Below are 229,928 nucleotides of genomic sequence, written 5' to 3' on the forward strand. Positions count from 1 at the left end.
GACTATCACAAACACAACGAAACACGCACATACACACTCACACGCATGTACGTGCATAAATTCACACACATGCAGTTGTTGGAAAAGCAAATTTACGTTTGTAAATGCATATTTGGAGGATATAAACAGTAGTTGTTGGTTCACTTTGATAATTAACTACATGATTCGAGGGAGAAATGATTGTAAATAAGTAAACATTGCATAAAAGATCAGGACCACTGAACATAACTTAAACCCCGCAACGACTAAATTCTCCTTATATCATTTATATTTTTCATGTGTGTATACTTCTCTGTCGAGTGCATCTATTCATGCACTGATAATACTCAGTCTAAGCTCTCTATGCTATTGAATATACATAAATTTTATGGTTGGCTGCGAGTTCCATTATTAAAAAAAAAAAAACTAATATATTAATAATAGAAAAGAAATAAATATATGAAACATACCACACCGGAATTTGAGACAGTGAGTTGTTAACTCGGCCCATTGGGCCCGCCGGAAACAAGAACAACTGAACATAACTACCAGACCAAGTCCATATAAAATATACCGGTCAAATGTACAAACAGTTGGCCCGCACAAGGCCCAACCCATGCTGCACATGTGTGGCCGACAATCGAGCAACTCTTGGCTCGAACCCGTGTGGGCTAACGTGACCTTGCCCCCGCCCCTACGCCCGCCCACCACCTGTTCGACGCTTTGACTCAACCACGTTTTTTCTTAGCTTTTTCCTTGTTGTCTTGTCTGAGATTTTTCATTCAAACTGTGGCTGTATCAGTTGGGAGCGAGGACCCCATCATCGAGGAGAAGACAGCGAATCGAGGCGGTGATTGGTTGTTGATGGCAACCTTCGCCTCTTTTCTGTCCTGTTCTTCTCCTCCTCCTCTTCCGCCTCTGCGCCGCCGTGTTTTGCCTCCCGTGTCTTTTTCTGTTTTCTGCCCCACAAGAAATTTTGGTAGGTTCCGACCTTTGGGAACTAGGGTTTTCGCTTCTTCAGCTTCCTCTTCTTCTGCTTGGGAATTTAGTTCCAGCGACGGAAATCCGCAATCAAAGGTCAGTCTAATTTTGATTTTGATTGTTTTGAATTGATGGGCAATTGGTACCTGTAATGCAACTGTTTCACGATATCTTGTGAGTAAAAATCCGAATGAACAAAAATTAATTGCTTGTGAAGTTATCATTAACTTATGATTAGTAGCAGTGGTTTTGATTTGCTTGCACATATGATGGTTAAGAGGAATCCAATTCGAGGGAATTTAGCGCGTTCGATTGAATCTCGAGACCTAACTCGATGCAAATTCTTTTTATCTTTCAGAAATCGATCCTCGTTAATTTAATACGAGATATAGAGCCGTTGGATGTGAGCCTAATTCAGAAAGATGTTCCTCACACAACTATAGATGCCATGAAGAGGACCATATCCGGTATGCTGGGGTTGCTTCCATCCGATCAATTTCAAGTGATGGTCGACGCATTGTGGGACCCGCTTTCCAAGCTTTTGGTGTCTTCTATGATGACGGGGTATGCCTATGCCCACTTTCTGTATGACCTTTGAAATAGTCGATTGCATAGCATCCGTAAACCTAATTCACTAATAAGAGAAACACATTCACTAATAAGAGAAACACATGTAAAGATTTCTTGAGGTGCAAACGTATAATTAATGATGCAAATGTTTACATTAAACGAGGTTAGGTAAATTTCTCTCTTTTCACAGTGGGGAAACGGGGACCTAGTAACTCGTTAACCGATTGTCTTGTAGGCACACATGTTATGTGACACGTGATAAGGTGCCTTTAACATTTTATTTGCCTCGAATATTAATTAACTTTGTGGTTTGCGGTTAATCAATGAACTGAATTAGTGGCACGTACACAGCTATTCTCAACTGGATTTCCGACTTTCTCGGCACTTGTTTTGGAAAAAAAATATTGAACAAACAATACAAACTTTCTTGGCACTTTTGTCGTTTTCTTTCAGTATTATGAGTGGATACAGGAATAGGGGTTATTTCTGACTTAAATCACATTCTATCCTGGCGCAGGTACACGTTGCGAAATGCTGAGTATAGGCTTAGTCTTGAGAGGAATCTTGAGATATATTTCGGAGATAATAGATCAGAAAATGAAGATTCTAGTTTTGAAACCGAGACGGAACATCCGAATGACGAAGGAATTAGTGGAAACTTTAGACAAGAAAGCTTGCCGACATCTGTTAACTCGGGAGAAACGACGTATGACATCCCGAATTTTGGTGAACTGACCCTTGAAGCTCGACAACACATTTTGAAATTGCATTCTCATTTAACTTCTGTCAAAAAGGTATACATCTCAACAATATTATGTCTAATTGTTGCATTTTGCATCCTCGTAACAATTTATTTCATGATTAGGTTAACTTGTTACATCGCCTTCTTCAGTTGTTAATTATGCTTTTAGTTTCTTTGAAAAATCTACTGCATCTTGGTGTTTCTCGTTTTCTTCATTATATTTGATTACAAGGCTTATTCCTAATTGTCCAAAGTTTAACTCGATATCTTATAAATTTCGCCTTCCTCAGGAACTCCAAGAAGTAAAGAGGAAAAGTGCAGCTCTTCAGATGCAACAGTTTGTTGGGGAAGATCAGAACGACTTGTTGGATTATTTACGATCTCTCCAACCAGAAAAGGTAAGCGATACATATAATACTACACATCTACAACAATGAATTTAGAATAGGAACGATTAAAACGCAATTTGGCCCTATAATTTAATAATTTATGAACAGGTAGTCGAGCTATCGGAACCAACATCACCCGAGCTAAAAGACACAATCCACTCAGTAGTACACGGTCTCTTGGCCACACTTTCTCCAAAGATGTACTCAAAAGGCCCCGACGTAGGCGACAGTGGAACTGTAGGAACTGTAGAGGCTGTAACCGAAGGAGATTGTATTGATCTAGTCGAGAACACTTCTCTTCAATTCCAGCCTCTTATCTCATTGCCTCGCGATTATTTGGCTCGCTTACTGTTCTGGTACGTCCATAAATTTACACTGGTTATGGGGGCCATTGCCCCCCTACCGCTTTTTTAAATATAGTATTTTATATAGAGAATGATTTTTATTTGGTTTTTCAGGTGCATGCTGTTGGGACACTACCTTAGAGGCTTAGAATACAGGGTGGAGCTTATGGAAAATCTGTCGTTGCCTTGTGCTGTGGTGAGTGATGCTTCGACCGGGGAACAAATTGTTTAATTCCATACGATCAAGATCGTGTAGATGCTTTTTTTTTTAAAACTTTGTTTCATATGTGTGTGTGTGTGCGCGTGTGTATATACAAGTTATCTTGTCAACAAGAACATTAATTTGTGTCCTGAAATCATAAATAAATTGATGTTGCCCCCATTTTTCTAAAACAATGGAAATATGAAATTCTCTATGTTGCTTTTCAACTTTGATTCTTCCAACACTTTCAAATTACAATCACCCCCTGAGTTATGGTTAAATTACGAAAATCTCCTTCTTGTTTGGGTAATTGCATCCACCCTGCAACTATGTATTTTATATATATATAAAGACACACACACACACACACACACACACACACACACACACACACACTAGGTGAGGAGCACCGCGCAATGTGTGGTGTCGATGTCCTGTTTACATATTTGCAAAATGTGTTTTATTTATGCTGGCGTGAGTTTGAAGGGGTTGATGATATGATACATGTGACGCGTCAAAGTTGCCCCCATATCGTGATCAATATTAGAAAACTAAACATAAGGGTCACATTTATTAAAACAAAACATTGTATACGGTGAGACGGGTTATGAAATAAGAGATAATATTGATATGTAAAAAGGTAAAGGACCAAATATTATATTTATTAAAAAACTGATGTTATACAAGCTAGTATTCTATGATATGTAAAGGATACAATGTTCGTACATGATTATTGCAGTTGTTGCGTACATGATTATTGCTGGACTCGTTGTTGCGATGGATGATACTGATTAGGTAGAGGAGAATGCGGTTCTAGATTGGTACACAGTGGCATGCGGTGAAGATTTGTTACGGCATATTGGTTGTATATAGTATTATCAACGTTACATTTGTTTCTTTTTATTAGCATTAAAATAGTTGTATTAAAATAATATAGAAAGAATTTAGCCTATGATAAATGTATAAGACAAACTTTAGTTAGCTGATATTAGTGTTTGAATAAGTGTAAAAATAAGAGAGGTGCAGTGATGAACCAGGAGTTGATACAAATATACGATCACCTCAGCAGGTGACCATAACAAGGAAGTCTTCTATATAGTTGTCAATAATTGTGCCATCTAGCTTTGCAACACTGTTCCAAAGTATATAATATAGGGACCAAAAAACGTAAAATTTGATCGATTTGTTGATATTTAAGATTTATTTTAATATTTGAATCGACATAGATATGAATGAATTGAATTGTAAGATTTGAATCGTAAATCATAAGATTTTATGCTCTGTATTGCGAATTTTCGTAAATGGGGCGGATATTTTGGATATTGAAAGAGAGATTCACTTTGGGGTCGAACTTGCAATTTGGGTGGAGCGGCTAGGAAGATGGAGTAAGTATAGGGGTGATTCTGCAATTTTTAGAACTGTTTCAGACTGGGAGGTGGATTTTCATAAATTACAAATTGACCTCCATTTGGGGGGCATTTCCGGTTTAAGGACCAAAATTAAAAATGTATATAATATAGGGACCAAAACTGTAATTATCACAAGTTTATTATAAATAATATAATAAGTGGAAGTTTTCCTAAATCGTAAATCATAAAATTTGATCGACTTGTTGATATTTAAGATTTATTTTAACTTTTGAAACGACTTAGTAATCGTAAGATTTGAATCGTAAATCATAAGATTTTAAACTCGGTATTGCGAATTTTCGTAAATGAGTCACACACAATTATAGTTGAGGAGGAGTCGAAGCATACTGCGTTGGTGGCGGATATTTCGGATAGTGCAAGAGAGATCCACTTTGGGATTAAATTTGCAATTTCGGTGGAGCGGCTGGGAAGATGGAGTAAGTATAGGGGTGATTCTGCAATTTTCAAAACTGTTTCAGTCAGGGAGGTGGATTTCCAGAAATTAAAAATGTATATAATATAGGGACCAAAACTGTAATTATCACAAGTTTATTATAAATAATATAATAAGTGGAAGTTTTCTTAAATCGTAAATCATAAAATTTGATCGACTTGTTGATATTTAAGATTTATTTTAACTTTTGAAACGACTTAGTAATCGTAAGATTTGAATTGTAAATCATAAGATTTTAAACTCGGTATTGCGAATTTTCGTAAATGAGTCACACGCGATTATAGCTGAGGAGGAGTCGAAGCATACTGCGTTGGTGGCGGATATTTTGGATAGTGCAAGAAAGATCCACTTTGGGATTAAATTTGCAATTTCGGTGGAGCGGCTGGGAAGATGGAGTAAGTATAGGGGTGATTCTGCAATTTTCAAAACTGTTTCAGTCAGGGAGGTGGATTTCCAGAAATTACATATTGACCCTCACTTGGGGTGCATTTCTGGTTTAAGGACCAAAATTAAAAAAAAATGGTATATAATATAAGGACCAAAAATTGTAAAATTTGATCGATTTGTCGATATTTAAGATTTATTTTAACATTTGAATAGACATAGATATGAATGAATTGAATCGTAAGATTTGAAACGTAAATCATAATATTTTATGCTCGGTATTGCGAATTTTCGTAAATGAGGCGGATATTTTGGATATTGAAAGAGAGATCCACTTTGGGGTCAAATTTGTAATTTGGGTGGAGCGGCTACGAAGATGGAGTAAGTATAGGGGTAATTCTGCAATTTTCAGAAATTTTTCACACAGGGAGGTGGATTTTCAGAAATTAAAATTTGACCCCCACTTGGGGGGCATTTCCAGTTTAAGGACCAAAATTACAAATGGTATATAATATAGGGACCAAAACTGTTATTATCATAAGTTTAATATAAATAATATAATAAATTAAAGTTTTCCTAAACCGTTAATAGTAAAATTTGATCGATTTGTTGATATTTAAGATGTATTTTAACTTTTGAATCGTTAGGTATGAACGATTTGAATCGTAAATCATAAGGTTTTAAACTGGTATTGCGAATTTTCGTAAATGAGGCACACACGATTATAGCTGAGGAGGAGGCGAGGCATACTGCGTTGGTGCCGGATATTTCGGATATTGCAAGAGAGATCCACTTTGGGGTTAAATTTGCAATTTGGGTGGAGCGGCCGGAAGATGGAGTAAATATACGAGTGATTCTGCAATTTTCAAAACTGTTTCAGTCAAAGAGGTGGATTTTCAGAAATTACAAACTTACCCCCGCTTGGGGTGTATTTCTGGTTTAAGGACCAAAATTAAAACAAATGTATATAGTATAGGGACCAAAAATCGTAAATTTGATCGATTTGTTGATATTTAAGATTTATTTTAACATTTGCATGGACATACGTATGAATGAATTGAATCATAAGATTTGAATCATAATCATAAAATTTTATGCTCAGTATTGCGAATTTTCGTAAATGAGGCGGATATTTTGGTTATTGAAAGAGAGATCCACTTTGGGGTCAAATTTGCAATTTGGGTGGAGCGGCTAGGAAGATGGAGTAAGTATATGGGTGATTCTACAATTTTCAGAACTGTTTCATTGAGGGAGGTGGATTTTCAGAAATTACAAATTGACCTCCACTTGGGGGCATTTCCGGTTTAAGTACCAAAATTAAAAATGGTATATAATATAAGGACCAAAACTGTAATTGTCACAAGTTTATTATAAATAATATAATAAATGGAAGTTTTCCTAAATCGTAAATCGTAAAATATGATCGATTTTTTGATATTTAAAGTTTATTTTAACTTTTGAATCGACTTAGGTATGAACGATTTGAATCGTAAATCATAAAATTTTAAACTCAGTATTGTGAATTTTCGTAAATGAGTCACACGCGATTATAGCTGAAGAGGAGTCGAAGCATACTGCGTTGGTGGCAGATATTTCGGATATTGCAATTTGGGTGGAGCTGCTGGGAAGATTGAGTAAGTATAGGGGTGATTTTGTAATTTTCAAAACTGATTCAGCCAGAATAGTGGATTTCCAGAAATTACAAATTGACCGCCACTTTGGGGGCATTTCTAGTTTAAGGACCAAAATTAACAAAATGTATATAATATAGGGACCTAAAATCGTAAAATTTCATCGATCTGTTGATATTTAAGATTTATTTTAACATTTTACTCCACACAGATATGAATGAACTGAATCGTAAGATTTGAATAGTAAATCATGAGATTTTATGCTCGGCGTTGGGAATTTTCGTAAATGTGGCGGATATTTTGGATATTGAAAGAGAGATCCACTTTGGGGTTAAATTTGCTATTTGGGTGGAGCGACTAGGAAGATAGAGTAAGTGTAGGGGTGATTATGCAATTTTCAGAACTGTTTCAGCCAGGGATGTGGATTTTCAGAAATTAAAAATTAACCCCCACTTGGGGGCATTTTCGGTTAAGGACCAAAATTAAAAATGGTATATAATATAGTGGCCAAAACTATAACTATCTCAAGTTTATTATAAATAATATAATACATTAAAGTTTTCCTAAATCGTAAATCGTAAAATTTGATCGATTTTTTTATATTTAAGATTTATTTGAACTTTTAAATTGACTTGGGTATGAACGATTTGAATCGTAACATTTGAATCGTAAATCATAAGATTTTAAACTCGGTATTGCGGATTTAAATGATTCACAGGTGATTTAAATGTATTTTCAAAATCGCAAAGGTAATAAAAGGTTTCTTCTGGGGTGGCTTTAGAAATAAAATAGTTTTGAACTTCTCAAATAGTAAATAAAATAGTTACTATACTTTTTACTAATTATATAATTACCCCGTTTATCAAGAGGACATTTTACAGAGGGGGGTACTTTGAATTTTTTTAAGGGTAAATAGCACTTAACCCCCTTGTGGTAACTATAATATAATTTATTATATTATAGTTGTTATCGAACTTTAATTTTTTTAAGAAACAAAAGGTTTATTTATTTTATTCTTTTGGAAAAATCTAAAAAAACATTTCTCTAAAGTTGAAATGAAAATTAAATTTAAAAAAAAAATATGTGCGGTAAAATAGAAAAAAACACAATAATATGTTATATTTCTCATTCTACCAAAAAATACATTAAACTTTTCATTTTATAGAATAATTATTTTTAAATAAAAACAAGAACTTTTGACTTGATAGGGATGATTTAGTCTTTTCCAGTTTTCTATTCAAGGGGGTTATGTGCTAATTTCTTACCATAAGGGGGTTATGTGCAAAATTTCAAAACCACATGGGGGTTATGTGCCTAATTTCATACCATAAGGGGGTCATGTGCAAAATGTCAAAACCACAAGGGGGTTATGTGCCTAAATTCACACCATAAGGGGGTCATGTGCAAAATGTTCAAACCACAAGGGGGTTAAGTGCAATTTACCCTTTTTTTAAAATAAAGGGTAAAAAGCATTTTACCCCCTGGACTTTGGGGTGTTTTGCACAGCGCCCCCCCAGCTTACAAAATTTGCACGTTTTTACCTAAACTTAGGTAGTTGTTGAACGACGCCCCCCTAACTTACAAAATTTGCACGTTTTTACCTGAACTTCGATAGTTGTTGAACGACGCCCCCTTAAGTGTCTATTTTTGAAAAAAAATAGCCTGAATCTCACACGTGCTTTGCACGTGTGAATCCAAGGTTTAATTTGCTTTTTCCTGTACACTTTTACCACTGTTCTACCTTTCCCTTTGTTACCGTTAGGAGATTCCTAATATTCCTCCCTTTATAAACCATTAGAAGCCCTAATTTTCTGTCCCTTCTCTATTATTGCCATTCCTCTTCTTGATTTGTCGTTGCTTCTTCTTCCAATTTCATGTTGATTTGGTTTCAGTTTCATTAAATAAAACAAAAGAAACAAGATTGAATTTTTTACCCGGTATTTGTCGCAGTTGGTGTATCTTCTTCATGGATTCAGATCAGTTCATGAAGTTTTCATGACTGGTCTTCTCGAACAATAGCACGTCGCGTCCATATGAAATTGAAACCAAATCAAGAAGATGAATGGCAATAATAGAGAAGGGACAGAAGGGCTTCTAATGGTTTATAAAGGGAGGAATATTAGGAATCTCCTAACGGTAACAAAGGGAAAGGTAGAACAGTGGTAAAAGTGTACAGGAAAAGGCAAATTAAACCTTGGATTCACACGTGCAAAGCACGTGTGAGATTCCGGTTATTTTTTTTCAAAAATAGACACTTAAGGGGGCATCGTTCAACAACTACCTAAGTTCAGGTAAAAACGTGCAAATTTTGTAAGCTGGGGGGGCGTCGTTCAACAACTACCTAAGTTCAGGTAAAAACGTGCAAATTTTGTAAGCTGGGGGGGCGCCGTGCAAAACACCCCAAAGTCCAGGGGGTAAAACGCTTTTTACCCTAAAATAAACATCAAATCAATTTTGTAGACTCTCGCTTGAAATTTTCATTTAATTATATTAAATTATAACAGGTATTACATTTAGGTGGTATCGACGAAATACCCTCCATAGGTAAATTTAGGGATGCTAAATAAGTAAAATCGAACCAAATTTTTGGTACGCCAACATTTCATACCGTTTATCGAAGTGAACTGAATATACGATTTGGTTCGGTAAATAACCAAATTACACAAATTTTATATAAAAATATTTAAAATGAGGGGTGACTGTAATTAACCAAATAAGATGGGTTTTTTCGTAATTTGGTTATTAAAACTAATTAAAAATATCAGAAAATAATATTAAGATTTGTGCAGTATTTAAGCTAATGTCCCAGCAAAATTACCAACAAAATTTTTCTTGATGCACCACCGTCTTTCCCTTTCCACGTGGCGCTCAAAAGCTCGGTTCTTTTCACACTACCCTCGTTTCCTCTGCATTCCTCCAAAACTCCGTCACTCAGTCGATTCAACTTCGCCGCCGGCGAACGATCTCTCCCGCCTCTTACAAGGCCGCATCCCACGCGCTCACCTCCTCCAACTCCACGCTCGAATTTTCCGGCTCAATGCGCACCAGAGCAACCTCATCGCCACTCGTCTCATCGGCCACTACCATTCGAATTTCGCGCTCAGGGTCTTCCGTTTATTGCGGCAGCCTAATATCTTCCCGTTCAACGCAATCATCAGAGTGTTGGCTGAAGAGGGATCGCCGCTGAGAGCGATTTCTATTTTCAAGGAGCTGAAGTTTCGGCCGCTTCTGCCCAACGAATTGACGTTCTCTTTTCTCCTCAAGGCGTGCTCTAGAGATGGCGTCGGTGTGGATTGCGTGCGCCAAGTGCACTGCCATGTCCTGAAATCGGGTTTCAATTCTGATTCTTTTGTTTGCAATGGCTTGCTTATGGTTTATGCCAAGGTGGTTAAGGATTTGAGGTCAGCACGCCAGGTGTTTGATGATATGCCTGACAGAAATTTGGTTTGTTGTTGGACGTCTTTGATTTCTGGATATGCTAAACTCGGATCATCCGAAGACGCCCTCAATCTATTTACGATGATGCTCGACGAAAATCTGCTGCCTGAAAGTGATACCATGGTTAGTGTTTTATCTGCGTGTTCAAGACTTACTCCCCCACACCTTGAGAAATGGGTGAAACTAATGACACATATGCTAAAAGAATGCAATAATTTAGCTTCTGATTATGTTAATATCGTGCTCGTTTATTTATACGGAAAATGCCGAAAGGTGGAGCAGAGTAGGGCGAATTTTGATGAGATTTCTGATAAAGGTAAAAGAAGCATTCTTTCTTGGAATACTATGATAGGTACTTACGTTCAAAACGGCTGCCCTTTGGAGGCTTTAACTGTTTTCAAATCAATGATGGAGAACTACGATTGTTGTCCTAACCACGTCACTATGGTGAGCATCCTCTCAGCTTGTGCTGAAATCGGAGACTTAGACCTCGGAATTTGGGTTCACAACTACATGCGAACAAGTGGGAAAAAACATGTACTATCATCCAACGTAAATCTCGCTACTGCATTGATAGATATGTACTCGAAATGCGGGAATTTGGATGCCGCGAGAGAAGTTTTCGCCCAAATAGTCGAAAAAGACGTAGTTTCGTTCAATGCCATGATCATAGGTCTTGCTGTAAACGGCAAAGGAGATGAAGCTTTGACACTCTTCTCCGAAATGCAAGAGCTTCGTTTGCTTCCAGATTCCGGAACTTTCCTCGGTGCCTTATCCGCGTGTAGTCACTCGGGGCTATTAGATAAAGGGCGTGAAATTTTCGACGAAATGACTCGAAAAGATTCTCTAATTTCGCCCAAGCTGGAGCACTATTCTTGCTATATCGATCTTTTAGCTCGGTCGGGTTATATAGAAGAAGCTCTCGGTGTCGTTAGTTGCATGCCTTTTGAGGCTAATAAATTTGTTTGGGGGGCAATTCTTGCCGGGTCGGTGTTGCACAACAGGTTAGAAATAGCTCGAAATGTTTCTTCGATGCTTGTTGGGGTTGATCCCGAGAATTCCGGTGGTTATGTTATGCTTTCGAATTCGTTTGCTTCGGATCTTGAGTGGCGTAGTGTGTCGAAATTGAGGGTGGTTATGAGGGAGAAGGGGGTCGTTAAGGAAAGGGGCCGGAGTTGGATTACTATTGGCGGTGTTGTGCATGAATTTCTTGCTGGATCTGCTTTGCATGATCAAAATAGAAGTTTTTATCAGGTAATGGAATCACTTTTTCGAGAAATGCGAGTGTCTAGTTCATAGATGATTGTACCCTTTTTTTTTTCCTTTTTTTTTGAAATATATTTATTTATAAATTTATGAGTAAAAAGCAGTTTACCCCCTAAACAAATGCCCGTTTTGCACTTTGCCCCCCAAATAAAAAAAATTTGCACGTTCTTACCTAAACTCTGGTTTTTGTTGCACGGTGCCTCAAAATTGGAATTTTCAGGCCATTTTGACCGGAATCATACACACGTGCTTTTCACGTGAGTTTTTAAAGGGGCAAAATAGTCTATTCACTTATCTTCTTCATAAATTAAAAAAAAAAAAAAAAAAAAAAAGAAAAGAAAAGGTGGGAAAATCTGCAATTGGCTGGGAATGGGAATGGGTTTCCACTTAATTTTCTTCCCGGACGAACACCACCAAAATCAAGAACAAGAAACCACCACCGCCGCCATTACCACCGCCGCCGCCACCCCCACCAACAAAAAATCCAACAATTTCAATCTTTTCCCAAATTCATCACCACTCAGGCGCAACATTTCGAACCACCACCTCCTAAACAAAGTCCAATCCACAAGCTCCATCTGCTTGCTCCTCCTCTTCACACTCTCCACCCTATATCCCCTCCGCCGCCACCACCGCCGCCGTCCGCCTCTTTACAAGGAATGGGCAATTTATACAGAAGAGGAAGCAGAGCAATGAGGAAACCGAGAATGTTGAAACTGTTCCTCAGGCTCTTCCACCATCAATGGCCGCCCCTTCCGCCGCTCTACAAGCCGCCCGTTTTCGTCAAGCCACTTCCTCCGCCTATCCCCGTTTACACACCCACCTCTAACCCACCCGTTTCTAAACCCCCAGTTTACAAGCCGCCCATTTCTAAGCCGCCGGTTTATAAGCCCCCCATTAAGCCGCCCGTTTCTAAGCCACCGGTTTACAAGCCGCCTAAGAAACCATGCCCACCAATAGTAAAGCCGCCTAACCCGAGCCGCCAGTATACAAGCCACCCGTCCACAAACCTAAGCGGAAGCCGCCGGTTTCCGTGAAGCCACTTCCACCACCAATCCCGATCTATAAGCCACCGGTTTACGTGAAGCCGCTTCCACCGCTAATCCCGATCTCCAAGCCGCCGGTTTATGTGAAGCCACTTCCACCACCAATTCCTCTGTATCCACTACCACCGTCCTGTAAGAAACCTTGCCCACCACTTTATGTTGCTGTTGTTATATTCAAATTCACCACGAAATCGATTATGAGGGTAGAGGGGATCTCGTCGGTGCCGCCGTGGTTTATCTAGATGAAGAAGAAGCCAGTTCGAAATGGCCGATTTGAGTGTAGAAATGGCGTCGGCAGCCCTTCTTTTTCTTTCTTTTTCTTTTTGTTTTTTCTTTTTGTATTTTGTTTTTTGCTTTTTTTTTTTTTTTTTTTTTTTATTTATGAATAAGGTAAGTGAATAGACTATTTTGCCCCTTTAAAACTCACGTGAAAAGCACGTGTGTATGATTCCGGTCAAAATGGCCTGAAAATTCCAATTTTGAGGCACCGTGCAACAAAAACCGGAGTTTAGGTAAGAACGTGCAAATTTTTTTTGTTTGGGGGGCAAAGTGTAAAACGGGCATTTGTTTAGGGGGTAAACTGCTTTTTACTCTAAATTTATTGAAAATGTTTGTTTGAGTTAATTTAACAGCAACCTTCAAATTAGGGATCCTTATTTTCAAATCCTTCCGTATCATATCTTCTTCTTGTTGTTAAAGATAATTATAATTTTCATAATAATCTTCAATAACGTATATTTTTTATTAAATACTAAATTCGTCTTTATTTGATAATTAAATAATAATTGCATATTTAATTAATTTTTTTTATTATACTATTAATTAATATTTTATTTATGCTCTCTAGTCTCCGCTGCATAAATATAAATATATAATACACATACAACACAAATTTATCAGCTTTTCGAAGAAAAAATATTTAATAGAAAAATTAATATAGGAAAGATTCTTATAATTTACTAATTTAAAATATTTAATATGGGAAATAATATATTATTTCAAATTAATCTAAATCGAATTAAAAGAGTTTCCTATTTATTTACTAATTTATAGTACTTTTTTATAGCAAAAAATATATATCTCCAAATTAGAGTTTGTTGTAATATAGAACTCAACAATATACCAATCTCTTCTCTTCAGTATTTCACAACGACTCAACAACATAAAAATCTCTAAGTAGTTAAGAACGACTCCTTTTTATACCTTTTGAGAAAATTCAGAACGAACTTTTTTTTTTTTTTTGAGAACGCCTCTTTTTTTTTTCTTCTGAGAAAATTCAGAACGATTTTTTTTTTCCGGCGACCACCACTACACCGCCGGAAACAATTACGTGGAGGAGTGATGAATGCCGCCGCCGATGGTTCTTCCTATGGTTACGATGCTCTCTATTCGCACTTGGCCGCGCTCAACCTCTCCGGCCAACCCTCGCATCCGCCGCACCCTGCTTACGACGAAGGCGCTTCTTCCAGTCACGGAGCCGCCGGCGGAGTTGGTTCCAATATTTGGAGATGTGAGCCATTGCTAAACGGATTCGTAGATTTCAATTCTAACGGGGACGATACCATCAACAGAATGAGGGCTAACTCCGCAGCGAGAGTTTACATGCAACCGAATCCGAACGAAAATCATCTTTATAATAATGTGACCGGTGCAAATTATAATTACAATATTAATTATAATAATTATGGGAGGAGCACTCTGAATGGTTTCGCAGCTGGTTATCAACCAACTCGTACGAATTACAGTCTAAACGAGTTTCACAATTCCAATGCCAATTTCGATTTGGGACATGGAAATCGTCAACTCAGATACTCGACCAGGAATAACAACAACAACTCCTCGGGTTTCGAGTACATGAAAAACAGGACCGAATCGAATAGTGCTCCAACTTGGATTTCGAACTTTCGATGTGGCTATAGCGGTTCGCTTAATCGGTTGGGGATGCGCCTCGATTCTTTGTCTTTGGAAGAATTGAGGGGCAAGTTAGTCTCGGTGGTTATGGATCAGTATGGAAGCCAATACTTGCAGAACAAGCTTGAGGGGATCGATCCAAATACTGTCGAGTTCATCTTTTCGGAGTTGAAGGGTCACATTTGTTATTTGATGGTTGATCAAGTTGCTAATCAATTTATCCAAAAGTTTTTCAAGGTGTGCAACGAAAACCAAATCACCGAGTTTCTCTATTTGTTGGTCACTGATCATGTGAAATTCAAGGACATTTGTTGTGATATGCATGGGTATGTTCTTTATTATTTAATTTTTTTTATGCAATTATTATTGTCATTTTAAAATACTAATTGATTTTTTTTATTTTTTTTTTTGTTATTTTTTTTTTTACAGAACTAGGGTTGTGCAGAAACTGCTAGATAAGCTGACAACACCAAACCAAGTAGCGATTGCTTTATCGGTATTGAGGCGAATCACTATCGAGCTTACGAGAAGCATGAATGGTCAGCATGTGATCCAACATTGCTTGAAAAGCTTTCCTCCCCAAGATAATGAGGTAAAATTTTTATCTTTTGTTTGATATTAGTTCATATGCATATAAGGAGTTGTCAGAGTTATTAAAAAAAATCTAATGTCCAGAATTATTCCAAACGAACTTCGATTGAAAATACCATGGAAAGTACTGTATGAAATGTTAAGGTCATGAACAGGAGGCGCCATGTAGTAGTTGATTTTTTTCCTTTTTGATTTTGCTTCCCTCTTTTCTGGAAACTTTTTTAATTTCATTCATCTTTATGTTGAATTCTGTGAATCAGTGAATGAACTATTCTTGTGTCCATCTATTTTTTTTCTTTTTAATCTGATCTAAGGTGCGTAACCAGAATATGAAATAATCGAGTTATTAGTAATTAAATTTTAAATTGGAATAGAGATTTCAATTTTCAAATTTTCTCTTTTTGAAATTCGATCTTTCGTCTTTGTTATCTTAATATATTGTAGTAAATTAAAATTAATTACAAAAATATAATTATTTTAGGAAATGGTAAACGTAGTAATACTTTTATAATATTTTGTATAAATTTTATGATGTGAATACATGAATCTCTACAATTGGTCGACAACGGAAGAAGTTGATCATGATTGTGGGCGTGTCACTGTTAAACATCATTAATCATTTTGTGAAAATTGTTGTTAGTTGTTATGCATATTGTTATAAAGTGTAAAGAAGTACATCGGGTGCATTTATCAAACTATTTTTTTTTCTTTTATATATGTAGAACTTGGATTTGATTATACATTGGCTATATATTTTCATCGTTTACTTTTATTAGCTTTCCCTAATTTATTTTTTTATATATTAGAATTTTTTTTAACAAAACTCCTTTTATTTTTTGCGCGTTTTTAAAAAAAGTATGTTATTTTAATAGATTTTAGTAAATCTTTTTATAAAAAAAAATTAACTTCAAGTAAATAAATATTACATATCTGATGTAACATTTCATGACATTGTTGCAAATATTGAGTCATGATTGTTCGAGTACAATTTGGCACAGATAATCTTGCAAGTGATAGCCGACAACTGCTTGGCTATTGCCTCCGACAGAAGTGGATGTTGTGTCCTTCAACCATGTGTAAGCTCTGCTCAAGGTGAAACACGCAATCGCATGATTGCGAATCTAACAGCCTATGCACTTTTATTGTCTACAGATCCTTATGGGTAAATTCTTTTTTTTTTCTCCTTTTAATAAATATTAATAACATTTCGACTTTAACCACTTGTATTAATATTGTCTGTTTATTTCATTTTTTCTCATTTTCTTTTTAGGAATTACGTCGTGCAATATATGGTAGACATGCCCAAAGTGAAAGCACAAATACTGACACAACTATCCGGAAACTTCGTTCCACTCTCGATGGACAAGTATGGAAGCAATGTGGTGGAGAAATGCCTGAAAGGGTATAATGGGAATCAGCTACTTTCTATACTTAATGAAATTATGAACAGTCCCAATTTTGTCCAACTTCTTCAGGACCCTTATGGTAACTATGTCGCACAATCCGCACTGATTTGCTCGAAGGTATATCATTTTTTTTCTCCATTTTATATATTATTGTTATATATTTCTAACAATAACTATAGTCAAGTGCTTACAAAATTGAAAACTTTTTCTCGTTTTCTTTTTTTTTGGATTTGAGTTGCAGGGTGCTGCTCGAGATGCTCTTACAGAACGTATTCATAGCAACTATGCGTTCTTGCACAGCCATCCACATGGAAAACGAGTTCTTGAACGTGCAAGATGTTGCAAGATTTATCGTGCATGATTGTTTGTTTAGTATTATAGACTTTTATTGTTGTTTGTCCTTTGGTTTTATAGACTTTTATTGTTGTTTGTCCTTTGGTTTTCTACTTAGTAGAGAAGGTCTTTGCGTTGCTCCTTATTTATTTTGGACTTTTGTTGTCTGTTGAAAACTCTCATGTCTGTGTTGGAGACTTTGTTATTTGTTTGATTTTGGTTTGCTAAATAAGTGTTTCTTACACTGAATTGTTGTTTTTATTTATAATAAAATGACTGTTCCGTTGTTTTAATAACTGGATATTGCATTTTGATGGTGTTATATATATATATATATATATATATATATATATATATATATATATGTGTGTGTGTGTGTGTGTGTGTGTGTGTGTGTGTGTGTGTGTGTCTCTATTAAATTTCGCAGTGAAATTTGAACTTATTGATAGCTACACGTTATATTTCACCGGGCGTAGCATCTTCGACACCAAAACCGAATTTTTCGCTAGTCAGTTTTCTATGTGGTTTTGATTCTTCAAAAAGAGGGCAAATTTCTATGAACTAACAGTATGAATAAGAAACCAAATCGGCATCAGGACACAAAATCAGTATTTATCACATTAGTCACAATTCAGTCGGTCGATGAAATGCTACACCCTGGCCTGATAAATTCACCGGATGATTTGGATGATTGTACACTAATAAAACTCACTATGTGTTTGTATTATGTATGTGTAAATCGATAGTGCAAAACCATCCAATATATTTCACGGATGTGCAAAAACACGTCATAAGTTTTCAATTCCTTCTTTTTGTATTTATATTTATATGGTATCAGTTTACAGATATCATAATAAATAACAAATTCCACATTTAAACATAACGTTCACTTTTTTGTCGATAAAGTTTACAAGTACCACTATGCAACTTATTTTCCACCATTACCTCGAGTCTCACCATGCACCATCTACAGAAAAAAAAAAAAAAAAAGAAGAGGAGTACGGATACGTTTGGTACACATTGGAAGTTCTCAGCTCCTGTAAGATCATTTTCAGCATGAGATAATCAGTAATTGTCGATATATATATCATCACACTGGTATGACTATAGATCTGCAAAGAAATTATTCGAACTGCCCAAATTCTGTCCTTTGTTCCCATTTTTCCTCTTGGTCCCTGCAAAGAGATAGCCAAAAAAAAAAACCCGAGATGATGATTCACATCATTTCTATTTGAACAAGATGTATAAATATATATACACAAGTGAAAAGTGCATAATGTCGGTTTTCTTCCATGGGAGAGATTCAGGGGTTCAAATCCCTCTAGTGTGTATGTGTGAGTGTTGTAGCCATTTTATGTGGCCAATTTATTTAATTATGTTTTTTTAAAAGAAAATGAAAATAACACTTAAAAAAGTCAAGAGTCATGTGATAGAGCCCTCAAAATGGCAATTCTCGTGTGTGAAACAAAGATTTCCATTTTCCAATGTTTGCATCATCTTTTCTTGTTACGATTTTATCGTCTAACATAGTTTGTCTGCCTTGTATGGATGATCTCTAAACCATGTAATATTATGTAAAAGCTCTAAGCAATGACTGTACTAAAAATGTCGACTATTATTGCAACTAAGACATAGGATGTACCTTTAGAAGATTTTGGGATACTATCGTCTAAATCCATCCCATCATTATCGCAGTCTGAGGAAGCAGATTGATTTGGCACAGACACTTTCAGCAAATCCTCCATATCCCATAACTGTAGTCACATTGACTTAGTATATTCAGAACAAACATTACGCACATCGATATAGTTCGTAACTTAAAGGGGGGGGGGGGGGGGGGGGGGGGTGTTATATATATAGGAAGAGATACACAACAATAAATCACACAAATTATATTGTGTGATGGAGAGAGACACTGGCCTTTAATGTATCATCATGCGAAATGCTGCCGAGGAACTTTTTATCATGAGAAAAAGCTGTACCGCCAAAATTACACCACTAGTAAGAGATAATTAATTTATCAAATTAATTGTTGCAAATGATATCTTATCAAGAGAATGAATATTTTTTTTTATACCAAGACGTTCGACAGCTGTCGAATGCTCAGCAATCGGCTGAATTATCCTGTTGGGCAGTATACCTACCAAGCTAAGGAAAATATGGGAAGGTTAAGTCAATCCTCAAATTCAAAGTCACGAGATAATTGGAGCAAGTGTTTCTGTTTTGCTTATAAACTCTCACCTGATGATTCCATTCTCGGAAGCAGTGATTACTCTATCTTCGTCAAGCTTAAGAAGAAAACGAGAGAAAATAAATAGGTGAATTCCTTTCATAGGATATAGTCAGTCAAAAGGACTTGAAAATGCTCGAGGAAAAAAATAATGTTACAATCATGAAAAAGCACTAACCTTTAGCAAGGCATCAACAGAATTACCAGACAGATCCACGAAACGGTCGCTGAAAATATACAAGGCATACCATAAATATCAATTTAAGCTCGAGCATTTGGTGGAAAACAAAGAAGAAAAATATTCAAGCAAGGTTAGCTATTCTATTGGAATATGGTACAGAGATGTGAAATACCTGCAATCCTTGAAAAATCCCCACGAGTACAATAATATATTTCCAGACGATGTGCTACATATAACCTTTCTACCATTCTAGACAAGAAAAATAACAGTTAATTAAGCAAGTGGTTTTTAAGACATCGTAAAAATCATTTTTGTGTTTTAAAGGAGTACGCAAATCCAACCTTCATAATCACAACCGAAAACAATTCTTCCTCAGAGAACTCTGATTGACTTTGAATCTGCAGTATAATAACACAGAACAAATTCATTTATTGGCCAAATTAAGTAGCCAAAGTAGCCACAGGCAGTAATTACATTGCTCAAATTCTAAAAGAAAAGAAAGAAATACCTTGTTGCTTCTTAAATTGCAAACGGATAGACTGCCATCACCACTGTGGGAAAAGATATAAATAAACATTAAATCTAGCATTACTCAATTCCCAAAACATCTCTACAGAATGCAGCGACAATCATACAGATTTTACAAAAACAAAAAGCTATGTGAAACCCGATCAAGATCTGAAAATCAAGTTCTTGCTAATATAAGCCCAACTAGAAGATTTAACTAAGTATATCTCAAATTTAGAAAGTCTGGACCTTAAGATCAAACCCCCGTATCCAAGATTTTCAGAGCACAATTTGCACACACACACACACACACACAAAGAGGACAAATACTACCTTGTTGCAAGCAATTTCATGGAATCGGATGCAAATGTCATGTCTGATATGTAGTCTGTATGAACACTGTAAGTGTTGCAGCAAGAACGTTGGCGGGTATCCCATACCTGCAACAAACGGTAAAAAGAAAAACCTAAATCTTTTTTTTATTAACAGTGAAAGAAAGGAAAAATGTACTTCATTGTTTAACAACATGGCGTTCGGAAAGAAATATCAGAAGATGGCTAGTAAAAATGCAATAACCTATGAAAAGTAAACTCCTCTAGTAACATACCAACAGAATTTAAAACTTCAATTACTAAGTTCGAAGGGGTCAAGAAATATAAATCACGACAATCACAATCAACTCACTCATCATAAACAACATAATTCATTATAGCAGAGTGCAGACAACTTCAACTTAAGGATTCCATCGTATATTTAAACTTCCCTACAGTCAGTTACATGAAATTCACCTTGATACAACCTTCATCATCTCCTGAAGCAATAGTCGACTCCGTCAAGTTAACTATTCGACTTACAGGATCCCTGCATATTAGACACGCCACCCTTTAAACCCAATAAATACATTTTTATTCTACACTTATCGTTAAAGTAATCCAATCAATGGGAAACAGAAATTTTAGTTTCACGACTCACGGATGAGCATTCTCGATACGTGCAATTGCTGTACCAGTTTCGATATCTGTGGCGAGAATGGAACAATCTAGAGACCCCGTAACTACAGCTGAACATAAATTCAATCCACAAACAGGATAAAAATCAAAATCAGAAATTCAATACCAATTATCAATGGGAAAAAAATCCAGAATATAATACACCAATTACCACGCCCTTCGTTGACGAATCGGAGAGCTCTACACGATTCTGTATGTGCTTTCACTTCCAGCACGCTAATTATCAAACGCCATCAATCAAAATTAATGATATCAAATCAATTGCATAAAAGAAATGTGCGCAATTAATTGCATATAAGTTTATACCTTTCGAGTGGAGATTCAGCAACATAACGATATCTGATGCAAAAAAAAAATTGAGAAAAAAAAAACATCAATAATTGCAAATTGTAAGCACAAAAACAATCTCGAGTGGAATTGAACTTACAGAAAAAGGTCCCCAGTTATGAGACAAGTGGCAACAATGTTATTTGAAGGATGAAAATCAAGGTCAAATGGAGTGTTATCTTTTCCGAAATAAGTCTCCATTTGAGATAAATATGCAGTGAATTTCAAAAAAAAATTAGGCGGCGAGCCGGCGGATGGAGTTTACGGCACGGCGGGAGAAGGCGCGGGTGGTGGGTGGCGAAGAGTGAAGTTGTCGACGAAGGAAACAAATTTCAGCCCGGTCCGTTGTGTTAAACCCAATCGATTTAGGGTTTAGGGTTTTTAACAATTATATAATTACATTCAAGTCCTCCGTATTTTGCATCTAACCAATTTAACCATCTTATTCTGCTTTTATTAAATTTATACCCTCGTGAAAGATTAATTGCGATAAAGACACCCATTTAGTTATTCCAAACATATATTTGTTTTAAGTAATCCAGATCTTCAAACTTCATCTGAATAATAGAGGGAAATAGGGGTGAGCAAGTCGGACTCATCAATCCGTCAAACCCGGTAAAACCGCCTATTCGGACCGGACGAATAGATCCATCTATGCCCATTTTGGTTGGAGGGATGGGGTGGGAATTTAGGGGTGGAAATCGGACGGAATGGATCGGAAATGCCTTTTTCGGAAAATTTTCATTTTTTCGGAAGTTGAAAATAGGTTCCAATTTCCATTTCAAAAAAATCGGAATTTCAAAATCCATTCCAATTTCGGAATCGTCGGAATTTCGGAATTTTCAGAAATTGCATTAATTCTAAATTTTTTGTTCCAAAATCGGAAATAATGGTAATTTTTAGATTTTTTTTCCCCTAATATTTTCATAATTTTCCGACAAAAGACAAGAATCCAAAACAAAGGTCAATAAGATGAAATGTAAACTCTTGTAAAAATAACATAATCAGTTTACCAAAGCAAACATAGTTCCAAAACATGAGTACAAAAAAACAATTCAAAGATACAATATATATATATATATATATATATATATATATATATATATATATATATATATATATATATATATATATATATATATATATATATATATATATATATATATATATATATATATATATATATATATTCGGAAATGAAATTGGATCGGAAATCGGAATTTCCAATAATTTTATATGTAATTCCAATTCCGTTAAAAAAAACGGAAATTGGGATGAAAAAAAGTGTTCCAAATTCGGATATTTTCGGATCGGCGGAATTCGAAAATTCCGTTCCAATTTCCACCCCTAGGTGGGATGGGACTGGGGCTTCATATTGAAATTACACTATATGGATTAGTAAAATATGGATGGTATCTCCCGTTGGGTTGGTTGGATACGGATACGTGGGATTGAATCCGAATGAGCCAAACTCGAAAATGGAAGGGAGGATTGGGTGGGATAATTTTGTTAATTACATTACCACCCCTTGCAAGGCCTTTTTATTATTAGGGTAAATAGCACTTAACCCCCTTTTGGTTTGGATATTTTGCACATGACCCCCTTATGGTATGAAATTAAGCACATAACTCCCTTGTGGTTTTGACATTTTGCATATGACCCCCTTACGGTATGAAATTATCCACATAACCCTCTTGTGGTTTTGACATTTTGCACATGACCACCTTATGGTATGAATAGAAAACTGGAAAAGACTAAACTACCCATATCAAGTCAAAACTTCTTGTTTCAATTTAAAAATAATTATTTTATATAAGGAAAAGGTTAATGTATTTTTTTGTAAAATAAGAAAAATAATATATTATTGTGTGTTTTTAATTTTACAGCACATATATTTTTTTAATTAATTTTCATTTCAACTTTAGAGAAATGTTTTTTTTAGAGTTTTCCAAAAGAATAAAAAAAAATAAAGACTTTGTTTCTTAAAAAAATTAAAGTTCGATTACCGCTGTAATATAATATATTATATAGAAAATCGTAATATAATAATGATAATTAATGATAATGATCCGGCCAGATTTAGCACGGTCCAACAAGGCAAAGCCCAATTGAATTGGCCCATGCCCAATTGAATTGGCCCATGCCCAATTGAATTGGGCCCATGCAGAAAGAGAAAATAAAGCCACGTGGTATAGACGAGCTGGAGATATCCGACGAGCGGGATCTCGCCGACGAGCAGGAGATATCCGACGAGTAGGATCTCTCCGACGAGCAGAATACCTTCGACGAGAAGGATCTCTCCGATGAGCAGAATACGTACGACGAGAAGGATCTAGCCGACGAGTAGGAGATATTCGACAAGCAGAATACCTCCAACGAGAAGGATCTCTCCGACGAGCAGAATACCTCCGACGAACAGCATACCTTCGACGAGTGGGAAATATCCGACGAGCAGGATCTCTCCGACGAGCAGAATACCACCGATGAGCAGGAGATATCCGATGAGAAAGATCTCTCCGACGAACAGAATACCTCCAACGAGAAGGATCTCTCCGATGAGCAGAATACCTCCGACGAGCAGCATACCTTCGACGAGCAGGAAATATCCGACGAGCAAGATCTCTCCGACGAGCAGGAGATATCCAATGAGAATGATCTCGCCGATGAGCAGAATAACTCAAACGAGCAGGATCTCTTCGACGAGCAGAATACCTCCGACGAGAAGGATCTCGCCGACGAGCAGAATGAGTCAGATGAGCAGGAGATATCCGAAGAGCAGGATCTCTCTGACGAGCAGAATATCTTCGACGAGAAAGATCTCTTCGACGAGCAGAATACCTCCGACGAGAAGGATCTCGCCGACGAGCAGAATACATCCGATGAGAAGGATCTCGCCGACGAGCAGAATGATTCAGATGAGCAGGATCTCTCCGACGAGCAGAATACCTTCGACGAGAAAGATCTCTCCGACGAGCAGAATACCTCCGACGAGAATGATCTCGCTGACGAACAGAATACCTCCAACGAGCAGCATACCTTCGACGAGTAGGATCTCGCCGACGAGCAGGAGATATTCGACGACCAGAATACCTCCGACGAGAAGGATCTCTCCGACGAGCAGAATACCTCCGACGAGCAGGATCTCGCCGACGAGCAGGAAATATTCGAGGAGCAGAATCTCTCCGACGAGCAGAATATCTCCGACGAGCAGGAGATATCCGACTTGAAGGATCTCGCCGACGAGCAGAATAACTCAAACGAGCAGGATCTCTTCGACAAGCAGAATACCTCCGACGAGAAGGATCTCGCCAACGAGCAAAATAACTCAGACAAGCAGGAGATACTTGACGAGCTGGATCTCTCCGACGAGCAGAATACCTCCGGCGAGAAGGATTTCGCTGACGAGCAGAACAACTCAGACGAGCAGGAGATATCCGACAAGCAGAATACCTCCGACGAGCAGAATACCTTCGACGAGAAGGATCTCGCCGACGAGCAGAATAACTCAGACGAGCTGCGAGCTTAGAGTTCCTACCAAATGGCAATATGAGAATTGCATGGGCCACCTCACGACTTAATCACTAAGGCACATAAAAATATCTTGGTAACTTAAGTGCTAAGACTTAGAAAAATATCATGGATTTGAAATCACCCAATTAACGGAATTGAATAAGACTAATGACATCCGAAGGGTTTCCTCCATAAATAGAGGGTACTCAGCCCTCAAGGTAAGCAAGTCTCACATAAACATTTTAACCCTTTTTTTTTACTGAATATATTTTAGAATGAGAGCTTTTGAGGTGTTCTGACTTGGGCGTCTGAGTGCTAACGCAGGGAGCACCTCTCCCGATCCTTTTGCAGGTCCATGATGAACAGGCCCAATACGGAATGGACTTGGAGGTTCGGAATTCCTTGAAGCGGAGAAACCCAGCCGCATCAAATGGCGCCGTCTGTGGTAAACTTGAGCGTTAAGACGTCGATTTTTCAACTACCTATACTGTAACTAGCAGAACACTTGTGGGACGAGCAGGTGTTCCCCTCCGTTTTCCTATCTCAAAATCCGCTGCAACATCATAGGGGTTTTTGCTTCTCTGATTTGAGGACATGTGAGGCAGACCTGGGTAAAGAAACCAGCCCAAAACCTCGATAAGAGATATCAGAGTAAGTGCAAGAAGAATGAAGATTTGAATCCAATAATCGGTGAAGGTCATGAAGCTGGGATTTATTCGTACTTGAGATCACTTCTTACAGCTCAAATTTCCAGAATAACGATTTAATTTCTTATTTCATGTTCATTCTCGACAATATTACTAGAGCGTGAAAATGAATTTCTTGAAGCTCGATTTCTTCTTATGACTTGGCAAGGCGGATTTCCAGAGGTTAATATCTCAAAAGAGCTCACGAATTTAGACATTTCTCTTACTTGCAAAGGTATTGGAGCTCGGCTTTCCTGGCTACTCTCTAACTCTGATCACTTGGAGGTAATTTTCTTAGAGCTCGAATTCATTAATCGATTATGGACCCTTGATATCAAAATTTATCTTTATAAATTGGCGAAGTTAGTTTATAAGTACTTATTACCATTAACTACAATGTTTTCTACTTGGATAACAATTCGAGCATGAAATATATGGCTTATGTACGAGTTATGATTCACATGAATTTCAGTTGATCACGTATAAGTACTTCCTAATGATAACGAGCTTTAGCACTGATTTTTTGTGATATTCGGAAAACAAACGAATTTGAGATGTTATAAAATATGCTTATTACTTTAGTTGATTGCTCGATCGATATTTACGAGTCGTTATTAATGATGATTTGGACCTTGCTAGTACACTAACCATGAGCAGGGAAAGCTAGAGACTTAATTTGCTGTGTGAGGAACATTCTGGGTCTTCAAGTTCGCCGATTGGATTGGATGACTCAAAGAGCTCGAGGTTTATCATATTTCTTGAAGATTGATTTCTTAAGCCTAGAAATCAAAAGAACGCAATCTGACGTTTATTCGACAAGATATGGTCGCCAATCAAGTCTGCAAGCATCTGCTCGACTGAATGAGAAGGTTTTGAACAAGATGAGTTTTTTGCTAATTGGCGCTAGCATGTTAAACCGTCATTATAAGTAATTATGTTTAGTGATCACATAATATCTATTAAATTTGATTAAGTTCTAAAACCTCTATGTGATTTTGGAAAAATCTAAGTATTTTGGGAAGCACGAGCTTCTCATACTTTAGATAACAAGCACGAGCTCGTTAAAACAGAAAATCTATCCGAGTACTCGGGTAGCGAGCCCGAGCTCGTTAAACAGAAAATCTATCCGAGTACTCGGGTAGCGAGCCCGAGCTCATTAAAATGAAAAATCTATCCGAGTACTCGGGTATCGAGCCAGAGCTCGTTAAAATGGAAAATCTATCCGAGTACTCGGGTAGCGAGCACGAGCTCGTTGAACGGAAAAACTATCCGAGTACTCGGGTAGCGAGCACGAGCTCGTTGTACTAAAAAACTATCCGAGTATTCGGGTAGTGAGTACGAGCTCGTTAAATGGAAAAACTATCCGAGTACTCGGGTAGCGAGCACGAGTTCGTTAAACGGGAAAACTCCGAGTACTCGGGTAGCGAGCACAAGCTCGTTAAACAAAAAAACATCGAGTACTCGGGTAGCTAGCCCAAGCTCGTCAAAACGGAAAATCTTTTCGAGTACTCGGGTAGCGAGCCCAAGCTCGTTAAAATGGAAAATCTATCCGAGTACTCAGGTAGCGAGCCCGAGCTCGTTAAAATGGAAAATCTATCCAAGTACTCAGGTAGCGAGCACGAGCTCGTTGAACGGAAAAACTATCCGAGTACTCGGGTAGCGAGCACGAGCTCGTTGTACTGAAAAACTATCCGAGCACTCGGGTAGTGAGCACGAGCTCGTTAAACGGAAAAACTATCCGAGTACTCGGTTACGAGCACGAGCTCGTTCAACGGGAAAACTCCGAGTACTCGGGTAGCAAGCACAAGCTCATTAAACGAAAAAACTCCGAGTACTCGGGTAGCAAGTCCGAGCTCGTCAAAACGGAAAATCTGTCCGAGTACTCGGTTAGCGAGCACGAGCTCGTTAACAGAATATTTATCCGAGTACTTGGGTAGCGAGCACGAGCTCGTGAAACAGAAAATTTGTCCGAATATTCGAATAACGAGCACGAGCTCGTATAAAAGAAAAAATCTATCAGAGTATTCGAGCTGCGAGCACGAGCTCGTTAAATAGAAAAAAAATTCAAGTAGCAAGCCCGAGCTTGTTAAAATTAAAAATATATCCAAAGATTCGGATATTGAGCCCGAGATCGTTCAAATGAAAACTATGTCCGGAGATTCGGATAATAAGCCCGAGATTGTTAAAATGCAAAAACTATTCAAGTATTCTTAAAGTGAACACGAGTTTATTGAAATAAAATAAAAAGTTGTTTGATCATTCAGATACCAAGCACAAGTTCTCTAGAAATGAAAAGTATATCCAAGCGTTTTGAGAGGAGAGCCCGAGCCCGTTAAGATGTAAAAAGTCTAAGTAGTCGAGAAGCATAAACTACTTGTACTTCACGACGACAAGCATAAATTACCGGTCATCGAGTAGTCACACTAGATAAAAGATACGTTGTCTTTTTATGGATAAATGTATTTTACAAGGAAATAACTAGAAGAGGGAGTGGAAAATAAGAGCATCAACAAAGACTAAACACCAAGAAAAATTGCCAAAAACGTAGTCGGTGGTTAAGAAGATTTCGCATACTCCAAGCCGACCTTTTCAGATTCTCGCGTTCAACTTGGAGTGGGGGACTAGTTGATCCGGCCAGATTTAGCACGATCCAACAAGGCAATGCCCAATTGAATTGGGCCCATGCAGAAAGAGAAAATAAAGCCACGTGGTACAGACGAGCTGGAGATATCCGACGAGCGGGATCTCGCCGACGAGCAAGAGATATCCGACGAGCAGGATCTCTCCGACGAGCAAAATACCTTCGACAAGAAGGATCTCTCCGACGAGCAGCATACCTACGACGAGAAAGATCTCTCCGACGAGCAGAATACCTTCGACGAGAAGGATCTCACCGACGAGCAGAAGATATTTGACAAACAGAATACCTCCAACGAGAAGGATCTCTCCGACGAGCAGAATACCTCCGACGAACAGCATACCTTCGACGAGCAGGAAATATCCGACAAGCAGGATCTCTCCGACGAGCAGAATTCCTCCAACGAGCAGGAGATATCCCATGAGAAAGATCTCTCCGACGAGCAGAATACCTCAAATGAGAAGGATCTCTCCGACGAGCAGAATACCTCCGACGAGCAGCATACCTTCGACGAGCAGGAAATAGCCAACGAGCAGGATCTCTCCGACGAGCAGAATACCTCCGACGAGAAGGATCTCGCCGACGAGCAGAATGACTCAGACGAGTAGAATACCTCCGACGAGAAGGATCTCGCCGACGAGCAGAATGACTCAGACGAGCAGAAGATATCCGACGAGCAGGATCTCTCCGACGAGCAGAATACCTCCGACGAAAAGGATCTCGCCGACGAACAGAATACCTCCGACGAGCAGCATACCTTCGACGAGCAGGATCTCGCCGACGAGTAGGAGATATTCGACGAGCAGAATACCTCCGACAAGAAGGATCTCTCCGACGAGCAGAATACCTCCGATGAGCAGGATCTCGCCGACGAGCAGGATCTCTCCGACGAGCAGAATACCTCCGACGAGCAGGAGATATCCGACGAGAAGGATCTCGCCAACGAGCAGAATAACTCAGACGAGCAGGATCTCTTCGACGAGCAGTATACCTCCGACGAGAAGGATCTCGCCGACGGGCAGAATAACTCCGACGAGCAGATTACCTCCGACGAGAAGAATTTCGCCGACGAGCAGAACAACTCTGACCAGCAGGAGATATCCGACGAGCAGGATCTCTCCGACGAGCAGAATACCTCCGACGAGAAGGATCTCTTCGACGAGCAGAATACCTTCGACGAGAAGGATCTCGCCGACGAGCAGAATAATTCAGACGAACTGCGAGCTTTGAGTAACTACCAAATGGCGATATGAGAATTGCATGGGCCACCTCATGACTTAACCACTAAGGCACATAAAAATATCTTGGTAACTTAAGTGCTAAGACTTAGAAAAATATCATGGATTTGAAATCACCCAATTAACGGAATTGAATAAGACTAATGACATCCGGAGGGTTTCCTCTATAAATAGAGGGTACTCAGCCCTCAAGGTAAGCAAGTCTCACATAAACATTTTAACTTTTTTTTTTTACTGAATATATTTTAGAATGAGAGCCTTTGAAGTGTTTCAACTTGGGCGTCTAAGTGCTAACGCCGGGATCACCTCTCCCGGTCCTTTTGCAGGTCCACGATGAACAGGCCCAATGCGGAATGGACTTGGAGGTTCGGAATTCCTTGAAGCGGAGAAACCCAGCCGCATCAGATAATGTTAAAGATTTTCAAATTGATTTCTAAAATTGAATAAATTGTCAATAGCACAATAACTAATATTATATACCTTTTGTGCTGTAAAATTTAATATATATATATATATATATATATATATATATATATATATATATATATATATATATATATATATATATATATATATATATATATATATATATATATATATATATATATATATATATATATATATATATATATATATATATATATATATATTAATATATATATATATATATATATATATATATATTAATATATATATATATATATATATATATATTAATATATATATATATATATATATATATATATATATATATATATATATATATATATATGTGTGTGTGTGTGTGTGTGTGTGTGTGTGTGTGCGTGCGCTGTAAAATAAAAAAAACACAAAATAATATATTAATTACTCATTTTACAAAAAAATACATTAAGCTTTTCATTTTATAGAATAATTATTTATAAATTAAAGCAAGAAATTTTGACTTGATACGGGTAATTTAGTCTTTTAATTTCCAGTTTTCTATTCAAGGGGGTTATGTGCTAATTTCATACCATAAGGGGGTTATGTGCAAAATTTCAAAACCACAAGGGGTTATGTGCCTAATGTCATATCATTAGGGGGTCATGTGCAAAATGTCCAAACCAAAAGGGGGTCATGTGCAAAATGTCCAAACCAAAAGGGGGTTAAGTGCCTAAATTCATACCATAAGGGGGTCATGTGCAAAATGTCCAAACCACAAAGGGGTTAAGTGCTATTTACCCTTTTTAAAATATTGCTTGCACCACCCATTCATTCCTCCCATTTTTCTTTAATTATAAAATCAGCCCTAATTTTCGAATAATTACATTACCACCCCTTGCAAGCCCTTTTTATTATTATATTATACACCTGTCAATTTTTAAAATATTGCTTGTTGCATCGATTCTTTCCTCCCATTTTTCTTTAATTATAAGATTAGCCCACATTTTTGGATAATTACATTACCACCCCTTGCAAACCCTTTTTATTATTATATTATACACCTGTCAATTTTTAAAATATTGTTGCATCACCCATTATTTCCTCCCATTTTTCTTTAATTATAAAAACAGCCCTAGCAATTTTGAATAATTACATTACCACCCCTTGCAAGCCCTTATTATTATTATATTATACACGTGACAATATTTAAAAGATTGCTTGCACCACCCATTCTTTCCTCCTATTGTCCTTTAATTATAAAATCAGCCCTAATATTTTCGGATAATAACATTACCACCCCTTGCAAGCCCTTTTTATTATTATATAATACACCTGACACTTTGTAAAATATTGGTTGCACCACCCATTCTTTCCTCCCATTTTCCTGTAATTATAAAATCAGCCCTAATATTTTCGGATGATTACATTACTACTCATTGCACCTGTCAATTTGTAAAATATTGGTTGCACCACCCATTCTTTCCTCTCATTTTCCTGTAATTATAAAATCAGCCCTAAAATATAAGGATAATTATATTTCCACCCCTTGCAAGCCCTTTTTATTATTATACAATACACCCAAGCTATGATGAATTTGCTTTACTCCCAAAATAAACGTTTGTAGTTGTTTATGTTATGGGTGACTTCATTCTTGTTTTTTTCTACTGTATTGTGATTTATAATTTATGTTAATTATTGGAAAAATGGACATTAATATAACAGTTAGATGACATTATCTATATCTTCTATTTTCTACAAAATATGAAGCTAATAAAATTGAGCAGCAGCTCCAAAATACCATAATTTTTTGGAAGCCATATTAGACATTTTAGCTCCAAACTAATAGAAACTTCACGAAATACTTGTAGAAAATTTACGTAAAATAATCTGCCATATTACAGAAAATTTATATTTGTGACACACAAATGGATTACTATAATGTCCACCATAAAATTAAATTAAAGAAGAAATAAAATGTCTTAAATGTAAATAAGGCCGCAAGATGGGGTCCGACGAATACGGAAAATTTCTTCGTTGCCTTGTGAGTGGATGGTAGTCTACCTATCAGAAGTAGCGACCTTCGAGGATCATTCAAATCATAACCCCCTTTTTTCTGTCTTTTGCACGTACAAGGCAAAACAAAAGCTTGGAAGCTGCACATATTAGTCACCTACAATGATAAGATAATTAAACTTGTAACCATGCGTAGACGAGAAGCTGACACTTAATTTCTCTTACCTTCACATGAACATCAATTTTGTCACCTTAGTCATGCTCGGTGAACCTGGGTACATATGAACAAATGCAACACACTTTCGGTGAACATCCCGAAAGTGAGATATAAAGAGCTACAAAATTCCCTATATAGAATTACATCAACTGCAACTCTTGAAACAAATCCGGCATTATTTATATAATTCCAGTTGAAATTTTCATGATTTCCAATAATTAATATTGAGTAATATTAATTTAATTATGTAAAGAATAATTTCATTTATTTATTTGATCAAAATCATGAAGTAAAGTGAATGAAAATTGTCTTGATTAAATGGTTAAAGTTCAAAAGATGTGCGCTCGGTGTGATCGAGTAATAGGACTAGTTTGGGTTTAGATGTCCACAAATATTACTTTTGGGGACATTTAGTAATTAGTCAAATTAATTGACCCAAATCTAAATAATAAAATATTTGGCCCAAACCAAATATTTAATTAATTGGCTCATGACCAATTAATTTTCCTACGTTTTTTGAACTCATAAAAAGAACAGACACAACCTTCTGCTTCTTCATCAACCATTGCAACCCTCCATGAATGGATCTCTACCGCCTATAAATAAAGGCAGAATCTGGCCAATTCTGTACGGAATTTAATCGGCAATTAAGTGATAGTTCTTCATATTCTTCTTTTCTTCGTCAAAGTTTCGTTCGTTGTTCAAGTTCGCCGTGGGTCGAATATTCGTGCAAATATTTGACAACCGATCGTTGTACCTTGGGAGACTACCGGGAAGAACTGTGCACCGTTGACAGCCCGGAAATATTGTCTTAAGGGAATTGCTTTGACAGCCCGGAAATATTGTCTTAAGGGAATTGCTTTGGCAAGCCTCGATCGTTCTTTGTGGTTTTCACAATTCCTCTTTTCGACAAACAAGTAAGTATTTTCGTTTACGCAGATTGTTATTAATTATACCAACAATCTTAAAACACGTAATATAATTGGTTTTCAAAATCATTAACAATTTATTCTGTTTGAAACCTGGTGCATAAGTTTATTAATATTTTATTAATTGTCTGGTTAAACATGTTCGGTATATGTAATTGGGTGTATATACAATTTTTTTTGATAGAATATTTGACATGATAGAGCAATATATTTTGGTTTCGAAATCTGCAAAACCATTTATATTCAAATAATTTAGTCAAATAAAATTTTGACTTGTGAGCAGGGGCGAGTCCACCCAAGGGCTAGGGTGGACTCAAGCCCCCCCTCACTTCCCAATGTTTTCCTATTATATATATATATATATATATATATATATATTCTATTTAATTTTTTAGTTAATTCAATTATATTATTTAAGCCCATTTATTTTTAGTTCACTTACTCAAAGCTCCCCATGTATATTCTATTTAATTTTTTAGTCTATTTAATTATATTATTTAAGCCCACTTATTTTTAGTCCACTTACTCAAAGCCCCCATCTTTTATTTCTCAACTTCATTACGTTTCTTGAAAGAAGAAAAAAAAAAAAAACTTTGTTCACTCCCACAGTCACACTAATAGCGATTAAATTGCCACCCACCGACGATCGTTATAGCATTTGACAACTTCTCAGTGTCAATTTGATAATCGACCTGATATTCATTTTTTTTAAATTTTCATAGTAAATTAGCTTTCGCGATTCGTTTTGGTATTATATTCTGAAAGTGAAGGAAAAAAAAATTCATATCGAATTTTCATCTCAAATTTCTTTCGTAGCAAAAAAATTTTCGGGGGCGCTGCCCCCGAACCCCCGTTTGTTTAAGCCCCCCCTCACCATACTTTCTGGCCTCGCCACTGCTTGTGAGTAACAATTCATGTTTAAATAAACTGGAAAAGAGCATGGTCCGGAAGATTATGCATACGTCATCTTGACTACTGAAAATGTTTACTTGGTTCAGAGGATGTTTTAAAGTAAAATACAATACATAAATTCCAGAGGTAAGGAATTTTGATTATAAAATACGTATTAAATAATTTTAACTATTATTTGAACCATTTGTGTAGATGGCTTCAATCAATGATACGATTTCTAAGGTCGTCGGCGCGGCCGAAAAACCAAACAAGTTCACGGGAACGGACTTTGCTACTTGGAAGAACAAAATGTTCTTCTACCTTACTACCATGAATTTGGCGAAATTTCTCAACGAGGAGGCACCTAAGGCAAAGGAAGGAGAAACTCCCGAAAATAACAAGGAAGTCTTCCTAGCCATTGATGCGTGGAGTCACTCTGATTTCCTATGCCGTAACTACATCTTGAACTGCTTGGACGAACCGTTGTACAAAGTTTATAGTCCTATAAAGACTGCTAAACTTCTGTGGGATAGTTTGTCCAAGAAATACAAGTCTGAAGATGCGGGTTATAGGAAATTTATAGTGGACAAATTCCAATTTTATCGAATGGTCGATAGCAAAACTGTGAGTAAGCAAGTGAATGAACTCCAACTCATGATCTACGATATTCTCGCCGAGGGTCATGAGGTGAGCGAATCCTATCAAGTGGCTTCCATAATTGGAAAGCTTCCACCAAGTTGGACGGAGTTCAAACACTACCTAAGGCACAAGAAATCGGTTGCCAAATGGACGATGGAGGAACTCATAGCAAGGCTCAAGACCGAGGAGGATAATAAAATTACCGACAAGGGTGGTCAATTCGTGGCTAAGGCACATGTGGTGGAGAGCTCGAAGCAGAGCAACAAGCGAAAGGGTCTTACATTTAACAAAGGATCAAATAACAAGAAGAAGAGGTTCACCGGGGCGTGCTTTGTTTGTAGAAAGAATGGACACCTTGCGAAGGATTGCCGCCACCGCAAAGAAAACAATAAAAATGAAGCAAATGTCACCGTGGACTTAACTACTTCCGAGAACGACAACATGCACCTTTCGGCAGTTGTAACAGAGGCCTACCTATTGAGCGATACTCGAGGATGGTGGGTAGACACCGGGGCAACTCGTCACATTTGCTATGACAAGAGCATGTTCTCCTCCTATAAAAAGTTGGAACAAGAACAAAAGCTCTTCATGGGAAATGATGCTTATTCGGTGGTTGAAGGACAAGGACAAGTGATCCTAAAATTCACTTCCGGAAAGGAAGTTACCTTGAACGATGTGCTACATGTTCCGGATATTAGGAAGAACTTAATCAGTGGTTCTATCCTAACCAAGAAAGGTTTCAAGTTGGCTTTTGAGTCGGACAAATTTGTGCTAACCAAAGGAGGGTTCTATGTGGGAAAGGGGTACCTATGTGACGGTCTCTTTAAGGCGAACGTAGCCGTTATCGGCAAGAACTAAGCTACTACATTTATATTAATAATTTTTAGTTTATATGGTTTATTTGCATTTTGTGATAAGAGTTGTAAGAATTTATTGGGTTGGAAAATGTCGTGTGTAAAACAAGGTTTTATCATACAAGTTTTTGACTAGTATATTTTTTAAAAATTGCCCTATGTTTTATAAGTGAGTATGAAATTTAAAATTGTTAAATCATATAAATATTTTATTCTTTCTTTTGAAACAATATTGTTTCAATCCAATGACTTGGTTGAATTTGGGCATAATTAATATTTATTTATACTTCAAATAAGCACTCATGAGGGGTGCTTAATTTCTCTGTTTTCAAAACTTTTGTAAGTTAGTTCTTGATTTAAACGGTGCAATATGATTATGTCCAATCATATTGTGAGTATTTTCTCAATAAAAATTAAAATTCTTAAAATTTTGAGTTTGATAAAAAGGTAGCAAATGCGTATTTGTGAAATACAAAATAAGAAGATAACTTCTTAAATCCGATAGAGCGGATAATATGAGTAATTTATTTGTGTGCATGGAAAAATCATTGCACCCTATTCACATCAAATGGGGTAGTCAAATGGAAAATCATGATATAAAGACACGATTAAACTTGAGTTTACCGAACAACTTGTGGGGGAAACTCCTTGTGTGTCTAATGACATATTAAATAGAGTTTCACACAAGATGAACATTCCTTATGAGTTATGGAAATATATATAATTGAACTATAAATATCTCAAAATGTGGGGGTATTTGACTATATGTTACATATGTTTGTATATGCCATTGAGGGATATAGTAACGCAATATAATTGAATATAATCAATTAATAATTGCTCTTATACTTTAATAAGTCTCGACATATTCGTCGTAAACTTATAATGTGAGACATTTACTCTCGAATGAAATAATTGATTTTGTGAAATCCATAGATAACCGAGCGGATCCATTTAATAAGGTTTATCTAGCGAGAGAGTTAAATGTGCGTCGAGGGGAATAAGTTTAAAGCCTAAATAACTAAGTTACCTTATACGGAAACCTAACTTGGCGACTGGAGATCCCACGGACCAAGTTCAACAGGACAACCAGTTATGTGTAACTTAAATGAATGGAGCACTTAGAAGTTTTAACTCCATCTTATTCCTATGATGCAATAAGTGCAACCTACGACGTTTAAAAAGGTTAAGCTATTGCTTTTAATGACGTCCATATCTTGTAAATTACAAGTGGGGTACAGTAGGATACTCTTTATAGATGCGGTCACCTATGTTAGTGTGAGCTGGGTCGGCTCGTTGAGAACTCTTAAAGGCTGGAATTCTCTAAAGCACTCGCAGAACCCGAGGATGTTCAGGGCCAAAACGAACACAACCGAGAACTTGAACAAGTTCGTTTAGTATGGTGTTAAGTTTATTGTCTTGGTTTACACAAACAGCCGACGGTTCAAGATGAAATAATTCACCGATTGGCTAAGTAAATCCGATAAGCTTTAACTAGGGAAGGTTCAAGATGAAATATTTCACCTATCCCGATGTTGTACTATTCACTAAGGAATTTTGACAAATAGATCTTATGCTATAAGATTGGAAGAACAATTTTATTCATGTGGGGGATTGTTGGAATTTTCATGATTTCCAATAATTAATATTGAGTAATATTAATTTAATTATGTAAAGATTAATTTCATTTATTTATTTGATCAAAATCATGAAGTAAAGTGAATGAAAATTGTCTTGATTAAATGGTTAAAGTTCAAAAGATGTGCGCTCGGTGTGATCGAGTGATAGGACTAGTTTGGGTTTAGATGTCCACAAATATTACTTTTGGGGACATTTAGTAATTAGTCAAATTAATTGACCCAAATCTAAATAATAAAATATTTGGCCCAAACCAAATATTTAATTAATTGGCCCATGACCAATTAATTTTCCTACGTTTTTTGAACTCATAAAAAGAACAGACACAACCTTCTGCTTCTTCATCAACCATTGCAACCCTCCATGAATGGATCTCTACCGCCTATAAATAAAGGCAGAATCTGGCCAATTCTGTACGGAATTTAATCGGCAATTAAGAGATAGTTCTTCATATTCTTCTTTTTCTTCGTCAAAGTTTCGTTCGTTGTTCAAGTTCGCCGTGGGTCGAATATTCGTGCAAATATTTGACAACCGATCGTTGTACCTTGGGAGACTACCGGGAAGAACTGTGCACCGTTGACAGCCCGGAAATATTGTCTTAAGGGAATTGCTTTGGCAAGCCTCGATCGTTCTTTGTGGTTTTCACAATTCCTCTTTTCGACAAACAAGTAAGTATTTTCGTTTACGCAGATTGTTATTAATTATACCAACAATTCCTTCTTCTATAAATGAACTATTACGCAATTAGCACTACCCAAATTATATGGAGACACTACAATTAAAAAGACCTAAGCCTTGAAAGCAAATTCTTGAAAAAGAAAACTCGAAAGAAATTCCTTTTAATCATTTCGCACAATAAGCTACGTGAAATGTTTTCACATTTAGTAGATAAACCTTAACCGAAAGGGAAGTAGATACAAGAGAAAATTGAGAGTTCGTGGAAATGAATGTAGCTTTGCAGTTTGCAATGACCTGTAAATATGGGAAGACTGTCTCGAGCTCCAAGACCTGTTAACCTAACCTTAACTTCGGATTTGTGGGAATGGCTTTTGTGAGATCAAATGCATTCTCTGAGACGGGTTCACAAAAATTTAATACCCGTGAAACCCGTCACGCCCCGCTATACAAAACGACGTCGTTTTGTTTATATTATGTAGTATAATAATTAATACAATACATGAATAAAATCTTACATGTCAAAACTTATATCTATAACAATGACATCGTCTCGTTATAGCTATTTTATTTTAAATCTTGTCTTATAACTGTTTGAATTTAGTTATTCTCTTTTGGATTATGGTTAAAATGTATTAATTTTAATATACTCGTGACATTTATCATTGATGTTATTCTAGTTTGTTTCAATTTAAAATTTTACGTTTGGATATCATTTTATTTCTAAATAATTTTGTGTAAAACTTATAAATTATTAAGAAAATAACTTTTTTAAATTACGACAGGACCCGTGAAGGTTGGGTTCTACTTTAAACCCACAATAGACCCGTCTATCCTAAACCCGTCGAAAACCCATTTGGTTCCTTAAAATCAAGAACCGTTGGTTGACGGGACGAGGGCGGGTTTTGCTAGAACCGGCGGGTTTACGACCAAGCGCACACCCCTAGAGTGAAATATGTCTTATGTCTTCAATACAACATTGATATATAGACAGCTCTGCAAATTTAGTGAAAACAAATTTGAAAAGTATTACAAAATATAACACTAGAAGCAAAATGCCATCGAAATTGCTCGACTACAACTACTCGGAGTCTGATGCGTAAGTTGTTGCGCTTTTCCGAACATTCCTAGTTGGAGCTTTGGATTTGGTGGGATTCATCGAGCTTTCACCTTCGTGTATAATAACTTGTGCTTTAGCTATTCTCTCTTCGAGTTCCTCTGTGCTGAAATCATCTTTCCCGCCGAGCTCATCGAAACCGACCTAATATTCATGTAGAATAAGATTTTGGTGTCAAGAAAGGTTTATTGTATAATTACATTAATCCAAGAATAACTAGCATTAGCGGATATATTTACCACATAATCCTCCACTTTGGCGTTCTTGACGAGAGCAAGGGTTGGAAGAACAATGATTCGGAGCTTTTCGCACAAGTAAGGACTTTTCTCAGCGTTGATTTTCACAAATCGTGTCTCGATATGCTGCTTTGCTAGTATAGCCAAATGCTTGTCCACGACCTGTAAAGTAAGCTTTGTTAGAATAGGCCGATCTGGAAAATGTACTGTAACAAGAAACTACATACACCCAAATGACTCCTCGAATACTTGGGCAAGTTTACAATATTTAGAGGCTGACAATGTGAAATGACATTCACAATTCAACTTGAGAATTTACAGCAGTAAGTGCAGACCGTACCACATTCACCATGATAGAATTAGCACAAAGATGTTACAAAGTTGAAACTACCTGCAACCAGAAACGAAGAAACTGACCTGGAAACGGAATTCCCTAAGTTTTGATACGGATCTATGTCATGAGAAAAAGTACACCACCTCACAAGATCATAGCCCACAGGCAACCCAAGACAGATTAAATTAGCAAAAACATTCTTATATCATAATGAAATTAAGGTATATCGAACTTAGATCCCATAAGGTGAAGAAGCTTGACGTCCTAATACAAAAGCATAAACTTCAACACAATCTATGTGACGATTCACAAATTAGAAATGAAATATTACATGCTACAACAGTGAAAATCATTCCGAAAAAATCATATGCTACACCTTCCACTTATCTTCCCTACACGAATCGAAGACCCCTCAGATTTCGAGTATATACCAAACAGCAATTTCTTTAGCAAATAACACACAAACATAAATATCATCCACACCACTCCAATCAATTAAAAAGCATAGGCATAAATAACACAATGACATCATTAATGGATACCTACATCACAAAACCCACATTTTCATTGAAAATAATAGTTAAAAAAAAAAAAGTATTGGACATGTATAAATTTAAATCTATGGTAAAGCAATAACCTTGCAAGGCCAATTTTCGCGGTAAAAATGACAGACGACACGGTCGCTAGCCTTGACAACGGAGAAGAACTCCTTCTCGTTGGGGATCTCGGAGTACTCGCCGTGGCCGAGGGCGATCCAGCGGCTCCTCTTCTCCGCCATTTTCTTCATCTGGTGCAGCCGCCGCTCCCTCAACGCTTCCAGATCGTCCACATCTAGCTTATCCAACGCCGCGATCTCGTCGTCTATCTTGTCCTCCACCGCCTTCACCACCGTCAGCACTTGCTTTTCCAATATCTGACAAAATTCGTTAATATGAAATCGTTTCAGATATTTTCTGATTTCGTAAAAAATATAAATTATAACAAAAAAATATACGCATTGAACGCATCTATACCTCTTGCACTATCGGATTATCCATGGCTGAATCGACCGAAAATGTTGAGAATCTATGAAGAACTGATATGAAGGGAAAGAAATTCAAAATTGAAATGAGAGACAATTGTGCTACTGAAAGCTGTTCCGGTTATGATTTGGATTTTGGGCCCTAATTTCCGCAACTTAATTGGGCCGGTTTAATCTTACCCGATTACCGGGTTCTCCAAGCCCATTAAGACTGTGGCCCGTTCGTTTTGTACGATTTTCTCTTTCTCTGTCACCAATTATATTATTTAGGGTAAATTCCACTTTACCCCCGTACTCTGCCCAAGAATCACTTTACCCCCTCGTACTCTCAATTTTATCGATTTACCCCCTTGTACTTGTACAATTTCCCAATACAGCCCTCTTCGTCAACTTTTTTCGATTTTGACTCTGACGCCATTTGGTCAAGAGTCAAAATATTGACGTAAATATTGATTTTTTTCGATTTTGACTCTCGTGATTAGAAAAGAGAGTTTCACACATTCATATATTTTTTTTTCTTTGCACTGGGTAGAATTGATCAATTTTTGGGTCTTGATTTTTACTAAGTTAGGGGTTCAATTTGGGGATATCTTGGAAGGGGAAGTGGTGGGAGAAGAAGAAATGACAATATTGACGGAGGAGAAACGACGCGTTATAGGCAGTGGCAATTTTGTAATTTACAGAGTTGACCAAACGGCGTCAGAGTCAAAATTGACAAAAGTTGAAGGAGAGGGCTGTATTGGGAAATTGTACAAGTACAAGGGGGTAAATCGATAAAATTGAGAGTACGAGGGGGTAAAGTGGTTCTCGGGTAGAGTACGAGGGGGTAAAGTGGTTCTCGGGTAGAGTACGAGGGAGTAAAGTGGAATTTACCCTATTATTTAAATAAATGCTTACTAAATAGGGTAAATTACGGCCACCTCCCTGAGGTAGGGTCAAATTATGAACAATCCCCTCATGTTTGGGTAATTACAATCAACCCCTCAACTGTGAATCTTCTTAGACGTTCACCCCTACAATGTCAAATTTAGTGGAATCTTATAGATTATATGGAATATTCTCCAGTTTGTACTCGTTTTACCACATTCGAGCTCCACATATTGAACAAAATAATCATAAGATGAGTCTCTCGACTTGTAAATATCAGATTGTGGTGCATTTTTCACGGAATCTAGAAAATATTGTTGAATTTGACATCATAATGATGGACATGTAATAAGATTCATAATTAAAGGAATGTATTGTAATTATCCAAACATGAAGGATCTTATCGTAATTCAACCTTACCTCAGGAGGGTCGCCGTAATTTATCATACTAAATATTAATATGCTAATATTTTATGATTTAAGTAAAAAAAAAATAAAAAAAAAAAGAGGGGTAATACGCTAGAGGTCCCTAGTTGGAAACATAATTAGATGTGGAATACAACCTTAATATTTTTTTATGAACTAAATTTTTTTTAGAAAAGTAAATATGAGTCACGTCCTCATTTTTTATTTTATTCCTAATTTACCCTTAACCTAAATCCATAAATTCTAAAGTCACGTTTCTCTCAGATTTATTTTTCTTTTTTCTTCTCTCTCGCAGTCTCGCTGTCTCTCAGATTTATTTTTCTTTTTTCTTCTCTCTCGCAATCTCGCTCTCTCTCTGTCTCTTGCAATCTTTCTCTGTCTATCTCTCTCTCTCTCTCTATCTTTTGCGTTATCCACCACTCCAATCCACTATTGAGGGGGGCGATGGTTATGGCGGTGGAGACGGCAGCAATAAGAGGATAGTTGTAGAGGCAAGGAGACGGCGGCTATGGTGGTGTAAGGTCAGATCTATGGTAGAAGGCGCGGCGACGATGTTGGGCATGGATGATGGCGTGACGGCGGCGCTCGGTGATGGTGGTGGTAGAGGAGCGGATCTAGGGTTTGGTGGGGAAAATTTAAGAAAAATCGATTTGGATGTCTATGGGTGTCTGACGGCTAGGGTTTGTAGGAGGAGTTAGGGTTTCAAGATGTCTGTGGGTGACTACAGATTACTACGGTTTCCTATGGGTTTCTGTAGATGTCTACTATCGAAAAAATAAAAAAAAAAATCATAATTTTCAATTTATGTAGAAAAGAAGAGGAAATTTAGATTTTTATATAATAAAAAAGTACGGAAGAAAAAAACGTGTTTCGCGTAAATTAAAAAAAATGTTGGATGCAAACTTAAAAATGTTAAATAAGTTTATCATAGTATATTTACAATTTGGTGTAATTTTCGAATTTGTGAGTGGAGGGGTATTTTTGGAATGAATTTAATAAAGGATGTGAAGCAAATTTTAGTTAAACTTGTCATTTAGTTCTAATAAGGTTTGTCACCAAGAACTTATAGACCTTTGTTAGACATTATTATGCGCACAAATAAAAAGTTTATTTGATTACAAAAACAGCCGACTATTGATAAACAACACAACACAACACAAATTAACGCCCACAAAGTGTTCGATGACAAGCCCCAAAGCAAAAAATATACAAATTTTTCTCAAGGGCACTTGGGTTTGCCCTTGGAGCTGCGCATATCTCTGTAGCAGGGGCACTGGTGCTTGTTGCCGTAAGTTCCAGATGGCACGCACTTGCACTTGTCGCAGCAAATCCCGCAGTATTTAAGGCACCTGTCTTTCACACCTGCCCTCGCGCACCTCAAATCACAACTGCTCGCACAATAGTTAACTGAGTCATCTGCATCAACATAATCAAATTCTCATCATCACTAGCTCATATATATAGTACTATATGATTAATTAATTAACTGTAATCAAGGATTTGTAATCACTTATCAGCCATGCAAAAGTAGAAACACACAAACACACACACACATATATATATAAGATACTTACAGGACTGAGCTGTTGTGGGCTCGATGAAAGTGTTGCTCAAAAGAAGGGCAAAAAGGAGAAGACAATAAGCCAGGAAGAGAGTCTTCATTTTATTTTATTTTTCCTGTTTTTATTATTATTTTTGTGTGTATAGAAAATTTGGAGAATGGAAATGGAGGTAAGAAGTAATGTGAGTGATGATGGTATTTATGGAGATCAGCTGTACCTGTGTAATGTTGTCAGGTGAAGGTTCTATGTATTTTCTGGTGTTTCCATCGATGAATATAATTAATTAATGTAGCTACACTTATTTCACCCAACAGAATTTTATTTAAATAAAAATAAAAATTTTGAGTTTGATTATTATGATGGCTCACTGTTTTCTGAAGTACACGCGGTTTCTGAAAGCTATTATTATGGCTCGCTGGGTAATTTATGTAGCACGGAAACGGAAAACGAATACGAGTAAACGGCATGCCATGCCCAAAAATTGCGATATGTAAATTTGGGGGAATGGTGGAAATATTAAAAATATAGAGGTATGTTTATGAATATGCTATGTAAGTTTTTATTCATGTATAAATTCTTTTATATATTTCCACACAAATAATATTCAAAAAAAATATTATTATCAAATGTTAATTTGCAATTGATCATTCATAATTAGGGAAGTAACAAAAATATTTAGAAATTCGTGATTCTAACTTTTTAGAAAATTCAAAATGGCCATAAAGTGTTTGTCGGTTGTCCTCAGGTGTAGTAAAAATAAAAACAGCAAATTATGACATATTATTGCAAATTATTACACAATTCAGTAGAAAGTAGAAACATTGAATAGTGGCAAGAAAACTAGGTCAAATTCCAGTAACTGCATTATATTCTGGCAATTGTACCCCACTTCCCATAATGCATCTAGAAATCTCTCCACTATTTCGTATTTTTCATATATATATAATTTTATTTTTTTTATTTTTTCTATTTACATTTTTTGAAGCATGATGTACAACTCAAAAGCAACAGTCCAGATACTTCTTTCTCACATTAGATGATGAACACAGAGAGATTTGTACGTTACACGTGCCAACTTTTGAAATATTCATTATATACAATTCAATTATATGCAAAATGTACAATCTCGTAATAAAATTACAAATATATATACACACACATATATATATATATATATTACAAGAATGTCAACCTCCCATTCCAGTAATTGAGTGAGATTTTTGCTTGTGAGAATGTGACTTATCATGCTCACTTGATGCCACAAGATTAATCTGCAAGTATTTACGTCGTATTAAATTAAAACCGTCGAACATACCCGACAAACGCACGAATGAACGAATAAGCAAAAGGCGGAAACTATACCTTAAGAATTTCCGAATTTGAGCTCGGTCGTACATAAGCAGCCAAAACACTCATGTTAAAATCCTGTAATCAACACAAATTATTACAAGAAAAATATAAGGTAGGTAGGTAATTAACTTCCAACTGACATCGTTTGAAAAAACGAAAATTTACCCTGAAAGGATCGCCTCTCAAAGATTGAACGAACATTGATGCCCCTGCTCCTTTACCCTGATAAATAAAACCAAAATATCTCAATCGGATTATAACGAAATCGACCGCCTACGTAAATAACTGACGGAGAAATTAAAGGAAAAACAAATTCTGCAGACCTGCAACGAGACATCTTTGAGCCGCCTCCCTGTATTAGCACAACAAATCCTTACCACGTGTTCGTCACAACTTCCACTTATTACATAATCTCTTCCGCTCATGTAATAAGATCGAGTATAGTTCTGAGAACTTCCGGTTGAAGCTATACCAAAATCCATATGGAGCCTCCCATCAACAGCCAGCAGCTGTTTTACCTGGCAAATAAATAATAATAACAAAATTAAATAATAATAAAAATTAATTTGAAAAGAAAAAAAAAGGAGGTTACCTCATTGTCAACAGCCGAAACAAGAAGATAATGATCGTCTGGGGAAAAGCAGACCATCACATTTCCTCGGGTGCTCGAGGCAGTATAACAAGGTTGGGTTGGCTTTTGTCTTATATCCCACATCTTAACATCGCGGTCAAATGATGACGTGGCGAAGAGAGACGGGGAGTGGTTCGCAAACTTGACCACGTTAATATGCGCTCGATGCATATCGGCAAAAACTTGCAAACGTCTCCCACTGCTGATATCGTATAATGCGACGTCTTTCGAGTATCCGCTCGCAACGAACAGTTCGTCTGTGGAGTTGACATGAACAGAAGTCAACTGGTCAAACTCGTCGAAGTTGACCGAACCGCAGCTGTTGTACACGCCTCTACTTGCGGTGGGCATGTGCTGTATGTCGTACAACCGAAGCGAACCATTATCTGAACCAGCAATGAGCTGAAACGCAAGAACTGAATACGGTGAGAAAGTTACAAAACAGAATGAAAAAAAATTGCATTGCATCAGGCAGCTCTACAAGGGTATAATAGGGATGATAAGAGAGAGTTAATGTTTAGTAGAGTTGAATTAATAAGGGTCTCGGAAAAAATTGCGTCTCTAAATATAAGGTACGTTCGTACCTTAGAAGGATATTTCTTAAGCCAGCATAATCCCAGGACACTATTCATAGCTCCAAGAGAAGGAATGTAACTAACGATGTTCTCACTCTCGTGGTTCATGACGACCACTTCGCCATCTAAAGTGCCGAAAACCATAAGGCTAGAATCCGATGGATGGTACTCAAACTGTCTCGGACGAAAGTTTCTTCTTTCATCTCTCGCTACACTGCCCCTCATAGGAAGCGGATGTAACTCGGGCCATGCACAAGATCCCATTTTGGCAGCAGATAATGACCTCGAATAGAAGTACTGAGATTTTCTTGATAGAGTCGAAAACTTTTTCCTGCTTGAAAGGTTTGCTCTGATCTCACGTTTCTGCAAAATAGTGACCAGGCTTTCTTTATCAAGCCTGTTGTATGGGAGGCGTTCGAAATGACGTGTGAAGACATCATTGGCTATTTCCCTGTCGATTTTTCCGATCGGCAAATTGTCGAGAACTTTGAGGTTTGGTAAGGAAGCTATCATGTACTCTCGGTAATTTTTTTCGTAGCATATGAGAGATGGATGTCGAGAAATGTACTTCTTTGTGGCGGTAGGAGTTGGGGTGGTTAAATTGACTGATTCATTACAGAATGGGTATTCGTCTTGCATGTCCAATATGCCAGAAGAGATCTGCTATTGATACATGAATATTCAGTATGATTAAAACAATACAAGATTCTAAATCATGTTATTTTATCCAACAAAAATAAAAAGACGGCCTAAACCTTTTGCACTGATTACACAAAGACGGAAAACGTCAATACCTCGTTCTGCAAATCCGCCAGCTCAACCCAAGCAAGTGGTATTTCAGACAACAGTTCCGTCAAGCCAAATTCATGATCATGACACGAAAAGTCAACCTCGCTGTTATCCGAAGAATCTTCATTTTGACTTCTCACATCTTGACCTCTATCATAATCATTCATATCTTCGTCATCCATATTTAGCTCCAAATGTGGAAAAACTTCGTCACCTGGAGAAGGTAAGTCCATGTGAATACCGAGGGCAATACGACCTGAACATTGGCCTTCGTTTCCCGATACTACAGTAGGAGAGTTCGAATCACTACAATGTATACAATTTTGGAACCGAAGCTCGTCGAGCAAAGGGAGCTTGGCTAATGCTGCACTAGTTGTCCACATGTTTGTGATTTTCGTCTCGCACAGTGAAAGTGATCTTAAATTTGGCATACAGGAAAAACAATCTTCACGGAAAGTAGTGAGTGAAGCACTGAAATCCAAGTTGAGTGTATGCATGTTCATGAATTTTCCGACCATACCGAGTTTTCGGAAATGGGATGACTTCAGATTCAGGACTTGGCATGATAAACCTCGTTGAGCAAGATCCCTGCAGGAAAAAATCTCATGATCAAATGATGCAAGTACACGAAACTACAGCACTTGATTGACTATTCATTGCCAGAATAAAATTTCGAGAAAAGGAGTCGGAAGGCAAAACTAACATACAGCAAGAAATCCTTCCCAAGTGAGATGTCACAGATATCAACAACTCGAAGCTTTTTGCTGATGGCGTGCAGCAAAGGTGAAACATATTCCGCACTCAGTACACATTCAGATCTGTTTATCATGTCAACTGCATCAATCTCCGAAGCATCGACTTCCTTTAACAGATCGAGAAGTGGGCAGAAATCAACGTCTTTCAAGCCATCCATTGTAATTATAAATGAAGATATCTCCCTACGGGCTTTCTTGATCTTAGCCTGTATTAGGAAGACGGCAAGACCAATAATCAAATGTGAACAAAGAAGAATCACTACTTACTCATACAATAAGATCAAAGAATCGAGGTCCTCGATAAACGGCATAAACGTAAAGAAACAATTTTAACCAAAATTATCTATATAACAGACGATATCGATCGCCTCATTGTGTGAAACCTTGAATAATGCAGCCACAATTGTCTTATTTGGTGGAATTCCTTGCCTCTTGCAAGCATCGAAATATCTGAAAATCGACCCGACGTATATAACAAGGTCAGAAAAATAAACCAATTGCTTCTTATGAAATCAGTGAAAAGAAATAGGCAGAACCATTGTATATCAATTAAATGCAGACAATTCTCAGTCATATAATTTTTATGTATTTTTGAAGTTAGCAGAAATGAATGATGTTGCATCTCAATTTAAGATTCCAGTTCATTCTCAAGCAGCTTACGAATCGAAAATCCTAAATTAAACTCATGATAACCCTAATTATTTCCAAAATGAATAATTAAACGAAAACAAACGCAAATCTGGGAGTAGAAAGTAACCTTTTCTCCAAGGTGCCAATATCTGTAGCCATGGCGTGGCGCGTGGGCGATGAATGCTTCCCGATTTCTTTCAGCTGTTCGATCGCGGAAGTGGCGATGATATTTGAGGTTGGATTTGACAAAATTTCAACGAACTGTTTTCTTGTTCGTTTGTCTTTTTTTTTTTTTTTTTTTTTTTTTTGATAAAATGATAAAATTAATGTTCTTTCTTAGGAATTCGATGTCGGGCCTCTGTTCGTGATTTCGGGCCACACGCCCACCCGGAAAATATATTCGGGCCGCATGGATTGCAATTAATTCAATATCTGATAAATTCTAATTGGGCTGACACTAAAAGCCCAAAATGAAGTGACTATCAAAAGACTAGGCCATAGGCCCATAGTACATAAGTCGTTGGTCATAAAAAAAAATTAGGCCCAATTTGATTTCACTTTTGACTAGCATACACTTAATGCTTCAGATTTATATTTGAAAGCTCCAGTTTTGCACGAGTATTAAGAAATTCAATAAATATGAATTGATTCTAGTAAAGTCATATAAAAATGACTAAGATAACATTTATCGTTTAATTATTTATAAGAGAATTGATGTTTAGAGTTGAATTAATAAGATTCAAGCAGGAAATACTATATTTAATACAATATTGAAATGTAAAGTGATAGATAATACGTTCAAAAGTGGCAATTATCGTGAAACATAGGAAACAATAAATATGATATTTAAGAATATGGAGCCCTATAAAATAATATATTTTTAAGGGATTATTTTGTAGACCACCCTCATTCCCAAATTATATAGAACTAACTACCAAGTGGATTACACTCTAAGGGAAACCCCTCTAATTTCGAAAATATTTTGACATACCCCCTTGGGCCCCTCTGAAGTACCTATAATACCCTTTTAAAATTAGTTTTAAACCCTAGATACTCACATTTCGGCTCTCTTCTTCTCCTAGATTTAAAATTCCGCCTCCACAAACCTCCCACCGGTGAAATTACTTCCCGGAGCCATAACTCTCTCTCCGGTGGTCGGAATTCGATGGTTTAACTACCGTTGGATTCCTCTCGTCGGGCTCTTTATTTTGGTGGTTATTTCATTCAGTTTGGAGCGCATATCTGTTTCTGTAATTTTTTTTCATTCGACGACGATGGTCTTGCCGGAGGTGTTCTTTGTGTTCCACCAGTCGAAATTTGACGGGCTACCCACCGTTGGATTCCTCTAGTCGAGATCTATATTTTGATGGTAATTTTGTTTATTTTTATGTTTACAGATTTATTTCTATATTTTTTTGCATTTGTGGGTGCGCGAAACTGTGGGTGGTTAGTAACGGCGCCTAGGGTTTTGGTAGGGGAGGGGGGGGTGAGGATTCACATTTGACTAGGGGTGACTAGGGGTGAGTTCGGGACGGGATTTCGGGAATTCGGGATTTTCGGGATCGGGATTTCGGGATTCGGGATAGAAATTTTAAATCCCAATCCCGTCCCTAACTATTAAATCCCGGTTATATCGGTATCCCTAAATATTTCGGGAATCGGGATTGGGATCGGGAAATCCCATATTTTGCCTAAAAACTAAGAAATATTGCATCTTTTTTCCATTAGTATTATTTTATACACTAAACCGACTTGAATATATTATATACATACTATTGTTCTTGCCTTATTTATTTTTACCACAAAACTTGGAACGAATAAAATTTTAAAAATTTAAAAATAAGTTGAAACAATATATTTTATATTGTATTTCTCATCTCCTTTACAATATATATATATATATACATATATATATATATATATATATATATATATATATATATATATATATATATATAGAAATTTAACAAACAGGTTTATTATTATTTAAAAAGAAAAATAATAATAATAAATAAATCAGCGAAAATGATAAATACAGTACCAGAAATGCTGAATGCAGTTTGGCTGAAAATTGCATATAAGGGTAGTATAGTACTTTCCCTTCTCCAGGGAAGTATGTCAAAAGATGATTTGGGCTTGGGTTTATCCCTAGTTTATTTGGTGGCTAGGGGTATGTAAAATAACCCCTATTTTTAAAGGCCAAAACGCATATCCTACTTCAAGCTTTACGATTTATTTAGTACTTTTCAAAATTAAAGAAATGGATAACCTCAAAAAAATCAAAATTAAATATTGAAAAATAATTGCTTTGCTTCGAGGACAAGTATACTAGTGTTGGATTAGCAAAAGTTTTATTAGTGAAAGTAAAATATTAAGGGGTACACAAATAAACAAGAGAATGCAGGCTTTACAGCTCAATGTCATATACTATACTAATTCATAGTTCATATGCTCATTATTTATTTATATATTTATTATTTATTATTTATTTATTTATTTAATGGAAGAAGTAGTTATTTTTCTATTAATGCTTTTTAGACAGCGTAATCTTAACACCTTTTTAAAGGTCAAAAAGATGAAGAAAGAAAGAACCAAGTTTGATGCATCTTGTCTCCTCCAGTGATAGGTTTGTACTAGTGACACATTTGACTAGTCATGTAAATTTTATTATAGTACAATTTGAAGAGAGAGATGAATTATATATATAACAAATCAGTGCTATTTACTTGAGGTAAAGTCAAATTACTAAGGATTTTCTTATTCAGTAGGTAAATTTAACATCGTAAGGGTGGACGTGTAAGACAATATATAGTTGAAGAGTTGATTGTAATTACCCAAAAATGAGTGGATTTTTTTCGTAATTTGACCATATCTCAGGGACTGTATCGTCGTTTCGTTAAGTTTAACTATTTATGGATGAATCAATTAATATATAATGGTGCATTTGGATGGAGGGATTTGGGGGAGGGATTTCAAATCCATAATAACAAATCCCTCGGACTTGTTTGGATTGAGGGATTTGGAGATGGATTTCAAATCCCCACCCCTCCTTTTTAGTTGATTTTGGAGCAATAGTGATGTATTTCAAATGACTCCAAAATTGGAGTCATTTCAAATCCACTCCCCAAATCAAATCCCTCCATCCAAATGGACCCTAAAATAACTCGTTCATTAAAGTTTGTTGGGTAAATTACAACTACCCATGAGGTATGGTCAAATTACAAACCCCCATCATGTTTGGGTAATTACAACAACCTCTTCTATATAAATCTTCTTAGTTCTTACACGTCCACCCTCGCGGTTTCAAATTTAGTGGAATCTTCGAGATTATATGGAATATTATCACTTTTGTACCCATTTTATCTCATTCGAGCTCTACATTTTGAACCAAGATGATCATAATATGTGTTTTTTGTTTAGTATATATCAAATTATGGTACATCAGAAACTGTATTTTTACACAAAACGAGTATAAACTAAAGTACATTCCACGAATCTAGATGATTATGTTGAATTTGACACCACAATTAGGGATGGCAATTTGACCCGCCCCGACGGATCTCCGCCCCGCCCCGCCCCGAAATTTTCGGGTATTACCCGCCCCGAAAAAAAATGGGGCGGGGATGGGGATTGAAATTTTTTTTTGACCGGGTACGGGTACGGGGATGGGTTTGCCTATACCCGCCCCGTAGACCCGCCCCGTACCCGTCCCCGTACCCGCCCCGCATTATTTATATATATAATATATATTTTTTAATTATAATATTAAATATAAATAATTAAATAGTAGTAATATATTAAATATTAGTTAAAAATGAGGATTTTTAGGTTTCCATTATATAATTAAATATTAGTATTATAATTAAATAATGATTTATTTGTAGAAATAAACCTTTAAATTATAAGTAAAGTGCATATTTATTTATTAAAAAAAAAATAGACGGGGATTTTTACCCGCCCCGATACGCGTGGGGATTTTATGGGGCGGGTATGGGGATTCGTTTAATACCCGTGGGGATTTTTGATGGGGATGGGGATGGGGATTTCCATTGCGGGGCGGGGAAGGGGATTGCAAAACCCGCCCCATACCCGCCCCATTGCCATCCCTAACCACAATGGTGGAGGTGTAAGAAAAAATCATAGTTGAGGGGTAGATGTAATTATCCAAACAAGATGGGTTTTTCCGTAAATTCACCATACCTCAGGGGTGGTTGTAATTTACCCAAGTTTTCTTAGAAAAAAAAAAAGAAGAAAAAAAAGGATGACGCAGAAAATTGCTTTTATGACGTTGATGTCAAGTCAAAATATTTAACCAAACTTTACGTATAACGAAAACGACATCGTTTGGGGTTAGGAGATAGCGACTGGGCTCATGCAAAGCTGTGTGTAGCGCATGTGGCTGAAGGCCCACAAAAAGAAGGTTGTTGGGTGTGTAAATTGGGCATCTTCTATTTCAAGAAATTAAAAAAGGGAATAATTTATTTTAATTTTGTTTACATGTCTTATTCTTGCATATCAAAATTATATTAAGTTTGATTTTTTTTATATAATATAGAATATAAAAAAATGTAAATTTCTCGTTTGTTGGAAGACAAAAAAGTCGTATTTTGTCGATCCAGTTCCAAAACTTTCAGATTTTGTAACAAATGTGTTATTTTCTTAATCGAAAAATTGAAATAAAATTGGAATTATTTTTTCACTCTCGAGAAAATTCGATTTTCTTACGTAAATGTAAATTTTCGATGAAAAGACGTTTAATTACAATATTCAATTTCGTTAATAAAATGAGTTGGTTATGGAAAAAGAAAATAAATAATTGTACGGTACACATAATTTACAAGGACATGCTTATATAGCTTTTGTCACTTATAATAATTAACAAAATAAAATGATTTTAAAATCTCGTAAAGAATCCTTGGTCTGGAAGCAATATTAAACTATTATTGTACTTGTCTTCCTTTTTTTAATCTATTTTTATTTAGCTATTTAAATATGCAAGTTAAACACAGTAAAAATATATATATATATTAATCAAATATATATTAATCATAATTTTATTAACCAATCAGATGGGCCCTAAATATATATATATATATATATATATATATATATATATATATATATATATATATATATATATATATATATATTGCACGACAAAAAATGAAAATATCTTTTCAATATTGACCCACTTGTAATTTTGATTAAGAAGTGACATAAAATGTGTGATCACATCAAGAATTTAAACGTGACTGAACAAAATATAGCTACCAAATTAGTTGAGATATTATTTGTTTAGACAATGGATTTGCGGGCCAATTTCCCTGATTTATACAATTCCATTTATTTGAAATTGTGGTTGAATTGGTAAAAAAATAATTAGATTGAATATGATTGCATTATTGAATCTTATTGTACTATTACAATATTTTCTCGTTAACTATGTAGTCCGGCTATAGAAACAGTGATATGGGGAAATTGGAAAATGGACACAGAGACGATATATCTAAAAAAAATTGGGGATATACGAGTTTGGGGGAAATATATAAAATTTTAAAATTATAGGCTTATATTTATAAATATTGTATATAAACATATATAAGTTTTTATTTATATATAAATTCATTTTATATATTTTGATCTAGACATGTTCAAAATAAATTTTACTATCAACTATCAATTTGCAATTGATGATTAAATTGCGTGAATAATTAGGGAATCAACAAAAATATTTGAAAATTTGTTATCCAAACATGTTTCTAACTTTTTAGAAATTGCAAAATAAGCCATAACATGTCCGATAGATGTCCTCAGGGCTCAGAGTGTCCGACACTAAACATGTCCGAAACGCAAAAATGTTACGAAATTGAAGTTTCCGTGCTACATAGTTCGTTAACCTAATCATGCACATTCATTTATTCAGATCAACTCGAATGCGGATTGATTAGTATCAAGCCTATATCCGTTATTCTAATGGGCCGTTGATGCACCATAATTTACATTTATCCATTATACTTATGTCGGGCCAGAAGATATGGGCTTTGAATGAAATTTCTGAAACTACTAGGATTTATGATATGACTGTGTAAATTAAATAACTATTTTTTAATTTTTCTTTTTGATAATTAAATTAAACAACTATTCAAGAACTACATATACACCCTATTATTAAATATTGTTACTATTTGCCCCAAAAAATAAAAAAAAAATGTCCATTTATACGTAAACTGCAGTTGCACATTTAGGATAGAAAATCGATGTTCATCTAAATTTGGAAATTATTGCATAAAAATCTTATTTCCACCTTTTGAATGTGTATTCCTCATTCTTTTTGCCTAAAAAGAAAACCTTGCTATTTTATTGTTTAGTTCCAACATATTTAAACCTTGTTTGGTTCATATTTGTACATCTGTAACGGTAACTAAATTTGCTAATTTAATTTACTAGTTTAAATTACTTTAATTTACAAGAACAAATTGCTAATTTAATTTACCCCACTAAAAGAAATTATGTATGTGGTAAATATTTTTTTTTTTATTGATAATGGCTTCATAAATATAACATGCCGTGTATGTAATTGTGTATCGAATTTGTACTAATTTGCTACATTGGGTAGGAAAAAGATAAATTTGCAAAATTACATTTTGGTCCTATAAATTTAGCTCATTTATAATCAAACCAATATTAGTTTATATTACCAATAAAAGTGTATTTATGTCATTTCAACTTAAAATCACATAAAAAAAGGGTAAATTACAAACACCCCCCTGAGGTATGGTCAAATTACATAAACACCCCTCTTGTTTGGATAATTACAACCACCCCCTCAGCTCTTCAAATTTAGTGGAATCTTCGAGATTATATGAAATATTATCACTTTTGTACCCGTTTTATATCATTCAAACTCTACATTAAGAAGTAAGATGATCATAATATGTGTTTTTTAGCTTGTGTATATCAGTTTGTAGTGCATCGGAAACTGTATTTTTACACAAAACGAATACAAACTAGAGCACATTCCACGGAAGCTAGATGATTATATTGAATTTGCCACAATAAGGGTGGAGGTGTAAGAAAAAATCATAGTTGAGGGGGTAGATGTAATTATCCAAACAAGAGGGGGTTTTTTGTAATTTGACCATACCTCAGGGGGGTGTTTGTAATTTACCCCATAAAAAATTGCACAATGTGCTCATCAGAGACAGGATTTCCCTCAACGGGGTCGATGCCTTAACTTTGCTTACACAAAGGGCATTAGTGAATTTTTTTACAGGGGGTATTTGATAATTATGAATTTTGCAGGGCATTATTTGCAATTAGCTCCATAATTGTATGCATTATATATAACTGGACAATTAGAATAGTACAAATTGAGGAACATGTTGAGTGCTCATAAACAAAGTTAAGATTTATTCGCCTATTCATTTGTTCTTTTCTAACAAACTCAAAGATTTTTCCAATTATTAGTGTAAGTGCATCTCACCTAATGTATTCAATCACTCTAATAAGCCAATTTGTTTTTAAATTTCAATGGAAAATTATCAAAGTAGTGAAATATAAATTTGTTTGGTATTTTATATAAATTAAAAATGTTCGTGTAAAAAATATAGACTAAGTTGTTTGGAGAGCTGATAAGTTATTATGTCACATTTTTAAGATTAATTTTTAAAGTGTTTGGATAATGAACTTATAAGCTATTTTACTAATTATAAGATTTTTAAAAAATGTGGATTTGGGATTACCAACTTATATTTTCATCATCTTATTTTAAAAAAAATATGATTTGTTTTATAATTAATTACCAACGTATAAGCTCCTTGGGGAATTTGGGACAAATTGCACATCACCCCCTGTAAATTTCTAATTTTTGCACTTTATCCCCTCAAATTTCTTAAAAGTGAATGCCCCTCATCAAAATATTATTTTTGTTGCACATTGCCCCGATAGCAAAATTCCGATAGATTATTCATCGGAATTGAGGATTTTTGTTGCACGTTGCCCCGTTAGATGTTATTTTTATTGCATGTTGCCCCTTAAAAACATTATTTTTTAGTACATTGCTCATTTTTTTTTTTTTGCTCATTTAAAATGTTATTTTTGTTGCTCGATGCCCTCCAAAAAGGCTAAAAATGGCTAATGGGGCAAAGTGCAATCAATATAATATTTCAAAGGGGGATATCAGTTTTTTTTAATTTTAGGGGGAAAAGTGCGAAAAATAGAAATTTTTGGGGGGCAAAGTAAATTTTGTCCTTTTTTTTATTTATATAAACATCAAAAAATATAGTTAATGTGTAATTAAGTTAAACAAGTAATTAGGGCCATAAAAATGGGAGCTTTAGGCCGTACGGGACGCTGTAAACCTCGATTAAAGTTAACTATGCATCGGATTTGTTCGATGCTACACCCGGTGAAAAACACCGGGTGGGTCTTCTGCTGCCACGTGTCTCTTGTTTATATTTTATAATAAATTCCCCGCTAGGGTTTACCTTTAGGGGTTTTAGAAAAATAAAAAAAAAGAACACGTGGCAGCAGAAGACCCACCCGGTGTTTTTCACCGGGTGTAGCATCGAAGGAACCCTATGCATCGTGGGTGGTGAACAAATCCTAGTGCTTAATTTTTAAGTTTGACCCAATTGAGTTTATACAACTTATTTTGACCAATACAAATTGGATTATTGTAAATAACTTCAAAAAAGTTGTTTGAGTTATTTAAATATTAATTTTTATTTGTTTATTACTTGAAACTTATTTTCGTTTATCATATATAAATATTTTTTTTATGTAAAAAGTACCATAATTATGATTAACCCCCTAGCGAAACATGTATTGCTTTTTATGCTTTGGGCCTCCGTGCAACTAAAATTATCCAAACGTCCCTATCAGTTTACTTCTTTTTTCACACGTGTGAAGTAACCCTAAATTTATTATTGAATTTTCCCATAGCTATTTGATTTTCATCTTTGTGATATTAGATATATGTATAAATCTATATAATAAATCTATTTAATTGATACGAGATTACTTCCTTTTAATATGTAGGTAATTAATGAATATATTTTAGTATCCTTATACGGGCCTAATATGTATAATTTATTAACAGATGACACATTACGGTGATCAACAATTGTCCTCCGAGACTCAAATGAAAAATTGTTGTAAAATTAATCTAAACGTTAAATTTATTAATGGGAAAATTACAGTTTCATCCTTCAAGTTTGCACGAAAACCACATTTGGTCCCTCATACTCACGTAATTTAATTGGTTTGGTCGTCTCTGTCAATTTACCGCTAGTCCGTTAGTTAGGCCAATGATGCGCACACACTTCATTCCGTTAGTTTTAACGAAAAATTGATGGAAATAAATAAAACTGTTGCAGTTTTGAAATATGAGGGACTGAATGTGTTTTTTGTGATGAGGGACCAAATGTAGAATTGAAGGGATGAAAATTGTATTTTTCCCATTTATTATTATTAACCCTAAAAAAAAGAAAAAAAAAAGGCACCCCTCAAACATATAACATATTGCATATTGACCCCTGAAAGGAGCGTGAACACACTCGCTCCACCTATCACATCACATTTCACCACTTTGAGAAAAAAAAGCAGGAGCACTGAGCGCACACTCTCCCTCATTTTTCTCTCTCCCCCACCAAGTCGCTTTCACACTGTTGCACTTGCTCTGCTACTCTCTCTCACTACTTTCTCTCTCCTAAAATAACGCCAATATCTTCTCAACGTTTTTTCCCCTCAAATCTTCTGCTGCAACTCACTCAAATCCCCCATTTTTCTCTAACTAAAAAAGAAAAAACACCGCAAACTTTCTCTCTCTATAACAGATCAATTTTATCGTGTTATAAACGGGAAAAAAAAAAAAACTCCATGAAAAATGGTAGCAATCGCATCATGTAATTCCCGTTTCGTTTCTAGCTAGTTCTGCATTAGGTTTAATCGCAGTGATTTGCGTGAGGGGCGAAGCGCGTGATTAATTTTTTTTACCTTTGTTAGGGTTTGTTGTATACAATCATCTGAATTTGCTACTCAAATTGAGTTTCAGAAAATAAGGATGGAGAAAAGGCAAGGGTTTTTCTCGGCGCTGAAGGAGGAAGTGGTGCGCGGGTTGTCACCAGCAAGGTCACGGGCGAAAAGTCCGGGTCGGAGCCCCTCGCCGATGGCGGGTCTTTTCCGGAGGAAACTCAGTTCCAGCAGCTCCGACTCGTTGATTCCGAGATCGGGCAGCCTAAGGCCGGGTGGGGAGACACTGACACCTTTAATGGAGGGTCCGGATCCGGACGGCGACGAACTCGGTGAGTCGAAGCGGCTCGGGTCGGGTCTCGGCCAGTGGGTCCGAGGGCAGCTGAACCGGAACCCATCCGTTGCCGTTAATGAGAACGGCTGCGGCAGCAAGAGGTCCGATTTGCGGCTGCTGCTTGGAGTGATGGGTGCGCCGCTTGCGCCGGTGCACGTTTGTACCTCTGAGCCTTTCCCTCATCTCAGTATAAAGGACACCCCCATTGTACGTATGCTTAAAATAGTTGTACACTTGTGTTTTCTCTTTGCTATTATATAATTTTGTCGATTTATAATTATTCCACTGAAAATGTGTGTATTAAGGTTAATTTTCTTTCAGGTTCAGTCTTCTGTTTCATGATTAAGACTGTTAATTAAATAGATTCTCACAATCTTTGTCCCTTGGTTAAGGATAGTAGCATATTCACTTGTAACTATAGAGCCACAATCTTTGACTTTCATGCTTAAACCATGTATAATTGTTTGGGAGGTTGTTGTTTCCTATTTCTACTGTTTTGTTTTTCTTATTAATTCATCGATATTTTGATATATTATAGGAAGCTTCGTCGGCGCAGTACATACTGCAACAGTACACCGCCGCATCCGGAGGGCAGAAAGTTCAGAACACGATCAAGAACGCCTACGCCATGGGCAAGTTGAAGATGGTAGCGTCCGAGTTCGAAACCGCCACAAAGGTGGTGAAGAACCGGAATGCCGCCAGAGCTGCAGAATCCGGTGGATTTGTCCTGTGGCAGATGAATCACGACATGTGGTATGTTGAGCTCGCAGTGGGTGGAAGCAAAGTCCACGCAGGCTGCAATGGCAAGCTCGTCTGGCGGCACACTCCATGGCTCGGGGCCCACACCGCTAAGGGACCCGTCAGACCCCTTCGCCGTGCTCTTCAGGTCAAGATCTGATCCATAGAAATTCGTTCTTTACCTAGTGTATGTTTTTTTTTTTTTTTTTTTTTTTTTTTGCGATATTCATCGAATCTTGAATGATACAGGGGCTTGATCCAAGAACCACCGCTAGTATGTTCACCGATTCGATTTGCATTGGAGAGAAAAGCATCAATGGAGAAGACTGCTTTATTCTAAAGCTCGCTGCAGATCCTCACACGCTTAAAGCCCGGAGTGAAGGGCCGGCAGAAATCATAAGGCATGTCTTGTTCGGCTACTTCAGCCAAAAAACGGGGCTTCTTGTTCACATGGAGGATTCGCATCTCACCCGAATCCAATCCAACGGTGGAGATGCAGTTTACTGGGAGACTACAATCAACTCGTTCTTGGATGATTACAGGCCCGTCGAAGGAATCATGATTGCCCACTCGGGTCGTTCGATCGTGACCCTTTTCCGATTTGGAGAAATGGCGATGAGTCACACTAAAACTAGGATGGAAGAAGCTTGGACGATTGACGAGGTGGCGTTTAATGTTCCGGGACTTTCCGGAGACTGTTTCATCCCACCAGCAGATTTGAGATCGGGTTCCGTAAGTGAAGCTTGTGAGCTCCCTCACGAGGAAAGGGGTAAATCTGTAATTGCCCATCGAGCGAAAGTTGCAGCGTTGGAGAATACTGGTAGTAATAATACTTGGAAAGTGGAAAGCTGACCGAGTAGGATCCAGCTGCTTTCGTGGCGAATATGTTCATATGGCGTTAGGCAGTTTTCTAATTTTACTAACAAAGTAGAAAAAATAATAACAAATTAGGGCTCAGTTCGGTTCTATTGAGAAATTTGGGGGTTCTTTTTTTCCGTTGTTGTGCCGACATTAGTCTCCGTTTCATTCTCTAATAGGAGAATCCAACTAAAGGGGTTGGAAAACGGAGGCTAGTTTTTCGGTTTAAACTCTCCGACGATGGAGCAAGGTGGTGAAAGCTTTGAGTATTAGTATTTGGCTTTTACTAAGTGTTTTTTTTTTTTTTCCTTTTACTTTCTTACTCTTGCCTAAATATATGAAGGCATTGGCAGTTAGAAGTGGAATTAGCTGCTAATTTGATTGGGTTTATTAGTTCAATTAATTCCTTAATTGTTAATCAGGTTCTTGTGTGTGACATTTCTTTCTGGTACTAAAGCTTGTTTAATGTTCTATGAGATACTGAATGCTTATATATAAAGTCACAACTTGTTGCAAAAAACGGGATTTCTCCGAAAACCCTTGATCCGATCCGTTCGATTTTCACCGGTTTTGTATATATATTTATGCACGTGAAAGGAATCTATATGTGATTAGCTGTTTATGTTGTGGTGTTAGTGGGAGCATCTAGGGCTAGTTGTAAACAACTTTAATAATGTGCAGCTGTCTGCTTTTCTTTCCCACTGCTCATTGTTACTTTTTGGAATAAAATTTTCTTTGAATAACCCTTTTGTTGACTCTTGGTCTTGTACCCAAAAAACCCATCACATATAATCATTTAAAATAAATAAATAATAAAAAAATTAAATAAGATAACGTGTTGGGTGGGGCCCTCTCATGGGGTTTTAGCGAAAAGATTGGAGTGGTGAGTTTTGCTAGTAAAATTTAGAGTAAATTACATTACGAATAAATTCATTTTGTTTAGATAATTATATCTACCTTTCAATAATGAATTTTCTTGCATCTCCCCATCTATATGGTGTCAAATTTTACATAATCATCTAGATTCTATGGAATGTTCTCTAGTTTGAACTCGTTTTGTACAAAAACACAGTTTATGATCCATCACAATCTGATATATATAAGCCAAAAAACACGTCTTGTGATCTTCTAGCTTCAAAATGAGGAGCTCGAATGGGATAAAATGGATCCAAAATTGAGAACATTCCATATAATCTAGAAGATTCCACTAAATTTGAAACCACAAAGGTGGACGTGTTATAAGATTTATAGTCGTATGGTGGTTGTAATTACCCAAATAGGAAGGGGGTTTTCGTAATTTGACCATACCTCACGGGTGGTTGTAATTTACCCTAAAATTTATATAAATTAATACAATCAACACTAGTAATAATTTAATACATTTACACCGAGTCAGGATCGATATCTATTATTAATTTATCAAGATTTTACTATATCTAAGTATAATTGATTGTACGTAGTATGCAACCTAAAATAGTTGTAATTAAATGGCAACAGCATTAGTAAGTGGGGGAAGCTTGACATTAGAATGGTCCCTGGAAAAAATAAAAATTCCACATTTATTGGGGAAGGAATTAATTGTTTGCTTTTTAGGGCAATCATTCATTTAAATAATTATGAATAATAATAATAATAATAAAGGTGAGTACTGAGTATTTGTTGGTGAGTGTAAATGAGATTTAATTCCAGCTTTCAACAAACTATTTCACCAGTTTTGTCACATCTTGTTTAGCCATTCAATCTCAAACTCAACTCTGTTTCACCTATTCCACATACTATACTTGATCCCTCTTTTTAATTCGCTCACCCTCATCTGGTGTCGTCGCTCGTTCAAGAAAATAAAATAAAATAAAATAAATTATTGACATTGTGACTCTATATGTATGATTATGTGTAAAGAAATAATGTATCGTACGATATATATCATCTGGTGTAATGTTTATCATACACACAATTATTTTCTTAATATTCGGATCTATTCGTCGATTTCCCTTAGTGGTTTAAGAAACTTCGTTATTATTGCATTATTTGCTCTAATTCACTTTTAAATGTTACAATTTTTTTATTTTTATTTTTTGTGTGATATCATCATAATTTTTTTCCTAATACTCCATTAAGAGGGGAAAAATGTGGGAATTGTGTGAATGCCTTGTAAAATAGGTAGCTTGACAAAATGAGAAAGAAGGGTATATGCCCTATTCTCTTAAATGCAGAGGATCACATCAAATAGTGAAGTGGAATCTAACTCATCAATTCCTCACCAAATTATATATATAAAAAAAAAAAAGAAAAAAAAAAAAACACATTCAATGTGTGTGTGTTTGGTTCAATCAATCATCAATGGCTTATTTTTGTGGTCCTCAAGAAAATTCAATCACTTTTATTTTTTCCTTTGTTTGGGAAAGTGGATTAAATCCAATGAATTCAAGAAAAACTATGAAGTGTGTGAACCCATTCTTGGAAAGGAAAAATAAAATTGCCCCATTACAAGAAACTTTGCATTTAGTGATTGATATCACCTCATTCAATTTCTAGATTCACCCAATCTCAACCTACTTAATCAAGATTATTTCTTTTTCTTTTCTTTTAATTGAAAAAATAATTAGCATCCATGTATATCGATCAGGTAAGTAAATATCGCTCTCGTGCAATAACTTGCAGATTGCAGGAGATGAATACTTCATAAAAGCTTAGTGTAATCTCAAGAAATAATTGAAATATTGAAAATATTAATATGGTCCTCAGAGTTTCTAAAATCCCATTAGTAGTCCTCAAATTTTCCTTTTCTCGTGATATTTCTATTTTTTATTTAACCCAATAAGTGGTTTGTTTATATACAAAATAAGTGGTTTGAGATAGTGAGAAATTGCTTACAGCAAGATTGACCAAAGTGTGAATTGAAAATAGGAGGAACTCTAAGGACTTGAATGCAATTTTAAAACAAACAGATTCAGAACACGAAGCAATAGACCCATGCAAGAGTGGACTAATTGTTAGCTTATGGGCTACCGAATTAAATAAACGACTCTGCAAATTATGGTTTTAACTACTTTAAAGTTTAAATAACTCTAAGCAATGGAATATCCCATGAGTGGATTAGTTCTAATAAACTATAGATTAAAAAATTAATAAAATATGTCACATAAATAAATATATTTTGGGAATCCACGTTGACTTTTCCGATCTCCGTAAAACAATTAGAGCAACAAATTCAAATAAAAGCCTTATTTTATTGAAATTAGTCACAAAACCCCCCAAAATCATATTTATTGCAATTTTTTTTTTTTTAAATTACATGAAGCTGTGAAACGGGTTTCTTCTTTTCTCATCTTAGTTTTTATTTTATTTCTTTATTAAAAAAAGAAAGAAAGAAAGAAAGATAATGATACATATGGTTTTGTGCCTAATTTTAATAATATAAGGATTTTTTTTTCAGTAATCCATTTTCTTGGGGAGCTATTTGTAATATAATTGTTTTTGCTAAATTATATCCATCTCCTACAGTTTGTAAATTTCTCACATCCACCCTCTACAAATGGGTGATAATTATGAAAACAATAGGGATTTTTTCATAAATAGACATTACTTCAGAGGGGCGATTGTAATTTACCACAAAATAAATAGTGCATAAGTGTGTGTGTGTACAAAAAAATGTCGGCAGAAAGAAAAGTTTGAGAGATTGGTAAATGGCATATAAATTAAATGATAGGTGCACTAAATTGGGTATACTCTGCGCTACCTGCAGTACATATAGTGTACACCATATTAAATACATATATGCATGTAAATATATTATAATATAATAATTGTTCATAAATAAAGATTAATTAAAAGTGATTTAAATTGAAACGTTTAAATAAAAAAATAATAATTTTCCACACCAAGAAAATGAGTGTCCACACTCCACGCACGTGCACTTCCACATTGGGGTAACAAATGTCGATATGTTACCGAGGGGAGAAGGCCTTTGACCTTATTTATCTATAAATATATATATTTATTTATTTATTATCTATAAATATATATTTTTATATATTTATATGTGACAAGAACATTAATTAAAAATTGAACATTAACTAGGGTAATTTCATGGAAAATAACTCGCTCTCAGAGTTTTAATACAAAAATAAGTTCCAAAAAAATTATATGAAAAATCAAATCAATGTATAAAGCAAGTACATAGAAAAAAAATAATAATCCAGAAGCCTATGGGCTAAAATGCAAACAATAGATATAGATATTATATATATATATAAGTGGGCCGTAACTGAGAAGTAAAGTGGGCCAGACAAATCATCTAAAATAAGATATAGAGCAAAGCCCATACCCAAACAAACCCGCTAGTGATCTTCTGCAACGAGCTCACTGGATTTGCTCCACTCTGCAATTATAATTTCATCATTAAATTTTTTTAAAAAAATTTAATGATAATTGGGAAAAGAAAAAACAAAGACAATTACAGTTAAACCTCTATAAATTAATACAGTTGGGACCATCAATATTTCATTAATTTAGCGAAATATTAACTTATCAATAAATTAATAATTATTAATTTATACATTAATTAATAACTTATTAATTTATGAAATTACTTTTATTATTATTTTCAATAAATACATTTTTTATAATTTTTTTACGTGTATATTATTCATTGTACCATTAGTTCAATGCATATAGAGCCCGTTTCACGAGCGGAAGCTCTTAAAACAACAATGATATAGAACGATTTTATGTTGAGTTATGAGAAAACTATACCGAAAGTTCTAACCATGTTAAGAAAAGTGAGGGACGAGATTGATGTTAATGTGAACTTCAACAAGAAACAAGCGACAATTAAATTATATTGTATTAAGCTTTCATAGATGTATAAAATATGTATTGTACCATGTAATGTAAGAATTATTTTTATGCATTATTAATTTATATATTATATGGGGCTTCTTAAAATATTTGAATGTGTATTATCTTATAAATTTAGCGAATTATTAATTTAGCACGTTGTCCCCGAGTCGGGACCGGAAAAATTTATTATTTAAGCGAGGTTATTAATTTATCGAGTTTCTACTGTAGTTCCATATATCAAGATCCATTTTTTTTTATCATGCAATAAAATAAATAAATTAAGTTTATTTTCTCGATTCGAGATTAATTGATCGAAATGTAACTAAATTATCGAGGCACTCCAGATCAATTATATTCAATTTATCGAATGCTGGATTCGGTTCAAATCGAGTTACTCCATATATTAATATTTAATGTTCAAATAAATTTGACAGTAATAAATTTAGCTAGATTTGATTAATTTACTCCACTAATTTTCACAATAAAATATTTTAACCAAAGTTTGGTAAACAATTTTTGAAAAATAATATTAATATGTAAGGTGTTGTGTTAGTGTATAGTAATTCACATGGTTGGGAGCACACCTGATCCCTATACCCTAGAATCCCAATAACGGGAACAGGGGAATACGATGCTACACCCGGTGATTTTCACCGGGTGGCTCTTTTCTTGACATGTGTCATTTTTAATTTATTTTATAATTATATTTCTAAAATCCATTGGGCCATTAGTGAACCGGTCGTGGGGAATCTTATCAATTAGGGTGCCCGGTTATATTCACTAGGTGTAGCATAGATATTCCCAACGGGAACATTGGCGTGGGGTTGCACAGACCAATCAGAAACAAACACGTAAGCCGGTTCATGTTAGATGCTCAAAGTTTCAACTACACTATAGTGCGCCTCTATGATACAGTACAGATTCAATTAATTACATTTTGTACCACAGCGCACATTAGAGAAGAACGATGCAAACAGAATAAAATGTCGGAGGTGCATTTATGTACCTGATCAGCGGCGGTAGGAGCAGGTGAAATACCGGAGAGACTCGGTCCCGGAGCTCCGGTGGGAGGCGCCGGAGGGCTTAGTAAAGACGGAGATGGCGCCGGAGATGTTGGATTCGATGGAGCCGGAGCTGGAACCGAAGCGGCTAGCGGAGCGGGAGTAGGAGCTGCCGGCGGGGGCGGAGAAGGAACCGGAGGTGGAGGAGATGGGGTTGGAGGTGGCGGACTTGGAACTGGTGGAGGAACAGCCGGCGGAGGCGAGCTCACGGGTGGCGGAGGAGAAGCGGGTGGGGTTGGCGTAGGAGGCGGAACAGCTGGTGGCGGGGAAGTAACAGTAACCGGTGGAGGCGAAGAAGCAACTGGAGGCGGCGAAGCTGCGGCGGGAGTAGGAGGAGCAGGAGTTGAAGTGGGAGAAGCAGCCGGGGATTGACCGCTGACTCCGGCGAAGATAACGCCGATCAAAGCTACGAACACAAGTAGTAGTTTTGGAGCCATTATAATTAAGAAACAAGACAATGCTATCGTGCGCAGTTGTCTCTAAACCTTAAACTTCGCCGCAGAAAAGCGAGTCAGAGACTCAGTGGTGACTGGGCGAGTTAAGGTGGAGTTGGAGAATCGGGGAATGGAGTTGTCTGTATAAATAGGAATGACGAATGAGCTATCAGATCAGATATGTTCATTGTGTTGACTAGCGTTGACCGTATTAGTGTTAAAATTAAGTAAATTACTAAAATTAATTACTTTTTATGTATCTCTTATTTAAAACATTATTTGACACTATAGATATAGAATTCGACAAATATAATCCAACACTCGATTCATATTTCACTAATATGAATATTTATTGCAGTTAAAACGAAATAATTCATGTAATTTAATTAAGTAGACAGTGACGTAGCCAGCATATGGTCAGAGAGGTCATGCATATCCAGCATTTATCAAATCTTTATATATGAATGTATATAAAATTATATAAAGTTTGTGCACAGTTACACTAACGATCCCCTCTCGAGGAATTTTTATTGCATTCGGCCCCTCGAACTTAAAATCCTGGCTCCGTTAATGTTTAAGAGATATATAATATGTCCTATTATAATTCATATATAGAAAATTCTGTTCCGAGATATACGATGTTATTACTCGTTCACCAACTAGCTAGGCAACCCGATGGGTCAATCGAATGATCAATCGCACTCGTCTAGATATGGTTGGTCTCGATTCAAATTAAATAAAATAAAAATCGAAAAAATCTTGGGGAAGAAAAAAATAAACACACTATGCTTAGATAGCAAATTACCAGCTTGTGCTAATCATTGAGTTTGTGCAATCAAAATTGATAGGAAAACTAACATGCATGATTGATGGAATGGAACATCTCACCCCACCAGAATGATTCTTGGCTTAGATTATTCTTTAAGCCTTCATAAATTATATTTATTGATTAATTTAAATAAAGAAATTGCATGTTTGATTTTATTATTAATGAATACATTGACAATGCAAAACTGCACACAAGTATACTAGCTAAACTTAATTTGCATTATTTAACTCCAAATATTAATAAATATATGGGAAAATACAGTTTTGGTCCCTCAAATTTGTACCAATTTCACATTTGTCCCCTACGTTCACAAAAAAACACATTTGGTTTCTTATATTTAAAAAAATTCAACACTTTTATCCATTTTCGTCATTTTTCTGTTAGTACTGACGGAATCAAGCGTTTTCCATATCACTGCCTTAACTGATGGAGTGACAGCAAATTGACAAAAATAACCAAAAGTGTTTAATTGTCGAAATATGAGGGACCAAATGTGGTTTTCATTAATATGAAGGACCAAATATGGAATCAAATAAAACTTGAGGTGTGAAAACTGTAATTTTCCCATAAATAAATAAATAAATAAAAAATGGCGTGGATTAGAAGGGACGATGACTTGTTTGGTGTAACCATCACTTCTTTTGCCTAAAGTGGTAATGATTACAATTTTACAATAATTAATAATTATAACAATCAATTACATCCACCAACTTATGACAAAATTAAAATAAAAAAAAATAAAAAAAAAAAAAAAATCAACCATATAATAGATACAATATGGGCCCGAGCAGTTTGGTCCATTAGTCAAAATTTAACATATGGGCCGAGTGCAGAAAAAGTCCGGCCCAGCATAGAATGTGATCCACGTAGGGTTTGGGCAATTCTGTAAATAACCAAATAAATCCGGGTAAAGTCATAAAAGTGCAGAACAGAAGAGGCGGGCTTTCTATTTTTGGTACAAAGTCTTATCTTCTTCTTCTTCTTCTTCATTCTTCTCACACATTTCGAAAAATTTCTTCACATTCTGCAAATAATCTCCAAACGAAGCTCGTACATCGCTTGAAAATGGCGGTTTCGTTGGGTGTATTTTCGAGTTTTCTGCCTATCGACAAGGTTCCGTTCGTCAAATCTTCTTCTCCGTACGCGACTGTCAGAATCGCTCCTGCTAGCCTCCGCGTTTCGCGACCGGCTACGATCTCTGCCGTTGCCAAGCCGGCGACGGAGACCAAGCCGCGCGAGCCGAGGGGGATAATGAAGCCGCGCCGTGTGTCTCCGGAAATGCAGGACTTCATCGGCGGCGGCGTGACTGAGATCCCCCGCACTCAAGCTCTCAAAGAGATTTGGGCCTACATCAAACAACACAATCTGCAGGTATCTGCATTTTTTGAAACCCTATTTTTTTTTTGAAAATATTGCTTCCAGCCTTCCCTTGCAGCTTGTTTGTAATTTTGTAGTTATGATGTTTAACGAGTGAAATTTGATTTGCTTACACATGGATTTATTTCATATGGTCATATTATATTTGTTTAAACATAATTATGAGCTAATTAATTCCATTAATCTGGATCTTTCAGTATTCCTTTTCATGTTTCTGAAGTTTCTTCTGCAACTGGTATAAATTGTTCTGCTAAAACCACGAAATAAGAAATCTCCGACAATTATTTACGTACACCGAGCAGTGTTTTGGGCTCGTATTGTTGCATGCTGCGAATTAACGAATAGGGATTTTGCTTTTTAAGTTGCTAAAGATTTGACCAATCGAACTGAACTTTACGAACATACTTTACATTGTTCAATTGTCTGACCCAATCATTCAAACAGCTTAATTCTCAAATCGTATTTCGCAACTACCACTTTATTCCGTTTTTGCTGGCTCGGATGTAATTATCTACGACTGCAATACAGCAAAACGAAGAGAAGTAAGTAAACAGTTCGTTTCGCGAACATTTCTTAAGATATGTTGTGAACGCTACCTTTGGACTTGAACGCAAATGATTTGTTTCATGAACATTATTTATCACATCATACGTACGTAACTGATTTTTTTCGTCTTCTTATTTATAGGATCCCAAGGACAAAAAGGTCATTATCTGCGACGAGAAGCTGAAGACAATATTCGGAGGAAGGGATCGTGTGGGGTTCCTCGAGATTGCCGGCTTACTCAATCCACACTTCCTCAAGTGAAATACATTGATTGCATCTTGAAAGAAAGCAGAAATTAGTAGTTTGTTGTAAATGAAGTTTGTGTTGGTTAATCATTATTAGTATTTAGGAAAAAGCAGTAGTAGCAAGTACCTAGGTTTTGCTTTCCAGTTTAGATAATCTTGTGCAAGAGGATCGATCAATCACCATGGGTAATTTTGCTGCATGTTTTCAAATCCTCTTGTAGTAAGTAGGGTTTAGCCTTTAGTTCAATCCTTGTACCGACTCCTAATATTTGTCTTGTTTTTATTTTAATCTTTTATTATCTTATGTTTTACAGGCGAAGTTGTTGAGTGAGTTTTGTGTATTAATGTTGAATTGCTTATTGAGAGGGCTCGGAAATGTCATTTTTCTTAGGGTAAATCACGGCAATCCCTGAGGTAAGGTCAAATTACGAAAAGAATCCTTCCAGTTTGTGTAATTACAACTACCCGTCTTAACTAAGAATTTTCTTACTCGTCCATTTTTATAGTGCCAAATTCAATGTAATCTTCTAAATTTTTGAAATGCTCTCTAGGTTGTACTTATTTTGTGCAAAAATGCGGTTTCTCATGCACCACAATCTGATATTTACAAGCCAAGAGACACATGTTATGAACATCTTGTTTTAAAATGTGGAGCTCGAATAAGGATAAAAAGATATAAGCTGGAGAATTACCTATTAAATTTAACACCGCAAGAATGAATGTGTAAGAAGATTATGATACTTGGTCTTACCTCAAACAAGATTTTTTTTTTAATTTAATCTTACCTCACAAGTGACCATAATTTAAACTTATGAGATATGATATTAGGATTACATATTTATATTATTATAATCAAATAATTAATAGCAAATAAATAAAATTGGAGGGTGACACATTTTGATTTTGTGGTGAGTGGTGATTTATGAAGCAAAGAGTTGTTTCCTAGCAAAGGGAAAAAAAATCTTTTGTGCAAGTAGACCAAGGGTTTGACTGCAATCCCTAAAACCCTTCTCTCTCTCTCTCTCTCTCTCTCTCTCTCACACACACACACACACACTACTCTTTGTTTCACAGCTCTCTCCAATGGCGGAAAAACTAGCTCTACCTCTTATCCTCCCAAACCCACCTCCCCCAAAACCTTTCTTCCAAGACCTCCACCCCAACTCCGCCGCCGCACCGCCACCTTCTTCCCCTCCCAATTTCGCCCCTCTCTTCCACGACTTCCTCCACCACCACCAACACAATTCCAATTCCCCACAAAATCCCCTCAATTACCCCTCCTCCTCGTCCAACCCCAGACCACGCCGCCGTATCGGAAAACACCGCGACCCCAACAAGGGCAAGCCATGGTTCCACCACCGCCTCTCCTTCCAAGGTGAGCTCACTTTCCAATCCCTCCTCCACCCCCAATTCGACATCCAAAATCTCGACGCCGAATTATCCTCTCTCTTCAATTCCGGCCATCCAGATAACGAATTCTCCGACGATTTCACCGAAACAGTTGCCTCCGATGTCCTCGGCATAATCAAAGCCCTAGCCCACTACAAAAAATGCGACCTTGCTCTAAGCATGTTCGAATGGATTAAAAAACGCAGCGATTCCGAAAACCTAATTAACAGTTCCGTTGTCGCCGTCGTAATCAGCATGTTGGGCAAAGACGGCCAGGTTTCCACCGCAGCTTCTCTGTTCCACAGCCTGCACAAGGATGGATTCGCCATGGATGTATACGCGTACACCTCGTTGATATCCGCTTTCGCGAGCAACGGGCGGTACCGAGAGGCTGTGATGATTTTCAATAAAATGGAGGATGAGGGCTGCAGCCCTACTTTAATCACCTACAATGTGATTCTGAATGTTTACGGCAAAATGGGAATGCCTTGGCATAAGATTATCTCGGTTTTCGATGGTATGAAGAGCTCGGGTGTTTCCCCCGATGCTTACACTTATAACACAATCATAAGTTGTTGTAGAAGAGGATCTTTGTTCGAGGAAGCGAAAGGGATTTTCGAGGAGATGAAATTAGCTGGATTTTTACCGGATAAGGTTACTTATAATACGCTATTGGATGTTTACGGAAAGTCGAGGAGGCCTAAAGAAGCCATGGAAGTATTGAAGGAAATGGAAATTAACGGTTTCTCTCCGAGTATAGTGACTTACAATTCGCTGATATCTGCTTACGCGAGAGACGGGTTGTTGGAGGAAGCAATGGAGCTGAAAAGTAAAATGCTCGGAAATGGGATTAAACCAGATGTGTTCACTTATACAACCCTTTTGTCGGGGTTCGAGAAAGCTGGTAAAGACGAATCTGCAATGAGGGTTTTCGAGGAGATGCAAAGTATTGGCTGTAATCCCAATATCTGCACGTTTAATGCTCTGATCAAGATGTTTGGTAACCGTGGCAAGTTTAAAGAAATGATGAAGATTTTCGATGATATGAAGGCGTGCGGGTGCAAGGCGGATGTTGTGACGTGGAACACTCTCTTAGCTGTGTTTGGTCAAAATGGGATGGATACGGAAGTTTCGGGAGTGTTCCGAGAGATGAAAAGATCGGGTTTTGTGGCGGAGAGAGACACTTTCAATACGTTGATCAGTGCGTATAGTAGATGCGGATCTTTCGACCAAGCAATGGCTATTTATAAACGGATGTTGGAAGCAGGGGTGGCCCCCGATCTCTCCACTTACAACGCTGTGCTGGCGGCATTGGCTCGTGGCGGTTTGTGGGAGCAGTCGGAGAAAATATTCGCAGAAATGATGAACGGGCGGTGTAAACCTAATCAGCTTACGTATAGCTCTTTGCTCCATGCTTATGCTAACGGAAAGCAAATCGAGAAAATACACGATCTTGCAGAGGAAATATATTCAGGTGAAATCGAACCTCATGCGGTTCTCCTAAAAACACTCGTTCTTGTTTATAGCAAGAGCGATTTATTACAAGAAACAGAGCGAGCGTTTCTCGAGCTAAGTAGAAGAGGGTTTTCTTCGTTGGATATAACTACTTTAAATTCGATGATTTCGATTTACGGTAGGAGACAAATGATTGACAAGGCGAACGAGATCGTGAATTACATGAACGAAAGTGGGGTGACACCTAGTTTGACTACCTACAACAGTTTGATGTACATGTACAGTCGGTCCTCGAATTACGAAAGAGCCGAAGAAATATTGAACGATTTGGTTTCGAGGGGGAGGGTGAAGCCGGACGTGATTTCGTTCAATACGGTGATATACGCGTACTGCAGAAACGGGAGGATGAAGGAAGCTTCTAGAATGTTCAAGAAGATGGCGGAGAGTGGGGTTGCTCCGGACGTGATAACCTACAACACGTTCGTTGGGAGCTATGCTGCGGATGCGATGTTTGTGGAGGCGATTGATGTGGTGAGGTATATGATTAGGCAGGGGTGTAGGCCGAACCAGAGTACGTACAATTCGATTGTGGATTGGTATTGTAAGCTAAATCGGAGCGACGAGGCTGTTATGTTTGTTGGTGATTTACGGAAATTGGATCCTCGTATTTCCAAGGACGAAGAACGGAGATTGTCCGAACGGTTGATGGTTATGAGATGATTATAAGGTTAAGGTATGTAATATATATTGCATTGTTATAATTAGATACACATATGTCGTTGTGCCCCTCAACAAATGGTTTGAATGTTGTATTATTAGAGAAGTTTACGAAATTATCAAATTGTTATGTAAATATTTCTTTTTTTTTTTTAATAGAAGATATTTCTGACATTCATTTTGGGTAAATTACAATCACCTATGAGGTATTGTCAAATTACAAAAAAAATCCTCTTGTTTGGATAATTACAACCAGCACCCTCAAGTATAAATATTTTTACACGTCCACCCTTGAGGTTTCAAATTTAGTGGAATTTTCATCATTATATGGATTATTATCACTTTTGTAGCCGTTTTATCCTATTCGAACTCAACATTCTGAAGCAAGATGATCATAATATGTGTTTTTAAGTTTATATATATCAGCTTGTGGTGCATCAAAAACTGTATTTTTACACAAAATGAATACAATCTAGAGCGCATTTCACGAAATCTAGATGATTTTTGATACCACAAGGGTGGATGTGTAAGAAAAAATCATAATTAAGGGGTAGACGTAATTATCCAAACAAGATGAGTTTTTTCGTAAATTGACCATACCTCAGGGGTGGTTGTAATTTGAATTTTTTTTCTATTCACACTACCATGTATTTTTGGGAAGAAGTTATTAAACCGACGGTTATTGCAGTGCAAATAGCAAAATTGATAGACTAATAAATAGCCTCACCCTAACTACAACAAAAATAATTAATTGAAAGAGAAAATGGATCTGCTTTCTATTTCTTCTTTCTAAACAAATATCCACTCTCATTATAGTGAATAAATTTGAACACGTAAAGAATTTACTAGAAAACAAAACAAATGCTACAATACCTGTTGTACATCTGTTCAGTTGCCAGCTGTCAACAAAAACATTTTTAAATATTAGGATAAATTACAGGAAAACCCACTCTTGTTTGGGTAATTACAATCACTCCCTCAACTATGAGTCTTCTTACACTTCCACCCTTATAGTGTCAAATTCAAAATAATCTTCTATATTCAGTGGTATATTCTCTAGTTTGTACTCGTTATCTGCAAAAAATGCAATTTATGATGCACTACAATCTGATATTTACAAACTAACAGACACATGTTATGATCATCTTGTTTAAAAATGTGGAGTTCGAACGGGCTAAAACGGGTACAAATGAGAGAGTATTCCACATAATTTAAAAGATTCCACTAAATTCGACACTCCAAGGGCGGACGTGTAAGAAGATTCATGGTTGGGTGCTTGTAATTATCCAAACATGAGGGGTTGTTTTTAATAATTTTACATTAGCTGAGGATGTGGCCGTAATTTATCTTGAATATTATATATAATAAACGGAGCTGAGCTGCTCTGCATGTTCTCATCAGTCATCTCTCTCCCCAATTTTCAGAAACCCCCTTTCCCAGCCCTAAATTTCACGCGCCAAAATTCATAAAAATTACAGTCACAGAACTCCGATTCTTCCGGACTGAAAAAATGAGCTGGTGGTGGGCTGGTGCTATCGGCGCTGCAAAGGTCAATTCTTACACTGCAGAACGATCATATACGTATTAATTATATTATTTTTGTGTTCGTATTTTGAAATTTGAATTGCCTAATTGATTGAAAGCAGAAAAAAATCGAAGAAGACGAGCCACCGCAGAAGCATGAGGGCGTAGCCCTAATAGTCGGGGTCACCGGAATCGTCGGCAACAGCCTGGCGGAGATCCTCCCCCATTCCGACACCCCCGGCGGCCCATGGAAGATCTACGGCGTCGCCCGCCGCCCACGACCCACGTGGAACGCGGACAACCCGGTCAACTACATCCAGTGCGATATATCCGACCCGGAAGACACACGGGTCAAGCTCTCACCCCTCACAGACATCACCCACGTATTCTACGTCACCTGGGCTAACAAATCCACCGAGGCAGAGAACTGCGAAGTCAACGGCAAAATGCTGCAGAATTTGCTGGATGCAGTAATCCCTAATTCCCCCAATTTGAAGCACATCTGCTTGCAGACCGGTCGAAAGCACTACATCGGCCCGTTCGAGTCTTTCGGCAAGAACATACCGACCCACGATCCTCCTTACACAGAGGATTTGCCCCGATTGAATCACATCAATTTCTACTACACCTTGGAAGACATTCTCTTCGCCGAGGTGGAGAAGAAGGAGGGTTTGACTTGGTCAATTCATCGCCCCGGAAATATATTCGGATTCTCACCGTACAGCATGATGAATTTAGTTGGTACCCTCTGCGTATATGCAGCTATATGCAAGCACGAGGGTGTTCCTTTGAAGTTTCCGGGGAGTAAGATTGCTTGGGAGGGCTACTCCGATTGCTCCGATGCAGATTTGATCGCAGAGCATCAGATATGGGCGGCGGTGGATCGTTTCGCCAAGAACGAGGCCTTCAATGTGAGCAATGGCGATGTGTTCAAATGGAAGCATTTTTGGAAGGCGCTGGCGGAGCATTTCGGGGTGGAGTTTGTGGAGTATGAAGAAGGCGGTGAGGAGATGAAACTCGAGGAGCTTATGAAGGATAAAGGTTCGGTTTGGGATGAAATCGTGAGGGAGAATGGTTTGACGGTGACGAAATTGGAAGAAGTTGGGACATGGTGGTTTAGTGATCTTATACTCGGAGGGGAGTGTTCGTTGGATTCGATGAACAAGAGTAAGGAGCACGGGTTTCTTGGGTTTAGGAATTCGAAGAGTTCGTTCGTTTCTTGGATGTATAAGGTGCAGGCTTGCAAGATTGTTCCTTGATTTTGGAAGAGCTATTGTTGTGTGATTCTTGAAATTTGGTTCATAATGGTGTTGTGGTGTGATTTTTGGTGGTGTTAACTTGCAAGAAAGTGAGTAGTGGTAAAACCTCTTGTTGTTTAATTTTTGAGATTATCAATTGTAATGTTGGTTTGGTTACTTGGTTGTTTAATTTGTGATTATCAATTGGACAAAATTGTGGTTTGTGATTAATGAATGCGCGTACTATTATGTTTAGATTAATAGTACAAAACTATATGGTGTAATTTTGATCAGGTCTATGTTCTACAAAATTCCAGTATTACTATTGGGATGTACTCAATTCAAGTCTAAATAGATACTAAGCTTAGACTCAATAAAATTCAAATCGAACAAATCAAATTGCCAATAATAGTTATAATTGTTAATACAAAAAGAATATATTTAAGAATCAATAATGAGAAACGAGAATCACGTACCAACCTACCTAACCACTGCATTTGCCAGCACTGTATCAAGGTTTTTGGTGGCCACGTCTTATTATTCTGCTCGATTTAATTTAATTTTCTTTTCTTTTTCACATTTTCTCAATAGAAAATGCTATTTGCGGTCACAAAATTGCTATTCGCGGTTTCTAACAAAACCCCCCAAAACTTTTAAAAATATCAAAAAACCCCCCAAAACTGCAAATAGCAAAAAAAAAGAAAAAAAAATTCGAAAATTCGAAATCAAGCTTGAAGAAGGGTTGGGCTTCGATTTTTTGACGTAATTTCGACTCTTTTATGTGTAATATGCATTGGGTAGGTCGATTACGGAACCAATTTCATGTTAAAAAGCCCTACAAATCGATTTGTAGGGCTTTTTTTTTCGCAAAAAAATGGTCGAACGCCCAAGATGGGCGCCCAAGGCGTGTACGAACGCCCGGAATCTTGGGCGTTCGACAATTTAAAAAAAAAAAAAAAAAAAAATTTTGCACTGGACGCCCAACTCGGGCGCCCAAATGCAGCTTACACGCCCAACTTGGGCGTGCACTGTATAAATGGGCGCCCAAGTTGGGCTTTTAGGCGTTTTGGGGGGGTTTTGGATTTTTTTGGAAGTTTTGGGGTTTTAGTGAAATAAAATGTTTTTTTGGGGGGTTTTGTCAAAAACCGCAAATAGCAATTTTCAATCCGCAAAAAGCAATTCCCTTTCTCAATTTTATTTTGGATAAATTAGGTCACCCTCGAGGTAATGCCAAATTATAAAATACCTCCTCATGTTTGAGTAATTATAATCATTCCCTTAACTATGAATCTTCTTACACGTATATTATAGTAGGGGTGTGCACGGGCCATAAACCAGCGGGTTCTATCAAAACCCGCCCTCGTCCCGTCAAACAACGGTTCTTGATTTTGAAGAACCAAACTTGTGGGTTTCAACGGGTTTACGATAGGCGGGTCCATGGCGGGTTTGTAGTAGGACCCAATCTTTACGGGTCGAAACCCGTTATCGTCTAAACAATTTTTTTTATATATAATTTATAAGTTTTACGGGAGAATAATTAGAAACTAAAATTAATAACCTAAAATTTTAAATTGAATCCAAACATAAATAATGTAAATGTCAAGAGTAAATAAAATTAATACAAGTCTTAACCATAAAATCCATTATAAAACTAAAAATAACTACTAATTAACTTAAAAGACAAAATTTAAATAAAATAAATATAACATTTTCAAGCATAACTAACGCTATTAAGCTCCATTCAACACCATTTTCTTCCTCTTTTTTTTTTCTACCGTGTGTTGATGGTTGTATATATATATGTTTTTTTCCTACATTTTCTTAGAGATTTTCACAATCTTTATATGAAATACTTCCACAATTATAGTTTAGTTTGTTTATGTATTTGATATACTATAATAGATACTCTATTTCTTTATTAATATTATTAATTTATTATACTATATAATGTAAACAAAACGACGTCGTTTTGTATGGCGGGGCGGGACGGGTTTCACGGGTATTAAAAAAAATTGAACCCGTCTTAGATCCAAACCCACGGTTCTTCACCATTTTAGGACCCAATCCTATGGATGGATCCATCCGTCCGGTCCCAACGGGGCGGTTTATCACGGGTTTGACGGGTGTAGCGGGTTGATGGGTCCGACTTGCTCACCCCTATATTATAGTGGTATTAAATTTAGTGAAATATTCTCTAGCTCGTACCCGTTTTATTCCATTCGAGTTCCATATTTTTTAAATAAGATAATCATAAGATGTGTTGGCTTGTAAATATCAGATTTTGGTGCATTAGAAACTGCATTTTTGCACAAAGCAAGTACAATTTAAAAAACATTCAACGAAATGAGAAGATTCTACTGAATTTGACACTATTATAACGAACATATAAGAAAATTCATAGTAAACGAGTGTTATGATTACCACCCAACTAGGAGTATTTTTTTTCTTAATTTAATATTACCGCGGAGGTGGCCGTAATTTAACGTTTTATTTTTATGGAACTATGATAAAAAAAAAGGGGGGTTTTGGCACTTTGCACCCTTGAATTACACGCACTTTGCACCCTTAAATTGTAAAATTGGCAGATTGCACCCTTTAAACATAAATTGTTTGGCACTTTGCACCCCAAATCACTTTTGGCTTAGAAAACTTACCTGCAACTTGCTGGAAACCTGGAAGATGGGCAAATTTATAATTTTCTTATTATCTATCCTCTTCCCTCAATTCTTAATCACCGTTCCACCATTTTTATCTTTCGTCCATTTAATCAAAAAATTTAGCAGCCTAGACAGTAATATTAATTAAAATTATTTTTTTAAGAAAAAACAAAATTATATAAAAAAAAGTCAACGCCGGAGACCGGTGGTCAACGGCGACGACCAGCGGTCTCCGGTGATGGCGGGTCAAAATTGAAATTAAGGTTAAAATTGGTTAATTGGAAATTAGGCTAAATTGAAGTGTAAATCATGAAATTGAAGTTGAATTGAGTTTCAATGAATTGAGGGTAATTTGGTATATATATAAAAGGATTTTTCTTATTTGCAAATAAGTTTGAATGAGCTGGATTTATTTGAAATACAAAAAAATTAGATGTCCGTCTTTTAATTAAGTCCGGGGCCTTTTTATGTAACGCTTATTTTTATGGAACTATGATAAAAATGGAAATAATTGCAACTTTTTTTTAGATGAAAATAATTGCAACTAGAAAACAAAATAAGCAATTCAAAGAGAAAATAGTTTTCTTTTCGTTTCTCTCTCTACTTCTTCTTCTTTCTCTCTCTAATCAGTTATAGGATATCTTATATATAAAAGAAAGAAACGCTAGGGCAACCCTAAGAAACCCTAATGTCATATTTGTAATTTTTTTTTCAATTTTTATCAAATTTATATCTCCTTAATATTATTTTAAATATTATTTTTGAATTTTATCATATTTGTATCCCCTAAATATTATTTTAAATATTATTTTTTATTTTTATCAGATTTTTGTCTCCTAAATATTATTTTTTATTTTTATCAAATTTTTATCTCCTAAATATTATTATAAATAATATTTTTTTAATTTTATCAAATTTATATCTCCTAAGTCCTAACTATAATTTTAAATATAATTTTCAACTTTTAGCAGATTTTTATCTCCTAAATATTATTTTCGAATTTTATCAAATTTATATCTCCTAAATAATATTTTAAATATTTTTTTCGAGTTTTATCATGTTTTTATTATTTTTTTATCTCCTAAATATTATTTTCGTTTTTTATCAGATTATTGGATCCTAAATATTATTTTCGATTTTTATCAAATTTTTATCTCCTAAATATTATTTTAAATAATAATTTTAATTTTAATCATATTTTATCTCCTTAATATTATTCTAATTATTATTTTCATATTTTATCAACTTTTATCTCATTAACATTATTTGAAATATTATTTTCGATTTTTTATCAAATTTTTATCTCCTAACTATTATTTTAAATTTTATTTTCGATTTTTATCTCCTAAATATTATTTTTGGATTTTTTTATCAAATTCTTTCCTTCTAAATATTATTTTATATATTATTATCGATTTTCATCAAATTCTCCTAGATATCTTATATATAAAAGAAAGAAACGCTAGGGCAACCCTAAGAAACCCTAATGTCATATTTGTTATTTTTTTTCAATTTTTATCAAATTTTTATCTCCTTAATATTATTTTAAATACTATTTTTGAATTTTATCATATTTGTATCCCCTAAATATTATTTTAAATATTATTTTTTATTTTTATCAGAATTTTATCTCCTAAATATTATTTTTGGATTTTTTTATCAAAGTTTTTCCTCCTAAATATTATTTTATATATTATTATCGATTTTCATCAAATTGTCCTAGATATCTTATATATAAAAGAAAGAAACGCTAGGGCAACCCAAAGAAACCCTAATGTCATATTTGTAATTTTTTTTCAATTTTTATCAAATTTTTATCTCCTTAATATTATTTTAAATATTATTTTTGAATTTTATCATATTTGTATCCTCAAAATATTATTTTAAATATTATTTTTTGTTTTTATCAGATTTTTGTCTCCTAAATATTTTTTTTTATTTTTATCAAATTTTTATCTCCTAAATATTATTATAAATAATATTTTTTTAATTTTATCAAATTTATATCTCCTAAGTCCTAACTATAATTTTAAATATAATTTTCAACTTTTAGCAGATTTTTATCTCCTAAATATTATTTTCGAATTTTATCAAATTTATATCTCCTAAATAATATTTTAAATATTTTTTTCGAGTTTTATCATGTTTTTATTAGTTTTTTATCTCCTAAATATTATTTTCGTTTTTTATCAGATTATTGGATCCTAAATATTATTTTTCGATTTTTATCAAATTTTTATCTCCTAAATATTATTTTAACTAATAATTTTATTTTTAATCATATTTTATCTCCTTAATATTATTCTAATTATTATTTTCATATTTTATCAACTTTTATCTCATTAACATTATTTGAAATATTATTTTCGATTTTTTATCAAATTTTTATCTCCTAACTATTATTTTAAATTTTATTTTCGATTTTTATCTCCTAAATATTATTTTTGGATTTTTTTATCAAATTTTTTCCTCCTAAATATTATTTTATATATTATTATCGATTTTCATCAAATTCTCCTAGATATCTTATCTTATATATAAAAGAAAGAAATGCTAGGGCAACCTTAAGAAACCCTAATGTCATATTTGTAATTTTTTTTCAATTTTTATCAAATTTTTATCTCTTTAATATTATTTTAAATATTATTTTTGAATTTTATCATATTTGTATCCCCTAAATATTATTTTAAATATTATTTTTTATTTTTACCAGATTTTTGTCTCCTAAATATTATTTTTTATTTTTATCAAATTTTTATCTCCTAAATATTATTATAAATAATATTTTTTTAATTTTATCAAATTTATATCTCCTAAGTCCTAACTATAATTTTAAATATAATTTTCAACTTTTAGCAGATTTTTATCTCCTAAATATTATTTTCGAATTTTATCAAATTTATATCTCCTAAATAATATTTTAAATATTTTTTTCGAGTTTTATCATGTTTTTATTATTTTTTTATCTCCTAAATATTATTTTCGTTTTTTATCAGATTATTGGATCCTAAATATTATTTTCGATTTTTATCAAATTTTTATCTCCTAAATATTATTTTAAATAATAATTTTAATTTCAATCATATTTTATCTCCTTAATATTATCCTAATTATTATTTTCATATTTTATCAACTTTTATCTCATTAACATTATTTGAAATATTATTTTCGATTTTTTATCAAATTTTTATCTCCTAACTATTATTTTAAATTTTATTTTCGTTTTTTATCTCCTAAATATTATTTTTGGATTTTTTTATCAAATTTTTTCCTCCTAAATATTATTTTATATATTATTATCGATTTTCATCAAATTCTCCTAGATATCTTATCTTATATATAAAAGAAAGAAATGCTAGGGCAACCTTAAGAAACCCTAATGTCATATTTGTAATTTTTTTTCAATTTTTATCAAATTTTTATCTCTTTAATATTATTTTAAATATTATTTTTGAATTTTATCATATTTATATCCCCTAAATATTATTTTAAATATTATTTTTTGTTTTTATCAGATTTTTGTCTCCTAAATATTATTTTTTATTTTTATCAAATTTTTATCTCCTAAATATTATTATAAATAATATTTTTTTATTTTATCAAATTTATATCTCCTAAGTCCTAACTATAATTTTAAATATAATTTTCAACTTTTAGCAGATTTTTATCTCCTAAATATTATTTTCGAATTTTATCAAATTTATATCTCCTAAATAATATTTTAAATATTTTTTTCGAGTTTTATCATGTTTTTATTAGTTTTTTATCTCCTAAATATTATTTTCGTTTTTTATCAGATTATTGGATCCTAAATATTATTTTTCGATTTTTATCAAATTTTTATCTCCTAAATATTATTTTAACTAATAATTTTAATTTTAATCATATTTTATCTCCTTAATATTATTCTAATTATTATTTTCATATTTTATCAACTTTTATCTCATTAACATTATTTGAAATATTATTTTCGATTTTTTATCAAATTTTTATCTCCTAACTATTATTTTAAATTTTATTTTCGATTTTTATCTCCTAAATATTATTTTTGGATTTTTTTATCAAATTTTTTCCTCCTAAATATTATTTTATATATTATTATCGATTTTCATCAAATTCTCCTAGATATCTTATCTTATATATAAAAGAAAGAAATGCTAGGGCAACCTTAAGAAACCCTAATGTCATATTTGTAATTTTTTTTCAATTTTTATCAAATTTTTATCTCTTTAATATTATTTTAAATATTATTTTTGAATTTTATCATATTTGTATCCCCTAAATATTATTTTAAATATTATTTTTTATTTTTATCAGATTTTTGTCTCCTAAATATTATTTTTTATTTTTATCAAATTTTTATCTCCTAAATATTATTATAAATAATATTTTTTTAATTTTATCAAATTTATATCTCCTAAGTCCTAACTATAATTTTAAATATAATTTTCAACTTTTAGCAGATTTTTATCTCCTAAATATTATTTTCGAATTTTATCAAATTTATATCTCCTAAATAATATTTTAAAATTTTTTTTGAGTTTTATCATGTTTTTATTATTTTTTTATCTCCTAAATATTATTTTCGTTTTTTATCAGATTATTGGATCCTAAATATTATTTTCGATTTTTATCAAATTTTTATCTCCTAAATATTATTTTAAATAATAATTTTAATTTCAATCATATTTTATCTCCTTAATATTATCCTAATTATTATTTTCATATTTTATCAACTTTTATCTCATTAACATTATTTGAAATATTATTTTCGATTTTTTATCAAATTTTTATCTCCTAACTATTATTTTAAATTTTATTTTCGATTTTTATCTCCTAAATATTATTTTTGGATTTTTTTATCAAATTTTTTCCTCCTAAATATTATTTTATATATTATTATCGATTTTCATCAAATTCTCCTAGATATCTTATCTTATATATAAAATAAAGAAATGCTAGGGCAACCTTAAGAAACCCTAATGTCATATTTGTAATTTTTTTTCAATTTTTATCAAATTTTTATCTCTTTAATATTATTTTAAATATTATTTTTGAATTTTATCATATTTATATCCCCTAAATATTATTTTAAATATTATTTTTTGTTTTTATCAGATTTTTGTCTCCTAAATATTATTTTTTATTTTTATCAAATTTTTATCTCCTATATATTATTATAAATAATATTTTTTTATTTTATCAAATTTATATCTCCTAAGTCCTAACTATAATTTTAAATATAATTTTCAACTTTTAGCAGATTTTTATCTCCTAAATATTATTTTTGAATTTTATCAAATTTATATCTCCTAAATAATATTTTAAATATATTTTTCGAGTTTTATCATGTTTTTATTAGTTTTTTTATCTCCTAAATATTATTTTCGTTTTTTATCAGATTATTGTCTCCTAAATATTATTTTCGATTTTTATCAAATTTTTATCTCCTAAATATTATTTTAAATAATAATTTTGGTTTTAATCATATTTTATCTCCTAAATATTATTCTAATTATTATTTTCATATTTTATCAACTTTTATCTCATTAACATTATTTGAAATATTATTTTCGATTTTTTATCAAATTTTTATCTCCTAACTATTATTTTAAATTTTATTTTTGATTTTTATCTCCTAAATATTATTTTTTGATTTTTTTATCAAATTTTTATCTCCGAAATATTATTTTAAATATTATTATCGATTTTCATCAAATTCTCCTAGATATCTTATCTTATATATAAAATAAAGAAATGCTAGGGCAAACTTAAGAAACCCTAATGTCATATTTGTAATTTTTTTTCAATTTTTATCAAATTTTTATCTCTTTAATATTATTTTAAATATTATTTTTGAATGTTATCATATTTATATCCCCTAAATATTATTTTAAATATTATTTTTTGTTTTTATCAGATTTTTGTCTCCTAAATATTATTTTTTTATTTTTATCAAATTTTTATCTCCTAAATATTATTATAAATAATATTTTTTTATTTTATCAAATTTATATCTCCTAAGTCCTAACTATAATTTTAAATATAATTTTCAACTTTTAGCAGATTTTTATCTCCTAAATATTATTTTTGAATTTTATCAAATTTATATCTCCTAAATAATATTTTAAATATATTTTTCGAGTTTTATCATGTTTTTATTAGTTTTTTTATCTCCTAAATATTATTTTCGTTTTTTATCAGATTATTGTCTCCTAAATATTATTTTCGATTTTTATCAAATTTTTATCTCCTAAATATTATTTTAAATAATAATTTTGGTTTTAATCATATTTTATCTCCTAAATATTATTCTAATCATTATTTTCATATTTTATCAACTTTTATCTCATTAACATTATTTGAAATATTATTTTCGATTTTTTATCAAATTTTTATCTCCTAACTATTATTTTAAATTTTATTTTTGATTTTTATCTCCTAAATATTATTTTTTGATTTTTTTTATCAAATTTTTATCTCCGAAATATTATTTTAAATATTATTATCGATTTTCATCAAATTCTCCTAGATATCTTATCTTATATATAAAAGAAAGAAATGCTAGGGCAAACTTAAGAAACCCTAATGTCATATTTGTAATTTTTTTTCAATTTTTATCAAATTTTTATCTCTTTAATATTATTTTAAATATTATTTTTGAATGTTATCATATTTATATCCCCTAAATATTATTTTAAATATTATTTTTTGTTTTTATCAGATTTTTGTCTCCTAAATATTATTTTTTATTTTTATCAAATTTTTATCTCCTAAATATTATTATAAATAATATTTTTTTATTTTATCAAATTTATATCTCCTAAGTCCTAACTATAATTTTAAATATAATTTTCAACTTTTAGCAGATTTTTATCTCCTAAATATTATTTTTGAATTTTATCAAATTTATATCTCCTAAATAATATTTTAAATATATTTTTCGAGTTTTATCATGTTTTTATTAGTTTTTTTATCTCCTAAATATTATTTTCGTTTTTTATCAGATTATTGTCTCCTAAATATTATTTTCGATTTTTATCAAATTTTTATCTCCTAAATATTATTTTAAATAATAATTTTGGTTTTAATCATATTTTATCTCCTAAATATTATTCTAATTATTATTTTCATATTTTATCAACTTTTATCTCATTAACATTATTTGAAATATTATTTTCGATTTTTTATCAAATTTTTATCTCCTAACTATTATTTTAAATTTTATTTTTGATTTTTATCTCCTAAATATTATTTTTTGATTTTTTTATCAAATTTTTATCTCCGAAATATTATTTTAAATATTATTATCGATTTTCATCAAATTCTCCTAGATATTATTTATAATAATCTGATTTTCGATTTTTACAGAAAAGGGTAAATAAATCTGATTTTCATCCCTAGCGGATTTTGTGACATCATCTTACAGAATGTCTGCAACATTTGAATTTTATTTCTTCCCTACCTAAGGCTTCTTATTTTGGTAACCCGACTTTAGATTTTGTTTCTTATCTTCTTCTTTATCCTATTGCATGTGTGGCAATTAGTTTACATCTTTTTCCATCATGGCTTATAGGTAATTTCATTTTGTTAAATTATGTGTTTCATTAATTTATACCAAAGTTTTCAAATTTTATGTATAACAATTATTTCATTTTATATGTTATTGGACATGTTATTGAAAGGGATGATTTGAGAAAATTAACCAAAAATGGGCGGAGCCACAAGCTATTGGAAGTCGACCTTCAAGACTTATTGTTTGTATGCGATATTTAATTTATTGTTTATATTTATTTTTGTTTCTTAATTTTCCAATTGTTAATTCCAGTGGCAAAACAACCTTAAAATGAGGCAGTGGAGAAGGGCTTAGTTCCGATGCAAGATGTATAGATGGCCTTTTACGATGGTATGTTGTCGATAGTTTAGTTTTGATTATGTTAACTTAGTTATTAAATCTAATTACTTTTAAGCTCAACATGGAAGACATAATTGATGATTTTTTTCCTGTTTCAAATTTTCAATCTACTGGTATTAGCTGATTCAATTCATTTGGAAAATTATTCAACAGTAAAGTTATGTCCTTTTTTTTTTTGTGTGTAGTATACTTAATAATGTTCCAGTATAATAGAATTTTGATCATACGATACATCAAACGTTTGTTTATATTCTTACAACATCAAAAGAATGCAATTTGTTGTCCCGTGCATCGCACGGGTACAATTACTAGTTTACAAATAAAATAAAAACACGTGAAGAAATAAGAAACGCACACCTGTCCCATCTCTTCGTCTGCTGTGTCGATCCACACATATACAAAACCTAAGCTCTGCTCTCTCTACATTCTCATCTCTCTCTCATCTCTCTTTCTCTCTCTACACTCTGCAAAACAAATACAGTTCGTAAAAGAACTTCGATTCTTCCCGACTGAAATATGAGCTGGTGGTGGGCTGGAGCTATCGGCGCTGCAAAGGTAAATTCCTCTCACACAATCACGATCATTATTTCGTAATTGTTTCTATTTTTAATTGCTTGTAATTTGATTTGTTTTAATCGATTGAAAAATCAGAAAAAAATCGACGAAGATGAGCCACAGCAGAAGCATCAAGCCGTAGCCCTAATAATCGGTGTCACCGGAATCGTCGGCAACAGCCTGGCGGAGATCCTGCCCCTCTCCGACACCCCCGGCGGTCCATGGAAGGTCTACGGCGTCGCCCGCCGCCCACGCCCCACCTGGAACGACGACAACCCGATCAACTACATCCGGTGCGATATATCCGACCCGGACGATATTCAGGCCAAGCTCTCCCCCCTCACCGACATCACCCACGTATTCTACGTCACCTGGGCGAACAGATCCACCGAGGTCGAGAACTGCGAATCCAACGGCAAAATGCTGAAGAACGTCCTCGATGTAGTGATCCCTAATTCCCCCAATTTGAAGCACATCTGCTTGCAGACCGGTCGGAAGCACTACATCGGCCCGTTCGAATCGTACGGGAAGATCGAAACCCACGACCCGCCGTACTCCGAAGATTTGCCCCGACTGAACTACATCAACTTCTACTACACCTTGGAAGACATTCTCTTCGCTGAGGTGGAGAAGAAGGAGGGTTTGACTTGGTCCGTCCACCGCCCGGGCAACATATTCGGATGCTCCCCGTCCAGCATGATGAATCTAGTCGGTACCCTCTGCGTGTACGCGGCCATATGCAAGCACGAGGGTTCGGTTCTGAAATTTCCGGGGAGCAAGATCGCTTGGGAGGGTTACTCCGATTGCTCCGACGCTGATTTGATAGCGGAGCATCAGATATGGGCGGCGGTTGATCCTTACGCGAAGAACGAGGCATTCAACGTGAGCAATGGCGATGTGTTCAAATGGAAGCATTTCTGGAAAGTGTTGGCTGAGCAGTTTGGGGTGGAGTGTGGCGGTTATGAGGAAGGGCAGAAGCTGACATTGGTGGAGATGATGAAGGATAAAGGTCCCGTTTGGGATGAGATTGTGAAGGAGAATGGTTTGACGGAGACGAAATTAGGGGATGTTGGAATTTGGTGGTTTGGTGATGTTATACTTGGATCGGAGTGTTATTTGGATACGATGAATAAGAGTAAGGAGCATGGGTTTCTTGGGTTTAGGAATTCGAAGAATTCGTTGATTTCTTGGATTGATAAGGTCAAGGCTTACAAGATTGTTCCATGATTTATTTTTTGTTGGGTTCGGTTTTCTTGGTTTTGTTGTTCGTGGAAGGTCTTTTTTCGTTGTGTTTGTCGAAGAAAGGGAATAATGGTGAGGATGAAGATCATGCTATGAGTTCTTGCTGATGTTATTACTGCAAGAAAGAGAGCGAATGTAAGATGTGTTATTGTTGAACATTGTGGTGTGTCTTCGTTTATGTATCCTGCCCCGATTAATTAGATGAATATGGTTTCGTGATGGGATTATTTACTTTTATAATAATAACGTGCTGCAGTATGTGTATTGTAAGAGTTATTTGTACGTTTTTTCTAGTTCGAGCTCGTTTTGGTTGTTTACAAGATGAAGTTCAAATGCTATCGAATATATCCCTGTTATTCCCAAACATTTGAACAATAAAAGGATATTTAAATGTACAGGGATCTTTGCTTAAACTTACTGCAACCTTGAACAATAAAAACAAACAAAAATCCATACATGACTTGGTGAATTTCCAACTATCATAAACACTGATAGCAAATTCGAAAACCAGAATTAAACCTTCAAAAACAAGAAAAGAATGACGCTGTATTCGGTGTTAGAGGCTACATTTCAACGAAAAAGAACGAAAAAAAAAGCTCTCTTTGATCAGAATACTTCAGCACTATGATTTATCTACACCAGAACCTCTATACAAGATGATGATCATGCCTTCTACTTATTGCCGCACATGTTAACCCTCGTATCTCGATTCCTAGTTGGGGAAAATCTTGTCACCTGAATTTTCCACACGTTCATCGGAATTGTAAGTGAAGATGTCGACGGGTGAGGTAATACCGCCAGATGTACCTAGCTTATTGGACGAGGTTTTTTGATGATCAAGAAAAATCACAACAACAGTGATGTCATCGTGGAAATGCCTTCTTATTCCCCTCTCAATCTTCTTGATATCTCTATACCTCACTTCCCTTTTCTTTGCAGCTTCTTGAAGAGCTGCTGCTACTAATCTCTTGGCTATCCCCTGCAAAAACAATATTCTAATTATTATTTTAAAATAATTAATTAACAACCAATTTTTTTTTTTCTTTTCGAATATATAACATTCGATGTAATAACTTACAGCTCGTGGGTACTTTGATACTATTTGAACAGCTTCATCATCACTGAGCTGTTCCCATAGCCCATCAGAGGCGAAAATAAGGAACAAATCTTGTGGTCTAAGCTTTCTAGTAACAATGGAAGGTTCTGCTGACAATACAGGTCGCTTCATCGGAACATAACTTCCGTATTGTAGGAACATTGGGTCTCTGTGAAACTCGGGTTTCTTCAAATACACGTCCCCGATTGATCTAGACACCTGAATAGAAAATTTGAAAGGAAATTAGTTAGGGGATTATGTTTCAAGAAATTGATGTTTAACAAACTAAAAAAGAGACGGGTAACAAGATTAGAGGGGGTGATGATGAACTTGTTTATCTCACACGGCCATTATAAATACCTCAAACTGGAAAAGAAAGAAAAATAGAGACCCTAAAAAGCTAAACGAGCTTCCGCTGGAATCACACGACTTTGCTTTATAAGAAGATCTCCATTGTACATCTCATGTGAGGAAGGCAAGTCAATGATGCTACTTTGACTTCAACTACATGAGACAGGCAAAGGCAGAGCATGTGATTCCTGGAAGAGTAGCCAAGACATAATAACCCTTTTAGAACATTAATCAACCGTTTGTGCCTCTTTACCGTCACCCTCTCGTAAACAATACACGAGATATACGTAACAGAAAAAAAAAAAAGAGAGAGAGAGCAGAACAGGGCAGCAGCATATACGTAACTTCTTAGTTAACTCATGAATAGAATAATAATACATGATATTCTCCTCTCCAACGGGTGAGTGAGAATTGCATCATGAATTCCACATCAACATTGAATGAAACAACCTCTAGTCTCACTCAGTCAAACAGCATGAAGAAGAATTTGATAAATAGTCAACAGAGAGGCATGCTCGTAGTAGCTTCTTCTCTAAATTTACACAATTTAAGAGGAATATTGAAACGAATTAAGGATGTTTTTTCGCATTCAATAAATGCATGACTACGAAATTTTACCTGAATTATTCCCTTGATTCTCCAAACTCCTCGGCAATAAACCACGACAGGCATGTCGTCTTGATGAAGTGCTTCAACCTCCCTCCTCACATTCTCAGACGAAACGTTATGGTCTGTGGACAATCTTTCGGCCACCATTTTTTTTTTCTCCATCAAAGCCTCTCCTGCCAAGAACAGCTCTCGAGTCTCCCAAGTTAGCCACATACAAATTACCGTCTGAAATTGCACCGACCAAGACACACGATCCAACGGAGGCCATCTGAGGTTTGGATGGAAATGATCTCTTCACTAAATGAGTAAAATCTTCTTCTGTAGCAGAAAAGGCCTTCTTTATTACATCTGATGATAATCCCCCTTGCTCCTTTACAAACTCTACAAGAATCATAAAAAAAATCATTGATATAGTTAGTCTCTGAAAGTCGAACAGAGTACCAATGGAACTACACAAGCAATTAAGCAAAAAACTCATTCCATCAAATCGAATTTGTGGAAGAATCACACGAAAAAGTTATTTACCAAAATAAATGAATATAGCAGATTAACCCTCACAACATCGATTAAAAAACTAAAATAAAAAAATTAACCCTTACAACGGAGGTAAAATTCAAAATACAAAAACCTCTCTAAAGTCTAATCCCTTATAAGAAATAAGATCAAATTCCACCAAAAATAGAAAAAATGAAAACAGGAATCTGCACTGAAACAAAACCCCCAAATCATAGGAAAAAAAAAACCTAGAAAAAAAACAAGGAAAAACGAAAGAGAGATAAAAAAAAGTTACTGTGGAGGTAAGGGAAGAGGTGATTGTTAACAAAGCGTGCGGTCTCAGGTCCACCATGTCCGTCGTATACGCCGACGTAGGTGGCGGTCGGCGACGTGTAAACCTGACTCTGATCCTCGAGGCTGGAATTCGCCTGCACCACCGCAATTGAAAATTCTCCGGTGGCGTGTGGCTTCAAGTCGGCGTGCCACAGCAATCCGTCGCCGTTTCGCCTCCCGAAACACCGAAAACAGCACGATCGCAGCATCATACGACGTAGTTTAATCTATCCCCCTTCCCCCTTTTCCAACTGTTGGACGATTTTTTTAACGGCGTTGGTTCTCTCTCTCTGCACGAGGCTTATACGTATGGTGGGTAGCTTGGTGTAGAGTTAATCAATGGTGGGATGGGGAATTGGATTTCTGACGAGGTTTTATGGAGTTGGATTTTTGTGAGTGAAAAAAAAAGAGGAAAAAAAACATGGCGAAGAAACGCGTTAAAAAGACGGAGGAAGAAGAAAGGAAAATTTATTTGAAGAAGAAGGAAAGTGACTCGGCGCACCCAATTTCCACAACGCGCTTTTATTTATTTTTTTTAATTTTTTTATTTGATTAACGGGGGTAAAATTGGAAATTGATTTATATTTTTTTGAATTTCGCCGATTTCGATTCGAATGTTTCCAATTTTGAAACACCGTCTTCTCTTTTTTTTTTTTTTTTTTTTTTTTGTAGTATGTATACTGTTAATTTCCGAAAATGATTTTGAATTTATATATGTGAATAAAAATGGGATTTTTTTTTTTAATTTGTTGATATTTTAATTCAAAGAAATTCCAATTTTGGAACTTTTTTTAAATAAGGGAATTGGATTTATTTTGTTTGATATAAAATTGTATTTAACGATATATAGCAATTTTTTTTTTTTTTTTGATAATTGATATATAACAATATAGTACTATTTAATTAATGAATGTTTATTTATGTGTATAGACTATAGACTATAGAGTATAATCACAATTAAATTTAAACAATGAATCCGAAGGACAAAACCGTCACTCCATCTTTAATACTTAACTACGATGAAACGCAGACACCTAATTTATAATAAGGATTATTATTATTATTATTAGTATTATTATTATTATTATTATTATTATTATTATTATTATTATTACCCGCTAAACACGTTATCGAAAAGTGGTGATTAGTGGTTTATGAATTATTTAAATCAAGACTAATTAAAACCCAAAAGTTAGTGATAATTTTCTCCTAGTGGGGTTGATGTAATTTGGTACTAATAGATTAATATATGTGGCTAAGTGTGAATTAAGGAATATTTCATTTGGAGTTTAATTTACATAATTTTTAACTACATGGATGTGACTAGGATACAACATTAGGATTAGGTTGTCTTATTTTTTCTTAAAGAATGGTAAATATTTATTTATTTATTTATTTATTTATTTAATTTTCTAAGTTGACTAATTGCGATTTAGATTTGCTGTCACTAGCAAACCCATGACACAAATTGAGTTTAATGTTTATTTAATTTATTAGGCAAAAAAAAAATGCTAATTAATTTATTATTTATTTATGTAGTTCTTGTCATTGAGCTTTTGTTTGGCTGAAGACATGTTCTAGGAATAAGATTTGATTGTCTCAACTCTCAAACTAGTGGTGGTTAATTTAATTTGGTAAGCCTAATTATATTGACTAATAATTTGTTAATTGTTATTAGGTGTCCTTAATTATACTTGTTCCATATGATTGATGTGTTTCCAGATTATATCCAATCATCGAAATTAATATCGTGCTATCGTTCGTTTATATAAATTTACAGACTTTTAATTTGTAAAAAATCGTAAGTTGATGTACGAAAATGGGATGTGAACTTGAAATGATTCGTAAATAAATAGATCGAGTACAAATAAAAATAAAAATAAAATAATTTTGTTTCACATTGATTGTTATGATTAAGACAATGGTTCTTGATGACTGAATCTATTTTCCTACCTTAATTTCCAACCGAAAAATTAACGGTTAAGACTTTTTGTTTTTATTTTTATTTATTTATGAAAGTAATAATGAAATTAATCACACACAAATAATTTAATTTCTACTTATATATATCTGAAATGTGTTTTCACAGTGATGACTTTGTAGTGCATCAGAAAGACCTCAACAAGTGGAAAATTCAAAAGTTGACCAAGTCTTTTGGAATATATTACCCCAATAATTTGAATCCTTTTGTCACGCCAATCTAGAATTGTCATTTCAACAAATTGCACCATGTTTAGATAGTGTCTGCATCAGAATTTCTAATTTCTGCTGGTTCCGATTCCAAATTTTACGATTTTGAAAAATTAATTTTCATTATGAATTCCCAAAATTTCGGCTGCGATTTTTTTTCCCGATAGTATGTGTTTATATTTTGAATGACCAAAAAAATAGAATCTTCCAAATTTTGCCGATTATGGTCCGAAAATTTCTGATTATGGAACGAGTTTTTCCGTTCCAATTTTTGATATTTTTGGAATTGGAATGAGTTTTCACTCCAGAACAAAATCGATGTTTTTTTTCAGGAAAGTGCATATTCTCATCCGATTTCCATCCCTAATAATTGTGATTCCTTTGTCAACAAGAAAAAAAAAACATGAAATAAGTAAAAAGAGGAAATCTAATTGTTCTAGATACCTAATATATAATTACGAACCCTAATTTGAATTGACTGGTTGCAATAGAAAATTATATTGATTGCAAGAATTTGTTAAGTTTCATTTTCAAAGAGGGAAAAAAAAGGTTAGTACTAATGGTGAATTATTCAATTTGAAGTAGCTATTTGCTTACTTTAGAAGCCAACCTTAATTAAATCTTGATCATTGAATGCTAAATCAAATCTTTGTCTGAAAATCAAAATACAACTTATTTAAAATTAAAAGAAATAAGAAAATAAAAACATAATTGGCCCACTTTAGCTTCTCTGCTAAAACCTTCCCAAGAAGCTGCCTCCCAGATTCAGACACACCTGAATTATCATGCTATAACATATTACAACATGCAATAATACAAACCAATTCCTCTGCTATCAAATACATTATAAAACATTATAAAAAATACAATTATAAAACAATAAAAAAACATTATAAAACAAACAAAATAATTAACAAATAACAAATACACATTATTACAGGCTATATGATTTCCCATTAGTTGATCTTTCTAATTCAAAGCTAATCTACCGACATTCTAATTATACTTACATTTCTTTCTGTCAGAATTTAAACAAAAACCTCACAAAATCAAAAAAAAAAAAAAAAAGATCAAAGTCAACAACAAAATCGATACAGCACGAAAAAAGGGATCTTAAAAAAAGAAAGGGTTCAACTTTCAAGATTCTCTCGTTTACTCAGTCAACAGTCGCATAAATACTCCTACGGCAATACGGGCAGTCGCCACATGTACGTACCCAAGGACCCAAGCAGCAAAAATGGTACCTATGTCCGCATGGCAGACACGTCAGCTTTTCTCCCTCCGAAAAACTCTCGAGGCAAATACTGCACTCCTTTAAATCCCTTGACATGTTATGTGCGTTGGTTTTCTCTTGGAGAGAGAAAATCTCGATGCGCAAAGAGGTGAGTGCCTCTTGAGTGAGTCCAGGTGGTCTACTGCTCGTTTGATGGGCAATGGACTCTGTTGAGTGGGTGACTGAAGTAACCCAATCCCTAGATATTTCTGTTTCCCAATCTCCAGCATCGACCAGCCTAAAATCTTCGCCTATTGCAATGTTGTTTGACGAACTCCGATTATTCCGCCTACAGGTCAAAACAAACATTCGATAGTCATAATATGTTTAAATGGACAATGCCCCGACAAGGTTCTATTTATTTACGTTTACGTATAGAGATGGAAACTATACCTGCTACCAGAGAGAGTTACGCCTCTAAGCCTTTGCAAAAGCCTTTCTCTAGCAAGCAGCACAGGTCCAGGGAGCCTGTCATTCCCATTGACTCTCGCCCTATCACGTACGCTAACGTGATTTCCAGTGTGGCTAACATTTCCTGGAGAAATTTGGTGGCCAACTTCTTCAAGCCGAATTGGTTCGTGTTCCTGACCGCGTCAATGGAAGGATATATATTATATTAAGCAAGCAAAAGGAATGGTTCAAAAGGGTTTCCCCTTTGAATGTTTACGTTTACATTCATTTTTCATATGCATAGACTGGTCAAAAAGATGCGAGATAGCTCTGAAAAGAAGGGTTGACATCGATTTTACCGTTTTAACAAAATAGAATATCACTCAAACTTAGTATGCAACCATAGAAGTTAAATAGTTAATACCAAACTGCAGGGACTAACTTACTATACAAGAAGTCAAATTACCGGAGTGGCAATTAGTTTGGCTTCTTACGAAAAAAAATAAAATTGACAGCCTCTGATGCAACAATGTATAAATGAACATACACACAAACATCAAACTTAAGAGTCAAAGCATCTGAATTAAACAGCAAATGGCGTAGTCAAACAGGACCAAATTAACCCAATATATAAATGAATTTTGGGTGTGATAGTCAAACTTGAAAAATATAATTTCAATATTTTAGAAGGGAAAATAGATTTTAGAAAGGAAAGAAAGAAGTTCTAGTGAAAGCCTTATTTAAAGTAGATTTCTCCTCGGAAAAGTTCTGATGTGATGAATCTTCCACAGGGTGACTGAATACAACAAGCAAGAGTGTATATATAATAAGACAATAAACTTATACTCGGAAAGATAGTTAATACGGGTACTGCTCCAAAGTTTTAAGATGGTACATATCAAACATGCCGGGGTTGTTTGCAATCAAAAAAAATAATATGTCATTTCACAAGAGCGAACCTATTTTTTCGACTCTTGCAGAATAAGCATTTTCCAATATATAACACATGCGTTAGGCATGCACACAAACGGCAGCTTCAAACTTGAGATTTTGCATGTCAATTAACAACAAATATTGCAGTCAAACAACACAAGTTTTTATGAGACCCCAAGTGAGAAAGTTGAACTTCAAACTATATATCATCATAACAACATCTAGGCAGACATTGACCGGGAAAGAAGTTTTTACGAAACCCTTGATTTTTCGTTGGAGACAACGTTCCAATGTGAAGAATTTTCCATAGGGAAACTGAATGTAAACAAGAAGTAAGAGTGAAAATAGACAAGCGCAAATAACCTACCACTCAACTTAGATATTAAAAGTTAAAACGAGTATGAAACCAATTTCCGTGTTTGGTTCTTCATGAAATCCAAATCAGTATCATGTTTTAAACCCCGATTACTGGTTCACACTTGAAGCATGCCTGATTTTGATATTTGCAAACAAAAGTGACTAAAATTTCCTAGACCCTTTTAATTTATAAAAGGAATGCCGGTTACTTTCGTTAAACAGCAAAACTGTTCTTCTCGCACAAAGAATTCGGAACAGTACAGACACGATGAACTTGGTCACGGGAAAGAGCAGCAAATTTCTTATTTGTATAGTGTCACGAGAGAATGTGCAAATTTCCAAAACTACAAAATCATATTTTCACATTTATAAACCATTTGAAAATTAACACACTCTTAGCAAAAAGTACGAAATCATAAACAATATGAACAAAACTCTTCAAGCATCAAATATCATCAACGAGCAAACCCTAACCAGCTATATACATCAACTAATCCCAACTGCAACAGACTTTCTTAAAGAGGGGTTGGGGTGGGGAGGGGGGGCGGGGGGGGGGGGGGGGGGGATTCTCACTTGAGGTGGATGGGAAGGACGGCGGTGCAGGGGTTGCCTGAGCTGGTGAATCGACCGTCGGAAAGGATCGCATCCGTCGGGCTCGAGCCGATCGCGGCGAGCGTGACTGCCGCCGGGACTGTTGAAATGGCGACTGCGGCGATTGGTCCGATCGGGAGGCGGAGGCGAATCCAAATCCGCCCCGACACCGAAAGGATCCGAATTCCGACCGAATCGAGACCTCCGGCTGTAGAACAGCTCCGATGCGCTCGTCATACAAACTCCAATTACCAAAATGGGCGGTTCCTGCTACCAAAATCGGTCCTGCAAAAACCCCAAAATTGTGAATTTATTTATGTAAAAATAGAAACGAAAAACGACGAAAATAAAATTCGAATTCTGCCTGTTTCGAAGAAATTACTGAAATCTCTCGTCGTGTAGTGTGGGATTGAAGATGGAGGAATTGGCGGCAGTAGCTTCGCGGAAAATGGGAATAATGTGTGAAGAAAATGAAATAAATCTGCCCTTCTATTTTTGCACAGAGATTTCCTTCTCTATTTTATCCGTTTCTAATTATTAATTAATTTTCTAATAAAAGATTCTATCCATTTATATAAATGTATTTATTTATTTATTAATTAATTATTATATAGGTTTGGTGATTAAATTCCAAAATTTGATGGGGTATATATTTTTTGTCCTTTTGGTACAAATATGTCACCATTGTCTAAATTTTCTCTCTTTTATTTTAAAAAATTATCGAGTGTATAAATTATATTTTGAATTTATATTTGATAAGCAATTTGATCGATTCGATCTTCAGGAACCTGATTTGTTATACGTATTTAAACTTGATCGAACCAAGTTTCATACTTACCATATTAGTGAAGCATATGATCGTACTTTTTTATAAAATAAATATTTACTGACCCTACTAAAAATCATGTCAAAATTAGCAATAGTGTTTTTGGGCGGATCAATTCCTTTATTAATTCGATAGTTTTGATATTCCTCAAAACAAAAAATCGATAGTTTTGATACAGGGATGATAAATTCAATTATTATAGCATGATATTACAAACTAATTTAATGCATTTATTAATATTCCTCGAAAAAAAATATAATAATTTGATGTACCGGGCTAAAATTATTATGGGCTCAAGCTCATTCATAATTAAGGATATGGGCCAAATTTAAAATGTAGTCCCAAGTATAAAAAAATTAAGTTGTTTATGGATTTTCTTTAGTTTATTTGTGGGCTTCAGTCCATAACTACTTAAATTATTAAAACAATTAAACGTATAAATAACTTTAAATTATGGTAATTAATTCATTCTTAATAACCAATTTTCTCAATTGAAAAATGTTTTAGTACAGTGAGGTGATTTGTATTTTGTTTAAATGGTTCCCGCAACCAACCGTATAGTTCACTGGGTAAATCTATACTCTCGTACACTAGTTTGCAAACTATATGTAACAAATTCGATACGATCGACAGTTGACAATTGCATTAAATTCTACACTGCCTAATTTGGTTTAATGTTGATGGTGGCTAATAGTAGAAGTGGGATTATGAATAAGTTGCCAAAATCACTTTTTGGCAAAAAGACTTAAATGCCGAAACAACACAAGAAGTAAACGCGGGCTTTTTCCGACATCCGAACGGCGTTTTCCTCGCATTTGAGAGACATCATCAGCTTTGATTGATTGATTACGCACGGAATCTTGTGCAAAATCTATGGCGGAAACCTCGACTCGTGTCGATTGACGCATTCTGACTAAGATCCCCAAAAGTCAAATCATGAAATACAAAGGGAAAAGAGTTCTTCTGGGTATCGACGCAGCCAAAAAACTAAGATTGCCGATTGTTTTCTTCTTGTGCCTGTGTTTCTTCCTTGCTGGACTATTTGGATCCATTATCATATCTCAAGTAATTTCCTTTTTCTCCTTTTTTTTCAAATTGGTCTTTATGTATTTGATTTGAATTTTGATTTTTTTTTTTTAATTTGGGGGTGCAGGATGCCAATAGGGGTAAATTTAGGCATAAATTGGTGGAAGAATCTCGAATTGAAGAAGGCGATGCTTTGTTTCATGGTGAAAGTGGAGAGGATTCCATCGCTTCTATACCGTTTCAGGTTTTCCTCGTCTGAATTGCCCTTTTTTTTTAATATTGGGGTTTCGAAAATGTTTCGATTATCTCGTAATCTTGTTAATCGGTACAAGTGTTTGTTTTGTTCTTCCTTGTGATCAATGTATTGTTTGATGAAACACCGTTTCGATCTTAGATCACTAATTGCTTATCAAGGGGCTTTTGTAGAGTGTATAGTTTGAGGTATATATATAACACCGTTTCGATCTTAGATTGCTTGATTAATAGGGTTATTACAAAAACATACGTTCGTATTCTTTTCAACATATGCATTACCAAGAGAATCGGGTGCATTTTAAATTTTTAAGATGCGCGTAATTGGAACTGAATCCTGTTCTGAGTTATACCTCAATGTTGGTGCAGGTCCTGAGTTGGAAACCACGGGCTGTTTATTATCCTAATTTTGCGACAGATGAACAGTGCCAAAATGTAATTAAAATTACTAAAACAAAGCTTAGACCATCGTCACTTGCTCTGCGAAAGGGAGAGACTGCTGAGAGTACAAAGGGTATCAGAACAAGGTATCGACTCTTTTCTCGTTTGGGGGATCTTTTTGGTGATTTTCGTCTTTTTTCCTCGAATCATAATTTGATTCTCGAGCAAGACGTTGCTCTTAGTTTTCCGGCATATATTATTACTTTCTTTGAAAAGGGAAATTTATTCTCGATAAATATTCCATGGCCTTTGCTCATGTTGAAAACGTTGAAATTAACACGATTTGAATAGCTATATTGATTGTCTTATATAACGAGTTGATTTTATGTCCCGTCAATTTTTTTTACAAACCGATATTGATCACACTCAATTGATTGATTTTCGGGTGCATCCATTACATTTCTCCATGCAACAGTTCGGGGGCATTTGTCAGTGCATGGGAAGACAATACAGGAACTTTGGAATTTATCGAGAGGAAAATTGCTAGAGCGACAATGTTACCTAGGAGTCACGGTGAGGCAAGTATAAAACGGGCTGTCGTATAAATCCGAAAAATTACTAACTATTGCAAATCTTGATCCTAGAAGAAATTTTATCAAAAGGAACAAAATCAAAATCTTGATATGCACTCGAGTCTCGATAGTTGAAAAAGAAACAATTTTTTTTTTTATTACAGGTCATTTCTGAGATAGTCCCATATCACCATATTGCAGGCTTTCAATGTTCTTCGGTATGAGATCGGACAAAGATACGTCTCTCACTACGACTCGTTCAATCCAGCAGAGTATGGCCCACAGCACAGCCAAAGGGTAAATATGTCCAAACTCGGTCCACTTCGTTCGTTACATCTCGAAACTCAATTCTCACACTTTTTTTCTCTTTACAGATTGCGTCCTTTTTGTTGTACTTGTCTGATGTGGAGGAAGGTGGAGAAACTATGTTCCCGTTTGAGGTAATAACATCATCGACAACATATCTTGAAAATATATATATATATGTATATATATATATATATATATATATATATATATATATATATATTTATTTATTGGCTAATGGGTCGAACCATGTTCCCGTTTTTACGAACGAATGTCAGAATGGGTCGAACATGGATATAGGATATGATTACGAAGGCTGCATAGGTTTGAAGGTGAAGCCTAGACGAGGTGACGGGCTTCTGTTTTATTCGTTATTTCCTAATGGAACAATTGATCAGGTAATAATTATATATATTTCGATATATCTTTTTCGTTGCATCATTTAAAAAGAAACACAATATCTTTAAATTTTTATTTTATTGACACAGTTTGTTGTTTGTTTTTTTTTTGTGTGTGTGTGTGTGTGTGTGTGTGTGTTGCAGACATCACTACATGGAAGCTGTGCAGTTGTGAAGGGAGAGAAGTGGGTTGCTACAAAATGGATCAGAGATAATACGAAGATGTTATAATTTCACTAATTTTGTGTAATGGATAATTAATTTCTTAATTAGTTGTTGGATTAAGAAATATCATGTCTTATAATACAGTGGATATTATATCAAGAATGGTCACTTCTTCAGTGTTGTATTAAATGAAACCCTTCAAAAATTAATAAATGATGTGAGAAAAATGAGATTTGTTATATGCTACATCCAGTGAATTTCATCGGCGCTCGTATTTACTTTTAATTACTACTAAGTGGCGCTTTTGTAATTACTTGTTTGAGTGACGATTCTCCAATTACTTGATGAGTGGTAGTTCTGTAATTATTGTATGTGTGTGCCAAAATTGTGTGCGAGTGTTTATGTGTGTCCACGCAAAAAGGGTATAGAGTGTGTGTATATGTATGTGTGTGTGAAAAGGGTGTTGGGGTGTGTGTATACACGTATGTGTAAAAGTGTGTTGAAGTGTGTGTGTGTTTGTACCAAAAGTGTGTCAAAGGTTTATGTATGCCGTATGCGTGTATATGTGTGTGTGTGTCAAAATTGTGAGTGTGTGTACAAAAAGTGTGTTAAAGTGTGTGTATGCAAGAACCGATCCGGATCGGTCCAAGTACGATCCACTTTGAATACTCTACCAAAATTGTAATTAATTAAAAAATTAAATAAATAAAAAGAGACGCAAAAACAAGTGGATGAGATCTGTTCATCTGATCCGTTGCCTATTAAGCGAAATGGTTTCACCGTAACATCCTACACCCGTATGTACGCGATACCCCCTCTCCACTCGACCGTTGGGAACCCAAAAAAATTCGCCCTTGCAACGGATACTTTTTTTCTTCATTTACTAAAACAAGAAAAATAACAAAACCCTGAAATCCGATATCAAGAATCACAACACTCCTCTTCTGAATTTCTCTCTATTCGCCCAAAATCAAACAAACCCACTCTCAATTCTCCTTGAACGAATTTCTCTCACATCAATCGGTGAAACCCTTTTCGAGAATTTCAGTTCTTCCGCGCTATAAATCAACAAATCAAGAAAACTGCTCAGTTTGTATTCATCGGATTAATCGAAGAAAAAACAAAAAGAATGGATCTTGGTTGTATTGATATGGGTTGTCTTGAGAAAGAGAATAGCCCGAAGGAATCTGTGACCTCTGCTTCTAAGATTGGAAAGGTTTTTTTTTATTTTTCTGCTTTTTAATTTTCTTATTAATATTATTTTTCAATTTAATTTAATTTCTGATTTAGTATCCATTCTTTGGATTCTTGAACTAGGGTTTATTGTTTTCATGGTTTAATTTAAGTGAAGGGTTTCTGTATATGTGTGATGAATTACTAGGTTTTAAACTGGAAAATGGTATGTAACTGTAAATCTCTGCAAAATGGGATTTATGTATTTATCATGAGTTACTAAGTTTTCTACAGTCTCTGAGATAATTGTTTCATGGTTAATTACTCAATCCCGGAGTTTTTGTTTACGGTTTAGTTTTCGTAACCGTGGTGAGTTTTACTTAATTCTGTTGTCTCGGAGAGATTTGTATTGTGGTTTGGTTTTAGTGAAGGGTAGCTGTGTGTGTGTGTGATAGTATCGTTTCTTTAGTCTCTTGCGGTTCGTTTAAAACCCGACTGCAGAATCGGAACTTCGTTTTTAGTTGTCGATATAATTCTTGTCGCTATTCGAAAATCACTATTTGAATCTGTTGATACAATTTGTGGTACAGAATAGTAAAGCGAAGGATGCGGTGCGGTCGAGCCTAAACGCTTTGAACAAACTCACATCCCAAATATCCAAGCCTCCTCGTCGAAAAACGTCACCTCTGAATTGGTTTCCGAGGAAAAAAGTGGAGCCTTATTTGAAGAGGAAAATTAAGATGCTTCAGGTATGTTTACTCTCTGCATAAACTAGTCGATTTAGTGACGAATTTTTTTTACGTAGAGAAATACTCGATGCTAATCCTTAATACGTACAGGAAGTGGATGGAATGCACTCGACTCTCGATGAAACTCTCGGCGACTCAAATCCACACTACTCGAGGGTACTTAGAGAAAAAATCGCAATCAAAGAAGCAGCGGATAAAGCAATGGAGGCTCGTAAAGCCGCTATGGTCGAAGCTTCTTGGTGTCGTATACTTCAAGCAGCCAGGTAATAAATAAATAAATAATAAACCCTTGTACAATTTCGTATTTTGCTTCGATTTTAGGTTTTAACATTGCTTTTTTTTTTTCTTGAAAAAAGGATTGAAAGTAAAGAAGCAGAAGCTGAGCTTTCGAAAGCAGAAGCTGCTGCTTCGGAAGCTTTTGAAGCTGCGGGGGAGGTTGGTGTTATAATGAACGATATATCGGACCCTGCAAAAAGCCATTACAATATAGAAATAGTATCGGCTAAAGACACCACACATAGTGTTTCGGCGACTATCGAAACGGCTTTCGAGGTTGATAAACAAGTAGCTGCTGCGGTTAAAGCAGCTCTTGTGAAGCTCGCGCACTGCCCCTCGATCAACAAAGACGAATTTAAAGAGTTGTTGCGGAGAATCAGCGAAAACCCCGACGAAAACTGTGATTCGGACGTCACTTCGGAATGTGAATCGGATGCTGCTGAGTCAGCAGTTGTGGATAAGGACAGCTGTAATGAGAAATCGGAGAAGTTTGGTAGTAGGGATAAAATAGTGGATATGATGCTGGATAGGATTCGACGCTTGAAAGAAGAGGAACTAGCTTCGCTAGCCACTATAGTTGCAACGAGTGGTCTAAATGCTGCTTTGGCCGAAGTGAAAGGTCTAAATCGCCCTTTTGAGGGGTCTGGCCGAATTTCGTCTTTTTGTGGGAGGAGAGGTGAATCCGAACTTCCGAGCCTAGACAAATTTCTTGTGAAGCGTTTGACGAGGCTCGAGAGGGAGGTTCTAGAAGCCAAAAATAATGCGAGAAAGAACGATGATAATTTAAGTTCTTCGTCTCGAGGAGGAATAATCGACCGTGAGAAACAAGATTGTGCTCCTCCGCCTAGTTTGGATAAGGTTCTGGTGAAACGAATGTCGAGGCTCGAAAGGGAGGTGCAGGAAGCTAAAGATAGGAACAAATCGGAAACCCCGATTTGTTCGAACGGAGATTCGATAGGGAAAGAAAATAAGACGCCGTGTGGAGAGAAGAATTACGAGAGTTTGGACAGTGTGTTGTCGGTGAAGCACTTGTCGAGGCTGGAAAAGGAGAAGTTGGAGTTTCGTGCGGATGAAGAAATGAGAGTAAAACCGAAGAGGAATGAGTTTTTGTTGGATGGTGAGGGCAGTTTGGACCAGGTTTTAGTGAAACATAAGTCGAGGTTGGAGAGGGAAAAACCGGGTCCCACCACCGAGCAGAAAGATGATGTCACTAGACATCATTCAGTTTCTCGTAGAGAGATGAGAGAGAAGGAGATGAAGGATGCATGGGGAGGGTTGAGCTTAGGGAATTCGATACGCCCTCATGTTTCTAGACTTCAACGAGATAAGGCAAGATTCTTTTTTTTCAATATTTTTTATTTAATTCTAATTTTAATTTTAATTTTACCATGAAAACATATTATGAGGATTAATTGATGATTTATTGGAAATGTGTGTATAGGCTGCTTGGATTGAAGCTGAAGAAGAGGAAAGAAAGAGGGTTGTGGAAGGAGAAGTATGAGTAGTGTTTGTGAACTGCATTTATATATATATTTTTCTTCTAAATTTCAAGAAAATGTTGATATTTGTTTATGAAATATATTTGATATTTCATTTCATTTGATTTGTTATCTATCTCTCAAAACTTATTTTGTTTAGTTTCATCAACGTGTGTATATGAGACTACCATTGTTTACTGTATTCTGAATATATTGATCTTTTAAAGATAGTGTTGCTACATTTGCTTTCGTCTATGTATAAAAATTTAGGGTAAATTACGATCACTCTTGAAGGTAAGATCAAATTACAAAAAAAAACCCTCTCGTTTGAGTAATAATTATAATTAACTTTCTTGACTATGAATCTTTTTACACGTCCACTTTTATAGTATCAAATTCAATATAATCTTCTAGATTTCGGCGAATGTTCTCTAGTTTGTACTCGTTTTGTGTAAAAATATTTTTGCACAAGCCAAGCAACACATTTTATGATCATCTTGTTTCAAAATGTCGAGCTTGAATGGTAAAACGAGTACAAATTGGAAAATATTCCATAACATATAAAATATTCTACTAAATTTGACACTGCAATGATGGACATGTAAGAAAATCATAGTTGAAGGATGAGAGATTTTTTCGTAATCTAACTTTACGTCAGGGGTTGACCGTAATTTACACTAAAATTTTTTGATCATTGACCATATAGATAAAAATAAATAAAATTTCCTGGCAATAATATTTAGAGGAAAAACAAAAATAAAAAAGCAATCTTTACATCTATAGGGTATTTCTAACAACCTTCTCAAGTGAATAGAAGACTGTCCGAACTTAAAAACACAATTTGAATCCCTACGTGAAATAGTTGTGTTTGTACATAAGATCGATCCAAGTGGTCCCTTATTATTATTATTATTATTATTATTATTATTATTATTTAATTTTATTAAAGAAACTATATTTGGTTCTTGTCAAAGAACAAAAGAATACGTGGACCCCACACCTCAACTCCCCCACAGCCTAAAGCGTGACTTCTCCTGCGTTGAATAGTACTTTTCTGTCATATCAAATTTCACACCTCCAATAATTTCAACAACTATTTATTTATTTATTTATATTAATATTTATTATATATTTACTTTAATTTAATTTTTAATTTGAGTTAGCCAATCGTCTAAGTTTTCGTCCAACATTGACTACACACTGTCCACTATTGTCCCTACAGTATCCTCTTATTCTTCTTCTTTCTTTCTTTCTTTATATATATATATATATAATATAATACATTCTTTCATTTCCACCCTCTCTCTCTCTCTCCTCTCTCTTTCTCTCTCTAAGATGGCTTTTCATTCTCTCCTCTCTCTCTTCTTCCCCATTTTTCTCTCTTTCTTTTCTGCAGCATTCTCCACTAATTCTGAAGGTAACAACTTCTACTTTTTTTTTTGTATTTTTGTATGTATATATATCATGTATGTATGTATGTACATATGAATTAACTGCTTAATTGCTATGTCAAGAATTCTGCTTCATTGATTGGAGTCTTTTTTTTTTCTTTTTCTTGAACCGTGTATCTATTATTTTGTTGGGTTTCTGTCTAATTACTTCAAAGGGTTTCTTATTCGATTGAATTCATGAAGAACCCATCTCCCAAAAAATCTTCTTTTTTTATTCAAATTTAAAAATAATTAAAATCAGAGTTTTCTTGATTTATTGCAGGAAATGCGCTACATGCTTTGAGAACCAGGTTTTCAGACCCGACAAATGTTCTACAGAGCTGGGATCCAACTCTTGTAAACCCTTGTACCTGGTTTCATGTTACCTGTGATTCTAATAACCATGTTGTCCGCTTGTAAGATCTTCCTTTTTTTTTTTTTTTCTTTAATTTATTTACTGCTATTTAAAAAAAAATAAAAAATTGTTGATTTTAATGTTAATTTGATTTGATCTGTAGGGACTTGGGAAATTCCAACATTTCTGGTACTTTGGGTCCAGAGCTAGGTGAATTAAAGCACCTTCAGTATTTGTAATTACTCTAAACCCTCTCGTTTATCGGTTAATTAACTATATTTTTATCTCCGTTTTCGGTTTCGGATCGAAGGGATTGAAAAAGTGGTTTATTTTTATTTTTATGTCTTTCTTGTTATAACTAAAGATCCAATTTTTAACGGTTGCGTTACCTTTTATCACTTAATTAACTATATTTTATCTTCATTTTCGGATCATATATCGTACTTTTAATTGTTATAAATAATTGATTAATGGGATGGAAAAAGTTATTTGTTTTTATGTTTTTCTTGTTATAACTAAAGATCCAATTTTTAACGGCTGCGCTAGCTTTTTTCCCGGCATTTATGCACCGATCATCAATCTTTGTAGCGTAATTTTTGTCGCGTTCTCGTATCGTCAAATTTACTATATGTATAAAATGGCAAAGGGATAAAAGTATTATGCACTAATTGCAGGGAACTTTACAAAAACAACATTGGAGGGAGAATCCCGAAGGAGTTGGGCAATTTGGCAAAACTTGTTAGCATGGATCTGTATGGAAATAAATTCAATGGGAATATACCAAAGTCTTTTGCTAATTTGAAGTCCCTTAGATTTCTGTGAGTATATTATAAATCACTTAATTTAATCGTTTTTGAGTTGCGTTTTCAAGTGGTTGAATCGAATATATTTAATGTTTGTAGACGGCTAAATGATAACAAGCTGACTGGATCGATTCCAAGGGAGCTCACCACTCTATCGAACCTCAAAGTTTTGTTAGTGATAAACTTTTTTCGAAATTAATTAATTAATTAATTTATTTATATTTATAATGAGAAACAAAATAAATAGATTTATGTTGTGTTTGCTTCTTGTACAATGTATGAATTGCAGTGATGTCTCTAACAACCATCTTTGTGGAACAATACCGGTCGACGGCCCGTTTGGATCTTTTCCTATGGAGAGGTATTTTATTTTCTTATTGCAGAATTGTAGTTAATCCTTTGCTATTTAAGAATAATTGTGGTCATAATTCAAATATGTACAAGTTAAGGGCATGAAAATAAATATTTACAACACTTTTTTTTTTTTGGTATGTTCTTCTATTAATGTTGGTAATGTTGTCGAATTTTCCTGCAAGATTCGATTAGTTTTTCGAACGATGGCATCTTTATTACGAACTGTTTTGTTTTGGGCGCGCGTAGCATTTTTAAATGTATTTAGTTCCAAGTTTATTTAATTTTGATATATAGTCTTAAACTTATAATATTTCTATTGATGGATAATTAATTAATTTTATTTTAATTTGCAGTTATGAGAACAACAAGCTAAATGGACCAGAACTGAAAGGGTTGGTGCCCTATGACTTTGGATGCTAAGGATGTATGTCTACACATTACTTGCACAAGAAAGAACATATATATAATTATATATATATAGGATAAAACAAATGTTTTTTCATTTAATGTTTTTTTTCTTTTTAAACCCTTGTGTTGCCTATTATTATTATGTGACAGCTGTTATAGCTCAAAATCAAATGCAATGTATCATGCAGCATAAAATTGAGTTGTTGGTAATTTTAAGCTAGTTAAATTAAGGACTGATTTACAAATACTCCCCTTTTCTTTTTCTTTATTAAAATTTCAATCTAATATTTTTTAAATTTTTTTATATCAATTTAAAACTAGTAATTTGTATAAATAGTTTTAAAGAGTAAATTACAACGCCTCCCTGAGATATGTCAATTTATGAAGAACTCCTTCGTTTTTTCATAATTACATCCATTCCTACAATATATAGATTTGTTAAATTTACAAACTAAAGGGTGCTGGATGTAATTTCTAAAAGATAAGGGCCTTTTTTGTGACTACACTTTACTTTAGGGAGGGAGGTGGTTGTAATTTAGCCTAGTTTTAAATCATTGGAAATAGTTTAATCGGGCCGGGCCTGGTAAAATTTGGCATGTGTAAATGAAATCCACATGTCAGGTACCTAGAGGACACGTGTCGGTAGATTGTGGAGGTGCTGACTCACAAGAGGTTGCCCAAACTTATGGAACTTGTTCCCTTTTTACTTCTTCTGAACACGGGACGAAAATCATTGACGCTGGCTACGTTAACTCTACTCGCAGCAGTAGAGAAATAGAGCATACTCGCTCCCTTCAGAATTGACTATAAATATCAAACTTCATCAACGAATCCCTAAAAAGCGTGCAGCTCACGCGCGCTCTGGCGTAAAATAGACTATAGAGCACCAAATATCTGACCACGATTATATTTCCTGTTTTCTCCGACAAACGCCTCCGCCTTCCCTAAAACTCCGCCACCGTCGCACCGCCGAAATCCTTCGCCGGGAAATCTCGCATTATTACACTGCCAAGATATATCGCCGGAATCCATGGCCGCCGCACTAACAAAGAACGGCGGCCTACTGATCAAAACCCGCCGCGACCACCAATCCCTACACTATTTGTGGAATACGAGGATCAAAAGCTCCATACCCGAACCCGCCGCAGCCCGGAAAAACACCGGCAACTACCAACTCCAGCAAATCAAACAGTTTTCCCGTTTCACACAACCCATTTTCCGCAAGAACAAACGGATCCAATTCCCCCCTCCGAGCAAAGTATCTCCGTCTTCCGAGAAATCCGGGCTGGTGGGTTGGTACTTGAGAATGCTCAAGACCCGACCCGTTTCCACCAAAAGCATCACTTCTTCTCTCATCTACGCCGCCGCCGACGTTTCCTCTCAGGTACCGGAGAAATAAATTATAATCGAATTACGCCTCTGTTTCTTGATTTGCTCTCACAATTAAACTCTGTTTCTTGGTTTTGCTACTAATTAACAATGTGTACAATATGCAAACCCTTTTCGTTTTGTGTTTCGATATAAAAAGACTGCCCCTTTTCGTGTTCGTAAATCGTGTCTTAACGAATCGATATTTTTAAATGCAGACGATTGTGGGGGAGAGTATTGAGAAATATAATCTAGTGAGGACTCTTCGAATGGCGGGATACGGGCTGCTGATACTCGGCCCGTCGGTGCATTTCTGGTACAATTTCATGTCGAGAGTTTTCCCAAAGCGCGATCTTTTATCGACGTTTAAGAAAATCGCGTTGGGGCAGACCGTATACGGACCTTCCATGACCGTCATTTTCCTCTCCGTGAATGCTTCTTTCCAAGGTATCGCAAAGTATTTTCCGTTCGGTATCTTGAAATGTGTTGCTTCTTTTAACGAAAAAAAATTGTGTTCAAATTGTAGTTTATAGAATCTGAAATGCGGGTTCTGCTTCAAATGGTACTAGTGTACTAGACTTTCGATTACCACGTCTTTTGGTTACAAATTAGAGCATTGGTTATTGGAATTTAGTTAATTCACCAAGAAAGAATTCGGGTTTTCTTGTAAACGTAGACCTCTCATTAATATCTGACATAAGACTTGTATAGTTGATCCATTCTTGTAATTAATTGAGTTGGCACTCGATTTTGTGCCTCAGGTGAAAGTGGTGCGGAAATTGTAGCGAGATTGAACCGTGATTTGGTCTCTACCATGATTAACGGAGTAATGTATTGGCCGTTTTGTGATTTCGTGACGTTCAAATTCGTCCCCGTTCATTTACAGGTGAGTTTTCTGTTGTTTTTTTCTCGTACTGTAATTGAAATAATCCATCTTCTATTGTTGGTTTGCTTATCATGGTTTTTCAAATATTTGTGCAGCCACTAGTAACAAACTCGTTTTCGTACCTATGGACTGTTTACTTGACTTACACGGCAGGTTTAGCAAAAGTTAGTACGAGTGAATAACGTGTTTATTTCGGCCGCTGAAAATCGAAGATGGAGATCAAGAAGTTGCTCGTTTACGTTCTCATTAATCGAATTACTTCTTTTCTCTATTCCTTGTATTAGTTTACTTCTTCGATTGATACGATATGAGGTTTTATGTATATTTGTACTCTAATTGCTTGCAGAATTTTCATAATGTAACATTTAATGAAATTACTGAAAAAAACATATGAGATCTTTATGAAACACCCGATGTTCCTCTTAATTTTTTTTTCCGGCAAAATGATTAAGAAAAATATAAATATATACAGAGCACAAGTTCGAAAAAATGATACCAAACTCGAACAACAATATAATTCTAAATGTGTTCTTAAAACAAAAACGAAAAAAGAACTGCTGATAAAAATCTGCTTACCTTAACTATGTTAACATCTATCTATTGCAGTTGCAGCGAGTACCGTGATTTCCTGCGCGTCGATCAACAACCATCGCTTATTTTTTCTGTATACGGAAACTCTTTGTGGATACCATGTTAGGACCAAGACGAGTGGATTTATAATCGCTCGCAACTGACCAGCTTTTCGATTTATTGCATGTGAAGTACACCAATTAATATCCCAATCTTACACGTATACGCATCTACTACACGTTCTGCACACACATTCACGCCATGCATACACGTAAGACTGTGTGTAAATCTACGTTGAGATATATAACAAAATCCACTTTTACCCCCCAAAGTCGTAATGGCATATCTTCTCAAGCTGTGTAGACCAATCTTGACCGAGTAAACAAGGTTTCGATTCCATTGCAACACGGAAATCCGACATACTTACACGTTTACTACACCTTGATCCAGCGAGATCTAAACACGGCTTAATCAATCTCTTCAAGAAAACATCCAAACTATTATTCAACAAAACGGCACACTCCAAAGAAACCCCCACTCCCTCCAAAGCCAGCTTCTTCTGCACAAGATTCCTCAAAGATTCCGTACCCGGCAACTCGCAACTATTCTGACAACTCTCGGTAAACGTGTTGTAAGAAACCCCACAATCGCGGTCTTTACGAGCATTATTATTTACCGAAATGCCAAGAGGGGCAGTAATATTGCTCCAGCTTCGAGCAGAGAAGTTTCCTTCCAAGATCTGTTCAACCTCCTCACCTTCTTCTCGAGGCTTACTACAGAAAGAATGCAATTCTGTTGGGCTTTGATTTTCTTGATTTCTCGTAACTGTTTCTTCGCACGTTATCATACTTGGGCTCTTGCCCAACGGACCAAGTGGGCTCGGGCGGTCACGAAACTTGCGATCCCTATTAACGGGGGACCTACACTTGCGTGGGGATTGAGGGAACGCATCTCCGTATAGAGATTGTAAACAAGTCCTTTGATAGCCGTTTGTGACCTTGACATTTAGTCCTTCGACTTTTCGAGATTTATGTGGAGGGGTTTTTGCTTGACAAGCGTTTTGGAGGATTGACTGAATGAGCTTGTTGTGGAGGTGAATGTTTTCTCTTCCGATCGTTCTTACGCAGCTCTTGTCGAAATCGGTTTTGCTGAGTTTCAAACCCAAGTATCTCTTGAGGTGGTCGAAGTACTTTTCGGCTCTCTGGTGCCCGATTTTTCGATAAATATGATCTTTCAGCTCCTGCGTGTCCACGCGAGTGAAATGATGGTGGCCCATCATTTTTCTTTTTCGTTTTCAACTGTATAAGATCCGAAAAAATACCAGATCCAAATCAGTAAGCAAGTAAATAAAACCCATAATCTATAACAATGATGAACATGTGTGATCTGTTCTACATAACCCAGAAACGGATCAGCTCAATCGAAGTTTCGGAACAGCTCTGTCGTGTTAAATATCAAAACAAGATCAAATTTTTTATTGTTGCAGGGAGTAAAAATTGGAATTTTTTTTTTTTCAATTTTGACTAACAAAAAAACTCGAGTTTCAAAACCCAACAGTAAATTTCCTTGGATATTAACTTGAATTTGAATAATTATGCTAAAATACTGCAAAAATGCACAATTATTGTGGTAATCAATTCAATTCAAACCTATTTTTTAAAAAAAAAAAAAACGCAACGAAACGAAACGAAACCCCAGGAAACAATTGAATTGAACTAGACAAAAAGCTTAAGAGACGAAAAACAATAATCAATCATGAATCGGAATCGGAACCCAGTTCACATTTCGACGACGAACAAAAAAATTAAAAACCCCAGAAATTCAATTGAATTTTCAACGGAAAAAAGTAAGAGAGAGAGAGAAATTGACCTAGTCAGGAATAGTGGATGGAGGTTCAAAAATTTCCTGAATTTCTGTGCCCTTTTTTTTCCCTAATTTCTGGCTGTTCGATGATCGACGGCCTGTTTTGTTTGTCTGTGTTCCGAACTCTGTGTGCGTGAAATTTTCCTAAAATTGAGAAAAAAAAAAAGAAGAAAGCCAAACAGGGCACAACTTTTTAAGTAGTCTCTGAGCCGCTTCACAGACGTGCACTTGTTCAGCAGTAATATGTATTGTTTAGACAAAGGGATTTTAAGGCCGCGTTTGGCTGTGTACTTTTAATCTAGTGTTTTGCCATTTCTGGAAACCCCAAACCCGCCCAATGGCGCTAAAGTCTTTTAGCCTCTCTCTGCACACCAAGTAGTTCCAATGTTTGTGTCAAAAAATTACTTTCATCAAATATTAATTTTACCTAATTTAATCCACACTTTTGTAATTTTAATTTTTGTTCTGGTACTAAAAGATATTCTTTGTTCAAGTTTGATTTGCATATGTAATTGGGTAAATTACGGTCATGCCTAAGGTAAGGTTAAATTACAGAAAAACTCCTTCTATTTGAGTAATTACAACTACCATTCAACTGAATTTTCCTACACGTTCATCTTTATAGGTCAAATTTAACAGAATCTTCTCGATTCCGTGGAATGTTCTCTAGTTTGTACTCGTTTTGTGCAAAAGTACAGTTTTTGATTCACCACAATCTGATATTTTTACACACCAAGAAAAGAAACACGTCTTATGATCATCTTGTTTCAAAATGTGGAGCTCGAATGTGGTAAAATGGCTACAAACTAAATAATATTCCACATAATCTAGAAGATTCCACTAAATTTGACACTGTAATGATGGACATATAAGATAATTCATAGTTAAGAATGGTTGTAATTACTCAAACAATAGGGTTTTTTTTGTAATTTGACATTACATCAAGAGATTGCCGTAAATTACCCAAAAAAAAATCAACTATTATTGCATTGCATAAATTTTAATTTTATTTTTTCTAATGCGAAAAATACTAGCAAATAATATGTATGGAATCGAAAGATCCGAACCCCCGAGTAAAAAAAAACGACTATAGAAGAAACTAGAAACTAGAAAAACGATGAACCCTAAAAATTGTGGTAATGTAAAATTCCGACCAACACTTAAATTGAAAGTCGTCGACTGATCGAACATTCTCCGATCGAGATTTGATTTCGAAATAACACTTAATTGAAATAAAATTAATAAATATCACCAAAATATAACTAAAATTACTTTATTTAGATTACACTTTCTCCTTTCAATGTTTTTGTTTCAGGCAAAAGAAATGGACAGCCTTTTTCTTGTAATAAACAAACAAAAAACACCTAAAAAAATTACAATTGATCTGATTTCAAGATTCTGGAATATACATTACAACACAACTGCCCCAAACCCTACTCCAATTTAACAACCGCCTCAAACCCGTCAGACACACAGCTCGTCCGAGAAGACGAGGGCAAATCCGTCAAAAGACTCTCGGATGCCTCGTTTTCCTGTCCTTCCACATCGTTTTCCGAATTCCCAACCGCAATAGCATCGCTACGAAACTCCATCCACCTCCTTTCTTTCGCACGGATCAAGAAAGGGTACAAACCGAACCCGAACACAACCACAGCACCGCTCACTAAAACGGTCTTCAATGAAGCGAGAGCCATGACAAGAACGAGCAGTAACACGGGCGGCAAGCAGAGGATTACTGCCCCGGAAGTTTCCAACGGTACTCTGTAAGGTCTGTGCAGCTCCGGTTTTTTAATCCTCAGTTTGATGAAGGCTGCAAATTCGAAGAGCATCCCTATTGCGTATAGGAAGTTTAGGAATTCGAGGATTTCTTGGAAACTCATCCATGATAGGAATATTACCCCCGTTGCTGAACATAGAATGCTGAATGTGGGGGTCCCGTATTTCGATCTGCAAAAAAAAAAGGACAAATTCGTGTAAAGATTCGACCTTTTTTTTTTCATGTGTGATTAGGGCAAGCAATTATCTTGGATTTTAAACCCCTAGTCGAACTATACAATTTGATCCTCGTAAAGTTGCGTAATCTTATCTTGGTTAATTCTATTTTGTCAACCAAACGAAAACCAAACGAAGCCTAATGCATTGTTTGGTTCCTAAGGTGAGATCAAGCAATCTTACGAAAAGCCAATTTGTATTGTTGAACCATTGGATGTTTAATAAAAAATTCTCCCAATTAGAGCCATTTTTCCGACCCGAAAAGTTATTTGATTATCCAATCCGATAAAGTCCAATTATTTAACTAATAAAATCTAATTTAATCAACCAAACAAGGCCTAACACAATAGTGGCACGAAAAAACAGTTTATACTACTACAGCTGGAAATCGCATAATTTGATGAATCGAAGTAACTAAAATCGAACAAGCGTGTTGCATTTATTACATAAACTGCGTAATGAATCAAAAAGCAAATCTAACCTCGAAGCAAAAATCGAAGGGAGCATCCCAATCTCACTCATACCAAGAAGCTGAAAAGCATCACTACTCATTTCAGCTTCAAACAACCCCATATTCGACAGAGCCGCCGCCGCCTGTATCCACCACTTGAGCCAAGAACCACCGATCAAAGCCCCGATCTGGGCGAAGTAGCCGTCGGTCCAGTCGCCGGAGTCGGTCTCCACCGCCCCAGTTCCGGCGAGCAAAGGTATCAAATACGAACAAACCACCAAAACAACCGCCCCAAACATGGCCTTAGGGAAAGTCCTGCTCGGATTCTCGACCTCCCCGGCTAGCGTACTCGCGTTATCCCAGTAGTTCAGATTCCAAAACAAGCTATTGAAGTAGCCCCGATAATCGACCTTCTTGTAATCGACCACCAGCCATCGTTTCGGCTTGATACGAGGAATCGAGAGGAACCCCATTACAGCAAACGGCAGGAGAGAAAAACCGGCGAGCAAAACGGCGGAGAATCCGACAATGTGCAAGCCTCTGTAATTCAAGTAGGTTAGAGAAACTGTAATACCTAAGAGAGCTGGAATTCGAGCAGCCATTTGATTGAAAATGGGGAACGAGCTCTTTAAATAATCGAGGAATAATACAGGGTAAAGAGCGTTGTCCATAACCCCACTCAGCCATTTCCAAAACCCTTCTTGGAAACCCCAGAAATGGCCGAAAGCCGACGAGATCCAGAGGACGTAGCCGCCGTTCTCCGGGAAGCTGGTGGCGAGCTCCGCCGTGACTAGGGCTTCGGGTATGCTCCAAAAGAGCGGGAAAATTAGAAACCCTAGGAGGGGTAAAAGAGGGCCGCCGCCTGATTTGACGGAGTCTTCGACGCCGAAGGGACCGCCGGAAACCTCGTAGAAGATGAGTGCGATCAGGGGTAAAATTGTCAGCTTTGGGTTCACTTTTGTGTTCTTGATTTCGTTCACCATCCCCTCCTCGCCCATAGAGAGAGAGAGGGGGGGGGGGGGGGGGAGAGAGATGAGAGAGATAAGAGAGAGAGAGATTGAAACCCAGATCAGGAAAGCTGATTTTACTGTGATGTGGGTTGAGTTTTATCAGTGTGGTGGAAACTGGAAAGATCAATAAACACCGGTGCCGGCTGGGATTAGTGGCTGCCGGAATGTTTTTGATCTTGAATCTGATGATCAAACTTTCATGGCTGAGTTTTGTGATTTTGACTAAGTGTGAATGAATCTGCAGAACGAGATTGATATTTGATACACGGTGGAGAGATTGGAAATGGGATTGATAATAGTATACTTGTCTCATTCTAAACGTGCGCGCAAATGTCAGATGGACCATAACTAACTACTTTTTTTTTTTTTTTTTTTGTTACCTTTATTATTGTTTATTAACAATAATTCAAAGAATAATAGAAAAAAAATCACTATGTTCGATTTTCTGAAATTCATATCTCGATGTTCAAATTATTAACTTAAAAATTCATTTCTATGGAGAGCAAAATTATCACGCACTTTTCTTGAAAACTGTTACAACTGAGCTATACTAGATATGATCGGCGATGATAGCTGATGACATCGGTGGAGATCGGAAACATATGTAGCTCAGTTATAAGACAGAGAGAGGAAAATTGAGTAAAAAAATACGAGATTAGGGCATTTCAATTTTCAGTTTATATGTTCAAAAAAATTCTCTTGCCTCGATTGCTAATAAACTTGGAAGGAGTGGATTTTTTCGAAAAACAAAAAACATGAATGTTCATAATGCTATGTTGTATGATTTATTGTATTTCGAGGGTGCAAATCGACAAAACACTGTATTGTATGTTATCTTCATTAATCATTAGCTTTAAGATTTCATTCGATGTGCATTATGCATGATTGATTGTTGTATTTCGAGGGTACAAAATGTTTTAATATTGTTTAAAGGGTGCAAAGTGAAAAAACAAGTATATTTTAGGGGTACAAAGTGGATTAAGCCTTTGAAATTGTAATACTTTTGAATAGGAAAGTCGAAAGTCAATTGAATTAAAAAAGAGTTTAAGTTTAAATTAAAATATAATTTGTCCCTAAAAAGAAATGGGTGATATAGAAGCCCAATGGGCTTTTTCCTCTTCTGCGCTTTCGTATCAAATTCTGGTTTCGGGCCGTTTAACGCCGGCAACACTCGCCGCCACGCCGGAAGGGCTAGCGAATTTTTTTGAAACCGCCGCTTTAGCCGTTAATTATTGAAGCGACGAAGGGAAGGCCGGCGGTGTTTGTCGTTGAAGATTGTTGGCGTAATTGTTTGCCATCTTCGAAGCCCAACTGACAACAATGTCTGAAAATCCGCTTCATCATCTCTTCCAAGCGTTCGGCAATTTTTCGGAGTGTGTGCAGACACATCTCTCACAGCTCACTCAACGCCCCGCCGGAAAAAAATCGCCACCTTCTCTAAGCACAAACCGGAACTCCCTTGTATCTCTCTCCTCAAATTCCGCCGCCGACACTCATATTTTCCAACCTGCCGAAACCCTTGAAAAGGTTGCCGCCCCTTTTTCGTACTTGCCGATTTTTTTTACTCATTCGTTTGCTAATTTTGCTCTGCAGTGAGTAGAGTGAACTTATGCGATGAACAACACAGCTGTTTGATAAAAGTCCTGAATGAACTTTTCCTTTGTAGTTTCGTTTAAATAGTACTACACAAGGTCAAAACTTTGACAGTGTATACTTGTGTTTCGTGGATGAAGTAGCACCTTTTTTCTTTCTTAGCTTCAACAATCGTAAGAGGTGAATCGTGTTTTGCTGTAATTTAGTAAGCGATAAGAATTGATTTTCGGCGGAAAAAAATAACCGTGTATCAGCAAAGTTCAAGTAACTGTTCCAACTCCAGTTTTGTATGAATCCAAGTCGGATAACTATTCTTCGCTGAGTTCTATGTGATTTGCAGCTTTTGATATAATGCCGTTTCTTTCATAACGCAAATATATACATTTAATTAACTGATCAGATACAAGTACGATAATTTCTATTGGTGTTCATGCTTTTCTTTCTCCTTCTACAGGGGAAGTCTTCGAGTCCAAGTGTCCAACTACAAAAGAGGATCTTGGAAGAGCTACGTGGACTTTTCTTCACACGCTAGCTGCTCAGGTTTGTTTTTTTCTTCCCAGAATTCCTTTTTATTCGTACGTTTTTACGAGAGATATTGTTGCTTAATTTGTGTGTTGGACCTGTTGGTTGTAAAAAGGTTTCCTATAATTTTTTCAGTATCCAGATAAGCCAAGTAGGCAACAGAAGATGGACGTTAAAGAACTGGTATGGTTGTTGTACATTGTCAATGACGTTTCTTCGTATTTTCTTATGCTATGTTTGCTATGAACACTAATCTCGATTCGACTAAAGTTACTAAAGTACGATTTCCCTCGATAATCATATATGTCAGAGTAATTTTGTTTTCTTAATCACTAGTTTCCGAAAATCATGTCAGTTTTACATTTCGTCGTGCAGATGGCAATATTATCTCGTATGTATCCTTGTAAAGAATGTGCAGATCACTTTAAAGAAGTTATAAGGTGCATACTCACTCTCCTTCGCAACCACCCCCAATTTTCTAACTTTCTATTTTTTTTAAATCTTTTTCGGAAAGTTAGGCAATTTATTTTGGCATATTTTCATAATCTTCGGAGATGCTTAGTGAAAAATAAAATAGAATTTATGAAAGCAATTCGAAGGCTCCGAAATTTCGTATTATTTCAATATTCCATTTGATAGACTTTTTCTGTATTTTAATTTCCGTACAGATCAAACCCGGTGGAGGCTGGATCTCATCACGAGTTTTCACAATGGGTATGCCGTGTGCATAATGTTGTTAATAGAAGGTAACACATTTATAATTTGCTCTATATAATTTTGGAGTAAAATAAACTCTGGTTTATTTATTTCCAAACTATAAATCAACAAATATTTTTACTCGTATTTCTGCAGCCTAGGCAAGCTTGTATTCCCATGTGAACGGGTCGAAGCAAGATGGGGCAAGTTAGAGTGCGAGCAGCGCGCGTGTGATCTACAAGGGACTTCAATGAATTTCAGTAATGAATTGAAATGAAATTTGAAATTTGTATCGTATTAACATTAATATGAACGAGTGCATCAACGGTACTTGTTCGAACATTTATAGAAATACCGATATATGGAAAGTGAAAAAATCATTTATTAGTATTTTTTTGGGGGAGTTTATTGATTATTAACTATTTTAACTTCTTTTTTGTTGCATAAGGTTTAGGGGTTATATAATTACAAATCCGGTCCAACCCGTTCCGACCCGTTAACACGACCCGTTTTCAACCTATTGAACGCTTAATCTCCGATTTTGATCTAGTAATATTTTATTACATATAGTAAAAGAAAATATATTTTTTTATTACAGAGAAATTGATATGGGTTCTTCAATTAGTATTTTAATGACTGCATTTTGAAGAAAATACATTTATCCATAAGGTGAGATAAACAGATTAAAAATTACAAACAACTATAGTTAGCATACATACAAAGTGAATTACAATCACCCCTTCATTTTTCATAATTGCATCCGCCCCATGCAAACTTTAGATTTCTTACATTAACACCCTTTTTGTAGGGGGTGGAAGCAAGAAATTTAAAAAAAAGCAGGGGTTGGATGTAATTATTCAAACATAAGGGTTGTTTTTGTAATTATACTTTACTTCAGGGAGGTGGCTGCAATTACCCTAATAATACAAACGATGTTTATTAAGCAGCAGAACAAGAAAAGACCAAAACACCCTTAAGCAGCATTCGTTATTTCAAAATCAACCTTAGGGTTTTGGGTCTCCTACATATAAATACACTCGGAAAAGAGCACTTTTGAAACCCTAGCAATTAGAGAGCATCAACGCAGAGTTCATCGGCGACGACTGATTTTGCAGAAAGATGGGGCACTCTAACATCTGGAACTCTCACCCTAAAACCTACGGCCCTGGATCCCGCACCTGGTACTTCAATTTATTCAATCCTTTTTTTTTGTCTTTTTTTCTTTTTAATTTTAATTTCGTATCTGTATATGAATTTAATTCAATTTATATTGTATGTTCCGCTTATGTTTTCTGATTTGAGTTCTTACAATCGGGTGATGTTGTTGATGATTGGGATTGCCTAGTTTTTGCAGTGAAAGTTTTAATGCTCTGATTCATCCGAGGTTTTCATATCGAAAAAAAGTGTGTTACTTATGATTTGTAAACCTAGTTTTGATTTAGATACAGTGAAAGTAATATGCAGTTCATCAATTCGACGAGGAAAAATGATTTATTTAGTAATTAAAGTTTGATTGAGGTGTTTGCAAAGGAACTGGATCTGGTGCTTAGTAGTTTCTTACAGTGAAAATGTTTTGATTTATGTTGACTATTGATGAACTGATAATACAATTGGATTTTCATTAGCATTTCATATGATGTTCCGAATCGTTTATGAAATTGTCGAAAATGATGACTGGTTTATGATTTGTTGCTCGAACATCTCACGATTCTCCTCCATTGATTTATTGAACTTTATCCGATTGCATTTAAATACCCATATTGCACGCACCTATTCGGTTTCGTTTTTTTTTCCATACTTGTTTACCAATTGTGTGTGTGTGTGTGTGTGTGTTGGGATTTGAATTTAATGATTTTATTTGGTTTCGACAGTCGGGTTTGCGGAAATCCACATGGATTGATTAGAAAGTACGGTCTGATGTGCTGCAGACAGTGCTTCCGCAGCAACTCCAAGGAAATTGGCTTCATTAAGGTATTTCTTTTCCGACCCCTTCAATTCTCTGTACTAAGTTTCGTCTATATTTTTACATGACAAATATATTGATTTGCAAATGCAGTATCGCTAAGCTGTGGTTGGCAAAGGCTATTACAGCTGAAGAGGATGTTCTTTTTTTTTTTTTTCCGATTTTTTCTCATGTTGGATTTCTAGAAGACGATGGTGAATCAATTTGTATGAGAGTGATTGTTCTAGTCAATGATTCAACTCTTGTTTGATTTCTGAACCAACTAGCTTATATATTTGATCTGTTTTTTGCTTGATATTGAAGCAATCTATTTCGACTTTGTTAAGTTATGTTGTTTTTATTGTCCTCGTTTTTGTTTTGATCACAGTCGGTTTGTTTGGTCGTTTCCAAGATTTCTTGACATGGGTAGAAATGATTATAAGATGTGATGAATTTCTAAAGTCACTCGATCTTGAAATGACCAAACGAATTTGAAACATAATTTGTGTAAGGAATTATAACTGAAAAATCTCTGAATCGATGTGTCCGAGTTTGATTGGTTGAAATGTGACCAAACATTTTACAGGTTAAAATGTGACCAAACATTTTACAATTATAGCGAATTTATCACTTATTTTGATAACAGTCGGGTTGATTGGTCGTTCTTAGGGGTGGAAATTGGAACGGAAATTCCGATTTCCGCCGAATCCAATCCGAAATATTCTGATTTTGGAACGACTTTTTCAATTTCAAAATTCTGATTTCTGAAAATTTCGAAAAAAATTGGATCGGAATCGGAAATACATAATAGAATTTCGGAATTTCCGATTTCCGATCCGAAATTATTCCGATTTTTCTAATTATAATATTAACATTTATTACTATATATAATATATAATATATGTATATATCTATCCGCCTGTACTAATTACTAGTATGTTACTAATATTTTTTTTCCAATTATTATTTTATATATATATATATATATATATATATATATATATTTTGGACATATTATTAATTTTTAATTTTCTAAAACATACAAAAGTCAAAAACTCAAAATTTATTAAAATTACTTCGAAACCCTAATTTCCAGACTCTCTCTCTCAGCAATCCGACCTTTCTTTCTACCCCACCACCACCAGCGCCTTCTCCGACGACCACCACCACCACTGCCTCCCGGTTCTCCGACGACCACCACCACTAGCGCATCTCGGCTCTCCGACGACCACCACCAGCAGCAGCGCCTCCCAATTCTCCGACGACCACCACCACTTGCGCCTCCCGATTCTCCAACCACCACCATCGCAACCAGGCCTCCCGGCTCTCCGAAGACCACCACCACCAGCGCCTCCCGGCTCTCCGAAGACCACCAGCAAAGCCGCTCTCTCTATCGGGTACTTTTAGAATAAATCTAATTTAATTGATTCAAATTTAATCTAATTTTATCTGTGGTGTGTTTTTGTTTTTGTGTGAGTATGTTCTGTTTTGCTACTGTGTCGGTGCTCCTTTTTTTTTTTTTTTTTTTTTTTTTGGAAAATTCCGAAAAATTCCGAAAAATTCCGAAAATGAAGATTTCCGAAAAATTCCGATTTTCCGAAAATTCCGAAAAAATCGGAATCGGAATCACTTTTTGAATTCCGAAAAAATCGGAATCGGAATCGGAAGTCGTTTTGGACTTCCGAAAAAAATCGGAAATTTTCCGAAACACCCAAATCCGATCCGATCCGTCCGATTTCCACCCCTACTCGTTCTCAAGTCTTCTTGACAAGGGAAGAAATGATTATAAGATGTGATGAATTTCTAATGTCAATCGATCTTGAAATTGAAACATAATTTGTGTAAAATTATCACTTAAAAATCTCTAATCGAAGTGTTCGAGTTCGATCGGTTAAAATGTGACCATTGAAATTGAAACATAATTTGTGTAAGAGATTATCACTTAAAAATCTCTAATCGGAGTCCTCGAGTTCGATCAGTTAAAATGTGACCAAACATTTACGATTAGAGGAGTGAAGGCACTATGATTAGAGAATACTGCGAGGATCTACAATTTTTATCATCACTGCATCGTCTACGATTTTTATCGGATTAAAATAAAATTAAAAACTTCCCAATATTGAATTTATAGATTTTCTTGAAATTGAAAGAGAAGTTGTATCCTAGAAAATATTTTTGCTCTATAAATTTTGTATGTGCATGTTTTAACAATCCCACTCCATAAATCTATCTAAATTTAGTGCATTGAGTCAAAATCAAATCTCATTGCTTGAGGTACAATCCAACCCCAATTTCAGTATTTTAACATTTATTAGTATTTTTACAGAAAAATAGTAACACTAAAAAAAGAAAAGGTTTAAATTGCTGCTTGAAGCCGCCGCGAACAGAATCTCTCAATAAATCTTCCAGTTTTGCCCGTTAGTGGGAGTGTCGGAGTTTTCCCACAGTCGCAACGTCCGCCGGAGATAGCCGCAATTTGGAGTTAGGGTTTATTTAAATTACAGAAATCTCTAATGCGCTTCTCTTCAGAATTGGAGCATTCGTCTTCAGCTATATTATCCCTCTTGAGAGGTTGCAAAACTATCAGGGATTTCAACCAAGTCCACACCCACATCATTCGCGGAGGCTGTGATCAAGACCATTTCTTGATTACCCACTTCATTTCCATCTGCGCCGCCGTTCTTCCCTCCAATCTCTCATACCCCGCCGCCGTTTTCGACTGCGTTACCCGCCCGAATATTTATCTATGGAACGTTTTGATGAAATCATACTGCCAGAACTCTTCTCTGAACGAATGCTTCTCGTTTTTCAAAAGGATGAAGAGGGGGTTGGATGTGGTTCCTGATAAGTACACCTTCCCTTCTGTGATTAAGGCTTGTTCTAACGTTTCGGCTCTGGAGGAGGGCAGGGTTCTTCACGGGGTGACGGTGAGGTGTGGCACTGATGGGGATGTGTTCGTGGGGTCTAGTTTGGTCGACTTTTATGGCAAGTGTGGGCAGATTGGCTGCGCGCGTAAGGTGTTCGATGGAATGTCTGTGAGGAATGAGGTTTCTTGGACAGCCATGATGGTTGGGTACCTGAGTTTTGGGGATATGGCTGCTGCGAAATCCTTGTTCGATGAAATGCCTAAGAGGAATACGGCGACGTGGAATGCGATGATCAAGGGGTTGGTGAGGTCGGGCAATTTGAATTGCGCAAGAAACCTGTTCGACGAAATGCCTGTTAGAAACGAGGTTTCGTTTACCACCCTGATCGACGGGTATGCCAAGGGAGGTGACATGGCAGCTGCGAGATCCTTGTTCGATCAGTTGACTCATAAGGATTTGTTTTCATGGTCTGCTTTAATGTCGGGGTATGTACAAAACGGGAAGGCATGTGAGGCAGTCAAAGCTTTTTCCGAAATGCAGGATTCAAATTTGAAGCCAGATGAATTCATAATGGTGAATTTGATGTCTGCCTGTTCTCAATTAGGGTGTTCCGAGCTAGCAAAATGGATCGATTCCTACATGAAAAACGGATCCTTTGACCTAAGGCGCGCCCACGTGGCTGCAGCTCTCGTTGACATGAACGCAAAGTGTGGCAACATGGAGCGAGCAGCTTCACTGTTCGAAGAAATGCCTAAACAAGATTTGATTTCGTATTGCTCCACAATCCAGGGCTTATGCATCCACGGGTTCGGTTCCCAAGCCGTTCACCTCTTCGATAGGATGATAAATGAAGGGATAGGGCCTGATGACGTGGCATTCACCGTTATCTTGTCAGCATGCACCCACGCTGGACTCGTTGATGATGGGTGCCGTTTCTTCGAATTGATGGTTAATAGCTACTCGATCAATCCAACTCCAGATCATTATGCGTGTATGGTCAACCTTCTTGGAAAATCGGGAAAGCTTGAATCTGCTTACGAGCTTATACGGTCAATGCCCGTGGAATCACATGCCGGTGCGTGGGGTGCTCTACTCGAGGCTTGTAGGGTCAACTGTGATGTTGACTTGGGTGAGGTTGTGGCGAGCAGACTCTTTGAACTCGAGCCTCATCATGCTGGTAATTATGTACTGTTGTCGAATATTTACGCGGAAGCTGATAGATGGAGTAACGTGTTTAACGTGAGGGATAAAATGAGTAAGAGTGGAGTTAGAAAAGTACCCGGCTGCACTTATGTAGAGTCAACTATGGCCGCCTGATTCTTGAATTTTGCCCCCACAGTCGAACATGTGCTTCATATGCAAAGAAGTTGTGCAATGCAGTTCTAAAATTGATGCTTCTTCGGCCCCTTTTGAAGCCGCTACGCTACATTTTGAGCAGAGTGCATCTCAGTATATAACCAATGCCATTTTCCCCTCTCAGTGGTGGAGCCAAGGGCAATGGGGGCCTCCACCCCCTCCACCCCCTAGTGAACTTTTTGTGTATATTGTAGCCAGATGAAGGCAAATCTTGGTTATGCAGCGTTCTACGGTGGAGTGGAATTATCGGAACTAATGTGAATAATACCTAATTGCGTTTTTTTTTGAAAAGTTTGCTATATTTTGTTGACCTCGGGGATTGTGATCGTAGTGTTTTATTAACGGTGAAGTGTTCTAGCATTTAAGTTTGTTAAATGTAGGTAGGGTAATCGATTTACGAACTGTTGTTTATACTTGTTATTTGTAGCTTCGGGAAGGAGTGTTCTTCACTAAGTTGTACAGGAATATATTTGATTTTGTTGAATTGCAGATTGGTACATCAAATTAATGGATCTGATAATTTCTTGTGTTGCCTATTTTTTTTTTTTTTTTAATTATTATTATTATTATTATTACAGGGCAAGTCAATCCAACAAGAAAACAAGATCTTCAACGAGCTACGGCCGACTTCTCTTCACACGAGCTGCTCAGGTTTTCTTCCGAGACTTTCACCTTTTAAACGTCTGTTCGTCGTCTATTTAATCGAAATTGCTGTCACTAATCAATCTCCAATTGATTGCTGCATTAAAAAAATGCTGGTGAAAATACTTTGAATTTAATTGTTCTAGTCAATGATTAAACACTCTTATTTGATTAGTGACCAAACATTACTTAAATGATAAAAAAAAAGGAACAATCGTGGAAAAGTGGTTAAGTTACTATGATTATAGTCTAGAGAGCAGTTAAAGTAGGGTTTCGGGTTTTACTTATATTAACAAACATGACTTTAATTGATGGATGTGTTACATTTCAACTGATGAACACTTTTAGTGTAGTGTGCAAGTCACATGCCTTCATTATTTTCCACCACCAACATCATTTATTCAATCATTTCATTAAATTAAATTTAGTTCATATTAATTATTATGACCTCAACAAGATTCTGCAGATATAGTTTAATATATCTGTTTGTTTGTTGATATATAGATTCCATATTACAATGTGGGCTTTATTAGATAATAGATACTATGTAGATAAATAATTGAGAAAAAAATTGTAAAAGATATACATTTGAACCGCCGCTTTAGCCGTTAATCTTTGAAGCGACGAAGGGAAGGCCGGCGGTGTTTGTCGTTGAAGATTGTTGGCGTAATTGTGTCCCATCTCCGAAGCCCAACCGCCAGCAACAAATGTCGGAAAATCCGCTTCATCATCTCTTCCAAGCGTTCGGCAAAGTGTCGGAGTGTGTGCAGACACATCTCTCACAGCTCACTCAACGCCCCGCCGGGAAAAAATCCCTGCGTTCTCTAAGCACAAACCGGAACCCCCTTGTATCTCTCTCCTCAAATTCCGGCGCTGACACTCATATTCTCCAACCGGCCGAAATCCTTCAAAAGGTTGCCGCCCCTTTTTTCGTACTTGCACGATTCTTTTTACTCATTAGTTTGCTAATTTTGCTCTGCAGTAAGTAGAGTGAACTTATGTGATGAACAACACAACTGTTTGATAAAAGTCCTGAATGAACTTTTCCTTTATGCAGTTTCGTTTAACTAGTAAGTAATATACAAGGTCAAAACTTTGACAGTGTATACCTGTGTTTTGTGGATGAAGTAGCAACTTTTTTCTTTCTTAACTTCAATAATCGTAATAGGTGAATCGTGTATTGCTGTAATTTAGTAAGCGATAAGAATTGATTTTCGGCTGAAAAAAAAAAACCATGTATCAGCATAGTTCAAGTAACTGTTCAACTCCAGTTTGGTACGAATCCAAGTCGGATAAATATTCTTCGCTGAGTTCCACCACAATATATGTGATCTGCAGCTTTTGATATAATGTCGTTTCTTTCATAACGCAAATATACACATTTAATTAACTGATCAGATACAAGTACGATAATTTCTATTGGTGTTTACGTTTTTTTTTTCCTTTTTATACAGGGGAAGTCTTCAAGTCCAACTACAAAAGAAGATCTTGGAAGAGCTACGTGGACTTTTCTTCACACGCTAGCTGCTCAGGTTTGCTTTTTGCTTCCCAGAATTCCTTTTTTATTCGTACGTTTTTACGAGAGATATTGTTGCTTAATCTGTGTGCTGGTTGTAAAAAGGTTTCCTATATTTTTTTTCAGTATCCAGATAAGCCAACTAAGCAACAGAAGAGGGATGTTAAAGAACTGGTATGATTGTTGTACATTGTCAATGACGTTCCTTCGTATTTTCTTATGCCATGTTGTTATGAACACTAATCTCGATTCGACTAAAGTTACCAAAGTACGATTTCTCTCGATAATCATATATGTCAGAGTTATTTTGTTTTCTTAATCATTAGTTTCCGAAAATCATGTCACTTTTACATTTCTCGTGCAGATGGCTATATTGTCTCGTATGTATCCTTGTAAAGAATGTGCAGATCACTTTAAAGAAGTTATAAGGTGCATACTCACTCTCCTTCGCAACCACCCCCAATTTTCTAACTTTCTATTTTTTTTAAATCTTTTTCGGAAAGTTAGGCAATTTATTTTGGCATATTTTCATAATCTTCGGAGATGCTTAGTGAAAACTAAAATAGGATTTATAAAAGCAATTAGAAGGCTCCGAAATTTCGTATTATTTCAATATTCCAATTGATAGACTTTTTCTGTATTTTAATTTCCGTACAGATCAAACCCGGTGGAGGCTGGATCTCATCACGAGTTTTCACAATGGGTATGCCATGTGCATAATGTTGTTAATAGAAGGTAACTTATTTATAATTTGCTCTATATTTTTTTGAGTAAAATAAACTCTGGTTTATTTATTTTTTCTAAACTATAAATCAATGAATATTTTTACTCGTATTTCTACAGCCTAGGCAAGCTTGTATTCCCCTGTGAACGAGTCGACGCAAGGTGGGGCAAGTTAGAGTGCGAGCAGCGCGCGTGTGATCTACAAGGGACTTCAATGAATTTCAGTAATGAATTGAAATGAATTTGTATCGTATTAACATTAATACGACGAGTGCATCAACGGTACTTATTCGAAGATGTTATGAGCTGTATAATGACATTTCATATGATGTTTTGAATAGTTTATAAAATTGTCGAAAACTGTTACTGGTTTACGGTTTGTTGCTCAACATCTCACGATTCTCCTCCCCCGATTTATTGAACTTTATCCGATTGCATTTAATACCCCTATTGCACCTGCTTGGTTTTTTTTTTTCTGTACTTGTTTATCGATTGTGTGTGTGTGTTGGGATACGAATTAAATGATTTTATTTGGTTTCGACAGTCGGGTTTGCGGAAATCCACATGGATTGATTAGAAAGTACGGTCTGATGTGCTGCAGACAGTGCTTCCGCAGCAACTCCAAGGAAATTGGTTTCATTAAGGTATTTCTTTTCCGACCCCTTCAATTCTCTGTGCTAAGTTTCGTCTATTTTTTACATGACAAATTTATTGATTTGCAAATGCAGTATCGCTAAGCTGTGGTTGGCAAGGCTATTACAGCTATGAAGAGGATGTTTTTTTTTCTTTTCCCGATTTTTTCTTATGTTGGATTTCTAGAAGATGATTGGTGAATCTATTTGTATGATAGTGATTATTCTAGTCAATGATTCAACTCTCGTTTGATTTCTGAACCAACTAGCTTATATATTTGATTTCTGTTTTTTGCTTGATATTGAAAGCAACCTATTTCGACTTTGTTAAGTTATGTTTGTTTTATTTTCTCGTTTTTGTTTTGATCACAGCTGTGGTTGTTTGGTCGTTTTCAAGATTTCTTGACATTGGAAGAAATGATTATAAGATGTGATGAATTTCTAATGTCAATCGATCTTGAAATGACCAAATGAATTTGAAACATAATTTGTGTAAGAAAGTATCACTTCTAAATCTCCAAATTGAAGTGTTCGAGTTTGATCGGTTAAAATGTGACCAAACATTTTTACGGTTAGAGAATTGAAGGCACTAAAATTTGAGAATACTGCGAATTGATCACTCGTTTTGATCGCAATCGGGTTGTTTCGTCGTTCTCAAGTTTTCTTGACAAGGGAAGAAATGATTATAAGATGTGATAAAATTTCTAATGTCAATCGATCTTGAAATTGAAACATAATTTGTGTAAGAAATTATCACTTAAAAATCTCTAATCGAAGCGTTAAAATGCATCGTCCACGATTTTTATCGGATTAAAATAAAATAAAAATTTATGCTCTATAAATTTGTTAGTGCATTTTTTAACAATCCCCTCATATATGTATCTAAATTTAGTGCATGATTTTGGCAAAGTAGCATTGAGTCAAAATGAAATCCATTGCTTGAGCTACAATCCAACCCAATTTCAATATTTTAACATTTATTAGTATTCTTGCAGAAAAATAGCAAACAATAAAAAAAAAGGTTTAGTATAAAATGCTCAGAAAAATTGCTGCTTGAAGCCGCCGCGAAGAAAATCTCTCAATAAATCTTCCAGTTTCGTCCGTTACTGTCGGAGTTTTCCCACCGCCGCAACGTCCGCCGGAGATAGCCGCAATTTGGAGTTAGGGTTTGTACTTGTTTATTTAAATTACAGAAATCTCTAATGCGGTTCTCTTCAGAATTGGAGCATTCGTCTTCAGCTATATTATCCCTCTTGAGAGGTTGCAAAATTATCAGGGATTTCAACCAAGTCCACACCCACATCATTCGCGGAGGCTGTGATCAAGACCATTTCTTGATTACCCACTTCATTTCCATCTGCGCCGCCGTTCTTCCCTCCAATCTCTCATACCCCGCCGCCGTTTTCGACTGCGTTACCCGCCCGAATATTTATCTATGGAACGTTTTGATGAAATCGTACTGCCAGAACTCTTCTCTGAACGAAAGCTTCTCGTTTTTCAAAAGGATGAAGAGAGGGTTGGATGTGGTTCCTGATAAGTACACCTTCCCTTCTGTGATTAAGGCTTGTTCTAACGTTTCGGCTCTGGAGGAGGGCAGGGTTCTTCACGGGGTGACGGTGAGGTGTGGCACTGATGGGGATGTGTTCGTGGGGTCTAGTTTGATCGATTTTTATGGCAAGTGTGGGCAGATTGGCTGCGCGCGTAAGGTGTTCGATGGAATGCCTGTGAGGAATGAGGTTTCCTGGACAGCCATGATGGTTGGGTACCTGAGTTTTGGGGATATGGCTGCTGCGAAATCCTTGTTCGATGAAATGCCTAAGAGGAATACGGCGACGTGGAATGCGATGATCAAGGGGTTGGTGAGGTCGGGCAATTTGAATTGCGCAAGAAACCTGTTCGACGAAATGCCTGTTAGAAACGAGGTTTCGTTTACCACCCTGATCGACGGGTATGCCAAGGGTGGTGACATGGCAGCTGCGAGATCCTTGTTCGATCAGTTGACTCATAAGGATTTGTGTTCATGGTCTGCTTTAATGTCGGGGTATGTACAAAACGGGAAGGCATGTGAGGCAGTCAAATCTTTTTCCGAAATGCAGGATTCGAATTTGAAGCCAGATGAATTCATAATGGTGAATTTGATGTCTGCCTGTTCTCAATTAGGGTGTTCCGAGCTAGCAAAATGGATCGAGTCCTACATGAAAAACGGATCTTTCGATCTAAGGCGTGCCCACGTGGCTGCAGCTCTCGTTGACATGAACGCAAAGTGTGGTAACATGGATCGTGCATCTTCACTGTTCGAAGAAATGCCTGAACGAGATTTGATTTCGTATTGCTCCACAATCCAGGGCTTATGCATTCACGGGTTCGGTTCCCAAGCGGTTCACCTCTTCGATAGGATGATAAATGAAGGGATACGGCCTGATGACGTGGCATTCACCGTTTATCTTGTCAGCATGCACTCACGCTGGACTCGTTGACGATGGGTGCCGTTTTTTTCGAATTGATGGTTAATGGCTACTTGATTAATCCAACTCCAGATCATTATGCGTGTATGGTCAACCTTCTTGGAAAATCGGGAAAGGTTGAAGCTGCTTACGAGCTTATACGGTCAATGCCTGTGGAATCACATGCCGGTGCGTGGGGTGCTCTTTTCGAGGCTTGTAGGGTCAACTGTGATGTTGACTTGGGTGAGGTTGTGGCGAGTAGACTCTTCGAGCTCGAGCCTCATAATGCGGGTAATTATGTACTGTTGTCGAATATTTACGCGGAAGCTGATAGATGGAGTAACGTGTTTAATGTGAGGGATAAAATGAGTAAGAGTGGAGTTAGAAAAGTACCCGGGTGCACTTATGATTCTTGAATTTCGCCCCACAGTTGAACAATGTGCTTCATATGCAAAGAAGGTGTTCGGTGTAGTTCTAAGATCGATGCTTCTTCCTTAGTGGGGCCCGGTTTTGAAGCCGCTAAGCTACATTTTGAGCAGAGTACATCAGTTTATAACTAATGTCATTTTCCCCTGTCAGTGGTGGAGCCAAGTGTAATGGGGGCCTCCGCCCCCCAGTGAAGAAGGCAAAATCCTGGTTATGCAGCATTCGACGGTGAGTGAAATTATCTGAACTAATGTGAATAATACCTAAGCTTTTTTTTTTTTTGAAAAGTTTGCCATATCTTGTTGACCTCGGGGATTGTGATCGTAGTGTTTTATTAACGGTGAAGTGTTGTAGCATTTAAGTTATTTAAATGTAGGTAGTGGCAAGTCAATCCAACAAGAAAACAAGATCTTCAACGAGCTACGGCCGACTTCTCTTCACACGAGCTGCTCAGGTTTTCTTCCGAGACTTTCTCCTTTTAAACGTCTGTTCGTCGTCTATTTAATCGAAATTGCTGTCACTAATCAATCTCCAATTGATTGCTGCAGTAAAAAATGCTGGTGAAAATACTTTAAATTTAATTGTTCTAGTCAATGATTAAACACTCTTATTTGATTAGTGACCAAACATTACTTAAAAGAGAAAAAAAAGGAACAATTGTGGAAAAGTGGTTAAGTTACTATGATTATAGTCTAGAGAGCAGTTAAAGTAGGGTAATTAGTGGCTAACTAATTACTTACTTATATTAACAAACATGACTTTAATTGATGGATGTGTTACATTTCAACTGATGAACACTTTAAGTAGTGTAGTGTGCAAGTCACATGCCTTCATTATTTTCCACCACCAACATCATTTATTCAATCATTTCATTAAATCTAATAATTCATATTAATTATTATTACCTTAACAAGATTCTGCATTTAGTTTAATATATCTGTTCGTTTGTTGATACATAGATTCATACTACAATGTGGGCTTTATGATTAGATATTATGAACATAAATAATTGAGAAAAAATAGATATATAATATATATACACTAACATATTTACAGTAGACACGTGTATATTGCCATGTTTTTTAATGTATATATTGTACGTATCGAAATATATTGTAGATGTGTCTGTATTGAAGAAGAGAGACAAGACTTGGGTGATGAGCAACGAGGACAAAATTTTTTTGGACAAAATCTGATGCATTATAGGACTGTGAGTTACATAATGTAAGGATAAATTACGGATATACCCTTGAGATAAAACTAAATAAATTACGAATCTCTGTTGTATTGATAATTACAAATATGCCCTAAAAGTAACAACCTCTTACAAAAACTTAATAGAATTAATGAAGGGTAATAATATACGCATACAAAATTAAACATTCAGGCATTTTTTTACCATGACTTTTTAACTTTTTACCATAACTATTTACCTTTTATACTATTCCTATCCAATCCTATAAAATATAAAACTCACATTCAAAGTGAAAAAAATCAGATATTCAACAATTTTTGCGATGGATCCAAACAACTTGGACCCGAATGTAAGTTTTTCGTTTTTTTCCCACAACCTTATCTGCTCGTGTGGATTTACGCGAGCACTTGGCAAGTGCTCGTGTAAATTCACACGAGCAGATGAATTTTTTTTTTATTCATGTGCTCGTGTGAATTTACGCGAGAACTTGCCATGTGCTCGCGTAAATTCACACGAGCACATGAACAATTTTTTTTTTAATATTCGCTCGTGCGATTTTAAACGAGCAGGTGGCACCTGCTCGTTTAAAATCACATGAGCTATTTAATTTTTTTTTTAAAATTCTAAAAAAATTATTTTTTTTAGAACAAAAATAAAAAAAAATAAAAAAAAAATGACGTGGAAAAGTACTCGTGTGTTAACACACGAACATAGACATTCTACTCGTGTGTTTTCACACGAGCAGAACACCTCTGTTCGTGTGAAAACGCACGAGCAACACACTATTTTTTTTTTTTTTTTTTTTTTTTTTTTTTTTTTATCTTTTTTTGATTGTTTTTTTTTTATTCTTTTATTCGTTAATAATACAAATTAAAATATAATTTCGTTCGATACAACATAATTAAAATCCGTACAAATAACTAAATAAGTAAGTCCGATAACAACGTAATTAAAATACGGGCAAATAAGAAAAATCCGCAAATCCAAAATGAAACATCCGTACAAAAAACTAAATCCGAAAACCAATAGTCAGGTGCAAATAAAAATCATACACTAGCAAAAAATCCGAAACTAATACACAAGTCCATGCAAATAGTTAACATGTCCTACTGTCTACTCCGAGACCCCCGACCCCGAGTCCTCGGACCTCCCCCGCGATCCCTCCTAGGTAAGAGACGCAACTTGACTCATAAGACTTTTCCCCCGGCCTCCTGCCATCTACATTTTAAATAAGCACTTTATTAATATTTTATATAATAAAAAAAAGCATTTAAATAATGAAATGAAAAAAAAAAAAAAATTGTTGTGCTCGCGCAAAAACATGCGAGCATTTCAACAGTGCTCGTGTGAAATCAGGCGAGCACTGTTGAAATGCTCGCATGTTTTTGCACGAGCATCTTATAATTCAACTTAATTAATTTATAAAAAAAAAAAAATTTAAAAATGCTCGCGTGGATTTACACGAGCGCAGTGGACGCGCTCGTGTAAATTCACGCGAGCAAGCCAAAAGCCCGATTTTTTTCAAGAAATAAATTTATAAAAAAAAAAAATATATAAACGCTCGCGTGAATTTTCACGAGCGCAGTGGATGCGCTCGTGTAAATTCACGCGAGCGTCGCCAAAGTTCGATTTTTTTCGTTTTTTTTTCGGATTCGTAATCTACATAACAAGAGGATCGTAAAAACGTAAAAATTAACTCTCCGTTGACGATTTGCACGGGCTTTGCGAAAGAAAATCGAAAGGGTAGAGAGAGTTTTTGAGTTTTTTACTTTTTGTTTTTTGAAGAATGGTAAAAAATGTGCCTGACTGTTTAATATGTGCCTGCACAAATCATTTCAGATTAATGAATTGTCTAGATTACCCTTCTTGCTAAACAAACAAATTATGGGTAAATTGTGAGTAAACCCTTGAAGTAAGATAAAATTTCAGATTTACCCCAAGAGTAGATTTGGAAATTCAGAAGGAATATTTCATGGAGTTTTTAAGATTCTGAGTAATAATCAGAACTCTGTTAGGGTGTAATTGTAAAACAGAGAAGTAACTCGAGGGTATTTGTAATTAATAATACTACAGAGGCTTGTAAGTTATTTAGTGTTACTTGAAGGGGGTGTTTGTAATTTACCCTAAATTTAATATTGAGACTCACTAAAGTTTAATAAACAAAAAATGCAATTACTTTTCCCTACATTATTGCTCATTGATTCACTTTCCTTAGAATTAATCTATAATAAAGCTTAGCTTAAGCCCTTAGCAAACTTAAGTTGTACAACATTGAAATGAATTAAAATTAAGATTAATAAATCAAAAGAATGCATGGTACATATGTATCACGTTTGATTAGTTATTATTATATATATATTATAATATAATGTTCGAAAAAATAAGGTTGTTGATGAATCATTACTTGTTGGAAAATCAATGAAATATGTAAATTGTAAAAAAACAAAATAAAAAAAAAATGTAAATGAAGTAATAAAACAAAGAATATTCATTAATGCGTGAAAATCAAGAAAGATAAAAAGGAAGAATGGATAAAGACTGAAGGTGACGGTGCATCCTATACCAAAAATTGTACACAAACAAGAAACTTCTCTTTATGTTGTAGTTTTCAACTTTGTAATAATCCAATGCCCTTAATTTATTGCCTAAATATATTTTTGTCTAATTTATATTATCGCCCCCAATGTATACATACACATACACACACCATGAAATTATAGGTTATAGCTCCATAATTATACACACACTCCATGAGACTATAGCTTGCTCATTAGCTCCACAAACTTCTTGAGGTAAAACTTCTATTTTCTCTAGTCTCGATGTAAATTGCACTGAACAAGTCGTGAATGATGAAATTGATCTAGAAAATGCTGATAAGACAAAAAAAAAAAAATATCGTAAGATGTGGTACCCTACTTACTCCATTAATTAGGTCATTGCAAACTACTTTTAAAATAAATTTAGCCAAACGAACTTAATTGGTGATAAATTTCACTGAATTTGAAATTAATCTTTTTTATCAGCGTCAAATGTCAAATTTTCATTATGAATACTATAATAATTATCTTTAATTACCATCCTTCGCGGTAATTCTATTGCTAAATACTCATTTTAGAAATACAAGGTTAAAAAAATTTCAATATATTAAAAAAAAAATTATTTATAAAAAAAGTGTGAAGAAATTAAATATTGGAGTTAAAAAGAAGCCGTCAATGTCTAAAAAGACTTTGTGAAGACCAAAAAAGACGGTCGTGTCCCACTAAAATACACACAACCTTAAATTAAATTAAATTAATATAACTATTTATCCCAACACCAAAATATTAATCATAAAAAAATCAAGTAGAAGTACTTTAAAACATTAATAAACAAATGCTTATTAATTAATTAATTAATATTACAAAGTTGTTATGGTATGGTTAGCGTAACGTCCCTCTAAAGTTTCTAAACCCCGAACCCCACCCCTTGTGTGAATTTACCAAAAACCCCTCCGTTTCCCCCAAATTCTCACCCCACCACCACAAACCATCACTCTTTCTCTCTCTACACACACACACGCTTAGAACTGAGTCTCTCTCTCTCTAAATTCTCGCCGGAAAATCACAACTCTTCCCTTGAAAATTTCTATATCTAGTACAGCTGCGGTGGTGTACAGCAGAGCCCAGGAGCGGAAGAAACGAAAATCTCGGCAAAAAATGTCGAATCTTTCGAACACCCATTTCGATTTTTTGAGCTGCAGCGGAGTTTCCTGATCTTTTGTCGCGGGTTTCAGATGCTGCCGCCGAGAGGGCTTCTGGGTAAGTCTGTTTCTTCCTCGGAATTCAAAATGTGAGCGGCGAATTTCTCCCCCCCGCATGTGTTAGTGTGTTTAGTGTGTGTGTGCGTGTTTTCTCCTTCTTCAATTGTGATGATGGTGGCCGCTGTTTCTCTCCCCGGAGCAGCAGCTTCAACAACAACAACAGCCGACCCACAAACCCCCAAAATCACCACCGCCGAAAACGACCATGTCGGAAGACCGCCATTGTTGCCTTCCGAAAAGGACAACAACAACAACAAAATTTCAGACACGAAGAAAAAACCCAAATCGAGAATCGTGTCTTCCAGATACATGTCACCTTCAACCTCCACCTCCACCTCAAATTCATCCACGATTTCCTCCTCCTCCTCATCCTTTTCTTCTAGAAGGTTCCCCTCCCCTTTAGTTTCTAGAAACTCAACCCCTCTCTCCAATGCACCTTCTCCAGCCCCACCCAAGAGGTCCATCTCCGCCGACCGAAGGCGGCCCTCCGCCGCTAGGCCATTGACACCCGATCTGGAAGTTTCCGCCGCCACGAAACTACTCGTGACCTCCACCAGGAGCCTATCGGTTTCCTTTCAAGGAGAAGCGTTTTCGTTGCCTATTAGCAAGACCAAAGTTGCCCCTTCTTCCCCTAATTTAACTAGTACTAGGAAAGCAACCCCGGAGAGGCGGAGAACCAGTACCACTCCACTGCGAGGCGGCGGAGATCAGGCGGCAGAACATTCCAAGCTCTCCGATCAGCACCGATGGCCAGCAAGAAACCGTTCGACAAATCCCTTATCAATGAGCATGGATTTCAGCACCGTTAATGGGGAGAGGAGTAAGCTAATTAGTTCCATGAGTGGGGTTAGAGCGTTACAACAATCGATAATGATCGACGAGAGACGGCCTTCACTCGATGGCAGATCGAGTCTTGATTTGGGCTGCGGCAACTCCCAACGAGCCAGCGATGGCAGTTCGGTAAATAACGAGGCGTCCGATTCGGACAGTGTCTCGTCCGGCAGCACATCGGGGGTTCAAGAATGCAGCGGGGTTTCGAACGGATCCCGCAGAGGAATCGTGGGGTCGGCTCGGTTTTGGCAAGAAACAAATAGTCGGATGAGGAGGCTTCAAGATCCGGGCTCGCCTTTGTCTACCAGCCCTGGTTCGAAACTAATGTTGCCTTCGAAATCGAAACGGTATACGAGTAATAGTAATGGTTTGTCGTCTTCTCCTATTAGACCTTTGTCGCCTAGCAAGGCTATGACGGCTATGGGGTCTTGTTCGTCTTCTCCTTTGAGGGGGCATAGTCCTTCTCGGATCAGAAACGCGGCGGTTAGTACGATTAATAATAATTTTAACGACACTCCGTCGGTGCTTAGTTATGCGGTGGATGTTCGGAGAGGGAAAGTTGGGGAGAACAAGATTATCGACGCCCACTTGTTGAGGCTTTTGTACAATCGGAACCTGCAGTGGCGGTTTGTGAATGCTAGAACTGAAGCTGTCTTGCTCGTGCAGAAACGTAGCGCAGAGGTGATTTTCTTTTTTTTCTTTACGTCGAATTTTTTTACGTTGTTCTCAATGACAAGAACAACGTTGATGCAAATTTTAAAATTTCAATTGAATTTCAGAAATGATTATCGAAATGAAAATTAGGAAGAAGAGCACAATTAGAGGCGCAAATGGTCATGGTCAAACTTTATTTCGTTTCATTTGTGATCCTCTGCTATACGAGAGTAATAGATTAGTTTTAGCCATGATTAACTAAATAATTGGACTTTGTTTGATGTTCGGTAAACCCGATAATATTTCCTGGTCGACCCGGAAATATTATTTCATCACGGCTTATCTTGCCTTTTAGGAAGATTATGTATTAGACCTTCCATCGTCTAATAATACAATTGGGTTTTCATTAAAATTATTTAATCTAATCTTGGGAACCAAACGAGGCCCTAGCGTATTATACCTGTGTTTTAGGAATCTTGATAACTACGTCGTATTGTGTATGAATGTAAGAGATGCTTCGTGGAGAAGATGTGCAAGATGGAAGTATGTGTAATCGGTTAAAAGATAACGTTGACAAAAACATTAAGCAGTTTTTAGCCTTTAGGATATATATACATACTTGTGTCGTCTTTTTCCCGTTTTTCGTTGATTTCGTTATTACTACTTTTTGGAATAGTGATACGACCTAGATGTGCTTATGTGCTCGACTGCTAATCTTGATTTATGGTATTTTATTGGAAAAACTATGGTTTTTTTTGGTTTCGGTTTGATTCGTTTTCCATTCAAATATTATACTTTTTTTTTTTTGAGAAAACATTCAAATATTATACTGTGTGTGAAATCTTGTCGTAAAAAAAAACTGAGGAGGATACATATGTTTCGTTTTTCTGATAATCCGAGTTCTTACTTCTCTTAGTGATTTCAAATTGTCAAGAACCTAAAAAAATCTGTGAATGTAGCAGAAAAACCTGTGGAATGCGTGGATAACAATCTCCGATTTACGCGACGCTGTCACTAAAAAAAGACACAGATTGCAGTTGCTTAGGCAAAAGTTGAAACTATCTTCCATTCTCAAACGACAAGTAATCTCTCTCTCTTTCTCTCTCTTATCGTTATGGCAAGGGCAAAATGGTAAACTTAAAGAATCGAAACTCGTTTCACCAATCGAATCCTATTTCCCCTTGAAAGTCCATACACGCTCGCACATGCACAGATAAATCTTTATCCAGTTTCTCATATATGTAACGTGAGTTTCTTTTTTTTTCGATGATAGATGAACTTTCTTGAAGATTGGGCTTCTTTCGATAAAGACCACTCGGTTTCTTTGCTTGGAGCTACTGAATCTTTACGAGCTAGCACTCTTCGTCTTCCCGTTATTGGAGGAGCAATCGTATGCGCTTATCTTTACTCTTTATATACAAATTGGTTTTTTTTTTTTTTTTTTTTTTATAAATTAACGTGGATTTGTTTTTCACAGGCTGATGTCCAAAGCTTGCAGGATGCTATCGTTTCAGCAGTCGACATTATGCAAGCAATGACATCATCTATATATTTGCTCCTCCCAACGGTATATTATATATCTCCAAAATTTCGACACACACACACACACACACATATATATATATATATATATATATAAAGTCTTAAAATTAAAAAAAAAGTTTCACATATTTAATCAGGTTGAAGAAGTAAATTCATTAGTAAGCGAACTTGCAAAAGTCACCACAAAAGAACGAGCTTTACTCGAACAATGCACCGACCTTATTTCCTTGTTAGCAGCCATGCAGGTACATCCATACACCCCCCCCCCCCCCCCCCCCCCACCCCCCGACACACAACACACAACCGTTGTCTCTCTCGTTCTGTATCTAATTGTGTATATATAATTCATTACAGGTAAAGGACAGTAGTCTGAGAACACATATACTACAACATAACCGAGTATGAACGACGAAAAAAGCATGACAGAAGACTTTGTAGTAGAAACTGATGTATTTGACGGGGTCCGTCCACTCTCTACATGCTAACACCTAAAAAAAAGAAACTCGACTTTTTAGACCTAGTCGAGGCAGGCACCCATCGGAGGTTTATAATAACCAATTACCTAACGACACGTGGCGTTTGTTTATTTACCCGGAAGTAGAAAAAAATCAACATTATGGTGCTTCGCCTTACTAACTAAGCTTGTACACGTGGACTTGTTGTTTTCCTGTTTTCCGATTTTCTTCGACTCGTTTTTTTTTTCCCACTTTCCGGGGAGAGAATGGAAGACGGAAATGTATATATATTGTAGTAGTGTTCTAACCTTTTAATTTGTCATCAATCAATTCTTCTTTGTCTTAAGTTCTGTTTGTATATATACTTGCCTTTTTCACTAATTCAATTTTAATCACGACCGTCGATCTATATCTCTAATTATCCATTTTTTGAAAAGAAAAAAAAATTGTGAATTAAAAAAAAAAAGAAAGAAAATCCAATTCCAAGCTCTAATTACGGTTAATTAATCCTTTCTTGATGAAAAAGAAATCCGCTCTCCAACGTAGTCGTCTCCGACTCGTCTCCCTCCGCCCTCTGGACGTACGTCATTCTAGCTGCCGTTGATCGGTTGCTAACCCTAATATTCAAATCGAGGGAATATATAAATCCCAGCGACTTGGAATTTTTTTAAATTTATTTAAAGCTAATATTGGCAATTATATCGTTTTAATTGTATTTTTCTCGGTGTTCAAAATGTGCTAATCAAATTTTACACACACACACACACACGCACACACTAACTTTATGATATATATAGTGCAGTTTTAACACATGGATTAATTTTAAATATTTGGTAACAAAATGTTGATAAATTAATTTTAAATAATTGGTAACAAAATGCTGATAAATTAATGGAAAAAAATTAAAACTAAAAAATATGATCGGATTTAATATTTGTTTGAGATCAAGAAAACAGAAAAATAGAACGTATTAAAAAACCATTATTAGTTGTACGTGAAAACACCACTAGAATAAAACGTAACTAAAAAAAAAAAAGAAAAAGAAAAAGAAAAAGAAAGAAACAGAAAAAGCAAGCCTGTGAAGAAAGAATATATCTCAGTACTCATCATCATCATCATTATCAGCGTCCTCCATGGGTGGCTGCGCAGCAACACCGGCCAAGAACTGATCGTGCATGGCAAGAAGTTCTTGATTGAGGCGGTTGTGTAGTCCGATGACGTTATCGGGAATAGGGCCGACGAAATCCTCGTCTCCGGGCAGGGCGACGAAGTCATCTTCATCACCTAAACCTTGTTCGGCCTGGACGATGTAGGGAAACGTAGAGACGTATGCCATGGAAAGTCGGCATACAGGGCAAGGCCGAGGGTGTTGACCTGCGCGGTACCATTGGATGATGCAGTCTCTGTGGAAGATGTGGTAACAATCTCTAAAATGGGCGTCTTGAATTCTGCAAAACAAATGGTCTAATTTCATATATATATATATATATATATATATATATATATATATATATATATATATATATATATATATATATATATATATATATATATATATACTTTGACATATAGATTCAAATAATTTATGTATAATTTGACAAATTATTTAAATGTATATAATCAATAGTATACGATGTATTATATATATATTTAATAATTTGACATATAGATCACAATTCACTATATACAATTATAGATTAAATGATACTTTGAATCTATAAAGTAGATTGAATTACACTTTGATTATTTATCACTATTGATAATACATATTAGATCACAGATTCACAATTGAATAGACGTCAATCCCTTCCTATAAGATTAATATAACTTGACATATATAATACACTATATAAGGTACTAGTTTAAAAAATATTAATGTCTGTCGTGTTAAATAACAGCAATTCATTTTTAGTAGTATAATCTTCTGTTAAATTTTATGTCCAAATTTCTATTTTGAATTTGTGACTTATTTCAGATTTTTTTTTATTGCAAATTGACTTATATTTTGGGGCGTTTTGTTAAAAGAAAAGAGTAATAATAAAAATAACAGTAGTAAAAATAATAATAATAATAATAATAATAATAATAATAATAAACTATAAGTTGAAAAGAAAATAAAAGATTGGTAGCTTATAAAAAAATAACAATTAGTGAGAACCCCCTCTATCATTTTTTTAATAAAGGTAGGTCCATCCCCTTTTCTTTTATTAGTGATAGATCCGACTTTTTTTTATTGTCAAATTTACCCTTCATTCCTTATTATTCACTCTCAACTACTTTAATGCCTATTTAATTATAATATTCGTTTATTTATTTAAAAATATTTATTTTAATTTTATTTTCGATTTTAATTTTGAATTTTTTTTCAGTTTTTTATTTGAAATCGATTATAAAAATTTCTAAAAATAATTATATATATTTTTTTAAATCAACTATTTCGAAATCAACTATTTTCGGAATCAACTATTTCCATAATCAACTATAAATTACTGAAAAAGTTACCTTTTTTGTTCGTTTATTTCCCTAATCAAATATAATATTTCCGTAAACAACTACATTATTTGCAAAATCAACTATTATTTTTTCAATTTTTCTAATTCATTTTTTCAGTTTTTTTTCTAGCTGATTTACCAAAACGACAAATTACTACATATTATTGAAAACAACTAAAAAACGTTGAAAACAACTAAAAATAAATAAAGTACAATTTCTTTTTCATTTTTTTAATTCAATTTTTTTTCGATTTTTTTATTCCAGCAGAGCATATTATTGAAAAAAACTATAAAAAAAATTAAAATCAACTACCAAAAAAACCAAAAATCAACTAAAAACTCTCGAAAAACAACTATAAACAAAATAGCATAATAACGAAAACAACTATATTGTTGTGTAACATGCCCATCATAAAAAATCGTCAAATAAAAAATTCAGAAAATTGCTTCTCAAGTAACAAGATCGAAGCATTAGAGGAAGACAAATCATTGCCGCAAAGTCAATTAGAATGGCCCTCCTCACATCATCCTTCCAACTCGACAATGGAGAGAAATCCTAGAACGAATAAAAAAATAAAATATAGATTGCCACAACCTGTTAATCCAATCTTCAACCAAACAAAACCCTAAAATCGCGGGCATGGAAGATATGAGATGACGGCGGCGGTGCATAACTGAATTGGAGGAGTGGAAGTCAGGCGGAGGTGTAATGGAGGAGTGGCGGCGGCAGTGCGGTTGTGGGGTTCCCAGCTCATCGTTGTCGAGATGTGGTGCCGCCTTCTTCCTCTCCTTGCCCCCGCCTCCGATGCTGCAGATTTTTAGGTAGAGAAAAGGAGAAGAAGAGATGGAGATAATATTTGACGATACAACGGTTGTTGGTAAAAAAAACGTGGCTAGGGTTTTATGTGTTAATTAGGGATAATATAGGTATAACACCTAATAATTATATAAATATTAATTTAATTAAACAATTAAAGGGGGTTTCACTATTATTGAGAAAGGGAGCGGATCCATCATAATATATCCTAATGTATTGGGGGTTCTCACTAATAATCCCTATAAAAAAAAATAGATTTGGTCAATTTTTTAGCCACGTGTAGAATTTTTAGGCTGACAAATTCGGTAATAGCAGATTAAGAAGATTAGGAGTGAAGTTAAGTAGGCAGCCACGTACACTTGTGTGTTTGCTTTCAAAATTTGTACTTCATTTTTTCCCTTTATCTGACCCATGCAAAATTAGTCTTGGACAAATTACGAAAACGATTCTTTCAATTTGATCAGCTTACAACAAAGAAAATTTATAATTAAAATGTGTAAATTACGGCAGATAAATTACTAATTTTAAGTATGAAATAATTTTATTTAAGGGTTTTAAATGGTTGGTTGAAGATTTGAAAGAAAAATCATTTTTTGGTAAAGAAAGGAATTTTCTAGCTATTTTATTATTAAAAAAATCGAAAATTTATAAATCTGTATAATTTCAGAATCTGGAAACTTGTTTAGTTAGGAGTCTTAGTATTTAATTTCACAAATTTTCAGGGATTCTAGTATCGAAATTAATTTTTCACGGATCCAATAAAAGAAAAAAATGGATTTTTATACGATTTGCACTCAAGGGCATTTTAGTCATTTTTTGCGTATTAACTGATTTATGTGGAAATTTGGTGTTTCGTGTGATTTATGCGATTGTGTGAATATTAATTTGTTATTGGATGATAAATGAAGTAATATATAATATTAATATAATAATGTAGGAGGTCGTAAGGCAACGAGACGTTGCCCTATTGGCTGCAGCCGATGCTCTGCAAGAGGCTTGTGCTTCGGAGAGATTGCTCAACTCCTTAAGGTAATTATTGTTTAATTAAACTTATATATATTGGGTAATTATTGATCTTAATTACAATTGTTTTATCGAATTTCGCAGCACGTTATCGCAGTTTCCTTTGGCGGAAGGAGACGATCTTCAGCCACATGTGGACAAATTCTTCGACCTTCAAGAAGATCTTAGCTCGAACGAGATTGATAATGCAGTCATTAACAAGCATAACCCCGTTTAGAAATAACGAAGAAACAGAATCAAAGTGCACCACCACTAATTCCGTCTAGGAAACCCTAAATCTCGCGCTCGAGTGCAAGAAAAATGCAATCAAATGGATAAAATCCGCAGTAGCCCTCGATCTCCAACCGGGTCCCGCTCAAGCGGGCCCCACAATCGTAGCCCCCGCGGCCCCCACCAAAACTAGCCCGTCGAAACTGAAGGCGGTTTGCGTAATTAAAAAGAATAAGAGGAGCGTCAATGCAGATAATAATACTAATACTAATACTAAGAATAATAATATTCGATTAATATTGGCTTCTTCGGAAAAGGAGAATAGAAAGGCGGAGTGGGAGTAAAGGGGAGCACGATGGGCCCGGCTGCTGAGCTGGCGGGGTCGTTGCTGGAGGAAAACAGGAAGCTGTTTTTGAGCTACGTGGAGAAGTACCTTGATGAGGTGGACAAAAGGAGCGCGCTGATTGGTTGTGATAATGAGCGTGAGGTGGCGGTGATGATGTATAAAGTGAAGATGGTGAGTGATTGGTTGAGTGTGTTTGCCAATAGAGGTTTGGGGAGTGGGAATAGCAATTTCGGAGAGTCGGAAGGTGGGATTGCCTGTGGGAGGGTGCGTGATAAGATTTACGGGATTTTGTTGAGCCATGTTGAGAGGAACGCTGCTATGGCTTTCGAACGTGATTAAATTATTTAAAGGGTCTATTAGATATAACCCCCTTAAACATTCAAATAATAGGGGTAGATCCAAATTTAAATTTGCCATTTTGATAAAAACCCAAACTTTTCTAAATTACATAAGTACCCTCAATCAAATCCCACAAATCCCGTTACTTTACCTATTGAAATAATATCAAATCCCTCTCTATTTTCCCGTTAAAACACTATCCCCACAAAACCACTATCAAAATCTGCAAAACGTCCCAAAGAAAACCAGAAATTTATACACCGGCGATTGACGATTTTCTGCACTCCGAAATCCCTCCATATTTTCCCGCCGGGTTCGCCGCTTCCACCTCCGACCGCCGCCACCTCCGTCACCGTTGTCGCCGGTGGCCAACGACGATAACAACGATATTGGCCATAAGCAACACCTCCACCATCGCCTAGTCCTCCACCACCACCACATCCGACCACCTCCACCTCCAAGACCGCCAAAAACGACCAAGACCTCCGCCGCTCCCGCATCCAAGGTCCTAACAATCAATTTAGGAGTGATATCGTCGTTCGCCGCCGTCGCCGTCGCCGTCACTGCTCCAATCTAAGGTTACTCAAATCTAGGATTACTCAAATCTAGGGTTTTGATAATTCTTCGGCCCATAGTTGATTAACGAGATGCATAGTCGAATTACATCTGTATTAATATACTATCCCATATCATTTAATAGACTATCCCACTGGTATAATTTTACTATGGATCTCGTTAATCGACTATGGGCCGAAGAATCATCAAAACCCTAGATTTGAGAAGTGACGGCGGCGGATTTGTGTTTTAAAATTAATAGACTATCCCATGTATCTAATTCGACTATGAGCTTAGTTAATTGACTATTGGAAAAATAATAATATATATGGAAACTGAATAATATGTTTGTTTGAAATACTAATCAATTAGGGTAATTTTCCTTATTATATGAAAACGATTAGGGTAAATAATAATATATATGAAAAAATAATAATATATATGGAAACTGAATAATATGTTTGTTTGAAATACTAATCAATTAGGGTAATTTTCCTTATATCGTGTAATAGACTATCTTATTGATCTAATTCGACTATGGATCTCGTTAATCGACTATGGATCCCGTATTATTCAACCACATAGTATATTAATAATTTCAATATAGTACATTAATCTGCTATGATAGTATATTACGGTTATAGTAGTGATATGAAATTGTGTTACAAACAATATACCACTGAAATGACAAGAACATTGAGAACAACACCAACGTAAAGTATTCCAACATAACCAATAAAATAGAACATTAATAATCTCATAATTTCAATCTAGGGTTTTGATAAAATACATAAACACATCATAACACAATCAAACCAATATGTCGAGTTAAAAAACTCTAGTACATTAATAATCTCATAATAGTATAATAAAATGATAATGGTAGTATCATGCGGTATTCATAATAGTATACTACTGTATTACAACGGTTTAACACTTAACCGAAGTTACCGAGCCATTACATCGTAAACACCTCTTTATAGCAACCAACCCACCAAACCTCAACAAAATCCGTACGAAATTCGCCATCGAAAAAACCTAAAATCATGAAACAAAATAAAAAATGCAGAATACTAAAAAATGATTAAATAGATAGCAAATACATTTGAATGACAATACATTAATATCATCAAAAATAAACTTAAAATGCAAAATCCATACGCTAAATTAAAAAAGACTACGAACTATATTTTAATGTACTACCCAGCACACTTAAATCGGCTGTTATAAACAAATAAACCAACTATCGATCGGGATAAAAAACATGAACTCGACCACAGCGGACAATTATTCCGATTATTGCATAAACCAACTACGAAGCTCATATAAAACAACTCTGGTCCGATCTGCGTGAACCATCCTCTTCTAACTCTGTCAATCCTTTTTCCAAACAAACATCATCATCTTCTAACGGACAACGATGAACGGTCAAATCCGAACCTATTTCCACGCCGGTGAAAAAACGATGGAAAACGATGAAAAACGATGAAACGCTGGATAAATTCTTCAAAACCGGTTCAAATCCGAACCCGATTGAAAACGATGAAAACGATGGAAAACGATGAAAAACGATGAAAACGATGAAATCCGAACCTATCTTCAAATCCGATGGAAAACGATGAAACGCTGGATAAATTCTTCAAAACCGGTTGTACAAGATTTGATAGAAACCGCCAATATACTCACGTAATTTTATTCCGTGATTTTAGGCAACATATCAGCAATCTCATATCACGTAGTTAAGAAAGTAAATACCGTTCAAAAATAAAACAAAATAAAAAAGGGGTATTAAAGGGAAATTACATAATATATTTTGCCAAGTTGGCAAATTTGGGTGTATCTCAAAAAGGGAAAAATTAATTGGATCTACCTCATTAGAAAATATGAACAAGGGGGTTATCCCTAATAAACCCTTATTTAAAAGAGTCGTCTTATATGTAATCAAAAAAATTATGTAAATAAATATTACACATTTTATGTATATCTAGAATGTGTAATTAAATCAGTGACGTGTTTTTTTCTTTTTTTAATTTCCCCTTTCCACATATAAAATACAAAAGAATAATAATTAAAAGTGAATTAATTTACTTTGAAATAACAATAAGTCAATAACCTATTTGTTGGTTTAATTACGGCCTGGAGGCCCACATATAAATTAAAGAAAACCCACAAGTAATTCAAATTTCATATATAGAATTTGAGCTTATAGTGTATTTGGGCTTTAATTATGAGTTTGAGCCCATCAAATTCTTAGGCTAGTGTAAATGATCTGAACTCGCCAAATTTTTCGAGCTGGAGCTCGAGCTCGTGGAGCTTGTCGAGCTCAACTCTTATTCTTTTATTTAATTTTTTTTTTCTTTTATTACTGGTAGCGGTAGTAGTAATCCTCCATCGAAATGGATCAAGTAGAAATTCGAAGTCTAGCCCAGAATTTCTGAAGTTCGTGCGAGGATTCTATAAATGATGCTAAGTAGTGTATTTTGGTGATGTATAATTAACACAAAATCCCTTTTCGTTTATTATTTTATTGCCAAAATATTACTAAACCTCTGATTTTCTTTCTTCAATATAATGTTTTAAATAGTGTAGCATTATGGAATACAATTTTAAGAAAATTCTTCTAAGTATGTTTCGAAATTTTAAAGTGTTCTAAATACTCAAGTACGATTTTAAAATCAAACAAATTTCTCAAAATTTTAATTATTCAAGTTAAGCTTTATTTTGAAATAGATCCTTTATAACAAACGCTTCCGCTAAAAAACGAATTTTCCAAAGAGGGGGTACGGTGCTACACCTCAATAATAAATCTACACGTACAAAAATATTTTAGAGTCTTGAGTGTTGCTGCATTGAAGAAGACTCAAACGGAGACGACAACTGCATTGGAGACGACAACAACGAGAAATGGTAATTGTCGACGTAGTGGCTGTGTGCAGCAGCAGATATAGGCATAAAGCTAGCATTGCCACCCTCCGGATCGAAAAATACTATTTCATCCAACCGGTGTAACAACTCAGTCCTAAAACTCTCTTCTTTAAAAACATCCTCCTCCTGCCCAATATATAGATATATATATATATTGGAGATATTAATATTAAATGATACACTTCACTAACAGCTTAAGCTTTTGGCTGAGATGGTCATTCAACAATTTACATATATATAAGTTGGCAACTGACAATATGATATATAAACAAGACAATGATAAACAATACCTGATTGAAGGGTTGAATAGAAACGTCGTTTCTCCGATCTTTAAAATACACAGCAGCAGTATTTCTAGGTGTATTGGCGAGCAGCTCCGATGTGAGGATAATAATACTTCTCCGAAATTCAAAACCAAAACCCTCACAATCCTCTAAAACACCGTTATCAAAGATATCCAACAAGCTCTTGTAGAAAATATCGTCCGCAAATTCCACTCCATCGACGAACACAACCATGCACGGATTCTTATTCACTTTACCCATAAGAGATGCCTTCTCTTTCTCACCGCCTCTGTAGTTGTCGTGTAATTTGATATACGTGAAGAACGATTCCCCGAGCGATTGCGTAAGGCAAGCAATCAACTTCGTTTTAGCGTTGCGGTTGAGACCTCCAAACATGTAGTTTCTCCTTTGCAGACTCGGCATTTCCAGTTGACTATCACCCGTTTTCAACAAAACATCTATTATCGAACTAGTTACTTTACCCGTACTCGTTTCGAGGCTTTGCAACGATCGAATAACGGATTCTAACTTCCTCTTGTCTTCGGTTGTCGGAAGCCGATGGCACGATTCTTCTATCTGCATTAACGAATAACATCAAATCGAAATTAAAAAAATTGGCGTAAAATAAAATAAATAATTACCTGTTTGAATGCACATATTAGTGGTGGTCCACAAGGGCTGTGAGACGCCAATAGGCCACGAAATGCTTCGACGACTAACTCTCTCAGCGAAGATAAACTCTCGCCAGATTCCGACAAGTCCAAAAATCGACGCTGTAAGTGAAACACCTTGTCCAACGCTCCCACGGTCTTCTTTAAATGTGCAATATATTCATCGGCTGTTCCAGCTTTGAATTTGAAGTACCGATCGGCCACACTCTGTTCGGGCGAGTAAATTCTAAACGACAATTTTCGAGATCCGACCCATGTATCAACACATAAGACGACTTTCTTATCAAGCTCCTTTGCGACTGCCACCTTTGACATAACGTGCTTAATCAGCGTTTGTTTGATGGCGTTCCCACCTTCTCCAAGCTTAATCAAGAAAACATTTCTAATTATTACGTCACGTAAACGAACATGTTTTCTGTTGAATAATAATCAAGAAAACATCTACTTACACGAGGTTTGTGTGCGATTATAAGTAACGCATCTAGTGCAGCATCGGAGGCATGAACGATACATCCATTTCCATAAGCCTCCGTAACGAGTTCTCTAAGCAACACCCTTGCAACAGCCTTTTCATCGTCGAACCTCTCAACGACGAGAATTTTGAATTCGTCAATGAATTTCGTCATCTACAAATTCCATAAGAAAACAATTTCTATCAAGGGAGAAAAAAAAGAAAAAAAAAATCATCAACGAATGGAAAAACTTGTACCTCGACACTGTCCTTTAAATAACTACAATCATGGTTCTTATAGCATGTATTACAAGAAGACACGAGTTGATCGGGTCCCACATTTGAAGTCAAGAAAATAATACACTGAGAGAAGTCGACAACGTTCCCCTTAGTATTACTACTTAGTGCATTATCATCGTCACTCAGAATACGAAGGAGAACCCTTGTTACAGTAAGGGGATCGTTGTCGATTTTGCTTAGTAGAATAACCGAATAAGGACGCTTCGCGACAACTTGAGTAAGCCGATCCAACAGATGCTTCTCTTTACTCTCCGACCCGAAGGGAAGAAAATCATAAGGTGGTGGTGCCGCCGATTTCATTGGAAGAAGATCTGCATACTCCGAGATATCTATCTCCACGATCCTGTTTGCGTCACAATACCAATGAAGTGCAACAGCCTTTGCAATCTCCCTTTTACCAACTCCAGTAGGGCCCACAAGGAGAAACGACCCCCTAGGCCGTTTTGTAATTATCGGTCTTTCGGAGGATAAAACTTCGTAAATTTCATTGACCACGTGTTCTTGATTCACCACTCTCTGGTTCGTCATATAAACGGCTCTTTTCTTGCGATCATTATCGGATTCAAGAATCTGAGTAAGAGGCACGTCAGTATGCCTGCTTATTACCTGCGCGCCATAACAACACAAACACAGGTATCGGATAAATAAAAGTTGCCGTTTTCGGATTAAAAAAAAAAAGACTAATAAATAAAACCTCCGCAACATCACAAGCCTTGACTTCCAATAAACGAGCGAAACGAGCAAGTAGTATGCGTCGGATATCGGAGAGAAACTTGTCGACCGCTGCAGCCACTCCTTGTGACGTAAGATTTGTTTCTGTCCATTTAAACGAAGAAACATCGTCCATAAACAATCGAAACTTTCTAGTTTCTTCCGGAAAGAAAATAGGACTACTTCCGGAAAAGTCCCATCGCACGAAAAATTCTCTCATGTGAAATGATGTCGAATCACGTTCCGACCTCAATCGATCGACCCAAGATCGGGTGGCGGAGCTGTTGTTGTCTCTGTATAATTCAACTAGTTCGACAAGAGCTCGATCCAGGCGATGCGCCTCGTCATTGAACTCGATAATTTCGTCATCGCAATTTCTGATTCTTTGTTCCGCCATTCTGCATGCCTCGTCCAAGATTCTGACACGTTTTTGTGGCGTTTCATCGTCTGCTTACAAAATGCATACAATAAACGCAATCACAAAACCACACACTTTTGAAAAAAAAAATTGACTTACTGGGGAATAGGTTGGTACCGAACGATTCAATGCCGCGAACGACCAGATCCAAAGCGGCCGCCGAAATACGAACGACGTATTTCTTCTCCAGCTCCGATTTGGCTCCGGCAAACATCGTCGCCGCTTTCTCCACCATCGGAACCCTAAATATTGTCTTTATGAATTTTCGGACTAGTGGTGCAGAACTGATCACTGTCCAATTGTATAATTACAAAATTGTATAATTACAGTTTACATCCCTCAAGTTTGATGTTCGGTAAGCCCAATAATTTTATGGGTCGACCCAGAAATATTATTGTGTACTGATTATCTTGCCTTTTAGGAAAACCATTTATTGGACCTCTCATCATTTAATAATACGATTGGGTTTCATTATATTATTTAATCTTATCTCAGGAACCAAACGAGGCGCTATAGTGTTATCCCAGCCTTTTAGGAAATTTGTAGGATGCGATTGTTTCAGCAGTTGACATTATGCAAGCAATGACATCATCATTACATTTGGTGTGTGTGTGTATATATATATATATATATAAAAATAATATCAAGACTTGTATATACAATTTATTTATTTATTTATTTGGTAATGCATGAGATATCTAATGGCTCTTTTATATACTTGCCTCTTTCACTAGTCAAGAGTCAAATAAAAACATATGTGAAGCTGATAAAAGTGGCTAAAATTTAAAGAGTTGTTCAATTTTAATCTTGACCGTTGATCTATATCTTTTAATAATCCATTTTTTTGAGGATAAAAAAACTAATCGCAAGTTTTCCGATGGTTAAAAATCACCGGTTTTTCAAATAACTTCATCGATCGATTAGGTTAATCAGCATTTTCATTTGTATTTAACAATTGAACCGGTCTGTGGTCATGTTTAAGAAAAAGGAGAAAAAAATAAATTAAAAAATAGGAAAATTACAGTTTTCATCTCTCAAGTTTGCACCAATTTCACTTTTTGTTCCCTATATTCACAAAAAAAAATATTTGAGCCCCCATGTTTCATAAATTCAACATTTTCAGTTAACACTAATGGAATCAAGCGTGTGTCCATCACTTCATTAACTGACAGAGCAACAGTAAATTGACGGAAAATGACCAAACGTGTTCAATTAATGAAACATGAGAGATCAAATATATTTTCAACGATCGTAAGTGACCAAATGTGAAATTTCTACAAACTTAAGGGATGAAAATTGTAGTTTTTCCATTAAAAATGGTAGATGAATAGATTATTATAAATGAGGAGTAAGTCACTTTTAAAGATATATTTAGAGGGGTTTGCTTATCTGGTAAAGGCAGTTGGAATCTTTGGGTGGCTAATTAAATCAAGTTTAAATAACTAAATATTATATCTAGTTTGATTCTTTTGTCAGGTTAATGACATCATCAATTATTGTTTGAGAGTTTCGAATAATTTATTTAATGTTTTATTATCCATCTGATTTTTGTATATGAAACATTTTGACAAATTTTAAAATGGTCCTACATTGTACTTAATTTTATAAAATAAGGTGTTCTTTTTTAATTTTTTTTTAAAATCGAGACTATTTAATAGTTTTTTTTATTAATCGGCAATTGGTGTACATCTATCTTAAACGACAACAGCTTGCAATTTGTGCTAATTACACTCTCGTTCGAAAACTTAATGATTTGGTATGGGTTTCGTAGATGCTATACCACGATCGAGTGAAATACAACGAGCGATATATAAGCATTGATGCAAATCTTATGACAGAAAAAAATTGGAATACAATCAAACTCTAATTAGGGTTAATTAACCCCTTCAGCCGGCACTAATAATACAGATTAAAATTAATTAATTAATTATGGATCAAATGAACAGTCTCAAAAGCTTCGTTCCATTTCCATTTCCATGGTGGTTTTGGTGACGTTGATGAAAAATAAAACCGCTCTCTAACGTAGTCGTCTCCGACTCGTCCGATGGCGGCGAAGCCGACCTGCTATTCTCCCTCCGCCCTCTCGACGTCATTCTAGCCGCCGTCAAACCGCCGTTGTTATTGTTAACCCTAATGTTCGAATCTCGGGAATTCATGCACAGCCCGTTGTTGTCGTCTTCGAAACCCTCGTCAAGCTCAGGCGAAGACTGAGGGGAATATTCCGGCAAGCAGCGAGGAACTCCGCCGCCGAGAACCGTCTCGACCGCGGACTGACAGAGGTGCCAGTTTCCGGTGGACATCAATCCCACCGCCCCGTTCACCGGATTCACGGTCCTCCCGCATGCTTCAAACAGTAGAGATTGAAACAGAGCTGCAAATCAATTAAACATTCATCATCATCAGAATTCAGAAAAAAAAAAAGAATATATATATATATATATATATATATATATACATACAGGTTCGCTGAGACTGAGGAACGGAAGAAAGGAAGGACATAAGTCCGGCGCGGCCGAAAAACTTGGCGACGAAAACGGTGGCGTTTGCCTGAGCTTGTGGGCTTTCTATACCCTGCAAACTTTGTCGGAGAATGCAGTTTTCATTACATCCCTTTCTGAGTATTCTGCAGCCATTGCAGCTCATACTTATTCTTTCTAGCATCTATCTCCCTCTATGTGTGTGTTGAGAGAGAGAGAGAGAGAGAGAGAGAGAGAGAGAGAGAGAGAGAGATTCAGGGGGAGGGAGAAGGGAGAGAGGAGGAATATATATATAGGGAAGGTGGTGGTAGCCGGTGGTGGTGGAGGATTGCATCAGCCAGGTGTGATGTGGCGAATAGTTTTTAAATATATATTAATTAATTAATTAAGGATTAATCAACATTGGGTTGGTAAGTAACCACGATTAGTGAGAAAATGAGAAATGTATTAGTTAGGTGAATGGGGTTAAGATTTAATTGGATGGGGTTCCCAAGGTGTTGGGGTCAACATATATATAAACATTCGTCCTTTCAACACCATTTAAAGGTTTTAATTACCATAATTTTGGGATAATCTATTAAGCTATATATTGGTAAGATTCCTATATGTCATATATAATAATATAATTGGATATAATTTTTTATACAAATTAAAATAGGAGAACATATATAGTCTAAAGATCGAAGATTTAAATATTATGTCGTTCATGCACACAACTCGAATATCTTATTTCTTCACGCAGCTTCTTTATTTGCATTTTCTTGAACTTTCTCCAATGATAAACTCCATTCAGATAGCGAATAAAATCCCAACTAATTAAAACTATATAAAATATGACCTTTAATAATTCACAAAATAATATCATGCATGGAAATAAATCTTCGCCAATACAAGATAGTAATGATATAATACATTAATATATGCAATAATATGAGTGGAAAAAGAAATAGTAGTAGCAAATTAATCAGCATGCATGATTGTTGGTTTGGATGTGAAGGGAAATTCACGAAGCTAAAAAGAACAAGGATAAAGCTAAGATCTTAATTTGTTAAATTAATTAATCCAATTAAACTTCAAATAATTGGGTTTGTGGCGAATGGGATTCAATTGCCCCCTAATATTGTTCTATATAAAAATGCACCAATAGATTTTCTTCTCCAAATGTTGTATATATATATAATATATATACGAGTGGTCCACTTGTGACTAAGTTTGAGCTGTTCTATACATACATATATATATAATATATATGCATATCCACAATGTTGTATTAGCTAAGATTTGGAGAGAGAGAGAGAGAGAGAGAGAGAGAGAGAGAGAGAGAGAGAGAGAGAGGCACTTTTGGCATCATGCATGCATATGCTTGAGAAGAGTTGTCCTTCCATGGATTAGAGAGACAAATTGATGTTCTTACACTCTAAGGGACACTACAAATTTAAATTTTTATTTTCTTTGGATAATTTGATTTCATCATGAAAAGGTTTACATGATGAAAATGTTGATATTAATTAAATAAGTGGTGCTTACGTATACACTCCATTCATTGAAAGTGGTTTAAGATTCTGCACACGGATTCACTCTAAAAAATAATCTTTTGAGCGACAACACTAATTTTCACATGATCAGGCAAAAAATATTTTCACTATGACGGTAACTAATTATTACTGATATTATATAATCTGAGAATCGATATTTGAAATAGCTTGTGAATTAATTATCTCCATTAATTTGAAATTTCAAAAAAATATTATTAATTGAATATATGTCAAAAGTCGTTGGATATATATATATGTGGAGGCATGGTGCCGTAATTAGAGGGACAAATTAATTTGTGGCGATTGTTGCAAAGTTATCTCTTTTGGAATTTATTTTCTTAGTTTTCTAAGTCGAAAAATAAAAAATATTAAATTGGGGTACCTTATCCAAATTATGAAGTATTGAAATAGACCACTCTCTACGTTGGCACGCATTAGTGTACAATGTAGTTGCTAGCTTTTTCATTTGTTGTATACAATATATATATATTATTATAAATTACTTTCCACGTCCACTAGGGTTAATTAACCCTATCCAACACTTCTAACACTAACAACTATCTCATTAAAGTTTCGGTTTATTTTATTCTATAGTTGATGAAATTTATCGGATAAATTTTGTTGCGATTGTACCAAATATTCGCACCCTCGAGAACTCTTTCCAATCACGTCACCTTAAGACTGTGGAGCAATTGACTCGACGTCGGAATAATAGTCGCTGAACGACATTTCTATTCTCGTTGGCGAACTCTTCATCCCAGCGAGCTTTCCAGCTTATTTAACTTTTCTTGGACTTCGGCCAAAGATTTTCGCCTTGACCCCATATCTTCATTTTGGCCCAATCCTTTTTCTCTCTATTGGGCCACGACTAAATAGTGTTCGGCCCACAATTGGCAGCACAGTTAACTTTATTTCTTTCTTTCGTTCTTTTTTCTTTTTCTTTTTTCTTGCTAATTCTCATTTTTAGAGAATTCATTTGGGTTTTAATTAAATGAAAGTATATTCTCCATGTAAAAACCAAGTAGAAAACAATATTGTGGTTTAAATATTTGGTCAGCAACTAAAAGAGGCCCAACCCAATTGTTATAATTTGGGCTGGACTTAGATTCTTTCTATTTAATTAATTATCTAAACATACCAACCCTAATACGTCGTATGTTCGAGTTCGAGTTCGAAAAAGATACAAAAAGTTGCATATGTATGTATGTGTGATTAAAGAAAAATTAATGACTAATGTAAAAGGGATAATTGTATTACCAAACAATAACCACTTTTGAATGTGCCGAACTATGTGTCACTCCACAGAAAAACAGTATGTGGCATTGGGTGTAATTACGTGTTCGTTTGATTCATCATTTCATTGTATTAGGAAAAAGTCATTAACAAAAAATATATTGTGGAATTAATCCTAATTAATCCATTGGTTGATGAATGATGACGTCATGCATTATTTATGTCTTAGATTTGGCTAACCTCACTCACTTTATTATTTCCCAATCCATCTTTCTTAATTACTCCCTCTGTCCGATATTATATGTCTTTTTAGAGAGTTTTTCTTGTCCCAAATTATTTGTCATTTTAGATTTTCAATGCATCATTAATTGCACTATTTTCAATTTTACCCTTTATCACTCCTAATTACTTAGTTGTAAAACAAGTAATGTCAAGGATATATTAGTATTTTCCTATGTTTTTTACTATAATCTATACACATTTATTGATTTTCTTAATATGCGTGCAACAACCCAAAACGTCATTTAAATTGGGATGGAGGGAGTAATTAATTATAAATACTAGGGCCCCATTTGGTTGCCAAAATAAGCCATGATTAATTAAATAGTTGGAATTACTTTGATGTTTGGTATCCTCAATAAATTATCGGGTCGACCCGCCAAAATTATATAATCATGGCTTATCTTTCCTTCTAATGAGTATTTTTTTTTTTTTTTTGACGTTTCAAGATCCAATGAAATAATTTTATCTTGTCAAAAAAACAGAGCCTAAATAGTAAATATAATCATTTGCTTGTGGAGTATTTGGTTTTTCCAGATAATCTTGAATTTTAATATATTATCAAGTATGAATATTTTTAATTCCTTGTAATTTAAACTTGCCACTTATACAGTCCTTTGAATTTTACTTGTCCCATACATTCAGCAAAACATCCATAAAACTCATCTACAGTCGCCACGTGTCCTGTTTGTTTTTCTTTGAAGACTCACTGGTATTAAAAGCGTGCCACGTTATACTCGGTTGCCTTTCCCTAAAGTATATGCTAAGGTTGTGTTTAATGTAATTACGCTCTGAATATATATATATATATATATATATTATTTAATTTATTTTTAAAAAAAAAAAGAATTTATCTAATATATTTATATTTAATAAAGAAAATCTCCCTAAACATCAAGCAAAATTCAACAATTAAATTAATAACAACTCATCTCCTAAGCCAAACGAGCCCTAAGTAGGTCACTTTAATTAATGGTTAATCGACTAACCAACGTTGCAGATGACGTCAATTGAGAAAACTAAAAAAGAAAATAATAATAAATAAAGTAAAAGTGAGAGAAAGAAAGAAAGAGAAGAGTTGGCGATGGCTAAGTAACAGACACGTGGCGAATATTTACAATAAACAAATACTGGATATATACTTCTCTGTTTCACACTGGATAGCTTCCTCCCTCGGTGTATTGTTTGGTACACGCGGCGAAATATTCTTTAATTAATTTAACTCCTTTTTAATTAATTATAGACAAAATTAATTACAGCGCATGCCATTGGATTTTCCGCAATCACTAATCAATTATTACTGTCAGTAAATTCCACGGTTCTGATTTATTCAACTTTTTAACCACACGCGTGGGTGATAATTAAATTAAGTTAAAATAAAATTAAATGAGGAGAAAAAAGGAATATAGTTTTTTTTTTTTTTTTTTGACTTGGAAAAGGTCAAGTTCCACTCACACAGTCTCACTCCCACTAATATTTGACCTCTAAATATTATTATTTTTTTAATTTTTAAAAGCCACCAAATCAAGTGAAGAAACCCAAACAGAAAAGACGTGTGATCTGTCTTTACTTGTCTAAATAAAACAACTATTTACCAACCTTTTTTTTTAATTTAATTAAATCCAAATCCTTTGTATTAATAATAAAAAATAATAAAGAAAAAAAAAAGAAAGAAATCCTATACAACTCCTCCACCGCCACTCCTCACGCCACTGCCAACCTCTAAATCCACTTCTTGTTTTCATTTTTTTCTTTATATATATTATTTATTTATAAAACCCTTTCTCTATTTCCTTAATCACTCTCAATTCTCTCTCTCTTCTTTCTCTCTCTACACTCTCTCTCTCTTGTTTCGCATATTTGAATGGCTCTTGAGGCTGTGAACTCTGCACCCGCGGGGGCGGCGGCGCCGCCGCTCAGTAAAACCCGCCGCTTCGAGTCGTGGAAGAAATCGGGAGCCAGAAGCTCCAAGCGGCAGCGGATGATTCAACCTGAAGATGAGTATTTGGCCGTCTGCCTCGTCATGCTCGCCAGAAGCGGCGCCGCTCCTTACCCATCTCCCCCCGCCGCCGGAGATACCAAACAGGCAGAGGGCAACGCATCTCCCGCTCACATGATCACCGCCGCCGCCGCCACCGGTGAAATCAACAAATATGATGGTAATAACCCTGTCTCTCCCATAACCACCACCACCGCCGCCGCCGCTAGTCACTCCACCGGAGAAAGCACACACAAAGGTAACCCTGACGTCGTTCCAGAAATTTCCGCCGCCGCCGCCTCACCGGCGGCCGTGGCCAATCCGTACAAGTGCAGTGTGTGCGATAAGGCTTTCGCTTCATACCAGGCGCTCGGCGGCCACAAAGCAAGCCACCGCGCGAAGCCCCCTACCGCCGCCGCAATCAGCTCAGACGACAGAACCCCCTACACCGCCATCCCCGCCGCCGCCTCAAATTCCACCTCCGCCCTCAACCCAAGTGGTAGGCTTCACGAGTGCGCCATCTGCCACAAATCCTTCACCTCAGGTCAGGCTTTGGGCGGCCATAAGCGGAAGCACTATGAAGGCGTAATCGGCAGCGGTGCCGCTAAGAGCCGGACCACTTCTTCCAACGGCGGCGCCACCAGTGATCAGATGACCGCCGCCGCCGTGATCCGGGATTTCGACTTGAACGTGGCGCCGCCTCCAGAATTGATGTGTGATGAAGAGGTGGAAAGTGCTCTGCCGCCTTTATTCGAATGAACTATTTCACTATCTTTTTTTAATTACATATCTTTAATAATAATATTTTTCAGGAGAATTATTTTTTTTTTTCCTTTTTTTAATTAGGGTTTAATGTATAGGGGTCAAAAAGAAAAAAAACAAAAACCAAAAGGATTCCTTTATGATTCTTTTATTCAAGATTAATGAAGTTTTATTTATTTTGTTTCTCATATTCTTTATGTTACAATTTAATTTGCAATTGTTATTTGTTTTCTTCAATGTAATGTAAAATTAAGTTCAAACTAACTATAGGGTAAACTCATTCAACTCTCTCTAACTCATAGTTTTGTTTGCAAATAAGACCTCATAGAAATTTTTCAAACTACTTTACTCCATACTTCTAAATATTTATTACACTTAGCTTCACCACACTGACGTTACGAAGTCTACGTCACTTGTATATAATATTTTTAGTAATTTGTTTTTCTATTGTGACTAAATAGTACCGCTAAAATTCGACAAGCACGAGCTTTTCTTGTTTTTTAATCGAAAGTAAGTTCGCAATATTTTAGGATTAATATTGCTAAATGTCAAAGAGTAGGGAGTTAAATGTAAGAAATCTAAAATAGTAAGGAGTGTAGTGTAAAAAATTCTCATTGAAAGTTGGCACCAAATTAAAGTATGTGTAATTATCCAAAGGTATTTGTTTATTTTTTGTTTTATTATTTTGGGACATTATAAATATATGGATGAAAGATGGAAGACACTATGCCTAGAAAGGTGGAGAAATTGTGGTTGACACGAAGATGCCCACGTGGCACATGCTCACTGTCGTTGAATTCTCATATTTCAAAAAAAAAGTTTTTTTTTTTTTTTTCTTTTTACAGTAAGTAAATTAAATTTACTCGAAATAAATAACAAGTAATTTTAATTGTTGAATTTCAGGGGGGGGAAAATTAAAATAACATAAAATGGAAGAAAGAAAGTCAATTATATACTACTATATATGGAGTGAATAGCCACCACAAGTAAAACCATGCCAGCACACTTGTATGAATCTAAACACCTTTTGGATAAACCCTGATCTAAATTAAGTTAATTAAATGTGATTAACAAGGAATTAATCAATCATTAATTAATTAATTAATAAAATGGGACAATCGTATTACCAAACAATAACCTCTTTTTGAATGTGCCTAACTAACTATGTGTCACTCCACAGAAATAGTATGTGGCATGAGCTCTAATTACGTGTTGGTTTGAGTCATTTTGTTAGGTCATTAACAAATAAGTACATTTTAATTTGTTTAATCCTGATCCATATAAATTAATTAGGTGCTGATGATGATGATGTCATGCCTTAGCTTGTGCAGTCTCTCACATAATTGGCTAATTACCTCACTCGCTTTATTTAATTATTAAATATTCACTAATCTTTGGTGGTGTAATTAATTAGGGACTTTATTTAATCATTTGTTTATGGAGTGTGGATGAGGCCATGCATTTTTGTCATTCTCATCATACTTCATATAGCGACTCGTTTCTAGATAAGCTTGAGTTAGATGATGAAAGGGAAATTTAATTTTCTAGCTATGGGTTAAATTTGAAAGTGAGAATTTAATTTTGAGGTCAAATTTTATATTTAGAGATAATTGGCTAAAATTTCCTTGAAAATATTTTGTATACCTAACAGTTTATCGGGATATTCTGAATTTGCTAAAAAATCCATGGGATAGCTTAATTGGACAGCTTAAAATGAGAATAGAAATCTTAGACTGATAATAGACAACTTAGTTGTAGCGTTTCGAGTTTCGACCGAAGATAGATTGAAAATGGACAATTTTGGAGAATTTGGACTGAAAATAGACAACTTATATGAAGAAAAAAAATTCCAATGATGTTGTGCCGGAAATTAGGCGGTCGACGGCATATATGAGTTGTGGGGAGAGGCAGAATAGTAGAAGAAATGCTATTTTTCAGTCTAAAATAATTATTTTCTCTCTAATTAAGCTGTCCGAGGGACTTTTATCAAAATGCAAAAATGTAATTGCACTGATTTGAAAGGGTATTAGTGCTCAGGGATGTTCAGCAAAATACACCTTATATTTATGGTTTATATTTTCCATCTAGTTTGTATGCTATCGTACAAAATCGAAGATTTATCCAGTGTACTTATATGACAATGATAATTAATTCCATAGCTAAAAAAAAAAATCAAATTATTATCGAATTCGATTGTTCGATTAAAGCTCGATTGGATTTCTTATAAGCTTAAACACAATTCAAGTAGCTTAATTAGAATTAAAAGAAAATTAAAACTCAACTAAAGTTGCCACGTGTGATGTTGATTATGCTTTAAGACATGGACAGAAACAACCATAGTTATGACAGCTCTTAAAATGGAGAAAGAAAGTCATAAAGTAATTAATTAAGTTGGAGATACAAAACAAACACGGCAGAGTGAAGAGAGATAGGCTAATTAACAGACACGTGGCGAATACTATGTTAATTCATTCTTAGCCAAAACAAAAAAAGGGAATTTCCAGAATCACTGCACCCAAAATCCACTTGCTTGTACGGTTAATCCTCTCATTCACACTAGAATATGCTATTTACTTATAAAATGAATTTGTATTTTATTAACTTTTCAAAAGTAAATTCTCATAATAAACCTAAAATATTTCTATCTTCTTCAGACGTGATTTGATTTTTGAAAGATATCTATGTTAATTGGTGAGGTCTAGTGCTAGTGACGGGCTTGTTCTAGAAGTGGAAATCGGACAGATTGAGTCGGAATTAATTCTTTCAGAAAATTCATTTTTTTTTTAATCAGAATAGACGAATTTGGGAAAATATTCCAATTTCCTCTCATTTAATTCATATGCAATATGATATAGCTATTAGGGTTTTTTAATTGGCCCACCAATTATTCTTTATATTGGGTTATTAAAGATGGCCTAAAAACACGTGAACCTATAATTAAGTAAGCCAATGGGTCAATTTTATTACTGTCTCCGTTCTTAAATAATTGTCATCTTTCACTTTTCACAAAGATTAAGAAACTCAATAAGTATATCTTGATTTTAGAAAAATTATATAAAATTACTAAAACAACCTTCAATATTTAATGATTTATAAGAGAAAATTAATGAATAGGGTTTCATTAATAAGGTTAAAATAGGAAAAATGCATTTAATGCAGTATTGAAAATCTAAAGTGGCAGATAATATGAAACAAAAATATTTTTAAAAAAAGATAGTTATTGTGGAACAGAGGGAGTAGCTTATAAGCACATTAGTTTCCTTAATCCTATTTAGAATTCCTAATCTAACAAGAATTTTACTAATTTAAATATAAATATAATCTCTATAAGTCATGACTCAATTTTACAAGCTACATGCTAGTACTTGAATTTCCTAGAAGTGTTATTGACAATAACTATGATTCAATGCAAATACTCGGTACGACGTATAACTTTTTACAAGCTATATACATATATATCATTGATTGTTTTATTGCGTGTTACACCTATTTCTTGGAATATTAAATAAGCCATGTCCTACATTAGATAACGACTAAGGTTATACAAGTGGTATCAAAGTCATGGCAAATCTTTAAAATGTGGTGAAAATTGTCGGAAATTCTTGGTGTCGAACAAATATGGTGAATTCTCGGTGCGCAAATAGTAGATGACTCGAAGAGCTTTAGATGGAAGGCTTAGTGTTCCTTTGTTCGAGGTTCAATGCACCGAACAAAGAAGGTGTGAGTCCCAGAATGCAAATTGAGTGGAGGCTTCGGATGCCCTTTGTTCGAGGGGAGGATTGTTGAGGTTCAAACCGAGTCTCACATCAATTTAATATGTGAAAGGTTAATCCTTTATAATAAGGGGTTAATAATTCTATTGGTACGAAACAAAACCCAACAGCAAAACTAATTGAGTTTGATTCATATTAAACAATATTATACTATTGTGGAGTTTGTGTTATCCAATAAGTAGCAAACACAAATAAACTCCAAAAAGAGGATTTGCCTACAATTTGATTTTCCTATCATGTGTGAGTTGAAAAACAAAATATAGTTATTTTGGTAATAGACATCGTAATAAATAAATATATATAAATTTATAAATGAATTAATATAATACTAATGTTAATTTTCAGTGGAAAAAACTCATAAATAAATCTTAGTCTGTGATCAGTATTAAATATATGAAAATCTGTACATAAAAAGTAGCAGTGGTAATAGAAGAAGGCCTAAAGCATATCTAAAAAGAATAATTGCAACGCAGGCCCTTAGATTTTCCGGGATGTGTAAAATCTGATTTCGGATTTTCCTTTTTTTCCCTTTTGCCTGATCAAATCAAATATTGGATATTGTCATTTAATTAATCTATCACAAAATACAAAATCAGGAATATAGTAATTACATCTCAAGCCACTAAACAATTACAATTTAACCTTTTTAATCTAGCTTTCTTATTGGTCCAAAACAAAAGAGCACTCATATATTTTAATTTGACTTAGAAAAAGTCCGAAGAGAAGCACAATTGCTCAAGTCAAGTCGGTCATCACTCACCTCTCTCTCTCTAGATATCTCTTTCTCTCACACACACATACACACACTTTCTCTCTCACACACAAACACACACGCAACTCACCTGGCCGCCATTAGCACCTCAATTTCCGGACTCCCACTCATATTTGTACTAAAATTATTCCTTTTTTTTTCTTTTTTTTTTTCTCTTTAATTGTTTCAATAAACTAAAAGAAATTTTATAATTTATTATTTAATGATTTAAATAATAAAACTTTTCCTATTTATAATCCAATACTACTTTCTTCACCAATCAGTACACTATATATTTCCACACAGTCAGTATAATAAAAAATTAATAAACCCAATTCTAAAAGCTCATCCCATATTCCAATTCTCTCTCTCTCTCTAGAATTTTTATGGCTGTTGATCGGTCTCTGAATTCTGCGGCGCCCCTCAAAAAACCCCGCCGTTTTGACTCTGTTGATCAACCTAGGGGCGGCGGCGGCGGTGGCGTGGTCGTCGTCGGCAAGTGGAAGAAATTATCCAGACGCTCGGGGCGAACCAGGCGGAGGCTCCCCCCGGAAGGAAACGAGCGTTTCGCTGCCTTCCTCCTCAGGCTCGCCAGAAGCGGCTGCGGTCCTCCCCCCGCCGCCGCCGCTAATCACTCCACCGGAGAAGCGGAACCGACTGGTAACAAGCCCGCCGCCGCCGCTCCAGCCGATCATTCCGACGTCAAGATATCTAAAGAATCAGTCCCTACTACGCCGCCGGCCGCGGCCAGATCATTCGGCTGCAGCGAATGCGGTAAGGGTTTCAGTTCATACCAAGCCCTCGGCGGCCACAAAACCAGCCACCGCCTCAAGCTCCCAATCGCCGCCGCAATCGACGGAGACGACGACAGAACCCCCTACGCCGCCGTCATCCCCGCCGCCAAACCGAGTGGCAAGCTTCACGAGTGCGACGTCTGCCACAAAACCTTCGACTCCGGCCAGGCTCTGGGCGGCCATAAGCGCAGGCACTACGAAGGCGTCATCGGCGGCGGATCCACAAAGAACCGGAAAACCTCCTCCAACGGCGGCGCAACCAGCAGCAACCAGATGCCAGCCGCCCCCGCCGCCGTGATCTGGGATTTTGACTTGAACCTGCCGCCGCCTGATGATCTAGAAGTGGAAAGTGCTCCGCCGCCTTTAATTTATTCCTATGAACACTACTTTTAGAACCTTCTTTTTCGATTATATCATTAAAATATTTTTTTCTGGAGAAATATTTATTTTTTTTCCAATTAATTACTTAATTAGGGTTTATGTATACTCTAATTTTTATTTATTCAACGCATCTTTTTTTAATGCCAATTCTCGTAATTCTTTTATCGTTCTTGAATTGATCGTCACAAATTTTGCAGTTGCTCGTTTTCTTGAATGTGATTTGTTGATTCAAAAATCAGATTATTCATTGATATAATAAATAAATAAATAAATAAATCACATAAAAGAGTAAAAGACAGTGTGCATAGAAAGTGGCAAAAATATATATATATATTCAATATAAATTCATATAATATTTTGTTGATCATAGTGAAATTCATCATTATATATTCACTATAAATTTTCACAAAATTACAAATATAGATATAAATATGTATAAATTGGATAGTTCCAGCATAAGTATATGGTGTTATTATATTTCTAGAGTAAATTACGGTTGCCCCTCAATTAAGGTTAAATTATAAGATGTATATCTTGGCTTGTGAATATCGAAATCCAGAAAATTGTGTGATCGTGAAAGAAAATTCATAGATGAATAGGGAGGTTGTAATTCAACAGGGATTTTTTCGTAATTTAACCCGACCCTAATTTTCCCTATTTGTTAAATGTATATTACTTGGGCACTAATTAAAGACTATACCGGACATGAATCTTACTAAAGTCGTTACGCGTTGTTTCAGCTTTGTACTAAACATAATTAGTTTGTTTAATAATAATAATAATAATATAATTACTAATATTTGTTTATTAAATTCCTTCAAGTTTGAAAGTGTGAGATTAGTTGTGAATGACACGTGGAACAGGAGTTTGCCAGGTAAGAATGACGAATCTTACCTTACCCTAATGAGTTGTACTTAAGGAAATTAAGGAGATCAATCAAATCCTGTCTTTGCGTGGATTGGTCGATTTTTATTTTTATTTTTTCTAATGCTTTATGCGCAAGTAACAATAATAATTCAAAATCTTTGAACAAGTGAAGTGGAATTTCTGTAGAAATTGCTAGAAATATGTTGTATATAATTTAAGGGTAAATTACAACTCCCCCGAGATAAAAAAAAATCTACTTATCAAAAAACCCTATATCTCCTACAGTTTGTATATTTCTTACATCAACACCCTTTTATAGGGGTGGATGTAAGAAATTCACTAACTACAAGGGGTTGAATGTAGTTTCTAAAAAATGAAAGATTTTTTCGTAAATAAACTTTATCGCAGGGAGGTGGTTGTGTTTATCCTATAATTTAATTACAATATCAACAACTTTTTTTTGATTTAAAGTCATTGAGAGTAATAGCGGTGCATCTTGTTGTTCGCTATCGGTACGGTTTATGCAAATATATAAATCCCAACTCATGAAGCCGTTTTTCCAGCTCGGCTCAGTACTTTTTATGTCCAAAGTCAACGCTTAGAAATCCACTTTGTCAGCAACACCAATTTAGTATCAAACATAAAGCATTAGCTAACGAAAGCTCTAGATCTACCCCTAACTCGCATACAGTTGACCTACAAGTATTCAACCAAGAATCAACTCACTCGAAAGACCGATTTTTACAAGTGCAGTGTTATATTTTGTTTAAATTATTTTCAAAGTTTAATCGAATTGATAACACGTTGCATTAGTTAACACTTCCTCTTTCAGATAAAATTTATATGAATTATTTAGTAGTTAATTGGTTTTATTTTAACCAAAACCAAACTTTTATTTCTTATATTAATTGGCTAAATAACAAGGGATTGTATTGTATCTACAAATTATGTCTAATAAATCGGGCTAAATTAGATGGGCTTTTGTAGCATTAACAAGCCCGTTTAGATGGGCTGAATTATTCGAACCTTCAATACATGGGCCGGAAACACTCTCTTTAGGCCCAATTGTTTTAATTATCAAATTTATTCTAATATCTAAAGATCTTTTATAATTGCCATTGAACTTTATGCTAATTAAATTTTAAACTACAATTATGTAAGAAATGCATTAATCGGTTAATTAATAATTATGTGCATGGTTAATCCCTCATAATCACTTTGCAAAACAAATTGGATACATTGTACATTAAAAAAAAAAAAAAATGAATTCAATATTAATTCGGTGGTTTCTTTAACATTTATTAAATATTGCATTATTTTTTTCTCCCCAAATAAATTAAATAGAAAAGAAATACGCAAAAGTCTGGACAAAAGTCAAGAGACAGGCTGCCAATAATTACCCACATGCTCCTCATAAGAAAAAGGGGTTATTTGCATGTGAGGACAACGTATTAGTTATCTTTTCGACAATTAATTAACATATTTAATATCTAACCCTTATATAATATAATAATTGTTTACCTGCCCCATATTTTCCCCCAAGTCTCCCAATCAAGTACTTTCTTTCATGTTTCATCCCCTCAAATTAAGTTGGATAATTTATTTTATTTATATATAATATGCCCTCATTTCACACTACAATTATACTTAGTGTCCAATACATGACTAAACATTCTGAATTTTCCTTTTTAGCTCATTATTACATTACTTTATATTTTTATTCACATTCTATATTGTTTTCTAAAATGTATTACATATAATTATTAGTCTTACTAATTATCTATGCACCAATAAAAAACGAAATTTACATAAATAAATATTCACTATGGATGTGTATATTATAATGTGTAGATAGTATATTTGACAACCCAGATGTAGATTCTACAGAATCGATGAAGCACATGGTATATATTCATGAAAATCAGTAGTGGGTAATTAAATAATATATTTAAATTGAATCATAAAGTCGGCAGTCAATTTTGAGCAACTCAAAAGTTGACGAGCCAATTAATTAGTAGGTAGCATGGAGGAATATATTTACAAAATATATATATATATATATATATATATATATATATATATATATATATATATATATATATATATAGTAGTTACATACACCGAAGAAAAATAAGCATTTTAATATAAATTACACAGAGAATAATTTGACAATCACTTTCCACCTTTTATTAAAATAAATTGCAAATTGCAATTACATGATTACGAAACAAATTAAATCTTTATTCTTTGCAACAAATGAAACAATCTTAAATAAAAATAAATAATTAAAAGAAAAAATACACATGCAGCCAAGAACACACACATTCACACACTTGCAATATTTAAAAGTAACGGCATAATATAATATCACTGTAGCCCACCACTGTACGCTTTTGACTGTAATTATTGGAGTTTTGTGGGCCCACCGTGCAAATACCCCACCGCCGCCTGCTCCACCTACTGAACTTTTCCGACTCAGTAAGGATGTCCGGCGCCGCCAGCTCCGGCAGGCGGCGGGGCACCTTCAGGCTCACAAGCTGGTGCCATGATAGGCTTCTTCTTCTTCTTGGCCAAGCAAAACAGGCCGACGGCGAGGAACGCTAGGAAGAAAGCGCCGCCTAATGAAACGCAGACTGCGATTATGGTGGTGTGGTTGTGTCCTCCGCCGCCGCCGCCGCCGCCTCCACCGCCGGGGGTGGGTGGAACAAGCTCGTATGTTGGTGGGGAGTACGGGGTGAGTGGGCCCGGGGCGTATGGTGAGCCTGGGGTATATGGGTAATTCGGTGATGGACCTTCCGGCGTGTATGGATAGTACGGCGGGTACGCCGGCGAACCCGGCTTTGTCGGCGGGTACGCCGGGGAATCCGGCTTTGTCGGTGGGTGTGGGTACTTCGGTGGGTAAGAAGGTGTAGATGGCTTCGGCGGCTTGACACTGGGTTTTGGCGACGGCGCCGGAGTTTTCGGTGGGTAGGATGGTGTTTTGGGAGGGTACGCCGGCGTCTTCGGCGGCAAGGCGGGTTTGGGTGGGTAGTGGGGTGGCTGAGAAGTGGGTGGCGATGATGGTGGACTGCCGCCAGTCGGAGTTGGTGGGTAGTAACTACCGCAGTGCTTTTTGCCGTAGCAAGGTGGCGGCGGGGAAACAGGTGGGGGTGGTGGGGGGTTGCATGGAGGTGGTGGCGGCGGCGGCGACGGTGGTGGTGGAGGAGGGTTGCATGGAGGTGGCGGTGGTGGAGGGGATGGTGGTGGCGGCGGAGGAGAAGAGTATGAATAAGCTAGCTTAATGCTTTTGCGAGGCATTGTTTGCACTAGTGATCGATTAATCTTTTGATAATAATAATCTGAGATTAATCACTTTTTTTAAGCTGTTGGCTACTGCACTTGACAATGAATGATAATGGGGGTATATATATAGACCTAAACCACTAACTAGCTTAAAAGTTGAAATTAATTAAATTAAATTTGCTTATGTTTTTTTTTTTTTTTGGCGCCAAGTGGTAAATATTTATTTAATTAAGACAAGAGGGCATCCTATTTTTTCATTGTTTCCCCACTACAAAATGTATGATTGAATGATCTGTATTTCACTTTCAAATATTAATTAATTAATTAAATCGGTGAATTGATATTTTTAATAAGGTGATTATCGTATAACTTGGACCGGGACAGCGCTAATTAATTGGGTTTTGGAATTAAATATTGGGTGCAAATTTAGACCGGATGGTCTATTTTAATAGAAAAATCGGATACCATAGAATGATTGACACGTTGATAGTTAAAATAAAAATATGACTAGGATTCTAATAATTGAAAAAAAAAAGGAAAAAGAAAACTTTGCACAACCCATAACCCCTCTAATCCTAATTATAATCAGCGTGATTTATTAAGAGTTAAGATTTAAGAGTGCCACATGTTAGTAAATTAGTGTAATCCGATTAATATTAAATATTGGCTGATCCGCTCAGAATTATATTTTGTAATTTATTTTAATTGCAATAAGGACGATGAGACCATATGTAACATGCACATGGGTTAGCAGAGACGGCCAAACGAGAAAACCCCATTTTCCACAAAATTGCATACAAGAATGTGGGGAAGCATGTAAAAATACAGGTGTATTTTTTAAATTCTGAATCTTCATTTAAAACGAGTTTTAAATTTTCCTGGGTGGGTTTTTCTTCATTATTACCAGAAAGTTCCCCAAATTTTTAAATATTTATGAAAACGGCTCTAAAATATTTTCGAATAGCGTTTGGATTTCTGAAACGCGAAAAAACATGTATAGAAGTTTCCGAGCATGATAGATGAGACGAACATATGGTAACTTTAAAAATATTTGATAGACAACGAATTATTAATGGTTGTTACATTAGGGTACGCTAGGGTTTTTTATTATAGTTTTTTTTTAATTTTCTTTTGGGTGACATAATCCACGTGGCTAAATAAATTGGGTAGATGGGGTTCATTCCAATTTCAAGTACCTGTCAGTCAAATTTGTGGGACTTAATATTGGATTATCCAGATTTTAATCATTGACAAAAAGAAAAAAAATTGAATTGCGTGGAAGATTCATGCATATGTTGTCCCCCACTCAGTAGTTTTTGACTGCTGGTGGCTTCATTAATTTAACATTTCCTTAATTTTATTTTTTCTAATTAAAATTACTAATATACATTAAAATAAATATATAATGAATTTATTATTTAATGTCAATTCTTTCTTGGGGGAGGTGTGTAACAAATTTTAAATTTGGATAACGTGAGATAAGAAATACTGTATATATGGTGTTCATATTTTCCTAATATCTGACGTGTCATTGTCTATAACCAAGACAAAATCAAACAAATAGATGTCATATGACTTAATTTGATTCCCCAATCCTATAACCCTAAAGAGTTAAAAACAAAAGGTGTTGTTTATATATATAATTATAAATATTATATTACTGTGTAATGAGATAATTCTAAGCAATAGAAGCAATTTAATATAGATTATAGACTATTAAAAACATGAGCTGGTTTTATTTTAATTTGTGTAGAGAAAAATGAAAAATATATTTTGAGCAGAATTAGTTTAACATACACTACAATTTCGATAAGTTAATAACATTCTCTTAATAATAATTTCTTCCGGTTCCGAACTCGGTGAAAGACTGTAAAATTATTAATAGTTCGATAATTTAATATTTCGCTAAATTAATAGTACTGTACTAGCTACAACTTACAATTGTATTAATTTATAAATCTTTTCTTAAAATAATTAGATTAATTCGAGCTAGATAAACCAAGTCTAAAGCATACTTTTATTAATGGTTAATTTTTTTCAAAATTCCGCAAAGAATATATTCGCTGTTGTACTAAGATATGCATTTTAATTATCTTATTAATTAAGAAAAAAATAACGTCATTAATAAGATAATTAATGATTAAACATGAATGATAGAGGTAGATGCAAAATGAATTACGTCACCAATTATAGGCGCAGCCCCTGTGGATGGGCCATGTGTTAATGGTGTACTAATAAGCAAGTCAACCACTCTTGGCATTCATCATTTTGGATATATTAGCCCAATTAAGTTTGCTTTAATTAGCATAAATTCCATATAATGCACTGTTTTAATTTGAATTTATAAAATTAGGAGTAATTGATTTGGATTTTTTTTTTGTTTTGGTAAATTAAGACTAAATAACTTACAGACCCACGTGGGATTGCTAATTACCAATATTCCCTAAATTATTTCTCCATCTTACAGTTACACCCTTACGGCCTTATGAGTAACGGAATCTTAAAGATTCTATGGATATAATATTTGTTATAAACTTCACAAATCTACCCCAAGAGGTAAATGTAATACACCCACGGGATTACTGTAATATTTATTTATTACCTCAGGGGTATACCCGTAATTTACCCATAATTTACTTGTTTAATAACAGAGTAATTTAGATTATTCTTCATTCCATTAGGTTTATAACGGGTATTAGTTTTAATGAGGTATTCGCAATTATATATACCACATGAATTTGTAAGTTATGTAGTCTTAAAGCAGAGGGTATCCGTAATTTACCATTTTTTTTTATTTTTCATTCCCTATAGCATAATAGTAATTGTAAAATAATGTGTGTAAATAAAGTATACATCGTTGTTTCGACGGTCTATGAGATGCTACACCTTAGGAAAAATATCGAAGGATTTTGCACTATAGATCTATACAAATAGGTGCTACCTATTAAATACATATATTTAGAATCATTCGATGTATATACAAAATCTTATTTCGACCGAGGGCAAAGTGATATGAACGAGTAGAATTTTCGTTTCCAAACTCAATAGATTAGCAATATCTTTCTACCATAAAATTAAATAAAAAGGTTCCAATTTATATAGTCCGGATATAAAAATAAAATTAATCCAAAGAATTTTGTTGTGACAATGGAGCACATGTAAATTTCGTGAATTTGCAGATATATTGTGTACTTATCACGTTTAAATTTTAATAAAAGACCCAAGTTATAAGTCAAATAATGAAATTGCATTAAATAAATAAGTTGACAGCCAAAAATGACAAAGTTTCCATTTCTGGAAAAATACGCTACACATACTTTCGTCTTTGGGATCTGGAAATTAAGCAACGAATCTTTCCACCTATGCCCTGTAATAACAAACACGTCTTGTCTTTTTGCTTATTTATCGATAACAAAATTTGTAAAATATATTTTTTTATTAATTTAATAAAAAAATATACACATAAAACAATAAAAATATGCAACAACTTCAATTATAAAAAAATATTATTCGAAAATTTAAGGATAACTTAGAAAATATTTAGACAGAAAATCGATATAGTGGGTAAATAAACGGTACATAAATTAATGTTCCAATCAGCAAAATGTGTATCTAAATTGTCAAATTTAATTTTATATAATACATTAATAAAATGAAAAGGAAAAATATTTAAAGGTGTATTTAAAATGGGCTTGAGTTGCTTATTTTGTGAAAGCCCATTTTATTCTTGGGACCAAAGGATTTTTGGGTGCTCGTGGGCCGGGCCACAGCAATGTATGTAGCGGGCTCAATTTTTTAGTGATAATAGTCCGCTCAAGGGCAATATCGTCTTTCCAATTGGCTTTCCGATCTCTCGCCTATATATACCCCTAACTACAAAATCTAGGGTATAAAAACCCCCAATCCTCTCCCTCCTTCTCTCTTTCTCTCTCTAGACTCTCTCTCTCTGCAATTCCCATCGACGAAATCGACAGAACTCCTCTAAATTCTCGAATCTCGATAAATAATTAACCTATCAAACTCGCCGTAAACTAATCTCCGTATGTTTGATCTTTGAATTGTTCTGTATTAATTGATTTTGGTTTTTGAATAAATTAGTTAATTTCGGCGGTGTTGATTTTGTGCAGGTAAGGAAAAAAAAGATGGCGACTTTAGAGATGTACAGGTCATCAACGATCGGAATCTGCTTGTCGGAAACACTGGATACGATGGTCGGTGATGGAATCCTCAGCCCTGAACTCGCCTATCAAGTTCTTATTCAGTTCGACAAGGTTATATCCTTTATTATTATTATTAATTTATAATCAAGGGCGAATTTTAATACTTAATAATTAATATTGTGATTAAAAAAAATTGAAGATGGAAAGTAAAATTAATGAATATCAATGTCACTACTATGTTTGTTTTTGCTAACAAAATCAAGTACATGAAATAGTTGAATGTAGATGTCTTAACTCTAAAGTTCCGAACGATCTCTTTAAACTGTCCTCGAACGTGTTTTTCTCGATTTTTAAAAAAAATATATGCTATATTGTATTTTAATTGTTTTGCTTCCGTTAATTGCAGTCAATGGTCGAAGCTTTGGGAAGTCAGGTGAATACGAAGGTGTCGTTTAAGGTAAATTTTTATTTTATTTTTCAATTTAGGGAAAATTATCTTGTTTAATTTTTCTATTGATTTGCGGTTAAAATTGGCTTGTGGAGTTTCGAAATCGGTACAATACGTTGTTTCTCGAAATTTGACGCTTAAAAGGATCAAAGCGAAGTAACAAATCGTATATAGCATATCTCAACACTATAATAGCAAAACATAAAAAAGCAGACAACTACCGATAAAATGTCGAAATCGGGGCATGGTAAAAATTTTGTGTTTGGGAATAATTTTGAATCCGATATTACTAATACCAATCAACAGTTTTTTTTCCGATGGTTTCGTTTTACTGAGTATGGTTTTAATATTCATTGTTTTTTGTTTTTGAATAACACCATGTTTGGGTACAGGGACATATTCGCTACTACAATAACGTAGAAGGTGTATGGATCTTCGATTTACGGAAAGCTCAGGTTAAAATCAATCAAGGCCCAAAAATTGTTACGTCGGTCAAGGTTGTCGTCTGTGACTCAAAGTTACTAACTCAATGAAACAGGTGAATTACTTTTTATATATTTATATACAATATACGTATATTTTTTTATCTGCTAACTAATACTCGGAGAGCAAAATGCTTCAAAGGAAGAGAGGAAGTGATCGAATCGGGAGTTATGTTCGGTAGTAATTAGACGGCCGAGGAGGGATTTTACGATTTTATAAGCTTTTCGATCATATACTATACTATATTTTGAAATAATTTAGTTGAGTATATATATTTTGATATTCTTCTTTTATACAAAAGTCCCTTAAAAAAAGTTTTGAAATTTGTGAAAAAATATATACATATTACCTTAAAAGCATTTTGAATTTCTTACAATATTCAGAAAATAAACCTTTATATTTGTGTGTGTATATATATATTTATTTATAGACTTGCAGCACAAATTAGGTTTGGTGGGGGGTAGGGGGTAGCTTTGATTGGATTAAGGTACAAATGTTAAAGTAACAAAAAAGTAAAATGATGACGGTAATGAATTTATTTTCTGGTTTTCTGCTTTAAACAGAGGTTTAATTAATATTACTATAGGCTGATCATATAGCCTTTTTATTAAATGTCTCTGAATTTCAGCTACCATAAATCAATTTTTTTAATTTTTTATATCTCTATGCCAGCCTGTTTTATGTCGTAAGCTTCCAAAAAATAAAATAAAAAAGGGGTTAAAACTTAAAACAATCATTGCAGAAAAGAAACATGAATATGATAAATAAAATATGGGGAAATTTGACAAACACCCCTCATCACACAAGTGTAGTTACAACAGGTCCAAATTTATTTCACATTTTTAAGATAAATCCAAAACAAATTTTATTAATAAAAAATAATTAATTATCACCATTATACCCCTCATTATTTTCTATCCAAATCTTCTGGTATATATATATATATATATATACTAGTGAGGCCACACCGCGCCACGCGCGGTATAATGCCCTGTATAGCTGAATTAATTCGATTGTTTTACAAACGAGAACAATACTCTAGTATACATGAAACAGACAGAAACAACAAAATAAAAGCACACAGTTAAATGACAAGTAGCAAGTGCTGCATGGAACCAACTCCTATAAACAAAAACATAATTATTAATAAAACAAACCAATCCTATAAGCATAGTAATTACAAAAACACATGTTTCAGGGCACTTCAAGGAGGTTGTAAAGAAATATACCCAAACATACACTGCCGAAATCAAGGTACTTTTTTGAATGGCATCCCCATTAGCATTTTCAAGGATATCTGCTCAAGAGGAAATAAAAAGTTGGAAAAAACTGGAGCTGAAGGAAACAATGGCCCATATCAATGTGTGAAAAAATAAAATTGAGAGTACAAATAAACATAACAAACATGAAATTTAACTTGCGAAAATTAGACCATCAAGATACATAACCAGCAGATACCATTGCATAATATATCCACATACAATACATAAAACACAAATACAGTAACAATGAAAAAAACAAAAAGGAGACAAATAGAGAAATATACCCATAAGTCATCTTGCGGAAGACGATTTGTAGTCTCACCTGCACACGTCGAAAACGTCATAAGAGAAATCGAACCTGACAAACACCAAGGCATCAAAACTGGATTTAGAGAAAATCGAAAAAGCTTTTCAAAGAATGCCCAAAAAAAAATCTAATTCAATGCATTAATAATGCACAATAGGGGAGTTTTTGCTAACAATTAAAATATGAGGAGCTTTGTCACAGTTAAAGTAAATACAGTAAATGCAGGGGTGCTAAATGCAATAAAGAAAAAACAGAAATAGTAATGAAAGAAAAAGAGAACATCAAGTAAAAAATCCACAAATATATAACTTCAAAAAAATATCATGAACGTAAAAATTGAACATCAAGTAAGACGTAAGAGTCATGTTCTATTCAGCAGCTTCCAATTAACTTGAACTACGGGTATCTTTAGGTCTCGTTTGATTCCTAATAATAATTTAACCTTCATATTTACTATTTACTGAAGTAGTGCTCGGTTTACCTTCTTAACGATGCTACACCTTCCTGTGTTATCACCTACTTCATTTCGTGTATTTGATTCTGTTAGTTGTTAATCTAAAATTGCAAATAAAAAACAAAGGTGTCAAGTATGGGTATAAGCACCAAATAAATCAAGTTATAAATCAACACGTCAAAAACATCTACGAACTAATAAAACCAAAACCAATAAAAGATATTTTAGAAATTAGAATTTTCTGGCAACAACAAACCACAAACAATGACACATGTATCTGATACAAATAGAAAAGTATATCATAGAAAAGTATATATGATATACTTTGCTGATGAGCAAAAAAATAATTATCAATAAACAAACCAAACATGTCCGCACTGAGATTAAAAATGCACATATATAATATATATCACTACTTGTCAAGAAGGTGGTAAAGAAATTTACCCAAGAACACACATTGCTGAAATCAAGGAGCTTATCTGAGTGGGCATTCCATTAGCATTTTCAAGCAGATCTGTTAAAGATGAAATAAATACTGGAAACAAAGGCCCATATCAGTAAATGAAAAAAACCAAACTGAAAATACAAATAAACATAACAACTTAACAAGCACAAAATTTAACTTGCGAAAATAAGTCTAACAAGATACAATATCAGATTTAGTTGCATGATATGCACAAATGCATCAAGAATAATACAAAAAAGGGAGAGAAATATACCTGACGCGTCCAAATGGTAATAAAAGAGACAGCCAAAACCTGACAAAAACAATGGCACCAAAGCAGGATTCAGATAAAATCGAAAAACAAAGGTACATAATCTGGATCGGAGAAAATCAAAAACAAATCCACAAAATTTGGATTAAGAATATAACAAAGATCAAGCCAAAAAAATGCACAAAACACGCAAACAAATTTGAAATTACAAGCAAACATACATAAATACAATCAGAGAAGAGAAGTAAACCGTCCATTAGCATTTCGAAGTATCACCCCATAAAATGATTGGAAGAAGGGCACGAACCTGTCAAAACTAACGCAGTAAAACTGGATTCAGAGAACGCCGAAAACAAAGGCATTCAGATTCAATAGAAAACGAAAACAAAAGCATCGCTCCTGCAAAAAAATACCTAAATTCACTAAACAATAACCTAAAAATTAAAATAAACATACAAAAATACAGTCAGAAAGATAACATAGAGGCTTATGAAAGAAAACCTATAGAGAACAGAGCAAAATCCAATGTAACTCGTTTTTTAGAGAGAAAGGGGAAAACTACAACGCTGCAATGAACAACGAAGAAAGGAAATAAGAACAAAGTGAGAGGAGAAGAAAAAATTAACCTACAACACTTACCTCTGGCACAACGTCAACAGTGAGATGACAGACGATAGAAAAGCAGAGGAGAAATTAGGGCGGCGGCCGAAAGTGAGCAGGGATGAGTTTTCCAGGCAAAACGATGCCGTTTTGTGAAAAATTAAATGAAATGGTAATGACGTGTATTGTAGCGCGTGAGTGTGCGAGTGGTGAGAGTATGAAAGAGAATGGGAAATTCAAAGGGCCCACCATTTTTGGTCCGACCATAAATAGAGCATTAAATATAATTCGAAATTAAATTGCATTTGTGCTTTGCGCTGGAAATTTTCCCCTAAAACGGCGTCGTTTCGTGCGATTTTGTTTGAAAATAAAATCAAAATGTTTATTAAGTTACTATTCTTCATCGCACTACATCTTTATAGGTTTGTAATATATATATATATATATATATATATATATATATATATATATATATATATATATATATATATATATATAAAACTAAAATTAATGTTAATTATTTTCATCGATTCATTAATTTGAAATCTACTTTCTCTCACACACTCACTCTCACACACACACACACACACACACACACTATAACGGCAATGAATATCAGCAAACTTCCTCTGCACTGGTTTGCAATGGCAATGGCAATGGTGGCTTCCTCAGCCTTGTCGCCGCCACCGTTCCATGATCCAACTTCTCCGATTTCTCATCATCGCAGATTTGAGATTACCCGACTCACGTTTTCTCCTCCACCTGATGTGGCGGCGGCGGCGCCGCCAACATTAGAAAGAGGTGGCGGAGCTGCATTTGCCAATCCCGAAGCAATGCTCCACATGAGAGAACTGCTCATCCAGCCCAGCCGTCTGATTGTAACCTTCAGTTCTCACCTTGATGGGCGGTAGATTTGCCATTGATTGCGACGAAGAGCTCGTTTCCACCACAAAGACTTCCTGAGCATTATTAGCCTTGCCCGCAACCTGTTTGCTTAACGAAAACCACTCTGCAATTATAGAGTGGTTATAGAGTGGGTTTTGTTGATTAATAAGTTTATAATGAATTTTTGCAATAAAATTTGTTAATTATATTGTGATTTTCATTAATTACATAGCGGTTTTTATTAATTGCAGAGTGGTTTTCGTTCATTGATAATTTTTTACTGAATTTTTGTAATGGAACTCGTTAATTACATAGTGAATTTCGTTAATTACAGAGTGATTTTCATTAATTATAGAGTGGTTTTTGTTCATTGATAAGTTTATAGTGAATTTTTGTAATAAAATTTGTTAATTACATAGCGGTTTTCATTAATTGCAGAGTGGTTTTCGTTAATTGATAAGTTTTTAATAAATTTTTGTAATGAAACTCGTTAATTATATAGTGATTTTCGTTAATTATAGAGTGGTTTTCATTAATTATAGAGTGGTTTTTGTTAATTGATAAGTTTTTAGTGAATTTTTTTAATGAAATTTGATAATTACATAGTAATTTTCGTTAATTTACACCGTGGTTATCATTAATTATAAAGTGGTTTTTATTAATTACATAGAGATTTTCGATAAGTTTATAAAGGATTTTCGTAACAGAATATTATAATCACATAATGGTTTTTTGTAAGTTTATAGTGTATTTCAATTTGTAAAAAATAATTTTTATTTTAATGAATTTAACTTTTAAAAAAAGATGTATAAAAACAATCATTTAAAAAATAACAAAAATACGACAAAACTTAAACATAAAAAAAAAAAAAAAAAACCAATTACTTAATTAACTAATTGAAGGAGAAAGAGGCGTGATAGGATTCAATCCTACAGTTCCATATCCAACCAACCAAACCCGAGATACCATCCATACTTCACTAATCCATACAGTGTCATTTTCCAATTAAGCCCCAATCCCATCCCACCCCATCCCTCCAACCAAAAGGGGCCTAGGGGGATGGTGGGGAGAAAATAGGGGGATTTTCATATCTACCAAAAAATAATGGATTTTTTAAAATAATATTATATGGAAATTTTATGTAATATTAAATAGGGGTATTTTGGATAATTTGAGTCAATTGGATTTATAGCAAATATCAATTAATAAAATTGGATTTATCAAGAAGTCAAATTTCAACGAGGGGTGTTTGACAAATACCCCCATAAAATATTGTGTAAATTAAGGCCGCCCTAAGATAACATAAAATAACGAAATACCCTTCATATTTCGGTAATTATAACCATTTTTCAATTATAAATCATCTACATATAAATACTTAGGGATGTGATAAATGTCGTTCGAGTTTTAATAATACCGTTTCGACTTCAAACGTGATTTTGATCATTTTTTAATTCCAAATTTTGCAAAACTCGAAAAATAGAATTTGTAGTATTCTGAGTTAGTTTTCTAATCCAACTTGAATCACTAAAATTGGATGTCGGACGAGAAAGATATACATGAACTAATGGATAATGCTCACAACTTTGATGTATTGAGGTATCTAAAATTCAAAATGTGACTCATTCATGCATAATTTTGTGTTTTCGTGTTTCGAATTTTTGCCAAAATCAAAATAAAAATATGTCAAAATCAGGTTCGAAGTCAAAACGACATTAGTAAAATTGAAACGATATTTAACATTTCAGAAATACTCATGGTGTCAAATTTAACAAAATCTTCTAGCTTCCATGGAAGGTTTCCTAGTTTCTCGTTTGTGCAAAATGAAGTTTCAGATACACCACAATCTGATATTTATAAGTCAAAAAGACACAACTTAGGATCATCTTGTTTTAAAATATTAAATTCGAATGGGGTAAATGGGTACAAACTCGTGAACATTCAACATAATTTAAAAGATTCCACTAAATTTGTCGTCGCAAAATTAACGTATAATAAGATTCATAGCTAATGGGTCGTTTTGTAATTTAACCACCTCAGAAGCTTGGCCGTAATTTCCTCTATATTTTATTTTTACAGTTGATTGGGAGTTAAATTTGTACAAAGTGAAATTTTATGATAACGTGCCCACATTAAACACCAAACAGTTGTGTTATTATAATACTAATATAAGATTAGGGTATCTTCGTATGATGATTAATTATATTTAATTAAGTAATATATTGTGATTTAAGGAAGAAGTACGTTAAGGTAATACAGATCATCTCGACAGATTATGTGCTTAATTAAATTAGAGTACGTTTTTCCCATATGTGACCATGTGCTTTGCGCTAGTTGATTAACTAAATTAACCAACTTGTTAGTGCAATAATTGAGGTCTTAAGCCAAAGATTAAAGATCCTTCATGGGAAAATTTGTTAGCTTCCCTCATTTAAAAAAATAAAATAATATATATATATATATATAACATTTATATTCGTTTTGTTTTTGCTACAATAAGTCTCTGGCAATTCAACATTGATTATTCACAAATGAGTATTAATTAAATCATGTAGTTGAATTAAACTTATTTAATAAGCTCTAATGTATGATAAACTGCTTAAAGAGCTGATAAGCCCTGGATCGTATTATTTTTAAATTTTTTTAAAAATAATTTACCAAATATTTTAAAAGAACTTATAAGTTCTTAAACATCTTAATTATTACCTATTTTTAACAAATTATAAACTTAGCTAAACATTATTTATATACTTTATACGGTTAAAGTAAGATAAATGTGACGTAATTAGATGATACAACTGTCGGTTTATACACAATCACACGTACACCATGCATGTACTTAATGGTTGATTATGTAATCAGATTTACGATTTAAATACTCCCGATGTAAATAATCAAGTGTAGGATCTTACTTTGTGTAAAAGTCGGAGACAGACACAATCCTCTATAGTATATCTTTTTGTCTGAATATTTATTTTAATTAAAAGTATAAGGTAACATGTAATGGTCAAAGTCCAAACATAGTAGTGTCACTATTCAATAAAAAATACAAATATATATATTTTCTCCTTATATATATTTATAATGTTAATAATTCGATCCTCAAAATAAATAAGGTTTGAATTTGACATATTGATACCTTGACTTTTTTATGTCAAAGACCCCAACAATAACTCAATTTTCACACCTTTTGTTAATTTAAAAAAAATTGCTTTCTTGTAATTAAAATAAATAATTATAAAAAAAAAGCATGCACTTTCCAATTGTATTTATGGTGCCATAATGGGTCCTGTTAATTTGACGTGGAAAGCCTATTACCAGGAAATGTGCTGAAATAATATTTTAAATAAAGTTAATTATTTTGATATTATTGTAGGAATTTTATCTCATATTATAATATTGTAATACATATTTTAAATGTATATATGACGTCTTTGAAATGCACAATATAATCTGAATAAAAAAAAAGAAATAACACAAATATACAATCAATTTAAACCCTTAAAAATACTAGAATATGAAATACCCACTATAGCATAAAATAAACGGGAAATTACGGCCCTCTGAGATATACTCAAATACGAAAAAACCTGTTTTGGATAATTATCCAAATTAGAAGGATATTTTTGTAATTTGTCTTAAAAATAAAAAAAATGGGGTGGTCAAAACATGAACCACCACCTTGAATGAATGTATAGTACACCATCATTTATTGAAGTCTTTAATATTTGCCATTTTCCATATTTATAAATTACTATTATAACAACAAATTATAACAATTGATCAAACTTGGCTTTGCTGGCAAATTCGAGCTCCTATTAAATTCTTGTGAAAAGTATTTTTGTAGCCATTTATTGCCCTATACTTTAATTTTATCCATAATTAATTTTTATTTTAAATACTTTTTTTGTTTAATTTATGGAGAGAGAGAAATGGGGCAAACCACCACCCACTCAAAACGTTGAATGGAGGGAGCAAGAAAGCTGTGTGTCAGTGTTTTGGCGTGCTTCACATACCAACCAAATCTTCAATTTCCCAATTAAAACCCTAAAAACCCTAAAAAAAAAATTAAAAAATTAAAAAAAGATTGGATTTTTATTGGGTTTATCACTTTATCTTTTTTGTTTTTGGTAAGTAAAAAGGAAAAGGGGAAACTCTGGTTCGACAAGAATTGCATCATAGCTCGTTCTTGCAAAACGGTAAGCATATTTTTCTCCAGAACATCTAAAACATAAACCATTTTTTTTTATTTAATTCAAATTCCTCTGTTTTTTTTTGTATAGAACTGCGTAATATGCATGCGGGTTTCTTTTATTTTTTTTCTTTTTCCAAAAGGGTTCTTGAATCTCTCTCTCTCTCTCTCTCTTGTTGAGGTGGGTTTTAGGGTTTTTGTCTGTTGACTAAAATCTTGATTTTGATTTTCTCTAGTATTGCATGATTTTTTTTTACAGCTCATGCTGATGTTAATTACCTTCTTTTTTATATAAAAATAATCAGTTTTTCAGTTGCCCTGAGATTTCTCTGTTTCTTATTTATATGATTCACTTCTGTTCCTCGGATTTCGTTGGTCGCTTATGTAAATGTTTGATCTTTTTTTGTTTTTGTTCATTAATGGGGTTTTAGTAATTAGTACACTATTTAAGTATTTAATTAATAGTACTAACAAGTGATCTTCTTTTTTATTGTTATTAATTAATTATTACAGGCTCGGCAAAATCTATACGGAGAGATGCTTATTGTCTACCGTTTTGGTGGTTGATTCAATCTGATACCCAAGATGCTGTTTTCCGTTGCAAGTTATTACACCCCACATGTTATAGAAACAAGATCTGCAAAAATAAAAATTGAATCTTTTTAACACCAACTAGGTTAAATAAACAGAGGAAAAACAGAGTGAAGAAAAGAAAAAAGATAAAAGAAATTAGAAGAGGGGGGTGGGGTGGGTGGGGGGTGGAGTCAGATTGGGGAATAATTTAGTGTGGTAGTGTCTCCTCCGCAGTCCGTGGTCTCTTGCCGCCGACCAAGGATACACTCTCTCTCTCTCTCTAAACCATTTCTTTAAAAGCTTCAAATCTGCATAAACCCAATTCTCTCTCTCTCTCTCTCTCTCTCTCTCTCTCATCAACAAGAAATTGCTTTTGAGTTGGTTGCTGTCAAGATTCGGTCAAACGAAGCATATATCCTTTTCACTTCTTTGAGATCTCCCTTTCCCTTTTCTCTCTCTCTCTCTCTCTCTCTCTCTCTCTCTCTCTCTCTCTCATCTTCAAGTTCAAGAAATTACTCATTTTCAAAAATTAATAGGCCCCTTTTTCATTTCGCTGTTTTCGGGTTTTCTTCAGTTGATTCGGTGCTGTGTCGTGGAAACCCGGAAGCTCGTTTGGGTGTAGTGCATTTTGCTGTGTGTAGTTTTTGAGTGTTTTGAATCTGAGAAGAAGAAATAAAAATCAGATCTTTAAGTTGGGGTAGAATGAAGTTTATGAAGCTTGGATCCAAGCCTGATACCTTTCAGATTGATGGCAACAACATAAGGTTAGATCTTTTTACTAATTAATCATCTTATTATTGATTAATATCTTTCAATTTTCTTTCATCCAAAAAAACTAAAGGATAAAAAAGCTGTCTTTAACTCTGTATTTATGTTAGTTAGTGATGTTTTAGTAGTCCCCACTTTTATCCTATGTCTCTATCATGAAGTGTCAAATCTTGAGCTGAGTTGATGTGGATGTATAGTAAAATACGAAAATCGAAAAGTTTATTGTTCATTTATTTCACTAATTATTTTGATGTTTCGTTATTTCCATCTGAGAAACAAACATTTTTACGACGATACCATCTTGATAAACGATCTTATATGTTATTATAACGAGCATGATTTGTTGTCTTATGATAAACTCGTTGAAGTAAATGGTCTTATTCGAAGAAACTTCCATCCTCTTTTTTATTCGGTCATCGAAAATTGCTCTGTTTCCGTTTTTGCTGTTCTAATTTCCGTTTTTGCATTATATCCATCTTGTATGCAATTTCAGATAGTGTGTATGTTTTTGTTTTCGGAACTCACTAAACAAAAACCGTTGGGCGACTACTTCGGTTCACCCGTCAACTAAAGTTAAAAATAAGTTGTTAATTAAGTTTGTTTTTACTCTGACAGATACGTAGCTAGTGAGCTGGCAACAGATGTCGTCGTTCAAGTTGGCGATGTGAAGTTCTATCTACACAAGGTACAATGTTCTTTACTTACTAAAATCATTCATGTTCAATAATTCCATTACATCAAGATTCAAGAACCACCCGTTAATACTATCTAATTCGCTCCCCGAAATTTTAATCTTGCAGTTTCCACTTCTCTCGAAAAGTGCCCGTCTCCAAAAACTCGTTTCCTCATCCAACGAAGGAAACTCCGACGAAATCAACATCCACGACATTCCAGGCGGGCCCACCGCCTTCGAAATATGCGCCAAATTCTGCTACGGAATGACAGTCACACTTAACGCATACAACGTAATCGCAACTCGATGCGCAGCCGAATACCTCCAAATGCACGAAGCGATCGAAAAGGGAAACCTTATTTACAAAATCGACGTTTTCCTAAACTCGAGCCTCTTCAGAAGCTGGAAGGACTCAATCATAGTCCTTCAGACATCCAAATCTTTATTACCGTTATCCGAGGAACTCAAACTCATCGCCCACTGTATCGAAGCAGTCGCCTCCAGAGCCTCGGTCGATGTCTCCAAAGTTGACTGGTCATACACCTACAACCGTAAAAAGCTTGTCGAAGAAAACTTGACCGATCCTAGCTGGCATGGCGTCAGAACACGAGAGGTCCCCAATGATTGGTGGGTTGAGGACTTGTGCGAGCTCGAAATAGACATGTACAAACGAGTTATGACAGCGATTAAGAATAAAGGGATTGTCTCGAACGAGGTTATTGGAGAGGCTTTGAAAGCTTACGCTTACGGAAAATTGCCTGGCTCGGGGAAAAACGTGGTCCCGCAGAACGATGTGTCCAAATTTCGTTCGATTTTAGACACAATTGTGTGGCTTCTGCCTCAAGAGAAGGGTTGTGTGTCATGTAGCTTCTTGCTCAAGTTATTGAAAGCTGCGATATCAGCTAATTCGGCGGAGAGTGTGAAAATGGAGCTCGTGAAGAGAATAGGGCAGCAATTGGAAGAGGCTTCGGTTAGTGATTTGCTTATACGAGCTTGTGATGCGGGAGAAGAAGAAGGGATGATGATGTATGATGTGAATGTGGTCAAGAAAATACTCGAGGAATTTACGATGGCTGATAAAAATGAAATCGAGGAAAACGGAGGCGAAATTAAGGAGATTAGAAGGCCTGGGATTTTGTCGGAAGCTTCTAAGCTTATGGTGGCGAAGATTGTCGATGGTTATCTCGTCGAGATTGCAAAAGATCCGAATCTTCCTCTTTCTTTGTTTATTGGTATTTCGGAGATGGTTTCGGGATTTTCTCGGCCTGCGCACGATGGTCTTTATCGAGCCATCGATACGTATCTCAAGGTAAAAACCTCATCTTCAAGATCTTTTTTTTTTCCTTCCCGTTTCTATGTTTTCGAGTAATAATTTTAATTAAAATAAAAAATATGTTGACGGATCGTAATTTTTTTTCTTTTGTTAGGAGCACCCCGGGATCGGAAAGAGTGACAGAAAGAAGATATGCAAGCTCATGGACTGCAAGAAGCTCTCAGCCGACGCATGCATGCATGCGGTCCAAAACGAGAGGCTCCCGTTACGAGTCGTGGTGCAGGTTCTCTTCTTCGAGCAGGTCCGAGCGGCCGCATCATCTGGCAGTAGCACTCCCGACCTGCCGAAAGCAATAAAAGACCTAAACAGCGGCTCGTACGGTAGCTCCAGGTCAGCAACCACCACTAACACCAATACCAATACGGACGAGGATTGGGATGCTGTGGCCTCGGCCGAAGAGCTCAGAGCGCTCAGGGGTGAGCTGGCGGCGCTACGGTTGGGGAACGAAGTTGTCGGTGGTGGAGAGAGTCGGAGTGGCAATAGTGAAAGGGGGGCTGCCGTTAGTAAAATGAAGGGGTTGATTATGTCGAGGAGAATATTCTCCAAGATCTGGTCGAACAAGGCCCCCGCTGTGGAGAATAGCGGTTCGGATTCGTCGGAGAGTTTGGGGTCGACCAATCAGGATGAAGCCAAGTGTACGCCGACGAGGAGAGGGAGGCATTCTGTTTCTTAGCATTTGGTGAAAGATTTGATTTTTATTTTTATTTTTATTTTAATGTTTTTTTTTTGGGTAATTTTGAAATTGAATTAGCATGTGGCTAAAGATTAGAACTTAAATCAAGAATATATAGCATATAGTCTAGAGGAGTTGATGACGTGTCACTGTTGAAGAAGAAGAAACTTTTGTTATGGTATTTTAGAAGTGACTCTCTCTCTCTCTCTCTCTCTCCATCTCTCTCATCAGCGCAATATCAGGGTAAAAATCTGTTCTTTGGCAAGTCCCTTTCTGAGAGTATTTTTTAAGTAGTTAAAAGTTAAAACTTAAAAGTTGTATCAAATATTTGTAACTTTACTAATTTTATCAAAATTCATTTTATTCGACTATTTAAGATATTTTACAAATATAAATTGAAAATTAAAATTTGTTTGCAAACAATGCAGCTCCTAAATTGACAAATCCATTTAAATATAGAAATAAATATGAAGAAGCTTTAAAAGAGGAAAAAATACAGTTTTCATCCCTCGAGTTTCCACCAATTTCACATTTGATCCTCCATGTTGAGAAAAAAACACATTTGGTCCCTCATGTTTAAAAAAACAACATTTTTAGTTATTTCCGCCAATTTTTCATTAAATCTAACGGAATCAAGCGTGTGCACATCATTGCGTTAACTAACAGAGTATCGGTAAATTGACATAAATGACCAAAAGTGTTAAATTATTGAAACATGAGGGACCAAATATGTTTTGTTTCTGAACATGTGGGACCAAATGTGTAATTAGTTCCTAAAAGACTAAAACAAATTAATTATCTAAACAGAGTCCCGTTGGTTTTTGAATTTGAATTCACAGATAGCGGACACCAATAAGCCATTCTTCCTTCATCTTTGTCGTTTTTCTGTTGAAACCCTAACACTCTGAATCAAGGTGATAATGACGGCGGCGCCACCACCGACCGGCCGCGAGCTGTCGTCCCCTCCTACCGACGGCATTTCCAACCTCCGCTTCTCCAACCATAGCGACAACCTCCTCGTTTCCTCCTGGGACAAGGTTTTGCTTACACTGATCCCCTCTTTAGTTTTATTTATTTATTTTATTTATATTTTTTTGGTGTTTTCTAGAGTGTTCGACTGTACGATGCGAGCGCCGACAAACTGAAGGTGCAGTTCGTGCACGGTGGTGCCGTGCTTGATTGTTGCTTCCACGACGATTCCTCCGGGTTCAGTGCTTCCGCTGATCACACTGTTAGAAGGTGATCCCCAATTTTTTTATTTATATATAATTGAAAATTATCATCGTAGTTAGCTGCGTAAGTTCGTTTAACAGAAGTTTCGAATGCGTATTTGTAATTTATAATGCTTATTGAATTGGGAATTTTGTGCTCCAGGCTTGTGTTCGACTACAAAAACGAGGATATTTTGGGGAGGCATGATGCCCCTGTCCGTTGCATTGATTACTCATACGCAACCGGTCGGTTTTCGAATTCCAAATTATCGACTTATTAATTTGCTAAATAGTGGATAGTATAGTAATGGTATCTGAAGCATCCGTTTTCTTCGATTTTTTTTTTTCAACGTGTAGCTTCACTTTCAGGTTTTAATTCTGTTCTTAAATCGAGTTTTACGTTGTTTTAGGACAAGTTATCACTGGTAGTTGGGACAAAACGTTGAAGTGTTGGGACCCTAGAGGTGCAAGCGGTAAGGAACATTGCCTTGTCGGAACGTATATGCAACCCGAGCGCGTCTATTCATTATCTCTCGCTGGCAATCGTTTGGTGGTTGCAACTGCTGGAAGACACGTAAATGTGTACGATATACGGAACATGTCTCAACCTGAACAACAAAGGGAATCTTCTCTCAAGTATCAGACAAGATGTGTCCGCTGTTATCCTAACGGAACAGGTCTTCATTTTCGTCTGACTGTCTCGGTTTTTTTTCTTTCCCTTGCATTTTTCAGTTTGAAGTATTTTATAGGAGTTCGTCAATGGTAGATTAATACTCTTTCGAATTAAGTATACTTTTCGTTTCTCGTTATGACCATGAATTGCAGGTTATGCTCTTAGTTCTATCGAAGGTAGGGTTGCAATGGAGTATTTCGATCTCTCCGAAGCTAGTCAATCAAAAAAGTATGTATTAATTTGAACCTTGTTGTAGACTTGTAGTAACTCGTATGAACTTAGTTGTTGAAGTTAACCGTTCGTTTGTCCTGATCATGGTCTTATAATGCAGGTATGCATTTAAATGTCACAGAAAATCGGAAGGGGGAAAGGATATTGTCTACCCTGTGAATGCCATTGCATATCACCCTATGTAAGTTGTCCGATCCTATGGTGTTTGGTCTTCACCATCGTTTGAGAAAAAAGAGATTTTGATTAATATTTGTATCTTGAAAATTGTGTATGTAATGTAGCTACGGTACTTTCGCTACTGGAGGTGGTGATGGATATGTTAATGTGTGGGACGGGAGCAATAAAAAGAGGTTGTATCAGGTAAAATCAAATCTTGTTGAAATTGGGTCTCGATTTTTTTGCATCGTGTTCGAAATATACAGAGTTATGCTGAGTTTTTCTATCCCTCTCTCTTTCTCTCTTTTGTGATGCAACTTGGTCGATGTGAAGTATGCAAAGTTCCCGACGAGTGTTGCTGCTTTGTCATTCAGCAGAGATGGCAGACTATTGGCTGTTGCATCTAGTTATACGTACGAAGAGGGAGATAAACCGTAAGTATAATCTATCTGCCTCTCTTTCTTTCACACGCCCCATACATCCATATCTTTAACTTGTGTTATTTTTTCAGACATGAGCCGGATGCCATATTCGTGAGAAGCGTCGGTGAAGTAGAAGTGAAGCCAAAGCCTAAAGTGCTATCAAATCCTGCTGCATAAGAATAGATTAAGACTATAAGCTACTTGTGTAATTTTTCTGAACGTGTAAAACGTACTAAGCCATCTGCAGATTCATTTGTTATATGATCATGCTCTCGCTGATTACTGTTGACTGTTGATAATTGAAAAACATCGTAAGCAACAATATTTTAAATAATTTAGTATTTAAACATTATGTAAGCCATAAATTCGAGTGCAGCTCACAGTTATTATTTTTTAATTACAAAATCTATTAAACTAATTATAATATTAAAAAATCTTGTCATTTTTATAAAGTTCTCATGTTCAAGATTTTCTTGGACTCTCATATTTTCTCGGACTCCCTTTTTTATTGCGGATGTGGGTAAGACTTATTTGCGAGGAAGTAAAGAATACATTAAGTGGTAAAGAATACACTGAGTGGTATATGTTTCACTAACAGTATATGTATTGTTTCAGTTAGATTTCGGAGTGTGTAATAGATGATGTTGTCATCTAATTATTCATCGATTTTGATGGGTGGGTCCGTCAATGCATCTCTGTTGTCTGTTGGAGTCCTCGAGAGAGTTAGCATAGCCGCTAACTACTCAATAAAGAGCAATACTTGGCATTCATAGACGATATCAATGGTGAGAAATATGTCCTTATTTATACTAAGTTCACTCTATGAGGAAAGATTAAGATGGATGATTCAATGGTGGTGAGAAATATGTCCTTATTTATACTAAATTTATATTAAGTTCAGCCATGGAGGAAAGATTAAGATCGATTTGATCCTACATTATACAATGATTATCTAGATTATTCATATCTACAGACTACATATTTACAAGGGGATAAATATCCTAGAAACTTCTCCAATTTCTCCAATAGTTGAAATTTTTAGCTTTGTTTAGCTAATTATTTAATCCTTACTTAATTGTGGTTTAGTAAAAACTGAAATACGTATATCTAAGTGGGCCTATCAGTTGGGTTTCCTTTTTATTGAAACATAATTTATTGGGCCTAACAAGACTCAATATGGGCCTATTCTGTACTATTATGCAAATAACTGAACTTCAATTAACCCACACTACTAGTCCGGTGCACCCATCCACAGAGGATTTCATCTCTTTCTTACAGAAAAAAACGAAACTGATACGGCCAAGAAAAAGGAAAAAAAATAAAAATAAAAATGTCGATAATTAATTACACACAAATCTGATACTCCGAATTCGATCTGTTTTTGATTAATAGTACGACTGAACTTTTTTTTCCCATCATTCAATCAATTTCTCTCCAATTCAGCTAAAACCCTATGAAATTAAATTTCCCCCAAAATTAACTGTTACTTTTTTCCGGCGAAGTTCGATTACGATTTCTTTTTTTCTGTTCAGCGGCTTTTAACCCAGCCAATGCAATGGTGGTCTGTAAATGCCGCAAGGTACTGCATATAGCTACATGTAAAATTTTGGATTGATGTTTTGTTTTTTTATGTAATTGATTTGATTTCGATTATGATCCGCGTTTTTCTGCAATTTTATATCAGATCGAGCTCGGAATTCCTCAACCCTGAAAATAAAAAAAATGATTAAAGAAACTATATTTCTTATTTGTGTAGGATTATTAGCACTACTTTGATTTGTGATGAGCGGAATTACTTAGAATTGGGCTTGTTTTGATTATTTTTTTTAGTGTTTTTTGATTGGTTGTACGATTTTTTATTCGGCGATGGGTAATGAATTTTCTGTATAATTTGGATTTCAGGCGACTAAGTTGTATTGCTTCGTCCACAAGGTGCCGATTTGCGGAGAATGTATATGCTTTCCGGAGCACCAAATTTGTGTGGTACGGTTTGTTGTGTGTTTCGACTGCTTAGGCATTTGTAATTCATTAATTTTTCAGAAACCGATAAATGCGAATTTGTTTTAGGTTCGAACGTATTCTGAGTGGGTGATTGATGGAGAGTACGATTGGCCTCCTAAATGCTGCAACTGCCAGGCTGTGCTTGAAGATGGGGCGGATCCTCAAACGACACGATTGGGTTGTTTGCGTATGTTTTACTGCCCACCCTGCATTTATCAAACCCTCATTTTGCTAAATTTGGATTTTTTTATTTTTTTTTTGTCTTATTCTGCTACTACTCGTGATTCTGTTTTTGTAGATGTTATACATACTAATTGCTTAGTGTCGCACGTGAAAAGTTTTCCTCCACATACTGCTCCGGCCGGATACACCTGTCCAGCCTGTTCAACTCCGGTACGTAATCATTTGCCCATTAACATTTGCTTCAATTACTTTCTCGTGATTTAATCAAAACCTTGTTATGAAATGTAGTGTACTTCTTAATCTGCTTTGTTGTGATCCTGCACTTCTCATGCCATTGGTATCCCGGGACTTGCTAACTGGAGATTTTAAGTTTTGTAGTACTTATACACGACATTTGCTTAAGAATTTTGGTTGAAATAGGAGTCGTTTTCTTTTTCTTTTTCCTTTGCTTAACCTAAAATAATCGGGATTTAGTTGAATATTTTGATGAATTTTGCTAATGATACTAGTCATGGTAATACCAAATAACCAGATTGGTATGAGATACGAGTGTTGATAGCTAATGGCATTGATGCTTCTGTGGCATCTTACAGAATTATGGAAGTATGTACCATTTTGCTTAAAACTTATCCACCTAGTCAATTTAGGCCTCGTTTGGTTGGGGGGATTAGCCATGATTAACAAAATAGTTGGACTTTGTTTGATGTTTGGTATCCCAAATAACTTGTCGGGTCGACCCGCAAATATTATGTTATCATGGCTTATCTTGCCTTTTAAGCATGTTTTTTGTTGGACCTTCCAAGTTCCAATAAAACAATTGGGTTTCATTAGATTATTTAGTGTTATCTTGGCTAATCTTATCTTGACAACCAAACGGGGCCTTAAGATACTCTAAATTGTTTGTGCTTGGTTTGCAGAAGTATTATCGGTACTTCAGAGTTTATATGAAGCATTGTTCTTTTATAAGGCTTAATCTTCGTTATAGATGAAGCATTCCATCTTTTATAAAGTATTTAAGCTCCGAAATTTATAAACCAACTCATAATATATCTTTCATGGATGTATTGGTCCAGTGCCAAGACCTTTGAATGACATTAATACCTTCGCTTATTCTTCTGGTGCATGTTTAATTCACGAGTGATTAATTTTTGCAGATATGGCCACCAAAAAGTGTCAAAGATTCAGGATCACGTCTTCATTCAAAGTTGAAAGAAGCAATAATGCAGGTAATATCTTATTCTTACTACTACAAATACAGCTAAGAGCACCTTATTTACATAATTTTGGCTATGGAAGTTGCTAAGATCATAGTGGTTTAGGATATAGTAAGATACAAATTTATTTACATTTTCTGATGTCGATTCCGGCCTTTGTTGACCGGGCATGTTTCATAAAATCAATTGTCGTTTTCATTTAAAATTCTCTTCATGGCAAATCAATTGTCTCTTCATTTAATTTTTTTATGAACTATCTGGTCAATGATCATTTCTACGAGGCCTTCTCGATTTAGTACTAGAGGACTGTTTTTCTTGTTTTGAAGACGCAGTTAGATTTGGTCAAGATCAAACATCGTTGTGCTGCCTAAAGTGGTTGACTTTGTAATCATTTGATAAAATTTGCTTTCTGATACATATTTTTTACTCCAATCTACAAATCATTAATACATGCTCCAAGTGCTGACTCTATTAACGTATTTTTCATTGGTAGCTTTATGGATTCGCTCTAAATCTCGTTCCCACGTTATGCATTTAGCTATAAATTGCAGAATTTTCTTTCACAATGATCCCTGCTTTGAACAGTGTTCATTCAATCTGAAATTCTTGGGCCTCTATGTTCATATTTATGTCAATCGATGAATATTTTTTCAACCTTAATCTTATCATCCGCAATTTTTTGCTATGTTTTCTCCGTTTTTTTTTCCATCCGAAGGTGTGGTGTTGCTATTCGAGAAATTTTATCTTCCCATTACGATTTTGTCGCCTCTTAAATTGGACAATATCAACTCTTTTTTGCAGACTGGTCTGGAGAAGAACTTGTTCGGCAACCATCCAGTTTCATTTGGAACAGAGCCCCGTAGTCCTCCACCTGCCTTTGCCTCAGAGCCGCTTGTGCATCCATCTCTTGGGAAAGATGCCGACCCTACAAGACCTGCAAGTTTGGACATAGTGTCGATCGATGGACCGAGCTCTGCCACGTCATCTCTACCAAATCACGAAGCCAATTTCATGAAGAGCACAAGTCCTACTGCTGTAAGAAGTCTTATGTTTTATTATGTTTTACTTTCCCATGGGCATTGAGGATTCGCTTTCCATGTCAGATGCGAATTATTTGCGTATTTTACTTAAATGGTTTTATCACAAAATTTGTCTGCTCAGCCTGGTGCAACCACGCGGAAGAACGCACTGCAAGTTGAAAGGCAGAACTCGGAAGTTTCGTATTATGCCGATGATGAAGATGCAAAGAGGAAGAAGTACTCGCGAAGAGGTGAGTAAAGATTAGTCATCTTCGTTTGAACTTTTTTTTTTTTTTTTTTGATATATCTGTTTGTAATGGATTTAAAATTGCAGGTACGTTTCGTCACAAGTTCTTGAGGTCACTGTTGCCTTTCTGGTCAAGTGCATTGCCGACTCTACCAGTGACTGCACCACCAAGAAAAGACGAGGATGCCCCCGAAGGTCGTGCAAGACATCATAAGTCTTCAAGAATGGATCCAAGGAAACTCCTCTTAATTATAGCCATCATGTAAGAGACATTTGCATATATTTGATTCGATCCCTATCAAAACATAATTCATGATTGGTTACATATAGACCTTGATATATTTACAGAAAAACCATCCCAGTTTATCAATCTCCGATATCAGCACATATTCTTTTGCTTTTTAGTGGCATTTGTAAAATTAAAATCGACCTCAAACGATTTTATTTATTTTTTTTTTTTTTTCAGGGCATGCATGGCAACAATGGGTATTCTGTATTACAGAATCGCACAACGTGGGTTAGGCGAAGATTTGCCTGACGATGAACCGCAATGATTGAAACTTGAGAAAGTGGTAATAGGCGAACGTGATCTATTGTTCTTCGTCTTCGTGCTTGTTCTTGTAACTCCGGTTATCAAGATTTTTTTTTTTATTTTTTTTCGTGGGTGAGTTATGACTGTTTTGTCTGGATAGCTATATGCCCTTTTTTTGTTATAGAAGTTATCGGAATCTGTAGCAGTAGCAACAAATTACATGTTTATAAGGAACTACATTTCTCGAGTTTGGTTGTATGCTTCGAAACCTTTTCTTATTTTAACCTAAAACTGAGATCGATCTTGTTATCCATTTTTTCTCTCAACTGCATATTTTGGTTTGATGGTATGATTATTTGATGTATTAAAATTGATTTATTTATTGTTAATTTTTTTGTGAATATGGGTTAAAGTGGTCAACGAGAAGCTTTGACCATTGGGCCAGCTCACTTCATGGGCTGAAATAATAAAGAAAGTCTGGGCTCCAAAAAGGGGACAACTATTTTGAATACTAACTTTTGCTTAGTTGAATACCAAAAAAATAGAAATTAAATAATTAATTGTAAATTACTTTAATACCCTTAATGAAAATTAAAACCAAATAATATTACAAATACTATTTTTCTTTCTTAAAAACCAAATAATCAAAAACCTAAAAAAAACATTTCCCTCCTCACTCCCAAACCCCTCACCTCCTCCACCTCCTTCTTCTCCCTCCCCAAAAACCCTCCTAAAAAACCCCAAAACAAAAGAAATCAAAACCTTACACAACTTGCAAAATGGCCTCAAATGACAATAGAATGGTAGTTTACGAGCAAGGAGAACCCATTCAGGTATGTATTCATGTATTTTTTGAGCTAAAACATCGATTTTGAATTTTTTTTTTTTTTAAAGCTCGCCATGTATTTTCGACACATACAGGTCGAAAATACACCTATTTTTCGACATGTATGTGTCGAAAATACCCTTAGATTTCGACGCCCAAGTGTCGAATTATGATGCAATTTTCGACACTTAAGTGTCGAAAATTACCCAAAATTTCGACACTAAAGTGTCGAAAATTGCATCATAATTCGACACTTAGGTGTCGAAAATTACCCAAAATTTCGACGCTTAAGTGTCGAAAATTGCATCATAATTCGACACTTAAGTGTCGATTTGGTTCCTGTTGCAAATTTACTTGTCTTATATTTTCGACACTTTTGTGTAGATCGATTGCACCCATTCATTTACCACGTCAGAAAAATTCCCAACAAAAGAAGCTTTAATGGCATGGGTTCGTGAAGTATGTAAAAGAATTGGAATGGTGTTAATGATTGGGGGTTCGAGTGACGGGGATAGAGGACGTAGGACACCGTATGTGATTGTTCGTTGTGAGCGTGGGGGCCATTATGTTGGCAAGAAGGTACCAGGTGAAGATGATGAAAGACCGGGAAAAAGGGAGCACCGGTTCAAAGAAATGTAATTCGACAGCTAGCTGTCGAATTTGAGCTGTATCAAAATTTTTTTTTTTTTGAAAAATTTGTAATTTTTTTTTTTTTTTTGTTTTGTGAAATTAACCCCAAATATATTGCAATGTAAGATAAAAATAATTTGATACAAGACTAATCCCAAATATATTTCAAATTATCAAAAATATTTTCATTTAAAACAACCAAAATCCATATAAAACTAAATTAAAAAGCAAGTAAAACAAATAAAATCCATAAAACAACATCCATCTAAAAAAATACAAGACTAATCCTGTGTTTTTTTCTTCCTACTAAACACGTGTTTCACAACCGCCTGTGGGGCATCGGACGAGCTCGATGGCGGTGGAAGTGGCCCTATCGAGCTACCTGGAGGTGGTGGTGGTGGGGCATCCGACGACCTCGAAGGAGGTGGAAGTGGGGCATCCGGCTCGATCAATCTGACAATATCATTTAGGGTCCCCCACATGACCGTATGAGCGTCGGATGGCGCAAGTCCCCGCACCTCGCTAAGTGTACCCTTCACCAACTCCAAAATTTGTGAAAGTTGGACCTCCTTATCGGTACCACCCTCTGGACGAGCTTCATGGGGTCGAGGTCGATCCGCCTGGGGTCGAGGAGGATGGGCTCCATGCCTACTCAGTTGTAACATGCATCTGGGTCGGAACCAATTCATGTAGTCCGGCGAAGTGTCCGCCTCCCCGAGTTCAATTTCAACGGACCTCGACTCCTCGTCCAGACAATACTCCTCCCACCGATCAGAGAATCGTTCGCCGTACGCAACGAAAATTGAGTTCTGGACCGGTCGACCTTTGCTAACTAGAGCTTTGTACATATCTTTTGACATGTATGCACGACCTGGAATGATTTGCACCCGGTTGAACTGCCTCAACACTCTGTCCGGATGATATGCCTCGAAGTGGTCCATGCAACATATCATCCCACTAAACCAAGCAGAATCTGGCATCGGGAAACGATCACGAATAGCCGTATACGGTGACCATATAACCTATTAAAATAAATAAAAAATTAGATGTAAAAACCTACTTAAGTAGTAATAACAAATTATTAAAGTGGTATGTTACCTGATCGGGGATCAAATCATCTAATCGAGATCGCAGGTACGACGCTCGTTCAGGCGTTGAAGTAGTCTTTGACTGAGGCTCCCATCGGCTCGCTAATGGCCCCTCGAATTCCGTCTTCAATGTGCCACCCCCCAAATAAGGAAAGTGCTCGTAAATCCATGACTGAAAGAGCGTCAGCCAGCCAGCCATCGAGTTCGTTGATTTTTGTGAGGCTGAGGAAAGCTCATCGTACAACCGGCAAAGACATGCAGTGCCCCAAGCATACTCGCCGATCCGATCCAAATCAGATACAAGATTTAGGTACTCAACGCTTACCATATTGCCTGTCTTGTCGCACAGTATAGTACACCCGAGCAAAAATAACAAATACGCCCGAATGGCGTACGTCCTCTTCTCCGCACTATCTCTCATGGTCACTTTGCTAAATTTAGCCTTCAACCATTCCAACTTGACCGCTTTCTTCTTGTTTACATCGTCCGGGTACTCACCTAGCAACTGGAACATCAAAGTACTGGGAATGGTTTTGGAATCACGGACCAAACGCTCGCAGGATACGGTACGCCCAACAACTGGCAAACCGACCAACGAACTCACATCGTCAAGTGTGATGGTCATCTCTCCAACAGGTAAGTGAAATGTGTTGGTAGCTGGCTGCCATCTCTCTACGAAGGCTCTAAGTAGATGGCCGTCCACAGTGTTGTACGATGCCTGTACAACTGACATTAAACCACATCTTTGTACTACCTCTTTAATAAACGGCGCCGGCTCCCAACCTTTCAAAGTTGTTGTGTGATTTCGTATTCGAAATTCTGAGCCGCGCTCCGAACGATCTGGCCCTCCGTTCACAATATGATAAGCAATGTGCTTATCAAATTTTGTGTACAATTCCGGTATCTCGGGACCTAGGACCGGTTCATTGCTCGAATCACCAACTTGTACAGTCGAATGTAGAGCCGGCACCAGATTCGTTGACGAAGAACCCTCTCCAGACTTCTTCTTGGTCGTGGTCTTTTTCTTGGTCGTGACTGCTATGCCCTTGCCTTTATCGGATAATTCCTTCCTCTTTTTACGGTTCGAGACAGTCGGAGGTATACGAGGTTGACGTGGTTCTTCCACTGCAAAATAACACACAAATAAAAATTAATATACATAATATAAACACAAGCAAATAAAAATAGGAAGAAAAAAAAAAAAAAAAAAAAAAAAATTCACAGTTCAAATTCGACAGAAACCTGTCGAAATATGGGGCAATTTTCGACAGTTAACTGTCGAAAATGGATTGCATTTTCGACAGGTTGCTGTCGAAAATGCAACCCATTTTCGACAGTTAACTGTCGAAAATTACAAAATCCAAACTCAACATTTTCACCATTTTCGACATCTACATGTCGATTTTGGATGAATTTTCGACAACAACCTGTCGAAAATTCATCGAAATTCGACATGTACAGGTCGAAAATGGAGAACGAAGAACCGACCCACGAATCTCAAATCAATGCTCAAATCGACTGAAATCAGATGCACCCATTACTAATTAACGATCATTCTAACCTAAAACAACCAAATCCTAATTACCCATATCAAACATTCAAATCTTAAATAAATATTAAAGAAAAAAAAATTCGAAACAACTATAACTTACTATTCGAAGACGACGACGGCGGCGGCTTTGGGCGACGTTGGGCGGCGTGGGCGGCGTTAGGCGGTGTTTGGCGTCGGCGTCCGGCGGCGGCGATGGTTGGAGCGGCGGCGGCGGCGTCGGGCGGCGTGGACGGAGGGAGGTTGACGGAGGGAGTTTTTTGTGTTTGATTTTTTTTTTCTTTTTTTTTTTTTTATTTGGTTTTCAAATAGGTAATTTCAAAGAAAAATTAATGTAATTAGTATTTTGTATGAAAGGGTATTTTTGTACTTTTATTTTTATTTTGGTATTAAAGTAAGAAAAAACTTAAAAATATGTACTCAATTGTGGTTTTCAACTAGGTAGTATTCAACTAAGCAAAAGTTAGTATTCAAAATAGTTGCCCCCCTCCAAAAATTCAGGTGGGCTGAATTCAAAGGCTAAATTACAACCACCTCCTTGAGACAAAGTAAATTTATGAAAACCCCCCTTATTTGTTAGATATTACATACAGACCCCTGAAGTTTGTAAATTTCTTACATCCACCCCCTACAGTATAGTGTCCATGTAAGAAATTTACAAATTTGAATAAATAGATGCAAGTATGAAAAAATTAGGGGTTGTTTTGTTAATATACCTTTCTTCAGGGGTAGTTATAATTTACCCTGAATTCAAATAACAAGAATGTCTTACATTGAGTTGATCATAGAAATAACCGACATACTTAATACATCAATCTACATATACTAATCGATTCTCAAAAGTTTTAATGCCGAAAATGCCAATTCATTTAGCAAATCTATGGTTTTGCGTGATTAAGACCAAGTATCAAAAGCTGTGTCATGCTCTCTCTCTCTCTCCCTCTAAGTTAATCTTTCGATAGCATGACAAAGCTCTTTAGTTTTCTTTATATATATATATATATATATATATATTGATATGCCTAATTGGGCCAACCCAATGGGCCTACAATTTCTTTACCTACTGGGCTACGAGTCCAATATCGAAGACTAATATCACCGAGGCCCAAACACCTTCAAGTAAGGCTTGGGCCCAACAAAGCAAACCCAACCCAATAAACGACATATAAATAGAGGTTTTCCTCATTTTATTAAGGTACGTCCAATTAACTGAGCAATACTACAATACGTATTATCTGGACTATTTCTATGATCAGCACGTCTGACTTGAGCGTCGGAGGGGTTTCCGCCGGATCAACCCCCGGCTTAGTTCATGTGTTCTATGATCGCAGGTACCTCAGGATCATCAAGTTGTCAAGCTACTGATCTGCTTTGCTCTCCCAGTTCATTTTCTACACCACCCCAGGTGATCTAAGTAATTAGCATCATCATTTTGGCGCCGTCTGTGGGAACGATGCAAACCAGATCACGTAGCCAACAAGATCCTCCTGAGGCGTCTGCTCGGAGAGAAAAGGACACAGCAAATGACCTCCCACCTCGTGGAGGCTCTGGCTTGCCACCTCCTCCACATCCCATGGATCCGCCTCGCGAGGTTCAGGTGATCCCCCTTGGGGACCAACCACTCGCCGATCCACCGCTCCCTGCTCCTCGAATGGTTCAAATAACCGAGGATGCGCTTCAACGCATGATAGCAGAAACTTCAACTCGCGCTGCCATAGAGGCCGTGACCCAATATATCGCCACGAGGGGAGCAAATGCTCCCAACGCGATACCAGCACCTGCTCCACATGTGGAGCCACCTATGGCACCACCGCCGTCGACTCCCTGGGGGCTTACATATGCCCCCAAAATATTTCACTCGCCAAGGGTTATCGACTCCCTGGGGGCTTACATCTGCCCCCAAAATATTTCGCTCGCCAAGGGTTATCGACTCCCTGGGGGCTTACTGTTGGGTTTCGGGCACGCATACGCAGCGGAGAACAAAAATTTTACGTGATTTAAACGACTTTAAAACACACAAGTACATGCCCGATAAATTAAATCAATTAATTGCGTACCTTTGCGCTTCCAGCGAAATTAAAAACAACATACATGCTAATAAATTTAACCGAATTTAAATCAATTAACATGCTCGCAATTTAAACCAAATATCATGCTCGCAACGATTTAATCGATTACACATAATCACATAAAATCATATAAACACAAGCATGAAATCATAGTTTAAATTAAACCCTAAAACGAAACTAGGGTTTCGAGTATTTACCTCTTGACGCGTGAGGTAGGAGCGAACGATTCGTCGTGATTACTACGGAAACCAATCCGTAGAATCGGGGCAGCAATGGAGCAGCAGCAGCGGCGGTGTGGCAGCTCACGGCGGCGCGTGTACAGCACGCGCGGTTGTGCGAGGCGGCGCGTGGGGCAGCGTGCGGCTTCGGCTCGTGCGTTGCTCCTCGATTCTTCGATCTACGGTCTTCCTCCTCTCGGATTTCACCTCGTATACTTCGATCTACTAAATCGTGGCACTAGACACGAAGTAGTTAGAATAAAACGGAAAGAAAATAAATGAGAAAGAATACCGAACAAAAGCCGGCCGAGGAACGGCCGTTTCCGGCGACGGAGCGACGCCAACGGCGGAGGTGGCCGCGCGGGAGAGGGGCGAGAGAGAGAGAGCTCGGCCGCTCAGGGTTAGGGTTTGTCTCTTGTGTGTGCTAGGGTTATAAATCATGTATTTATAGTCCCTAGCATGAAACCCTAGCGGGCTTAAGTTGGACTGGGCCCAACAGCTTAAGCTCGTTAGTTTCTTTAATCGCTCGTATCTCTCAATTCAATGATCGAAAAATTGTAACGATTACATTTTCCGAGTCATTATAATTTTCTCGTCATTACGAGTGCCATCTCTTATTTTCCAACTTTCCAAAAGTGGAAACCCTAGTTCAGTGGACTTTCTAAATTTGGAAACTTCCCGATTTAGAAAGTTCACTAACACATTCGCTTATTCTTTTCCTTTTCTTATTCTCATTCATAATTCCAAATTACGAATGTTGGACTCAATCACATTGACTTCCAATTATGCAAAGATAAACTATTTTATCTCTGACCGTTTATTCAAAGATCTCATGTGCACGAGCAGTGTGACCCTCGATGGTTCAGGTGTAAGCTAGCCGTGGGCCCACAACCCTTTGTGGTCAAAACTCGTCCCCTTCGAGTTACAATTAAGATGAAGCTCGTTTCACCTTAATCACCCAACGAATCAAGATTGGCGTCTAGCAACTACGCGTCATGATTCCCTAGATACAAATGAAGTGCCTGCAAGAACCTTCAGATATAGTTAACGTACAGTACGGTCCCTTCGATTCATATGTCCCGATCGAACTAGAGGCATTGGTTCATCGAGACCTCTTTATATGTTCAATAACGGTGCGATCGTTCTAAGTGTTGTAATCCTTACGTGCATGACTTAAAGAATCGAATTCTCTAATCATCACTTAGTCAGCTCTGGCCAGAGACTTAGAATGATTACAAACTTTCAGAACACACAGGACATCCAAGACTATTCTAGCGATCGAATCCCCGACTACAATGCACAGACCTCCCACTAGATTTCGGACTGCACGAACACTGGCCCTTGGGATGGTCCTCGGTGGAACTCAGGGACAGGTCACGATACAGCTGGTCCTCTAGTGAAGTCACGGTGATGTCTAGGTCATAAGGACTAATGGTGTACAACTATACCATAGATATCTCTACTCGATTATTGGGAACCACTTAGAGATTTCTAGGGTGAGGGAGTTCAGTGAACTCGTCAACTTACGAGCACCCACTTGTGCATGCCGATATCACAATACCGTTTACTGATGAGATGCAGTACACATACACTAAGTGCTAGTCTTAATGGGAAAGGCCGATATCCTCATTAGTGGCGTAACCCTTCGACTAGGAACACGTTTAACAGTTATAATACTTAAGTAAATATCTCACGATCCTAACGATCAATTACTAGTACTTGTAATAACTGTAAGGACTATATCTATGCTTGTGACAAAGGGACAAAGATATAGAATGCCAATGTGTTTTATCATTAATACGAATAAAGGTTCGTTTATTACAATAATAAATACGAAAGACCAGAGCCACAGGTTGGCTTGTTGGTCACCTACTCTAACAATCTCCCACTTGACCTAAAGCCAACTACCCATAAACCGCAATCCCATCGACTCTCGATGTTTCTCATGGACCGATCTTGGTAAAGGCTTCGTGAAGGGGTCTGCAACGTTCTCTTCCGGGGTGACTCGTTCTACCTTAACTCCACCTCTATCAATGATCTCTTGGATCATATGATACTTTCTCAGAATATGCTTCAACTTCTGATGAGATCACGGCTCCTTAGCTTGCGCCAAGGCTCCGGTGTTATCACAGTACAACGGTACTGGATCACTAGCATTAGGAATGACACCCAACTCTTGGATGAACTTCCTTATCCAAGTCCCATCTTTTGCAGCTTCGGATGCTGCAATGTATTCCGCTTCGGTAGTAGAATCGGCCGTCGTGCTTTGCTTGGAACTCTTCCAACACACGGCACCACCATTAAGCGTGAATATAAATCCAGAATTCGACTTTGAGTCGTCCACGTCCGATTGAAAACTAGAGTCAGTGAAATCCTCTGATTTCAACTCGGCACCCCCATAGACCAAAAATATATCCTTAGTCCTTCGCAAGTACTTGAGGATATCTTTCACGGCTTTCCAGTGAGCCGGGCCGGGGTTAGACTGATATCTGCTTGTGACACTCACAGCACACGCAATATCGGGTCTTGTACATAGCATGCCATACATTATGCTTCCTATGGCAGAAGCATAGGGCGTCCTCTTCATCTCCTCGATTTCACTAGGTGTTTGCGGACACATAGATTTCGAGAGACGAACCCCATGGGACATTGGCAAGAATCCTTTCTTGGATTCTTCCATGCTAAACCGTTTCATAACGGTGTCTATGTACAGGCTTTGGGATAAACCAAGCATCTTTCTTGCTCTATCTCTATAGATGCGTATTCCTAATACGTAAGATGCTTCTCCCAAATCCTTCATTGAGAAACGTGTGGACAACCATGCTTTCGTTTGCTGCAACATTCCTACGTCATTCCCAATGAGTAGAATGTCGTCAACGTAAAGCACTAAAAATATCACTGCCCTCCCACTAACCTTCTTGTATACACAAGGTTCCTCCGGATTCTTCTCAAAATCAAACTCTTTGATAGTTGAGTCGAACCTAATGTTCCAACTTCGGGATGCTTGCTTCAATCCATAAATGGATCGCTGGAGCTTGCAAACCTTTTGCTCACTTCCAGAAGATATGAAGCCTTCCGGCTGCGCCATGTAGATTTCTTCCTCAATGTCTCCATTAAGGAAGGCGGTCTTCACATCCATTTGCCATATCTCGTAGTCGTACCACGCAGCTATGGCCAGCAAAATCCTAATGGACTTCAGCATCGCGACTGGCGAAAAGGTTTCCTCATAGTCAACGCCTTGCTTTTGAGTGTATCCTTTTGCTACCAATCTAGCTTTATAGGTCGATACCTTTCCATCCACTCCAATTTTCTTCTTATAGATCCACTTGCAGCCTATAGGAACAATTCCTTTAGGTGGATCTACCAAGGTCCATACCTTGTTGGAGTACATGGAGTCCATTTCGGATTTCATGGCAGTTAGCCAATGTCCCATGTCCGCATCCGATACGGCCTCATTGTATGTTCTTGGATCTCGTCCAAGATCAACATGATCTTCATCATTTTCGAGGAGGAATAACCTGTCCGGTATTTTCCGAACTCTTTCGGATCTACGTACCGTAGGTTCAGGAGGTATATTAGTGGTTTGTTGTATTGGTTCGATTACTTGTTCTTGCGTTTGAACTTCATTTTGTGGTTCTTGAACTATTTCAAGTTCTATCATGCTGCCCTTTCTATCGGATAGAAACTCCCTTTCCAAAAAGGTGGCATTTCTCGAAACAAACGTCTTTGCTTCTCTTACATAGTAGAACTCGTATCCCATCGAGTCTTCGGGATACCCCACAAAATAGCACAAGTCGGATTTACTATCCAACTTATCTCCCACTAATCGCTTCACATAAGCGGGACAACCCCATATCCTAATATGTTTGTAATTGGGTTTCCGGGAATGCCAAAGTTCATAAGGTTTGGATTTAACTGCTTTGGTGTTAACTCTATTCAGCAAATACGCGGCAGTACGGAGTGCATGACCCCACAAGTATGCCGGTAAGTTTGTGAACCCCATCATTGATCGAACCATATCTAATAAAGTTCGATTCCGACGTTCGGACACTCCATTAAGTTGAGGAGTTCCCGGTGGAGTCCATTGGGACTGTATCCCATTTTCTTTTAGATAGTCAATGAACTCGATGCTCAAGTATTCCCCACCACGATCGGATCGCAGCTTCTTAATACTTCGTCCGAGTTGCTTTTCCACTTCGTGTCTAAAATCTTTGAACCTTTCAAATGTTTCAGACTTGTACTTCATCAAGTACACATACCCATACCTAGAATAATCGTCGGTAAAGGTAGCGAAGTAGTTATATCCACCCTTCGCACTAACACTTAGTGGACCACATACGTCTGTATGGATCAAATCCAAAAGACCTTCGGCTCGTTCCATTACCCCTTTGTAGGGTGACTTGGTCATTTTCCCTTTAAGGCAAGATTCACAAGTTTGTAGTGATTTCACGTCCTCCAAAGAGAACAATCCTTCACTAACAAAATCGTTCATCCTTCTTAAAGAGACATGACCTAATCTAGCGTGCCAAAGTTGTGCGGGGTTTTGATCTATCTCCTTACGTTTTGCTGATATAACGTTAATAGGTATTTCACTTGGATTTAGTTCATATAAGTTGTTTAATAGTCGTCCTTTGCAAATTAAGTTCTCATTCTTTTGTATAATGCAAATCGAATTTCCAAAAACAAAAGTAAAACCTTCAATATCTAATACAGGAATAGAAATAAGGTTTCTAATGAGCGACGGAACAAATAAACAATCGTTCAAAACAATAGGAAAACTAGAATCCAAAACATTTAAGTAAATAGTGCCAATGGCTTCAGCAGCAACTCTTGCTCCATTCCCCATCCTTAGGTAGGTCTCACCCGCTCTAAGTCTTCGACTTCTTGTCATTAGCTGCAAATCATTGCACAAATGTGAGCCACAGCCCGTATCCAATACCCAAGAAGAAGAGTTGACAGACAAATTTACGTCAATGAAATACGTACCCTTTTCAGAACCTTTCTGCTTTAGGTAAGCCTTGCAGTTGCGGCGCCAATGTCCTTTCTTTCCACAGTGATGGCAAGCATCATCAACTTGTTTGCTAACCTTTGCTTTGGGGCCCCCACTGCCTTCACCCACTTCGAACTTGCTGTTTGGGAAGGAAACTCTTTCCTTTCTCTTCTTTTGGAAAGAACTCTTCTTTCCAGAAGGAGCAGCAATGAGAACAGACTTCTCTTTCTTAATGGTGGACTCGAAGCTGACCAACATGTTCATTAACTCATCCAAGGGAGGATCTAGTTTGTTCATGTTGAAGTTCACTATGAACGATTCATAGGAACTAGGAAGAGACAACATGATCAAATCCAACGAGAGCTCGGCCGGGAGGGTGACATCGAGATTCACTAGCTTTTCAAGGAGAGTGATCATTTTGAGACAGTGCTCGTGGACCGAAACCCCTTCGCGCAATCTCGCTGTGATCAACTCCTTTGTAGCAGCGTATCTCGATGCCCTAATATTCTCACTATACATGCTATCAAGATGAGCCTTTATATCGAAAGCATGCAAGTGAGACTCATATTTCCTCGCAAGCGCGGGCTCCATGGCGGCTATCATATAGCACCTAGCATGGGTGTCATCTTTCTTCCAAACTTCATAAGTTTCCTTTTCAGCATCAGTCGCTGTGGCAGGTAAAGTGGCGGGAAGCCTCTCGTTCAAAACGTAGAGACGCCCCTCAACAGTTAGCACAAGCTTAAGACTACGCAACCAATCTAGGTAATTAGGGCCATTGAGTTTATTGTCGAGGATTGACATTATGGGATTCTTAGACATAATTATCTGAGACATATAGAGAAGAGGATTATTAGAGATTCGCGTTAAATGATTGTTACAATTAAATGTTTGGACTTATGTTATTTAATTGTTCTCCCACTAATTTTATCGAGTTCCACTTCCCTCTAGTAGACAAACGAGAAAACTGATTTTTCTTAATGGGCTTTAGGTCCAATAGACAAATATAACCCGTAGTTAATCTAGCCCGATTATATTTGCCCAAAGGTAGATCACAATCAATCATATCCACAATATGACCCTAAATTAATTTTCCTCACACTTGATAATGACCTAAGTTAATCTCGCGAATATCAAAATCGTCGTGTGTCAAGTCTAACCTACCAATCAAAGATGCTCATAGAACTCGATTATGCCAAACTAATGCAGTCCCTAGTTAATCTAGCCGACCACGTTAATTCAACATAACCCTTTTCTATGGCTACCTTCATCATTATGTCAATTGAATTACAGCTTACTCTACCATAGCACTCCCCGCTAACACGGCTTACTGCACTATAGTAAAGGGCTACACATAATCCAACCGTTGGCAGAAGGAAAGAAATAACTCAACAGATTGGGTTTTTCTTTATAGCTTGAAATGATTCTTAATTAAAAGAGTGAGGGGTTTTGATTAAGTGTTTTATCTCATCAGAAGGTTTTGGATTGGTCTATGTGATTCCTACATCTATGTTCTCTAAAGGTATATGGAAAACGCATATTGTCCTAAGAGGAACATACGACCTAATTTCATAATTAATTACATTAATTAATTATCGAGTTTTCAAAATAATTATAGAACCTCAACTAGCATAAGTCATTCAAATAATGTTGAGGTACTACTAATTAAGTTGAACTTATAATCAATATTATATATGTGTTCTATTAATTGAAATCAATTTAACAATTTAAATTAATTAATTAATCTAACACCTATTTACTAAAATAGATGATTGTCGATCCAATTATCTAATTGGGATTAATTGAAAATAATTTTCCAAAAATTAAAATCAATTTGTTTTAAGTTTAATTTTAGAAATCTGAAATAAAAATTTTTTTTTTTTTTTTTTTTTTTATTTTTCAGTGGTCCGGTTCGGCCCAACCGGTCTGACCGGTTCGGACCGAATCGGGCCGGTTCTGTCCGGTCCAGCTGACCCAAATCAGTGGGCCGGGTCAGTCGGACCGAGAACCGGTCTGACCGACCCGAATCCACTTGGATTCGGTCAACTAAACCGCACACAACCATCGAACCGGCCGGTTCGGCCGGTTCGATCCGAACAATTTAAAAAACGACATTTTAAAATAATTTCAGATCCGATTTTCCAATTTTAAACAATTTTAAAGCTGGAAAAATTCTAAACAATATTTCAAAAATATTTTAAACTTACGAAAACTCCCAATTATACAATACGACAATCACTACTTTAATAAATCGAACATGCATATTAAAACGAACGCAATTAATTGCGCAACGAGCTCTGATACCACTGTTGGGTTTCGGGCACGCATACGCAGCGGAGAACAAAAATTTTACGTGATTTAAACGACTTTAAAACACACAAGTACATGCCCGATAAATTAAATCAATTAATTGCGTACCTTTGCGCTTCCAGCGAAATTAAAAACAACATACATGCTAATAAATTTAACCGAATTTAAATCAATTAACATGCTCGCAATTTAAACCAAATATCATGCTCGCAACGATTTAATCGATTACACATAATCACATAAAATCATATAAACACAAGCATGAAATCATAGTTTAAATTAAACCCTAAAACGAAACTAGGGTTTCGAGTATTTACCTCTTGACGCGTGAGGTAGGAGCGAACGATTCGTCGTGATTACTACGGAAACCAATCCGTAGAATCGGGGCAGCAATGGAGCAGCAGCAGCGGCGGTGTGGCAGCTCACGGCGGCGCGTGTACAGCACGCGCGGTTGTGCGAGGCGGCGCGTGGGGCAGCGTGCGGCTTCGGCTCGTGCGTTGCTCCTCGATTCTTCGATCTACGGTCTTCCTCCTCTCGGATTTCACCTCGTATACTTCGATCTACTAAATCGTGGCACTAGACACGAAGTAGTTAGAATAAAACGGAAAGAAAATAAATGAGAAAGAATACCGAACAAAAGCCGGCCGAGGAACGGCCGTTTCCGGCGACGGAGCGACGCCAACGGCGGAGGTGGCCGCGCGGGAGAGGGGCGAGAGAGAGAGAGCTCGGCCGCTCAGGGTTAGGGTTTGTCTCTTGTGTGTGCTAGGGTTATAAATCATGTATTTATAGTCCCTAGCATGAAACCCTAGCGGGCTTAAGTTGGACTGGGCCCAACAGCTTAAGCTCGTTAGTTTCTTTAATCGCTCGTATCTCTCAATTCAATGATCGAAAAATTGTAACGATTACATTTTCCGAGTCATTATAATTTTCTCGTCATTACGAGTGCCATCTCTTATTTTCCAACTTTCCAAAAGTGGAAACCCTAGTTCAGTGGACTTTCTAAATTTGGAAACTTCCCGATTTAGAAAGTTCACTAACACATTCGCTTATTCTTTTCCTTTTCTTATTCTCATTCATAATTCCAAATTACGAATGTTGGACTCAATCACATTGACTTCCAATTATGCAAAGATAAACTATTTTATCTCTGACCGTTTATTCAAAGATCTCATGTGCACGAGCAGTGTGACCCTCGATGGTTCAGGTGTAAGCTAGCCGTGGGCCCACAACCCTTTGTGGTCAAAACTCGTCCCCTTCGAGTTACAATTAAGATGAAGCTCGTTTCACCTTAATCACCCAACGAATCAAGATTGGCGTCTAGCAACTACGCGTCATGATTCCCTAGATACAAATGAAGTGCCTGCAAGAACCTTCAGATATAGTTAACGTACAGTACGGTCCCTTCGATTCATATGTCCCGATCGAACTAGAGGCATTGGTTCATCGAGACCTCTTTATATGTTCAATAACGGTGCGATCGTTCTAAGTGTTGTAATCCTTACGTGCATGACTTAAAGAATCGAATTCTCTAATCATCACTTAGTCAGCTCTGGCCAGAGACTTAGAATGATTACAAACTTTCAGAACACACAGGACATCCAAGACTATTCTAGCGATCGAATCCCCGACTACAATGCACAGACCTCCCACTAGATTTCGGACTGCACGAACACTGGCCCTTGGGATGGTCCTCGGTGGAACTCAGGGACAGGTCACGATACAGCTGGTCCTCTAGTGAAGTCACGGTGATGTCTAGGTCATAAGGACTAATGGTGTACAACTATACCATAGATATCTCTACTCGATTATTGGGAACCACTTAGAGATTTCTAGGGTGAGGGAGTTCAGTGAACTCGTCAACTTACGAGCACCCACTTGTGCATGCCGATATCACAATACCGTTTACTGATGAGATGCAGTACACATACACTAAGTGCTAGTCTTAATGGGAAAGGCCGATATCCTCATTAGTGGCGTAACCCTTCGACTAGGAACACGTTTAACAGTTATAATACTTAAGTAAATATCTCACGATCCTAACGATCAATTACTAGTACTTGTAATAACTGTAAGGACTATATCTATGCTTGTGACAAAGGGACAAAGATATAGAATGCCAATGTGTTTTATCATTAATACGAATAAAGGTTCGTTTATTACAATAATAAATACGAAAGACCAGAGCCACAGGTTGGCTTGTTGGTCACCTACTCTAACACTTACATCGCCCCCAAAATATTTCGTTCGCCAAGGGTTATCGACTCCCTGGGGGCTTAACATCTGCTCCCAAAATATTTCGTTCGCCAAGGGTTATCGACTCCCTGGGGGTCACATCGCCCCCAAAACATTTCATTCGTCATAGCATGAGCCAACGCTCCTCCTCGTGAGGCCCCACTGGGTCCTCAACATGATCAATTTCTACTTACTTCTCGAACGGTTCAGATAACCATAGAAGACCTTCAGCGTATGATCACGGAAGATTCAACTCGTGCTGCCACTGAATCAGTGGCACCATATATCGCCAAGGTGGGGCATCTCACCCCAGTGGTTCGTGATCGCCTCATCCTAAATGGGGGGCTATCCCATCCTAAAGTTGGGCATCACATCTCAAGGGTGGTACATCCACTTACTTTTCAACCCCAAGGGGTTTCACATCCCATCAAGTGTTTCACGTCCCTACTCCAAAAACAGAAAAAATGGTATGACGCGCACGCGCGAACCAATGGCACAACCATGCGCATCCACCTCAGACCATAGGTCTCGAACGCCTCATCCTACAGTGGGCAGTTATCCCCATCCTAAGGTTGGGCATCACCCTTACCTTTCAACCCTAAGTGGGTTCACATCCCATCTCAAGGAACGAGGATAATCTCCCTACTCAAAAAATAGAACATCCCCAAGGGGGTGCACATCCGATCTCAAAGAACGAGGATAATCTCCCTACTCAAAAAATAGAACATCCCCAAGGGGGTGCACATCCGATCTCAAGGAACGAGGATAATCTCCCTACTCAAAAAATAGAACATCCCCAAGGGGGTGCACATCCCATCTCAAGGAACGAGGATAATCTCCCTACTCAAAAAATAGAACATCCCCAAGGGGTTGCACATCCGATCTCAAGGAACGAGGATAATCTCCCTACTCAAAAAATAGAACATCCCCAAGGGGGTGCACATCCGATCTCAAGGAACGAGGATAATCTCCCTACTCAAAAAATAGAACATCCCCAAGGGGGCGCACATCCGATCTCAAGGAACGAGGATAATCTCCCTACTCAAAAAATAGAACATCCCCAAGGGGGTGCACATTCCATCTCAAGGAACGAGGGTAATATCCTATTCAAAAAATAAAACATCCCCAAGGAGGTGAATATCAACCAAATAAAAAAAAAATAGAAGAAAAAAGAAGAGAATGAAAAAAGAGAAGAAGAAAAAAAACACAAGAAAAAAAAGAAGAAAAAAAAGAAGAAGAAAGAAGAAGAAAAAAGAAGGAGATAAAATAAAAAAATAAAAAATATATATATATATATATATATATATTTTAGCCAAGCCGCGCGCCCCCCGAGCCGGCCAAGCCGCCGCGCGCGCGCCCCTCCAAGCCAGCTGTGCGCGCGCGCACCGAGAGAAAAAAAAAAAAAAAAAAGGAGGCGCGCGTGCACAGCACGCGCGCTTCAGCAAAAAAAAAAAAAGAAGGAGAGAGAGCAGAGGCGCGCGTGCACCGCACGCGCGAGTGGCCGACACGCGCCTGACGCGCGCGCGTGCACAGCACGCGCGCATCAGCAGTTAAAAAAAAAAAAAAAAAAAAAAAATTGGAGCGCGCGCAAGCACGCGCGCGCACTTTCCAAGGAGCCCTTGGACTGCGTGCTCCCATCAAATCGCGCTCAACTTTCACCGTCCTCCACCAAATTGTGCGTAGATTTTGACTCGCTTCTCCAAATCGCACGAGAATTTCAACGCGCTCCACCAAATTGCGCGAGCTCTTTAACGCACCTACCAAATTGCGTTCGCTATCAAATAAAAAAAAATAAAAAATTATTTCTCCATACCATGCCAACGATTAACGCAAGACTACAACACCGATCTACTCTCGACAAGATCCGGTACCCTTTTCAACGTGGCTCCCGCATCCTCTCGAGAGTGGGGGGCTTGCGAAACAACTCCCACGAGGAGCCAACTCGCGCAGTAATACAACCCGCAGCGAGACAACTCCCACGAGGAGACAACTCGCTCGGTCCTACAACCTCTTACAAGGAAACTCCCACGAGGAGCCAACTCCCTACGAAACCATAGCGAGTTAACTCCCACGAGGAGACTACTCGCTCTGTCCTATAACCCGTTGCGAGGCAACTCCCACGAGGAGCCAACTCCCTCGGGTCTCAACGCCATAGCGAGATAACTCCCACGAGGAGCAAACTCGCTCGGCCCTACACACTCGTTGCGAGACAACTCCCACGAGGAGCCAACTCGCTCGGAACTACAACCCGTAGCGAGACAACTCCCACGAGGAGATAACTCGCTCCGTCCTACAACCCGCAGCGAGACAACTCCCACGAGGAGCCAACTCCCTCGGGTCTACGAAACCATAGCGAGATAACTCCCACGAGGAGACCATTCGCTCCGTCCTATAGCTCGTTGTGGGACAACTCCCACGAGGAGCTAACCCCCTCTAGTCTCAAAACTACAGCGAGACAACTCCTACGAGGAGACCACTCGCTCCATCCTACGACCCGCAGCGAGTAAACTCCCACGAGGAGCCAACTCGCTCGGTCCTACGAACCCACAGCGAGATAACTCCTACGAGGAGACCACTCGCTCCATCCTATGATCCGCAGCGAGATTACTCCCACGAGGAGCCAACTCGCTCGGTACTACAACCTACAGCGAGATAACTCCCACGAGGAGACAACTCGCTCGGTATCCCAACCCGCAGCGGGACAACTCCCACGAGGAGCTAACTCGCTCGATATTACAAATCCGTTGCAAGGCAACTCCCACGTGCAACCACCTCGCTCGATAATAAGACTCGCTGCGAAACAACTCCCACGAGGAGACAACTCGCTCAGAGCAACCTCAATCCACACGCGCCTAAATCGCCCATCATCAAATGCTCCTACAACTTCGCTCAAGACAACTCCCATGAGGAGACAACTCGCCCGAAATTCACCATATAATCGCAAGCTCAAGTTAGCACGATTACAATCCTAGAAGCACTTAGAGATATTATGAGAATCTATATAGCCTGGCCAGCTTGATTACTCAAATTTATCTACTTGTTTTCGATGGGTCATTCATTAAAACGTGGCCACGGTCCAAACATACTTAAGACCCACGAGGTCTAACAAGGGGCACGACCCCCATATAAAAAAAAATATTGAGAGCCTGATCCCCTCCTCAAGTACATCACGCAGAAAGCTATATGTAAACACATACAAGCAACGCGTCAAAACATTGAAAATGTCGAAAAATAACAACTCCCACGAGGAGAATACTAGCTCCGTGCTACTACATTATCGTGAGACAACTTCCACGAAGACGTAACTCGATCAACTCGATTACCCCAGAGACAACTCCCACGAGGAGATTACTTGATCCGTGCTACTACATTATCGCGAGACAACTCCCACGAGGAGATAACTCGATCAACACTATTACCCCGCGACAAGATAGCTCCCACGAGGAGATAAATCGCTACTACATCGTCGCGGGACAAAACCGACGACTCGATTAATTTATATTGCGGCAACTTTGTCGCGCTATGCGCCAACGCGCATTCACACCCATCCGACACACGCTCCAACGCGTTTTCGCATACCATTAGGCCATACGCCAATGATCGACTTCTCCAATTTTTACTATCGACACGATTTGAGACCCATCACAACATGGCCCCCACATCGACTCGAGAGTGGGGGGCTTAATGATATGCCTAATTGGGCCAACCCAATGGGCCTACAATTTCTTTACCTACTGGGCTACGAGTCCAATATCGAAGACTAATATCACCGAGGCCCAAACACCTTCAAGTAAGGCTTGGGCCCAACAAAGCAAACCCAACCCAATAAACGACATATAAATAGAGGTTTTCCTCATTTTATTAAGGTACGTCCAATTAACTGAGCAATACTACAATACGTATTATCTGGACTATTTCTATGATCAGCACGTCTGACTTGAGCGTCGGAGGGGTTTCCGCCGGATCAACCCCCGGCTTAGTTCATGTGTTCTATGATCGCAGGTACCTCAGGATCATCAAGTTGTCAAGCTACTGATCTGCTTTGCTCTCCCAGTTCATTTTCTACACCACCCCAGGTGATCTAAGTAATTAGCATCATCATATATATATATATATATATATATATATATATATATATATATATATATATATATATATATATATATATATATATATATATATATATATATATAGTAGGTTTGACATTGCACAAATATAAAATTTCAATTATTAGGAAACAAATAACAAGAAAAGTCTTTAAACACATTTGACATTTGCACTAGTCAAGTAGTTTTGATGGATGAATTTGTTTCAAAAGTATATTTTAATATTTCAAAAACGAATGTCAAAATCTTTTAAAATTACTAAAAACAAAATATCCCTTTTTCATTATTTTTCATGTTTATTATCAAACAGTGGGAATACTAATAGACCAATATGTAGCTGAAATAAATAAAGATAGAAAAATAGTACAAGTAATGTTTTCTATTATTTTTTCTTTTATTTCCAATTAAAACATGTTTTGTATATAAATTATAGATATCATAGTCCATAGATACATAATATAGAAATGAGATAATACTTTTTGAAAATTTTGGAATATTCATATTATTTTCAGAAATTAATTCGAATAGGAAATTAATATTTCGAACAATTATATGCATAAATTTGATTTCAATGTAAAAGAACTTCAAAAATCAGAATTTTGAAAAATGGAAGAAGTCAAATATTTCAAATCAGAATCGCTGAAATTCAAAAATTCCGTTACGATTTCCACCCGACAGTGCGTACTATGCAACTTCTAGAGCCAATGGGCCTATAAATATTTTGATAGATTTTGACCAACTCCAATATCAATTATGGCCCAATTTATCGTCGGCAATTTGAAGTCCCCAAGAAATATTTGAAAAGAACAAATTATTAAAAATTAATAATAATTATTTAACATATATATTGAACATTTCTAATTATTAAAAATCTAATTGAGGAATTAATCAAAGTTTATTTAACTTAATATTAAATAAAAAAAACAAATTAATCAGAAAGTCTTCAGATAGACCTCCAGATCTGACCTCCTGAGCCCGTTGACATTTGCCACCCGTCAAATTGAATTGGTTTATAAATTTGATGTATGAATTATTTTCCAATTTTCCAATTACAAATAGAGTTGTCAAATATATATTTAATTATTTGAAAAAGGAATGTCAACCTAAACAATAACTCACTTTTCATTCTGCTAAAATTGCCACTTTCCATGTTCTAACAACACAACTAGTGTTTTATTAGGTTTTTATTTAGTTTAAGGAAAGGGTATATACTCAACATGCCTTTAATTTTAGGGATTTTTATGCAAAAGTCCCCAACCAAGCATGTTTATTATTCTAGGTTTAGGGGACATATCTCTTTTACCAATAAGCCCATCCCTTTAATATTTATTATAACTAAAGGAAACATTCATGTATATCCCAATATTACCCTCAACCATTTATACCCAATTCTTAATTGTAATCCAAATTAATCAATTTTGTCCATAAAAGTTCAATTTTGACCACAAAAATTCAATTTTGACTTTTTTTTGGAGTATAATTTAATATGCTCCAATTTCATCCTTAACTTAATTTAATCTCAATTTGACCCCAAATTTCACAAATTATTAAATTTTGACCCAAAAATTTTTTTTTTTCAAAAAATATTTTTTTTTTCAAAAACTTTTTTTTTTCCGCCGGATTCCGGCGTTGACTTTTTGAAATTTTTTTTTTTTTTTTTTTTTTTTTTCTTTCTTCCGGATTTTTTCGCCGGTTTCCAGCGTTGACCGGCGGTCAACGCCGGTCTCCGGCGTTGACTTTTTTTTTTTTTTTTTTTTTTTTTTTTTTTGCTTTTTTCTTTTTTTTTCTTTTCTTTTCTTCCGGATTTTTTCGCCGGTTTCCGGCGGTCTCTTTTTTTAGTGTTTTTTTAAGTTTTTTGTTTTGTTTTGTTTGGTTTGTTTTGTTTTTCCACGTCCGCCGCTAAACGTTAACCGTAATTGTGCTGTCACTGACAGTAAATTAACGTAATTATACTGTCAATGATAGTTAATTAACGTAATTGTACTGCCGTTGACATTACATTTATGTAATTGTGTTGCCGTTGACAGTAAATTAATGCAATATTATATTTTTTTATTTATTATTATTTTTTTCTATTTTTTTTTGATTTGTTGACAAGTCAACGTAATTATATTACTGTCGTTGACAGTAAAATAACTGTAAACACAATAATATTACTGTCAACAACATCAATATTATTATTTTTTTGTGGTGTTTGTATTAATATTACTGTCTATTATTGTAATATTACTGTAAACACAATAATATTACTGTGGTTGACGGTAATATTACTGTTTGTTATAGTAATATTCCTGTCAACCACATCAATATTATTCTTTTGTTTGGATATTTTGTTTGTTTGAGTTATTCACGGAGTAACGTAATAATATTACTGTCTACTATTGTAATATTACTGTTGCTATAGTAATATTACTGTTGCTATAGTAATATTACTGTCACTCACAGTAATATTAATTCTTTTGGTTTTTTTTATTTTGTTTACATTTGTTGAACGGACAACATAGTAATATTACTTTATTATACAATGATAATGAATTTTGTTGTGTTAATATTAATGTGCTAGAGATTAATATAGCAATATCACTGTGTTAAACTATAGTTTAGTTAATTTTACTGTGTTTAACAGTAATATAGTTAATATTACTGTCATTCACAGCAATATTGCTGTTTAAACGGAAAAAAAAGTTACAGAAAAAAAAAAAAAAAAAAAAAAAAAAAAAAAAAAAAAAAAAAAAAATTAAAATTAAAATAAAAAAGTCAACGCCGGAGACCGGCGTTGACCGCCGGTCAACGCCGGAATCCGGAAAAAAAATCCGGAAAAAAAAAAAAAAAAAAAAAAAAAAAAAAAATTAAAAAGTCAACGCCGGAGACCGGCGTTGACCGCCGGTCAACGCCGGAATCCGGAAAAAAAATCCGGAAGAAAAAAAAAATAAAAAATAAAAATAAAAAAAAAAAGTCAACGCCGGAGACCGGCGTTGACCGCCGGTCAACGCCGGAATCCGGCGGAAAAAAAAAGTTTTTGAAAAAAAAAAATTTTGTGAAAAAAAAAAAGTTTTGGGTCAAAATTGAATAATTTGTGAAAGTTGGGGTCAAATTGAAGTTAAAGTAAGTTAAGGATGAAATTGGAGCATATTAAAGTAAGAGGGGTTATTTTAGTCCTTTACATAAATCTGGACCATGTGTGGACTTATTGGTAAAGGAGAATATTGTCTGGATCTCTTTATGAATAAGTTCCCACTGATGGGCTTATTTGTAATATGCCCTTAATTTTATGTCCAAATATACTAAATTAATATATATATGCTAAAATTAAATGATTTGCCCCTTCAAAGTACATTAGGGTTGCAAATGTTAATCTTACATGTCACGAATAAAATGGATGAATTGAGATGTTCTAAATAGTAAATATTATTAACATGAAGGTTAAAATACAACTGTAAAAATCAGTGATCGACTCGTCTGAAAGCTCAGCTTGACTTTGATGGCCTCAAACTTCAATTTGTTTTAAGACTATTTATAATAAATTGAAATTCGGGTCATCATAAATCTCGGATTTACGCCGATTACCAAATGGGCTTTTTATTTTTATTTTATTTTATTCTTTTAATATTTTCAAGAATGTAATTAAGTAATACGAATGGTGAATTTAGGGTTTATACTATGCTACATCGGGTGAAATACACCGGCTAGATCTTTACCATTCATAGCACACAAACACACACATACCCACATTAGTGTGTGTAGATTAACGGTAAAAATCCACCCGATATAACTTTTACCGAGTGTAGCATAGAAATAACCTGAGTGTAGTCGGCTGAGAGAAACATTAACATATGTGACGCGGCAATTAGAGTTTACTATAACTTGATTAGTTTATAATATAATCATACTTTCTTAATTATATTTCATAGCCACTATTCATGAAAAAAAGACTCTCTATTCTCAACAACCACAATTAAAAATTCACATGTATGTATATAAGTCATGCAAATACGGTTTAATTAAATGCCACTTTTGACTTAATTCCCAATCATTGAGTACTTGCACGAAATGTGCCTGTTAATGTTTAGGTTTAATTAGGTGAACAAATAAACGATAATTTATTATTATTGAGGTAAATTACAAACACCCCCCTAGGTATGGTCAAATTACAAAAATCCCCCTCTTGTTTGGATAATTACATCTACCCCCCTCAACTACGATTTTTTCTTACACCTCCACCCTTATTGTGCCAAATTCAACATAATCATCTAGATTATGTGGAATGTGCTCTAGTTTGTACTCGTTTTGTGTAAAAATACAGTTTTCGATGCACCACAAACTGATATATACAAGCTAAAAATCACATATTATGATCATCTTGCTTCATAATGTAGAGTTTGAATGGGATAAAACGGGTACACAAGTGATAATATTCAATATAATCTCGAAGATTCCACTAAATTTGAGGAGTTGAGGGGGTGGTTGTAATTATCCAAACAAGAGGGGTGTTTTTGTAATTTGACCATACCTCAGGGGGTGTTTGTAATTTACCCTTATTATTATTATTATTAATTTTTTTTTTTTTTTTAATTTTGTATTTATGTAGTACTGTAAAATGATGACTTAACGGTTGGAGCAAGTGAACTTTTATCAGTCGATCAAAATTTAAATCGTTTTTTCAGCGGTCGTTAAATGTAGCTTGTCACACATTGTTAGCCACAATGTGGTTTACATTTTTCGTATGCTATACAAGCTATTTTATATATATATATATATATATATATATATATATATATATATATATATATATATATATATATATATATATATATATATATATATATATATAAAATATCAGATTCAATCATAAAACTAATTTCATAATTATCAATTAATTAATTAACTAATCATACAAAGAAGTCAGTTCGTGTATGGTTGTTGTCTGGTAGCCGGTAGGTACAACTTATAAGCTAAAATATATTCTTTTTTTTTCCTAATTAATTTAATTTAATCACGAGGCAAGCACGGTTGCCAAAATTATTTTAAAATTATTAGCAGCACTTCTTATTGGATCGTCACAATAGTGGCAATCATGATCATGTGAGTCAATCATAATCCCATTTAAATAAATAATAACAATAATAATAATTTTGATTTTTTTATATATTTTTATTTTTTGCTAATACTTAATTACTTACACCACATTTTATTTATTATTAAAATATATATGTTTTGATCTTACAAGCGTGTGTCGCGCGTATATAGGAACTACCTAACGTACTTCTGTCTAGCTACTGAAACAAATACACTATTTAGTATTTAAGTATTTGGACACTGTTTAGTATTATTTACAATTAAATCCCTCTATGATTAATTAATTACTTCTAATATTGACTATTTAGAGAGTTGTGTGCTTAGGAAAATAAAACAAATAAACCATAGGGGGTTAATTGCTAATATTAATTAGGTTGCATTACATTTACCTGATATTAAATGTAATTACAGTTAACGCCATTTGGCAAATATTGAATAAATTACACTATCATCCCCGAGGTTATTTTGAATTACATATAGACCCCTGATATTAAAAAAATGTTACATATACATCCCTTAAAGTTTAATTTTAAATCAGAACTGAATTTGAGCTAACCAAATGTCCAATTATATAGTTAATCATGGCTAATCAAATGGTATCTTAGATGATTAGTTTAATAATGATTAAATATATATAAGTCATTGTTATATAATGATTAGTAAATTAATATGTGTGTGTGTGTATATATACATTTGTAATAAACAGATAGAGTTTTTCTCATTAATTTGATGAGCATGATTTTTGTGCCAGAAGATTATGTTTATCTTTTGACTCATCAATATATATATATATATATATATATATATATATATATATATATATATATATATATATATATATATAAATTAAAATCAATTTGATTCTAGTTTTTTTGTATTATATTGAATTGTTTTGTAATTAAGACTCATTCTATACTAAAAAAAATCAAGAATTTAATAAATCTAGATTTCTCTAATGTATAAAAATTGGGTAATCTTAACCAAAATCATGACAATTTCAAGAACCATGTAATATAATCTATGGACTGTTCCAATGTTGTGTGTTTGCCAAATAGGATTATCTGTCTGAAAACTGGAAACATTCACATTGTAAACCAATAGCTGATTAGGTCAAATTAAAATTAAAAACAGGAATTATTAGAGATAATCAAAGAAGTTAAACTAATTAATACATGGATGGATATGATTAGTAATTATATCTTTTAATTATATTCTTACTTTAGTTGAAGGATAAAGGGATCAATTGGAATATGCTTTGATATACAATTTTTATTTAATTTAATCTTCAATTAATAGTTTTAGTGGAGAGAACATGAACTCAATTTTATTACAAGCAAAGTCAAAGCATACTCAATTTTATTTTTTAGCTCATTCTTTGATATATAATTTGTTTGGGTAAATTAAGAAAAACCCCCAAACTTAGGTTCAATTATAGAAAAAAAAATCTCATATATCAGTAATTATTAAAATTCCCCCGATGTTTGTTTTCGTCTGACACCTAGGTATTGCATAGCCACATAAGTGAACAGATAGGCATTAGATATACTTATATAATTAAATAGTATAAAAAAAATTAGTAAATATATATATTAGTAAAAAATGAAGCATCATTATCATTTAAATAAATTAATAATTTTATGTGGAATTGAATGTTTCCAAAATCTTGTTCCAACCTGTAATAACATCTAAATTTTATCCTAAGATTGGTTTGATCTAAATAAATAATCTATTTCTTAATTTGGCCGATTTTCCGAATATTGTTTTACAGTTTTCTGATAGATATTTCGAATTTATTATTTAAAGAGATATTTTTTCAGATTCGTCAAGGGATATGATATAATGCAATTCTTATTAGGATTTACTGATTAACAAACAATTGTGTAATTATCAAATCCTATAAAATTAATTAATAAAAAATGGATTAAAATGTTTCGTTATCTCAAGCAGCGCTTATTATACAAAGATTCATCAAAAGCTGGCATTATAGTATCTATGTTATTTACATCTCATAAAACATTAAAATTAATAAATCCAATATAAAATAGAAATAAATATCTCTAGAGATGTTCACTCGGCCGGTAAACCGATTCAAACTGAACCGAATCGAATCTTTTTGAATTTCGGTATTCGATCGGTATCGTCAGGGCCGGTCCGGCGTATTCGGGGGCCCCGGGCGAGAATATATTTTGTGCCCTTAATAATATGAGGTCTCGGTCCGACTTTTTTTTTCCTTTTTATTTTTGATGAAATAATATAGATAAATATTTATTAATTTAAATTTCATTATCAATAAAATATTGAAAATATTAATGTATATCTAATTTTTTTTATAAAGCAAATGTTAGAAATGTATGAAATAGTTTTTGTTTGAATAAAATAAAAAATTTAAATTGTATATATTGTAAACTAAATTTCAAAATTTATAAATAGAATTTTTCTTTTAAATAATGGAAGAATAAAAAAAATTATACAATAGAAATATATTTTTTCACACAAAAAATGTTAGTATATATATATAAAAACACTGAAAATGGGCCCCTAGTAAAACTGGGCCCTGCTCGCCCCACCCCAGGGCCGGCCCTTGGTATCGTATACGGTACTGATGTAAGGTATACGGTACCGTACCGATTGAATACCGAAATAGTTAATAAATACTTTTTATTTTAAATTCTTTAAGATTATAACAAATTATAAAATACTTTAAGATTGACATCTTTTTCCATTATTTACATATTAGCCTCAATTGATATTCACTTTTTTTAGGACCGATTATTAAAATTTGAATGTCAAATTCAAGAATTGATTAGTTTAAATATGTTACTTTTTTTTTAATGTCATTTTTTTGTTTTACCGGTACCGAAACGAAAAAACCGAAATCAAATAGTTCGGCTCGATAAACTGTACAAATTTTCAAGTACCGAAATTTTGATTTACCGAAATTCCGATACGGTATTACCGAGTTATGTGCTAGAAATCCGATCCGACCCAAAAATATTAATAAATAGTAATAAACTCGGATCGTTACACCTCTTTTTTATTTTCTAATTATTATCATCGCTTACGTATATGCTTTGAATAATGTGCAGGGTAAATTACTTGACCCCCTTGAAGTATGACCAATAACATACAAACCCCTGTGTTATTGGTAATTACAAAGACCCCTAAAACTTACAACTCATTATAAATCCTAACGGAATGAATGAATTGTCTAAATTATCTAATTATTAAACAAACAAAATTTTGTGTACATTACGGATACCCCCTCAGGTAAGATAAAATATTACGTTTACCCCCTTGTGGGTATATTACATTTACCCACTTAGGGGTAGATCTGGAAATTTATATCAAATATTCAGTGAAATCTTCAAGATTCTGTTAGTCATAGCTCCATAAGAATGTAACTGTTAGACGAAACAATAATTAAGAGGTGCTTGTAATTACCGATACTGCATGGACATATAAATTATTTGTTCATACCGCAGGGGTCCCCGTAATTTACCCTAACTTGTACTACTTATTCCACGTCATTGTACTTCATTATTATTTTTTTTATTATTATTATTTTCAGAATTTAACGCGGTGACTTGTATTAGCATGACATTTTATTTGCAAGTCCCTATCTAATATCTATATACACCCCTGGCAATTATGGATTAATAATTAACTTATTAAGTTTAATTAACCAATGAGTAATAATTTTGACTTTAACAAAAATGGAAAATAAAATTGAATATTGTACCCACTAGTGTGAATCATTAATCTCCTGTAATAGCAACTTATCACATTAGGTCTCTAGTTTGATTTAGAATATTTTAATTTAATTAAAAAAATATCTATGATTTCTAATATTTTAATTATTGAGAAGGTATAATTTTTATTTATTTTATGAATAGAGAAGGTATAATTGACTGCTTTTAATTTACAAAGTATCATATACCAATTTTTATTTATTTAATGAGTTGGCCTCTGTTGGGGATGAGGAGTTCCAATTGTCCCTAAAATAATATTAAAGGATAAATTACACCTACACCCCTAAGGTATGCTACAATAACTTTAAGATCTTTATAATATTGATAATTACAATCACCCCCTTTAAATATTACTGAAATGCTAATTGTAGCGGGACTTTTACTGAAATTGGCTTATTTGCAGCGGTAGCCTCATTTGTCAATTTTCTAACTTTCTAAAAAAATCGAAACTCTCTCAACTAAAAAAAGTCGAAAACTTAGAATTTGAAGCTCGTTTGACAAATTCGAAAACGAACAACAACTTCTTCGATGACCGATCCTATTAACTTTTATGAGATAAAAAAAAATAAAAAAATAAAAAAATTAAGGGTTAATCGTGTTGTATAGCACGAGAAGTATAAAAAAAAAGTAAAAATTTAAGTTACCCGTGCTGTGCACAAGACATTGAAAAAATAGGGTTATTCCAATAGGGTTCTAACGAACTATTAGTTTCAGACAGTAGTTGAGATAACATAAAGCTAGGGGTGACATGATTCTCCTAATATTTCGTAATTCCTTAATATTTCATATAAGATTTATAAATTTTCGTCTGTGGTAGTATTAACGGCCCCGGGGGTATAAATATAGTGCATATCGGTCCTCAGAACATGAAAGCTTTGCTCCGGTAATTGTTTTAGGGGTGTGACTGTAATTACCAATCCTACAAGGACCATAATGGTATTTTAGCATACCTAAGGGATGTATGTGTAATTTACCTTATGGGTAGATAGAAAGTAATAATGAAATTGATTGGAAGAGCAGAAAGCCAAACGTGCAGTGCAGTGCAGTGAATATATTCTCCACGCCCGACAAAAAACATTGAAATCTGATTTTCATAGGTTTATTATTATCTTTATTTCTTTACCATAATTTATGTTTACCAATACCTAAGATTTTATTCTGTCGTTTTCCCTTAATTAATTAATTAATTAATTAATTTATGGTGTACTATATTTTAATTCGCCCATTATGCATGTTTTTTATGTCTTAAACCTTAGTTTAATCAAGATCGTGCTTTGTCCTGACTCAACTATCAAGGTTCCTTTTTTTTTTTTTATTATTATTTTTTTTTGGTACATAAATACGCATGTGTAATATGTTAAAATTAAAAATACGACTGGTTTCAGAAATTTCGATTTCCGTCCATTTTATTACAACAAATTTCGATTTTGAAACAAAAAAAAAAAATATTTTAGAATTTTGAAGATTCCGACTTTTTTCCTTTTCGTCAAAAGTATTTGGATCACAATTAGAATAGGAGATTACTCCGATTTTTAATTTTCAAATGGTTAGTGTTTATTTAATAAAATTTAACAAGTAGTTTGAAGGATAAAATAGTCTTTTTACTTGTTTCAAGCGTATTAAATTAATCTCGGGGAAAGGATGTCACTAATTTAATGCAATAATATTTACGCAGATGATTAATTGTTACAAGTTGTATTAACCACAAATAGCACAAGTAAATTGCCAATTGTATATTGCAATTTAGGGTTTTGTAGATGCTACACCCAATGAAATAAACTGAATGACTCTGCAATATTAATCTACACATTATAACATACAGACTCGTTCGTGTATATGTGTTTAGTAAGTGATTATTTTGTATAGATCTATGATGTAACATTACCCGATGTATTTTCCCAGAATGTAGCATGTAGCATCTCATAGACCGACAATATTCGGCTATATATTTTTTTGCCCGGAAAAATATTAAATTTGATACATATAATCAATATATATGCCCAAAAGATATTTGTTGTGACTAGGAGTAATTAGAGTAGTATAATAAACAAAAGTATATATTTTACGAAAATAAGATATTAGATACTTGTATTTCTTTATTTATTTTATGCATTTTTCAACAAATAAAACACGCTTTTGTAGAAATTGGCGTTTTAATCTGAATTAAGAAAACATAAAGGTACAAAAGAATGAGTAAAATATTGGAGATTGCAGAGATTCGATTTCGACGCGTAGTTGAAGCATGAAAATCGGCGAGTTCTTTGGGTTTTGCCCCAAATTGACCGATCCTACACACTCTTCTAAGCTATCTACATCTTTACAAATTTATTTTCTCGATTCACTCATTTTTTTTTTTTTCTTAGTAGGGCTGACAATCGGGCTATGTGAGATGAGCGTCGGTTGGCTGAACCTCACATACCATCAAACTTCGTTACTTTAGACTCATCGGACCTCATTAGTATAGACTTAAGCTTGACTCATGCATTATTTCGTGTTTCGGGTTTATATAGGGTATCATTACTATAGAACTATAACTGAATTTGGGTGGATATATATGTTGTATTTGATTCCTATTTTACCTATTGCAACCGTCGTTGTTTAATTTTACTTTTTTCTTTGGGCAAAATAAAATAATCTTTTATACAGTTGTAACTTGTATGTTGAGCCATATCATTAAAAGAATACATATTTTATTATCAACTTCATCGATCAGACCTTATGCATGTTGAGCTATAGTAGGCTCATAAATAAATTTTGTTTAGTAAAATGGTTCAAACTCAGTCCGACTCACTGAAAAATAGGCCCGGCTCAAATATAGTCTAGCCGAGTCATCGACCTTCGATTAGACCCGGCTCAATTGCCAGTCCTACAAAATAGTATTTTTGTCGTTGTTCTTTTTGAGGAAAATAGTGTTTTTTTTTTTTTTTTTTTTTTTCGCTTTGATTGCTATTCTTGAACAGTGGGGCATGTTAATATTCACTAATACTTAATTAACTTAAGTGAGTGTGACACTTAATTTTTATAATGGATGGATCCGACAAATGTAATGGGGACAAATATGTAATTTGTAGAAATAGTAGAACTTGTTTTTTTTTAGAATTTCTTTGTTAGAATCACAGATATCAGAATTTTTGAGTTGTTGTAATAACAATTTAAACAGTTATCAATTCATATCAGATGGCTGAATTTCTGGTTGTTTGTAAAACTTAATACATAAATTTTCGATCAATAATTCGAATTTACATACGTATCGAGCAGACACGTACGTCTTGATACAAAAGCTCGTACATTTACTTCAATGCAACTTTTTTTGGGAGAGGAAACTTTTATTATATATTCGTCGAAAATGTTTCTATATAGCCATTTGGGCAGGCCACTTATGCTTATAGAAATTAGTTTCCCTTAAAGAGTATCTTCGTTTATCGTATTCGATTATGACAGCTCATTCCAAGACATTGCTAATTTTACTTGATTAAATAATACTGTTAAGTGTATATTTATACACTTAATTATACCTTTTAATTGGAGCTTTTGGTGTGTTTTTACGATAATTGGTGCTTAATTTGGTTATTATTTGTATTTTAGGTGCAAATTGAAGAATTGACAACTTTTGGGGTGAAAACTGCAAATTCAGAGAAAAAGTGGGCCAAAAGTGAAAAAAGCAGATTTCTGAAGAATTAAAAGACCGCACGGCCGTGCGGATTTTAGTTCAAAATCTCACACGGCCGTCCGGGTGGACGTGAAGGCGCAGTGAAGGAATTTTAATTACACAAGGAAACCCGCCCTATTATATTTTTGCACCCTATTTAAAGGCCAAGAGCACACAATTAGATCTATCTTTTATCCATCTATCTTTATTTTTAGTTTTTAGCTTTCATCTTTCGACACGCAATCAAGGAGCAAGAGAACGAAGACGAAGACTTGACGACTCTTCATCCTAGTTTTCCTTTTTCCTTTTCTTTTCTGATTTTTATGAATTTTCGTATTTTTATTATGCTTTTCGTTACGAACATGAGTAGCTAAGTTTTTATTCTAGGATTTTATTGGAACCCTATGTGGTGATTCGAACCTCTTTTTCGACTTTTATGCAAGTTTAATTCTTCGATTATTTCTTCTATCTTGATCTTATTTAGTGCATGAGCGTAGCTAACTTATGTTGCTATTTGTTATTGTTAGAATTGATTGACAGATCGTTTTAATAATTAGAACAGAGATAGAAGAGCCTTCGAGTAGTTTTTCACCGAATGCGTGTGTTGATTGCATGTATTATCGTAGACATACAGATAATACCTTAGGTAGCCGTTGTCGAGACTTGTTATTTAATGCTTTATTTATACTAGGTTTGCATAGACATATAGTGAATCTTTTATGAATAATAGGTTTATAGCGCAGCGACAGCTGGTTATGAATAATTTCGTGTCTTGGGTTAATAATCGGGAATCGTAACTTGCATGATAGGAGATTAATTGGGTGAAGAATTATCGCATAGGGGGAAGATAAAATCCTAGATCCGTTTTATATTGATATTTTCTCGTGTTTAATTGCTTTCTTAATTAGTTTAATTTATTTAGTTAATTAATTTGACAAACTTGCGTAGGCTGGATAAAAATCGTAATTGTTAAAATTTGGTACTTAGGATTAAATAATTTGCGTATTCCCTGTGGGATCGACATCCGACTCTCACGAGTCTACTTTACTACTTGTTTGCGATACGTACACTTGCGTGTTGGTATTTAGCACCCAACAAGTTTTTGGCGCCGTTGCCGGGGAATACGGCTAAATTATTTATTTATCCTAATATTAAATTTGAACAATTTTTCTTACTTCAGCCAATTTTTTTTTATTTTATTTAATTTTTTTTTTTTTTATTTTGTTTTAGGTACTTTTTATGCGAAGAGGACACGACACGAGCCTGCTACCTCTTGATCCCGAAATTGAGCGAACGTTTAGGCAAGCCAGGAGAAATCAACGGTTAGCCCAAAACAATCCGGCAACGATGGAGGACGAGAATAATCGTGGAGAAGGTGACCAAAGGCGCCCACCGAATGTGGCGAGAGAAATCGTCAACGAGCAAAACCAACGCCAGCTAATTAATCCACCGCCTCGTCAACGAGCATTGCATGAGTACACCGTCCCGACACTCAATGGGTTCCAATCAAGCATCCAGCAGCCCCCCATTGAAGCCAACAATTTCGAGATTCGAGCGGGACTCCTCACGATGCTCCAAAACAATGGTCTTTTCAGCGGATTGGCTCACGAAGATCCACATCTTCACCTGGTCAACTTTCTCGAAACGTGTGACTCGCACAAGATGAACGGAGTAACACCCGAAGCACTGCAACTCCGCCTGTTCAAGCACTCCCTACAAGGAGCAGCCCGAGAATGGTTGCAAACTCGTGCACCGCACTCCATCTCGTCGTGGGCCCAGCTAGCTCAACTTTTTATGAACACATACAACTCCCCAGCAAAAACTGAGAGAATCCGGCGAGAAATTCAAAACTTCATTCAAGAAGCCGGTGAAGCATTATTCGAGACGTGGGAGCGGTTCAAACAGTTAGTAAGGAGGTGCCCGAATCACGGACTACAAGAGTGGCGCCAATTGCAAATATTTTACGATGGACTGCAAGACAACTCGAGGACAGTGCTCGACTCTGCAGCTGGAGGTATGTTCATGAGCTTGACCTATGACGAAGCATACGAGCTCTTGGAACGAATCGCCAGAAATAAATACATGCGAGCATCGGACCGGTCGAATAGCGGAGCAGTCAAGACGGGAGGAATTTTGGAGTTAGACGGAGTCACTGCAATCACGGCCCAATTGGAGAAGCTATCGAAGCAAGTAGCTGCTTTGCAGACTCAGCAAGTCCATGCAGTCCAAGTTCCCGACCAGCGCGTAGAAGAAACGGAGTCTCTGAATTATGTGCATGACACCAACCGACAACAGAGGAACCCGTACTCCAACACGTACAACCCGGGATGGAAGGATCACCCTAACTTTGGGTGGGGAGGAAATCAGCAAGGACCAAGGCAAGCACCACCTCAAGGTCAACCGCCTAATTATTCACGACCAGCGCCCGGATTCCAAAATCCGCCTCAAGCCCAACCTCAAGGTGGAGATCTCGCAAACATCTTGGCGCAGTTTATGACAACCACCCAAGCCTCCATCCGCAATTTAGAAACACAGATGGGTCAACTTGCAACCCAACTAACAGCGAGGCCATCGGGAGCACTGCCATCAAACACGGAAGATCCTCGGAAGAACAACGTCGAGCAGTGCAACGCCGTGAGTTTAAGGAACGGGAGACAATTGGAGGAGGCCCCACGAAAGGAGAAGCAAAACACGGTAATCGAGGAGCCGAATGAGATTGAGGAAAAAGAAGCAACTCGCAAGGAACCGCCATCTCCCACAGTGATCTCACGAGTACCTCAAGTCCCATATCCTCAAAAGCTTCAAAAGAAGAAGCTCGATGCCGAGCACCAAGGATTCTTGAACAAGCTGAAGGAAATCCACATCAATATTCCGTTTATCGAAGCCATTCAAAAGATGCCAAAGTGGGTGAAATTCCTCAAGGAGCTCGTGACAAAGAG

General features: G+C 35.6%; 35 protein-coding genes, 1 long non-coding RNA gene and 1 pseudogene across 63 annotated transcripts; 24 read left to right on the forward strand and 13 right to left on the reverse strand.

Moving 5' to 3' along the window:
- Positions 1-450: 450 nt before the first annotated feature.
- Positions 451-3,434, forward strand: LOC105957507 (MAR-binding filament-like protein). Its single transcript, XM_012981430.2, has 6 exons — positions 451-1,056; positions 1,319-1,524; positions 2,048-2,324; positions 2,563-2,670; positions 2,770-3,017; positions 3,120-3,434. The coding sequence occupies exons 1-6, from the start codon at positions 844-846 to the stop codon at positions 3,235-3,237; spliced, it is 1,170 nt and encodes a 389-aa protein (XP_012836884.2). The 5' UTR covers positions 451-843; the 3' UTR covers positions 3,238-3,434.
- A 6,469-nt stretch (positions 3,435-9,903) lies between these two features.
- On the forward strand, positions 9,904-12,059 carry LOC105957505 (pentatricopeptide repeat-containing protein At1g08070, chloroplastic). The gene has a single exon (XM_012981428.2). It carries the CDS (start codon positions 9,921-9,923, stop codon positions 11,820-11,822), a length of 1,902 nt encoding a protein of 633 aa, XP_012836882.2. The 5' UTR covers positions 9,904-9,920; the 3' UTR covers positions 11,823-12,059.
- Positions 12,060-14,050: 1,991 nt separating this feature from the next.
- On the forward strand, positions 14,051-17,366 carry LOC105957506 (pumilio homolog 12). The gene is made up of 5 exons (XM_012981429.2): positions 14,051-15,072; positions 15,176-15,338; positions 16,336-16,499; positions 16,608-16,860; positions 16,985-17,366. Exons 1-5 carry the CDS (start codon positions 14,177-14,179, stop codon positions 17,102-17,104), a joined length of 1,596 nt encoding a protein of 531 aa, XP_012836883.2. The 5' UTR covers positions 14,051-14,176; the 3' UTR covers positions 17,105-17,366.
- Positions 17,367-17,867: 501 nt separating this feature from the next.
- WDR55 (transducin family protein / WD-40 repeat family protein) lies at positions 17,868-21,678 on the reverse strand. Its single transcript, XM_012981427.2, has 15 exons — positions 21,432-21,678; positions 21,311-21,343; positions 21,156-21,220; positions 20,967-21,054; positions 20,783-20,855; positions 20,328-20,434; positions 19,996-20,038; positions 19,829-19,885; positions 19,660-19,736; positions 19,485-19,533; positions 19,318-19,364; positions 19,154-19,224; positions 18,997-19,052; positions 18,719-18,830; positions 17,868-18,251 (listed from the first exon to the last, which is right to left on the reverse strand). The coding sequence occupies exons 1-15, from the start codon at positions 21,530-21,532 to the stop codon at positions 18,181-18,183; spliced, it is 1,050 nt and encodes a 349-aa protein (XP_012836881.2). The 5' UTR covers positions 21,533-21,678; the 3' UTR covers positions 17,868-18,180.
- Positions 21,679-38,415: 16,737 nt separating this feature from the next.
- Positions 38,416-40,490, reverse strand: LOC105957503 (thioredoxin domain-containing protein 9 homolog). Its single transcript, XM_012981426.2, has 4 exons — positions 40,365-40,490; positions 39,989-40,264; positions 39,021-39,179; positions 38,416-38,925 (listed from the first exon to the last, which is right to left on the reverse strand). Exons 1-4 carry the CDS (start codon positions 40,386-40,388, stop codon positions 38,746-38,748), a joined length of 639 nt encoding a protein of 212 aa, XP_012836880.1. The 5' UTR covers positions 40,389-40,490; the 3' UTR covers positions 38,416-38,745.
- Positions 40,491-42,748: 2,258 nt separating this feature from the next.
- LOC105957407 (peamaclein) lies at positions 42,749-43,442 on the reverse strand. Its single transcript, XM_012981328.2, has 2 exons — positions 43,240-43,442; positions 42,749-43,081 (listed from the first exon to the last, which is right to left on the reverse strand). The coding sequence occupies exons 1-2, from the start codon at positions 43,325-43,327 to the stop codon at positions 42,885-42,887; spliced, it is 285 nt and encodes a 94-aa protein (XP_012836782.2). The 5' UTR covers positions 43,328-43,442; the 3' UTR covers positions 42,749-42,884.
- Positions 43,443-44,281: 839 nt separating this feature from the next.
- On the reverse strand, positions 44,282-48,346 carry LOC105957502 (transducin family protein / WD-40 repeat family protein). 2 transcript variants are annotated; one of them, XM_088823619.1, is made up of 10 exons: positions 48,085-48,346; positions 47,711-47,777; positions 47,280-47,533; positions 46,578-47,160; positions 45,793-46,443; positions 45,170-45,610; positions 44,901-45,095; positions 44,743-44,799; positions 44,590-44,652; positions 44,282-44,498 (listed from the first exon to the last, which is right to left on the reverse strand). In XM_088823619.1, the coding sequence occupies exons 1-10, from the start codon at positions 48,114-48,116 to the stop codon at positions 44,415-44,417; spliced, it is 2,427 nt and encodes an 808-aa protein (XP_088679745.1). In that variant the 5' UTR covers positions 48,117-48,346; the 3' UTR covers positions 44,282-44,414. The 2 variants fall into 2 exon arrangements, with proteins under 2 accessions (XP_088679745.1, XP_012836879.2); XM_012981425.2 differs by having other exon boundaries at positions 45,793-46,446; positions 48,085-48,268.
- A 9,007-nt stretch (positions 48,347-57,353) lies between these two features.
- On the forward strand, positions 57,354-60,145 carry LOC105957501 (uncharacterized). Of its 3 annotated transcripts, none has more exons than XM_012981423.2 (4): positions 57,586-57,899; positions 58,012-58,470; positions 58,802-59,149; positions 59,251-60,145. In XM_012981423.2, the coding sequence occupies exons 2-4, from the start codon at positions 58,021-58,023 to the stop codon at positions 59,851-59,853; spliced, it is 1,401 nt and encodes a 466-aa protein (XP_012836877.1). In that variant the 5' UTR covers positions 57,586-57,899; positions 58,012-58,020; the 3' UTR covers positions 59,854-60,145. The 3 variants fall into 3 exon arrangements, with proteins under 3 accessions (XP_012836876.1, XP_012836877.1, XP_088679756.1); XM_088823630.1 differs by having other exon boundaries at positions 57,586-57,862; XM_012981422.2 differs by having other exon boundaries at positions 57,354-58,470.
- A 3,772-nt stretch (positions 60,146-63,917) lies between these two features.
- Positions 63,918-66,394, reverse strand: AGP9 (arabinogalactan protein 9). Its single transcript, XM_012981421.2, has 2 exons — positions 65,708-66,394; positions 63,918-64,240 (listed from the first exon to the last, which is right to left on the reverse strand). The coding sequence occupies exons 1-2, from the start codon at positions 66,197-66,199 to the stop codon at positions 64,157-64,159; spliced, it is 576 nt and encodes a 191-aa protein (XP_012836875.2). The 5' UTR covers positions 66,200-66,394; the 3' UTR covers positions 63,918-64,156.
- Positions 66,395-67,945: 1,551 nt separating this feature from the next.
- On the forward strand, positions 67,946-69,506 carry LOC105957499 (uncharacterized). 2 transcript variants are annotated; one of them, XM_088823637.1, is made up of 3 exons: positions 67,959-68,396; positions 68,847-68,944; positions 69,090-69,506. In XM_088823637.1, the coding sequence occupies exons 1-2, from the start codon at positions 68,091-68,093 to the stop codon at positions 68,907-68,909; spliced, it is 369 nt and encodes a 122-aa protein (XP_088679763.1). In that variant the 5' UTR covers positions 67,959-68,090; the 3' UTR covers positions 68,910-68,944; positions 69,090-69,506. The 2 variants fall into 2 exon arrangements, with proteins under 2 accessions (XP_012836874.2, XP_088679763.1); XM_012981420.2 differs by lacking the exon at positions 68,847-68,944 and having other exon boundaries at positions 67,946-68,396.
- Positions 69,507-70,104: 598 nt separating this feature from the next.
- On the forward strand, positions 70,105-72,928 carry LOC105957497 (Pentatricopeptide repeat (PPR) superfamily protein). Its single transcript, XM_012981419.2, has one exon. The coding sequence runs from the start codon at positions 70,277-70,279 to the stop codon at positions 72,755-72,757; it is 2,481 nt and encodes an 826-aa protein (XP_012836873.1). The 5' UTR covers positions 70,105-70,276; the 3' UTR covers positions 72,758-72,928.
- A 1,204-nt stretch (positions 72,929-74,132) lies between these two features.
- LOC105957495 (3-oxo-Delta(4,5)-steroid 5-beta-reductase) lies at positions 74,133-75,747 on the forward strand. Its single transcript, XM_012981417.2, has 2 exons — positions 74,133-74,303; positions 74,401-75,747. The coding sequence occupies exons 1-2, from the start codon at positions 74,265-74,267 to the stop codon at positions 75,535-75,537; spliced, it is 1,176 nt and encodes a 391-aa protein (XP_012836871.2). The 5' UTR covers positions 74,133-74,264; the 3' UTR covers positions 75,538-75,747.
- A 10,656-nt stretch (positions 75,748-86,403) lies between these two features.
- On the forward strand, positions 86,404-88,249 carry LOC105957496 (3-oxo-Delta(4,5)-steroid 5-beta-reductase). Its single transcript, XM_012981418.2, has 2 exons — positions 86,404-86,643; positions 86,740-88,249. Exons 1-2 carry the CDS (start codon positions 86,605-86,607, stop codon positions 87,868-87,870), a joined length of 1,170 nt encoding a protein of 389 aa, XP_012836872.1. The 5' UTR covers positions 86,404-86,604; the 3' UTR covers positions 87,871-88,249.
- A 39-nt stretch (positions 88,250-88,288) lies between these two features.
- Positions 88,289-91,126, reverse strand: LOC105957348 (putative protein phosphatase 2C 63). Its single transcript, XM_012981274.2, is given in 5 exon segments — positions 88,289-88,864; positions 88,964-89,200; positions 89,951-90,115; positions 90,117-90,322; positions 90,732-91,126. Coding segments are annotated over 5 exon segments (1,125 nt in total). The 5' UTR covers positions 90,982-91,126; the 3' UTR covers positions 88,289-88,597.
- A 2,723-nt stretch (positions 91,127-93,849) lies between these two features.
- Positions 93,850-97,039, reverse strand: LOC105957494 (RING/U-box superfamily protein). Of its 2 annotated transcripts, none has more exons than XM_012981415.2 (4): positions 96,868-97,039; positions 96,486-96,788; positions 94,626-94,816; positions 93,850-94,521 (listed from the first exon to the last, which is right to left on the reverse strand). In XM_012981415.2, the coding sequence occupies exons 2-4, from the start codon at positions 96,738-96,740 to the stop codon at positions 94,116-94,118; spliced, it is 852 nt and encodes a 283-aa protein (XP_012836869.2). In that variant the 5' UTR covers positions 96,741-96,788; positions 96,868-97,039; the 3' UTR covers positions 93,850-94,115. The 2 variants fall into 2 exon arrangements, with proteins under 2 accessions (XP_012836869.2, XP_012836870.2); XM_012981416.2 differs by having other exon boundaries at positions 96,886-97,024.
- A 924-nt stretch (positions 97,040-97,963) lies between these two features.
- Positions 97,964-100,675, forward strand: LOC105957493 (putative prolyl 4-hydroxylase 9). Its single transcript, XM_012981414.2, has 8 exons — positions 97,964-98,394; positions 98,483-98,599; positions 98,977-99,134; positions 99,464-99,566; positions 99,762-99,857; positions 99,935-100,000; positions 100,145-100,264; positions 100,409-100,675. Exons 1-8 carry the CDS (start codon positions 98,266-98,268, stop codon positions 100,493-100,495), a joined length of 876 nt encoding a protein of 291 aa, XP_012836868.2. The 5' UTR covers positions 97,964-98,265; the 3' UTR covers positions 100,496-100,675.
- Positions 100,676-101,040: 365 nt separating this feature from the next.
- LOC105957492 (myosin-2 heavy chain-like protein) lies at positions 101,041-104,331 on the forward strand. Of its 2 annotated transcripts, XM_012981413.2 has the most exons (5): positions 101,041-101,645; positions 102,193-102,351; positions 102,442-102,614; positions 102,708-103,956; positions 104,069-104,331. In XM_012981413.2, the coding sequence occupies exons 1-5, from the start codon at positions 101,559-101,561 to the stop codon at positions 104,126-104,128; spliced, it is 1,728 nt and encodes a 575-aa protein (XP_012836867.2). In that variant the 5' UTR covers positions 101,041-101,558; the 3' UTR covers positions 104,129-104,331. The 2 variants fall into 2 exon arrangements, with proteins under 2 accessions (XP_012836867.2, XP_088679799.1); XM_088823673.1 differs by lacking the exon at positions 104,069-104,331 and having other exon boundaries at positions 101,137-101,645; positions 102,708-104,057.
- Positions 104,332-105,408: 1,077 nt separating this feature from the next.
- On the forward strand, positions 105,409-107,621 carry LOC105957491 (leucine-rich repeat protein 2). The gene is made up of 7 exons (XM_012981411.2): positions 105,409-105,522; positions 105,819-105,951; positions 106,054-106,125; positions 106,565-106,708; positions 106,793-106,864; positions 106,983-107,054; positions 107,401-107,621. Exons 1-7 carry the CDS (start codon positions 105,441-105,443, stop codon positions 107,465-107,467), a joined length of 642 nt encoding a protein of 213 aa, XP_012836865.2. The 5' UTR covers positions 105,409-105,440; the 3' UTR covers positions 107,468-107,621.
- A 455-nt stretch (positions 107,622-108,076) lies between these two features.
- On the forward strand, positions 108,077-110,116 carry LOC105957490 (uncharacterized). The gene is made up of 4 exons (XM_012981410.2): positions 108,077-108,839; positions 109,042-109,270; positions 109,585-109,709; positions 109,805-110,116. Exons 1-4 carry the CDS (start codon positions 108,486-108,488, stop codon positions 109,889-109,891), a joined length of 795 nt encoding a protein of 264 aa, XP_012836864.2. The 5' UTR covers positions 108,077-108,485; the 3' UTR covers positions 109,892-110,116.
- On the reverse strand, positions 110,108-112,535 carry LOC105957489 (uncharacterized). The gene is made up of 2 exons (XM_012981409.2): positions 112,149-112,535; positions 110,108-111,577 (listed from the first exon to the last, which is right to left on the reverse strand). Exon 2 carries the CDS (start codon positions 111,556-111,558, stop codon positions 110,599-110,601), a length of 960 nt encoding a protein of 319 aa, XP_012836863.2. The 5' UTR covers positions 111,559-111,577; positions 112,149-112,535; the 3' UTR covers positions 110,108-110,598.
- Positions 112,536-113,401: 866 nt separating this feature from the next.
- PUT5 (Amino acid permease family protein) lies at positions 113,402-115,945 on the reverse strand. The gene is made up of 2 exons (XM_012981408.2): positions 114,616-115,945; positions 113,402-114,089 (listed from the first exon to the last, which is right to left on the reverse strand). The coding sequence occupies exons 1-2, from the start codon at positions 115,581-115,583 to the stop codon at positions 113,576-113,578; spliced, it is 1,482 nt and encodes a 493-aa protein (XP_012836862.2). The 5' UTR covers positions 115,584-115,945; the 3' UTR covers positions 113,402-113,575.
- Positions 115,946-116,657: 712 nt separating this feature from the next.
- On the forward strand, positions 116,658-118,799 carry LOC105957347 (FAD-linked sulfhydryl oxidase ERV1). The gene is made up of 6 exons (XM_088814893.1): positions 116,658-117,122; positions 117,643-117,728; positions 117,846-117,893; positions 118,086-118,150; positions 118,379-118,456; positions 118,563-118,799. Exons 3-6 carry the CDS (start codon positions 117,876-117,878, stop codon positions 118,681-118,683), a joined length of 282 nt encoding a protein of 93 aa, XP_088671019.1. The 5' UTR covers positions 116,658-117,122; positions 117,643-117,728; positions 117,846-117,875; the 3' UTR covers positions 118,684-118,799.
- A 571-nt stretch (positions 118,800-119,370) lies between these two features.
- Positions 119,371-120,694, forward strand: LOC105957486 (small ribosomal subunit protein uS14z/uS14y/uS14x). The gene is made up of 3 exons (XM_012981407.2): positions 119,371-119,587; positions 120,278-120,377; positions 120,463-120,694. Exons 1-3 carry the CDS (start codon positions 119,526-119,528, stop codon positions 120,469-120,471), a joined length of 171 nt encoding a protein of 56 aa, XP_012836861.1. The 5' UTR covers positions 119,371-119,525; the 3' UTR covers positions 120,472-120,694.
- A 665-nt stretch (positions 120,695-121,359) lies between these two features.
- On the forward strand, positions 121,360-128,384 carry LOC105957484 (FAD-linked sulfhydryl oxidase ERV1). 9 transcript variants are annotated; one of them, XM_088823711.1, is made up of 11 exons: positions 121,360-121,745; positions 122,675-124,392; positions 125,150-125,222; positions 125,819-126,127; positions 126,668-126,745; positions 126,856-126,903; positions 127,094-127,158; positions 127,387-127,464; positions 127,573-127,734; positions 127,997-128,096; positions 128,181-128,384. In XM_088823711.1, the coding sequence occupies exons 2-4, from the start codon at positions 122,862-122,864 to the stop codon at positions 125,823-125,825; spliced, it is 1,611 nt and encodes a 536-aa protein (XP_088679837.1). In that variant the 5' UTR covers positions 121,360-121,745; positions 122,675-122,861; the 3' UTR covers positions 125,826-126,127; positions 126,668-126,745; positions 126,856-126,903; positions 127,094-127,158; positions 127,387-127,464; positions 127,573-127,734; positions 127,997-128,096; positions 128,181-128,384. The 9 variants fall into 9 exon arrangements, with proteins under 9 accessions (XP_088679837.1, XP_012836858.2, XP_012836857.2 ...); XM_088823734.1 differs by having other exon boundaries at positions 121,375-121,745; positions 122,675-124,828; XM_088823722.1 differs by having other exon boundaries at positions 121,390-121,745; positions 125,835-126,127.
- LOC105957485 (small ribosomal subunit protein uS14z/uS14y/uS14x) lies at positions 127,974-128,189 on the forward strand. The gene is made up of 2 exons (XM_012981406.2): positions 127,974-128,096; positions 128,181-128,189. The coding sequence occupies exons 1-2, from the start codon at positions 127,974-127,976 to the stop codon at positions 128,187-128,189; spliced, it is 132 nt and encodes a 43-aa protein (XP_012836860.1).
- A 751-nt stretch (positions 128,385-129,135) lies between the features above and the next one.
- On the forward strand, positions 129,136-131,023 carry LOC105957483 (putative pentatricopeptide repeat-containing protein At5g37570 pseudogene; annotated as a pseudogene).
- Positions 131,024-135,679: 4,656 nt separating this feature from the next.
- On the forward strand, positions 135,680-139,776 carry LOC105957480 (QWRF motif-containing protein 2). 4 transcript variants are annotated; one of them, XM_088823767.1, is made up of 7 exons: positions 135,680-135,946; positions 136,091-137,460; positions 138,396-138,515; positions 138,707-138,823; positions 138,911-139,000; positions 139,113-139,220; positions 139,330-139,776. In XM_088823767.1, exons 1-7 carry the CDS (start codon positions 135,922-135,924, stop codon positions 139,378-139,380), a joined length of 1,881 nt encoding a protein of 626 aa, XP_088679893.1. In that variant the 5' UTR covers positions 135,680-135,921; the 3' UTR covers positions 139,381-139,776. The 4 variants fall into 4 exon arrangements, with proteins under 4 accessions (XP_088679893.1, XP_088679888.1, XP_088679880.1 ...); XM_088823762.1 differs by having other exon boundaries at positions 135,695-135,946; positions 138,393-138,515; XM_088823754.1 differs by having other exon boundaries at positions 135,927-137,460; positions 138,393-138,515.
- Positions 139,777-147,879: 8,103 nt separating this feature from the next.
- On the reverse strand, positions 147,880-151,542 carry LOC105957346 (chaperone protein ClpB1-like). Its single transcript, XM_012981272.2, has 7 exons — positions 151,072-151,542; positions 150,538-151,001; positions 149,802-150,449; positions 149,542-149,718; positions 149,063-149,455; positions 148,428-148,997; positions 147,880-148,263 (listed from the first exon to the last, which is right to left on the reverse strand). The coding sequence occupies exons 1-7, from the start codon at positions 151,205-151,207 to the stop codon at positions 148,039-148,041; spliced, it is 2,613 nt and encodes an 870-aa protein (XP_012836726.2). The 5' UTR covers positions 151,208-151,542; the 3' UTR covers positions 147,880-148,038.
- A 1,220-nt stretch (positions 151,543-152,762) lies between these two features.
- LOC105957406 (LOB domain-containing protein 38) lies at positions 152,763-153,711 on the reverse strand. Its single transcript, XM_012981326.2, has 2 exons — positions 153,432-153,711; positions 152,763-153,343 (listed from the first exon to the last, which is right to left on the reverse strand). Exons 1-2 carry the CDS (start codon positions 153,631-153,633, stop codon positions 152,907-152,909), a joined length of 639 nt encoding a protein of 212 aa, XP_012836780.2. The 5' UTR covers positions 153,634-153,711; the 3' UTR covers positions 152,763-152,906.
- Positions 153,712-158,212: 4,501 nt separating this feature from the next.
- On the forward strand, positions 158,213-159,424 carry LOC105957344 (zinc finger protein AZF1). The gene has a single exon (XM_012981270.2). The coding sequence runs from the start codon at positions 158,361-158,363 to the stop codon at positions 159,231-159,233; it is 873 nt and encodes a 290-aa protein (XP_012836724.2). The 5' UTR covers positions 158,213-158,360; the 3' UTR covers positions 159,234-159,424.
- Positions 159,425-163,937: 4,513 nt separating this feature from the next.
- Positions 163,938-165,082, forward strand: LOC105957343 (uncharacterized). The gene has a single exon (XM_012981269.2). It carries the CDS (start codon positions 164,147-164,149, stop codon positions 164,945-164,947), a length of 801 nt encoding a protein of 266 aa, XP_012836723.2. The 5' UTR covers positions 163,938-164,146; the 3' UTR covers positions 164,948-165,082.
- Positions 165,083-167,963: 2,881 nt separating this feature from the next.
- On the reverse strand, positions 167,964-169,262 carry LOC105957342 (uncharacterized). The gene has a single exon (XM_012981268.2). It carries the CDS (start codon positions 169,097-169,099, stop codon positions 168,278-168,280), a length of 822 nt encoding a protein of 273 aa, XP_012836722.2. The 5' UTR covers positions 169,100-169,262; the 3' UTR covers positions 167,964-168,277.
- A 3,962-nt stretch (positions 169,263-173,224) lies between these two features.
- LOC105957405 (transcription initiation factor IIA subunit 2) lies at positions 173,225-174,581 on the forward strand. 2 transcript variants are annotated; one of them, XM_088814895.1, is made up of 4 exons: positions 173,225-173,355; positions 173,651-173,701; positions 174,085-174,230; positions 174,317-174,581. In XM_088814895.1, the coding sequence occupies exons 1-3, from the start codon at positions 173,227-173,229 to the stop codon at positions 174,223-174,225; spliced, it is 321 nt and encodes a 106-aa protein (XP_088671021.1). In that variant the 5' UTR covers positions 173,225-173,226; the 3' UTR covers positions 174,226-174,230; positions 174,317-174,581. The 2 variants fall into 2 exon arrangements, with proteins under 2 accessions (XP_088671021.1, XP_088671020.1); XM_088814894.1 differs by having other exon boundaries at positions 174,085-174,579.
- Positions 174,582-175,132: 551 nt separating this feature from the next.
- Positions 175,133-177,711, reverse strand: LOC148772098 (uncharacterized). Of its 9 annotated transcripts, XR_016033766.1 has the most exons (8): positions 177,554-177,688; positions 177,222-177,313; positions 176,918-176,956; positions 176,643-176,733; positions 176,226-176,299; positions 175,722-175,759; positions 175,405-175,472; positions 175,133-175,297 (listed from the first exon to the last, which is right to left on the reverse strand). It is a non-coding gene; the product is annotated as an uncharacterized LOC148772098 (long non-coding RNA). The 9 variants fall into 9 exon arrangements; XR_016033767.1 differs by having other exon boundaries at positions 175,133-175,472; positions 175,722-175,795; positions 176,226-176,260; positions 177,554-177,711; XR_016033762.1 differs by lacking the exon at positions 176,226-176,299 and adding an exon at positions 177,416-177,480 and having other exon boundaries at positions 175,133-175,472; positions 175,722-175,795; positions 177,554-177,706.
- Positions 177,712-182,279: 4,568 nt separating this feature from the next.
- Positions 182,280-186,809, forward strand: NPY2 (Phototropic-responsive NPH3 family protein). Of its 2 annotated transcripts, none has more exons than XM_088823819.1 (5): positions 182,280-182,598; positions 183,105-183,928; positions 184,548-184,617; positions 184,733-185,914; positions 186,033-186,809. In XM_088823819.1, exons 2-5 carry the CDS (start codon positions 183,867-183,869, stop codon positions 186,609-186,611), a joined length of 1,893 nt encoding a protein of 630 aa, XP_088679945.1. In that variant the 5' UTR covers positions 182,280-182,598; positions 183,105-183,866; the 3' UTR covers positions 186,612-186,809. The 2 variants fall into 2 exon arrangements, with proteins under 2 accessions (XP_088679945.1, XP_088679949.1); XM_088823823.1 differs by lacking the exon at positions 182,280-182,598 and adding an exon at positions 182,607-182,772.
- A 607-nt stretch (positions 186,810-187,416) lies between these two features.
- Positions 187,417-189,586, forward strand: LOC105957404 (mitotic checkpoint protein BUB3.1). The gene is made up of 9 exons (XM_012981324.2): positions 187,417-187,648; positions 187,720-187,850; positions 187,986-188,068; positions 188,233-188,499; positions 188,648-188,723; positions 188,827-188,907; positions 189,008-189,086; positions 189,216-189,316; positions 189,394-189,586. Exons 1-9 carry the CDS (start codon positions 187,532-187,534, stop codon positions 189,479-189,481), a joined length of 1,023 nt encoding a protein of 340 aa, XP_012836778.2. The 5' UTR covers positions 187,417-187,531; the 3' UTR covers positions 189,482-189,586.
- Positions 189,587-190,545: 959 nt separating this feature from the next.
- On the forward strand, positions 190,546-194,813 carry LOC105957478 (RING/U-box superfamily protein). Its single transcript, XM_012981399.2, has 9 exons — positions 190,546-190,883; positions 191,207-191,287; positions 191,372-191,492; positions 191,604-191,698; positions 192,643-192,714; positions 193,504-193,737; positions 193,864-193,972; positions 194,056-194,230; positions 194,435-194,813. The coding sequence occupies exons 1-9, from the start codon at positions 190,860-190,862 to the stop codon at positions 194,520-194,522; spliced, it is 999 nt and encodes a 332-aa protein (XP_012836853.2). The 5' UTR covers positions 190,546-190,859; the 3' UTR covers positions 194,523-194,813.
- Positions 194,814-229,928: the final 35,115 nt, after the last annotated feature.

Source organism: Erythranthe guttata, chromosome 2, assembly GCF_056151865.1.
Source record: "Erythranthe guttata isolate IM_541 chromosome 2, IM_541, whole genome shotgun sequence".
Taxonomy (NCBI): Eukaryota; Viridiplantae; Streptophyta; class Magnoliopsida; order Lamiales; family Phrymaceae; genus Erythranthe; species Erythranthe guttata.

Excerpts from the sequence above, each read along its gene's own strand:
- LOC105957486 (XM_012981407.2), top strand. The coding sequence starts at position 119,526 with ATGGGGCACTCTAACATCTGGAACTCTCACCCTAAAACCTACGGCCCT. Across the intron at positions 119,588-120,277 it reads GGCCCTGGATCCCGCACCTG|TCGGGTTTGCGGAAATCCAC; the intron begins GTACTTCAATTT and ends TGGTTTCGACAG.
- NPY2 (XM_088823819.1), top strand. The coding sequence starts at position 183,867 with ATGAAGTTTATGAAGCTTGGATCCAAGCCTGATACCTTTCAGATTGAT. Across the intron at positions 184,618-184,732 it reads TGAAGTTCTATCTACACAAG|TTTCCACTTCTCTCGAAAAG; the intron begins GTACAATGTTCT and ends TTAATCTTGCAG. Across the intron at positions 185,915-186,032 it reads CCATCGATACGTATCTCAAG|GAGCACCCCGGGATCGGAAA; the intron begins GTAAAAACCTCA and ends TTCTTTTGTTAG.
- LOC105957342 (XM_012981268.2), bottom strand. The coding sequence starts at position 169,099 with ATGCCTCGCAAAAGCATTAAGCTAGCTTATTCATACTCTTCTCCTCCG.
- LOC105957501 (XM_012981422.2), top strand. The coding sequence starts at position 58,021 with ATGGAGAAAAGGCAAGGGTTTTTCTCGGCGCTGAAGGAGGAAGTGGTG. Across the intron at positions 58,471-58,801 it reads GTATAAAGGACACCCCCATT|GAAGCTTCGTCGGCGCAGTA; the intron begins GTACGTATGCTT and ends GATATATTATAG. Across the intron at positions 59,150-59,250 it reads CCCTTCGCCGTGCTCTTCAG|GGGCTTGATCCAAGAACCAC; the intron begins GTCAAGATCTGA and ends TGAATGATACAG.
- LOC105957503 (XM_012981426.2), bottom strand. The coding sequence starts at position 40,388 with ATGGATAATCCGATAGTGCAAGAG. Across the intron at positions 40,265-40,364 it reads ATAATCCGATAGTGCAAGAG|ATATTGGAAAAGCAAGTGCT; the intron begins GTATAGATGCGT and ends GAATTTTGTCAG. Across the intron at positions 38,926-39,020 it reads CCAAAGTGGAGGATTATGTG|GTCGGTTTCGATGAGCTCGG; the intron begins GTAAATATATCC and ends CATGAATATTAG.
- LOC105957490 (XM_012981410.2), top strand. The coding sequence starts at position 108,486 with ATGGCCGCCGCACTAACAAAGAACGGCGGCCTACTGATCAAAACCCGC. Across the intron at positions 108,840-109,041 it reads CCGCCGACGTTTCCTCTCAG|ACGATTGTGGGGGAGAGTAT; the intron begins GTACCGGAGAAA and ends TTTTAAATGCAG. Across the intron at positions 109,271-109,584 it reads CGTGAATGCTTCTTTCCAAG|GTGAAAGTGGTGCGGAAATT; the intron begins GTATCGCAAAGT and ends TTTGTGCCTCAG.
- LOC105957502 (XM_012981425.2), bottom strand. The coding sequence starts at position 48,116 with ATGGCTACAGATATTGGCACCTTGGAGAAAAG. Across the intron at positions 45,096-45,169 it reads TTTCGGCTGTTGACAATGAG|GTAAAACAGCTGCTGGCTGT; the intron begins GTAACCTCCTTT and ends TTTATTTGCCAG. Across the intron at positions 44,499-44,589 it reads CAAATTCGGAAATTCTTAAG|ATTAATCTTGTGGCATCAAG; the intron begins GTATAGTTTCCG and ends AAATACTTGCAG.
- LOC105957491 (XM_012981411.2), top strand. The coding sequence starts at position 105,441 with ATGGCTTTTCATTCTCTCCTCTCTCTCTTCTTCCCCATTTTTCTCTCT. Across the intron at positions 105,523-105,818 it reads ATTCTCCACTAATTCTGAAG|GAAATGCGCTACATGCTTTG; the intron begins GTAACAACTTCT and ends GATTTATTGCAG. Across the intron at positions 106,865-106,982 it reads CTATCGAACCTCAAAGTTTT|TGATGTCTCTAACAACCATC; the intron begins GTTAGTGATAAA and ends TATGAATTGCAG.
- LOC105957489 (XM_012981409.2), bottom strand. The coding sequence starts at position 111,558 with ATGATGGGCCACCATCATTTCACTCGCGTGGACACGCAGGAGCTGAAA.
- LOC105957347 (XM_088814893.1), top strand. Across the intron at positions 118,151-118,378 it reads CACTTTAAAGAAGTTATAAG|ATCAAACCCGGTGGAGGCTG; the intron begins GTGCATACTCAC and ends ATTTCCGTACAG. Across the intron at positions 118,457-118,562 it reads CATAATGTTGTTAATAGAAG|CCTAGGCAAGCTTGTATTCC; the intron begins GTAACACATTTA and ends GTATTTCTGCAG.
- LOC105957343 (XM_012981269.2), top strand. The coding sequence starts at position 164,147 with ATGGCTGTTGATCGGTCTCTGAATTCTGCGGCGCCCCTCAAAAAACCC.
- LOC105957506 (XM_012981429.2), top strand. The coding sequence starts at position 14,177 with ATGAATGCCGCCGCCGATGGTTCTTCCTATGGTTACGATGCTCTCTAT. Across the intron at positions 15,339-16,335 it reads TTCCTCCCCAAGATAATGAG|ATAATCTTGCAAGTGATAGC; the intron begins GTAAAATTTTTA and ends AATTTGGCACAG. Across the intron at positions 16,861-16,984 it reads CCGCACTGATTTGCTCGAAG|GGTGCTGCTCGAGATGCTCT; the intron begins GTATATCATTTT and ends TTTGAGTTGCAG.
- LOC105957499 (XM_012981420.2), top strand. The coding sequence starts at position 68,091 with ATGGCGGTTTCGTTGGGTGTATTTTCGAGTTTTCTGCCTATCGACAAG. Across the intron at positions 68,397-69,089 it reads TCAAACAACACAATCTGCAG|GATCCCAAGGACAAAAAGGT; the intron begins GTATCTGCATTT and ends TCTTATTTATAG.
- LOC105957407 (XM_012981328.2), bottom strand. The coding sequence starts at position 43,327 with ATGAAGACTCTCTTCCTGGCTTATTGTCTTCTCCTTTTTGCCCTTCTT. Across the intron at positions 43,082-43,239 it reads GCCCACAACAGCTCAGTCCT|ATGACTCAGTTAACTATTGT; the intron begins GTAAGTATCTTA and ends ATGTTGATGCAG.
- LOC105957493 (XM_012981414.2), top strand. The coding sequence starts at position 98,266 with ATGAAATACAAAGGGAAAAGAGTTCTTCTGGGTATCGACGCAGCCAAA. Across the intron at positions 99,135-99,463 it reads ACAAAGGGTATCAGAACAAG|TTCGGGGGCATTTGTCAGTG; the intron begins GTATCGACTCTT and ends TCCATGCAACAG. Across the intron at positions 100,001-100,144 it reads AAACTATGTTCCCGTTTGAG|AATGGGTCGAACATGGATAT; the intron begins GTAATAACATCA and ends AACGAATGTCAG.
- AGP9 (XM_012981421.2), bottom strand. The coding sequence starts at position 66,199 with ATGGCTCCAAAACTACTACTTGTGTTCGTAGCTTTGATCGGCGTTATC. Across the intron at positions 64,241-65,707 it reads CTCCTACCGCCGCTGATCAG|AGTGGAGCAAATCCAGTGAG; the intron begins GTACATAAATGC and ends TTATAATTGCAG.
- LOC105957344 (XM_012981270.2), top strand. The coding sequence starts at position 158,361 with ATGGCTCTTGAGGCTGTGAACTCTGCACCCGCGGGGGCGGCGGCGCCG.
- LOC105957485 (XM_012981406.2), top strand. The coding sequence starts at position 127,974 with ATGATTTTATTTGGTTTCGACAGTCGGGTTTGCGGAAATCCACATGGA.
- LOC105957507 (XM_012981430.2), top strand. The coding sequence starts at position 844 with ATGGCAACCTTCGCCTCTTTTCTGTCCTGTTCTTCTCCTCCTCCTCTT. Across the intron at positions 2,325-2,562 it reads ATTTAACTTCTGTCAAAAAG|GAACTCCAAGAAGTAAAGAG; the intron begins GTATACATCTCA and ends CGCCTTCCTCAG. Across the intron at positions 3,018-3,119 it reads TTGGCTCGCTTACTGTTCTG|GTGCATGCTGTTGGGACACT; the intron begins GTACGTCCATAA and ends TTGGTTTTTCAG.
- PUT5 (XM_012981408.2), bottom strand. The coding sequence starts at position 115,583 with ATGGGCGAGGAGGGGATGGTGAACGAAATCAAGAACACAAAAGTGAAC. Across the intron at positions 114,090-114,615 it reads CCTTCGATTTTTGCTTCGAG|ATCGAAATACGGGACCCCCA; the intron begins GTTAGATTTGCT and ends TTTTTTTTGCAG.
- LOC105957505 (XM_012981428.2), top strand. The coding sequence starts at position 9,921 with ATGCACCACCGTCTTTCCCTTTCCACGTGGCGCTCAAAAGCTCGGTTC.
- LOC105957492 (XM_088823673.1), top strand. The coding sequence starts at position 101,559 with ATGGATCTTGGTTGTATTGATATGGGTTGTCTTGAGAAAGAGAATAGC. Across the intron at positions 101,646-102,192 it reads CTGCTTCTAAGATTGGAAAG|AATAGTAAAGCGAAGGATGC; the intron begins GTTTTTTTTTAT and ends TTTGTGGTACAG. Across the intron at positions 102,615-102,707 it reads CGTATACTTCAAGCAGCCAG|GATTGAAAGTAAAGAAGCAG; the intron begins GTAATAAATAAA and ends TCTTGAAAAAAG.
- LOC105957494 (XM_012981415.2), bottom strand. The coding sequence starts at position 96,740 with ATGACGAGCGCATCGGAGCTGTTCTACAGCCGGAGGTCTCGATTCGGT. Across the intron at positions 94,817-96,485 it reads GTCCTTCCCATCCACCTCAA|GAACACGAACCAATTCGGCT; the intron begins GTGAGAATCCCC and ends TGACGCGGTCAG. Across the intron at positions 94,522-94,625 it reads GTAACTCTCTCTGGTAGCAG|GCGGAATAATCGGAGTTCGT; the intron begins GTATAGTTTCCA and ends TTTGACCTGTAG.
- LOC105957497 (XM_012981419.2), top strand. The coding sequence starts at position 70,277 with ATGGCGGAAAAACTAGCTCTACCTCTTATCCTCCCAAACCCACCTCCC.
- LOC105957346 (XM_012981272.2), bottom strand. The coding sequence starts at position 151,207 with ATGGTGGAGAAAGCGGCGACGATGTTTGCCGGAGCCAAATCGGAGCTG. Across the intron at positions 150,450-150,537 it reads AGGCTTGTGATGTTGCGGAG|GTAATAAGCAGGCATACTGA; the intron begins GTTTTATTTATT and ends TATGGCGCGCAG. Across the intron at positions 148,998-149,062 it reads TAATATGTGCATTCAAACAG|ATAGAAGAATCGTGCCATCG; the intron begins GTAATTATTTAT and ends TCGTTAATGCAG.
- LOC105957495 (XM_012981417.2), top strand. The coding sequence starts at position 74,265 with ATGAGCTGGTGGTGGGCTGGTGCTATCGGCGCTGCAAAG. Across the intron at positions 74,304-74,400 it reads GTGCTATCGGCGCTGCAAAG|AAAAAAATCGAAGAAGACGA; the intron begins GTCAATTCTTAC and ends GATTGAAAGCAG.
- LOC105957405 (XM_088814895.1), top strand. The coding sequence starts at position 173,227 with ATGGCGACTTTAGAGATGTACAGGTCATCAACGATCGGAATCTGCTTG. Across the intron at positions 173,356-173,650 it reads TTCTTATTCAGTTCGACAAG|TCAATGGTCGAAGCTTTGGG; the intron begins GTTATATCCTTT and ends CGTTAATTGCAG. Across the intron at positions 173,702-174,084 it reads ATACGAAGGTGTCGTTTAAG|GGACATATTCGCTACTACAA; the intron begins GTAAATTTTTAT and ends GTTTGGGTACAG.
- LOC105957404 (XM_012981324.2), top strand. The coding sequence starts at position 187,532 with ATGACGGCGGCGCCACCACCGACCGGCCGCGAGCTGTCGTCCCCTCCT. Across the intron at positions 188,908-189,007 it reads GCCATTGCATATCACCCTAT|CTACGGTACTTTCGCTACTG; the intron begins GTAAGTTGTCCG and ends TATGTAATGTAG. Across the intron at positions 189,087-189,215 it reads ATAAAAAGAGGTTGTATCAG|TATGCAAAGTTCCCGACGAG; the intron begins GTAAAATCAAAT and ends GTCGATGTGAAG.
- LOC105957480 (XM_088823754.1), top strand. The coding sequence starts at position 136,057 with ATGATGGTGGCCGCTGTTTCTCTCCCCGGAGCAGCAGCTTCAACAACA. Across the intron at positions 139,001-139,112 it reads TATATTTGCTCCTCCCAACG|GTTGAAGAAGTAAATTCATT; the intron begins GTATATTATATA and ends ATATTTAATCAG. Across the intron at positions 139,221-139,329 it reads CCTTGTTAGCAGCCATGCAG|GTAAAGGACAGTAGTCTGAG; the intron begins GTACATCCATAC and ends AATTCATTACAG.
- LOC105957478 (XM_012981399.2), top strand. The coding sequence starts at position 190,860 with ATGGTGGTCTGTAAATGCCGCAAG. Across the intron at positions 191,288-191,371 it reads CGGAGCACCAAATTTGTGTG|GTTCGAACGTATTCTGAGTG; the intron begins GTACGGTTTGTT and ends AATTTGTTTTAG. Across the intron at positions 191,493-191,603 it reads GACACGATTGGGTTGTTTGC|ATGTTATACATACTAATTGC; the intron begins GTATGTTTTACT and ends CTGTTTTTGTAG.
- LOC105957484 (XM_012981403.2), top strand. The coding sequence starts at position 122,862 with ATGCGCTTCTCTTCAGAATTGGAGCATTCGTCTTCAGCTATATTATCC.
- WDR55 (XM_012981427.2), bottom strand. The coding sequence starts at position 21,532 with ATGGAGACTTATTTCGGAAAAGATAACACTCCATTTGACCTTGATTTT. Across the intron at positions 21,055-21,155 it reads ATTCGTCAACGAAGGGCGTG|CTGTAGTTACGGGGTCTCTA; the intron begins GTAATTGGTGTA and ends ATTTATGTTCAG. Across the intron at positions 19,534-19,659 it reads GGATTTTTCAAGGATTGCAG|CGACCGTTTCGTGGATCTGT; the intron begins GTATTTCACATC and ends GTATATTTTCAG.
- LOC105957496 (XM_012981418.2), top strand. The coding sequence starts at position 86,605 with ATGAGCTGGTGGTGGGCTGGAGCTATCGGCGCTGCAAAG. Across the intron at positions 86,644-86,739 it reads GAGCTATCGGCGCTGCAAAG|AAAAAAATCGACGAAGATGA; the intron begins GTAAATTCCTCT and ends TTGAAAAATCAG.
- LOC105957406 (XM_012981326.2), bottom strand. The coding sequence starts at position 153,633 with ATGCTAGAAAGAATAAGTATGAGCTGCAATGGCTGCAGAATACTCAGA. Across the intron at positions 153,344-153,431 it reads TCCTCAGTCTCAGCGAACCT|CTCTGTTTCAATCTCTACTG; the intron begins GTATGTATATAT and ends ATTGATTTGCAG.